This window comes from Microtus pennsylvanicus, chromosome 8 (assembly GCF_037038515.1).
Source record: "Microtus pennsylvanicus isolate mMicPen1 chromosome 8, mMicPen1.hap1, whole genome shotgun sequence".
Classification (NCBI taxonomy): domain Eukaryota; kingdom Metazoa; phylum Chordata; class Mammalia; order Rodentia; family Cricetidae; genus Microtus; species Microtus pennsylvanicus.
The window spans coordinates 33780964-34041340 of record NC_134586.1 but is presented as its reverse complement, the minus strand read 5'-3'; the positions used below and the strand labels follow the sequence as shown (position 1 = coordinate 34041340).

At 47.7% G+C, this 260377-nt stretch overlaps 11 protein-coding genes, 1 long non-coding RNA gene and 2 pseudogenes across 41 annotated transcripts; 8 read left to right on the top strand and 6 right to left on the bottom strand.

Annotated features, from left to right (window-relative positions):
- Nucleotides 1–37818: 37818 nt before the first annotated feature.
- Mtmr14 (myotubularin related protein 14) lies at nt 37819–85323 on the top strand. 4 transcript variants are annotated; one of them, XM_075983226.1, is made up of 19 exons: nt 37819–38094; nt 40557–40705; nt 51321–51429; nt 55484–55559; nt 55896–55956; nt 58115–58237; nt 59304–59377; nt 63934–64004; nt 64555–64629; nt 68926–68992; nt 69451–69536; nt 69787–69863; nt 70079–70115; nt 72712–72779; nt 73568–73626; nt 73791–73929; nt 74592–74768; nt 81400–81555; nt 84734–85323. In XM_075983226.1, the coding sequence occupies exons 1-19, from the start codon at nt 37939–37941 to the stop codon at nt 84915–84917; spliced, it is 1944 nt and encodes a 647-aa protein (XP_075839341.1). In that variant the 5' UTR covers nt 37819–37938; the 3' UTR covers nt 84918–85323. The 4 variants fall into 4 exon arrangements, with proteins under 4 accessions (XP_075839341.1, XP_075839344.1, XP_075839343.1 ...); XM_075983229.1 differs by having other exon boundaries at nt 81441–81555; nt 84734–84871; XM_075983228.1 differs by having other exon boundaries at nt 81405–81555; nt 84734–84871.
- A 1178-nt stretch (nt 85324–86501) lies between these two features.
- Nucleotides 86502–110693, top strand: Cpne9 (copine family member 9). Of its 4 annotated transcripts, XM_075983221.1 has the most exons (20): nt 86502–86770; nt 87289–87329; nt 87438–87484; nt 87574–87677; nt 88134–88170; nt 88579–88655; nt 94461–94524; nt 94637–94740; nt 94875–94979; nt 97653–97694; nt 97993–98068; nt 98153–98206; nt 98643–98704; nt 99068–99114; nt 100018–100199; nt 100434–100561; nt 106121–106223; nt 107221–107278; nt 107599–107672; nt 110299–110693. In XM_075983221.1, the coding sequence occupies exons 1-20, from the start codon at nt 86703–86705 to the stop codon at nt 110482–110484; spliced, it is 1659 nt and encodes a 552-aa protein (XP_075839336.1). In that variant the 5' UTR covers nt 86502–86702; the 3' UTR covers nt 110485–110693. The 4 variants fall into 4 exon arrangements, with proteins under 4 accessions (XP_075839336.1, XP_075839337.1, XP_075839338.1 ...); XM_075983222.1 differs by lacking the exon at nt 106121–106223 and having other exon boundaries at nt 86537–86770; XM_075983223.1 differs by lacking the exon at nt 87438–87484 and having other exon boundaries at nt 86548–86770.
- Nucleotides 110694–113217: 2524 nt separating this feature from the next.
- On the top strand, nt 113218–131108 carry Brpf1 (bromodomain and PHD finger containing 1). Of its 8 annotated transcripts, none has more exons than XM_075983217.1 (14): nt 113218–113357; nt 115213–115818; nt 119857–120816; nt 122215–122377; nt 122742–122873; nt 123225–123353; nt 124073–124382; nt 124711–125028; nt 125339–125623; nt 126097–126244; nt 127801–127937; nt 128040–128158; nt 128486–128640; nt 130349–131108. In XM_075983217.1, exons 2-14 carry the CDS (start codon nt 115223–115225, stop codon nt 130530–130532), a joined length of 3636 nt encoding a protein of 1211 aa, XP_075839332.1. In that variant the 5' UTR covers nt 113218–113357; nt 115213–115222; the 3' UTR covers nt 130533–131108. The 8 variants fall into 8 exon arrangements, with proteins under 8 accessions (XP_075839332.1, XP_075839331.1, XP_075839330.1 ...); XM_075983216.1 differs by having other exon boundaries at nt 124708–125028; XM_075983215.1 differs by having other exon boundaries at nt 123225–123371; nt 130349–130680.
- Nucleotides 131109–133077: 1969 nt separating this feature from the next.
- On the top strand, nt 133078–140823 carry Ogg1 (8-oxoguanine DNA glycosylase). The gene is made up of 8 exons (XM_075983212.1): nt 133078–133542; nt 134151–134398; nt 135044–135223; nt 137077–137258; nt 139309–139459; nt 139597–139646; nt 139834–139923; nt 140477–140823. The coding sequence occupies exons 1-7, from the start codon at nt 133406–133408 to the stop codon at nt 139921–139923; spliced, it is 1038 nt and encodes a 345-aa protein (XP_075839327.1). The 5' UTR covers nt 133078–133405; the 3' UTR covers nt 140477–140823.
- Nucleotides 140104–151252, bottom strand: Camk1 (calcium/calmodulin dependent protein kinase I). The gene is made up of 12 exons (XM_075983210.1): nt 151108–151252; nt 149049–149163; nt 147112–147243; nt 146000–146074; nt 145780–145918; nt 144167–144293; nt 143997–144072; nt 143017–143129; nt 142481–142559; nt 142294–142381; nt 140492–140609; nt 140104–140388 (listed from the first exon to the last, which is right to left on the bottom strand). The coding sequence occupies exons 2-12, from the start codon at nt 149129–149131 to the stop codon at nt 140294–140296; spliced, it is 1125 nt and encodes a 374-aa protein (XP_075839325.1). The 5' UTR covers nt 149132–149163; nt 151108–151252; the 3' UTR covers nt 140104–140293.
- An 8941-nt stretch (nt 151253–160193) lies between these two features.
- On the bottom strand, nt 160194–161890 carry LOC142855498 (T-complex protein 1 subunit gamma-like; annotated as a pseudogene).
- A 5927-nt stretch (nt 161891–167817) lies between these two features.
- Nucleotides 167818–168524, bottom strand: LOC142855677 (uncharacterized). Its single transcript, XR_012911538.1, has 3 exons — nt 168473–168524; nt 168069–168192; nt 167818–167918 (listed from the first exon to the last, which is right to left on the bottom strand). It is a non-coding gene; the product is annotated as an uncharacterized LOC142855677 (long non-coding RNA).
- A 2822-nt stretch (nt 168525–171346) lies between these two features.
- Nucleotides 171347–182821, bottom strand: Tada3 (transcriptional adaptor 3). Of its 3 annotated transcripts, none has more exons than XM_075983207.1 (10): nt 182705–182821; nt 182357–182414; nt 180999–181231; nt 180003–180253; nt 179786–179891; nt 177189–177330; nt 176996–177099; nt 175727–175836; nt 174890–175075; nt 171347–172554 (listed from the first exon to the last, which is right to left on the bottom strand). In XM_075983207.1, the coding sequence occupies exons 3-10, from the start codon at nt 181203–181205 to the stop codon at nt 172362–172364; spliced, it is 1299 nt and encodes a 432-aa protein (XP_075839322.1). In that variant the 5' UTR covers nt 181206–181231; nt 182357–182414; nt 182705–182821; the 3' UTR covers nt 171347–172361. The 3 variants fall into 3 exon arrangements, with proteins under 3 accessions (XP_075839322.1, XP_075839321.1, XP_075839323.1); XM_075983206.1 differs by lacking the exon at nt 182705–182821 and adding an exon at nt 182531–182680; XM_075983208.1 differs by lacking the exons at nt 182357–182414; nt 182705–182821 and adding an exon at nt 182531–182632.
- Nucleotides 182822–182907: 86 nt separating this feature from the next.
- Arpc4 (actin related protein 2/3 complex subunit 4) lies at nt 182908–196333 on the top strand. The gene is made up of 6 exons (XM_075983209.1): nt 182908–183243; nt 185817–185935; nt 187498–187609; nt 189509–189604; nt 190908–191078; nt 195435–196333. Exons 1-6 carry the CDS (start codon nt 183241–183243, stop codon nt 195438–195440), a joined length of 507 nt encoding a protein of 168 aa, XP_075839324.1. The 5' UTR covers nt 182908–183240; the 3' UTR covers nt 195441–196333.
- A 2858-nt stretch (nt 196334–199191) lies between these two features.
- Ttll3 (tubulin tyrosine ligase like 3) lies at nt 199192–219331 on the top strand. Of its 6 annotated transcripts, none has more exons than XM_075983204.1 (14): nt 199192–199643; nt 199853–199944; nt 201437–201605; nt 201743–201840; nt 204625–204753; nt 205915–206029; nt 206858–206956; nt 208551–208746; nt 210905–211053; nt 212704–212947; nt 214162–214597; nt 217576–217846; nt 218601–218827; nt 218950–219331. In XM_075983204.1, the coding sequence occupies exons 1-14, from the start codon at nt 199247–199249 to the stop codon at nt 219205–219207; spliced, it is 2880 nt and encodes a 959-aa protein (XP_075839319.1). In that variant the 5' UTR covers nt 199192–199246; the 3' UTR covers nt 219208–219331. The 6 variants fall into 6 exon arrangements, with proteins under 6 accessions (XP_075839319.1, XP_075839320.1, XP_075839314.1 ...); XM_075983205.1 differs by lacking the exon at nt 218950–219331 and adding an exon at nt 218360–218436 and having other exon boundaries at nt 218601–218865; XM_075983199.1 differs by having other exon boundaries at nt 218601–219242.
- Nucleotides 219332–219940: 609 nt separating this feature from the next.
- On the bottom strand, nt 219941–224520 carry Rpusd3 (RNA pseudouridine synthase D3). Of its 6 annotated transcripts, XR_012911598.1 has the most exons (10): nt 224398–224520; nt 223982–224121; nt 223260–223304; nt 223078–223177; nt 222184–222291; nt 222021–222105; nt 221738–221861; nt 221283–221422; nt 220053–220333; nt 219941–220012 (listed from the first exon to the last, which is right to left on the bottom strand). XR_012911598.1 is itself a non-coding variant. In XM_075983194.1 (9 exons), the coding sequence occupies exons 1-9, from the start codon at nt 224496–224498 to the stop codon at nt 220142–220144; spliced, it is 1035 nt and encodes a 344-aa protein (XP_075839309.1). In that variant the 5' UTR covers nt 224499–224520; the 3' UTR covers nt 219941–220141. The 6 variants fall into 6 exon arrangements, 5 of the variants coding, with proteins under 5 accessions (XP_075839309.1, XP_075839310.1, XP_075839311.1 ...); XM_075983194.1 differs by having other exon boundaries at nt 219941–220333; XM_075983196.1 differs by lacking the exon at nt 219941–220012 and having other exon boundaries at nt 220148–220333; nt 221283–221412.
- A 5373-nt stretch (nt 224521–229893) lies between these two features.
- Nucleotides 229894–230857, top strand: LOC142855316 (small ribosomal subunit protein uS19 pseudogene; annotated as a pseudogene).
- Nucleotides 230858–232098: 1241 nt separating this feature from the next.
- Cidec (cell death inducing DFFA like effector c) lies at nt 232099–247672 on the bottom strand. 4 transcript variants are annotated; one of them, XM_075983191.1, is made up of 6 exons: nt 247667–247672; nt 244051–244128; nt 242606–242759; nt 236637–236795; nt 236364–236554; nt 232099–233097 (listed from the first exon to the last, which is right to left on the bottom strand). In XM_075983191.1, the coding sequence occupies exons 1-6, from the start codon at nt 247669–247671 to the stop codon at nt 232935–232937; spliced, it is 750 nt and encodes a 249-aa protein (XP_075839306.1). In that variant the 5' UTR covers nt 247672; the 3' UTR covers nt 232099–232934. The 4 variants fall into 4 exon arrangements, with proteins under 4 accessions (XP_075839306.1, XP_075839308.1, XP_075839307.1 ...); XM_075983193.1 differs by lacking the exon at nt 247667–247672 and adding an exon at nt 245287–245362; XM_075983192.1 differs by lacking the exon at nt 247667–247672 and adding an exon at nt 245241–245306.
- Nucleotides 247673–254196: 6524 nt separating this feature from the next.
- Nucleotides 254197–258705, top strand: Jagn1 (jagunal vesicle mediated transporter 1). Of its 2 annotated transcripts, none has more exons than XM_075983187.1 (2): nt 254197–254417; nt 257747–258705. In XM_075983187.1, the coding sequence occupies exons 1-2, from the start codon at nt 254329–254331 to the stop codon at nt 258207–258209; spliced, it is 552 nt and encodes a 183-aa protein (XP_075839302.1). In that variant the 5' UTR covers nt 254197–254328; the 3' UTR covers nt 258210–258705. The 2 variants fall into 2 exon arrangements, with proteins under 2 accessions (XP_075839302.1, XP_075839304.1); XM_075983189.1 differs by having other exon boundaries at nt 254205–254424.
- The last annotated feature ends 1672 nt before the right edge of the window (nt 258706–260377 follow it).

Below are 260377 nucleotides of genomic sequence, written 5' to 3'. Positions count from 1 at the left end.
TTGAATTTGGTTTCTCTTTCCACTCTCTCTTTGAAGAAGGCTCCCTTTTCTACCTCCAGGTATCCTGCAGCCCTGGAATCATGAGCAGGAGGCACAGGACAAGGAATCTCCTTCCCACACTTCTTCCCACAGAAGCGAGGAAGAAAACTGACATCGCCATGCAGGGAGAGAGCTACCCCGTCAACCTGACTCACGAACTTACTCATCCGTCTAACATGCAGGGAAGAGGCCCCTGGAGTGTGGCACTCCAGCATGGGGCACTGGAGACACGAAACAGACAGGTGGAGGGAAAACAGACAGGGGAAAGGGAAGGTGTAGGAAGGAGAGGACAGGAGGGGTCAGTCTCATCTCCAGGGGTCCTGTGTGGATGCTTCCGGTTTGGATGCTCTCCAAACGATCTCCTTTCTCCATTTCCCACTTTGTCTAAGTTGTTCTTTTCCTAGCCTGCTGAGCCAAGCTAGGCAGTCTAGAACAAAAGGACATCAGAAGGTCGGCTGAGAGTTCTTGCTGGGCAGGGTCCACGGTTTTCCGACTGCAGAGTAGAGTGCTCTGGGAAGTTCCGCCCACAGCTCTCTGACGCTTAGGCCCCATAGAGCCCTCCTCGCTCAGCTCCTGGATTGATCCTGGGTGAGCCAAAAATTTTGGTTTCTGCTTATGTCAGTTTCTCTTAAGTTTTTGTTGTTGTTTCTGATCCAAATAGTCCTAAATAATTCATCTACATTCCTCCAAAAGAGCTATCAGGATAATGACCTGGGGATTTGGTGAATCTGTAACCAGGCTGCCTCAAACTCCCAGCATAGCCAAGGATGACTTCAAACTTCTGATTCTCCTGCCTCTGCCTTCTGAGTACTGGGATTGTGGGCATGTATTGACCAGCTTCAGTGGGCTTTTGCCTATTGTTTCTTTCTCTGGTTTTTCGAGACCGGGTTTCTTTGTAGGTTTGGAGCCTGTCCTGGAACTAGCTCTTGTAGACCAGGCTGGTCTCGAACTCACAGAGATCTGCCTGCCTCTGCCTCCCAAGTGCTGGGATTAAAGGCATGTACCACCCCGGCCCCGTTGCCTGTTGTTTGTTTTTAATAGAAGAATGCCTGAATACATGAACTACTCAGAATACATGACACATCAGAACTAGGAGATCAGAATTTGAGGCCAAATTCTGCCACATATGAGCTGTGTGGCTCAGATGACACCACATTTTCAGGGGAGGGGAGGTGTGAGAGGAGGATTGAGACAAGTAGCTAAGGTTGGTTTTGAACTCATTCTGATCCTCCTGCCTCAGCCTCACAAATGCTAGGATTACAGATGTGCACCCCTCCCCACGTATTCTATTGTTGGTGATGGTATTGTTGTGAGTCAGGCTTTTATTCTGCAGCCCTGGATGGCCTCCAACTGTAGCAATCCTCCTGCCTCAGCTCCTCAAGTTCTGACGCTACTCTTGAGAGTCTTATTTTCTTCATTTGTAAAGTAGAGAAAAACACACTTCCTCCTCACAGATGCTGGGAGGATTAAAAGAGATAATGGATAGAAAAGAGCTTTGTAAATGGAAAAGGGGCTATAAATATAAGTGATTATCATTAAATTTTAATAATAAATGACGTCTCCAAAGAAGAGATACAGCAGGAGCCTTGGAGATTTCACTTGCTGAGCTGTGAGGAGGGGAGACAGGTTGTGTCCCCATTTTAAAGGCGAACCTAGAGTGGAAAGGAAATGTGAGATCCTTTCACAGGAAGAGCACCTTGTTGGAACCAGGAAGGGGCCAGACAAGGAATGAAAGATCATAATAGGAACCAAAAAGCCGAACACAATGGGACACACTGTAATCCCATGCTCCAGAGGCTGAGGTAGGAGGACGAGAAGTTCATGAGCGGCATGACAAGAGCCTCACTATCTATAAAGCTGGGGTGTAGCTCAATGGTGTGTTTTCCTGACGTTGGTGAAACCCTGGGTTCCACCCCAGCAGAGAAGGGAGAGGTGTGTACAATGTGTGTGGGGTACGTGTATTTAACTTTAGCATTTGGGAGATGAAGGCAGAGGATCAGGAGGTCAAGTTTATCCTGAACTACAAAACAAGCCTCAAACTTGACTATGTAAGATATTCAAAAACTTAAAAAACAAACATAACAAAACAAGGCTAAGCAAAGAGACCTCAGGAAAAAACAAACAACCAGAAGAAGCTTAAAACATACAATCTTGCTGGACATGATGGCACATGCCTTTAATCCCAGTACTCAGGAGGCAGAGACAGGTGGATGTTCTGTGAGATTTTTATTTTTATTTTTTTGTTGTTGCTTTGGTTGGTTGGTTTTTTTGTTTTGTTTTGTTTTAATTTTTCAAGACAGGGTTTCTCTCTGTAGCCCTAGCTGTCCCCGGAACTCATTCTGTAGACCAGGCTGACCTTGAACTCAAAGAGATCCACCTGCCTCTGCCTTCTGAGTATTAGGATTAAAGGCACGCACCACTACTGCCCAGTGTTCTGTGCGTTGAAGGTCAGTTTGGTCTACACTGAGTTCCAGGCCAGCCAGGACCTGGTGTCTCAAAAATAAATACACACAGGCAAATAAAACGACCCAGAAAGTGATTGGCAAAGACTATCATATAAATTATTCTTGAATAAATTCTTGCCTTGGATGGTAGTATACACCAATGATTCTAGCACTTGGGAGACTGAGGTAAGAAAATAGCTATTTTTCTCTGTGGCTTTGGAGCCTGTACTGGAACTAGCACTTGTAGACAAGGCTGGCCTCGAACTCACAGAGATCTGCCTGTCTCTGCCTCCCAAGTGCTGGGATTAAAGGCATGTGCCGCCGCCACCCAGCTGAAAATAGCTATTTTTGAAGCTAATTTGAGCCACATAGTGATAATTTTTGTCTTAAAGCAAACACAAAGAAGAGAAGAAGGAAAAAAGGAGGTGGGGGAAATCACTGGATTGTCCACTGCGGTCGCTAGTCTTGGTTACTAAGAGTCAAGTCTCTGGAACCTGTAAGGACTTTGTTTGACCAGGTCACTTGAAGAGGGTTGTCCTACCCTAGTGTGGGCAGCACCTCTGTTGGCAATCTTATACCCGGAAGTTGAAGGAAGGAAAACGTTTGCTTTTTGCCTCCTTGCTTTTCCACTGCTATGGCGTTCATCGGCCTTGCGGCTGCCACTGCTCCCATCACTGCCATTCTTCAATGACGTCAGAACCCAGCTTCTTCAGCCTTCTGATGTAAACTGGAGACCAGGGGCTCTCCAGTAGTCCTCCAGCATCAACACCCAGTTGTAACTGCCAAAGCATCAACCTCAGGGACTGAGCAACTACTGTGATGTCAGCCTCTCTCGAGAAGGCAGCCGTTGATGACCTACCCAAACACTAAGTCAATCTAGTAAATCCCCCATTTAATATGGACTCATTCTAACAGTCTGTTCCTCTGCAGAACCCTGAATAATACATTGTCTTAATTACTGTTCTATTGCTGTGAAGAGCATTTAATTGGGGACTTGTTTACAGTTTAGTCCAATGATCATCATGGCAGGAAGCAGACAGGCATGTTGATGGAATAGTAACTTTACGTTCTGATCTTTAGGCAGCAGACAGAGAGAGGGGGACAGACAGACAGACAAACAGACAGACTGGGGCTGTCAGGGGCTTTTGAAACTTCAAAACCAAGCTGGGCAGTGGTGGTACACACCTTTAATCCCCAGCACTCGGGAGGCAGAGGCAGGTGGATCTCTGTGAGTTTGAGGCCAGCCTGGTCTACAAGAGCTAGTTCCAGGACAGGCTCTAAAACTACAGCAAAATGCTGTCTCAAAAAACAAAGAACAAACAAACAAACAACCCCCCCCCAGAAAAAAACAAGAAAGAAAGAAAAAAACAAATGAAACTTCAAAACCCACCCCCAGTGACACATTTCCTCCAACAAGACCACACCTCTTAACCCTTTCAATCCTTTGAAATGGTAGCACTGCCTGGAGACTATATATGAGATTATGGGGGCCATTTTTATTCAAACCACCACACTGATGACCAGGGATGTGGTGGTGTCAGCCAAATAAACCCCTTCCTCCCCAAGTTGTTTTTGGTCAGTGTTTCATTACAACAGTAGTGATCCTAAGACACAGAGGATCCAACTTCAGTTCCCAGCACCCATATAGGCAGCTGACCTGTAATTCCAGCTCCAGGAGATCTGATGCCCTCTACTGGCCTGTGAGATCACACACACACACACACACACACACACACACACACGAAAACCAAAACTAAATAAGCAAGATTTCATATCACTTAGGCTTTTTAGTTACTGAAGCTGAGAACACTGAGATGGTGTAAAGGAGGCTGAAATCAAAACCAGAATCAGGCCAGGTATGTAGCAGCACAGTTGCAGAACAAATGCTAAGCACATGTGAGGCCCTGGGATATGCTTCCAAAATCCCTAAAAATACCATTTCAATGTGATTAGGTAAAATAATACAGTCTAAGAAAATAAAGATGAAAAACGGTTTTTTTGGTTTTTAGACACAGGGTTTCTCTAGAACTCACCAGAACTCATTCTGTAGACTAGGCTGGCCTCAAACTCACAGAGGTCCACTTGCCTCTGCCTCCCAAGTGCTGGGATTAAAGGTGTGTGCTACCACCATCCAGCAAAAATAAATCTTTTTAAAAATCTCAAAAAATTCAAAAAAATTAAGCAGTAGCTAGGTGGTGGTGGCACATGCTTTTAATCCTAGAACTCAGGAGGCAGAGGCAGGAGGATTTCTGTGAGTTAAGATCAGCTTGGTATACATAGTGAGTTTCAGGCCAGCCAAGGCTAGGTGAGCTCCTGTCTCAAGAGCAAACAAACAGAGTGTATGAAGAGATGGGGTTGTAACTTGGAGGTAGAGTGATTCATTAGGACTTTGTTGTGCTGTGTCTCTTCTTTGGAGACGTCATTTATTATTAAAATTTAATGATAATCACTTGTATTTATAGCCCCTTTTCCATTTACAAAGCTCTTTTCTATCCATTATCTCTTTTAATCCTCCCAGCATCTGTGTTCTTCATTCATGTTTTAGAAAATTGGCTTTTTTATGTCAATGCATTTCAACTTTGTCAGTTTTCTTCAAAAGGTATGGGTTAAAGCTGGCCATGGTGGCTCAAGACAGCTTGAACCATAAAGCGAGAATCTGTCTCAAACAAACAAAGAGAGTTTGCCACCCATGGTCAAACACAGCTATAATCGCTGCACTTGGAAAGGTGATCAGATGTTCAAGGCCAGCCTCGGCTGCATATTGAATCTGAGGTCAGCCTGGGTTATATGAGACCCTGTCTCAAAAGCAGAGACAATGAAAATCTGGTTTCCTTCTGGTTTTGAGTTATGTAGCAGATTGGTGGTGGTAAGCCAGAGATGCCTGTATTTTATCTCTACCCTTGATTGTTTACCCTTAATTTTTAAACATGCACCGTTAACAGAATGGCTAAAATAAACGAGGCTGTCTGTACTCCACCTACACAGAAACAGAGTGGATAGTGTTTTAGCCTGGATTCATGCTATCCCATTCCATTGGTATGGTCACTTGTGTATTTTTAGTTGTGTTTCTATCTAAAGTCCTCCAAACATATTTTGAAATCAGATTTATCGAGAGTTAGGCACCTAAAACACACGTTTTCCAGTATTGACAAAAGCATTCAGCTGTGTAACTACCACCGCAGACACAAAACTTTTCCACTGCTCCCGGAACTCCCGGCTGTCCCCTCCACATTGGATCTTTATCCCACCTTGAGCCCTGTGCAGACATCTGTTTGTCCCTCCCCCCTTTGGTGTGTGTGTGTGTGTGTGTGTGTGTGTGTGTGTGTGTGTGTGTGTGTGTGATGTACACCACATGTATGCATGAGCCCACAGAGGTCAGAAGAGGGTGCCAGATTCCCTAAGACTGCAATTGCAGACAGTGTGAGCCATCATGGGGGTGCTGGGACCTGGCTCCTCTGGAAGAGCAGCCAGTGCTCACAAACTCTGAGCCATGCTCCCAGTCCCAATCTTCCCTTTTATACAGTGTCATGTGTTTAGCAAACTCCAGGTTGTGCCCTTTAGAGTCACTGGGAATAGTCATTTGCTATTCGACACTATCGATGGCTTCAGTGGTTGGTCCATTTTGACTGTAGATAAGTGAGCTACGATATGAATGAATCTGTTCTCTCCATGTGCCCTGGGGCATTTGGAGTGCCTCCAGTTTGACAATAAAGCTATTGTAAATATCACTGTAGGAGGATTGCCAGAATTAGAGGCCTGCTTGGAACTTACCTTGTAGACCAGGCTGGCCTCAAAAATTGCAAAGGTCCACCTGCCTCTGCCTTCAAAGTGCTAGAATAAAGCCACACCACCATGCCCGGCCTAATTCTGCCTCCCCTTTCTGTGCATATGTGGAGGTGAGAACCCAAACATTAGTGCTATTCCTTATGAGCTATCTGCCTTGTTAACGGAGACAGTCTTTCACCGGGACCCGAGGCTCATGAAGAAGTCCAGCCTGGCCAGCCAAGGAGCCTCAAGGATCCGTCTGTCTCTCCCTTCCTAGTGCTGGCTTTACAACTATGCACCACCATGCCTGATTTCTTACACATGAACGCTAAGACTGAAACTCAGGGCACTACTTTACCAACATTCCCTTCTTGTGAAATGTTGGGAGCTCTCCATAGTTCATGTGTATTTCCTAACTTGTGACTAACCTTTTCAACCTCCTTCTTGGTTGTTTTGCTTTAATTGACTATCCGCATCAGCATCAGGGGCCATGTGGGCTGTGGTACACTCCTGGAGGCCAGAGAATGACCTTAGGACTCTGTTCTCTACTTCCACCGTGGAATCTGGAGGTCAAACTCAGATCATCAGATTTATGTGGCAAGTGCCTTCACCCATGGAGCCATCTACTGGCCCTATTTGTCATTTGAGCCTGGGTCTCACAAAGTAGCCCAGAGTGGCTGGAAATTGTGATCCTCCTGCCTCAGTCTCAATCCTGAGTCTGAGGATTACAGGCATTATGAAACCTCGAACCTCTCTATTGCTTTTAACAGTGTCTTTTGAAGAGCAAATGTTCTTAATTTGGGTGAAGTCCCATTTGACATATTTGCCTTTTACTGATTACATTTTTAAATATATAATATCTGCCAGGGAGCTTTGCCACAAACAGCCCCAGGAGTTCTCTTCCTTCTTAGGGACCTTCATTCAGGTAAACCCAGCCCCTCGACAATACTGTTGAAAAGAGTTTTAAGAAGAATCAGAGTGAAGTAATCAGTGAGTTCATTATGATAAGGGAGAATGAAGGCTGCAGGCTTAGACAGAGAGGGAGAGAGAAATAGAAAGAGACAGACAGAGACAGAGAGACAGAGACAGAGAGACAGAGATGCTTAGGAAAATTGCAGCACCAATCCAGGATAGGAGAATAGACTTCTCAAGCCAGAGTCACACAAAGGTATCTTTACAAAGACATACGTATTTATATTTATGGTTTTGTGACTTTACATTGATCAGAGGCTGTACTTACTATTCAGCTAGGTTTAAATATTAAACAAATTAAACTTTAAATCAAGTTTTAAAGTAAGTAAAATCAGATGCTCTTTGAGGATTTCCCTCTGCAGTGAGGTTGTGAGTGGTTTTACGGGGTACACTCTTCAGAGTTAGGGATACAAGAGGGGCTGACACAGGATGTCAAGGGCACAGACATCCTGGGCCTAGCAAGCTCAACTCAACTGTTGCTTTGAATGTTCTTGCTGCAGATGTCTTTAGGGAAACAGACATTAACCTCTGTAATTTTCAGTTGTGTTTTAGTTTCTCGATTCTCAGCCAGCAGGAGGCAAACTCAATCCCAGTGCGAGGGGCTTCTTTCCCTCTTGTGGTCCCTTACTTTTCCCTGTCTTTCTATTCTGACCAAATATTTAAGAAAATTTCGCCTGATTTATTTTCTTCTATACTTTCTTCTAGAAATGTTATGTTTTAGTCTACATATTGCAGTGATATTTTGTTTATGTTTTAACAAATAAAGCTTGCCTGAAGAGCAGAGTGCAGAGCTAAGCCAATAGGATTCAGGGAGCTGTGGCACACACCTTTAATCCCAGGACTCAGGGAGCAGAGGTGAGTTCAAGATCACCCTGGGCTACACAAGATCAACTCTTTCTAAAAGGGATACAGAGCTCACACAAAGGTGATCCTGGCACTTGGGATCACATGCTTTTAATCCCAGCACTAGGGAGGTGGAAACAGTAGTGATATGACTGGGTGGAGAGAAGAACGTAAGACAGAAGGAGACAGGAGCTCAGGGCAGTCCGAGGTTTGGTGAAGACAGTTGAAGTCTGAGGATGAAGTCTGAGAACAGGATTGCTCCTTCGGTCTGAGCATTGGTAGAGGTAAAAGGTCTCTCAAGTAGCTAGATGCTTTGCTTCTCTGATCCTCAACATTAACCCTTATATCTGACACTGGGTTTTTATTACTAAGACCAACTAGAGTTCATGCTACAGCATATTAAGTCTCTATAATACACATTGGCTTTGTTTTTGCGTATGATGAAGTTCAGGAGGATCTTGCATTCTGATCCTACTGTTTCGGCCTCCCTGCATGCTGGAATTACAAGGGCGCAGCACAGTGCCCAGTTTGTGTGGTGCTGGGACTGAACCCCGGGGCTTTGGGGATGGTAGGCAAGCACTCAGCCAACTGAGTAAAAAAGTCTACCCCCAAAATGCATAATAACCCATACAGCGCTATTCATAATATCTCCAATGTGGAAAAAAGAAATAAATGTCCATCAACAGGTGATCAGATCCATAAAACAATGTGTATATAACCACTCAAGGGAATATTGTGCAAAATCAAAAGGAATAAAATGGAAATACATGCTATGATGTGGAGGAACTGAGAAAACAATGAGCTAAGTGATTGGAGAGATGGCTCAGAGGTTAAGAGCACTGTTGCTCTTCCTAGAGGACCTGAGTTCAATTCCCAGCAACCACACAGTGGTTCACAACCATCTCTAATGAGATCCTGTGCCCTTTTCTGAATGCAAGCAGAACAGAGTGTCAATAATCAATCAATCAATCAATCAATCAATCTTTAAAAAATCTTTTTGAGCCAGGCTTAAAAGGCTCACATCTGTAATCCCGGCACTTAAGAAGTTTAAAAAAAAAAAAAGAGGGTCAGAAATTCAGTAACTCTCAGCTACATTGAGAGTTTGAGTCCAACCTGGGTTATATGAGATCCTGTTTCCAAAAAAGCAATAACAAAAACACCTGGAAAAAAAGTCAGTCTGTAGTGGAGCATGCTGGCTCACACCTATAATCTCAAGACACTAGGACAGGAGAATTACCCCTAGTCACAGGCCAACCTGGGGCCTGTAATAAGTTCCAAGCCAGTGTGGACTATAGTGAGACCCTGTTTCAGTAAATAAACAAGCAACAAAACTAAGTAAATAAAAGCAAATTTGTCTTTGCATATTTGAGTCTTTCTCTGGAGTTCACCCTGCTCCATTGATCGATCTGTTTGTTTGCTTGTTTGTGCCAGTCTTGCTACGTAGTCCTGTCCAGTTGAACTCAGTGTGCAGACCAGGCTGGCCTCAAACGTTTAGGTTTGCTTCTGCCGTGCTGGGAGTACAGCCCCGTGCCTCCTCACCTATCTGGTGCCATCGACTTGTTTACGACTATCCCAGGGTCACTGTCCCTTGGCCAGTGTAGTTTTGCAGTTAGACTTGATATCAGGTAGCATGGCTCCTCCTTAGTTATTTCTTTAAAACTCATTTTGGGGGCCAGAGAGATGGGTAAATGTTCTTACAGCCAAGTTTGCCAATGTGAGATTAATCCCCAGGGCCCATATATAGAGAAAAGACCCCTAAAAGGTGTCCTCTGACTTCTCTATCCATGGATGCTATGAGTACATACATACATACACACACACACACACTTTTTTTTACATAATTAAAACTTTTAAAGACATTTTTATCATTCCAGTTCCTTATAGAATTCTAGAATTCTTTATAATTCTAGAAATCAACCCATTGATTTCTCCCAAAACTCCTAGTGAAATTCTGAATAATCCTACTTAATCTATAGATCAAATCCAGGGGGCGTACATACCTTAACAATCCCTTGTTGTTAGAAAACAATGGTCTTCTAACCCATAGGAGTGCCGCCACTCGCTGTCTGTCTCACTCTGCTTCGATTTCGTGGATCAGTGTTTTGTTCTTTCAGACACCAGCCATCCTGGCTGATCTTGCGTGTCAACTTGACACAAGCTAGTGTCATCAGAGGAAGAAGTCTCAGTTGAGGAAATGTTTCCATGAGATCCCGGTGTAAGGCATTTTCTAAATTAGTGATCAATGGAGGAGGGCCCAGCCATGGAGGGTGGTTCCATCCCTGGGCTGGTGGTCCTGGGCTCTATAAGAAAGCAGGCTGAGCAAGCCATGGGGAGTAAGTTAGTAAACAGCATTCCTCCATGGCCTCTGCATCAGCTCCCGCCTCCAGGATCCTGCCCTGTTTGAGTTCCTGTCCTGACTTCCTTCAGAGATGAAGAGCAATTTGGAAGTGTGAGCTGAATAAACCCTTTCCTCCCCAACTTGCTTTTTGGACATGGTGTTTTGTTATAGTAATAGAAACCCTAGCTGAGACGCCAACCTTTCTGGTGCTTGTTAGATACACATCTGTTTCACGGTTTGTTTTGTATTCTTGCAAGTGGTACTACATTTTGCAATGTGATTTCCAGTTGTGCATTGACTGTAATGAAATCAATTGTTTTAAATTGGCTGTGTATCCCATGACCTTGTAAAATTACTTATTAAACCTAGTAGGGTTTTTGGTATATTTTTTCAAATTTGAGGCCTTTGTTTTCATTTTGGAGAGTTGTTCAATTATTGTTTTTATGATTTGTTTTGTTTTGTTCATCTGTGGCAGGGATTTGCCAGGAAGCTCTCATACTCAGGATCCTCTTGTCTCAGCCTCTCAAGTGCTAGGATTACAAGTGAGTGTGTGTGTGTGTGTGTGTGTGTGTGTGTGTGTGTGTGTATGTGTGAGTCTGTGGTGTGTGTGTGTGTGTGTGTGTGTGTGTGTATGCGTATGCAGGTGTGTTGGAACCCATGGATGTGGATCTGTTCTAACTTGACCAAAGGTCAGATAGTTCAGATCTTTTCTTTCTCCTTAAAGGGTATGGTAGGAGATTTGGCCCAGGGTGTGGCTACCTACAGGATGCTTGGCCTAAGGTGTGGTCATTGCCTAAACAACAGAATACTTAATTCAGGATATAGTTACTTGATATTTCAGGTATTGAGGAGGCAATGGTTGTGTTTCTTTGTATTATGGTAAATCCGTCTTTTGCTTCCCCCCTCCTTTTAGATTTGGGTATATAAAGCATATGGATAATAAACGCAGGCAAATTCAGTATTCACTGGGTTGTCCTCCCAACTCGATTCTGTGTCTTTGTCTTTTTCTTTTGTATCTGTTTTTTTCTGCCTGACATTTCTAATCCACGTGCCCCTGCCCTGGAATGTGTGAACCCATCGAGGCTGGACCCCAACAGATGGTGCCCCAACATGGGACCCCAACAGATGGCACATGGACGTGTGGCCAGTGGTATAGGTGGAGAACGTGTTGGACCCTGCACATGAAGATCACACTGCAGGTGTAGAGGTGAGAAGTGAGCACTCAAATAAATAATAAATGTGAATGGTGTGGGAATATCGGTAGTAAAAATTGTATATCAGTGTTGATATGGAACAAGGAAAGAGTAGGCAGCTGTCTGTACATTTGCTCGGGTGTATTTTGATAATCAGAGGAGCAGGGTGGAGCAGAAACAAATGCAGAAAATTTGAGAATTTGTAGATAGTGTAAATATTCTGCTCCCTCTCCAACACTAATGGCACAGCTGCCACCATTTTCGGTCTGTTCCAGGACTCAGAGATGCCAAGGTGTAGCCCCACCCACACTCCCAGTCAGTGGAACCTGTGGACACTGTGGTCTCAGAAACGCAGCTGCTACTGAGTGAGCAAGGGAGCCAGTAAACAGATCACAGGACACGCAGACGCTGCTCAGCTCTTGCCAGGCAGAAAGTGACACAGTCCCTCACAGCAGATCAAGCCTGTTCTGCTTCGATGCTGCCAAGATGGTGTGTTTGTTGTTAATTTTCATACTAGAATTATGGTATCGACCTGGTAATGTTTGTCAATACTTTGGTTCACTATGAAGATGTTACTGATTAGAAAAAGATTAGAGCTTATCTGAGAAAAATTTGACATGATGCCATTGAGTCCTTAGATTTGATGTTTGATAAGGCAAATTTGGATTTTGATGCGGCTAAAAACTGCCAAAGACAATCCAGACTAATTCAATAATCTTGATCATCCTCTACTTCTTTATTAGAAGATATTGTGGCTATAGGAGCTTGTTTGTGTATTGCAAAGCATTATCTGCTTGCCTATGGTTATCCAGTTATTTGTGAACTCTCTGGATGAAAAGTTGACTCAGACGTGCACAGCGTTTAACTATGCACCCTCCCTTAGCCCTTCGTTAACAGAGGTTGTTAGTCAATGCTGGGTAAGACCTCCCCACACCTCAGGCAGTCTAAGACAGGACATGCATGAGGGAATGTGTGCACCGATGATGGGTGAGTCTGAAAGGTGAAGGAAAACAACCTATGCCAGAACAGCTGTCTGTCGGGCAGCAGAAGCACAGGCTTTAACAGATAAATTTCAAAAGGGAGAAAATGCCAGAGCCCATGGACGTGGATCTGTTCCACTGTGACCAAAGGTCAGAGAGTTCAGGCCTATTCTTGCTCCTTAAAGGACTTGACAGGAGATTTTACCCAGGGCGTGGCTGCCTACCGGATGCTTGGCCTAAGGTGTGGTCCTGCCTAGACAATAGAATACTTACCTCAGGACATAGTCACTTGATGTTTCAGGTATTGAAGTGGCAATTGCTCTATTTGTTCTCTGGTAAACAGAGAACCTTCTTCCCCCTTTTAGATTAGAGTATATAAAACATATGGAAAATAAACATGGACAAATTCAGTATTCACTGGGTTGCGCTCCTGACTCTACTCTGTGTCTCTGTCTTTTTCATTTGTATCTATTTTTTCTACCTAACATTTATTTTTTAATTGATTTTTATTGAGCTCTACATTTTTCTCTGCTTCCCTTCCTGCCTCTTCCCTCTCCTTCTACCCTCTCCCCAGATCCCCATACTTCCAATTTACTCAGGAGATTTTGTCTTTTTCTACTTCCCATGTAGATTAGATCCATATATGTCTCTCTTAGAGTCCTCATTGCTGTCTAAGTTCTTTGGGATTGTAATTTGTAGTCTGATTTTCTTTGCTTTATGTTTAAAAACCACTTATGAGTGAGTACATATGATATTTGTCTTTTTGGGTCTGGGTTACCTCACTCAAAATGAGATCCATACATTTGCCTGCAAATTTCAAGATGTCGTATTTTTTTCTGCTGTGTAGTACTCCATTGTGTAAATGTACCACACTTTCCTTATCCATTCTTCCTACCTAACATTTCTAATCCACATGCCCCTACCCTGAAATGTACAAACCCATCGAGGCTAGATCCAGACACAGGTGGGCTTACATATCATAGCACGCATGTGGAAGTCTCTTCTGTCCTTCCATCTTTATGTGGCTTCTGGAAATTGAACTCAGCTTATACAGCAAGCATCTTTACCCACTGAGCCATCTTGCTGGCCCTGTTGGGGATATTTAAATGTTCCATGATAACGTTGAATAAGGGTGGTAAAAATGGATGTCTACAGTTCTCAGGGTAGGTGTTTTTGAGACAGGATCAGGATATTGTAGCCCAGTCATGCCTCAAACTTATTTCCTCTGGCCATGGCCTCTCAAATGCTAGAACTGCAACACACCTGGCTCAGATTTTCCAGTATTTACCACAATGTATGACGGCACTGGTAGAACACGTGCCTGGCGTGTGCATGCCTAACACCACGAAAGAAAATCGGTTAGATTTTGGTTTGTTTGTTTGTTTGTTTTTGTTGTTGTTTTTCTGAGACAGGGTTTCTCTGGGAAACAGTCCTGGCTGTCCTGGAACTCACTAGGTAGACCAGGCTGGCCTCAAACTCATGGAGATCTGCCTGTCTCTGCCTTCCCAGTGCTGGGATTAAAGGCATGCACCACCATCACCCAGCTTATTTGTTTTTCTTATTGACTGTATATTGTTGTGAATGTTACTTTGTTCCTAATGCCCCAAGAATTTTATAAGTATATTGGACTTTTAACAGGAGTTTTGTTCTTGGGTGTCTTGAGAGGGTCATATAGTTTATTTTCAAACCTCAGTTTTCTTGTTTCTTCCATGCTGTGAACCCTTTCATCCAGATGGCTGGTTTTCTTGTCCATCATTTCTTCTGAGGTCCTGGAGATCAACTCAGAGCTATTGATGGAGACTTTTCTCCTCTCTGGGTCCCACTAGACCAGTCTCACTTCACCCACCAGTTCCCACAACCGCTTACAAAATAATCACTAAGATGCTAAGATATTAAATATAATTGTTTGGCCAATGGCTTAGACCTCTTACTGGCTAGCTCTACCTATAAATTAAGCCATTTCTACTGATGTGTGTATTGCCACATGGTCGTGGTGTTACCTCTGTTCTGGCACCTTCTCTCTCCTTGTATCTTTGTTTGTACTCCCCACCTAGCCATATTTTGCTTGTCCATTGGCTGAAACAGCTTTATTCATCAACCAATGAAAGCAACACATATACAGAAGGACCTCCCACATCACAGAGCTTCATTTGTTCCGGAGTCACCCTACCAGCCAAGCCACATGCCCAGCTCCCTCTTCTAAACTTAATGTTGATGATTTAAAATTTTTATTGCATTTTTTATTTATTTGTGTGTGTGCACATGTGTAAAAGTCAGGCCAACTCCCCTTTCACCTGTACATAGGCTCTTCAGATTGGACTCAGGTCACCAGGTTTGGTGATAAGCACCTATACCAGCTGAGCCATCTTGCTGGCCCTCAGCAGAGATCTTTAAATGGTTGATTCTCTTGAGTTTTCCTTCTCCTGCTGTTAGTTAGTTTCCCATTACTATAACAAAACACCTCAGATGATGAAGTTAATTTTAAAAAAATAGAGTTTATTTTTGTTCATTTCACAAGCCCATGGTCACTAGCCCTGCTGCCTTGGGCCTTTGGTGGCACAATATATTATGATGTGTGTGGGCAGGGGAAACTGGCCACTTCCTGCTGACCAGAAAGTGAGAGATAAGAAGGAATACACTGTTCCCACACTCCATCAAGGGCCATCCACCTATGGCCTAGCTTCCTTCCGTTAGGCCTTGTGGGAGTGTGGAGGAGAACTATCCCCCCATAGGCCCATGTATTTGGAGACGCCATCCACAGCTGGTGATGCTGTTTGAGGAGGTTATGAAACTTCTCCCTGTCCTCTGCCTGTCTCTGTCTGTCTGTCTATCTCTCCCGGTGTGTGGATGGAAATATGATCAGCCAGCTTCCTGTTCCAACCACGCATGGCTACCCTGTGCTGATGGACTTTCTCTATCTGGAACCTTAAGCTAGAATAAATCCTTTCTTCCAAAAGCCGTTTCTGGTCCTGCTTTCATCACAGCAACAGAGAAGCAGCTGATACACAAGCTGCATCTCCTGCATGTTCCCCCACCTTCCAATGGCTCCAGAGGCTAAGGAACAACTTTCAAGGTGTGGGCCCTGGGGGGCATCCAAGATGCAACTGCAGTAGCCAGGCCTTTGACTCCCGTTGGAGAACTCCTCCCACACGCTTGCTATACGCCTGCATTCAGTCCCTTACCTTTTCTTGGCCTCTCACTTTCTCCACATTGCTGTGGTGCATACTAGACAATCGGATCAGATCTTGGAGTTACTCAGTTTTTGTTGTATTTTTTTAAACTATTTTTATTTTATGTGCATTGCCGTTCTACCTGCGTGTGTGTCTGTGTGAGGCCATCAGATCCCCTGAAACTGGAGTTACAGACAGTTGTGAGCCATGTAAGTGCTGGGAATTGAGCTCTGGTCCTCTGGATGAGCAGCCAGTGCTGTTAACTGCTAAGCCATCTCTCCAGTCCCCAGTTCGTTGTATATGTGTGTGTGTTATAATGTATGTTATATATGTATATATACTTTCTAATGTATTTATTTGTGCATGTGTGTGTATATGGCTGAGGATACCAGAGTATGAGTGTCAAAGTCAGTTGGCATTTTGCTGCAGTATATTCTCTAATTTCATCATGTGGGGTCCTGTGAATTGAACCCACAGTCAGGCTGAATGGCAAGCACTGTAACCCACTGACCCATCTTACTGGCCCCTCTTCGGCTATATTTAATATGTAAAACTCATTCAGTGAAATTTCATTTCACTGATTTGCTGTTTTAAGAAGTTTCATTTGTGTCTCTCTTCCATTTGTTTTCTTCACATATACATATGACTTTTAAAAGATTTTTAAAATTTTTATGTGTGTACGTGTGTTTCTCTGTCTCTGGGTATATCAATACATCACAAGTGCGCTTGGTGTCTGTGAAAGCCAAAAGAGGGCACCAGATCCTCTGGACCTGGAGCTATGGATGATTGTGAGCTGCCATGTGGATGCTGGGAATCAAACCTGGGTACTCTGCAAGAAATGTGCTCTTAACGGCTAAGCCACCACTCCATCTCCCTCTGTCATCTTTGCACGCCATTCTGTGTATCAGCCTCATGGTTCTTTTCTCCTTTAACTCAGTAACATTCTAAACAATCTGTCCTAGAGATTTTCCAATTTTAAGGTCAGGAATGGTGGTGTACACCCAGAGTCTCGGCACCCAGGATCTGAGGCCAGAAGATTGGAAGATTGAGAGCAGCATAGCCTACGAAGCAAGAACTCGTCCCCAAAGCAAAAGAAAACTTTCCAGATTTGAATCTCCCCCACTTTCAATAAAAACTCAGTCACTTTTAATATCCTAGATCTGTCCAAAAATGGTTAATTCCCATTGAACCCGACATTTTTGCCCATGACCTTCAGTTGGAACTCCTTCCTGCAGGCATTCGTTCACCTTGAATCACAGAAATAGTCTACAGAAATGCCTGTGTTTTCTCTATCAGAGCCTACAGGTATCATAAGGTCTAGAACAAGTTTTGTTGTCTCTTAAGACAAGGTTTCATGTATCCCTGGCTGACCATGAACTTCTGATCCTTCTGACAATGGCTCCCCAATGCCGGGATTCTGGCATGCACCATCACATCTAGCCCTAGAACAAGGTTTACATTATTTCTTTGTTGGATGTTTATCCTTTTGAGGGCTGATGCATTCCGACCTTCTTTACCTCTGCCCAGGCAGCAAAAGTTTAGGATTCTCTACTTACAGGTCTGTGACTCAACAGTGACTTCAAAGGTGCATAAATTTGGTTTCTCACACAATAATCCTGGTTGTCTTAGAGCTCACATCCTGCCCCTCACTCCCTAGGTATGTAATGTCTATCATTGTGGTCAAGGGATGGCTGGGGGTTGGGGTGGCTTGATCCCACAGAGCTGTTACCAAAGGGGAACCCTTTTCTAAAAGTCTCTTTGCAGACTTGAGTGTTGGTTATAACCTATCTTCAAGATGTGAAGTCTCAAACCCTGGGACAAATGGCTCAGGTGTCTATTTAACATATCAAAGTGGACCTGGCTGCCAGGTTCTCCCAGCATCCCTCAGTCCTTACCTGTTATAGGGTTCAGCTGGCATACCCAAACCTCTACCCTGAACTCTTTAGCCCAGGGGTGGGGCTGCTCTTCCTTTAGAGGCTCTTCCTTAAATAATCTAGCCATTTTGGTTACCTGCCCCCTGTTTTTTACCCTTTGCCCTCTTGGCTGCCACATGTGGTTCCCCGCTTTTCCTTCTTCCTTTCCCTCCTGCCTCTCCCACATGACCCAGCTCAGTCTGGTCATGTCCTCTCTGGACTCCCAGATGCCCCTTCCTCTGCCCATGCCTCTTATCTACTTTCTCCTCCTCCATACCTAGGAGCAGTCATGTCCTTCCTTTTATAATGCACGAGAGTCACGGCGAAGGAGACTCTCCTTCTCTTTCCCAGTCTCTAGGAGAAGAGACAAACTCTCAGTGGTGCAGAAAGGGCAGGTGAGGCTCGGAACTGAGCTCTTATCACCAAGCGTGGTAGCTCACACCTGTAATCCCTTTCCTCAGCAGCTGAGGCAAGAGGACTGCCTTGAGGTGAGTGTCAGTCTGGGCTGCATGGTGAGTTCTAGAGAAGTCAGGACTACAGAGAAAGAACCTGTTTCAAAAAGAAAAACAGACAGACAGACAAAAAACAAAACCAAAAAAACAAACAAACAAACAAACAAAAAACAAGCTGCGTAAGGTAGCACGCACCTATAATACCAGCATTTGGAAGGCAGGAGGACCAGAAGTTCAAGGTCATCCTCAGCTACCTAGGGAGTTCAGGGGTAGCCTGGGCTATTCAAAACCTTGTGCCTGGAGGCAGGGAGAGAAACCAATATTTGGCAGACATTTCTGTGAAAAGGAACTGGGGAAAAAGCTATTTATTCATGATTCATGTATTGTACTGACTAACAGTCACAGACTCTGTAAACAGACTGGCCTCTAGCACACAGCAATCCTCCTGCCTCGGCCTCCCAAGTGTTGAGTTTACAGGAGTACCACCTACATCCAGCTTGGCTTTTATTCTGGGAATAGAACATGGCTAATTACATAGCCAGCTTCACTTCACTCCAACCATGTCTCTAGAGAGAAGGCAAACCTTTATAGAAAGTCTAACTTATTTTAGAGGAAATGCCTTTCCTCACCAGGCTTGAATGGGTCTTTGTGATACTTCATTGCCATTGGTCCTTTCAATGATCCAACTGACTGGGCTGTGAATACATCATTTTCCAAATGAGTGAGCCGAAACATAAGGCCACACAGTCTGGAAGCCCAGCACGGTCAGGTTTGCCTGCCTGATCCATGCTCTTTTCTCTCTGTCTCAACTTTTGCTTATTGTTGTTTGCTTGGTTGGTTTGTTGATTGGTGTTATTGGAACAATTTCTCATGCAGACTGTGCTAACCTCCAACTCACTGTGTAGTTGGGATGACCTTGAGCTCCTTGATGTTTGAGACTCCCTCTCCCAAGTACTGGGATCTTAGGTGTGGACTATCACGACCTGATTTTCCCTGTTACATATAAAGGTAACTAATCTCCTGGTCTTCATTTGGGCCTAAAACAGCCATCTCGGAGTCAGAAATAATCAGAGTGGGGCTTGGTGTTAAGTACGAAGCAGATTCCTTGATTAGCAGCGCACGGGAGACTGCACCACACTGCCTCTGGGGACTCCATTTAGCAACATTAAATGGAAGACATAAATCAGTCTGGCTAGACTCAATTCCCTCTCTGGTTGAGGCAACTGTCCTGAGAGAGCTATCCCCTGGGGAGCTCAGTCTTCGGTGTCACGAATTCCCACACGCGAATCCCTCTTCCCAGGTCCTTTGTCCTCAGCCTCTAAGCCTTGAGCAGCAAAGCCGGAGGATCCCACGACCCTTGACAGTTCAGGCTTCGGGGCCCCGCAGAATGCCTGATACATATTAGTCCTCCGTCTATGCCTTATTAATTAATTAGTCAGCTCATTAACAAACATTGGCAATGCCAGCATTCAGTTCTCCCCGCATTATGTTGAAGTGTGTGCTCAGAATGCTTAAAGCATCCAAAGGCAAGGGTAGAGCCAATAAGAAAACGTGTTAGTCTGCTTTCTGCTACTAGCACAAAACATCACATCTAGGTGTGTTATAAAGAAGTAACAGCCAGGCATGGTTGTCCATACTTGTAATCCTAGCACTTGAGAAGCTGAGACAGGAGGTTTGCTCTGAGTCTGAGGCCACATAGGCTACATAGTGTGTTTTAAGGCAATCTAGTTTAGAGTGAGACCATGTACCAAAAATGAATAGGAAGGGGTAGATGGCTCAGCGGTTAAGAGCACTGGCTGTTCATGCAGAGGACCCAGGTTCGATTCCCAGCACTCACATGACAGCCCACAGCTATGTGTAACTCCAGTTCCAAGGCATCCAACTCCCTCTTCTGGCCTCTGTGGACACCAGGCACACACATGGTGCACTCATAATCATGTAGGAAAATACTCATAAAATAAGTAACTCCTTTTAAAAAGAGCTTCTTGCTACGTAACCAACTATCTGACAAAAGAGGCTGTCGAGACGGCTCATCCAGGAAAGCCCTTGTCCCCCAACCCTGGCAACCTGGAGTCCACAGAAAGGCGGAAGGCGAGAACTGGCTCCAAAAGTTGTCCTCTGACCTCTGCATGTGGACTGTGGTGCACTGTCTGTATCTATGTATACTGTATTAGTGTATGCATATACACATGCACATATACATAAATGTAATTAGAAGTGTTTTTAAAAGAAAGAAGAAAGGCAGGAGGGAGAAAGGAAGGAAGAAGGGAGGAAGGGAGGAAGGACATGAAGACAGAGATGGCGATGGGGCCTGCTTCACTCTTTAGAACCACCTTTTTTGGTTTGTTATTTTTTGAGACAGGGTCTGATGTAGACCATACTGACTTCTAACTCTTTCAGCAGCTGAGGCTGACCTCGAACTTCTGTTCTCATGCTTCCACCTCCTAAGTGTGCTGGAATACAGGCCTCAGCCAAAACACAGAATCTTTTTTGTTTTTGTTTTTGTTTTCCGAGACAAGTTTTCTGTATACAACAGTCTTGGTGGCTGTCTTGGAATTTGCTCTGTAGACCAAGATAACCTCAAACTCACGGAGATCCACCTGCCTCTGCCTCCCAAGTGCTGAGATTAAGGCATGCACCATCACTACCTGGCCTTTTTTTTTTTTTAAAGATAGTGCCTCACCCTGTAGCCCAGGCAGGCCTTCAGCTCTGTTTGTAACCTAGACTGGCATTGAAATTTCAGAAATCCTCCTGCCCCCTGGGATTACAAGCATATACCACCCAGCACCGAGCTTTAAATGTCCAATCTTATGACTAACGCCATTTGATCTCCAGAGAAATGCTTATCTGTAGCTCTAAAGACAACCGTGAGCTAAAGATTTAACTCAGTCAGTAGAGTGCTTGCCTGGCGTATACAAAGTGATGGATTTGGTTGCTAGCACCACATCAAGCTAGGTGTGGTGGGCTAAGCCTATAACACAGGACCTGGAAGGTGGAGGAAGGGGGGGGTCAGAAGTTCAAGGTCATCTTTGGCTTCCTGAGACTCGTCTCAAAAAAAAGAAAGAAAGAAAAGAAAAGAAAGAAAGAAAAAAGAAAATGTTCAGTGTGGGCAAAGAGCTCATCAGGTAAGGGTGCTTGACACCAGTCCTGATGACAGGAGTTCCATCCCTGGGACCCGTATGTGGAAAGACGAATATCTTCTGATCTCTATCTACATACTATTTATGTAAACTATGTACTCACTCTGTATATGTGTATAAATGTATATATATATATATATATATATATATATATGAATGAAAGAGGGTTGGAGAGATGGCTCAGCAGTTAAGAGCGCTGGCTGCTCATTCAGAGGACCCAGGTTCAATCCCCAGCACCCACATGGCAGTTCACAACTGTCTGTAATTCCAGAGGATCAGACATCCTTATGCAGGCGAAACACCCATGCACATAAAATAAAGGTTTTGACAGTAACAAATATTTAAATAATAAGGACACCACAGTCTTCACATTGTTTTGTATGTGAATGAGTATTTACCTACATGTACAGTCTGCACGTGCCCAGTGCCAGGGCGGGTCAGAAGAGGGTGTTGGGTTTCCTGGCACTGGAGTGTCAGGTGTTTGTGAGCTACCAGGTGGTGCTGGGAACCCAACCTGGATCTCTGTAAGAGAAACCTGTGCTCTTATTCACCACGGAGCCATCTCTCCTGCCCCAAGACAGGCACGTTTGAGTGGCTTGTGTCTCTGTTTACATCCAAGACCAGCATTCCTAACATGAATTGGTCAAATCCTTCCCCTTAGATGGCAGGGATACGATGGGCCTTGTAATTTTAAAAATGGTGCGTCGAGAAAGATGCATCAGAGTTCACATGGAGGGGTGTATTTATTAGAGGAAAGAGAATGGGAAAATGGGGAAGGGGAGGGGAGAGACGGGCCTCTGGAGATAGGATCAGCAGAAGAGAAGAGAGAGGCTGAGGGGAGGACAGGGGGAGAGACAGATAGGCAGAGAAGCAGAGAGAGAGAGAGAGAAAAGAAAGAGAGGGGAGGTGGGCAAGGCCCACTTTTTCAAAGGGAACTTAGCGAATGTGCACAGCAGGTGCTCTTAGTGGCGGCAGCTGAGGGTATATCCCGCCAGGACTCCAAAGGCAGGCCAGTACTGATGCCTGAATACTAACTGGCCCTTGTACAATGAGTCCCCAGCTGTGCCACGTGAGAAACTCTGGTGGCTCTGGACAGGCTCACATTTTCGATTTGTACTCAGAAGGGCTGTACACGTTGCAGGGTGGTGGTGGCGCATGCCTTTGATCCCAGTACTCAGGAGACAGAAGCAGTGGGATCTCTGAGTTTGAGGCCAGCCTGGTCTACAGAGTGAGTTCCAGAATAGCCAGGGCTAAGGAGAAACTGTGTCTAAAACACAAAAAGCAAAGCTCGGCATGTAACTCTCTGCAGGAACATTTTGCAGTTGTATCAGCTTTCCTGGGGGGGGGGGGTTGGCATTACATTTGTTTCTGTATGAGCACATGATTGTGTGTGTGAATGAGCATGTGTGAAGGCCAGAGTGTGACTTCTAGCAATCAGATCTCTTCTCCCACCATGCGGGTCCCTGGGGTCAAATTCAAGTCATCAGACTTGGTAGAAAGTACCTTTATCTGCCATCTCAGCCCTTCGTGACATCACGATTCCTCTTAGCTTTGCATCTGTGTTTGTTCAGGGGTGAGCTAAGTTCTTGACACTGGCAGCCAGGGCTCCGTCATTGCTAACTAAAGCTGCAAAGGTCTTGATGTTCGTGACTGGCAGACTCGTGTCTCTGGAACAAAAAACGCTCAAGAAAACAATTTGAAGTGGAAGGCTGACTGTGACTTCCAGAGGTTTCAGTCCATGGCCTTGTTCCAGCCTATCGCTTCCTGGAGTTGGTACTTCACAGTGGGCGGGGCACAGTGGGCGGGGCACAGTGGGCGGGGCACAGTGGGCGGGGTCCTGAGTGTCTACCGCCCTGTGCTTCCTCACTCCTATTCACATTTTGGTCCATCTGGGTTCCAGAGTAGTCCACAGTGCGGCCAGCACTCAGGGCAGTCTTCCTCCCAAAGAAACACAGCCAGGATGAGCAGTCCGAGCGAGGTGAGAGTGAGATTAACTGCAACAGTGGATGCCAGGCATGCCAGCAATTCCTGCTGTCAGGAGCTGGGGCAGGAAGGTCACGGGTCCGAGGTTAGCATGAGCGGTATAGCAGGACTTTGTCAAATAACAACAGTTAGAAAACCCAGCATGGTGACACACTTCTGTAACTAAGCATTTCGAAGGTGGAGACAGGAGGACCAGAAATTCAAAGCCATCCTCGACTGTATAGTGTGTTGAAGCCGCCTGTGATACATGAGACACTCTAAGTCCATCTATTTGTTTATTTAAACAATAGAAAATTTGTTTTGAATGCCAGATGTTGTGGTACGTGCCTACGTGCTTCACACAAGTGACTGAGGCAGGGGGATTGTTTCAAGTTGAAGCTAGCCTGGGCTACAGTGTGAGCCCTTGGCTCAGAAAAAAAAAACAAACAAAAGTAGCTAAGCATGGTGCCACAGGCCATTGAATATTAGCATTGGGGAGGCAGAGGCAAGTGGATCTCTGTGAATTCAAGCCTAATCTATATGACCAGGCCAGTTCCAGGCCAGACATGGCTACACAGTCAGACCCTGTCTCAAGATCAAAAACAAACAAACAACACAAAAAACAACTAAAGAACTTGGGAAACAAGATGGGATATAGCAGGAGAGTGGTATTGGATTGAGTGAGGAGAAGCGGAGGGTCAAGAAGACAGCCAAACTCTGAACCTGCTCCGTGGGGAGCCGAATGTCCCTCTTGCTGTGGTTTGGGTACATTTCCCCCAAGGACTACCCCAAGCTTGGTCTTCGGCTTGCACTACTAGAAGCAATGAAAGTTTAGAGAGGAGGGGCTAGCTCCAGCTCTTACATCATTGTAAAGGGGCTGTTGGACCACTGGTCTCTTTGCTTGTCCAGAGTTGAGGATTCTTGCCATGTGCTCCTGCTGTGGCTTATTGCCTTACCACAGGATCAGAAGCAATGAGCCAACCAACCAAGGATGAGAGCTCTGAATTTTTGAACCCAACAAACTTTTCCTGCTTGTTTTGGTTTCTTTTATAAAGAACTATTTTATTTGACCGATTAGTGGTGGCACACACCTTTAATCCCAACACTCGGGAGGCAGAGGTAGGTGTATCTCTGTGAGTTCGAGGCCAGCCACGTCTACAAGAGCTAGTTCCAGGACAGGCTCCAAAGCTATAGAGAAACCATTTTTTTATGTAATCCTCATATATGTAGATAACTTAGATTAAATCTGTCCCCATTCCCACCCTTCCAATTTCTCTCCTACCCCACACTTTCCCTCCAAACTTCATGTGCTCCCCCCTTTATTTATTTAATACCTGTTGAGTTATGTACCAGTATGTGCATGGATATGGAACCATCCACTGGATCATAAATAGCCTCTCAGGCCCACATCCCTGAAGAAAAATAACTGTCCCTTTCCCAGTAGCCATCATAGAGAGACAGGACTTTATAATTCCCTCTCCTATCTTGCTGAGGTTTTGGCTGGCTTGATCTTGTGCATGGAGTCCCAGTCATTGTGAGTTCGTGTGTACAACTACACTGTCGTGACCATCAAACACTGTTCTGCTCCAGACATCCATTCCTTCTGGCTCTTACCATCTTTCCAGTCCTACATGATCCCTGAGCCTGGGGGAGAGCGGATAGGACACAGGTGTCACATTTAGATCTGAGTGCTGCTCATTCTTCGATTCTCTGACTGTTGACTGGTGTGGGTATCTTTAAAAAGGCTTCTATGATGAAGGCTGAGGGAGACACTTATCTGTGGGTATAAAGATAAGAACATAGGAGGCAGTTTATTACTATGTCAATTTACTAAAATAATAGTGCTAGCTTCTCCCCTAAGATCTATGACCTAGCCAGCCATGAGGTTTTGGCCTAGTCAACAGTACCATGCATGTGACCCATCTTACAGAGGAGCTTTAATTCCAATTAGAACATGCTTGGCGACTCCCATAACATTCCTGCCACTATTGTACCAGTAAGGACATCTTGCCAGGCCAGTCTTTATAGCTTACAGAACTCACAACTGGTAAGATTGATGATGGCTTTCTCTCCCTGAAGCAGACATAGAACTTTCCATCACTGTTGTCATAGTTAGGGTTTCTGTTGCTGTGAAGAGACACCATGACCATGGCAACTCATAAGAGGAGACATTTCATTGTGACTGGCTTACCGGTTCAGAGGTTTAGTTCATTATCATCATGCCAGAAAGCATGGCAGCACACAGGCAGACATGGTGCTAGAGAAGGAGCTGAGACTTCTACATCTGGATTGGCAGACAGCAGGAAGAGAGAGTGACACTGGGCCTGGCTTGCCCAGTGATACATTTCCTCCAACAAGGCACACCTATCCTAACAAGGCCACAGCTCCTTATAGTGCCAATCCCCACCATTCAAACCACCACAACTTTGAAAACTAGTTCATAGAAATGAAGCTTCCAGGTTGGTACTAGACTTATTTCTCCATGCCCTATGACTCAGATGTGTGGTGTCTTCAACAATAGGGTCTTACCATCAGATTCTGGAGAGCCACGAAGAACAATGGCAATAGCCTATAACATTCAGAGGAGGATCAATGGGACCCCACTGACCAATAACTCGAAACCCATACTTGGCACGGGACATTTTATTTACAGCCAATGGTGGCTTGAGAGGCATTATCCCCCCATTATAGGGCAGCTCCATTTAAACTATGTATTTTTCCTATAGTCGTAGGTTTCCATACAGCACTTTCAAAGGACTGCCCACAGTCAATCATCAATTAAGTCCATCGCTCACCAGACACAGCCACAAGCCAATCCGATCTGGGAATTTGCTCAGTTGAGACATCCTCAGGTGGCCCCTGGCCATGTCAAGTTTACAACTGAAACTAACAAGGACAAGATTCAAATACATACCACCCATTCCAAATCTGTCAAATAATAATGATGCTAAAAATAATAATAAAGTCTTAACCAGGTGTGGTGGCTCATGGCTGTAATTCCACTACTCAGATCACTGAAGCAGGAGGATTACGGAGGTGTAAGGCCAGGTTAGGCTATATAGTCCTATATATGCTGGACTACAGAGTGAGACCCTGTCTCAACAAAACAAAGCAAATCTTTGTTGGTTATTGCAATGCTTTGAATGAGAATGGCCCTCAAAGACTCATATATTTAATGCTTGGTTCCCTATTGGTGGAAAGTTGAGAAGGATTAGAAGGTATGACCTTGTTGGAGAAGGTGTGTCATTGGCGGTGGACTCTGAGGTTTCAAAAGTGGGGAACCATCTCTCTCTCTCCCTCTCCTTCCCTCCCTCTCTCTCTCTCCCTCTCTCCCTCCCTCCCTCCCTCCCTCTCTCTCTCTCCCTCTCTCCCTCCCTCTCTCTCTCTCTCTCTCTCTCTCCCTCCCTCCCTCCCTCCCTCTCCCTCTCTCCCTCCCTCCCTCTCCTTCCCTCCCTCCCTCCCTCCCTCCCTCCCTCTCCCTCCCTCCCTCCCTCCCTCTCTCTCTCTCCCTCTCTCTCTCTCTCTCTCTCTCTCTCCTTCCCTCCCTCCCTCCCTCTCTCTCCTTCCCTCCCTCCCTCCCTCCCTCTCTCTCTCTCCTTCCCTCCCTCCCTCTCTCTCTCTCTTTCTCTCTCTCTCTCCTCTTCCCCCATTCCCTCTCTGCCTTCTGCCTGTGTATCAGGATGAAGACTCTCAGCTACTGCTCCAGTGTTGGGACTAACGAGTCCTGGCCTTCAGCTGGGTGTTGGGATTAATGAGTCCTGGCCTTCAGCTGCTTTTCCCTGCTAGAACCTTCTGATTAAGGTTACTAGAAGCTGTGCCTAGTTAGAGGATCAGAGGATGGGATTATCACCTGTTGGCCATTGACTGCAGTGTATTTAAGTCTACATGGTGTTAATAAAGGGGACTTTGGTATCAGTGTTAAAAGGTCTGCCTCTGCGTGTGTATTCTCAACCTCCAGCCCCTTGCCCAAAGCTCACGAACTGGGTTCTAGCGCACAGAGCACAAACACGGGGGCTCGGTGCGCGGCACTCCAGTGCCATGCCTGTCTGCTTCCTGCCATGTTAATGGCCTCACCCTCTGAAACTGTAAACAAGCTCCCAATTAAATGCTTTCTTTTCGAAGAGTTGCACTGATAATGGTGTCTCTTCACAGCAAAAGAACAATAACTAAGAAAGTTATACTGCAAAAACAGGTAAAGGGAGAGAAGTCAAATTTTTAATCCTGTCTTAATGATCTTAATATATCAGAGTGGTCAAATAGTTGATAAAAAATGGTTTTTTGAGTAAGTGCATGTGCATATGCATGCACACACATGTGCAGCCTGATTTATGTGTGGAGAGAACAATTTTGAGGAGATGGTTCTTTCCTCTCTGTCCATCTTCGCATGGGTCCCAGGGACTAAATGCAGGTAGCCAGGCTTTCACTGCAAGCACTTTTACCACTGACACAACTCATTGCCCCCGCCCGCCCCTGCCCCAGAGTTGTTCTTTAAAGGTGAATTAATTCTGTTAGTAAATATACAAACGTGGCATAATTAGAATGCCACAACTTTGTGACTTCTCAAGAAGCCATTTATCCAGAGGGAGGCTGTATTGACGACAGTTATTGGGCAGGAGAGATGGCTCAGCAGTTAAGAGCACTTACTGTTCTTGCAGAGGACCTAAATTTGGTTCCTAGAGCCCATATCTGGGCCTCACAACCACCTATCAACTCAGCTCCAGGGGACGCAGCACCCTCTTCAGCCTTCAAGTGCACAGCACTCCTGTGTACATGAACACAGAGACATGCACAGACACGTAATTAAACATAAAGTAACTGTGGGGGGAAGCTGATAAACACGAGACAACATAATCAACAGGCAGATAAAAGCAAAGACAGTTTTATGCAGGTGCAGAATAGACCGGATCTTGAAAAATGCAGGTTCAGTCACACAGAGTCAGCAATCCCACCTTAAGTTTACTCCTGCCAGGAAAATCTCTAAGACTATGTTGACCAGCCTGCAACCATTTTGACTTTTTGTTTTGTTTTGTTTTTTGAGACAGGGTTTTTCTGTAGCTTTTGAACCTGTCCTGGAACTTGCTCTTATAGACCAGGCTGGCCTCGAATTCACAGAGATCTGCCTGCCTCTGCCTCCCAAGTGCTGGGATTAAAGGCATGTGTCACCACCTGTAATAAGAAGCGGCAGGGCTGCATCCCCAACACCCCAGCCGCCTGCCCGGCTAGCTTATGTCCCGAAATAATTACACACAAACTGTATTCATTTAAACACTGCTTTGGCCCATTTCTATCTAGCCTCTTCTAGGCTAATTCTCACATATTAATTTAGCCCATTTCTAATCATCTGTGTAGCGCCCCTAGGTGCGCTTACCGGGAAGATTCTAGCCTATGTCCATCCTGGGTTGGAGCTTCATTGCTTGTGTCTGCCTGGGAGCTGGGAGCATGGTGTCTCTCTGAGGCATCTGCTCCGGAGAGGAGAGCTGTCGAGTCTGAGCTCACTTCCTCTTCCTCCCAGCGTTTTGTTCTGTCTACTCCTCCCACCTATCTTCTAACCAATGAAATGGGCCAAGGCAGTTCCTTTATTAGCCAATGACCTTCCTCCATCAACCACCACCCGGCCTTTTTGACTTTTTTTAAAAAAAGGACATTTTTTTTTCAGGCATAGTAGTGCATGCCTTTAATCTCAGCCCTGGGAAGGCGGAGGTAAGTAGATCTCTGTGGCAGAACTTTGAGGCCAGCCTGGTCTACATAGTGAGTTCAAGGACAGCCAGAACTACAAAGTGAGACCCTGTCTCAAAAACCAAATAAAACAAATAAACATTTTCCCCACTAATCTAGTTATGTGTGTGTGCCCTGGTGCTTGTGGAGGTCAGAGGGCAACTTCCTGAAATTGGTTCTCTCCTAGTATGTGGGTCCTGGGGATCAAACTCAGGTTATCAGGCCTGGTGGCAAGTGTTGCAAGGAGAGGGACCACTTGTTCTTCCCTGCTGCCTGGCTAGCTTAACCCTGAAATAACCACACAGAAATTGTATTAATTAAAACACTGCTTGGCCATTAGCTCTAACTTCTTATTGGCTAACTCTTACATCTTAGTTTAACCCATCTCCATTAATCTGTGTTGCCACGTGGCAGTGACTTTCCAGAGATTCTAAACTGGCATCCGTCTCAGGCGAAGGACCCATGGCTTCTCTGACTCCACCCTTCTTCCTCCCAGCATTCAATTCTGTTTTCCCTGCCTACCCAAGTTCTGCCCAACCAAAAGGCCAAGGCAATTTCTTTATTCATTAACCAATGAAAGCAACACATAAACAGAAGAACCTCCTACACCAGGCAAGCAACTACATGCTGAGCTATCTTTCCAGGCCCATTTTTATTTTTTTATTATCAGTAATGAGCTAATAATGGAGAACTTTCAAAGGGCTGAATCAAACTAAGAGCACCTGAGTCTTGTGATCAACATCAGAAATAGAGTATAAGACAGTGGGTAGATGTATCATACTTGGGAAATCCTGGCCCAGGTCACCAACCCGTGCGCTGTCTCTCTAATGAAAACATTTGCTTTATGGAATCTGCAAAAGATAGAGAAACTCACAGAATGCAAACATCACATACATACAGAAATAAAGAAAGAAAGGAGGGAGGAAGGAAAGAAAGAAGGAAGAGAGGGAGGGAGGGGGTGGGAGGGAGGGAAGAAGAAGAGGTTATGGCTGTAGCTCATTTAGTAAGTGATTGCCTAGCATGCACAGAATCCTGGCCTTGATCCCAGAACCACATAAATAAATGATACTGCAAGCCTATAATTCCAGCTTTCAGGAGACAGAGACAGGCAGGTTGGAAGTTCAAGGTTGTTGTTGGCTAACTTTGGGAATTGAGTCTAGCCTAGAGAACATGAGACTATCTCAGAACAATGAAGCAAAACAAACAAAAACACCTAAAACTGAAGGAGAAGGAGAATGTTTGAAAATAGAGTTGGAAATTTGGGAGATACACCAAATGCAAGTTCAAACCTTGTTTGGGTTTTTTTTTTCCCAGATAGTAGCTTGCTATGTAGCCAAGGCTGGCCTGAAACTCTCCATCTTTCTGCCTCAGCCTCTTGGATGCTGGATTACAGGTGCACACCATCACACTCACTGGGTGTTTATTGCTGCATTTTGATTGATTAATTTAAGCTTTGTGTGCTAAGAACTTTTAACACTGGTGGCTCACACCTGTAATCCCAGGACAAAAGCAGTAGAATCCGCTGAAGACTGAGGCCAACCTGAGCTACAGAGTAAGACCTTGCCTCTAAATCATTAGCAGTAAACAATAACATTTTTTCTGGATACAAGTTTATGAAGCACAAAATAATCCTCTCTAGCATTAGGATCTGGTCATGTCCATGGCGGATGTACCGCTAAACAGCCTAGGCTTTCTTGTCAGGCTCAGGGACACAGCACCCCCAGTAGATATCTAGAGTTTCCCCTCTTGCGAGCCTTCAAGGTTCTTGTTCTCCAATCCTTTGGAGCAGGCCTGTCAATCTTCGAATGACTTCAGCGCAGGGTAGCAGGTGCAGTGTGGAGGCAGGCGGAGGTAGGCTCAGAGATGCTGGCCATCCTCACTGGGAAGGTACCAGCAGAAATACTTGCAGATGAGCCATTCTTTCACCAAGCCTGGGGACTTGAGAGATACAATGTGTTCGATGCTCAAAGGCCACAATATTCTTGTCTGTGCTCCAGGTCCAGCATCTTTCTCAGCTACTTTCACTCCTTCCTTAGAAGGAAGCTGTGAATGTCAGTCTAGTTCTTGCTGGGCATCAATATGGTTCCTGATACAAGGGGTAAGGCTCGAAAGGAAAGGCAAGTCTGAAATTAACTTTAAGAGAATCTCATTCTGTAGCCCAGGTTGTCCTGAAACTCATTCTGTAGCCCAGGCTGGTGTTTGTCCCAGCTGACCAGACCCAAAATAATCACACAGAAACTGTATTAATTAAATCACTGCTTGGCCTATTAGCTCTAGCTTCTTATTTGCTAACTCTTACATATTAATTTAACCCATTTCTATTACTCTGTGTATGACCACAAGGCTGTGGCTTACCGGCTAAAGTTCAGGAGTCTGTCTCTGGTGGGACTACATGTCTTTTCTCTGATTCTGCCTTCTCTTTCCCAGCATTCAGTTTAGTTTTTCTCGCCTAGCTAAGTTATACCTTGCTAGGTCCAAAGCAATTTCTTTATTAATCAATGATAATCACAGCATACAGAGGGAAATCCCACATCAGGCTGGAGTGAAAATCAGAGCAATCCTCCTGCCTCATTCTCCCAAGGGTTGGAACTGTAAGTGAGAGACCATGCACTGTTCCTTGTTTGACTCTTTTATTATTTATTTATTTTGGATTTTCAAGACTGGGTTTCTCTGTAGCTTTGGAGCCTGTCCTGGAACTAGCTCTTGTAGACCAGGCTGACCTCAAACTCACAGAGATCTTCCTGCCCCTGCTTCCTGAGTGCTGGGATTAAAGATGTGTGCCACCACCACCCGGCCCTATTTGACTCTTAATGAGAAGAAAGGGCCTATGCAAAGTGATCATTTTAAAAAGTTGTTACCGACTGACAACAAAGGTTTTATTTGTAAATAAGTCTCTTTGAGTCGATTAGGTGGTCTTGTAAAAAAAATTAAAATAAAACTTTTGATATTGAAGCACCTTTAAAATAAAAGGGCTTATTGAGCTGCTTGATGCTAGTTACAGAAAGAACCAGGTCCTGGGACAGAGTTTTACAACTCACAATAGTCAGAATAGATAGAAATTGCGAAAGGTCCCTGGGGACAGGAATGGTGGAACAACTTGTCCAAACAAACAAACAAACAAAACAAAAACAAAAACAAAGCAAAAACTTGGAAAAAAGAAATTCCCTTTACTTCTATTTTACACTAAGTACCAAATTTCAGGGCTGGATGTAGCTCTATTGGCAGAGTGCTTGCCTCGCTTGTAGGAAGTCCTGGGTTCCATCCCAGTATGGAAGAACAGGTGTAGCTGTGGAGGCCAGAGGACCAGGAGTTCAAGGTTATCCTCAGTGAGACAGCGAGTTTGATATCAGTGTGATATACATGGGACGCTCCCCTTTCAAAAATATTTTTAAATAATTTTAGAAAACAGTGGGAACTAGAACTTGAAGCACCTGAATGCTAGCTTAGAACTCACTGGGTATTCCAGGCAGGCCTGGATCCTGTTGCCTCAGCCTCCTGATTTGCTGGAGGGATAGGCATATGCTAGCCTGGACTACATAGTGAATTCCAGGCCAATCTGGGACACATACTGAGTTTATGCCCATAATCCCAAAAGAAAACAAACAAAACAAAAAGAAAAGAAACAAAACAAAATGAAGGGGGTAGGGAGATAGAGGAGGAGGAAGAAAGAAAAATGGGCAAAAGATGTTTACAAGCACCCAAGAGAGAATATTCAAATCAGCAATAAATATGGAAAAGGTGATCAGCTTCATTAATCAGGGATATGCAAATTAAAGCCAAAATTAACTCTGCCCAAGAAGCCAGATGCAGGAGAGGACACGTTGTCTGATTCCATTTTTAGGAACTTCTAGTGACAGAAAGCAAATCAGTGGGTGTCTGGGGGTGGAGATGAGCGAGACCGACTGGCACACTGGGAGTGACTTTTGGGGTGATATAAATGTTCGATGTCTTGGGGTAAGGATTTTATGATTTGTCAGCAGTCCTTCACAGGTACAATTAAAGTGGGTGTATTCATGGGTATGTATTTTATACATTAACAAATAAACTTAATCTCTGACCAGATTCAGTCCTTATTGAAGTCCTAAGGCAGGGAGATTCCTAGAGCTGCAGAGTCTACGGCCAGTCTGGGTAATACAGTGAGATTCTGTCTCCAAAATTAAAAGAAAAGGTCGGTAGGGGGTTGGCCTATCATGCTAGAGTCTTAGGCTAGATCCACAAAGGACTCTAGAACTGCAAGTCTCTAGAGTGCATGCTTGAATCTACTCAAGAGGTAGAGGCAGATAAGTTTCAGGGGATTCTCAGCTAATAGGGAGCTTGAGGCCATCCTGGGCTATATGAGACCCTGTAGAATGGAAGAAGGGAGGGATGGAGGGAGAAAGGATGGATTTTTTTTAAAGCCCAATAAGATATCACTACATTTTCATCAGAATTATTAAAAGTGGGACTGGTGAGATGAATATATATATATATATATATATATATATATATATATATATATATAATGTTTTTGGCAATATATATATATTGCCTAAAATATGTATGTTTTTACCAAAAATATCTACAAAATAGCTCATAGTAAGAGATTTTTTTGAGACACAGGCTTACACTGTGGCTCAGCTGGCCTTGAACTTTCATTTATCCTTTGCCTCAGCTTTCCAAAGGCCGCACTCACAGGTGTATGCCATTGTGACCAGCTAGATAAATCTTAAAGACGTTCATCTAATTAGTTTCCTGCGGCTACAATAAAAAACCATTCTGATCAAAAGCAACTTGAGAAGGAATTTATTAGGCTTACACTTCTGTGTCACAGTCCATCATTCAGGGACATTAGGACAGGAACGCAAGCAAGAACCTGAAGGCAGGAACCGAAGCAGAGACCATGGAGTAACAGTGCTTACCCGCTTGCTCCCCATGGCTTGCTCAGCCTGCTTTCCTTCCTAGCTCAGCACTACCTGCAAAAGGTCGGCACCTCCCACAGTAGGCAAATCCCTTCTCCATCAATTGGCAATCAAGAAAATGCCCCACAGAAGTACTCTACAACACATGGGCACAGGAGACCACTTCCTACGTGTAACCCAGCAGCACAGACATTAAGGGCCTCATTAAATAAATGGGACCTCCTGAGACTGAGAAGCTTCTGTAAAGCAAAGGACATTGTCACTAAGACAAAAAGGCAACCCACTTACTGGGAGAAGATCTTCACCAACCCTGCAACTGACAAAGGTCTGATCTCCAAAATATATAAAGAACTCAAGAAATTAGACCGTAAAAGGCTAATCAACCCAATTATAAAATGGGGCACTGAGCTGAACAGAGAATTCTCAACAGAAGAAGTTCAAATGGCCAAGAGACACTTAAGGTCATGCTCAACTTCCTTAGCAATCAGGGAAATGCAAATCAAGACAACTTTAAGATACCATCTTACACCTGTCAGAATGGCTAAAATAAAAAACACCAATGATAGCCTTGCTGGAGAGGTTGTGGAGAAAGGGGTACACTCATCCATTGCTGGTGGGAATGTGTAGTAATAAGGAGCGACGGGGCTGCGTCCCCAAACACCCCAGCCACCTGCCCTGCCCGGCTAGCTTTACCCGAAATAATTACATGGAAATTGTATTCTTTTAAACACTGCTTTGGCCCATTCCTATCTAGCCTCTTCTAGGCTAATTCTCACATATTAATTTAGCCCATTTCTAATCATCTGTGTAGCACCGGTCTTACCGGGAAGATTCTAGCCTAAGTCCATCCTGGGTCGGAGCTTCATAGCGTGCGTCTTCCCTGGAGCAGGTAGCATGGCGTCTCTGCTGCATCTGCTCTGGAGACGAGAGCTGTCGGGTCTGACCTCACTTCCTCTTCCTCCCGGCATTCTGTTCTGTTTACTCCTCCCACCTATCTCCTAACCAATGAGAGCCAAGCAGCTTCTTTTATTTTAACCAATGACCTTCCTCCATCAGGAATGCAAACTTTTGCAACCACTCTGGAAAGCAGTGTGGCGGTTTCTCAGGAAATTCGGGATCAACCTACCCCTGGACCCAGCAATACCACTCTGGGGAATATACCCAAGAGAGGCCCTATCATACAACAAAAGTATATGCTTAACTATGTTCATAGCAGCATTGTTTGTAATAGCCAGAACCTGGAATCAACCTAGATGCCCTTCAATGGAAGAATAGATGAAGAAAGTATGGACTATATACATATTAGAGTACTACTCAGCAGTAAAAAACAAGGACTTCTTGAATTTTGCATACAAATGGATGGAAATAGAAAACACTATCCTGAGTGAGGTAAGCCAGACCCAAAAAGAGGAACATGGGATGTACTCACTCATATTTGGTTTCTAGCCATAAATAAAGGACATTGAGCCTATAATTCGCGATCCTAAAGAAGCTAAATAAGAAGGTGAATCCAAAGACAAACATATACGCATCCTCCTGAATATTAACCTTCATCAGGTGATGAAAGGAGACAGAGACAGAGACCCACATTGGAGCACCGGACTGAAATCTCAAGGTCCAAATCAGGAGCAGAAGGAGAGAGAGCAAGAGCAAGGAACTCAGGACAGCGAGGGGTGCACCCACACACTGAGACAATGGGGATGTTCTATCAGGAACCCACTAAGGCCAGCTGGCCTGGGTCTGAAAAAGCAGGGGATAAAACCGGACTTGCTGAACATAGCGGACAATGAGGACTACTGAGAACTAAAGAACAATGGCAATGGGTTTTTGATCCTACTGCACGTACTGGCTTTGTGGGAGCCTAGGCAGTTTGGATGCTCACCTTACTAGACCTGGATGGAGGTGGGCGGTCCTTGGACTTCCCACACATCAGGGAGCCCTGATTGCTCTTCGAGCTGATGAGGGAGGGGGCCTTGATGGGGGAGGGGGAGGGAAATGGGAGGCGGTGGCAGGGAGGAGGCAGAAATCTTTAATAAATAAATTAATTAATTAAAAAAAAGAAATGCCCCACAGGCATGGCCACAGGCCAATCCAATGGAGGCAACTACCCAACTGATGGTCCGTTTCCCAAGTTGGTAGCCAAGAAAAACCATCACCATGTAGAAGACAAGTGATTAAAAACAAAACTGAACATATTTTGCTTCTATTTGACTGAGGTACCAAACAGTCTAAATTAATTTGCAGTATTAGAAATCAGGATAGAGATCACCTAGTTGGGGGTGAGGAGAAACTGACAATCAGCAGGGCTTGTGATTTGTGTTTCTCTTTGATCCTTACAAATCTAAGAAAATGAGTAAAATTAAGATACTCTGTTAACTAAGTCACTATGTTTTAATAGCATTAATTTTATTTTGAGCTTTCCCTTAGAGCATAAGCTATATCTTCACCAAGTGCCTGGCTGACAGTCACCTTTGACAACTGTGTAACTGATAGCCAAATGGGCAATTTTACCTCAGATATATAATACTTGATGAGGTCATAACCCTTTCTCTCCAAAAATTGATACCTGGGGATAGACATCGCCTGAGACTACCAATTCTAAGACTTTGGACTGACATTTGAGATACTCAGCACAGGGAACATGAAGGCAGGTGAGTCAGGAATTCAAGGCCAACCTTGGTTACACCACAATTTTTAAAGATTTATTTTATTTTTAATTATATGTATATGTGCACCCTGCAAATGGGTATATGTATAGGTGAATGTAGGTATCATCAGAGTCCAGAAAAGTGCACTGGATCCCTTTGGAGCTAGAATTACAGGCTGTTGTAAACCAAGTAGCATGAGTGCCGGGAATTGAACTCTGACACTATGCAAGAATAGCATGCCCTCTTAACTGCCGAGCCACGGCTCCAGCCTGGATACAAGTCTGAAGCCAGTCTGGGATACGTAAGACCATGTCTAAAAAAAACCAATAAAAATGTTTGGTTTATACAAGAATTACAACTGAGACTGAGGAGGTAACGCACAGACTGAGCATTAGGACCACGCTTGCTAGCAGAGTGATGGCGTATGCCTGTAAACCCTGTACTCAGGAGGCTGAGGCAGGAAGATTCAAAGTTGAAGGCAACCATCTGGGCAATATAATGAGCTTCAACTAACCTAGAGTAAGGAGAGGGAGAGACACATATACCCACAGAGAATGCTATGATATAAATAGCCTTGCAGTTACTTTGCTGGGGAAAACAAAACAAAACAAAAACCTGATCTGTTAGAAACAAATACTTATATGTTCACTAATGAAATTAGTGGCTGATATTTGCTTTAAAATAATTTCCAGAACAAACAACACAGACAACAGTAACAAAATACAAATAAAATAATTCTCTGGACAGGAGAGAATTGAGCGGGAGATTGGCATATGCTGATTAATGATGGGAGCAGCTAATAGAAAATTGAGGGAAGATTATTCTATTATCTATCTCTTTGCAAACATTTGAAATAGTTTGGTTTTATTTTATTTTTTAAAGGTGTAGTCCAGGCTGGTCTCAAACTGGTGATCCTCCGGCGTCAGCCCACTGTCAAGAGCCAGAAAATCCTTTTAAAGAAAAAAAGAATAAGGCAGTTCTCAAACACCTTCCTCAATAGGAAGATGATAGACAGCGCTGTCTTCGCAGGGACGGCTAGAGCAGCAGTGGATGACAGGTGCCGTTTGAAACGCTGTCAGAATACCTGCAGCTTTTGTCCTTCCGGCTGCCAACACTGTTCTTTGCCCTCTCTGCTTCCTTCCAATGGTTCCCGCCGCCACCCCTCCGCAGCCGCAATGGTTTAGCCCGGCTTCCCCCGGGGAAACCCCTTGGGCGGAGCGCGGCCCCCGCCGTGAGACCACTTGGATCCCTCCGCGTCAGGGGTGGGCCGGGAACCTGTGGGCCGGGCACGAACCCGGGCTCTGATTGGCCGTCGCAGGAGTAAACATCCGGAGAGGTGGGGCGGGGCCGGAAGTGGAAGAAGAAGGCGGCGGCTGAGGCGGTTCAGGAGGCTTTTTAGAGCTGGAGTCCGAGGCTCAGGTGCCATGGGCCTGGTGAAGGAACCCTGAGGGGACGCTAGGCTGGGCATGGCGGGCGCTCGGGCCGCCGCCGCCGCCTCGGCGGGGTCCACCGCCTCTTCGGGTAACCCGCCGCCTCAGGAGCCGGGGCTTGGGGAGCTGCTGGAGGAGTTCTCCCGGACTCAGTACCGGGCCAAGGACAGCGGCGGGACTGGAGGCTCTAAGGTGAGCCCCAGAGGTGCAGCGACCTGGAACTGGTCCCAGGCCTGAGTTACTAAGGGAACACTACAGTCAGGGATGGGAGGAGAGCGGGAAGGGACCTCCCTGGAGAGGCACAGAGGGGGAACTTATCCAGGATGTGGACTCGGAGAGTAAGGGTCCGGCTTAACACCAAAGAGAGGACCTAGGCTCTTTTGTTTTTTTTGGGGGGGGGGGGGTACTTTAGACAAGGGCTTTGGAGGTCAAGGGTCGGAGCTGCGGGCCAGGTGCAAAGGTTAGACAGTAGGAAATAGGGAAAATTGCTACCCTTCATGAGCCTAGAAGGGGTTGCCAACAGTTAATAAAAACCTCTAAAGTCAGAGGGAAAATGGGGAAGAGATTCTCCCAGCCCAGAGATCAGAGCAGGAGCCTGGAGTAGTGGGGCATTATGGTGCCCAGAGAGCAGCTGAGTTAGTCGCCTCCTTATAAGGTGCCAGCATGACTTAGGCCTTTCCCTTTCCTTTCCTGTAAAACAAGAAGACAACCCACATTCCCTTTCTGTTCCTTTTATCAGAAAGAAGTTTCTGTTGCCCCCCCCACCCCCGGAATTTCCCTTTGTTCTAATTACAAAGGCGTTGAAAGCTCCTGGTCTGATTGAGACATACTCGCCTCTGCACACTGGTAGACCCTACCCCTTCTCAATTTCAGTGTGGCAGCTTTAGCATTTCATTTACTTATTGGGGTTCGTCTGTCCTGGACCATAAACTGGTTTGGCTCCAGAGGTTACCTAGGGGCTGGGACATGCTGTAGATGACATCTTTTATTAGTCTCAGAGGTAACCTAGGAAAGACCAGTAATGATGGGGTAATATCTCTCCAGATTAGCTAAGTACCTTTCAGATTATAATTGGCATCATTTGGGGTACTACTTAAACACAAAAGTTTCTTGGTCTTAGATTCTCTTAAATCACAATTTCTGGTGGTCACACCCTAGATTTGTAATGTGTGTTTGTTCAGATAGGTCTTAAATTTGTGATATATCCAAAACCAAGTTGTGCACTCCTGATCCTCCTGTCTCCACTTCCCAACTGCTGGGGTTACAGGTGTGCACCTTCATGTTTGGTTTATATGGTGCTAGAGATTGAGCGCAGGTTTTTCTGCATCCCAGACAAGAACGCTACCAGATGAGATGCATCACCAATCTTGCCTCTTTTGAGACATGGTCTTCCTCTGGGGCCCTGGCTTGGCCTCACAATCATTATGTATCCCAGGATGGCTTGTAACAATGATCCTCTTGCTTGGCCTCCCAAGTACTGCTTACAGGTGTGACCCATCACACCTGTGGTCAAGGAGGCTCATTTGAGTGCTTGCAGGAGGTATGTGATTTTGATGGATTCCACCTCCCTCTTAATGTCTGAAGATTAGAGTTTTACAAGCTAAACCTTAACTTTCATGTATCTGGTCCTAATACTGCTCCAGGCATCATGGTGTCTTGCAAAGTTGTTGATAGGTTACAAGTTGTAAGCTTTTCTGCTAGTGGGCTCTTCTCTGAACTGTGAGCAAAAGGAGTAACTTTAGAGAGAGCCTTGCCTTCAGTATTATAAGCAGATAGTAGGGAAGGAGCCAGCTGTCTGCAGCTTTTATTTTGCTGACTAGAGCTGCTTTATTTTTGTAGGAGTTATTGAGACATATATATATATATATATATATATATATATATATATATATATATATATCTCCTAGACTGGCTTTGAACTTGCCATCCCCCTACCTCAGCATCCTATGTACTAGGATCACAGGTGTGCCCACTGTGTCTGACTGACAAGAGCTTCAAATATTATTATCTTGGGGCTGTAGAATAGGAAAGCATCTAGTATCAAAGAAATGGAATGTGTTAATGCTCTTATAGTAACCTTAAGCAAGAGTTACTGCTGCTTTGTTTTTTGAGACAAAGACTCACTACATAGCCCAGCCTGGCCTTGAACTCTTGACCTTCCTGCTTCAGCATTCCAAGTGCTGGGATAACAGGCATGTGTCACTACATCTAGAAAGAATTTTTACATCTTATGAATGATAGACTCTTTCCAGTGTTAACTACAAACTGTGTGTTGTTTTCAAGATAGGGTTTCTTTGTACAGCTTTGACTGTCCTGGAACTCACTGTGTAGACCAGACTGGCCTTGAACTCACAGAGATCTGCCTGCATCTGCCTCCCGAGTGCTGGGATTAAAGTGTGTGTCACCACTGCCGAACTGACTACACATAGTCTTACATACAGTGTGAATGATGGATTTAGATATCTTTCTGAAGCATACAATGTGAGTTAACATAGAAGGGCCTGTGGCCCAGCATTATGTTTCTTCCCAACACTGAATGATAATCACAAAAGTACTTGTCACTTCCAGTGCCCTCTTTATTCATGGGCCATTTAATTCTCATGACTTTAGATCCCAAGATTCTTCTTTATGCTCAAGTCTCCTTCTCTATGCAGGTTGAACGCATTGAGAAGAGATGTCTGGAGCTATTTGGCCGTGACTACTGTTTCAGCGTGATTCCAAATGTGAATGGTGATATCTGCGGCCACTACCCCCGCCACATCGTATTCCTGGAGTATGAGAGTTCTGAGAAAGAGAGAGACACGTGAGCATCCTGTCACCATAGTGTGCATGTCTGGTAGACCTGAGAAGCTCATCTCCAGGGTCAGGAAACTGGGCAGGGCATGCTCGCTTTCCAGGTGGTGTTTAGTTACTGGCATCTTTGTTTACTTGTGACTTTGAGTTTGACTGGCAGGGTAGTGTGGGGATAGCATGAGAAGTGGAGTCATAGCAATGGGTTTCTCTTTCATATTTGACTTTACTGACCTAAGATAACCAACACAATACTTTCCTTCCCTGAAACAACCTGAGGGAAGGTTGTTTCATCTTTGCTTGTCTTTAGCAGGCGTAGTTAGAAGGAATGGTGACATATTGAGATAGACTGTATTTTATTGAGGTAGGATATCATGTAGCCTGAGTTGGCCATGAGCTCTTTGTGTAGCCAAAGAAATGATCTTTAACTTCTGATCCTCCTGCCTCTACCACCTAAGTGCTGGCATTACAGGCTTATGCCACCATGCCCGGCTTTCAAAACAGGCTTGAGTGTTTGCCATGTATATATCTTAAGAACTTAAGGTCTAAAGTCACACTGCTTGAGTTAACATCCTGGTTGTCCATTTTCTGACTATGTAACTAACCCTAGGCAAGTTATTCATCTTCTTTGTCTTTAGGATTTCATTGGTAATTCCAAGCCTCATCATAATTAAGGCTTGCAAAGACTAATTAAATTTCTAGAAAAGTGACTAGTGCAGTCCCTGATTATAAATGGTGCTAATACAGGTCTGATGTGTTTGCATTAAGAATTAAAAATAAGAGCTACCCGGTGTACTAAGGTGTTACACAGACTTGAGTGCTTTACGTAGGTTAACAGTTCACAGCGGAGGAGACTTGAAGCACCTGATACAGGAGTCTCTCATTAGGTGGTCAGTAAAGGGTAATGGTTCTTTGGCACAACACTGAGACTCCATGTTTGCTCCCAGTTTCTTCACCTGAGTTCCCTGCTTGCTGTTTATCTTAAGGAAGTTCCAGGAGCTGCTATGTAAGCTTGGCCCTATGGATGAAGGGTGATGGGTAGGCTCCTGTCTTCAAAGCAAGGCCATTAGGCCGAGACCTGAGGAGAAGCAAGGACTTTGGGGTTCTAGAGCCAGGGGGGTCAAAAATCACAGCATACCAAGATGCCTAAGTAATTCATATGTGTGGTCGGTGTTGGGAAGTGCTGCTGTAGGCAAATGGAGAATGGCTAATCTTGCCTGGTTTGTATGAGACAACCTCATGATAGAGAGCCTGTGCAACAGGGCTTGGGAGGGTGATAGTGTATCCCCAGAGTTCTTAGGAACAACTTTTAAATAGGCTTTTCCTTTTTTCCCCTGCCTTTTCCTTCCTTTCTCCTTGTCCTCTCTTCCTTCACCCCTTTCTTCCTTCCTTTTCTCACCTTTCCCTTTCCTGCCCTCCTCTTGTTTTGTTTGCTTTGAGACAGGTTTCACACTGTAGACCTAGCTGATCTTTATCTTAACTCTCTGCCTCAGCCTCCCAAGTGCTGAGATTACAGGTGTGAGCCTCCATGGTTAACTTGGTGTAGCATCTTGATCATTACCAAGGAGTGTGGACTTTTGGGACATGTAAGGATGTTTGTGCTTTTCATCAGTAACACCTGCGTACAAATGATGAGTACAGATTCTAAGATCACCTCTTGGGCCTTCTAAACCAGAATTTCCACATTCTCCATTTTAGAATTCCGTAGCCAGATGTGGGGAGAGATGGTTTACAAGTAGAGGAGTTTAAGGATAAAGCCTTTGTTTTCCTCACGTTCAGTGGTATCTAGACAAGTGCCCACTTCTCAATACCCTTGAAAAGTTAAGCGTATTACTCTTCTGTGAAGGTCTTAGAACTGGTATCACATCTTCCCTGGGCATCGTGCTCATTATAGCACCTTACTGTACTGTTCGTAGTTTTTCTCTTCCTAACTGCCCTTCCAAGGGTAGGGAAACTTAGCCTTTTAAAATCATTCAAGGTGGTCAGTAAGTCTGTGTCTGTCTCTCACATGCCCTCTCTCAATCTCTTCACTATCAGTATTGTCATCCATATAACCAAGACTGGCCTTGAACTCATGAACCTTCTGCTTACATCACCCAAGTGGTGGAGTTAGAAGTCTCTCCCACCATGCCTTGCCCAAATTACTGTTTCTGAACAACTCTTCTATTTTTCTTCTGCTCTTTCCTACAGTGCTGTCTGGCACTTAACCTCTGTCCTCGATAGCATTCAGATGTTAAGCTTAGCTTAACACCTCAACTTTGTGAGTGAACCACCAAGGCATCTTTTTACTGCAGAATATGATTCACTACCTCAGAGGTGGGACCAGGATTCCGCATTCTCTAATGAGCTCTCGGATGGTTAGTTGTTCTGAAAGAAACATGTTCAGTGTTTATTCATTCTAGCCTTAAAGAGAATAATCTCTCCAATGGCTGCTGTAGCTCAGTTGTCAGAGTACATAGATAGGGCATAGATGAAGCCCCTGGGTTCAATCCCTAACACTATATAAACTGGCCATTGTGGTGCATGCTTGTAATCCCAGGCCTTTGGAGGTGGAGGCAAGGGTATCAGAAGTTCAAAGTCAGGGTCAGGGCTTTTGAGATGGTTCCTTGGGTAAAAGCTCTTGCCTCTAAGCCTGAGGACCTGAGTCTTATTCCCGGGAATAGAGTTTGAATATAATTGGATAGAAAGAAATATGACTACATGCTTCTTAAGTATTAATGTGACACTAGTCAAACTGAGTTAAGCATGGTATAACTAGATTCAGGAAGTGACTTGGTCTAGCTAATGAGCCTCCACAGTTCTGCCCACCCTCTGTCCAGGCAGGCCAGAGGGCTTTCTCTGAATGTTTGCTTAGCTGCCTCTGTTTGGCGGACCCCAAGAATTCAATAGGAGAAGCCCCACTTGTGAAATCCTCATTCTCAAGCTTGGTGGGTTTAACAAGCAATGGCAGTCTACAGAGGGCCTGAGCTCTTTGTGGTGGTTAAAACTGTGGACTCTAGCTGGGCTTATTGGTTCACTGTGGAGGCTGAGATAGGATTGCTGTGAGTTCCAGACCAGCGTGGGGCATCGTGCAGTGAGATGGCCGAGCGGGTGAGAAGCACTTCTGTTACAGTTCCTTTCAACCCCAATGTGGGGACTCAGTGTCTATAATCCCAGAGCTCCTATAACAAGATAGGAAGTAAAGACAGTTATACAGCACAGCAGCAGAAATAAGACCCTCCCTCAAAAAACAAGGTATCAGGAGAGAACCACCTCCTCAGCTTTGTCCTCTGACCTCTATATACCATGATGTATTCTTATCCTTTCCTCCTTCCCTCCCCCACAAATAAACAATCCTTTGAAAGGGCTTACACACACACATACAAACACACACACAGAGGAAATTTAAAAAAAACAGAAAATAGTGTTGCTACATCAGTTCTGACAAGAAGTGTTCTTAAACTGTACAGCATTCCTAAACTAGGTTGCTTGTTCCCGCACACAACTAGTCTTCCTGCCTTGGCCTCGAGGGTAATAACAGTTGTGTGTTACCACACCATGCTTTAAAAATAGTTTTGTGAGCAAATGATATTCATGAAGACTAAAAACCAGTTAATGCCAATGGAGGGGGCTAGAGATTTAATTCTGACAGGCCTTGGGTTCACTCTCCAACAGCAAATAAATAAATAGCAAAGGAAGTTTCACCACCTGGTTGTAGATACAAGTGTATAAGAATACAGTGCTCATTCGGGTGTGGTCATAGGCCAGATAGTTAATTCACTGGAAGTGATTAGAAAAAAAAAAATAACGGGAACTGGGGAGAAAGCAGAAACAGGAACTAGGGAGAAAGCAGAAACAGAACTGTTTCTTTGACTAGTGACCAGGCAGATAAGCCATGATCTAGCCTAATAGAAAAGGAATGTTGTTATACTTAGAAGAACTCAGAATCCAGCATAATCCCAGTCCTTGGGAGGCTAACGTATTTGAGCCTGAGGACAGCCTGGGGTACATAGTGAGACTCTGTCTCAATAGCAGCAACAAAGCAATAGCAAGAACCCTGACAGTTTAGAGTTAAATACTGGTACTATCTCTATGTTGATGATGATGTGTGTGTTTGTGGGGTGTTTTTTTTTTTAATATTTATTTATTATGTATACAATATTCTGTCTGTGTGTATGTCTGCAGGCCAGAAGAGGGCATCAGACGTCATTACAGATGGTTGTGAGCCACCATGTGGTTGCCAGGAATTGAACTCAGGACCTTTGGAAGAGCAGGCAATGCTCTTAACCACTGAGCCATCTCTCCAGCCCTTGTGGGGTGTTTTTATGAGATCTGGTTTCACTGTGTAACACAGGCTGGCCTGGAACTCTTGCTTCAGCCTTCTGTGTTGCAAGCACTTAACCTGGGAGATGGAAGGTTTTGTATGTTTGGATTTTGAGACAGGATATCATATAGCCCAGGCTGGTCTTGAATTGTACATAGTCAAGATGACCTTGTTGAATTCCTGACCTTCCTGTCTCTACCTCCTAGTACTTAGAACTGGACCTGGTATGGTAGTGCCTGATTTTCCAGCCCCCACCCCGCCCCAAAATGTGTGAATGTAGTATATGGGTGTGGTGTAGGTGCAAGTGGCGGGGGGAGGTACATGTACCTGTGCCCAAGCATGAAGTCCAAAGAACATTGTGTTCATCTATCGCACTCTGCATTATTCCTTTGAAGAAAGGTCTCTCCCTGAAAGAGTTCTCATCTTCCAGCTAGTCTGGCAGCCAGCAAGCCCCATCAGTGCCCACTGCCCTGCCCCCAACTATACTGCTGTTACAGTGGCACATGAGATCTTGCCCAGCTTGTTACAGTATTAGAATCTAGACTTGTGCAGGAAGTGCTTTTAGCCACTAAACAATCTCTCTGCTTTTCTGTTTGTTTTTGAGGTAAGGTCTCATAATTTAGCCCAGGCTAACTGTAAACTCAAAAGAATAGTTAAGGCTGACTTTTGAACTCCTGATTCACCAGCCTCTACTTCGACATTCTGAGATTAGGCCCAGAGGGGACTGCTGTGAACCAGCTGAGGTCAGCGCAGCAGAGAGTGCTGCCAAGGCTGAGAGAAGGGTATGGTGATAGAATAGGTGGGAAGCTAGGCACTGGGAGCCAAGCTGTGTGCTCTGCTCGATATTCCTAGAATTTAGTGCTGCACTGTCTTGGACTAAGTGCCTTTACTTATAGAGAAACCAAGGCAGGGAAAGCAGCAGCAGCCGACTTCTCAGCTGCAGGATTTGCTGGTGAGTCAGTGCCGTCCTGTCTGTGGGTACTTGATTGAAAAAGGCACCCTAGCCTCACAAACTTGCCATTCTTCCTCCTTCACGAAAGAAAAAAAATTTATTAACAAAAATTATTTCTTAAACCTGACCTTCCAGAAAGCTATACTAAGGGGTGTTAGTCTTCTTAAACCTCGTGGGTTCTTTTGGTTTTTGCAGAGCAATTTTTTTTAAAGATTTATTTATTTATTTATTATGTATACAGTGTTCTGTCTGTATGTATGCTTGCTGACCAGAAGGTGCACCAGATTTCATAATAGATGGCTGTGAGCCACCATGTGGTTGCTGGGAATTGAACTCAGGACCTCTGGAAGAGCAGGCAGTGCTCTTAACCTCTGAGCCATCTCTCCAGCCCCGCAGAGCAATTTTTTAAATTAATTTATTATATTATTACTTTAAAAATTAGCAATCCAAATTCCCCCTCCTTCCCCTCCTCCCACTCTTCTCCCTCTCCCTCCACAGACCCTCCCACCCCACCCCCTTCAATCCTAAGAGAGGGCCGTGCACCCTGCCCTGTGGAAAGTCCAAGGCCCTCCCTACTACATCTAGGTTGAGCAAGGTTTACATCCAAAGAGAATAGGATCCCAAGATGCCGGTACATGCAGTAGAGACAAATCCAGTGTCACTATCAGTGGCCCCTCAGTCTACCCCAATTGTCAACCCCTTTCAAAGGGGCTTGGTTGTTCCCATGCTCATTCACTCCCAGTCCAGTTGGAGTTGATGAGCTACCATTAGCTCAAGCAAACTGTCTCACTGGATGAACCCCTCAGGGTCTTGAATTCCTTGCTCATACTTTCAGTCTTTCCACTCTTCAACTGGATCTTGGGAGCTCAGTCCAGTGCTCCGATGTGGGTCATTGCCTCTGTTCTGTTGTTGGACGAAGGTTCTATGGTAATAGAGTCGAGATGGAGGAAGGACAGATATGAGAGCAAGGAGGTATCTTGATTGAGGAAGCAATTATGGAGTTAGTAAGAATCCAGGCTCTAGAAAAATGCCCAAGAACCCACAAGGATGAGCCCAGCTAAGACCCTAAGCAATAGAGGAGATGGTGTCTGAACAGAGCAAATGTTTTAAATGGAAGTGAGAAAACCGATAAGAGTAAAAGAGGCTTCATAGGAGGAGTGCTCCACTCAGTCCATCCCCAGTCTTTCTGTCTGTTCTTATGATCATTAAACTGGCTTTTGTTTGAAGACACATTCTCCTCGCTACCTTATTTTTAGGTTCTGGGAATTGAACCTTGGGCCTCACACATAAAGGGCAAATGCCATACCATAAAGCTATATTTTAAAATTTTGTTTACTACTGTGTGTATATGATGTGGGAGGTGGGACAAACATGTTATGGAGCCCATTCTCTCCTTCCCTGTGTACATGGGGTCTTTGGACTGGACTCAGGTAGTCAGCTTGCATGGCAAGAACATTTACTTTTACCTGCAAAACCATCTCACTAGCCTTTTTTCATTTAGAGACTGAGGTTTGCTAAATTTTGAAGGCCGACCTTAACTTCACTCTAGCTCAGACAGAACTTGGATTTGTGATCAATCCCCCAGCTTTGCCTACCCCTCCACCCCAACTCCCCATGAAATAACTGAAATCTCAAGTGTGTGCTGCTAGGCCTGGCATATGACGTTGTAAAATATATTTTAATGTATTAGAAATTTTCATACATGTATACAGTGTATTTTAATTGCCCTGCTTCTTCCCATCTCCAACTCTTCCAGACTTCTCAACCTTGTCCCTATACCACCTCCCAACCTGTCTTTTTAAAACTGTTTTGACTTCAATTTCAGATGCTTCCACTTGATAGTCATTACAATCTTAAGCCATGGTTTAGGGGCAGAAACCTTAATATATTTTATATATATATGTATAAACCTTTATTTTCCTACAGGAGGAGAGACAGGCATAGTGTTGCATACCAAAAATTCCAGTACTTGGGAAGTGGAGGTGGGAGGCTCAGGAGTTTGAGACCAGCCTGGGCTATATGAGACCCTGTCTCAAATGGAAGTCAGCTATGGGTTGTTTGGGATTTTTGTTGTTGCTGCTGCTGTTTGGCTTTTTATTGCTGTTAGATTGTTTTGAAATAGCATCCCTACATAGGTCATGTAGGTCCCTACTTGCTGTATAGTCCAGCCTGGCCTCAAATTTGCCTTCTGCTTCCTCCTGAGAGCTGGAACTATAGGTATGTGCCACCATGGCCCAGTTTATTTTCAAAACAGCTAAGCTTGTTTTTTGTTTGGAGGACTGGAGGAGTTGAGACAGGGTTTCTGTGTCGCCCTGGCTCTCCTGGAACTCTTCTGTAGACCAGGCTGACCTCAAACTCCATGCTGGGACTAAAGGCCTGCAGCACCACTGCCCAGCAGGCTCGTTTTGTTTTTTTTTTTTTAAACACAGGGTCTTTGGTGACCAGGAACTCAAACTATGTAGATCAGGCTAGACTGCCTGCCCTTGCCTCCTGAATGCTGAGGTAACAGGTGTACACCACCAGCCTAAGACTGCAGTTGTGTTATCTGCATTACCATTGGAGTTCACAGACCATGAGTGTCACTAATCTACCCTTTCTGAAACACTATTCAGGTCCATGCGCCCTGGGGAGCTGTGTGGTAACAGAATTACCTGAAGGACCAGCATGTGGAAGGGACTGAACTTTCTGTAAGACTGGCCCAAAAGCCCAAAAAAGGAAGACCCTTGCCTTCCTTCTAAGTGGTCACTGTATAGTTCTTTCCTGCCTCGTTTCCCTTAGTGTGTGGTGTTTGTGTGTGTGTGCATGAAGTGTCTGTGGAGGCAGTGATCTTTCCATCTCATGTACAGCCTTGTAAGGTAGAGTCTCATAAAGCCTGGCACTCACTAGGTAGCCTGGCTGGCTAGTGAGCTTCTCCTGTACACTCACACACAAGCCAGTGCTGCTGCTTCTGTAGGGAAGTGTTGTTTGGTGCTGGTGTAGCTTGCTGGAGCTAATTTCCTTTTTAAAAAAAAATTTATTTGGGTTTTTTAAATTAATTAGCCAGTTAATTTATTTTTATTTATGTGAATTGTTTTGCTGTCTGTATTGTTTTATGTCTGTATGAAGGTGTCAGGTTCCCTGGAACTGAAGTTACAAGTAGGTGTGAGCTGCCATTTGGGTGCTTGTTGGGGACTGCGGACCACCAGACCCTGAATTTCTTGTAAACAACTTGTTTTCCTCTGCTCTGAGCTGTCTGCAGCTGCTCTTAGCATGAGACCCGGATGGCAGGCTGGTGGGTCTGCAGCTGAAAGATCCCGAGAGCTGGGGCATGGCCAGAGCCCTATATAACCTGCCCCTGAGCACAATAAGTGGGCATTCTTGGCACTCTTGTCTCAAAGATGTCCCTGTGGCCCCATCTGTCTGTCTATGTCTATATGTGTAGGTTTTTAAATTTTCAGCCTAGTTCCCATAGTGCGTAGCAAGTAGAGCGTGGAACGGAACCAGTGTAGTTTTACAAAGGGAAGCCCTCAGCTCTCAGGAATGGTGGGGGTGGATCAAAGATGGGTATGTGTGTTATGTGTGTTTTGAGTAAGTCTTTATAGAGACAGAGTATAGACAGATTATAAGACACGAAAGGAAGGAATATGCACAGAGAACTGCTGAAAAAGGTATCTTGACTTTAAATATGGGTCTAAGGATATGTTGTTTTGGAAAAGAGGTTCTGCTTTTGTTTCCACAGAAGATGAGAGCCTGTGGAATCATTCAAGGCTAATGTGGTTTGATTCACCAAGACCCCCAGAAATGTCGCTGGGAAAACCCCCAAAGATACAGCACCCCCAATCAGCAGGAAGTAGTCTAGAGAACGATGCCCAAATTCCCTAAATAATTGTTTACTGGAGGAAGTAGGGCTCAGGAACCTGTCCGCCATTGTGGGCCCAAGGAGCAGGGGGAGCTCGGGCCCCTTCTGCGATTCCCAAGTGTGAGCCTGCTTCCCAGAGTCCCCGCAAGCAGAGAGGCAGCTGTTCAGACCCTGCTGGGCTGCCTGAGAAGGAGGTTGTGGTTCCTAGCTCTGCATGTCCAGGAGTTTGTGGCGGGATTGAGCATGCCTCCCAGCAGTGCAAGACATGTCGCTCCAGCCAAGTTGGTGCCTGACCTGGTGGAGCCATCCTGGCTGAGAGAGACTTTGGGACAGTGACTATGTTCGCTAGGGCATTTCCAATTAATTGTTATCATATTTGTTCCATGCCCATAATTATATAGAAAAGAGGGATGTGTTGGGGACTGTGGACCACCAGACCCTGAATTTCTTGTAATCAACTTGTTTTCCTCTGCTCTGAGCAGTCTGCAGCTGCTCTTAGCATGAGACCCGGATGGCAGGCTGGTGGGTCTGCAGCTGAAAGATCCCAAGAGTTGGGGCATGGCCAGAGCCCAATATAAGCTGCCCCTGAGCACAATAAAGTGGGCATTCTTGGCACTATTGTATCAAGGATGACCCGTGTCCCCTTGTCTCTGTCTTTGTACATGTTTTTTAAGTCTTCAGCTTAGTTCCTGGCTTGCGTACAGTCCCATAGTGCAGGAGCTACAGATGCTGGGAATTAAACCTGGGTCCTCTGGAAGAGCAACCAGTACTCTTAATAACCACTGAGCCATCTCCAGCCTCCATTTGTTTTTGATTTTGGTTTTGATTTTGCTGGGGAGGGGGCTTGTGTTTTGAGGCAATCTTATTTGACCCAGACTGGCCTGAACTCTCTATATAGCCCAGGCTAGCTTTGAACTTATAGCAGTCCTCCTTCTTCAGTCCTTTGCATGTCTTTGTTTTTTTCATTGGAAAGGCACTAAATCAGGGTGACTTGGATTATAACACTTGTAATTAAGTTTTTCTTTTCCTGAAAAACTCAATATATCAGTGATCTGAAGTCCAGAAATAATGGCATTTGCTAAATTTTAGTGACTAAAACTTGGTGTGGTGGACATGTTTGTGATCACAGCACTTGGGAGACTGAGCTAAGAGGCTTGCTACAAATTCAAGGCTATCTTAGGAGCCAGGTGATGGTGGCACACGCCTTTAATCCCAGCACTCTGGAGGCAGAGGCAGGCAGATCTCTGTGAGTTCGAGACCAGCCTGGTCTACCGAGCTAGTTCCAGGACAGGCTCCAAAGCCACAGAGAAACCCTGTCTCGAAAACCAAAAAAAAAAAAAAGCTAGCTTAGGCTATATAGTTTAAGGCTAGCATGGGCTACATAGTGAATTCAAGGTCTACCTTGGCTATGTAGTGAGAACTTCTCTCAAAAACAGAGTCCCAGAGAAGCTTGACATGTGTAGGCATCTTCGCATCTCCTGCGTGAGTACCCATCCGAAAGTCCGGCTGACCTGCCTCTTCTGCCTGTATGTTAGGTTCCAGAGCACCGTGCAGGTGAGCAAGCTGCAAGACCTCATCCACCGCAGCAAGATGGCCAGGTGCAGAGGACGGTTTGTCTGCCCAGTGATCCTGTTCAAAGGCAAGGTAAGGCCCACCCATAGCCTCATTTGCTGTCCCCTGTCTTTGGGTTACTGACTTCATGTAAAATTGTAAATCCTTTTTCTTTTCTAGCAGCCAAAGGCAGGATAGTTGGTTGTTGGACACCTGGCACTGTGGGAAACAGGCCAGAGAAATAGACCATTTCCAACTGAAAGAGATTTTCAGATAGGGAAGGGATGAAACACCAGAGCCTTCCTACCTCCCTAATCCATGCTATAGAGCTAGACTAAGTCAGGTCCTGGCATTTTGCCTGCATGTGGCCTCAATTTATTCCACAAGCCTACATCATTGGTTTACAGAGTACATTAAATCAGATAATATTATGCTGTTTGTTCCTTCTTTCAGTCCCGTGATTAGCCAGGTATTATTGAATGTGTACTTTGTGCCAGGCAGTATCTCAGAACTTGAAATATATCATCCTGTAAAGGAGACAAAAGTCCCAATCCTTGTAGTTCATGTGCTCAACAGGACTGTTAGGGTAGCTCCATAATGTGGTTTCATTTACCTGTCTTACTGTCTGTTGGTTCAGAGTGGCAAACAACTTGATCAAGTTTACACAGCGAGAGAACTAGATTTGAGTCAGGCATGGCAGTGCGCACTTGTAATCCCGATACCTGGAAGGTAGAGGCAAGAGAATCAAGGAGTTTAGGGACAGCCTGGGCTCCATTAAGTCCTTGTGTCTTACACAGAAGAATGAGAAATACATTTATTCTGACTTCTGACGTGGACTTGTGAATGCATCAGTACGGGGGCATTGACATAATTTCAGCTCTAAACTGAAGCAAAGACCTGGGTGGAGTTTTGTCATTTGGGAAACACCAAGCAATTCCTGATTTTCTCTTTTTTAAAGTCAGGGTTTTGTTTAGTAGCCCAGGCTCTCCTTTAAACTGATAGCATTCTTTCTGCCTTACCCTCCCTGAGTCTGAGATACTCTTTAAGCTTCCATCAGAGTTCATCTCCTGCCTCCTCCCCATGACCATTCTTAGCCTCATGCCTTATGAATGTGGGAAGTTGAAATTCTTCAATAGTTAAGACTTTTCAGACCTAGCCTATTAAGGGATTGTGAAATACTAGCAAGTAAATTCCCTCAACTTGTCAGGTCTGTGAAGCAAGGGGGAAGAAAATTATACAGTCCTGCCACTTCAGCCTCCTATGTAAGAATTACAGACCCTGTTAGGCATTATTTAATGTCTAAGAATGTGGGGCCTGTGTGCACACACGTGCTTGGAAGCTAAGGGTCAAGACTGGGTGTCATTCTCTCAATCCCTGTCACCTTACTTTGGAGCCAATCTCTCTCATAAACCCGGAGTAGCCCCATTCAGTGGTGCTTCCTGACCAGTCAGCTCTACCCTTGTGCTGCTATCTCTGCTTTCTAGCTCTAGGATTATATGTGTGTACTGCCGCGCCTGGCTTTTTATGTGGGTGTTGGTGAACCAAATGCAAGCTCTCATGGTTGCATAACAGGTGTTTTACCAACTAATTTTACTTTGAGACAGGATCTCACTTTGTAGCTTAGACTGACCTTAACCCCCCCGCCCCCCATCCTCCAGTATCCAGAGATTCCCAAAGATTTCAAGCCTGTGTTGCCATACCCAACAGATGGCAGTTTAATCTGAATTTTGGATGCTGTTAGACCCAGGAAGTATTAGGTAGCCCCCACCATAGTTCATTCTGCTTAGACCAGCAGGAAATTCAGCCCTAGCCATTCTCCATGGGCTTCTGGAACAGAGACCACAAGCAGAGATTGGCAAGTAAAAACGCTACCCTGGAAGCAATAGTGGTCTCTTGATGGGGTCCCAAGAGACACAGGGAAGCAGATAATGCAGACAGGCCACATCTCCAGGAATGCACCCAGCTTGCCCCAGATGATACCCAGCTACTTACGTTTTGCCTGCTCTCACCGCCAGCAAGAGCCAGACAGTTGACCTAGTCTTCACCCATTTCATACAGCAGCCAACTGTTTACTTCTTTTACCTTATGTGAGGACCCTACAGTAGACAATATTTTGTAATCTTTCAGAAATCTACTTTATATTTCCAGATTGTGTCACACATTCAGAAACGAACTTTAATTGCCCTGTCATCTTACATTTTCCCTTTTCTCCTAATGCGGTGGGGGCAGTTCTCCTAGCCTTCCGTCAGACTAGATTGGCTGGCTTCTGTGTCACTCAACATCTCCCATTTCCCACCACCCCCAAAACACTACTGGATTTCAACACACTATTTAAAGACGTAGTCTTAAATTAAATAATGAAGTTTAAAGGCCAGCAGGATGGCTCAGTGGGTAAAGGCTCCCACTATACAAGCCTGGCAACCTAAGTTTGATCTTCAGAACTCACATAAAGGTGGGCGGAGAGAACTAACTAAACAAAGTTGTATACTCTGATGCACACTGTGGCCTGAGTACCGACAAACACACATCATGCAGATGTACAAATACAGTCTTTTAAAAGAAAGATACTATTGCTTGGCTTTTAGAATTCCAACTCTAAAATGATCCCTTCTGTGATGAAGAAAGTAAAAAAAGCAAGGCAGTGGGGTAAATTTAGAGCACTATCCTAGCATGTACACGGTACTGGCTTCTACTTCTCATAGTCCTTTTAATAGCTACTATGTTGCCTTGGTAATTTGGAGGTTTGTTTTTTTGAGGCACTGTCTCTCTACGTAGCCCTGGCTGTCCCATAGAACTTGGCTATGTAGACCAGGCTTACTCTTTGTTTGTTTGTTTTTGTTTTGTTTTATCCTTTTTTTATTTATTAAAAATGTCTACCTCCTCCCATTTCCCTCCCCCTCCCCACTCTCCCTCCTTTTCCAGTCCTAAGAGAAGTCAGGGTACCCTGCCCTGTGGGAAGTCCAAGGCCCTCCCCCCTCCATCCAGGTCTAGGAAGGTGTGCATCCAAACAGACTAGGATCCCAAAAAGCCAGTACATGCAGTAGAATCAAATCCCAGTGCCATTATCATTGGCTTCTTAGTCAGCCCCCATTGTCAGCCACATTCAGAGAGTCTAGTTTGATCACATGCTCGCTCGTTCAGTCCCAGTCCAGCTGGCCTTGGTGAGCTCCCATTAGACATAGATCAGTCACCAGGCTTACTTTTAATTCATAAAGATCTGTCTGCCTCTGCCTTCTGAGTGTTGGGATTAAAGGCATGAACCACACTGAGCTTCCTTGGAAATTGTTTTTTGTTTTGTTTGTTTTTTTTTTATGATAATCTCATGAACCCCAGACTGGCCTCAGAACCACTATGTAACTGCGTCTGGCCTTAAACTTCTGATGTCACTGCCCTTACTCTTAAGTGCTAAGAACATAGCCACATATCATCAGGATTGTTTCAATAAGTTCATTTTAAAAGTTAAGATTCCAGGTATTTCTCTTTTAATTATTTCCCTCAGTATAAAAGTTACCCTCTATGTTAAAAGTTCCAAATTAATAAGTAACAGGCCCTTGGAGGTATGTGAGCTTGGGCCAGTTCTCAACCTGACCCTCACTGTGTATGACTGTTCACATCCCTTAACCACCCTGGGCCAGTTGTATTATTATTATTATTATTGTTGTTATTATTATTATTATTATTTATGTATATAGTATTCTGTCTGCATGTATGCCTGCATGCCAGAAGAGGGCACCAGATCTCCTTGCAGATGGTTGCGAGCCACCATGTGGTTGCTGGGAATTGGACTCCCCAGAGGATGCTTCAGCCCCGCCACTTTTCTTCATCCATGAAATAGTGATTATCCCTGCTGCTTTCCATGTTTGTCTTAATCAGAATTCAGTAAGAAGATGGTGTCACTTGGCAGTACTGTGCCCAGTACCTGGTATATATGGACATTCTTCAAGTCTTACTTATCATTGAAGTAACACTGGTACCTGGAATCTGGGAGAGAGACCCCTTTGGTGTAGAGTCTGTAGGCTAATAAAAAGTTCTAGGTATCCTTCAGACTGACTGTGATGGTCTCAGTGCTGGTAAGGGGTACTAGGCATTCTTTAAGCTCTGCATGCTTCAGAAACCATCTGACCCAAAAATGCTATTTGTCTCCCAGCACATTTGCAGGTCGGCCACCCTGGCTGGATGGGGAGAGCTGTATGGACGCTCTGGATACAACTATTTTTTCTCAGGTGAATATTGAACAGCCTTTTGTGCGGGTCTAAGACTGGGAACCTAGTGAGAGGGACTAGTCCTGCCACAGGCACGGTGGTGTAAGGAGCAGGTGTGATGAAGCAGGGTAGAGGCCAGGGCACTCCACTCAGCAGAAACTAGGGATTCACTTCAGATGCAAGCAAACTACTACACAGACGGGCATGGGATTCTGGTGGAGATAGGAGGGCTGAACCTGGGATAGGGGCATTGGTGCTATCTACACTTGGTCCTGCAAGGAAGGAGGCTGGTAAGAACACCTCTGGGTAGAGCCCATGATACCAGCCTCAGTGCTGACAAACTGGTTTCTCTGGCAGGGGGAACAGATGATACCTGGGCAGATGTGGACGATGTCACGGAGGAGGACTGTGCTCTTCGGTTAGTGCGGGGTCGGTCACTCTGGGTAGGAGGTTGGGTTGGGATGGGTGCCTGGTTGGTGGCAGCCATGCTCTTCTGGCAGTGGGTATTCATCTCTGGTCTATATAAGTGGATCGGCTCTTTGCCCCTGCTTTCCATCTCCATACCCTCAAAACAGCACTGTTTAAGTCCACCCAGTAGCTTCATCAAGACACTGCTGGATACCTGAGCAGTCTGTAGCTGGAATCCCAGTATACGATGACCTCAGGGTTTCTGTGCTGCAGGTCTAAGGTCAGCCCTAGATGTCAGTCTTTGCTTGAGCCCTACACAGTGGCAGTATGCAGCTGGCCTGCTAAGTGTAAACTTGCCGGGTATCATACAGCACACCTGGCACTGAATTACAGGGTTGTAGCCACTGTATCCCACAATTGCATTTTGAGTCACACACACACGTTTTCCTTCTTTGGTATGTGTGTGTTTGGGGGTGGGGGCAGCATTTGAGATGGTTTCATAAAACCACAGTGACTAGTTCTGGGTTTTTTTTGGTTTGGTTTGGTTTGGTTTTTGTTTTCGGTTTTTTTTTTTTTTTTTTTTTTTTTTAGATTTATTTATTTATTATGTACACAGTGTTCGGCCTCCATGTATGCCCGCATGCCAGAAGAGGGCACCAGAACTCATTACAGATGGTTGTGAGCCACCATGTGGTTGCTGGGAATTGAACTCAGGACCTCTGGAAGAACAGTCGGTGCTCTTAACCTCTGAGCCATCTCTCCAGCCCCCCCTTTTTTTTTTTTTTTTTTTTTTGCATTTTGAGACAAGGTCTTGTGTAGTCCAACCTGGCTTTGAACTTCCTGCTTAGCCAGGGATGACCTTGAACTCTCCGGTGGTCACCATTTCCCAAGCTCTAGAACTACGGACATGCAGCACTGAGTTCCTTTAAAGGGAGAAAATGGGTTCACTCTACTCCTTTAAAGGGAGAAAATGGGTTCACTCTACTCCTTTAAAGGGAGAAAATGGGTTCACTCTACTCCTTTAAAGGGAGAAAATGGGTTCACTCTACTCCTTTAAAGGGAGAAAATGGGTTCACTCTACTCCTTTAAAGGGAGAAAATGGGTTCACTCTACTCCTTTAAAGGGGGAAAATGGGTACACTCTACTCCTTTAAAGGGGGAAAATGGGTTCACTCTACTCCTTTAAAGGGGGAAAATGGGTTCACTCTACTCCTTTAAAGGGGGAAAATGGGTTCACTCTACTCCTTTAAAGGGGGAAAATGAGTTCACTCTACTCCTTTCAAATGGTCTTTTCGTGAACAAGCCTACAAATATCCTTTGTGTGGTTGCTATCACATGGAAAGTCTTTAGCTGGTATCCAGCATCTCTGGAATGCACATGAGCACCCTAGTAAGATCCGCTGCCCAAACTGTTGCTCAGGTACTTTGCTAAGCCCAAGTTCTGCAACTGACTTTGAAAGCAGTAGCTCTGGCTTGTACTCAAGAATGTTTGGCATCCCCTGAGGTCAGGTGACTTCTGCCTTGGCCAGGTCATCTACAGCATACAGTTCTCAGGGAGGCAGCTGGCTCCTGGTAGTGATCAAGAAGCAGGCATTAAAAACACATTGCAGTGACTGTTTACTCTTTCTGCTGCTGCCATATCTGCATGGCGGAACAGAAAGTAGCCTGAGAATTTGGGGGGTTGTTTGTTTCAAAGGCCTGGTTTAAGTAGAAGAAATTCACTTACCTAGTATTTCACAACCAGCTGATCAGATCACCCCAAAAAATCTTTATCTGTTGAAAAATTTCAATCTGTTACATTCATAAGGCATATGGCTAAAAATGGTCCTAAATAGAGGGAAAAGGGGGAGGTGGAGATGAACTCTAATGGAAGCTTAAAGAGTCTGAGCCACCAGCCTGATACCTTTTAGAACTGAGATTATCTCAAGTCTTCTGGCTTAATGTCAAGCAGTGCAGAGAGCCCTTTCCCACTCTGGCTGCAAATTGCTCTTCTTTGAACCATGTCCCGAGACAGGGATAATCTCTTGGAAAGTCACCTTCCTTGCCTGCTCCCTCTGACTTCTGGATAATTGAACAGAGGTCTCCATCCATACTTTCCAAAATAGCTCCCTACCCCACACTTCTCTGGATCAACATGGATCTCAACCCCTTTCTCTGGCTATTATTTCAGAAGTGGTGACACACACCTTTTTGATAAGGTGAGAGGCTATGATATCAGGCTGCTTCGATACCTATCCGTCAAGTACATCTGTGACCTGATGGTGGAGAACAAGAAGGTGAAGTTTGGCATGAAGTGAGTACAGGGCATCTGGCATGAAGCAGGCTCAGGCTGTGTTCATGATTGGCGGGGCTGGCCCATAGTGCATGGCCCTTCTGGCTTGGTGGGCTGGTGTGAGGGCCATCTGTGCAGACTCTCATTGCATTTTCATTCATTCCTGATGTGCCTGCATCCACATGTGTGTGTTGGTGCACGTGGAGGCCAAAGATTGGCATCAGATATGTTCCCCAAGTCATTTTCCATTGGAGTTTTCAAGACCAATCTTACAATAAGCCTGGAGCTCACCAGTTCAGCTCTCCTGGCTGGCTGGAAAACCAGCGGATCCTCCTGTCCGCTTTCACATCACCGCGATTATAGGTGTTTGCAGCCACTTCCAGCTTTTTACATAGGTGCTGGGGGTCTGAACTCAAGACCTCATGCAGGCATAGCAAGTACTTTACCAACTGAGCCATCTTCCTGGCCTCTTTCATTTATTTATTTGTTTGTTTGTTTATTGTATTTTTGTGGGGGTTATTTTGGTTTATTTTGATTTTTGTTTGTTATTTTACTTTTCTTTGTTTTGATCTTTGTATTTTTGAGATAGTGTTTTGAAATATGGCCAAGATTGGCCTTGAACTATGTAGCCTACACTGGCCCTGAATTTGTAAGGATCCTCCTGGCTCTGCTTCCCAGATCCTGGGATGAAAGTGTGCAACGACGCTCAGCTCCATGTTCCCATGTTTAGGAGTGGCCTTTGGAGGTAGAGAAGTCCTTCCTACTGTCCGGCTCTGTCCCACCCTCAGGACCAAGAGTGGATGTGCCTCATGCCTCCATGGAGCTGTTATGGAAGGTTATCCTCCAACTCTGGGTACTGGCTGAGGCCTGCTCCTTTGTTAGAGTGAAAAAGACCTCTTATTTGCATTGTTGAAGGGGGACAGGGAAGAGTTCTTTATTGTTTGCTGCTGACTGTCCTTCCTAAGTCTGAAGGACAGTTTTTTAGCAAAAAGTTCATTGTAAGAAATTGTTACACTTATTTGGGAGTCTGTATTTGTGTGTGTGTGTGTATAGGAATATCATAACACATTATGTCCCTGTCTTGTAGTGTAACCTCCTCTGAGAAAGTGGACAAAGCCCAGCGCTATGCAGACTTCACTCTCCTCTCTATCCCATATCCAGGTAGGAGAACAGGGTCAAACTTTCTGTGCTTCGGTGTCCTAGGAACTGTTTGGGAGGAGCTGTATCAGGCAGCATGGACGTTTGGGCCCAGGTCACAGCAGTCAATTCTTGAGGGTCAGGCAGGATCCTGCAGAGTTGTATATTTGTCCAAGGAGTGATGGCCAGAGGTGGGACCTGGTGTTGGTATTCATGAGCCACAACCTTGAGAAAGTTACTTCTCTGAGCTTCAGATTCCCTCAGGTATAAGTTAGAACTTGGAAAAGCTTAACTCCGGTTTGTCATAAAGGCTAGATCTTGTGTATCCATATGGCCTATGCACGTAAGAGGAAATGACATGTTCATACATAGCCATCATTCATGCTGCTCTGTCCCATATGGTGTGTGCCTTGTCATGAATGTCCAGAGCTATTTGTGGATCACCCCAGACAGTGCTGTTTGTGGAGCAGAAAAGCAAAGAGTGCTCTGTCATCAGTAATTATACAGTAACCTCCCAATATTATAGGACACTTTGGTATCCACAGAGCCACTCTGGATCTCTGCCACACAATCCCGTGTCTGTGGCCAGGCTATATTCTCACACTGAAAACTGGAGCTGTGTAGTAGTACTCTAGTTCCCTACCATCCCTGCTGGTCGTTGAACATCGGTCCCAGGCTTTGCCAATCACAGCAAGGTGTCCTCCCTCCTTGACGCCTCTCCCACTTCTCAGCACTGGCATCTTCCCTCAGTTTGGGCTTGGACTTTACTTTCTAGTCTTAGAGCCCTATAGTCATTATCAAGAACAGGCAGCAGTAGCCTCTCTTAGAATTGCAAATTCAGCAAGCTTCTTGTGAGAGATATCCTCATCAGACGACTAGTGGCCTTTAGACCCACTCCCGATGATCTGGCATCCTCAGTGTCCTCCATGCAGTTTCATGATGCTCTTTTCTGCCAGCTCTGTTTTTGGCGTCCTGTAGGACTAGGTGTAGCTCCCTGCCTTTGGCACTAGGTGCCCTGGAACCAGCCCCTCAACCTATCTGAGCACCATTTTCATCCTTCATAACATGGGAATAATGACACTTGTTTCAGAATAAAGTGAGAGACCTAGCCCCAATAGACTCTAAATTACGGTTCTGATGAGTTTGTGGGAAGAAAGGCTCTTGGAACCTTCTCTTGTCTAAGAGCAACTTTGGACTGATGTAGGTTATGAAGATGCCACTGGGCTTGACAGTGCTGGCAAAAGTTTCTTCTTCCAGAAGCATCCATTCCTCACTTGATGCCCTTGCATTCTGTACTAGAGCCATCAGTGGCTCTGCAGATGCTTCAGACCTAGTGTCGTCCTCCTAGGAGAGGCTACTAGGGAGTAGCCTCAGCTACTCCACATGATGTGGTGTGCTCCCTAAGGAATAGGCATCCGTTTGCTTGTTTATATAGCTGAGTTCCAAAAAGGGCATGGGTAGGAAACGTAGTAGTTAGTACCACGTGTTAGTGCCATTGCTTCATTCCAGTAGCAGTAGTACAGTGTTGAGGGAGCTGCGGGCCTCTTCCCACAGCCCGGCTCCCGGCCGCCTGGCTAGCTTATGCCCCGAAATAACAACACACAAATTGTATTCATTTAAACACTGCCTGGCCCATTAGCTCTAGCTTCTTACTGGCTAATTCTTACATCTTGATTACCCATTTCTGTTAATGTGTGTAGCACCCCAAGGTGCGCTTACCAGGAAGATTGTAGCCTACATCCATCCTGGGTCAGAGCTTCATCGCGTCTGCCCTGGCGATGAGCTGCATGGTGTCTGTCTGAGGCATCTTACCTCACCTCCTCTTCTCCCAGCATTCTGTTCTGTTTACTCCACCCACCTATGTTCTAACCTATCAGGGCCAAGCAGTTTCTTTATTAATTAACCAATGACCTTCCTCCATCAGTACAGGGTCTCTTTGTTTGTAGTTTGGAACTTACTACATATTCCTCAAATGTTAACACCCTTTGTTAACCTGTCATTGGTCTACAGTCCATCTGGCTTAGGGCTGAAGATATTTAGCATGATGTCTGCCTGTAATAGCAAATTCACAGGTCATAGTCTCATTAACCAGAATAAGAATGAAGTAAATGATGGTACTTCCATAATAGAATAGAGCTCAATACAGTGTACAGGAGCACCTGGTGCAAACACCTGTAATCCTGGCACTTGAGAAGCAGAGGCAGAGAGACACTACAAATTCGAGGTCAAGCCTTATCTATGTCGTCTGCTCCAGGCCAGGTGAGACCCTGTTTTAACAAAAGGTGAGGAGTAGGGTACAGAATTAATTTGGTTGATATTCCCAGTATGTTAAGGAAAATGTACTACCAAAACTGAGCAGAAAAGATGGCATAAAGATCCCCAAAATTTTTATGTACTTTATCTGATGATTTTATGAGTCAGGAGGAGGGTACAGGGACAATCAAAAGAAAAAGAAATATCCAGACACAGCCATGAGGGGTAAAGGAGCAGAAGCACTTTTTAGTTAACATGCTTGTGTTCTTGAGGTTTTTTTTCATGTCTGTATCACTTTACAAAATTGCTGTTATTGAAAGTCATACCTTTTATAGAAAGTGAAAGAAAAAATTGTGGTGTTGGATCAGCGTGATGGATCATGACTACATGTCTGGGCTTCTGAGGTCCATACCAAGGGCAGGGGGAACAGTCATACCTTTGACCTTTTAGGACTGTCACTTGAGTCCTGTGAGGTCTTCAAGGCTCATACAGGGACTAAAGATAGTATCAGTTTAACTTATAATGTAGATGGGCAGTGCTCCCAACTCTTCCTTCAGGGTGTGAGAATAGATGGGGCCAAACTGCCCACTGGTTTGTATCCTTTGGAGCGAATTGTTGCCATCCCCTGCTTTGTCCTTACTGGGTTCAGAAGCTTGTTGAAGTAATGACAGCAGGCACAGCCCTGGGTACCAAGTCTGTTTTAATTTTGTCAGTTTCTCACAAAAACAGTGTATGCATCCTGGGCTTTGTCAGAAGTTGATCTAGCAAGTAAGGATATGAGAAAGCAAATCACTTCATGGTGCCCTGGGAGATAATTGGTGTCTCCTTTTAGCCCAGGCTCATAAGCTCAAGGCCCCTGCCTGGTAGTTATAGCTGTTCTCTCTCCTGGTGAGGCACCCTAAAATAGGCTGAAGTATTATGACTGAAGATTATCTCCTGACTTCTCAATCATTATTGAACCTGGGGGATTAGTATAAAATAAAAGCCAAATTTGGCACATGGATTGGTCCCCACTTTTCTCTCCACAAAGACCCTCATTTTGCTTTGAAGCAAGCTTAAAGGTTGTTGTAGAGTTCCCTGAGTATTCAGCCTCTGGTCTCTCACAGAATTAAGGGCTCTCACTGGACTTGGTGTACCAAACCCATGTGCCTGCTGAAGTCTGCACACGCAGACCTGGGGAGCTCAGAGTAATTCTAAGAAACTGTTCCCTCTGCATTTGCTTTCCCCTGCCCGGTGACTTTATGTCACAGGAGCCCACTCAGCAAAATGGCTGTGTTCATCCCACAAAGGCAGGCTATAGCCCAGGGGCAAGCCTCCTCTCTGACCAAGACAGCTGGCTGCTGCAGAACAAGATATTGCCTGAGTCTGTCATGGTGGTGCACTTAGGAGGTAGAGGCAGGTTTGGATCTCTGTGAATTCAAGGCCAGGATGGTCTACATAGCCAGTCCCAGGACAGCCAGAGCTACATAGACCCTGCTCAGAAAAACAAAACAAAAAGCTGGTTGACTAAGTCAAGGTTGACACTAAGAATTCCTGTCACAAGAGCAGTATAGTGCCAGTTATGTATTGCCATTTGAATGTCACAGATACCCAAACAGCTGTGCAACTGACTATACTGTTTTATATGTATTACTGTATTTCACCTAAAGCCACCATCCCACAAGTAGGAAAACCAGAGCTTAGTGACATTAACCAACTTATTCCCAGTCATAGGTGTGGGTAAAACCGTACTTTTTTAAGTTGAGTCTGCTTCCAAAGGCTCTTCTCTGCACAGTTCCTCCCTCTGTTGCCGAGGCCTCCACCTGGTAGTTTCTGAGGAAGTTTGAATGATGAAGAATGTGCCCTCCCCCTGCTGGGTTGACAGTAGTGATGTCCACTGAGCACTTGTCAGCTTGCAGGCACTGCCCATGCCTCTGGAGTAAGGATATGCAGTCCTCTCTGAAACCCTGTAGTTTGGGATTGCTACCCCCATTTCGAAAATGCTGCCTTAGCTTCTGCAAGAAAGTGAACTTTTGCTGTGAGCACTGCCTTTATCTGCTGTGATTGGCACTAGAAACTTGTAGGATAAAGGGACCTGCAGTGAGGGAGGTGCCTGTAGTGACCAAGGAACACAGATAGTGCAAGGACAGTTGGGACCTTGTATAGCTGGAAATGGTGGTGCTCAGGAGCTTTCAGTCAGCCTCAGCCTGCCCAGGGCCACCATGCAGAAAGCCTGGTGAGCTCATGGCTCCTGAGTTCTCCAGCACCTAGAGTCAAAGGTGGCAAGGGAGCTGTTGAGCAGGCCAGGAAGTGCTAATAAGGTGCCATAACGCTGCCTTCTTTTCCAGGCTGTGAATTCTTCAAGGAGTATAAGGATCGGGATTACATGGCTGAAGGGCTCATATTTAACTGGAAGCAGGTATGAGTAACAATATTCAACCATGTTTCTTTTTAGCAGGAGACCCTTTTCTTTATTCTTCTTGCCTGAATTGTCTCGCTATTTCTTTCTCTTCCTCTGCTGCTTGTTTGTGTGTGTTAATATCTCACTGCACACCCTTTCTGCTCCCTTTTTCATGGCTGCCTCTCCATAAAAGAAAGTCTTCAAAGCCAAATTAGGGAACAATTAGCCTTCCTCTTCTTCCACTCTGTGAAGACTGGAAACAGCATTGTTTCTTCAAGCAGGAGATCATGCACAGGGAGTCTCCAGAGGCCATGCGTGGCTTGCTGTTGCTTCTTGCAGCTCAGATACTTCAGTATCTGACAGATAAACTCCATTCAGCTATGGTGACCTGGTCACTTTGCTTTTTAAGCAGTCAGTTCCAGAGGGCCCCAGGCATCTGGTCCAGAAGAGGCAAGCACTGTGGAGGGTTGTCCTACCTATGGTGGATACAGCTCCAGGGCTGGGGCCTGTTGTCGCCACAGCTACATATGCTGGCCAATTACATCTCACAGTGTCATTCTGTTCTCAGGACTATGTCGATGCCCCATTGAACATCCCTGACTTCCTGACTCGCTCTCTGAACATTGACTGGAGCCAGTATCAGGTGAGGGCCTGATCATGCAGGCAGGATGAGGGGATGGTGTAACCAAGGGACCCCGTTGTCCATCCTTTGAGACCTTGTGCAAATGTTGTAGTATTCTGACATCCCACAGCCCAGATAATGAGAAACTGCTTGCCTATTGAACTGTCTTTTTATTTGTGTGTGTGTTTTGGGGTTGGGTTTTTTTTTTTTAAGACAAGGTCTCACTGTATAGCCCAGGTTGACCTAGAACTGTGTAGACCATCAGACCAGCCTTGAACTCAGAGATCCTCCTGAGCACTGGGATTAAAGGTGTGCACTATCTTGTACATCGTGTATGGCTTTCCTTATTTGCTCCAGACCCAGAGAGTCAAAGTCTTCCAAACGTAACTCAGTGATTTGTGTCCACCAGGGGGATCTGTTTCCAGGGAACTTCACAAAGTCTGCTCTTCCACATCTGGGCTTAGCAGCTTTTCATTTTTCTTTTTAATGGGTTCTGTTAGAGGAAGTGCAGAGCTGCCTGACCTCATTTGACTGCAGAAACCTGAAAGATAGAGCTGGCTCTCCACACTGTTTAACCCTCACAAGCTGACAGCTGCTGGGAGTTTCCCTTGCAGCCTGCCCCTTCTCAGCTTCCTCCTGTCTGGCTGACACCTTGTCCTTCAGGATTGGCTCTGTGTCCACTTCAGGAAGACTTTCCTGATTTGCCTCCTCTCCCCATCCCTGATGGTTGGATGTCTGCATCTACCTTCCCATTAGCCCCCTGGGTGTATATATCATGGAATTTTCCACTGAGCTATAGTTACTGATTTAGAGATCTGCTTCTGTGAGCTCCATGAGGACAGAGAACCCACAGCTTGTGTATCTCCTCAGCACCCCCAGCACGTAAAGCCAGGTGTTGGGGTACGTGCCTGTCATCCTTTACTCAGGATCATTGCAAGTTTGAGGCCAGCCTGGGCTACTTAGCAGATCCTGTCTCCAAACCTGTCCACCCCATACCCTGAAGAGAGAAAGAGGGAGAGAGGGCGCGGGAGGACAGCTAAGCCGGTGATTATCAAAAGTATCCTGCCTCCCTACCATTTTCATTTGTGCCCTGCATTGTACAACTTCCACACAGCCTTAAGGTTTCCTTTTCTCAGACCTGGCCTGCCTCTTAGGCAACGGGAGGCCCCATTCTCTTATGTGATACCCAGGAAGTTTGTAAAGGCAAGGACTGGATTTGTCTTAACCCAATTCTCTTCCTGCTATGCAGATTCCAGGGAATTGAACTCAAGTCATGAGGTTTGGTGGCAAATGCCTCTACCTACCATTCCACCTCGCCGGCAGGGATTTATCTTATCTCTGAATAGCCTTAATAACAGCTTAGATGCCCAGGCAGCTATCTGGGTACATGCCTGGGGAGGGGGGATGGGGAATGTCAGGTATCTCCTAAATAAGTGTTTCTATAAGAGCGTCATCAGAGAGGGAAAGCAGGCTGGTGCTCTTCATTGTGATCTAAAGACTAGGTTTGTGGGGTCCTGTTTTCTGGGCTATGGTTTCACAGGTTAAATAGCCAAGTAGAGACTGCACATTCCTCAGTTTGTGTACTGAGCTCTCAGGTGACCTCTACCCTAAGCTGCCCTTCTGGTCTCTCTGGAGCTGCCTGTTTTCCTGAATGCAGGTGCCAAATGGATGTGATGAACTACTCACCAAATGGGGTGACAGGAGGGGCGGTGTATGTTGGTCCTGCTAAGGCTGTCTCTAGGGAGGAAGTAAGACCTCTTCTAAGTAGTTGGAGATGCTGCAATTGGGCTCCTTGGCTTTGAACAGACCTTGCCTTTCCTGGAAGATGGGGTTGGCAGCCCTATCCCAGGCCTCACTAGGATCTCTGAGTTGTAAGTGTTCTCTGAGAAGGCATGCTGGAGTGCCTTCACAGCAGTGAGAAGCAGACCACTAGTTAGCTGGCTGCAGAGCAGGAACGCCAATGTGATTCAGGCATGCTGGGGGGGGGGGGGCATGTCAAAGGAATGCTTCCTTGAATAAAGCAGTCAAGCCAGTTTGCCTCACTTTGTCTCTTCATGTCATCTTCTGCCAGGGGTGCACTCTGCCCTCTCAGCATGTTAACTTTGGGGTCCCAGATTCCTTTATACTTTACCTCACTGGGTGATGGACTCTCTTGTTCACTCCGCTTTACACTCACTTTGCTCTGCTCCTGGAGGGTTTTTCATGGAGTGCATGGGATGAGCATCAGGGGCGGACACTGCTCACATTCAGTAGTCTCACGTGTTTTGTTTCTTACTCTCCTGTAAATCTTAGAGTCTGGTGGTGCCAGACCCATCCCTCAGCCCAGCTGTGCGGTTTGGGTCTTCCCAGTGCAGCCCTCTCCATGGATAACCAGGCCCAGCCCTGGGAACATGCTGTCTCTTTCTGATCAAAGTCTCCTTTAGATCTGCACACTTGGCACTCTGCAGAGCCCCAGGCTTGGTCCCTCCCCTCCCCTTGCTGCTGCTATCTTTACTAGCAAGCCTAACCTGAGGCTTTATGCTCCATGGCTCCTGTCCTCACTCTGCAGAAGCTTAGCTCAGAGGAAACCTCTTGGCAATAGTGTGTCAGACATGTTGAGCCAGCTGTGTAAAGAGACCCTCATGCTCCTGCTGGTAATGGCTTTATTAGCACAATGCTGCAGCAGGTCTCTGGAGCTGCTAAAAGTGGGTCAGAACTCTCTGGGGGCATGGGAGGGTCAGGTAAATGAGTCTGCTTTAAATTCCTGGGAAAACCATTGCAATTACAGGTGCCGTGTTCCCCTCCCCCCGGGAAGTGCTCTCTCGTTGACATGCGCCACCCTCTCTGCACAGCCCAGAACGCTGATAGGCAGTTGTGTCCTAAGAGAGCACAGGCTGTCCCTAGCCAGGGGGAAAGGCTCTGCAGAACTGGGTCAGGCCCCTCTATGGAATTCAGATTGGGAGTGGGCTGCTCCAGAGTGCCTGGTCTAGCCCTCTCACTTGGCTAGAACAGATTCTTGGCAGCATTATATATTTCCTGACTCCCAACTAAATGAGCCTCTTATTAAAATAAAACAAAGTGTCTGCTAAATACACTGTATATATTATTTCTCCAGGAGGTGGTAGTACATATGTATAATCCCACCAGTCGGGAGGCAGAAGCAGAAAGATAGTGAGTTCCAGCCCAACCTAGGCTAATATAGGAAGACAATCTCTAAAAAGGGAAAGGGGCCAGCCAGGTGGCTCAGTATGTAAAGGTGGTTGCCGCCAAGCTTTACACCCTGAATTTGATCCCCTGAATCCATGCAAAGTAGAAAAAAAAACAGCCCTCAAAAATTCTCCTCTGAATTTTCAGACATAAGCCATGGCAGGAATGCATCTTGTTGTTTAGTATGTATGGGTGTTTTGCCTGCATGCCTGTCTATGCATCACTGTGTGCAGTACCTATGGAGGCCAAAAGATAACAGAATCCCTGGAACCCCCTCAGAACTGCAGTTACAGATGTGGGTACAGGAAATTGAACCCTGTTCCTCTATAAGTACAGCTCTTAGCCATTGAGCTGTCTTTTCTACCCCAGGAGTGTTACACACGCACACATACATGCATGCATGCACACACAGTGTTAAACAGTGACAAAAAAGATAGCATGCAGTGAGCAGCAATAAAGGTAAATTAACCGACAGTTGAGAAAGTTAGTGTTTGTGTTGGTTTCCATGGTGTGGTGGCAGATGAAAGAATGACTCTTACATGGCTGTTTGGAAACAGTGTCTACCCTGGACCTCTGCACTTAGAAGCTGTTGGCATGAGGTTGCTTAAGAACACCTGCTAGAGGCGTCTATCCGTCACTCTCCAGCACACTGAGTAAGGGAAGGTGGCTGATGGATACAAGCAGAGCTCTTGAAGCTGAGGAATGAATGTCTCAGGTTACTTGGGGTTTGGGGCCTTTAGCTTAAGACCAAGAGCCTTGTTTACTTGCTGCCCAAAAATCATGCTTGGCACTATATGTAACTTTGAGATAGGGCCTCATATACCAGGCTGGTATAGCTGAGGTTGGCCTTAAATTCCTCGTCCTCCTGCCTAGGCCTCCTAAGAGCTGAGGTTACAAAGGGCGTATCATTACACCTGGCAACATTTTTGTTAGATTTTGGTGCTAGGATGGACCTGGCATTTCTTAAATGCAAAAGCATGTGATCCACCACCAACCTACACCCCCTCTGGCATTTGTATTTGTTTGGGAATTTTTGAGACTCGGTATGTAGCTAAGCCTCAAACTCATGTTCCTCTTTCCTCTAAGTCCTAGTTAATATTTATTTCTCAATCTTTCTCTTGTTTTGCCCAGAGTTGGGACCTGGTGCAACAAACACAAAACTACCTGAAACTGCTGCTTTCCATTGTTAACAGTGATGGTGAGTCTTAGGATCCCAAGCCTGTGAAATGCTGGTCAGGAATGTAGGATTAGGTCTCTGAGAATCCCCTGAGCCAAGAGACTTTTCAGGCTGGATTCCTTCCCAGGGGTATGCTGATGAGATGTCTGTGTGGGAAAAAGCATTTGCTGCACAAGCTTGATAAATTGGGTATGATGCCCAGAACCAAGGTGGAAGAAGAGAACCAATTTCCAAAAGTTGTTCTCTGATCTTGGCCTGTGCACGCTTATGTGTACACAAACACAGTGATAAACAGTTAAAAACAGAACTTCAACTAGAAGAAATATGAGAGACCATACTAGGTACTTCACCCATATCTAGGATGAAATTGGGGAATAGCCTTGGACAGGTGCCTGGGGAAGAGGACACTAAGCTGGCCTGGGGGCCTTTTCATCAACCCCTGTCTGGGTCTCTCATTTGGTGTTCCTGTTCTGCCACAGATGACCGCGGGCTGCTGGTACACTGTATCTCAGGCTGGGATCGGACCCCTCTTTTCATCTCTCTTCTACGCCTTTCCTTATGGGCTGTGAGTATGAATAAATGTCTTGGAGTCAGGGAACATGCAGAGACCATTTTAGGCTTTACCCTTTGGTGTCTTAATTATTATCTCCAAGATGCAGAGACGCTGTGGGGTGAGGGCACACTCAGCAGGTGTCATGTTTAACCCTGTTCTTGGTCAGTGAGCACAGTCACCCAGTCTATGGTGTGGTTTGCTCCTGGGGTAAGGAGGTCTATACCAGGACCTTTCTGATCTTGCCACCTTTGGTCTCTCCCAGGATGGGCTAATCCACACATCTCTGAAGCCTGCTGAGATCCTCTACCTGACTGTGGCCTATGACTGGTTCCTCTTTGGGTGAGTTTTCAAGGAACACCAGCCTTTGAGGTGTATGTGCATGGTATTTTTAATGGGGAACAGAGATAAGAAAGCAGTTGGCTCCCTTTGGAAAAGATCAGAAATGTTGGCAGGCTTCATCTGATGCATTAGTGCCAAAGACTGGTCTGTCTCTGGTGCACAAGCCTCCTACAGCCCCGTGTTACACCCTTTGACTCCTCACTCTTCTTTTTCAGGCACATGTTGGTAGATAGGCTCAGCAAAGGAGAGGAGGTGAGTACCCTCATAGACCTATACCACACCTTAAGACAGAATGACGTTCATCTTGGTTGCCATGCTGTAGAGGCAGTTTCTCAACCCAGGATATTTGGATGAGGTCACCATCTTCTTCCCTCAGGCAGTGTTGAGGAGCAGAGGGGAAGCAAGAGCACAGAGCCCTGTGTGAACCTCAGGTTCCCTTTGTACTGCAGAAAAAGTTCTGGTCACAGCTGCTGTGATTTTTTTAAGTTAATGTTCTTCCTTTCTGCACTTGGCTCTGGAACCAATGTATAGCGTGCTTTCCATGACCCATGCTCAGGGCCAAAACATGAAGCACTGCTGTCTTCAGTCCTACTGCACACACAATCCCTTCCCTTTCCCAAGGTGTTGTCCTGCCCACTTCTCATCTGTAGGCTACCTCCAGGTTCATTTGTCCCTCCTCTTCAATGTGGTCAAATTCCTCTGCCATCTCCATATCTTTGTCTGCTTGTCATGGTTTCCGCAGCATCAGATCTTAAGTAGGGCTTGTGTGTGTCTATTTGTCCTGCTTATTGCCTAGGTGACCTTGAGCAGCATAACCTTGAGTCTCCTGGTGCCTCGCTCAGAGCTAGAGATGCCTATCAGGACAGTGTTGGCTTTGTCTCCCCTCATCTCCAATGTTCAGAAGCATCTTCTTCTCTCCCTCCCGCTCCTGAGCTTGCTTCCTTCTTGGGCATCTTATCTCCAGCTTTCTTTTGTTGCTCCTGTCTAGTTGCTCGTCCCCCTTCCAAATCTCTTCTGAGCATTTATGTGACTGCAGGGCTGCAGGGCTGCAGAGCTCATAAGCCCGTTCCTTGGAGGCCCCATGAACTCTGCCAGAGGCAGAGCCTTCGGCATTGAAATCTGGGCAGAAGGCCTCTTTTTAGACTCTTGTTTGGAGATTTTGCTAGTGCTTTAGGACTTTCTGTCCTCCACTCCATCTCCCTCCTCTCCCAAAGCAGGCCAGATGCTCCCTTCAGAGAATCAAGGCAAAGATGAAGCCGAGCTGCCTGGGCTGAGTCCCACCCTTCGGTCCCTCAATGTATGCAAAGGTCTCTGAGACTGGAGGGTTGGGTTTTACCTCCCCAGACTACAGAAACCTCTATAAAACAACAAGCTAAAAACAGCTACTGCCGGGCGGTGGTGGCGCACGCCTTTAATCCCAGCACTCGGGAGGCAGAGGCAGGCGGATCTCTGTGAGTTCGAGACCAGCCTGGTCTACAAGGGCTAGTTCCAGGACAGGCTCCAAAACCACAGAGAAACCCTGTCTCGAAAACCCAAAAAAAAAAAAAAAAAAAAAAAAAAAAAAAAAACAGCTACTATGTGCCTCTTTACCCTGTCTTCTGCTTTGAGGTTCCCTGGATATATTAGCACATTAAAGGCTGAAGAGTCTGATGGAACACCTGTGTCATTTTATATAATAGAGCATTTTCATACCGACAAGATCTGAGCAACCCTCTGCCTGGTTTTTTGTTTTGTTTTGGAGGGACTCTTACAGGGCCCTGTGGGAATGTGTGGGTGTTTCCCTGTATCTCATGGGTTGCATCTTTGGGGATCACTGGTGTGCTATGTAGGCTAAATAGACTGAAGCCTCTGGACTAGGGCACTGGCTGGGATTTACTCATGGGAATGGGGTTGCTGCCAGAATCAGCACCTCCTGCCTATACTAACTCACAGCAAAGACCTGGGCCTCACAGGACCTGAGCACAGCAGACTCTGAACTAGTCCTTAGCTGCCCTACACAAGTTCTAATCCTGTGTCAGATCCTGTGACCCCACCCCATGGAATGCCTTTCCACGTCTGCCTTATCCACTAATCCCCATGCCCAAGATACTTGCCCTCCCAGCTGTCCTTCCCTGTCAGTGGCTCTCCTTGGGCTTAGATGGAAGTGGGAAGCTACTGTTACCTCCTCTTTGTAAAGATTAAGAACATGTATGTTGAAGATTTGAAAGCTCTACATTGGACTTCTGTGTCCTCAAGAAAGGAGCACATTCCTTCCTTCCCTACCCCATCTCATGGGCACTTGCCCACCCCTGCTGAGCCCTCTCTTTCACCCACATCAGTTGTAAACCCAGAAGATGGAAGATGCAGCAGGGTCTCCAAAGCAGGTCATTTTCTGTAAGAGGGATTAACCAGACCAGCCAGCAGCCCAGTTCTGAATGCTCTGCTATGTAGTGATATTTCATTTTATTTTAATAAAAATGAATAAAGCTTGCCTGAAGATCAGCGAGTAAAACAGCCGCACCGATCAGACAGTGGTGGCACACACTTTTAATTCCAGTAACCACACTAGTTTGCCATAAAAACCAGGCGTTAGTGGTGCACGCCTTTAATCCCACCACTAGAGAGGAATATAAAATGGAAGACAGTTTTCAGACACAGTCTCATTCTGAGGATTTCTGAAGGCAGGATCGCCATTTTTGGACTGAGGGTAGAGGTAAGAGCCAGTGGCTGGCTGCTTTGCTTTTCTGGTCTTCAGGTTGAATCCAATTTCTGTCTCTGGGTTTTATTAATTGTGCTATACTGCTATCTCCATCTTTCCATTGGGGAAGGCTAGCTTCTCACTGTGTTCTGATTTTTCTCACTCCTTCAGATTTTCTTCTTTTGCTTCAATTTTTTGAAGCATATCACCTCCGAAGAGTTCTGCCTGAAGACCCAGAGGTAAGTGGAGACCAAAGCACTCAGGGGAACAACTCCTCAGTAGGGTATTTATCCCAGCCCTGTACAGATGTCCATGTTGAGGACCTAAGTGAACAGGGAAAGGATGGTTTGATGAAGAACTGTGATGCTGTAGGAAGAAACAAGCCTGTGGACAGGACTCCTCACTTCTCACAGCCTTGAACTGATGATGCGCATCATTCTTGGGTCCTATAGAAGGCCAAATGTGCTGGGATGTAGCTCAGTAGTAGAGTGCTCACCTACCATGCTCCAGCCCCTGCATTCAACCTTTGGTACCATAAAAAAGAAAAAACTCAGAATATGACCCCATAGAAACTGAATCATACTCAGCTGGGCATCATGGTGCACACTTTATCCCAGCATCTGGCAGGCAGATCTGAGTTCAGAGCCAGCCTGGTCATCTGCACACTGAGCAGAAATCTGCTTTCAGCCTGAAAAAGTCTTGTATGTCTGGCAGTGACTCTGGGACTTCAGTGAGAACTTGGGTCCTGTGAGTTGACTTGTCTTTCTATCAAACTTGCCAATTGTTGGGCCATGATTGAAAGGAAAAGCAGACTGTGTTGACTTTAGTCTAGTGCATATGACAGGCAGAGCCAAGCTAGTAGATCCCAGAAGTGGGCCTGGTACTTGGCAGCAGACTCTGTAGGTGGGACCTGTTTCATGTGGTGGCAGTAGTTGGAACTGTCCTGCAGGCTGGGTAGAGTCAAGAGAAGGTGACAGAGAAAACTCCAGCTGCAGCTCAAATTTCCTGCTTGGGGTTGTCATTCTAGGAGGAAGAGTTTGCCAACTCGGGATGCAGGCTTCACTCTGGAAGATATCTGCATGTTGAGTGAGTGCTGGCCCCTAACAGCCTTTACTTCTTCACCGTAGCTACCTGAGAATAGACCACATGGGGACCTGTTCTAGAAGCTTATCCATCCAGCCATGTGGTGCGGAAAAGGTGGGAGACTGGTAGTGGGGAAGGTAACATGCTGACTTTCTGGCTGCTTTCAGGACGCAGAGACCGAGGCAGCACCACCAGCCTAGGCAGCGACTTCTCCCTGGTCTTGGAGAATTCACCAGGAGCCGTGGGGAGCTTCACCTATGAGGCTGTGGAACTTGTCCCTGCAGGAGCACCAACTCAGGCAGCTTGGTGAGGGGCCAGACTGAGACAGTAAATTCACAGCTGTGGCCCAAGGCCACCAGCCCTAGGGAGCCAAGCTGTAGCCCCAGGAACAAAGGGGGCTCTGACAGAAGGCTTGAGAGCACAGCTTCATCCCCTGCTGTCTGTACTGGGCCTCAGAGCCCAGCCATCTGGTTGGTGAGGGGCACTGCATGGTGGCCCAGGAGCATAAAGTGCTGGTGCTCCCAGTGGGACCAAGAAGCAGCAGCGAGATGAGAGGGAAGAGTACCCTGTACAGTGTGCCAGGAGGTAGGGGCCAGCTTAGCGAAAGGAAACAAAAGGTGGTGGGTACATACGAGGTAAGGGACCTGCTTTGAGAGTTCTCACATGAGAATGTAGCAGGATCTGAGGCCTTAATGTCTTTCTCCTTAGACACATGGCAGAGTTTGTATAGCATTTACAAGTTAGGGAATAAAGCAGTTAATGCACACTAAGAATAATTTTCTAACATGTTCTGAGTCATGGGCCAGTACAATTAGAATGCCTTAGAGTCTCAGTTAAAGTCCCAGCCCTTGTTGCCTGTGGCTTGAGTCTGAGAGAGGACCAAGTGTTTGTGCCTTCTGGGTATGAAAGTTCCCACATAGACAAAGTGGCTCTGGATCCCAGCTGACAGCCTTGCTCTTCTGCCACAGGAGGAAGAGTCACTCATCCTCCCCCCAGAGTATGCTCTGGAGCCGGCCACAACCCTCTGAGGACCGCCTGACTTCCCACCATGGGCTGGCTGAAGCCAAGTCTTCCAGCTCTTCATCCTCAAACCATTCTGACTTTTTCAGGATGGGCAGCAGTCCTCTTGAGGTCCCCAAACCCAGGTGAGGAACCCCAAGGTTTAAGGAGCCTGCTGGAAAATGTTACTGGCTTTCCTCCATTAGCAAGGTTGGAAGCAGGGCTCTTAACATTGAAGCTGGGATTCCTTGGTATGTGCCTGATGTAGCTCCTTAGAGCTGGAAGAAGTGGATAGCTTAGCAGGCTCACTCTTTGAAGGATTGGTTGCTGTTGGGGCACAGAGCCTTCACTGGTTTGTAAAAACTTTTGGAATTGCTTCCTGGAGCTCTGTATAGTACGTGGGTACACAAGTGATGTAATGGTTGTTATGTGACAGAGTCACACCTTTGGAAGATCCTAGCCCTCTATGGACTGCCTGTTGTTAATCAAAATGGGTCTGGACACTCTGGGTTCATTATGTCTCTCACCTTCCTTGTCTACATTGATGGAGAAGCTAAAACAGATAAGGAGTCAGCCCAGATATGTGTCTGTGGAAAACTGTAGCAACTCTACTCCTGAGAAAGCATCGACCCAGCTAAGACTGCCCATGCTAAGGCCAGTACTCTGCCTCCTGGGTAAAGTTAAAACTGAGCGTGCTCCAGGGCTTATGAATGAGGGGTGCTCTGGCATGTGGGGAGAGCACTTCCCAGCTGATGGTCCTGCCTTTTTCCATCTCATATTTCAAGGAAAGTCCGTGTGCTTGATTGCTTTCCTGTCTGAATCCTAGAGAATTCCTAGCTCTTCTAAGACAGCAGAACAGTGTGGGGCCTAGAGATCCCTAAGAGATTCACAGAATGGGCATGAGCTCTGGAGTCCCACTTAGACTGGAGCCCAGCGTTGCCATGTAAGTCTAAATCACACTCAGACTTGTAACTTTCTGACTTGGTAGCAGGCCTGTTAAAAGGCAAACTTGCTAATACTTCTGGTACCCTCCTTTACTCTCTGGACAAGAGAAAACAGTGGAGTATGAGGAGCCAAAGCATCCTCAGGGAGGCCGAGCAAATGAACAGTGGGCAAGCATGGTGGCCAGCTGCTCTGGCCAGAGGGGCCCGATGTGCACTACCTACAGGAGAGCCCCTCTCGTCAGTGTCATTGGCAAGTGCTGGGGAGTCTAAGCCAAGACTAGAGCCCAGAGGAGACTTGGTGGCTGTCAGGGCCAGGCAGACAGCCCACATTGCCTGTGCCTATTCACATCCTACATGTGGGGGCTGGCATGTATGCCTGTTGCTGTGACCTCTCACCTGCACTCGGCTGTTCTCGGGGCTACTCTGGTGTTGTAGTAGCACTGTGAGACTCTTGCTGTCTGGGCTGAGGTTCTTGTTCATGGTCCCTGCCTCCTTTACTATCTTTTCTGTGTAACACTACTGGTTAACTGGGCAGGAAGCCAGAATGGTCTACTTTACCATCTAGGCCTTGCCCCAACTGTAGACAACTCCCATCAACACTTTTCTCACACCCACTTTTTATCATCCCTTTCTGCCTCCCAGGACAGTCACAGTTTCCTTCAATCTTACGGATTGTTTTTAACCTTCTTTGAATGACTCCGACTTTCTCATAGGGTCCAGGCTGGCTGTAAACGTCCTTTCTCTGGGAGATGAGGAGTATTGGGGGATCCACCTTTTCACCTCAAAGCCCTATACCCTGAGGCCAGCCCAAGGCTAGCATGGACCTAAATGGGAATGGGTAAACAGTGTGCGAGGCAACTGCTGCGACAGTGTTTCCTGAGAGCACCTGCCCAGAGCCAGGCCCAGCTAGCCAGGCAACACCGTTCTGAATCACATGTCTGCTGCCAGAGGTTTTGAAAGACTACACTATTCTGATTTAGAGCATTCTAATTATGTATTTCCATTAACATTAAAATTAATTTAGTCTCTTTTATCTTAAAGTGCCTGAGGGATCCTGTCATTAGCTGCTCTGCCTCTTAGGTAACAGTAGCCAATCAGGTCTTCAGTGCCACAGGCAGATCTATGTGGAAAGCAGCCCTTTAGGAAAGTTATCCATGACTGCGACAGTCACTGCTGCTGTTAGGTGCTGGGTCTCGTGTGTTCCCACTCTCTAACCCCTGCCTCTCCTAAAGTAGGACCCCCGAGAGAGGAATCGCAGAGGCTTTGCTACGAGTGGGGAGGAGAGCTCTGTGTAGTAGTGATTCTTACGGGGCTATGATTCCATTTTTCTCACAGGGAAGACAGTGACTTTGGGGGTTTTTTCTCTGCTACCATATAATCAGCCACAGAACTCTTAAGTGTACATGTCTACTTCAGCCTTAATTAGGAAATCACCTGTTCGGCCTTAGCATGGCCTTAATCTTTGTTCTTATGTTCCTTAGGAGTGAGGGGTGGGGTTCTGGCACAGTGCTGTCTACTGAGGAGGATGGTGCCACCACTGAGCCCAGCTTGATGCCAGGCTGCCTGAGAGACACCCAACAGCCTGGTTGAATAGCTAAGTAGCAACACAGGAACTAACCTCTGCTGCCCAGTTGGCTGCTCCCCCAGGCACTGCCCCTGCTCATTATAAAGCTGTGAGCTCTGTCCCAGGCTGTCTTATACAGCAGAGAAGCCTGGCTGCTCTCGGCAGGACACAGATTCCTGTCCTGCCCCAGACCTGAAGTGAGTGCTGATGTACCTAAGGCAGTCCCAGCTTGAGACCTGGAGGAGGAAACTTTGAGCCCCAAGACTTTTCCTTGGGCTGATGTAGGAATGCAGGAGGCCTTGCTGGGCTGACATGCACATGTGTGTCAAAGACCAGGTACTTGGGCAGAGGCTGTGGGGCCATCCTTGAGATGCATCACAGGTATGATGCAACAATCACTGAATCAATGACTGGTGTCAAGAGGATAAGTCTGGGTCAATGACATATAGGCTTCCTCAAAGTATAGGACTTGGCTCGGATATTCCCTTCATGTCACTGTTCACTGAATAGCTTTCCCTTTTCTAATCTGTAACCAGAAACTTCAGACAGGTAACTGAACTGTACTTTCAAGCATTCTGTGATGCCATGATTATTGAGATGCTTTCAAAATACAAGTAACAGGAAGCACATCAGGTAGCCTTCAGGTATAGTCTTACAGCATCCCAAACCTATATCCCAGTGGTTCCTTCTCTTAGCTGCCTTGCTTCTTGAGCCACCTTTCTCCATCTTGCCAAAGTGACTGTTGGGAGCCCCTGAGACTCCCCTGGCTTTCCTTTTTCACACAGAAGGCTCTCATGAAGCCTCTTCTTCCAGTCACACTTTTGCTCTCATGGTAGTCATGTGCCCATTCATGAGCTAGCCCTGCCTGTATTGAGAAGGAGAAACAGCCAGCAGTGGTGGCACACACCTTTAATCCCAGCACTTGGGAAGCAGGGCTACATGGTGAGCACCTGTCATCGTCTCCTTTCTCTCCCCGCCCCCGACCACCCACGCAACAGTCCTGGCTAGCCTAGAACTCACCAGGCTGGCTTCAAACTCGGAGATCTCTGCTTCCTGAGTACTGGGATTAAAGGTGTGTGCCTGTACCACCTGGCATCTTTTTGTTTTTTGTTTGGTTGGTTTTGTTTTTGTTTTTTAAAGGAAAATTGGCTAAAATGGACCTGGGCCAGACCTCATTTCAGTCACAGCTTTGGCCTTCCCAGCTGTGCAACTTGTGGGGGAATGGTTTTCCTCCCTCTGAGCTCAGTTTTGAGCCCAGTTTTAAATTAGAATAGTGATCCTGAACCCTGTAAATAAGGGTGAAATGGTGTAATGAAGTAAGGTGTCTGTCAGTCCTGACATGGTAGATATTTGTTCTTCCTACAGATGTTCAGGAACTGCATCTGTTTTATCGGGAACTGTTCTTATCAATCATTTATCTGCCAGCCATGTCAGAGCACTGGGCAGCTGATAAAAGCCTGGTGCCTCACCCAGACCTATTCTTGCCTGGATTCAGCCAGTATTCTTTGTATCTGTTTTCATGTCTCTCAGTACAGGAAGTAGTAGCTGGAAGCTCCCTGGCTATAACTGCCCTCAGCCAGGTGTTCTCCAGGAGTTAGGGAGGCTGGGAGCTGCTGAAGAAGGGCCTGGGCTGAGGTCAGCTAAGGGAGTAAAATGTTACCCAGAAGCCACCATCCTGTGCAGAGGCTTTGGTCTTCTAGGCCCCAGGCTGAGTACAAAGCTCCATAGCTCCAGTTTGAGGGCTACTTGGCTATGTTCTTTCTGGTGCTTGAGCAGGCGAGCACAGGAGGCAAATCAGACTTCTCTCTTCACAGCTTTGTTGACCTTGTGTAGGAGCCTTACTAAAGCTGGTGAGGGTCACCCAAACGCTGAACGTACTACAGCTCTCCTTCTCATATGCAGACATAGGTCCCTCCAGGAGCACACTGATCTTTTGTCTCTAGCTGTCCCTCTCATCTGCTGTAATCCAAGGATTTTCGAGTGTCTCTCAAATGTAAGAGCTGAATGGTCATTTTACATAACCTATTATTTGACTTAAACCTCAGGTAGGGAGATCTCATGTGTTCATTCTTGGAAAATGTCAGTGTCTCTCAAGAATGGCTGCCCAAATGTGAGCTGTTTTCTGTTCCATAGGAGGGGATGCCCTCCTGCTGGTCCTTTTGCCTCATCCACCTGACAGCTACTCTGGCCTGGCGTTGCCTGTGGGAAGCAAAGGGAATTGACTACCCCAAGGGACCAAAGGGCTGAGGGGAACTAGGCTGTGATTCCCTGGGCTAGCCTCCAGGGAATGGGTTTGGGGCTTGAGAAACTTGATGGCAGTCCCTGGCTCAGAAATGTCCCATCTCACCCAGTTTGCTCTGCTCAGGTGCTCTACCCCCACTCCCAAATCTCCTTAGAGTCTTAGAAGCTGTTTCCCCATACGCTGCTAAAAATGGAAGAGTCTACTCTTCAGATGGTCTGTGGAGATTGAGGAGCCAGGCTTGTGCCTCTGGAGGGTTTGCACTGGCTGCAGGCCCAGCACTGCCAGGAGAACACCCAGGGCAGGCTTGGCTTCTCTTGAGAGGCTGGCTGTGATTCACAGGTCTGACGTTTATCTATCTAGAAACCAAGAGGTCTGGCTTTGTGCACCCTTGGGCTTCTGTCAGGTAGTAGACCATGTCCTGTTCTCATCCCTGGTAACATCACACTTTGCCTAAGGTCACTACAGTGATGAATGTGGCAAGGACCAGTGTTGGCAGGTATTCCAGTTCACAGCAGCTTTTACTGTGAAAAGCCATCTGTTTTCCTTTCTCACAAGGTGCTATACTTCTCGTTTAGGACAAATCTGTAGTCAAACTCGAGTTTAAAAACTTCTTAAAGGGCTGCTGAGATGGCTTACCCAGTAAAGGCACTTGGTGCCAAGCCTAAAATCTAAGTTCAGTCCAAGGACCCACATGTAGATGGAGAGAACCAATGACTGCAAATTGTCTTCTGGCATCCACAGTGGCATGTATACATGCACAGATAGACATAAATTTAAGCTCTTGTGTCTGGATATGGTGATGGTTCATGACTGTCTTAGCACTTGGGAAGCTGAGGCAGGATTGATACAAATTCAAGGTCCATTTGGCCTACATAGTTTGTTTGTTGCAAGCCTGTTTCAAATCACCAGAGCACATAGTCACATAGGTCACGGGTGCTTGACAGTAAGACTGGCCAAACAGCTGGGAGGAGGGAGGGTAGGTGCTGTCACCTGAGGATCCACCGATGCCAGCAGCTAAGTGGGTAGGTATTTTTTCCTCTGCTTCCTGACCCCACCCTGTTCATACTCTGGCCTTGTTTCTGCATCCTTGTGGGAGCCTTTCTGCTATTCTTAAGTTAAATAATAAAAGTTGAGTTAAGTAATAAATAATAAATCAATCCTAGTACTTGGGAGGCTAAGGCAGGAGGACTGCTCAAGTTTGAGGGCAGCCTGGGCTATGTAGTGAGTTCCAGGCTTAATGCCAGAGACTGACTTGCAGCCTCTCAGACGCCCACAGGTCAGCTGCTGTCCAGGACAGAGGCGAGGGCTTAGCTGTTGAGTAGGGAGGAGGTGGCAGCACAACTTCCCTCCCCAGCTCCCAAATCTCTCTTGTCAGAAGAGGTCTGATGAAGCTGTCAATTTGCAGCCTGGTTTGATTCATCCCTCCCCTCTGGGCATAGTTGGCTCTGTGGTGCTCTTGAATACAAACTCTGGTTCCTGGAAGGAGCTGCAGAGGAAGGGGGACCTCGGGGCTCTATCTCTTCACTCTTCCATCTAGGTCACCACCCTCCACAGTTTCCAAAGGCTTGTTCTCCCTCCCTTCTGATAAGATTTCAGTGGCCCTGGGTTCCATGCTGCACAGATACTGTCACAAAGAGGGTGACTGCCCTTGGGGCCGGCTTCAGCCTGATCTCCTGTCAGCTGCTGTTGAGGTCGCACTTAACTGCATCAGCCACCAGGAAAGGCACATCGGCCACAGGCTTTGGGTCTGGTTTACCTCTTGTTGCCTTGCTTTGCTCTTGGTCTTTGGCTTCGTTATCTACACAAAGCACTGTCCTCACAGCCCAGCACACCTTGTAGTCTTCTTTCTCTCTCACCCTTACCCAGCTTTGTTTGCTCTTTTGGAGAAAGTAGTTGGCTTTCAGCTGCTCCATCAGAACCTCAGAGCCATGGCACAGGGCCATTGTGCTGCCCACCCTTCCCTAGGGTACCCCTGTCAGGCATGTGACTGACTGCATCATCTCCCCTCTCTCTCCTCTCTGCCCCAGATCAGTGGACCATCCCCTGCCCGGATCCTCTCTCTCCACAGACTTTGGCAGCTGGCAGATGGTAACGGGCTGTGGCAGTATTCAGGAACGGGCTGTCCTGCACACAGACTCCTCTCTCCCTTTCAGCTTCCCGGATGAGCTCCCTAACAGTTCTCTGTAAGTGTCTTGCTTGAGAAGGCAGGATACTCCCCTGCCCATGTCAAAAGCTGGAGAGCAATCAGGAGTGCTGGTCAGGAGTGAGGCAGAGGCTGACCAGAGGGAGCAGCTCGGGGTGTCTGCTTCTCTCCATTTGTCTGCAGCCTCTGGATCCCCAGGGTTGAAGGACGCCTGTGGCAGCTCAGCAAGTGCATTAGGCTTCATGTTCACTCTTCTCGGCTCCCAAAAACCCATCCACAGATGTGTCGGGTGTGCCCTGAGGGAAAGCTAACTGGACTATAACTATAGAGGATTCTATTTATGTGTGAGGCTTTGCCTGACATGAAAATCCTTTGAAAGCTGAACAGTGGGGTAGGAAGCTAGGTGTGTATGTTGAAGACCAGAGCAAAATGGCACTGGGTTAGCCTGGCTCTGCAATCCAAGCAAAACCAAGAGTTACTTTCCACCCCCACTCTTCCACTTTGCCTCAAGACAAAAAAATAAGGACTTATGGTACTGCTAGATTACATGCCTCTTCCTCAAGGGAAACCGCATGTACCCTTGCCATCTTTGGTGGCTGGTAGATGTCAGACAGGAGAGACCCTCCAGTTCGTGGGGAGTAAGGCCTGTTTCTCAGATGTACCTATACAACAGGCCCTTGAGTAAACCTTCCTTCTCACTACCAGCCGTGTTGGGATGGCTTGAAATTCTAGGGACTCGCCCATCACCACTGCTATGACAGTTAACACCCAACCCTGTGCTGTCTAAGTGGAGGCAAGTTACTCTGGGAATAGGGAAAGATGAGGGTCCACCTGAAATCAGACTGGGACTACACAGACACTAGGACACCTGGATAATACTGTCAGATCCTAGCCCTGAAACTGGGGCGTCACCTTAGGCCTCCAAATCCATTGCTAGTCCCACCTCCCTGGAGTCAGGCCCCAACCCACAAAGATAGATCTTAGATTATTTAATGTGTTTTTGAGACAGGATCTCTAGCCCAGTGTTGGATATAGTAGTACTCAACGGGCACCTTGAACTTATTTTCCATCCAGCCCTTACTATACCTCCTGAATGTTGAGGTTACAGACATGTGTGCCCAAGCCTGGCTTATGTGGTGGTCTGTTTCATCCATGCTAAGCAAGCACTCTACCAAACAGGCCACATCCCCAGCACAGTTTTGGAGGATAAAATAAAAATCCTTAGATGTTTCTATAAAGAAGTGTTGCCGGGCGATGGTGGCACAGGCCTTTAACCCATTCACTCGGGAGGCAGAGGCAAGCACATGTCTTGAGTTTGAGGCCAGCTTGGTCTACAGAGTGAGTTTCAGGACATCCACAACTGTTACACATAGAAACCCTGTCTCGAAAAAACAAACAAAAAAGTCTTCTCCTGCCAGACTGGTGAGAGAATCCTGTGGAGACAGCGTGGACCACCCCCTGCCCTGCTTGTCAGTACCCCTCACCTCAGAGGAGCAGGCAGTCACAGCCCCAGATCATCTAACCTAGAACCTACAAAGCAAGCCTCATGCTGTCTCTGAGCTGCTAGCCAGGCCCCCAGATCTGGGGAGTTCTCAAAGGACAGAAGATTCTGTCATCTCAGAGCCTCCAAGATTGAGTTGGAGTCTCTGTCCTTGAGGAAGCAATCTAAATCGTAAATGCTTTGTTTCCCCATCTATGGTCTTGAAATCTTGGCCTTGACTTTCCCAAGCCTGTTGGCCTGCTCTTGAGAGAGAGACGGTTGTTGTACCAGCTACATTGCCCATTTGTGTACTACGTACATCAGTCTGTCTCAGCTGGTTTTCTTGTCTCTAATCAGATCGGTCTTTGTCCCTTCTGCTGCCTGAAGGTGGAGGGCTATGTGAATACACATGTAGACCCCCTAGATAATCCTTATTCCTTGTATTATGTGGATACAGCCTTTTCTCCACTGAACCTGAAGAGAAGCTGAGAGACTTGCACAAGGCCTCCAGCCTGGGAAAAACCTGATTAGAAAGGTTCAAGGACACGTCTCTCCCCACAGTGCCAGCAGAGCCCTCGGGGCTGCTCCTGGATTGCAGGGGTTGGCATCACCTCATTTTCCTTGTGCTGCTGTTGGATTGGTTTGACTTTGCTTTGCCCCCTGCTGCTCTCTTCTGCCTTTCACAGACAACTACCACCAGCCTACTTCCTACTCCCCCTATTGGCCTCAAGACTGTCCTCTATTCCCAGACTTCTGGTTCCCTAGGACCTAGGCTAACTAGGAAAGGGCATGTTGCTGTTGCCTCTGACAGTATCGGGGAAGGATTCTCCAAGGATGGCTTCCAGAAAGCAGCAAGTTGGGATGAGTTAGTATGGTCCTTGTTGGTCTTCATGCCATGGCTGTGGAGACTCATCTAGGTCTGTGGCCCTTGAAGAGGCTCTCCAGCAAACCCTCTAGCAAAATGTCTGCATATACCTGACCTTGAGTCCAGAGGATGGTGCAGGTTATCATCTCAAGCCTCTTCTGTTAGAGACCCTAGGGTGTCAGACAGCCCCACGTGGAATTCACACATAGATAAGCTGGAGCTGTGTATGCTTCTTTCTCCTTTTGACCTGTAATTCCAGACAGCAGAGTGAGACTTTTGGTCTGTCATGATCAGTGTCCTAACAGAGCAGGAGAAAGAACGAGAGCAGCACCTTTCCAGCTCTTCACCTGAGAAGCCCCAGGACTGAGGTGCAGCTGGAGCCCAGGCTTTCCACTGGGAGGTCCTGGCCTCTTAGGGCAGCTGGTTTTCCTGTGACCAAAAGCTCCCTCCAGAAGGTGTCTGGTTCTAGCCACAAGAAGGCTATAGTCTGCTAGCAGCTGAGTCCCGCTGCCATATCTTGGGTGTCTCCTTATAGGCAGGCACACAGCTTGTGCCTCAGCTTGTTCTTAGAGGGAATGGGAACCAGCAGGTGTTGGAGCTAATAATTTCACTGCTTAGCTCCCCTTCCCCACCACCAGAATGACTGTTTGCCCAGCAGAAAGTAAAGTCGGTGCTCCAGTAAGTTGTTCTGCAGTGGAAGAACAGACAGAAGTGAAACTTGATTACTGTGTAAGGAAATATATGTGGAGTCCGGGCTACAAGCTAGATGCTGACTTGGTGCAGTTGAAGTTTGAGGTTAGGCCATGTTGAAATGAGGTTATTGGATCCTGTCCTGTGGTAATCTATTCCCCTCTCTCTCTCCTTCCCCTACAGACTTACAGCTCTGAGTGACCGGGAGACACGGCTGCAGGAGGTGCGCTCTGCCTTCTTGGCTGCGTACAGCAGCACAGTGGGGCTTCGGGCAGTAGCCCCCAGTCCCTCTGGTGCCATCGGGGGCCTGCTAGAACAGTTTGCCCGTGGTGTTGGGCTCCGGGGCACAAGCACCAGTGCCTTGTGAAGTTGACAGCACACAGCCGTTTCCTGCTCCTGTCGCAATTGAGCCAACAGTGGAATCAAGCCATGCCTGGCAAAGGGGCACTTGGAGAGCAGAAGGAAATCTCACACCCTCCTTCTCTGTGATGCACATGGCAGCCCCAAACCTGAGCAGGCCTGAGGATGGGATCTTCTAGCTCCCAACCTCATGACTGGTGACCACTCTCGTCACTGCCTCCCTCCAGCCCTGGTCTTTGGATTCCTATCAACTCTCAGAACTGTTTGGGGTTTTCCTAGGGCCTTGGAGAGGACATAATGTTGTAAAAACCCCATTCTGCAGTTTTTGTTTCCTGGGAAGGAGAGTCACCTGCACTGAAAATGAGGCAGTTTCACACCAATCACAAAATAAAAGCAAGGTCTTTTTGAATGGCTCTTGTCTGGCATCTCATGTGGTTGTGACTGTCAGAGCTGCTCAGAACCTTACTGTCCTCTCTTGTGCTGGATGAAGGTTTTGAGACTTTGGGGAGTTGTAATGCAGGAAAAAGCTATACCTGGGTTTGTCTTTGTTTTCTGTGCTGGGGACAGATATGTTTATGATAGGCCAGATACTCTACCACTGAGCCAAATTTCCAGTTCCCATCAGTCAACTCAAGCAATAAAGAGAAGCATATGAATTCATAAACCTGAGATGGGAGATGGGTCAACAAGCCTGAGTGAGCTTGGTGACAGCCACTATTCATCTGTGTAGGTGCTGGGGCTCCTCACCGACTCTGAATGTGGACTTTCCATCTTTAGCAGGTTCTGAAGCAACTGTCCTGGGATGAAAGATCTGGGCTAATTAATAGAGGGACAGGCTTTTGGGCTACGGAGGCAGCAGTGGACACACATGGAGGGGAGGGGAGTCTGGGTTTTTCGGAGGGGAAGATTGTTTTTCGAGAAAGGATTTCTCAGTATAGCTTTTGGAGTCTATCCTGGAACTCGCTCTGTAGACTAGGCTGGCCTTGAACTCAGATCTCCCTGCCTCTACCTCCCTAGTGCTGGAATAAAGGCATTGCACCAGCACCACCAGACTGGGGGGTCTGCTTTATGAGTGTCAAATTTCAATGGCATCAAGCTAAGGATTTCATAGAGTCCTTCACCATTCACTGATCCTCTCACACCTGTCCTGGGATGGAAACCAGGGCTTTGCATACAGTAGACAGTGCTGTCCAATGAGCTATGTCCCCAGAGCCCTCATCTGACAGGCCATCAGTGTGAATACCCACAAGTTACCAAGCCTATTAAAATACCCCAATAGTACCCCAGGAACTGCTATTAGGGCCTTAACCACTAATACTGAATAACTTGCTCAAGGTCACATGGATATTAAGGGGATAATGAATCTTCCAGAGAGGAAGGTGAGCCAGGAAGAGGGAAAGGATGTTGAGAGCCCCTAAGAAACGGAGGTGACCAACTCCTACGTGCCACCACAAATGTTTCAGGACCATGGATAGTACTGAGCTTTTCAGCACTCCCGAGGTGGCTCCAGAGGAAGTGTAGGTCAGAGCTGGGGTCTGGGTGAGGTTTCCAACCAGCTCCTGGCTGCTCCAATGGGGCGGGGGCCGCCTGCAGGGCCGGGCGGGGCTGTGCTGCCATCTGGAGCCGCTGCTGCCAGCGGCCACTGTCAGGGCGCGAGCAGCGGAGCGCACACAGGGCTGGAGAGAGCACCGCTGCCTTGGCACATGGGCCGTCCTCACCCCTAGCTCAGGTAGCTGGGGTCTCGCAGCCAACCCCCACCCCCACCCCCGCGACTTTGGCCACTGGACCAGCCATGTCTCTCAGCGGAGCCTCGGAGCGCAACGTCCCGGCCACCAAGATTGAAATTACTGTGTCGTGCCGGTGAGCGGGCCATGCTAGGGAGGGCTTAAGTACTGGCAATGCCCCAGCCCCACACAGCTGTAGGCTCGGTGTGGGCAGGGGGCTAGACCACAGAGGGGGCCACCACAAGCGGGAAACAGAACCAAGGCTGAAGGCGGGAGTCACTGACAGGATGGGGGGGGAGGTCTCCCTGGGCAGCCCCACCCTATAAAAGCGGGCTCAAGCCTACCAGCTCAAAAGGTGGGCTGCAGGGATTTCTTAAGAGCTAGACCACAAGGGGCCAAAGTTCTGGGGCGAACCGCCTTCCTGGACCCTTGGAGACAATATGAGCATATATGCAGCCAATTGGCAGAGATTTCTGGTGTTGTCCCGAATGCTGACAGTGTGGACCCCAACACTCACTGGGGATAGTGATAGGGAGGGAGTACGATTTAAACCCCATGTCTCTTCCAGATGCCTAGTTTAGGACTGTGTCAATCAAGGTGGTGGGCTGCAGAATGATGTAGCCCTCTGTCCATCTGTTTGTTGCTTTTCTCTAGAAATCTACTAGACCTGGACACCTTCTCCAAGTCGGACCCCAGTAAGCGGCTCCAGGGCCTGGAGGAGGAACCCGGGGTGTAGGAGCGGGTGGGGCGGTAAGGGGTGCGGGCCGACCTGACGAGCTTCCCTCCCCTGCCCCCACCCGCAGTGGTGGTGCTTCACACGCAGAGCCGGGCCAGCCAGGAGTGGCGGGAGGTGAGTCCCAGAGTCCCAGCCTAGCTCAGGGCCGCTCCCGGGAACCTCCAGCCCGGCTGCCCGTGCTCATCCTCCGTCCCCCCGCCCAGTTCGGACGAACGGAGGTGATTGACAACACTCTGAACCCAGACTTCGTGCGCAAATTCGTCCTCGACTATTTCTTTGAAGAAAAGCAGAATCTCCGCTTCGATGTGTGAGGCTGCTAGAATCCTGTCTTGGTCTACCGCCCCTCCTCCCAAACCTGGATCAGTTCAGAATTCTGCCTGGTCCCCACCCCCATCCCCACCTTCCTACCTGGCTCCTCCCCCAGGCCCAGGACCCTCGCCAAAGGGCATCACTCTGGTCTTAACTCCGCCCCCACACCCAGGTTGGCTCCGCCTTAGAAAGGATCCATCCAGTTCCTGCCCAAGCCTGACCTAATTTAGCTCCACCTTGACCTTGGGCCCCCTCCCCCACCAAGCCTCCACCTTGGCTTCACCCCAGGCGTGACCCTCTCGACCCTTTCACACAGGTCCCAAACCAGACCCAGGCTCAACTGGGGTCTACTGCCCCTCTTTTCACCTACAATTTTAACCAAGACTGAACCTAACCTCTTCCAGACTTTCTCTCACCCATCCCCACCCCACACCGGTTCCACTCTCTTTTCCAGGTACAACGTTGACTCCAAAGCCAACATCTCCAAACCGGTAAGCCTGCAGCAACTGGCATGTTGCCTGGGCACACAGAGAGGCTAACCTGTCAACGGACTTCCCTCTCCCCCTCCCATCATCCTCCACCAACACACCAGCCCTTCTTAGGTCCTGGCCTCTCTGACCTCCCTCCCGCCAACCCCAACCCTAGCTCCTCCCCTGGTCTCCTCCAGCCTTATTCACTGCTGTTCTTCCTTCCCTGCCTACCTCCTGGAACCTGCAGAAGGTAAGAATTTGATTGGGAGCTCATCAAGAAGCAGAAAACATGTGGGGCTTTGGCCCTGGCAATGGCCCTCTGTCACCTGCACTTCAGAGTTATCTTGGTCAAGAGCAGCAGCATCACCGGGTGGGCTTGGTTGGCACTCAGTGCCCCCCCCATCTGGCTGACTCCCTATCTTGGCACAGGACTTCTTGGGACAAGCGTTTCTGGCCCTTGGAGAAGTGATTGGAGGCCAGGGCAGTCGAGTGGAACGACCTCTTACGTGAGCTGAAGGGAAAAGGTTCCAGGGGAGGGAGGGTCTCTCTGAGTTCACCCTTCCAGCAAGACTGCTGGCAGAATGGCTGGTGGGACTGCAGAGAGTGTCCCAACAGGAGCTTTGCCTAGCTCCCTTACTCCTGTAGAAAGTTGGACCTGTTCAAATCAATCTCAGGCTGGACCTCTTTCCTCTTCATTCTTTTTCTAAGTTTGATTCGATCTTTAAAACTTTCTCCCAAGCCCTACTCCATCGGGAAGCTTCCTGGAATAGATCAAATCCTCAGGTCTTGCCACTGTACCCGGGTGCTCACTAGACTGTGCATTAGCCGTGTCCCAAAGCCTTGCCCTGCTTGAGGACCCCCAGATTCTGCCCCTGGACAAGCCGCTGTCTCCCACTGTTTAATGGGCTAAAGTTGCAAAAGTGAGCCAAACTAGTTGGAGGGAGGAGGTGGAAATGAGTGCAAAACAGACAGTAGACATAGTAAACAATATATGGAGAGAGGGATCAAAGAAGAGGGGTGCAGGAGAGCTGGTGCAGGAGACATCATCTTCAGTCATTTGGACAGCTGGAAGGCTAGTAACCCTGGAACAGTACCTGAAGGTGAAGAGTGAGTTCTGTAGACATAGAGGAAACAAGCCTAATCAACCTACATCAGAGCAAACTGGCCAGTGTGGGTGGAGCCAAGAGAGGGACAGGGCAGGAGGCAGATTAGGAAGTTCCCAGTCAGGCCCTTTTAGCTTTCACTCTGAGATCCGAGTCTATGTGAGGTTCTGAGCATGAGGAGTGCCGTCACCTAACTATGCTGACCACTGGGTTAAGAATTAACCCTATGCGGACAAAGACGGAAGCAGATGGCAATCAGAAAGCAGCCATTGTACTCCAGGGAGGAAATACAGTGGATGGGTAGCTGGTCAGATTCTGGATGTACTCTGAAGGGGGAGCCAACAGATCCAAAACCCATGAAATACAGGAAGGAAAGGAAAGAGGCCAGGGCCTGCATCCCACCTGGGCAGCAGGAAAGATGAAACTGTGCTACCAATTGAAATGATTTGTTTGGGGTTTTGGTTTTAAAATGAGTATACTGCCATGCATGCTGGCCCACCCCTGTAATCCCAGCACTCAGGATGCTGAGGCAGGCAGGTTGCCACAAATTGGAGACCTGCTTAGGTAACATAGTGAGCTGCAGGCCAGGCTGTGCTACACAGTGAAACTTTGTCTTGTCAGAGAGAGAGAGAGAAACAGAGGCAGAGAGAAAATCTGAGCCAGTTTGGAGGGACTGATTCAGCATGGACTCGTGTTCTATTAGATTCCAGAGGTTTTTTTTTTTTGTTGTTGTTTGGTTGGTTGGTTTGTTTGGTTTTTGGTTTTTGTTGTTTTGTTTTGTTTTTCTTGAGACAGGGTTTCTCTATGCAGCCGTAGATATCCTGGAACTCACTTTGTAGACCAGGCTGGCCTCGAACTCACAGAGATTTGCCTGCCTCTGCCTTCCAAGTGCTGGGATTAAAGGCGTGCACCACTACCACCTGGCATAGATTCGAAGTTTTAAGATCAGATTCCCAGGCTCACATTGCAAAAAAATAAAGTTTTTATTTTTTTTTTTTGAAGAAAGGTACTGGAGTGTAGCTCAGTGGTAGACCATATCCTTAATATGCATGTGGGCCTGAGTTTGATCCCAACACAATAAAAGAAGAAAGGGGAGAAAGTAGAGAGGGAACCAACCACACTTAATGTTGCTGCAGCTCAAATAAAATAAGAATTGGAAATTACCTTTATATCACTGCTGGCTGACAAGAGGAGGTAGAGGCTAGAGAGTTTTAGAAGGTGGAAAGGGGGCATAGGAGCCAGAGAAATTTCAAGGAGTTTTTGCTATAAAGGGAGAAAAAGAGATGTGTATATAGCAGACCTGGGGTTAGGAATAGATTTACAGGGCTGGTGACACGGTTCAGTGGCTAAAAACGTTTGCCACTATACTTGATGACCTACATGATAGAAGGAGAAAACCAAATCCCACAAGTCACACACAATGTAAAATGATGCTCTATGTAGCCCTACCTGTCCTGGAACTTGTCCTGGCTGGCCTCAAACTCACTGAGATCCACCTGCCTCTGCCTCCCAAGGGCTAGGATTAAAAGTGTGCACCAGCACCGCCTGGCTTAGATTCCAAGTTTTAAGATCCTAGTAATCCCAGCACTTAGGAGGCTGAGGCAAGTTTTGAGGTTCAAGATCAGCCTGGGCTACATCATGAGAACCTTTCAAGAGAAAAGAGATTTTTAATTTTTTAAATTGTTTTTAAATTAGCATGCAGAGTAATGGGCTTCATTGTATTATCCTTGTACCAATATTTAGGTTTGTAGTTTGTGACATGAGAAAAATCTCACCACATTTGTAATTTGAAGTGCCTGGGCCAGTAGAGACTGAGATGCTGGTGGAGTAAACGGAAGGGGAAGCCAGGCAGGTGTGGCAGCTCGTGCTTATAACCCTAGCTCTCAAGAACAGGAGGACTGCCATGAGTTTGAGGCCATCCTGGTCTACATAGTGAGTTCCAAGTAATCCTTAGCTATAAAGAATCTCAAAGAAAAAGAAGGAGAGCATCGCTGGTGTCCTCATGCAGACTAAGAGCGGATGGTAGGATAGTAGCTAGCAGAGGGTGAAGAGTCACGTGACAGCTCATTTATAGCAGCTGTAGGAAGGCTCAGCCATGTGGGTGATGATGCTGGTGGCAGGGTAGCATGGCGGTGGGTGGACCATCTCTTCTGGTTGCTTCAGTTTTGTCAGCAAGTGGGAAACCAGGTCACTGGCTGAGAGAGGATGGGAGGAGGCCCTGATGCTTGAGGGGAGAAGAGTGACTCTTCTGTGTGACAGAACTGGAGAGAGAGGCCATGCGTGCTTGGTAGGGTCACTGCGCAGTGATAAGGATGAACCTGAGGTTTGTGGCCATGTGTCTGAAATGGAGACTGGTTAGATCATGTGGCCATGCTCTACTGTGTGTGCAGTAAGAGTTAGATAGATTTGGAGTTAAACAGGGCTGCAGTTCTGCAAATTAGTATATTAAAGTCAGAGCAGTGCTGGGAAGGAGGCTGCAGTTCACCCTGGGTGAGAGGCCAAGGAGAGTGTGACGAGGACACAAGGTGATGCAGTCAACAGCTGGTGGTTCACCGTGCTGGGTACAGCTCCATCCACAGTACACACCATCTGTTAAAGTTAGCAGGGTCAGGATTTGAAGGAACTAAAAAAGGTAGCCGGGAGGTGGTGGCACACACCTTTAATCCCCGGATTCAAGAGGCAGAGACAGGTAGATCACTGAGGCCAGCCTCTACAGAGTGATTTCCAGGATGGCCAGGGCTACACAGAGAAACCCTGTATCAAACACACACACACACAAGGAACTAAAAAAGCAATTCTTTTTATTTGTTTATTATCCTTAATTTTGTCATCGTTGTTATTTGAGACAAGGTTTCTCTGTGTAGCCCTGGCTGTCCTCCTGCCACTCACTCTGTAGACTAGGTTAGCCTTAAACTCAGAGATCCACCTGTCTCTGTCTCCCAGTGCTGGGATTAAAGTCATACATCACCATGCCCAGCTGAAACAGTTCATTTTATTTTATTTTGATTTGTTTGTTTGTTTCTCCAAGTCCAGGCTGACCTTGAAGTCTCTTTGTAGAGGAGATTGGCCTTAATTTCTTATCCTGCTGCCTCAGTCTCCCAAATGCTAAGACTGCAGGCATGTATCACTACATCACATTTTATTATTATTATTTTTTATGAGACAAAGGTTTTGTAATTTTATTCAACGTACATTGGTGTTAGGGTGTCAGATCACCTGGAACTGGAGTCATAGGCAGTTGTGAGCTACCATGTGGGTGCTGGGAATTGAACCCGGATCCTCTAGGAGAGCAGCCAGTGCTCTTAACCGCTGAGCCATCTCTCCAGCCCTGAGATGAGGTTTTTGGTTTTTGGTGTTTTTTTTTTTGTTTGTTTGTTTTTGTTTTTCGAGACAGGGTTTCTTTGTGGCTTTGGAGCCTGTCCTGGAACTAGCTCTGTAGACCAGGCTGGTCTCGAACTCACAGAGATCCACCTGCCTCTGCCTCCTGAGTGCTGGAATTAAAGGCATGCGCCACCATCGCCCGGCCATCCAGCCCTGAGATGAGGTTTTTATGTAGTTTTGGCTGCCCTAAAACTTGCTTTGTAGACCAAGCTGGCTGCAAACCTAGAAGATCCTCCTGCTGGCTCCTGAGTTACTGATGTTGTAGGTGTGGCTGTCATGCCCAGCTGAGCTCTCTCACTTTAAAAATGGGGAAGTCACACAACAAGTTAGGGCCAGGACTTGAACCCACAACTCTCCTTTTTTATTTTTTATTTTTTTTGTTTTGTTTTTCTGGGTTTTTTGTTTTGTTTTTTGTTTGTTTTGGTTTGGTTTTTTGAGACAAGGTTTCTCTGTATAGCTTTGGAGCCTATCCTGGAACTTACTCTGTAGACCAGGCTGGCCTCAAACTCACAGAAATCTGCCTGCCTCTGACTCCTGAGTGCTGGGATTAAAGACGTGTGCCACCATCACTCGGCTCCTTATTTGTAAGGGGGCAGGCATACATGTGCCACAGAGGTCAGAGGAAAACTTGTGGGAGTTGGTCCCCTTCTTCCACCAGGCATGTCCTAGGAATCAAACTCAGGTTGGCAGACTGGGTAGCAAGTACCTCCATCCCTTTACCTACTAACTCACTTTGCCAGTCCTGGGGATTCTTGGACTAGCTTCCCTGAACACTCTGAATCCCTTAGGGAATCATGATTCACAGGCCTCTATCACAGGGTCCCTTAATGCTTAAGGACCCAGGCAAATCAGGAATGAGGATCCCTGGATCCACTCTTTGTGCACAGGGAAATGTCCCTTTGGGGGGCCAGGAAAGAATAAAGCTTCTTTTGTCTTTTTCATTTTAAGTCCTTTGTTGTTTGGGGAGTAGAGATAGGGTTGTTACTGCTTGCAGTTTGGTCTTTTGCTTTGAGGCATGGTCTTGCTATGTATCCTAAGCTGACCTAGAACACACTGTGTATCCCAGGCTAGCACCAGGCTCACAGCAATCCTCCTGCCTTAACTTCACATGTGCTAGAATTATAGGCATGTGCTTCATGTCCAGTTATGTTTTGTTTGTTGAGACAGAGTCTGACTTAAGCAGCCTAGGCTAGCCTCAACGTTTTGATCCCCCTTCTCTGGCTTCCTGAATCTTACCTCCCATCTTCAAAAGGCAAAGCAAGATTTTGCATCTTGGCGTAAACAGAAATTCCTCTTCTCATTCAGAACTGTCCATAACACTCCACTGTCTATAGCATCTAGCAGGCCACACCCTAGAAGCTCCCCGAGAGCAGAGTCTGGCATATCTGCTGAGTGCCCACTGGCCCCTCCCAATCTAGGACAGTGTTTGGCCTGGGATAGGCAGTCAGGGCTGTTTGAAGAATGCGCCCTTCACATGCACAAGGCTTACAAATCACTTGCCTTCCAGGCACTTGTTCAGATCCTTTTACAGCTGCCTGCCACCCCCATTTCATAGAGAGAAACAATACCCTCCAGGAGTCCAGCAGCTTAGAAACAATGGCACACACCCGCAGTCTACTACATGCCTTTGCCACACTGCTGTTAATGTGATGCCCCCTCGGCCAGTTTGCAGCAAATCAAAGCAGGCCTTTTCCCACCAGGAGCTACTCAGAATAGAAGTGGGGCATACTTAGGGGACTGTCAGCAAATAGAAAACTGGCCCACAGAAACCCAGACTGATCACCTCAACTCTCCCTTCTCTCTGTAAGGGGCCTTTTCTGCTTCCAGGGGTGTGCCGGGCAAGAAGTGTGGAACCATACTGCTGACTGCTGAAGAGCTCAGCAACTGTCGGGTCAGTGAGGACCACATGCTAGACCACAGACTCCTTCATTTCCCAGACTCCCTCAACCAGCTGAAGGCTCCAGACTAGCTGGGTCTCAACAACCCCCTCTATCAATCCTTAGGACATTGCAACCATGCAACTGTGTGCAAACAAGCTGGACAAAAAGGACTTCTTTGGGAAGTCAGACCCTTTCCTTGTGTTCTACAGAAGCAATGAGGATGGCACGTGAGTCACCCCCATAAAGCACTGAGGCTAGGAATGAGGTTCATGCTTAAAAGAGTGGGAAATCTTGGGATCCTCTGTAGGTAGTGGTCTCGGTGCCACTCCAAGGAAATTTCCAGTTCCCTGCCTCCCTCCAGGTTCACCATCTGCCACAAGACAGAGGTTGTGAAAAACACACTGAACCCAGTATGGCAGCCCTTCAGCATCCCTGTGCGGGCGCTCTGCAATGGAGACTATGACAGGTCTGACTCAGTATCAGCTGCTCTTTCAGGGGACCAGGACATGAGTGAGGCTCCCTCTGAAAAAAAGGATGAGGTTTCTGAGTCCCAGAGTGAGGACTAGTAGGTGAAGGATAGATGGTCAGAGGGGCGGCTAAACTGGGAATGGCTGGGTGTGTGGAGAAACTGTGAATGCGTGTATAAAGGGGTGGTGGGTGGGTAGAGGAGAAGATGATGAAAGCATAGAAAATGAACAGAAAATTCGACTGGTAGGTATATCAGCAGACAGAGAGAAGATGGGCAATTAACAAATGGAGATGTGATAGACGAGCATGTAAGAGTTGATGAATGGCTGCGAGCGGCAGACGCATGAATGGAAAACCAAGTAGAATAGAAAAGGACAGGTAGAATGACAAGTGCATTGATGGCCAGACAGATGAATCATGGATGGATGAATAGATGATTAGTGGATGAATCAGCTGATGGATGTGCGTAAAGGAGGTGGCTGACCCAAAGGAACTACTGAGTGGGTGGTACAAAGACTGGTGGGTGAATAGGGCACCTGAATGGCTGCTTATGCAAATGAATGGACAGAAGTTAATATGGTTGGGTATTTATTTGAGTAGATAGACAGGTGGGTGCTTGTATGTATTAGAGTTGGTGAATGGTGGGTTGTATGGTTTGGTGGGTGAATAAAGGGGTAGATTAACAGGTAATTGTATTGTATATGAGTGAACAGATGGCTACATAGTTTGAAGGATTGAACTTAATAGATGTGTGAGACAGGGGGCAGAGTCTTTGAATCCAGGAGTGGTGACACATGTTTGTAACCTCAGGACTCAGGAGGTTGAGGCAAAAGGATCTCGAATTTAAGGTTAGCCTGGGCTATATAGCAAGGTTGTTGAAGGAAAGAAGGAAGTTCCAGAAGAAAGGGAGAAAAAGATGAAGTGAGGGTAGGTTAAGTTCTTTGAAAACAGGATATCTGGATAGCTGATCAGGATATCAGCTCAGTAACTTCCTAGCTATGAAATCTTAGCCAAGGTACTTAAATTTCTGGGGTGAGGAGTAGGGGGAGAATATATAGCAACTTTCTTATAAAAACCACAAACAATAGTACATACAGAGAATATTTGTTACATTAAATGAGACTGCCCGGAGTAAAGGGAGATTCAAATGGCAAATACGTGTGGGGTGTGTGGGGTGTGTATGGTGTGTGTGTGTATGTGTGTGTGGTGTGTGGGTATGTTTGGTGTGTATGATGTGTGTGGTATGTGTGTGGTGTGTGTGATGTGTGTGATGTATGTGTGTGGTGTGTGTGAGTGGTCTGTGTGTGTGGTGTATATGGTGTGTGTGTGGTGTATGTGTGTGTGGTGTGGTATGTGTGTGGTGTATATGTGTGTGGTGTGTGTACGATATGTGGTGTGTGTGTGGTTGTGTGGTGTGATGTGTATGTGTGTGTGATGTTGTGTGGTGTGTGTACGGTGTGATGTGTGTGTGGTGTGTGTGGTGTGTATGTGCAGTGTGTATGTGTGGTGTGTATGTGTGTAATGTGTGTGTGTGGTGTGTGTGAGTGGTCTGTGTGTGTGGTGTGGTATGTATGTGTGTGGTGTATATGGTGTGATGTGTGTGTGGTGTGTATGGTGTGATGTGTGTATGATGTGGTATGTGTGTGGTGTGTATGGTGTGATGTGTGTATGATGTGGTATGTGTGTGGTGTGTTTGTGGTGTGGTGTGTGTGATGTGTGTGGTGTGTGTGGTGTATGTGGTATGTGTGTGTGATGTGTGTGTGTGGTGTGTGTGTGGTTTGTATGATGTGTGTGGTGTGTGTGTGGTATGTGTGTGGTGTGTGTGTGATGCGTGTGTGGTGTTTGATGTGTGGTGTGTGTGGTGTATGTGGTATGTGTGTGTGATGTGTGTGTGTGGTGTGTGTGGTGTGTGTGTGGTTTGTATGATGTGTGTGGTGTGTGTGTGTGATGTGTGTGGTGTGTGTGGTGTATGTGGTATGTGTGTGTGATGTGTGTGTGTGGTGTGTGTGGTGTGTGTGTGGTTTGTATGATGTGTGTGGTGTGTGTGTGGTATGTGTGTGGTGTGTGTGTGATGTGTGTATGGTGTGTGTGATGCATGTGTGGTGTTTGATGTGTGGTGTGTGTGTGTGGTGTTTGATGTATGTGGTGTGTGTGGTGTATGTGGTATGTGTGTGTGATGTGTGTGTGTGGTGTGTGTGTGGTATGTGTGTGGTGTGTGTGTGATGCATGTGTGGTGTTTGATGTGTGGTGTGTGTGTGTGGTGTTTGATGTATGTGGTGTGTGTGGTGTATGTGGTATGTGTGTGTGATGTGTGTGTGTGGTGTGTGTGGTGTGTGTGTGGTTTGTATGATGTGTGTGGTGTGTGTGTGGTATGTGTGTGGTGTGTGTGTGATGTGTGTATGGTGTGTGTGATGCATGTGTGGTGTTTGATGTGTGGTGTGTGTGTGTGGTGTTTGATGTATGTGGTGTGTGGTGTGTGTGTATGTGTATATGTGTGTTTTCCATAACAACAGTAGTAACAAGGTCAGGTATGTGCATGAGCTGAATGAAAGGTGGAAGGTTGAAAATGAGCAGCCGACAGAAGGACAGATGGATGGGGGAAGTGGCTGGGGTGTCCTGGGGTTTGGCATGTACACACAGCCCATGTCTGGATTTATCATGTGCATTTCAGAACAGTGAAGATTGACGTGTATGACTGGGACCGAGATGGAAGGTAGGTGCATGAGCTGGTGTGCTCTTTCTCCTGTGCTCACTGGAGCAGTTCCTGGACCATGTGGTATATTCACTAGGAACCTCAAAGCAGCTCTGGGAGCCGGAAGGAGGAAGGCAGACACACAGCTGATCTGCTAGATAGCTCTCTAGTACACTGTCTTCCAGCTTTTTCTTCCCCATCTAGCCTCACCCCCACTGTCCTGTAGCCCAAGTTAGGAACTCAGGCAATAAAAGCTCTAGGGTTCTGCTCTGGCTCAGTACCAGCAGCTGCTGCTTACCCACCCATGGCTTCATTGCAGCCATGATTTCATCGGCGAGTTCACAACCAGCTACCGGGAGTTGAGCAAAGCCCAGAATCAGTTCACAGTGTATGAGGTGAGGGCATGGCCCTGTTATTTTGCCAAGTGCTCTGTCCTGGGCAGCTGAGTATAATTGTCACTGTGACCATCCAATACTCAGGTACTTAACCCTCGGAAGAAATGCAAGAAGAAGAAATATACCAACTCGGGGACCGTAAGTATTCCCTGGACTCGGGCCTCCCCAGTCCTTCTGTTTTTAATCAGTGGTGACATGCTTGACAAATAACGGAGGCAGGACATCTAGGGGCACAGGTCATCTAGGACAGTAACACTGAGGATAAGGTGACACCACTGAACTTTTTTGTTGTTGTTGTTGTTTTCTCACCCAGAAAAATTTCCTACCCTACTTTGCAGGATTAAAAAAGTTCCCTTAGTTGCATTTCCAAATTTAAAATGCTTTAGGAATCCCAGGATGCACCTGACAGCTTCTCCCTTTACTCTTTCAGAGACTAAGCAGGGTGGGAGCAGCTGGGCAGGAGTGGACACACATGTCCCATCATGCACTTTTCTCCAAAGCTGTACTAGGTTCCCTCTCTTGCCACCTCAGCTGTGCTTGCAAAAGTGACAGGGCTGCCTCTTGTATTCCACAGGTGACACTCCTTTCCTTCTCTGTGGACTCAGAATTCACTTTTGTGGATTATATCAAAGGAGGGTGAGTCATGGCCAAGCCAGCAATGAGTTCTCTCGCTTGTGAATGGGCAGGGCCCACTGAACTTTGCTTCTCTGAATTTCACTTTTCTCCTATGTAAAGTAGGTATTTTAGTTCTTATTTCAGGACCATAATGTTATTTACATTAAACTACACACAATACCCTAGTCATGAAAATAATCCCTTAATTCTGCAAAGTGTGATGTATGGACCACCACCAGTAGCAGCAGCAGTATTTGGTACTTTGTTGATGCCATCAAGACTGCCTGGATTACCATCTGCAATTTAACATGGATTTATGCTTGGGAAATACTGATGTTGTGGGTATTGGTCCCTCAGTAACCAACCCATCTACTTCTCCACTAGGACACAGTTGAACTTCACAGTAGCTATTGACTTCACTGCTTCCAATGGTGAGACATGGGTGAGACTGTGGGAATGGGCAGAGTCTAAGGGATTCTTTAAAGACTGGCCTAGATTCCTACCTGGTTGAAGACTTTAACTACCCAAAAAGCTACACTATGTAAAGCCAATCCAGGATGGCACTTGGACAGGTGTGATGGAGGGAAAGTACTGGGTGCCAAGGTAGGCAGACGGTACAGGAATATGATGGGTATCTAATCAGGTACGGTTGAAAGGCTAGCTTGCTCTATTAGCCAGCGAGGAAATGTACAGCGTGGGAGAAAATGGAGTTATCAGGAGAGGATGAACAGATTGGTGGGTAGGTACTTACCAGGATAAATTAATAGGTAGTGAATGATTAATGAATGGACAGATAAATGGATAAATCATAGGGAGAAGGATTTGCGAATGAGTGCACTAGGGGCATGAAGGTGTGTGTGTGACTGCATAGCAGACAGCTGTGGTTTTAGGTTAAGGAAGTAACAGGTAAGTGCATTAGCTAGGAGAGTCTGGCAGGGGAATGGATCCATATGAACAGAGAATGGAATAGACAGAGATGGCTCAATAGTCAGAATATCATAAAGATGGAAAGGAAGAGAAATGACAGGTGAGCAGGAGGCTGGCTGCATGGATGGGTAGATAGACAGGATGATATAAAAGCCGATGGATAGAAATGAGTAAATAGGTTGAAAACTGAATTTGCTGCCTGGCAGATGGGTTGGAGGATGCATGGGTAGACAGATGCGCGTGTAATACAGCATATAAAACATAGAGAAACGAGTGAGGGTTTCAAGAGGGGTATATGAACAGATGATGGAGTCACACACAGAATGAGGAGTCCATATGTAGAGGTGGGTGGATACATACAAGGACGAGCAGGTGACTGTGAGGTCTGAGCTCCTGTGTCTCTACAGGGAACCCCCTGCAGCCCACCTCACTACACTACATGAGTCCCTACCAGCTCAGCGCCTATGCCATGGCCCTCAAGGCAGTGGGAGAGATCATTCAGGACTACGACAGTGACAAGCTCTTCCCAGCCTATGGCTTTGGAGCCAAGCTGCCCCCAGAGGGGCGGATCTCTCACCAGTTCCCCCTGGTACAGTATGGGCCAGAGCCTACACTCAGTGCCCCTCAGATGGATGACTGCTGTTAATATGTTGTGAAGGGCAAGAGCCAAGGAGGACCTATGACATGGTGACAGGACAAGGAGATGGGGCAGTGTGGAGAAGAGCATGCAAGGGTCTAGGGTGGGAGTGAGCTGGGATCAGAGTGCCCCTGAGTGTCCTCTGTGTGGGCTTAACTGGGCTTGAACCTCATGTTTTTTTGGCAGAATAACAATGATGAGGACCCCAACTGTGCAGGTATTGAGGGCGTGCTGGAGAGTTACTTCCAGAGTCTGCGCACAGTACAGCTCTACGGGCCCACCTACTTCGCTCCTGTCATCAACCAGGTGGCCAGGTAAGAGGATTGGGTGGCAGTGAGGGGGGAAATGATTGTACCCAGACACAGGCAAACACACTGAGTAAACTTAGACTTTGGAGGGAAGGGGAAGTATTCAGTGTACAGTGATCCAGGACCTGGTACCAAGATGGTACTCTGCCTGTGCTTAGAAAAAGTATCAAGAAGCATCCTTAGCTGCTGCTTGAGAGCCACATCCCAGGCCACAAGGTGGTCTTGATGGCCTTGACTTTGTCTAAAAGAGAAGAAGAGCTTGTGGGGCAGTGGTGAAGGCACCAGCTTTGCTACGAGACATAGCTGTCAACCTGGCACTAACCAGGTGACCTTAAGTAACTTGTTTTGTTTTTATTTTCTTTTCTGAAAAAGGGTCACATAAAGGCCAGGCTGTTCTGGAATTTGCTATGTTGGCAAGGCTGCCCTTGAATTCCTGATCCTCCTGCCTCCACCTCCTAAGTGCTGGGATTGTAGGTGTGACACTACTATGCCAGCTAGCTTAGCCTCTCTCTTAGCCACTGTTCTATTGCTGTGACCATAACCAAGGAAGCTCTTACCAAAACAAGCATTTATTGGGGTCTTGATAATAGTTCTAGAAGTCGTCCATTATCATCATGGCAGGGAGCATGGCGTGGCAGCACACAGGTGGACATGGTACTGGAGAAGTAGCTGAGACTTCTACATCTTAATCCATAGACACACAGAGAGACATGCTTGCCCTGGTATGGGCTTTTGCAGCATCTAAGCCCACCCCCGTGACACATTTTCTCCAACAAGGCCACACCTCCAAGGCCACACCTCCTCCAACAAAGCCACACCTCCAATCTTTCAAGTCCTTTCAAATAGAGCCACTCCCTGATGATAAACATTCAAATATATAAGCCTGTGGGGGTTCATTCAGCTCATCACTGGCTCTTTTTGTTTGTTTGTTTGCTTTTAGGTTTGTTTGTTTTTTTTAAAGACAGGGTCTCAGTATGTAATCCTGGTTTTCCTGAAACTCACTATGTAGACCAGGTTGACCTCAAACTCACAGAGATCCACCTGTCTTTGCCTTCTGAGTGCTGGGATTAAAGGCATGTGCCACCATTGCCTAGCTCTCTACCATCTTTTTGTCTGTCTGTGTTTGGTACAAGATCTCACTATATCTATCCCCATATAGAGTCCAAGCGATCAGCCTACTCCAGCCTTCTAAGTGCTGCCATGACAGGCATGCAACACTATACCCAGTAATATTAGCTTACTTGTGGAGTTATTATGAGGTTAGGTAGCAAAAAAGTTATTAGATAATGATGTAAGAGGTAACAGCATAGCATCTGACCCACAGAAGGTACAGATTAGATTTAAAACTATGCAAAATTTCAGAATAAACACAAGCAATGAATGAAAACCCAGATTAACCAGTCAGTTGTGTCGCACACCTTTAATCCCAGCACTTGGGAGGCAGACACAGGCAGATCTCTGTGAGTTTGAGGCCAGCCTGGTCTACAAAACAGGTTCCAAGACAGTCAGAACTGTTACACAGAGAAACTCTGTCTCAAAAAACAAACAGAAGAAAAAAAACAAAAAAAAAGTAAATGCAGGGGGCTGGAGAGATGGCTCAGAGGTTAAGAGCATTACCTGCTCTTCCAAAGGACCTGAGTTCAATTTGCAGCAACTACATGGTGGCTCATAACCATCTGTAATGGGGTCTGGTGCCCTCTTCTGGCCTGTAGGCATACACACAGACAGAATATTATATACATAATAAATAAATAAATATTTTTTAAAAAGAAGTAAATGCAGAAATGGTGGCACACACTTATAATTATGAGCCAAGGCAGGATGACCTCAAACTCAAGGTCAGCCTGGGCTACACATAGACATCCTGTCTCAAAAACAAGACAAATTAACCATTACACACTGAATAAAAGAGATCTAGCTAAGGGGTCTGGAGAAATGACTCAGCAGTTAAGAGCACTTACAGAGGTCCTGAGTTCAATTCCCAGCAACCACATGGTGGCTCACAACAATCTATAGTGGGATCTCATGCCCTCTTCTGGCATAAAGGCATACATGCAGATAGAGCACTCATCCACATTAAATAACCAAGCAAGCAAATAAATAAATCTTTTTAAAAATATTTATTTATTATGTATACAGTATTCTGTCTACATGTATGCCTGCAGGTCAGAAGAGGGCACCAGACCCCATTACAGATGGTTGTGAGCCACCATGTGGTTGCTGGGAATTGAACTCAGGACCTCTGGAAGAGCAGTCAGTGCTCTTAACCACTGAGCCATCTCTCCAGCCCCTAAATAAATCTTTAAAGCAATCGAGCTAAAACAATGAGTCTCAGAAAGCTTGGAAGTAAAAGAATGGGGGAAAGACAATAAATGCAAGTTGTGGGTGTACTCAGTTGTTAGAGAACTTGCCTCGCCTGCAGGAAGCCCTGGGTCCAATCCTCAGCATTCCATAAACTAGCTCGGGGAAGAAGAGTCAGAATGATTAGAAGTTCAGGTTCTTCTGAAGCTACAAAGTGAGTTCAAGGACAACATGGGCTACAAGTGACCTCATCTCAACAACAAAAAAAAAAGTAACAACAAAAACATATGGTTAAAGGCTTTTTAGTAAACTTCCCATTCCCTATAGAAGACTGGATTACTTTCTGGTGTATAATGAGGATATTAGTTACTTTAATTGTAAAAATAACATAATATTCTTGCAGAAAACATTAAGGTCAGGGAAAGTTTTACATAAAAGCAGGGCATAGTGGCACACACCTTAAGTCCCAGCACCTGGAAAGCAGAGACAGGCAGATCTCTGTGATTTTGAATCAGCCTGGTCCACATAGTGAGTTCCAGGCTAGCTAGGACCTCACAGAGAAATCTTCTCTCAAAACAAACAATAAAGGAAAACTAAAAGATGGAACATGTTACAATCAAATCACATATAATATTTCACAAACAATTTTTGACACAAATTTTGGAATCTGTTCATTTCTGTTATTGTTATTAAACAGAATTCTTAGATATTATCTTGGGCAACTACACTGACTCATTCACTCATTTATTTAATAAACATTCATTTAAGGACGATTCTATCAAAAGTGTAGATTCTGGAGTAGAGTTAATACATCAGTGCCCACTCTTACTCCTCTCCCTCTCCTTCTCTCCCTCTCTCTCCCTCCCTCTCCCTAAGACAGGGTCTCCTGTATCCCAGACTGCAGCCTTCTGATCCTCTGCTTTTCTGCCTTCCAGTGTTGGGATTACAGGTGTGCACCACTACACTCAATGTATGTGGTGTTGGGATCAAACCCCCGGCCTAGTGTGTGCTAGACAAGCTACCAACTGAGCTATTAGATCCAGCACATTGGTCATACAGTGTCATACACTGGCTTTGTGGCTTTGGTCAGTTCTCTTACCACTCTGTAAAATGAGAATGCTAAGAATACTTACAATGCATGGTTATGAGGACTCGTTAGCATACGTCAAGCACTCACAAAAGTGCTTGCCCTTGGTAAGTGCTATAACAGTAATTATTGCTGTTCCTATTATTATCATTGCCAATATTCAAAGGGCAGCTGCTGTGTGCTCAGTGCTCTGCTGGGGCACTGGGGACTCACAGATGAATCGGATTTAGTCCTTGCCCTCGGGAGCTCCCGCCTTGGTGCAGGAGACAGAAATATAAATAAATCATCACTTCTGTAAGGCAAAGCTCCCCAGAAATTTCTAGCAAGTTGCCTGGTGGCAAAAGTAAGACACTGCATTCCCTGGGGGCGTTGGGGGGAGATGGAGGGCACAGCTGAAAGCAGTCAGACTGTGAGGGACTTTGAAGTCCAGTGTTTCATCTTACAAATGCATGCAAACTTTCTATTCTTCTCCCATTGTGTCTGTGTTTGCTCTAATTACTTTTTTTTTTTTAAAAAAAAAGAGCTTTGAGTGTACTTGATTCACTGGCTTCATCTACACACAGGACAATTCATTTTTAAATCCCCCTCAATACCCTCAGGGTTTGAAGAACCTCTTGGAGAAGCAGAACACTTATCTCAAAGGATGGGGCTGCATCCTAGAAGATAGGAGTACAGGTTACAGCACAAGGGCTGCTCAGCCAGGTCTCCAGGGCAAGCTGGCCTTCATCAGCAGAGGGCTAGTCAGCCTGGCAGTGCTGACAGCCTGCGAAAGCACTAAGTGACAAGTTTAGGAGATGCTGGGTGCCCAGATGTAACGAAGACAGGTGATCACTTGGGAAAGTGTGCAGGACAGGCCAGGGCAGACACACATGCTCACCAGCTTCTTTTACCCTGGAGACTGCTGCTTAGTGTCTCTGAACTTCAGCTTCCTCGTTTTAAAAATAGGATAAGCTAGGTGAGGTGGTGTACACCTGTAATCCCTGCAACTAAGAGTCCATGGCAATGGGATTGTTGAGAGTTTAGAAGCCAGCCTGGGCTATACAGTAGTTCTAAGCCAGCCCATATAACTATTCTGTATAGTCCAGAGAATGATCTACAGTAGCCAGACTTTTGATTTGGAATAAGTTTATTATTAAGTAGATAGCAAAGTGGGTGGATGTTATGGTCTGAGCCTTTAGAGGCAGGTAGATCTCTGTGAGTTCAAGGACAGTTGGATCTACAAACTGAGTTTCAGGCCAGATGGCGTACCTGGTGAGACCCTGTCTCAAACAGCAATACAAAAAAAAAACACAAACAAACAAACAAAAGCATATACAGCAAGCAAAATTCTTCCTGGGTGCATGCTTAGCACAAAGCTCTGTTACCTCTGTTACCACACAGAGCAGGTTACAGTGACTATCTATGGAATGAGCAATGTGATAAAAGGTAGCACGAGGCCAGACCTCCCATGAGCATGGGCTAGGATGCAGGAGTGCACAGGGCCTTCCGCAGCCACACCCACTCTGGACCTCGCACACCTGCAAAAGCATCTGACTCTGCACTGTCACCATGCCTTTCTCAATCTTCTGAGACCAGGGCAAGCACCAGCACTGCCTAAGAAAATGTCCTATAGTGATGGAAGTGACCTACATCTATGCTCGCCAATATAGTATTCAGCAGTCACATATGGAAAGGGAGCCCTTAAAGGTAACTAGAGTGACTAATGATGGAGTTTTTCATTTAGTTTAACTTAGTTGATTTAAATATTCATATACACATGTAAATAGGGACAATGCATTTGGCAGCACAGATCAGTTGTTTCCAGTTCACTTAGGATGTGAGACAGAGGTTGGGGGGCCAGGTAAAGTAAGTGTGTAGACTGAGGACGTCTGAAGTCCTTTTCTGGATTCAGAGATAGATGAGAGAGGAAAGAGGGTGCTGATCCACTTGGTGAATCATTACTGTGATCCAGCAAACAAGAGGTGGAAGCAGGTAGGAGGATTAGTTAGTGTCTGCTTCGGTTACAAGAGTGACCCTATCTTAAAGTTAGATACAGAATGGAGAGATGACAGGCAAGGGCCACAGTCAGGTCCAAAGACTGTGGGATCCAGAAGCCCATATCGTGGCTACTACTCTTATGGTGGCTGTAGAAGCAGGGACTCTCTGGTGGCCCCTGCATACCTTGGTCTCTCATGCAGGGCTGCAGCCAAGATTTCAGATGGTTCCCAGTACTACGTTCTGCTCATTATCACTGATGGCGTCATCTCCGATATGACACAGACCAAAGAGGCCATTGTCAGTGTGAGTCTGAGGAGGAAGGCCTGGGAGGGAAGGGTCACTGTCCATATTGTGAAGAGGCTGAGATGTTTACTCCATGTGTATCCTAACAACTTCACCTGCCAGTTTCAGAGATGCCTGGGGCACAAAGAACCCTTGCTTGTGACTCTCTAGGTCCCAGCATGATGCCACCAGATAAACCCTCTAAGGAAACGAACTGAAGCAATGCTAGTCTTTTACAATCAGCTAAGAAGCATGCCTGCCCTTTGTCCCGGGAGGGCAGAGCCCCTTTTATGTTATTTTTTTATCTGCTTTTAAGTTTTGTTTTGTGACAGGGTCTTACTATATAGATCCCTATATAGCCTAGACTATCCTGAATAATGGCAATCTTTCTGCCTCTTTCCAAGTGCTGGGGCTATAGGTGTGAGCCACCATGCCTTACTAGTTTTGTTTGTTGGTTTGCTGGATTTAGAGGGTTGTTTGTTTGGTTTTGGGTCCAGGTCTGACTATGTAGCTCGAGCTGGCTTGGAACTAGCTATAAAGACCAAGCTGCTCTTGAAATTACATGATCCTCCTGCCTCTCCCTCCTGAGTCTTGGAGAACAGGCATGATATACTGTGCCTAATGTGGCTATTTTGCTGTCATTAGGGTTTGTTTTTTTTTTTTTTTCATGATAGGGTCTTACACTGTAGCTCAGACTAGCCTAGAATTCATTATTTATTCATTATTTAACCCATGCTGCCTCAGTCCCATGTGTATTAAGATTATACATGTTACCATGTCTGGCAGGAAAACCTTTTTTAAATGATACTGGAAATATTCAAGGTCAGCCTGAACTACAGAGTGAAACTTTGTCTCAAATATACAAACAAGATAATGGATATAAATCAGCTAGCTATATGTTCTACCCAAAAGCACCTGTTATGCATTCTGAGATAATCTGGAACAAAAGTATCAGTATCTTTGCCCACAGGAGCACGTGACTCACACAGTCACTGCTCTGCCACTGCTCTCCCCACAGGCCTCCTCACTGCCCATGTCTATCATCATTGTCGGCGTTGGACCTGCTATGTTTGAGGGTGAGTAGGAACTGGAGAGAACAGGAGGGATCTAGGCATTAGGCCCTCCTCACAGACAAGACAGATTGGCACCTTGGTGAACTCAAACATGTTTCCTCTCCATAAACATGGCTGCTGATGTTAACACTTTTCTCTGCCTTCCCACAATGGGACATGCAGGAAGGAAAGCATAGTAAGGACAATGGTAACAATCCCACACCACTGTGGAGTGCAAGCATCAGCTCTCCCCATGAGGACTCTGAAGGGCTCTAATGGGGAAGGGGCAGAATGAGTTGGAGTTGAGAGACCTATCCAATGATGCCTGCCTGTCTATTCTGCAGCAATGGAAGAACTGGACGGTGATGATGTACGTGTGTCCTCCAGGGGACGCTATGCAGAGCGGGACATCGTTCAGGTAGCCCTGAGAGTAGTGAAAGCCAAGAGAAATAAGGGGAAGGAAAGGCTTCCAAGGAGCCACTCCCCTTACTCTTTCCTAGTCACTTCCTGTCTCCCCTCACTCTTTAAAACCTTCCTCACTCAAAGAGCAAGTTCCTTTTTTCGTTTGTTTGTTGTTGTTTTACTTATGAGACAAGATATTGTTAGATAGCACAAGCTGTTCTGGAACTCCTGATCCTCCTTCCTCAGCCTCCAGAGTACTGGATTTACAGTACTGCAACATCACACCAGGTTCTGAACAGTTCTTTTAGGGTGAATTAAGCGGGATGCTGTTATTCTGAGGTTGTCGGTCCAGGAGGGCCAAGTCTCGGCCCTCTAGTGGAGATGACCAGTATTACACAGACAGACCAAGAAGCAAATGCTGCTGTTGTCAGCAACAGTTGTCAGGGAAGGCTTCTGTGAGGCTGTGATGTGGACATCCAGGTGAAACCTGAGGAAGGTGTCAGCTTCACAGGCAGAGAAGGAGCATGTAAGACCTGCCAGAGGCTCAGACCGGGCTAGCAGGAGGATCTGGCATGGTGAATATCTGAGGTTTGATGGTCAGAATTCATTCTTAATTATGTATCCATCCATGTATTTATTGTTTGTTTCATTTTGTTTTGTTTTAGATAGAACCTCACTATATAAGGAACTTCCTATGTAGCCCTGGCTAGCCTAGAGTTCATGGCAATCCTACTGCTTCAGCCTCCTAAGTGCTAAGATTATAGATGTTTGCCACCATGTCCAGCTCAAACTACATTGTAAAAGGACTTCTCTGGCTGTTGCCCTGTGGTGTGGTGTGGTGTGGTAGGGCCAGGGAAAAGCCAGGAATCCACTAGCAAGCAGCAAGGATGACTGGGGATGCGTGGAGACAGAACAGTGATCATGGTCAGAAGTAGCCAATTAAAGATGTGTAGAGGCTGGGAGGCAGTTCCATTGGTAGAGTACTTGTCTAGTGTGCATGAGGCCTGGGTTTGATCTCCAGTACTGCATAAACCAAGTATGTGCCGGCAATCCCAGCACTCAGGAGGTGGACACAGAAGGCTAAGAAGTCAAGGTCAGGTCAGTGAGGTGGGGGCATTAAATGTACTTGCTAAGCAAGCCTGATGAAGTGGGTTAGATTCTAGGGATCCCATGTTAGGGGAGAACCCACTCTAAAAGTTGTCCTCTGTCATCCACAAGTGCACCGTAGCACACTCATGTCTGCATTCACACATGCACACTGAATACATAAAATAATAATAACAATTATAAATAATTTTTCAAACTTCAAGGCCATTTTGCTATACAGTGAGTTCAAGGCCAGCGTGGGCCTGTATGAAACCCTGCTGGAAAAAAAGAAAAATGTTTAAGAGCTGTGCATGGAAGTGTGTGTGTGTGTATACCTGTAATTCCTGTATTCAAAGGCTAAGGGAGGAAGACTAAGAATCCCATGCCAGCCTAGGTTATCTCAAAAGAATAACAAAACAAAATAAGATACTTAAGAACCTGTTACAAGACTTGATGACTTGTTAAGACAGTGATAAGGAATTGAATGGCAACTTCAAGAATTAGTCTTAGTTTTCTAGTGAGAGATGTCCCACTGACTGGGTGGGGGAAGCCAGAGGAGGGGATAGAGGAAGACGATCTGGTATTCAGATCTGGTAACACTGAGCTTGGGGGATCTATGATAACCGAATAAAGAAGTAGTGTTAGCAACTAAACATGTGGTTCTGGGTCAGGGCCAGGCAAAGTGGTTACAGCCCTAACTAGTTAGGAGGCTGAGACAGGAGGATCACAACACAGTGAGATATCATCTTGAAACAAAACAAAATAAGAAGCCAAGGATAAAGGTAAATATGGGGCCCCAGGAGGTAATTCCTCCTTTTTACTTTTCCCTCCTTTTACCTACCTTCTTTTCCCAGGCAAACTGTTCCTCCCCTTCCAATTGCAACAACTTTCCCTCCCTCCCATGGTCCACTCACTCTTTCCGAGCACTCAGGAGGCAAAGGCAGGTGGATCTCTCTGAAGCCAGCCTGGTCTACATAATGAGCAGCTAGGGCTACATAGAGAGACCCTGGAGGGGAGAGAATGAGTTCCGAGCACAGGAAGACCCAAAGGAATGGGAGCTGAGATGGAGTACAGCTTCCAGAAAAGTAGAAGAAAAGAGTGTGCTGTCAGGCGTGGGATTTGGGCTGCGAATGTGGTCCAATGGTAGAGAGCTTGCCTTGTATACACAAGATCCTGGGTTAAAGCCCCAGCACCCCACACAAAGAAGCGGGATGTAGCCAGAAAGATGGCGTTCAAGTGTAGGGAAGCTAAAGAGACTCTCAGCAAGACAAAGACTGAAAATTATCACCCACTGCACTGATTTAGTCTTACAGGGCTATTAATGACATTAGCAAGAGTAATTTCAGCGCTGTGTGACGTCCAATGAAAATGAATTGAGGGTGAATAGAAAGTGGGGTAGGGATAGAGTGGGTGGAAAAAACAGATGTAGAAAACAGTTCAATAGTAAGGGAGAAGAACAGTGATACTTGGAAAGAGATGTTAGGGATCAAAGAGGAAACCTGAGTGCTTCCCACTCTCTTGGCCAGAACTCAAAACTCCTTTCTTGTCTGTCCCAGTTTGTTCCCTTCCGAGATTATGTGGACCGATCGGGGAACCAGGTGCTGAGCATGGCACGACTGGCCAAGGATGTGCTGGCTGAGATTCCTGAGCAGCTGCTGTCCTACATGCGCACCAGAGATATCCAGCCGCGGCCTCCACCCCCGGCCAACCCCAGCACAGCCTCAGCCCCAGAGCAGCCCTGAGGACTCCACACATCCAATGCTTAGCAGTCTGCTTACCTGCCCACCCACTGGAAGCTAAAGGCACCTGGGGAGAGATCTGGACCTCCCCAGAAGAGCCAGCTAGGTTGATCAGTGCTGGCTGACAAGCTTTCTGCCCCCTGACTACAGAAAGGCCTGGCATGATCACCACCTACCTGCCTCATGCCAATAATAAAGCTGATCTTACTCCATCTCTGCCTCATGGGTGTTGGAGAGGGAGACTAGGGGACCCAGGGCCTGGGGCCTCACCTAGAGGGAGGGAGCCAGGATAGCTTCAGCTAGGTTAACATCCATCCCAACACACTGATCCAGTCACTTCTATGTCAAACTTCAAACAGTTTTTAAAACTTTGTGCGTGTACTTTTACATTTTTTTTTCCCTCAGGAGAGACCCATAGCTTTCATCAGATTCTCATAGGGGTTCTTCGCCCCAAAAGAGCTGGCTTTAAGAAAATATGCAGACTAGTGGTACAAGCCTGTAATCACAAGTTCAAGGCCAGTGTAGGCAATTTATTTGGACCTTGTCTTTAATGGAAAAAAAAGTGGTGTCACACACCTTTAATCCCAGCACTCAAGAGGCAAAGGCAAGGAGATATCTGAATTTGAGGCCAGCCTGGTCTACAGAGCAAGTTTCAGGACAGCCAGAGCTACACTGAGAAACCTTGTCTCAAAAAAGAAGAGGATGAGGAAGGAGGAGGAGAAGGAGGAGGAGGAGGAGAAGGAGGAGGAGGAGGAGGAGGAGGAGGAGGAGGAGAAGAAGAAGAAGAAGAAGAAGAAGAAGAAGAAGAAGAAGAAGAAGAAGAAGAAGAAGAAGAAGAAGAAAGCTGTTAGTGATAGATCCCTGGCCTTGTATGTGCAAAGCCTTCAGCACAATGGGGGAAAAAAACTATATAACTCTTCTATTCCTTTATTCTGGTTGTTGTTTTTTTAGAGAGCTTCTTGCTGTGTAGACCAGCCTGACCTGGAACTCACAGGCAGTCCAGGCATTCCTATCACAGTCCTCTTGAATGCTGAGATTACTGCTTATTTTGAACTTTCTGGATGAGTATAATAGCTAGGTGTTTTTTTGTTTTGCAAATACTAATCTTATACATTAGATACCGTTAGGCGATTTACAGACCTCATCTGTTTTAATCCTTACCATAACCCCGGGGAAAAGGTACTATATATTATCCCCATTTAATAACTCAGTTACACTAAGCCACTTTTTAAAAAAGAAATTCCGGTTTTAATCCAGACCCCACGATTTAAACAAGAAACAAATTCCTGGAGTGCCAGTTTTATTGGCATTTGTTGGGGGGAGAGGCGTGATATATGAAAACGTGAGCTTTAGGGTGCTGAATACCAAGCCTGCATGAAGATAAAACTGAACTTTTCAGGGACCCTAGCACTTTGGGAGACTTTTTCATACTCTTCAATGACAAAACTGCAAACACTGCTTAACAATGATGACCCCTGACGTCCCAAGTTCTCTGAAAGCCCCACGAATTGACAGTAGGATTTTCGAGTTCCGGGTTTACAAATAAGGAACCCGAAGAACTCAGCAACTTAACCACGTTCACACTGAAAGTGTCAGTCATAGTCAATGGGCTGTGTGTTTTGACACTGCCTTCCAATCAGCAACCCGTAACCACGTTGTCTAGCGCTGCCAATCTAAATTCCTCCGCTTTACCGTAAAGGACCGGGAACCTCCCCAAACTCAGTTCCCTTACTGGTGCCACGCCTTCCCTCCGCCTCGTCCCCTTTCCGTCCCACACTACGTCCGTAGCCCCGCCCCTTGCTTCCCTAAGTCCCGCCCTTTCACCGTAGCTTTGTAGGGGGTTCCTTCCCAGTCCTATCTTCATCCCTGATTCAGCTCCACCTTTCAAGCTCACCCAAAGCTCCGCCCTTTTTTCTTGGGACCCTCAGGCCCACTCTTCCGGCTGCCGCCGCCGCATCAAGGCGCCGCTTTCCGATGGCTCCGCCTCCTGGACACAAGCCCCACCCATGCCGGCCTATTCTTCCCGCCCCGCCCCGCCCCTGTCCATAACTGCTGGCCTCTGCGGCTTCGGCGGCGTCCCTCGGGCTCCGAGCCCTGCCCCCAGCTCCGCCTCACCCTGCGCGCCCGCCCCGCCCCGTCGCCTTCCTCAGAGACCAAGGCCAGGTCCCTACCGCAGCCGTCGCGCCAGCGGGAGGGAGGGAGCAGGAGGCGGCGGCCGAGGGGGAGGGGAGAAGGGCGGGCTCCTCACAGCCAGCCTCGCGCTCCCCGTTCGCGTTCGCAGATTCGCCACAAACGGCCCGAGGACCCCCGCTCCCCACACTGTGACTTCAGTTTCCAGAAACTACCCCTCGAACATGAAGGCACTCCCGGGACCTATGCGCTGTTCAGACGACTTTTCCAGACCCATAAGATGGTCGCTTCCGCCTCAGCGGACAGGCGGGGAGTCGTGGCGAAAGTGCGTCTTTGCAGCGCCACGGGGCCGCGTTTACCCTGGCGGACGCCGTCGCCGTCGCTGCTGCTGCCGCCGCTGCCACAGCCTTTGCCGCCACAGTCCCGCTGCCGCTGTTCCTGTGCCGCCTCCGGGAACCCCCTTATTGTCCCGGTGGCACCGGGTTCCAAGGCCAGAAGACCCCAGAGCTTGGGAAACGCGAGGGTGCTTGCTGAATTGCGATACTGGGGCGCCGGCGGGACCGGGAGCGGCAGGGGTCAGCGCGGGAAGCCGGGCCAGAGCGTGCGGGGCAGGAGCCGGGGTGCCCAGCTCCGCGTCCCGGAGTTCGGGTTTCCCCTTCCCGGACCGTCTTCCCCGCCGGCCTCCCCGCGCGGGGTCGGAGCCCCGGCGGGCGCCCCCGGCGATGAGCCCGGACTGGAGGTGGCCGGTGAGTGCGGGCCGGGTCCGGGCGGCAGTAGCAGTGGAGAAGGGGCCACCCTGGCGAGGCGCGCTAAGCACCTCCTGGACCCCTCGGGCGGGGAGAATTGACAGGCCATTCGTTCGCGGCGAGCGTCCGCGGCGACAGTGTGTGTCCTTTGAGTCTGCCTGGGCCAGCGGCAAGAGGGAAACCTTGTTTGACTTGTTACACTTTGACGAAAAGGAAGCGGCGCAGCATCCGGGAGACCCGGCTCCGCACCACGGTCCTGGTCCCACCCCTTGTCCCCTGCTTCCTTCAGCTCCTGCAGTTCCCGGGAGTAGATGCTTCCTCCATACCTCTGGGCCCAGGGCTTTTAGAACTAAGTTCTGGTCACACCTTTGTGCCTCTGACACCAGGTCCCTGGGGACACTGTGCCAGTTTGGGAACCAGGCCAGCAAAGCCAGAGCGGCAGCGTTCACCAGGGACCCGGCTTGGAAAGAGTTGAGCTTGTTTGTGCCTGTAATTGCTTTAGTGTTTAAAGGTACAGCAGCAGGTAGGAAATAGAAGTGAGTTGGAGTTGAACGTGAAGCTTGACTGACTTGGAAGTCAGAGGCTTTCGACAGGGACTAACCTCAAGAGGAAAGGCTGAGAGTCAGTGTTTTTCAGGGAGGTCAGGCAGGCTTTACATTGGTGGTCCCAAGCACCCTAGTTCAACTAACTCATCCTAAGAGAAATTGGGGCAGTGACTGACTAAGCTGGGCTCCCTGGGGTTTGGTGCCATCTGCTGTCTCTACTCACCCAGAAACATCAGGGTGGGGGAGGGTTAGCCCTTGGAGAACCCTGGAACATAAAGCCTAGATTTTTGTGTTCCTGTTTGTGCCCTTAGGGCCTGGCACTTGGTAGGTAGGCCCTGAGTTAATGTTGCATGAGTATGTAAATGAGGAAATAAGTGTAGCCTGTGCTATTTTCCCTGGGTAAATGACTGTTATCTCATGGTTTCTTCCTATATCTCCCCACCCAGCTCCAGGACTAGGATGAGGAACCCTGTAAAGACCTCAGCAACACACTGATGATGCAGTCCCGTGGTTTCTGTGGGAATCCAGGACTCATCGTTGGCAATTTACATATAGGCAATTTTTATCCTTGCGATTTGGTGGTCTTCTCATTCAATTATTCATTCAACATGATTTTCATTTATTTGCCAAGGCATGAGAGTTCAGTCAGTGCTTGCTAGAAACTGGGGATTTAGAAATAGATAGGTCTGGTGTCTACTGAAGATCTCTCAGTAGACTGGGAGAAGATAGAACTGGAAAATGTCACACTGGAGGTGAGACTAGAAGGCTCTGGGAATAATTTTTCCACGCAAGCGTCAAAGAAGCCATAATAAAAGTATCATTTGAACTAGGTTTTGAAGAATCTGTGGGAGCCAAGCAATCAGCATTCCTAATAAAGAGAGATTATAACACCTTTGCACCTTGAGAGATTATACCATTCAGGAAATGGTAGGCCGCTGTGCGTGTAGACAATTACAGCTTCTGAGAAGAATCCAGAAAGGAATCCCTTGAATGTTATCCTAAGAAGCTGGCGCAACGAGAGCTTTTAGTTGTGTCACTGGTATGATCACTGCTACTTGGTAGAAGATCACTCTTGTCATTTTATGTGAGACTTGCCTAAAAGAATTGAGACATAGGCAGGATGACCAAGCAGTAGGTCTTGAGGACCTGTGCCAAGACCTTGGTAAAGGAGCTGGCACTTGGAGATGCTCTAAAGAGAGGCTGGCCAGGACATGTGACCTTGTGAGAAGGGAAACTGGAGAAAGTGGGTTGTATGGTATGGAGACTGAAAGCTCTTGTCAGGCCTGTGCTAACTGATCTGTATATTCCAGATGTGACAGCATGGGGGTAGACTTTGATGTGAAGACCTTCTGCCACAACTTGCGGGCAACTAAGCCACCATATGAATGCCCTGTGGAGACCTGCCGCAAGGTTTACAAGAGTTACAGTGGTATTGAGTACCACCTATACCACTATGACCACGACAGCCCACCACCACCACAGCAGACTCCACTGCGCAAGCACAAAAAGAAAGGGCGTCAGTCACGACCAGCCAATAAGCAGTCACCCAGCCCCTCTGAGGTCTCACAGTCACCAGGCCGAGAGGTGATGAGTTATGCTCAGGCCCAGCGCATGGTAGAGGTGGACTTGCATGGCCGTGTCCACCGCATCAGCATCTTTGACAACCTGGATGTGGTATCAGAGGATGAGGAAGCCCCTGAGGAGGCCCCAGAGAATAGCAGCAACAAAGAGAACACCGAGACACCCACGGCTACACCTAAATCAGGCAAGCATAAGAACAAGGAGAAACGCAAGGACTCCAACCACCACCACCACAGTGCTCCCGCCAGTGCTGCTCCCAAACTGCCTGAGGTGGTGTATCGAGAGCTGGAGCAAGACACCCCTGATGCACCACCCCGGCCCACTTCCTACTACCGGTAAGGACACTACACCCTCCTAGAGAGGTGACGGTCTGATAGGGAACAGCAGGGTGAAGGACAGCACTAGCCATGCAAAGGGGGTGTGAACTGAATGCAGCACTATAGGCAGGCACATGCTAGGTCCTGTGTTCATGCTTTATAGCCACCTCGCCCCTCTTTTTTTGTTTTGTTTTGTTTTTTTTAAATTAAGGTTTGGTTTGAGGGGGTTGTTAGTTTTGGTCTTTTGAGACAGGGTTTATCTCTGTAACAGTCATTCATGGCTGTTCTGAAACTTACTATGTAAACTAGGCTGGCCTCAAACCAACAGAGATCCACCTGTCTCTACCTCCCAAATGCTGAGGTTAAAGGCATGTGCCACCACTGCCTGGCTTGTTTTTTGTGATTTGTTTTTGAGATGGCCTCACTGTTTCTCTGCCTGGAACTCACTGTAGCTCAGGCTGACCTTGAGCTGACAAGTGAGCCACCCACCTTTTGCCTTCTGAATGTTGTATGACATTGCACCAGCTATAGCCACCTCTTTATTCCCAGAACTCTCTCAAGCAGTCATTGTTCTCATTTTAGAAAGTACCAGGCCTGTCAAAAGTCACTTGCTAGAAATCTCTGAGCTGAGGTTGAGACAAGTCCTCCGAGCCTCAAAGCCACACTGTTCTCCTACACCCAACATCCCAGCTCTGATTTCTGACCCTTTTTACTTTTTCACTGCGTGGCCATGGCCTGGTGTTCTAGAAACCTATCTGCAGAGCAGGTGCAGTGTTCCTTTCTAGGGCAGAAGACATTGGCTCAGAAGGTCCTAAATGCAGGTGATATATCTGTGATGAAATGTTCTGTTACTGCTACTTGTCCTTTATCAGCTTTGTGAGCAGTGTTTCCACTGTTGACACGGTACCTCGTCAGTGACTCTTGTTTATTTATTTATTTTTCTTTGGATTCCATTCCTTCTAAGGGCTAGTCTTAGTGGCTTCTATTGAAGTTGCAGACATTCTTAATATTTTTACAAAAACCTTTTTTTTATAAAAAAATAATTTTTTATTTGTGTGTCTACACATGCATTTTGCATCATAGCACCTGTGGAGGCTGGAGAACTACTTGTGGGGGTCAGTTCTCTCCTGCCATGCACTCTCTCCTACCTACCCACTTAACTGTCTTGCTAACCCTGAAATCACAGACAGACAAAATAAAGCTAATTCTTTTCTTTCTTTCTTTTTTCTTTTTTCCCCCTTTTTTGTTTATTTTATTTTTTTTTGAGCCAGGGTTTCTTCTGAAGCTTTGGAGCCTGTCCTGGAACTCCCTCTGTAGACCAGGCTGGCCTCATACTCAGAGAGATCTGCCTGCTCCTGCCTCCCAAGTACTAGGATTAAAGGTGTGTGCCACCACAGCCTGGCAAAGCTGATTCCTTTAACATGAGTAAAAAAAGATGTGCAGTGGGTGGGCAGTGTGGTGGTGAACTATATATAGAAATCTCAGCCACAGGATGTAATGAAAACCAAGTGGAGTTCTGGCTCCCAAAGCCAGGAGAGCACTTTGTTCATTTGTCTTTATTGTAAAGGCTTTTATGTAAAAGCGGCTTTTGCTTTTGTAGTCCACTTGATATTACAGTGATTGGGAACACAGTGACTATGTGTGTGTGTTACTTTTTTTTTCCTCGTCCAAATTTTAGTAAGTATTTTTCTCTCCTTTTGGCTGCGTTTTTCAACCCAGTTCCCCCCTCTATGATTTTCTACTCTTTCTCTTTTCTCTTAGAATTTACTACCATGCTTCTTCATCCCCAAACGTTTAGGCCCCTTTTGGGGCCTTCCTCTCCTCTAATGGCTTTTGGCATACATAATCTGTTCTCACAGGCAGTCCAGCCCAGCTTACTCAGCTTCTACTCTTCCCACCCCCCACAGTCACTTTTCTCTAGAGAAGCAGTTTTCAGCTGGTGTGCTGCAGTCAGTCGGGGTTATGTTGTGGTAATTATCATAGTTAGCAAAATTCCCTGTGTTTGGAAATGATTTACTTTTGCAAAAACTTAAGAAGGTCTGAGGTCGTCACTCTAATAACATTTTCTCTTGCTCAAATTCCAGTGCACTTCTTGAGGGGGAGGGAGAGGGTGGTTTGTCAGCTAGTGTGCCAAGAATTGTACTTGACACACAGCCCACCTATCTGTGCCACAGTTTGTAATCTGGGATCCTGTGGGAGTGTGTTATGTACCATCACATACTGTCATGTGTCATGGCAGAGGAACAGCCAAGACCTGATGTTTAAGAGAACTAGTCTAAGCCATAAAGCCATCTGGCTACCTCACACCAGCTCTGATCATACCCTTATTCCAGGAGCACAGGTTGAGCTCACCTTGGGTCAGAGGGAAAGGGCTAAGGGATAAGCTGCCTCCTACACACATTTTAGTTTCTTTCCTCCCTGCCACCCCCAAAATGCCTTTCAATTGAACAACAGTGAGGACCTATTTCTGTACAGTGAATCAGACATGATCCCTGCCTCTGTCTAGAGAAGGAGTTAGGCACAAGCAGCTACAATTCAAGGCAAGGTGGGTTAGGGCTATATAAAAGCTAATAATAAATTGACATCTATTGAATATGTACTCCATGCGAAGCACTGTTCTAAGTGTTTCTATTTATTAACTTATTTCATGCTTATAACAGCAATGTCAGCATTACAACTCTATAGATAAGGAAACCAAGGCCCAGAGAGGTTAGGTCATAAACTGTCATACAGAGACAGTAAATAACCCCAGAGCTTCTCTGCACCTGGCCTGCTTGGAGGTCCACTTTCCATGTTCTGCTAGAACATGCTGTGTGCCCCATGATTTAGCCACCTGACCCTCTTTAAATACAGGGTCTCATGTATCCTAGGCTGGCCTCCAGTTCACCATGTAGTATCTTTGAACTCTTGAGTGCTAGGATTTACAGCTATGCCATCATACCTGGTTTTATTGGGTGCCAGGGATTGAACCAGGACTTCGTACATGTTAGGTAAGTACTCTACCAGCTGAGTATATCTCCAGCTCCTTGGCTGTTCACTTTTTTAATATCATTAAAAGTTATCATTTACTGAATATAGCCCTCGATCTTTTATCAGTAAAGCTTTGATACAGGGCAGAGCAGTGCTTTCCTGAACGTGACCAAGTGGCAGAGACAAAGTTTAAAACCAGGTTTGTTAAAAGCCAAACTCCTGTTCTTCTCTTGTACTCTATAGTTGACAGTCCTAGAGTCTAGGTGGCCTAAGGCAGGGCAAGGTGGGTACCTGCTATATCACAGCCACTTAAGCCTGCTGGTCAGAGTGCCAAAGTGAATGTGAAAAAGCTGGGGATAGAGACTGGATGCTACCTCTGTCACTCCCTGGTGATAAGGCCTATCTGTAATAGGTTATTAACAATTTTTCTCAAAGCTTTACTTTCTTCATCTACAAATAAAGATGATAACACTGATCTGCTAGCTGTAATGAGAACAGCTGTAACTTGGCATGGTGCCTGGCCCATAGTAAATGCCCAGTCAGTCCTTATCTTTCAAGGCTATCCAGAGAACAAACACAGTATGTAGCATTTGAGAGACCCCTAGCACCTTCTGAAAGAACATCCATGGTGTCTTTGGTACTTGTCAGCTTTGCTAAAACAGGCCTGTATTCATTTGCCATTGTTGTCCAAGGAACTGCCTTTCTCTGGCTGTACAATCCCTCATATTCCCCTGATGGGTCCTTACTGTTCCAACACTGGCCCTTTTAGGAGTCTTACTGAACCTCTATACTTCATATGATGCCACAGTGTGAGTACTAGAGAGGTAGGCCTGTGTTTATGACCAAGCGTTAGGGCACTTTCTTACAAGTAAGCTGAGCAAGTTAACTTCCCCCACATTTAGGTTTCCTTTTCTGCAAGACAGAAATGATTATAGTATCTACAAATATGGGGATGAAATTGAGGACGAAGATGAAGGCTAGGATGAGACATGGGCAGAGGCTGAGTGCTTGGAGGCAAGCACAGTGCTTTATCTGAAGGGAAAAGATATCAGCCATGTGATGTCAAACTACCTGTGTGCACTTCAGGTACATTGAGAAGTCTGCAGAAGAGCTGGATGAGGAAGTAGAATATGACATGGACGAGGAGGACTACATCTGGCTGGATATCATGAATGAGCGACGGAAGACAGAGGGTGTGAGTCCTATCCCACAGGAGATCTTTGAGTACCTAATGGACCGGTTGGAGAAGGAGTCTTACTTTGAGAGTCACAATAAAGGTGACCCCAATGCACTAGTGGATGAAGATGCCGTGTGCTGTATCTGCAATGACGGCGAATGCCAGAACAGCAATGTCATCCTTTTCTGTGACATGTGCAACTTGGCTGTGCATCAGGAGTGCTACGGTGTCCCCTATATCCCTGAGGGCCAGTGGCTGTGCCGCCGTTGCCTGCAGTCACCTTCTCGTGCAGTGGACTGTGCTCTGTGCCCCAATAAGGGTGGTGCCTTTAAGCAGACAGATGATGGCCGCTGGGCCCACGTTGTGTGTGCCTTGTGGATCCCTGAGGTCTGCTTTGCCAACACAGTCTTCCTAGAACCTATTGACAGCATTGAGCATATCCCACCAGCCCGCTGGAAGCTCACCTGCTACATTTGCAAACAGCGGGGCTCTGGAGCCTGCATCCAGTGCCACAAGGCCAACTGCTACACAGCCTTCCATGTGACATGTGCCCAGCAGGCTGGTCTTTACATGAAGATGGAACCTGTGCGGGAGACAGGTGCCAATGGCACCTCCTTTAGCGTCCGCAAGACAGCCTACTGTGACATCCACACACCCCCAGGTTCTGCTCGCCGCCTACCTGCCCTCTCCCACAGTGAGGGGGAGGAGGAGGAGGATGAAGAAGAAGATGAGGGTAAGAGCTGGAGCTCAGAGAAGGTCAAGAAGGCCAAGGCCAAGTCCCGGATTAAGATGAAGAAAGCTCGGAAGATCTTGGCAGAGAAGCGAGCAGCAGCACCTGTGGTGTCTGTACCCTGCATTCCGCCACACAGGTACATGTGCAGTGGGCAGGAAGGGGAGGGGAAAAGCCCTCAGAGGGATTGTGGGGCCTAAGTAGAGTAGCCTGCTTGCCTTCCATCAGATCTGTGTGGAAGTGAGTCACCTACCTGACTTTTGCATTTGGAGCCAGAAACTCTGAACCTTTATCTGGTGGATAGAACATGTATTGAAGCTGTCCCCCTCCCCCCACTCGAGACTGGGTTTTTATGTACCTTTGAAGTCTGTCCGGGAACTTGCTCTGTAGACCAGGCTGACCTCAAACTCACAGAGATCCACCTGCCTCTGTCTCCCAAGTACTGGGATTAAGCGTGTGCCCCTCTTTTTGATGGTGTGGTTTGTTAAGATGAAACAGCTGGTGCTGGAGAGATGGCTCAGTGGTTAAGAGCACTCGCTGCTCTGCCAGAGGTCTTGAGTTCAATTCCCATCAACCAAATGGTGGCTCACAACCATCTGTAATGATAGGTCGTGTCCTCTTCTGGTGTGCAGGCAGAACACTGTATACATAAATCTTTAAAAACGTAAATAAATTAAAAAAAAAAGGATGGAAAAATGATGTTCCCATGAAAGAATCAATAAAAAGTGGAGAGGAGAAGGCTCAGAAAGTTGTGAAGGGACTGGGATGCAGCTCAGTTGTCAGATATGCTTGATATGCTTAGTATCCATAGAGATCTGGGTTCAGTCCCCAGTACAGGAAAAAAAGTGCATGGCATAAGCAACTTGATCATGTACCAGAGATGCTGCAGTGTCCTCCATGTTCTTAAGGGCCACCTTCCCCTACTGTAGACTATGCCCTGTGGAGTGCTGCTCAGTCAGGCAATGATTGTCAATTGATTTTAGCTGTCTTGTGTTGTCTGGTTGACTTCACCATAGGTTTCTATCCTTGTAATTTATCTTCACTTGATCTTAGCAAAAGGCCAACAAGTGATGAGATACGTTATCTTCTCCACAGGCTCAGCCCCCGAGATCAGAGTCTAACTGTGCCTTGGGCTGCCGTGGCTGAGCAGACTTAGAAAGGCAGACTGATGTTGTTCTACCTAGTGCTGAGAGCTTGGTTTCCTCTCTGCTGTGTTGTGCCACTCAAGGCACTGGTGATTATGCCGTAAGCCCCGAATTCCAAACTGCTCCTTCTCCTCCTCTTCTTCCTTCTTTTCTTTTTGAGATAGAATCTCTTTTAGTAGGCTGGGCTTGAACTCCATATAGAGCCAAAGATTACCTTGAGCTTTTGGATCCTTTTGCCTCCACCTCCCGAGGCTGAGATTACAAGTGTGAGTTCTGTACCTGGCTTTCCAGACCTTTTTGATGAGTGTCATGGACCCCCACTTGTCCTCATTCAGGAGCTCTTACTAGCAGTCAAGACGTAGCAGGTTTTTTCTTTGTTCCGTGGTTTCCAGACTCAGTAAGATCACCAACCGCCTGACCATCCAGAGGAAGAGCCAGTTCATGCAGAGGCTACACAGCTACTGGACTCTGAAACGACAGTCACGGAATGGGGTCCCACTACTTCGGCGTCTGCAGACACACCTTCAGTCTCAGAGGAACTGTGATCAAGTCGGGGTACCGTGTCCAAATCCCTGTGGGCTGTGAAAACTAGTACCAAAAGGACAAGGACCAAAATTTGTAGTGATAGCCTCTAGCATCAAAGAGCTTAAGATTTTTCCACCTTTATATTAACCCCTAAAGCAGGCTCAGCATGAGATCTATATATTACCAGGTTGGTGGAAAGGCATCATTCCTGTGTGTTCATTAACTCAACAAATATGCTGAGAATTATTTTGGTGCTAGACCTTGGTAACACATAGATGGAGGTGCTATTGATAAATTACTGGGCTTTCTCCTTGGACTTGCCCTGCTCTTGGCCTAGGTTTCTTGCTAGACTCTCCTCTGGCTCTCACCATCTTATGTCCCTTTACCTCCACAGAGAGATTCTGAAGATAAGAACTGGGCCCTCAAAGAACAGCTCAAGTCTTGGCAGCGGCTGCGGCATGACCTGGAGCGAGCTCGGCTGCTGGTGGAGTTGATCCGCAAGCGAGAGAAACTCAAAAGGGAGACGGTGAGTGCTCCTGGGCCAGTCCTGGTTCTCAAAGCAGAACACAGCTCTGGAGGAGGGAGAGTGTATGTCCCTGGCTGGGAAGCACCAAAGCCCATACTGGCATTGAGTATCCCAGCACTATGTGCTTTTAGGCCTGTGGGAAGCTGAGTATCAAAGGAGATTGCACAGAATCCTAACCTCTGATCCAGGGAGCTCAGGCCAGGAGTTCAAGGAAGGGGGACCAAAGTAGATAGAGACAGCTGTCTTTCTTAGGGCCTGGATGAGAAAAACATGTTTCTAAGCCAGCAGGGACCATCTCCTCTGCTGAGGAACTGGCCAGGGCCTGACTGATCCAGCCTTTTTGTGTGCCAGATTAAGATCCAGCAGATTGCCATGGAAATGCAGCTGACCCCTTTCCTCATCCTCCTCCGAAAAACCTTGGAGCAGCTCCAAGAGAAGGACACAGGCAACATCTTCAGCGAGCCGGTCCCTCTGTCTGAGGTAACCGAATTGGACGAAGTAAGAATCCCTTCCCCTCACTCCAACTTCTTTCTCTTCTTCTCCCAGTTGGACCCCTGCTGCAGGTCTGGCCCAGGGACTAGGTGGGAACCTAGACATAAAGGGTTCGGTGGCTCTGGGGCAGGATGAACTAGAGCTACACGTATCACCTGGGCTCCTGTCCTCATCACAACCCAAGAACTCAGAATGGGAGGCCATCTGCACTCCTCTCCCAGAGTCTGCCAGATGAATAATCACAAGGCAGGGAGATATTTTCAGGGTGCCCAGCCCTAGAATGGGAACTTTAAAAGGCTCAGAATCTAAGGAGCCAGCTCTGAAGCCCTAGGTTCACTTTTCTCTCTGAGGCAGCAGCCTACCACGAGCCTAATAATGAGCGGGAACAACAGCAGGAATACAACACTACAATTTTTAGCAAATTCTCATGGCCTTTTTTTTTTCCCTATTAAAGCTGCCATGGTTCCAGGAAATAGATTTGCGTGCATTTTCATCACCATTTTCCAGGAGAGGAAAATAAGGCCCAGAAAGGTTAACAGACTACTAAGGTCACACAGCTCAGGACTAGAACGTCCTTTGTACTACAAGCCTGCCTCTTAACTGTGGTGGGAGGAGGTTGCTAGATACATTTCAGGGGTGGCTGTTAAGAGTAGGGTTTGGGGAAATAAGATCAGATCTCCACTTAGACACTTACCCTGCTCTCCCAGGTACCTGACTACCTAGACCACATCAAAAAGCCCATGGACTTTTTCACCATGAAGCAGAACTTGGAGGCTTATCGCTACTTGAATTTTGATGATTTTGAGGAGGACTTCAACCTCATTGTCAGCAACTGCCTAAAGTATAATGCCAAGGACACCATCTTCTACAGGGCAGCGGTGCGACTCCGTGAGCAGGGTGGCGCTGTACTCCGTCAGGCCCGGCGACAGGCAGAAAAAATGGGCATTGACTTTGAAACGGGCATGCATATCCCTCACAACTTGGCCGGAGAGGAGGCTCCACATCACACTGAAGATGGTGGGTGATGGATCAGTCATCTGCATGCATAGAGGCCAATGCCAGGAATGGACAGGTCTCCAAAAGTCCCTTCCTGGGGACAGGCAGTACAGGCAGAAAGCAGCTGGGCTGAGTAGCAGTGGGCTCTCCCCAGGAATGCTCCCCCAAGAAGCAAGACTGGGTGAATGGATAGCTGGGCCACCATTCTGCATACTTGTGCTGCCATTTTGTAGCTCTTCCTGGGAGAAGTCAATGGGAAGAGTGGGTTCCTGCTGCCTGCCCAGGTTCAAGGGGCCCAATGGGCTGCCCTGAGCCTGACCTTTCTCCCCCCAACTCTCCCTGGCAGCAGAGGAAGAACGGCTGGTCCTGCTGGAGAACCAGAAACACCTGCCAGTAGAAGAGCAGCTAAAGTTGTTGCTAGAGCGGCTGGACGAAGTCAATGCCAGCAAACAAAGTGTGGGCCGTTCCCGCCGTGCAAAAATGATCAAGAAAGAGATGACGGCATTGCGACGGAAACTTGCTCACCAGCGGGAAACTGGCCGGGATGGGCCTGAGCGTCATGGCCCCTCCAACCGGGGCAGTCTGACACCCCACCCTGCAGCCTGTGATAAGGATGGACAGACAGACAGTGCCGCAGAAGAGAGCAGCAGCCAGGAGACAAGCAAAGGTCTGAACCCCATAGCAAGATGGACCCCAAAGCAAGTCAGACTTTGGCCTTGCAATATATACTCAGCCCTGCTGTACCCTAGGCAGAGGTTCTTCCTGCACAAGTAGCTGAACTTTCTCCTTCATTTCCCAGTCAGGGGCCTCTTAGCTGCTCTCTGGCTGTTGGTATGAGTTGTTCTGAATCCCCATATCATCTCCCCAATTCTAGACATAGTAATGATCCTATATTCCCAGGGTGTTACCCTGGACATCTACCCTTCCTTTCATGTCAGGCCCCTCACCAACTCTCTTTCTCTCTTTCTCTGCTCCAGGCCTGGGTCCCAACATGTCCTCAACCCCCGCACATGAGGTGGGCAGGAGAACCTCAGTTCTGTTCTCCAAAAAGAACCCGAAGACAGCTGGACCGCCCAAGAGGCCGGGCCGGCCCCCCAAAAACCGGGAGAGCCAGATGACCCCCAGCCACGGAGGCAGTCCTGTGGGGCCCCCCCAGCTTCCCATCATGGGCTCCCTGCGTCAGCGCAAGCGGGGTAGGAGCCCCCGACCCAGTTCAAGCTCAGACAGCGACAGTGATAAGTCCACAGAAGACCCCCCAATGGGTGAGCCTCATCATCACCCAGCCCCTGCCCCAAGACAGTGAGCAGAGCTGCCATTCTTCCCAGCATACTTTGAGCTCTCCCTTCATTTCCCTGTAAAAGTCAGCTAGATAAAAGTCAGCTAGAAGGGTCCTTAGGAATCCTTTAATCCCATCCCCTCATCCTTCATTTGTGAAACTGACCCTGCCAGGTTCCCATCCAAGCCCTTCTTCCCCTTATCACTTCACCTTTTCTCTTCTCTCCTTTTTTGGGGAACTTCCTGCCCTTTAAATCCATTGTGTCTTTAGGCTAAGGGAAGTTGAAGGTCAGTGCAGAGCTTTGGCCTGCTATGGTAGAACTGCTTAGAGCTATCTCTGCTGGCCAAGGTTGGAGGAATTTTTCAGCCCAGAAAGAAAACCCAGACTCATTCCACCTTAACCCCCATGCTGGCTCTGATCTACATCTTTCTGACCAGTTGGTTCCTTCCCTCTTCCAAGACTTACCAGCCAATGGCTTCAGCAGTGGGAACCAGCCAGTGAAGAAGAGTTTCTTGGTGTATCGTAATGACTGCAACCTTCCCCGGAGCAGCTCAGACTCTGAGTCCAGCAGCAGCAGCAGCAGTAGTGCCGCCTCAGACCGGACCAGGTACTAGCCCTGCAGATGGGAGGCAATCTGCAGGATGCCTTTCCAGGTTCTCCCATGGAAGCTAGGTGGCAGCCATTTCAGTCCAAAGGAAGGAGTTCAAATCCAAGTGTCCCTATAAAATAAATCGGATAGATCAGTCACCCTAACAGAACAGAACACACTGTCTTAGGTTAAGCTGATGTTTTAGAGCAAACTGTGCCTTATAGCTAGGATTTGGTCTTCAGACATACTTTATTTTGGTCACTAAGATGTTTCTAATAACCGAATACAGGGCTGGAGCAGTTAAGAGTACTGGCTGCTCTTCCAGAGGACCCTTGTCTAATTCCCAGCATCTATACAGTGTACTGGAACTCCAGTTCCAGGGGGATCGGATACCATCTTCTGGCTTCCATTAGCATTGCGTACACATGATACAGACATACATGTAGACGAAATGCCTGTGCAGATAAAATCAATAAAAACTGGGGTGGGGGATAGGATTAAATTTACTTAAGAGCAAAAAATGGAATCCACGTAAAATTCTGTCTCTGTGTTCTCTTTAAAAATCAGAGGATCGGCCGGGTAGTGGTGGCGCACGCCTTTAATCCCAGCACTTGGGAGGCAGAGGCAGGCGGATCTCTGTGAGTTCGAGACCAGCCTGATCTACAAGAGCTAGTTCCAGGACAGGCTCCAAAAACCACATAGAAACCCTGCCTCGAAAAACAAAAAAAAAAGGATCGGGTGCCGGAAAGATGGGTCAGTGGTTAAGAGTACTGCCTGCTCATCTAAAGGTCCTGAGTTCAATTCCCAGCAACCACATGGTGGCTCACAACCCTCTGTAATGAGATCTGGTGTCTTCCTCTAGCCTGCAAGCATGAATGTAGGCAGAATACTGTATACACAATAAATAAATAAATCTTTAAAAAGAAAAAAAATCAAAGGATCCTTTCGGGGGGTGGTGGCACACACCTTTAATCCCAGCACTCAGGAGGCAGAGACACGGGAATCTCTCTCTGTGAGTTTAAGGCTAGCCTGGTCTACAGAGTGAGCTCTAGGACAGCCAGGGCTATTCAAAGAAACCCTATCTCAAAAAAGCAGGAAAGAAAAATCAGAAAGAGCTGGGTGTGGTTGCTCATACCTATAACCCCACCACTTGGGAGGTTGAAGTAGGATTACTGCAAGCTCAAGGTCACTAGGTTATGGAATAAGTTCTGGGCCAGCCATGGCTACATATGTAGCAAGATCCTGTCTCAAGGACTGGGGATGTAGCTCCTTGCTGGAATACTTGTCTAGCTTGTGTGAAGCCCTAGGATCGATCTCAAGTACTTCAGAACAATAAATTAAAATAGAAGATCTGGCAGCTCTTGTCGGCATTGCTTTTATAGACAGGCATGTTTTCCACTTGGTGACATTAGTCTGATTACTAGCCTAACCCCGAAGAGTGTGTTGAATTACAAACTTTATAAAGTCTCTGCTTTTCAAAAGTCGAGATTTGAGTGCTTAACAAGGAGAGGACCCCTGAGCCATGTAATTTTTCATTTTCCCCTCTGAGTTGTATTCTAATTGTCTTTCCATAGCACAACACCCTCAAAACAAGGCCGGGGCAAGCCCTCCTTCTCTCGGGGCACATTCCCAGAGGACAGCAGTGAAGATACCTCAGGCACTGAGAATGAGGCCTACTCCGTGGGCACTGGCCGCGGCGTGGGCCACAGCAGTAAGTACCCTCACCCAAAGTCAGGGGTGCTGGGGACCCAGTTTCAAGGCCTTGCCAGCCCCCCAGCTGCTGATCCACCTCCTCTCTCCCATTCCTGTGAAGTGGTAAGAAAGAGTCTGGGTCGTGGAGCTGGCTGGCTGTCAGAGGACGAGGACTCCCCATTGGATGCTCTGGACCTTGTGTGGGCCAAGTGCCGAGGTTATCCATCATATCCAGCTCTGGTAGGCCTATGGTTTCTCTTGTCCTTACCCCTGCTTTCCACCCCTAGGACTTGGAATCATAAAGTGTAGCCTTGCCCTTTCCCTGCCAACTTACAGAGCACAGGGCTCCTTAGCAGGTTGACTGTTAGACAGATGTAGCCTGAGTACCCCAGAGAGATCCCAGTCAGTTTTCCATCTCTCCCCATCTTTTCTCTTGCCCCCAGGATCTGAAATAATACAGCAAGGTCAACACTGCGGCCCCAGTAACATATTCTTCAAATTCTTAGGTAGTGCTAGCTTTGGGGAGGAAGTGACCTAAACCAAACTGGGCTTGTATTATACTCTCAGATCATTGATCCAAAGATGCCCCGAGAAGGTATGTTCCATCATGGGGTTCCCATCCCTGTACCACCATTGGAGGTTCTAAAACTTGGGGAACAGATGACACAGGAAGCCCGAGAGCATCTCTACCTCGTTCTCTTCTTTGACAACAAACGAACCTGGTAAGGAAACGGGTGCATTTGGTGTGACTTAAAGCCACAGATATAAATACAACCATCTGTGATGTGGGGGCAGATTGTCAAGAGACTCAGCAACAGATTATTAAAAGTATTGGGCAGGGGGCACGCTTAGAATAGCTCTAAGCAAAAGGGTGTGTTTGTCCTGAGCCTGATGGGCTGAGTGGGCAGTAGCTGGCAAACAAGCTGTAACTAGAAACTAAAGGACCATCAGTGACTGGCCAAGTTAGGGTGGCTCCCTGCTCATGCTCAGATGACTTCTAGACTTATTGTTCCCACTTTATAGTAACAAGATGGGGGAAAAGCACACATAAACATTTTGGCTTTATACTCAGAAGGCAGAGGCAGGCAGATCTCTGAGTTCGAGGCCAGCCTAGTCTACAGAGTGAGTTCCAGGATAGCCAGGGCTACAGAGAGAAAACATGTCTCAAAAGACAAAAACAAAATTTTCCATTTTAAATCTCTCGTCAAATTCTTGTTAATTGCCTGCAGATAGTCTCCCTGAAACAGCTGGGACAGGATACCTCTTGAGACTTTTTGCACCCATAAAGTGCCCTGTAGAATTATACACTGTAGAATTAATATGTCTTCCCAGTGAGAAATCACTCCTCACACTTAAGAAATGAATAAAGGAAAATCTCTTTAACAATAGCATGCAACTGGTTCTGGCTCATGCACAAAAGGGAACCAGCTTCAAACAGAATATTTTACCAGCTTAAATAGGCTTTAGATTTATAACATTCCACATACACTGTTATCCTTAAATCTCTTCCAAGTCATGACCCCACCCAGGTTACACTTTCAACAATTTAAAAAGAGGTAGGAGACTACAAGTCTGGCCACTTGGGCAAATGGGAGATTTATACAACAAAAAATTACCATAATTATTTAAGTACACCAATGTTGTTCTTTTCTGGATAGTTCCAACCCAGAGTCATCTTGCCTACTTGGCAGAATTATGCTTTTCCTGATAACAGGTTCACTTAATGGCAGACCAGACATTAATGGTGGCTGTCACTTGAACTGCCACCTTACGATGCCCCTTAGAGGAATGTTCTTTGATATGGGAATGGGCCTAATGGCTGGTTTTGCATCATTGTTGCCTCATTTTGTTCTGGAAATGGAGATTAATCTTGAGGAACCAACATTACCAGAAACATTTTCTCAGCAACTCTAGACTGCCATAATGGTATAAGAGTTTCCCTCTGAGAGAGGGTTTCTCGGTAGCCAGGGATCCTGTCCTGGAACTTGCTTTCTAGACCAGCCTGGCCTTGAACTCACAGAGATCCGCCTGCCTCTTCCGAGTGCTGGGATTAAAGGTGTGCGCCACCACCACCCAGCTTTCCTACAGTTTCTAACAATGTCTGGTTAGTCCACTACTCACCTTCCAGTCAGTCATATTGGAGGCAGAACTAACTCCCTTAGCTAACTTCTACTTTGTGTAACTTAATATTTCCTAAGCAAGTCTTTTAGTATCCTTTGTAGCATCAGTTTTATTACTTCAGGTTTCTCCCGTGTCAGTTATTCCCCCTACTATAACTGTTGATTGGGCTATTCTTTTCAATACACTACACAGTCCTTTGAGAGCAGAGATGCTGAGAATCAGGCATTTCTAAATGCATAGAGTGTGGAAGAGCTAGTACTTGTTCCCCCTGAAATCCATGCCTTATCTCATCTTCTCCTTGTCTGACAGGCAATGGCTGCCCAGGACTAAACTCGTTCCTCTGGGTGTGAACCAGGATCTAGACAAAGAGAAGATGCTGGAGGGCCGCAAGTCCAACATCCGCAAGTCAGTGCAGATCGCCTACCACAGGGCTCTGCAGCACCGCAGCAAGGTGCAGGGTGAGCAGAGCAGCGAGACCAGCGATAGTGACTGATACCGTCAGAGCCCAGCTACAGTGCTCTGTGACCTCTCTCCTTCCCTTTGCTCACTGTCCTGGAGTGATGCCGCCCTCTGCACTGATTCATTCCTGGTCTTGGGGCCAGTCTCAGGGGAAGTTGGGTAGGGGAGGTCCCTCCTGCCCTGAGTGCAGCTGGACTGTACAAAACACTCCAAGGGCCCATGGCCACTCAGTGCAAGGAGAGGAGAGATCCCACAGGTCAAAAAGAGCTCAAGACCTCATGGTGTTGTGGGTCAGGGTGGTGGGAGACGGTTAGAATACTGCATAAAACAGGCCATACCACCACCCCTACCTGCTTTGCCAGGGGAATTCATAACTGCCTAGAGGCCTGAGGCCCTTGCAGGTGGTAAGGTAAGCCAGCATTATCCCAGCCTAGCAGTGGGACTGATGTCTGTCTAGCCTAGAAGAGGGGCACTAGGTGACCCCTCCCCTGCTGCTGTAAATACTGTAATTATCGGAGAATTTAAATTATTCTCATTTGTAACTGCGTTTCCGGGTCGCGCCAGAGTCATTTGGTACTAAAAAAAGAGAAAAAGAAAAAAAAAGAATGGAGCTTGTCTCTATGTCCTTTCTTTTTCCCCATAGAATCCTCCCTACCTTTCAAACTGGTTTATATTTATTTCAAAGGAAGAAAATATATTGATTCTTAGAAAATAAAGTCTACTTAGAATTCTTTTTTCTTGCCTTCTACCATGGCAGAAGGATTCAGAGGAAGAGATCTGTGCCTCATGGTTGGGATGTACTTGAGCTGACTACTGTGTGTGCTAATCATAAGACAGCACAGCACAGTCCTGTAATCACTGGATTTCAGGTGCTGAGGCAGGAGGATTATCATGAGTTCAAGCCTGGGCAAAATAACATAACAAGAACCTGTTTTTTAAAAGTTTCTACAACAAAACTGAAAGTATATTTCCTATGCCCTGAGTGTCAGGCACTGACTTAAATACCTACAAATACATAAATTGTTTCTAATCCCTGCAGTAACTATGGGGTGGGCTAATTAATAATAGGCCAGTTACCTCCACAGTGACAGGCCCATATTAAGTAACTGTAGGTACACTGTTGTGTAATCTTCACAGTAATTATGGGGTGGGTTAATAGCAGGTTGGTTATCTCAGATGCTGAGGTTTAGAAAAATGAACTAACTTGCTAAAGTTCTTACAACTAAGAAGTTGCAGAGCTAGGATTTAAACTCAAGATCATTTCTCTGGAAAGCTGGCTCTTCCCCAGAGTCCATTGCTGATTCCCTTTGTGGATTCCTTCAAGTCCTTTATTAGGACCATAGCTTAAGTGCTTCAAACACTACACTTGAGACCATAATTGGAAACAGTAGGGCTGTACAAGACTGTTCATACACATTCAAACACTTGTGGGAAGGAATGCCTTCTAAGTGCCAGGCACCTGGAAGGTGACATGCCTATAGTTGGGGTTACCAAAGTAAGATGTGGCTGCCCCAGGCCTTACAGCTACTTAGGAATGAACTGAGACAAAAATTCCCATTTATTTAATGTTGATGCTGAATGTGCTCTAGCGGGTGTGCTGTGCTTTGGTGTATATAGGACACAAAGATAAATCAGCAGCAGACCTTGCCCTCGAATCTGTAGTCCAATAATTTAGGTACAAACACCAAAAATTTCTGTTAAGTGGAAAATGTCCTCGTGTGTCAGGCTAATGTCTCAAGTTCATGCCTCCTAGCCTCCAGCATTTTTTAATATCTTCGAGAAAATTATAAGTGATATAGTCATTTTTGGGTCAAGGTGACGTGCTGGTAGTTGAATTGGTCCGTTAGGCTGCCTGAGAGCCACATATTGGTACTGGGACTCAGTGAACCCCGAAGAAAGCCCATACACAGGCCCTATTGCACGCGGCGTGAGGGCAGATTGGGTATACTTAAGGAATGTGCCCTGATTGAAGTGCGTGGCTAGAGCCAAGACTGGCCTCTGAAGCCTGGGAGGAAGGCAGGGATGGCACATTTGGAGCGCACGGCAGGAGATGGAGGGGGACGGCGCTAACAAGAGGATGCTCTGAGATTAACTCACACTGCCTCTGAAGAGAAGAGGCTCGTTGGCGAAAGGCTTGAGCAGGGGAGGATGAGGTAGGTTCTTGTGGTTTGTTTCTTGAGACAGAGTCTCGCCAGGTAGCCCAGCCTACTTCAGCTTCGAACGTGCGGCCATCCTCCAGCCTGCTTCTGCCTACCTAGTGCTGGGACGACGTGAGTGTACCACCACGCCCTGCAAAGATGTGACTCCAGAGCGGGCCAGCCCGAGAAGTCGCAGGCCCTGAGATCACACCGAAAGCCCTGAGATGGCAGAGTCCGGCCGCCGGAGACTAATCGCCCACAGCGAGGCTGGCAAACCAACCGCTAAGGCGCCTCAGACAGGCCCGCCCACTGAGCCACACCCGAGTTCTCATTGGCGCCTCTCACTTTCTCCTCGGATTGGCTACCTCTAGAATCAAATAAGCCAGGGGTAGGATCTACTTCCGGTGACAGTAAACTGGGACCCGGAAGAGCCTCACTGACGCGGCTTTCCAAAACTCTTACGGACGCGCCGGAGGAGGAGGAGGCAGGAGCCGGGAGGCTTTGGGGGCGGGGCCACGTCAGGAGGAAGAGGCGGGGCTTGCTCCAAAGGCCTGCAGAGTGGGCAGGGTAGGACTTTGGTTTCCTGCAGGAGGCCGGCCTACTAGGAGAGGGAGACTCAAACGGGGACCCGCCTTCCACCAGATCCAGAGTCTAGAACCCAAGGTGCTACCCCCTGAGGGGCCGTGGTCACTTGCGAGCGAGGCCTTAGGGCTCGGGAAGGTCGGGTTCTGAGTAGCCGGGCCGTGATGTGCGGGAGGCTGCTGTCCGAATGTTATTCGGCTCTTGTCTGCCTGGCAGCATGAGGCATCGCACCCTAATCTCCAGCCCGGGCCTCTGGGCCTCTGTCCCGTGTCCACGCTCCGAGCTGCGACTGGACCTGGTTTTAGCTTCTGGACAGTCCTTCCGGTGAGTGTCTGCGCTTGGGCGGACCCTTCCCTGGGACGCTGACCCCTCCATGCCGCCCACCGGGAATGCAAAGAATGATGAGAGTAAGAATGTTGGGAGTGATGGGTGAGGGAGAGCGCACTTTGGAGAATCAGCACTGGTGGAGAGCTTGTTATCTCCTGAGTGAAGCAGATGTAGTGAGCGTGCAGGGCTATGAGGAGCAGTAAAAGTCAGTAGGGAAGCTGAGGGATGCAGCTCAGTGATGAATGCTTGATTTTCATGCACAGGGCTCTAGGTTCAGTCCCCAGTAGTTTTATTATTATTATTATTAAAACAAACTCTTTTTTTTTTTATTTTTCGAGACAGGGTTTCTCTGTAGCTTTTGGAGCCTGCCCTGGAACTAGCTCTTGTAGACCAGGCTGGACCCGAACTCACAGAGATCCTCCTGCCTCTGCCTTCCGAGTGCTGGGATTAAAGGCATGCTCCATCACCGTCCGTCGAAAACATACTAACTATTTTTACTTTATAACTAACAAATCGGTTTTTGGGTGGAACATGTGTAAGACAGTAGGGACCTTAAAGAGCCCAAGATGGGTAACTGAGTGCTAGAATTGTCTGCTGGGTCTCAGGTGGAGGGAGCAAAGCCCTGGGCACTGGAGCGGCGTGCTGGCAGATCAAGTATGGACACTGACTCAGACCGAGGAGCAGCTTTATTGTACTGTGTACCGAGAAGACAAGAGCCAGGCCAGCAGGCCCACCCTAGAGGAGCTGGAAGCCTTACACAAGTACTTTCAGCTGGATGTCAGCCTGGCTCAGCTGTATAGCCATTGGGCTTCTGTGGACTCCCACTTCCAAACAGTGGCTCAGAAATTCCAAGGTCAGTACAAAAGGCAGGGATGGTGGCTTTTGTACATTGGTTAACTCACAGCTCTCTAACTTAGCTCGCCCTCTGTAAAATGGAGATACAGGGCCAGTGAGATGGTTCAGCAGATAAAGGCGCTTACCAGGCAAGCCTGATGACCTTGTGTTTAAGCCTAGAACTCACAGTGGAAGGAGAACCACGTGGAAGCCAAGGCTCTCAGTATGCCCACACTCATATACTCATGTTGATAACAAATAAATAAAATTTACTTATTAAAGTTATTAGACTGGTGCTTAGTACATTGCTGTTGTTATTATGGTCATGATGATGATGACCGCCACAGTGAAAGTCTAATCCTGGCTATGTGTCCTGGAGCAGGTGACATCATTCATTCTGTCATTGTATACAAGAGCGCATTTGCTCTTTGGGGCTATAGGCAGGAGGAAAATGGACACAGAGCCCTGCTCCTGTGGTGATGGCATGGTGTCCTCTCTTCCTCCGTGGAATGGGGTGGTCACTCAGACCTCACAAGATGCTACGAGGCACGAGTGGTCTAGCATTGATTTCTCTCCCCCATTCTCCTGCGTCTGATGTGGAGGGATTCCAGGAAGCCAGTCCTTAAACAGATGTGTCTCCTACCCCTACCTTTCTGATTTCTAGGTGTGAGATTGCTGAGACAAGACCCCACGGAATGCCTTTTCTCCTTCATCTGTTCCTCCAACAACAACATTGCTCGAATCACTGGCATGGTAGAACGGCTATGCCAGGCCTTTGGACCTCGACTCATTCAGCTTGATGATGTCACCTACCATGGTTTCCCCAGCCTTCAGGCCCTGGCTGGTGAGTAGGTGGGTCCTCCCGAGCACTTGGATAGGGAGACCTGTTCAGTTCTCCCCAAGCGAAGCTGCTCCTGTCTCAGAACTTCCCACCATCCCAACACTGTCTCCATCCTGCCAGTGTATCCAGTACCTCATTAGGGAAACATCTGTACACAGTGTTCAGTAGCTTAGGGTTACAGGCACGTGATCTGAGACATACTGTCTAGATCTGAATCCTAACTCTGACCCTTAAAAATGTTGTTTAGCGTGTGTGTGCTTCAGACCCAAATCTGTAAAATGGAAAATAATGGTACATATTCTGTCTGTCAGAATCATGAGGATTGAATAAAGGGAGATACATCCTGCATCTAGCAGAAAATAAGTGGAAAATTCAAGCTGTTGTCACTAAAGTGAACCCAGCTCACTTGTCCTATAAGGCAAGTGTATTGGTTAGCAGATATGATGACTAAATTAGATGAAGTACTTAGGGACTAAGAAGCAAGAAGCCTGCCTGCCTTGGTACATTCTCAAACGGGGTGTCTTTTGGTGCTAAGAAGGGTCTTGGTCTTTGCTGGGAGGTGGTGGTGCACACCTCTAATCCCAGCACTCAGAAGGCAGAGGCAGCTGGATCTCTGAGTTTGGCTTAATTTATTTGTGGATTGGGAATATCAGTTTCTATTTGGAAGGGTTTGGGGGTGGATGAATCAATGGTGAGGCGTTGAAAGGAATGAGTTTAAGAACACAGGCACTACTGCCTCCACCTGAGAGATCCTATCTCCCCATGCCCTTTCTTTGTGTTGGGGGAGTGGGGTCAGTAGGTGAGGAAGTAGGTAGTGTTTGCACGTATGTGCATGTATGTGTGCATGTGCATGAATGCATGTGTCTGTGGAAGTCAGAGATCAATGTCAGGTATTTTTCTCAATTGCTTAGGTTTTTTTTTCTATTTTAAAAATATTTATGTTCTATGTACGAGTGTTTTGCCTGTATATATACATGTGCACAGTGTGCACATGCCTGGTGCCCACAGATGTCAGTAAAAGGTGTCAGGTCCCCTAGAACTGGAGTCACTGAAGGTTGTGAGGTAGCATGTGGAAGCTAAGAACTGTAGCCTGGTTTTCTTCAAGGGCAACAAGTGCTCTTAACTGCTGAGCCAGCTCTCTAGCCTACTTAGCCCCTCTAAGCCCTTATTGTTTTCTCTATAAAATATGCAACATAATGGTGCTGTCCTTAGGATCCTTAAGTAAGCATAATGCGCTTTGCCAGTCAGTGTGTAACACGCAGCCCTTGCTATTACTATCATTTATTTTGTGAGTGTATGCATGTGCAAGTACACATAACTTTTCAGATGTCAGTTCTTTCTTTTGGGGCAAGTCTCTTGTTTCATTACCGTGCTGCATATCCCAGCTGGCTGGCCTGTGAGCTTCCAGTGGATTCTCCTATCTCTGCCTCCCCTCTCACCTGAGCAGTGCTGAGATTACAGATGTGAACCTCCATCTGGCTTTTTATGTGGGCTCTGAGGATTGGGCTCAAGTCACTAGGCTTATGCAACAATTGGATTTACCTGCTGAGCCATCTACCAAACTTCTGCATCAGGTTTCTAGGCCATGGATGTGAGTGCTTCTTGAATAAAACTGGGCTTCCTCTAGATCAGGAGTCCTCAGCCCCTGTTTCAGACCCCAACACAGAGGAGGTACCAAGGGAACATTTATGGGGACAGAACTCAGGTTTTAACTGTTTCTTTTCATATCCAACTGTCCACTGACTCATAGATGACAGTAAATAGGAAAGAAGTGCCTAGAAAAGCACTGGAGTGGGGCCCTATAACAGGAACAAAGCGAGGATACCCGACCCCTCCTTTCCTCTCTGCCCCCACAGGTTCAGAGGCAGAGGCTCACCTCAGAAAGTTGGGCCTAGGGTACCGGGCCCGCTACGTATGTGCCAGCGCCAAAGCTATCCTCAAGGAGAAAGGTGGGCTGGCTTGGCTGCAGCAACTTCAAGCGGCCCCTTATGAAGAGGCCCACAAGGCCCTTTGCACCCTGCCCGGAGTGGGCACCAAGGTGAGGCCCTAGAGAGGTAGGACATGCTCTTTTCACCCACACTGAGAGTCGGAGAGGTGGAAACAAGGCAGACCTGAGTATCCAGGGAAGCCTGGCTCCTGGAGGAAGTACAGGAAGGACAAAAGAGTAACAAATGTTTTAGCAGAGAAGAAAGAATGGAGTATAAAAGAGGCTGCCCTTTGGATACACTTTTAGAAAGGCCCTTTGTGTCCGTGCATTTATGTGTACTCCTGTGTGTGTGCAGAGATTTCCACAGGGAAGAACAGGGAAGTTGGTGCTGGTTACTTTGGGAAGACAAATGGAACAATGTCTCTATTTTTCGTTTTTTCTTTTCTTGAAATTCCATGTGTTTACAGAATGTTGTGTTGCTATCGGTAGATTTATCTAGCAGACAATTGGAATTTATAACTTACCTTTATTTTTTTTAAATGCTTTTATTTATTTATTTTTAAATATTTATTTATTTATTATGTATACAGTATTCTGTCTGCATGTATGCCTGCAGGCCAGAAGAGGGCACCAGACCTCATTACAGATGATTGTGAGCCACCATGTCGTTGCTGGGAATTGAACTCAGGACCTTTGGAAGAGCAGGCAATGCTCTTAACCACTGAGCCATCTCTCCAGCTCCCACCTTTATTTTTTTATACTCCTCTGTGACTTAAAATTAATTTTCAGAACTAGATATATGGCCCAAAGGTTAGGAATACTTGCTGCTCTTCCAAAGGACCCAGGTTTGATTTCTAGCACCCATGTCAAGTGGCTTATAAAATGAATTTTTGGTGCTGGCTCCCAAGCCTGACAACCTGAGTTCAGTCCCCGAGACCCACATGGTAAAAGGAGAAAACTGATTCCCGTAGTTGGTCTTAGACCTCCCTCGGACTCCTGCCCCACAAATAGAATGTACAATTTTTAAATTTTTAAATGGATTTTCACTTAATTTTGAAATAAAAAAGTATTTTTTTTTCTGTATTTGTGTATTTTGCCTGTATGTATGTTTGTCTACCACTTGCATGTATGGTTCCAGGAGGCCAGAAGAGGGCGTCAGATCTGGAGTTACAGACAGGTGTAAGCTACCGTGTGGGTGTTAAGAATAGAGCCCAGGTCTTCTGAAAGAGCAGCCAGTGTTCTTAACTGCCAAGCTATCTATCTCTCCAGCCCCACTGACTTAAAGAATCTTTTTTTTTTTTAAGATTTATTTATTCACTATATATACAGTACTCTGCCTGCATGTACGCCTGCAGGCCAGAAGAGGGTACCAGATCTTGTTACAGATGGTTGTGAGCCACCATGTGGTTGCTGGAAATTGAACTCAGGACCTCTGGAACAGCAGGCAGTGCTCTTAACCTCTGAGCCATCCCTCCAGCTCCGTGACTTAAAGAATTTTTAATGGAGCAGGGCAGTGGTGGTACATACCTTTAATCCCAGCACTTGGGAGACAGAGGCAGGTAAATCTCTTGAGTTCAGGGCCAGCCTGGTTTACAGAGTTTTCTTTCTTTGTTCTCTCCCTCTCCCTCTCCCTCTCCCTCTCCCTCTCCCTCTCCCTCTCCCTCTCCCTCTCCCTCTCTCTCTCATGTATACAGTGTTGTATGCCTGCACACCAGAAGAGGGCACCAGATCTCACTACAGATGGCTGTGAGCCTCCATGTGGTTGCTGGGAACTGAACTCAGGACATTCCTGTGTAACAGCCTCACTGTCCTGGCTTTGTAGATCCGACTGTCCTCAAACTCACAGAGAGCTGTCTGCCTCTGCCTCTCAAGTGTTGGGATTACAGGCGTGTGGCACCACCACCTGGCTGAGGCTCAGGTTTCTTATCTCTGTAAAGAGTATGCTCATACCTTCTCCCCTGGTTATGTGAGCGTATGGCCTACACAGGTGCTCACTTTGGAGCACATCTCCATGAAGCTATTTTTAGAAGTAATGGGTAATTGCTGCATATTGACTGAACGGGCAGAACAGTACTACCTTGGTGGAAAGAGGAAGCAGATGGCTTTGGATGCTGGCCAGATCCTGCCATTCCTCCACACAACAGTTCTCTCTTTGTCTAAGGTGGCTGACTGCATCTGCTTAATGGCCCTTGACAAACCCCAGGCTGTGCCTGTGGACGTCCATGTATGGCAGATCGCCCAGCGTGACTACGGCTGGCAACCTAACACATGCCAGGCTAAGGGCCCGAGCCCTCTGGCCAACAAAGAACTGGGTGAGGAGAATGTGTGATGCTGGGGCATTGGGCTGAGGTTGGAGAATCTCTGCATTCTTACTCATCGCTCCCATACTCCCATCTGAGGATGGAGGGCATGTGGATCAATTAATGTAGCCTCCTTAATTGATCCCTAGGAAACTTTTTCCGGAATCTCTGGGGACCTTATGCTGGCTGGGCCCAAGCAGTAAGTATACCTAGCTCAGACCCTAAAGGACTTCTCCCTCAGCCATGCTTGACCACTGGACTCTTCAGCCACCTATTCCCATGACTCCCCCTCCCACCTCCTCCCCAGTTTATTCTCCATTGACCCCAGCCTGACCTCAGCAGCCCCTCCTTTCTATAGACTCCTTATGCCCCTTCCCACACCACAGGTGCTGTTCAGTGCTGATCTACGCCAACCAAACCAGGCTCGGAAGCCACCAGCAAAGCGCAGGAAGGGCTCTAAGAGACCGGAAGGCTAGGTAGGACCCAGGGGACAAAAGATGTCATTAGTATCTTCCCTTTTGTTCTCCACTTCTCTTCTCCTTCCCCACCCAGTTTCACACCAAGAAGAGTGACCACTCCTACTTCAGAGGCCAGCACCCCCAAATCAAGCAGTTTTTACAGCAGGGGCGAGGGAACTGTTTGAGGAAACAGGGCTGTCTTGTTTTATCTTCCCTTTATTACAAGAAGGAACAATAAAATAGAAACATTTGTATGGAAAATGCAGTGAGGAGTGAGAAGGAAGAGGGGTGAGGAGGGATGGGGTAAGAAACTCCCCAGTTCTAGGCTGAGGAGGAAGCAGGCTGCCCCCAACCCCTCCCATGAAAGAAACCCTGACTTCCTTGGTGTTCAGTCCATGGCCCTAGAGCTTGGGGGTGGTGCAGGGGGCAGCTCCGAGCCTGGCTCCACACAGCAGTCTCGGCAGCAACAGCCAGCTGCTGGCCCTGTGTGAAGAAGAGAGCGGAGGTGGCTGTGGAGCGGCTCCAGCTCCAGCCTTACGTTTCTTCGTGGACCACCTGTCCCCACCCACAGGACCCTGGTGCTTACCCCCAGCCGTTGGTGTCAGCAGCTCCCCGTGGCTAGCTGTCTGTCCCTGCCCCTCCTGGCTGGTGCCCAGCTGCAGCTTCCTCATGTGCCGAACCACAGCCGTGGCATTGAAAGCTTGCTGTGGAAGAAGAGGAGGGAGGACTGCTGAAAGGTGCCTTGAGGGCGGTGGGTCGGCAGGAGCCTCACATGTTACTCAGTGACTCCCCAGTCCTCCAAAGAAACCCTATAAGGCCTTACTAAATTATATTCGGTCTTACATACAAGCACATGTATGGTGTGTACAAAGGAATTCATAGTCCTGTAACAAACAATGTAACAATGTGTCAAGCACAGCTCTGAGCACACTGCGTGGTTATTCATTTAATCCTCACAAAGTTCTGTGAGGTAGCACTTTTTATTTGGTTTTGGCTTTTTGTTTTTTGTTTGGTTTTGGTTTGGTTTGGTTTGGTTTATGGTTTTTCGAGATAGGGTTTCTCTGTGGCTTTGGAGCCTTTCTCAGAACTCCTTCTGTAGACCAGGCTAGCCTCAAACTCACAGAGATCCACCTGTCTCTGCCTTCATACTACTGGAACTAAAGGTGTGCACCACTATCCCCCAGTCCCAAGTACTGAGATTAAAGGTGTGTGCCACTGCACCTGGCTCTGGCAAGCACTATTAATAGCATTGATTTCTTTTCTTTTTAATGGGTTGTCAAGTAGCCCAGGCTGTCTTCCAGTACTGTCTCTATCGCATGAGTCCTGGGACTATAGGAATGTGCCACCACCGTGCCCACTTTTAATGTGATGCTAATGCTCCCACCCAGGGTTTTGTGCATGCTAGGCAATCACTCTACCAGCCGAGCTATATACTCACCCCCGCCCCCTTTTGAGGCAAGGTTTCACATACCCCAGACTGACCTCACCCTCCCCAAGTGCTGAAATGGCATTAATTCCAAAGGAGAAAACTGAAGTGCAGGAAGGTTGAGTAATTTACATACTTGTTTCTCTCGTTTTATATTCCCTTTATCCACCTAGATGTCCTACATGTCTCTCAAGTTGACCATGTCTAAAACTAAACCTTCTCAAGACATGTTTCTGCTCCTAGGGTCAGTATCGTGGTCCACATTGTCCCCAGCCAGAAGGTTGGGGCAGCCCTTAACATCTCACTCCCTCAGCATGCCTCCCATCTTTCCTTGTGAGTCTACCTTCTGCTATCAACCACCCTGTGTTCTTCTTGCTGCTTCTGAGTCAAGCCCCACTATCTGCTACATCTCTGATACTATTGGGCCTCCCAGACTTCCCTCCTTGCCTTCTCTGCATCCCGAAAGAAGATCCTTCTTCAGGACAGGTTCCCGCTGTCAGTCTTTCTGGGACCATCCTCTATAATATGTGGGGGCCCCACTGTAACATGCAAGGATCTCAGTGACCCCTACCAGCTTCTGCAGCCTGGGCTCTTGATATTTAGTTCTCCTAGTTCCTCCAGCCCCTCTAGTTCAGCAGGCTTGACATTCGGCCACACTCTTCCCCAGGCCTCTTTGCACCCCTGGACCCTCTGCCTCAGGCATATTCTCCACACCTGGTAAATTACTAGTCAACCAACAGATCTGTGACCACCTCTCTGACCCTTCCTGGGTCCCATGGGCTATGAATCCTGGGGAGTAGGACTGCCCTCTAGAGATGGACTTTAGAGGTCAAGTGGCCTCTAAGTCCAGAACAAAGGAGATTCTTTGGAAAGCCTCCCTGGGCATGTCCTGCTTGCATTTGGTACTGGATGCTGTGTAAGTGGAATCTAGGGAGGACCAAGGATTAGGAGTATATGCTAACCTTCCACTTGCTCTTGGCAAAGTTCTTCTTGATCTGCTCGCTCACTGACTGGTGGATATTCTTATCCAGAGCTGTATCTCCTGCAATCCTAGAATGGGAGAATATGTGGATTTGCCTGTGAGGCTGGAGGCAGGCCTGGGGCCCCCAGGTCCCACCCTAACATATCGTTTGGAGCGGGAACTCTCACCATGGGTGTTGCAAGGCTTGCTCACAAGTGAACCTCTTCTCTGGGTCTTTCTCCATCAAGTGCCGTATGAAATCTTTGGCTGAAGCCCCAACACAAAAGTAAAGATGCAGCTTGACCATGCCCGTGGACACCCCCAAGACAGTGCTCAGTCCCTCTGATCTCACCTGGCAACGAGGCCTACTCTGCTTATGCATCACCTCACACACCCCAGCCTTCTCGCTCCCTCCTTTCTTGAGAACACTACGCTAATGGAAAGCCACTGTGTGGCCATCACAAGCTGGTCCCTAACTGGGACATGAAATGGGAGATGGAAGTGTGCTGTTTAAGCCTCAGGGAAGGCAGCATTAGGGGAGTTATTTTTGCAAATACTATATTTGAAGACTGAATGAATGCCTACAGATCTGTCAAATTAGGGGACAAATAGAGGGAACCTAAGGTAAAACATGATACTAGCTTCTAGTCTAGGACTAGGAGATACGACAGAAGACAGACAGTGGGGAGACCCCTAGAGCAGATGAAGGCAAAAGACCCAATACCAGAGTCAGAGATGTCATCCCAGTAAGGAGAGTCAAACTCATACTCGGCCTTCAGTATCTGTTCAAAGAGTTTGGCATCGTTTTCATCGTAGAAGGGCGGGTAGCCACAGAGCCTGGGCAGAGAAAAACCCATGTCAGCTTTAATTCGTTGACTTGGGTTGGGGCTTTGGGACAGCACCAAGAACCAGTCAGAACCCACAGGAAATTCTCTTCCTTGCCTTGCCCACTTCCATCTGGCAGTCTGGCCTCTGTCCCTTGAGCCTACTGTCCTAAGCACCTTTGTGTTTGACATTTTACCCACACCTAAATTGTCTGGATCCTTTACATCATTCAAAAGCTGTTCATATGTCACCTCCACAAAGAGCCCTTAACTATCCAAAATGGCATCTATCTCCGTCTCCTACTGTGCTTGGTTTTTCTTCACTGATTTGTTTACTCATTGATTCTATGTGTCAACTCTCTCTTTTTTGTTTGTTTTTTGTTTTTCGAGACAGGATTTCGCTGTAGCTTTAGAGCCTGTCCTGGAACTAGCTCTTGTAGACCAGGCTGGCCTCAAAATCACAGAAATCTACGTGCCTCTGCCTCTGGAGTGCTCAGATTAAAGGCTGGTGCCACCGCTTGGTTCTATGTGTCAGCTCTTAAGGGCAGGCACTTGGTTTGGTGCTAAATCCTTGGTGTTTACACAGCGCTGGAAACACTTGTCGTTTTGTGTGTTTGTATATGATATTTTGCCTGCATGTAAGGCTATGCACCTTGTATATGAACCCACAGAGACAAAAGAAGGCACCAGATTCCCTGGAACTGGAGTGGGTACTGGGAATTGAACCTGGGTCCTCTGGAAAAACAGAAAGCACTCTTAACCACTGAGCCATCTCTCCATACCCCTGTTAGTATTTAGCTGGTAGCTATAACTACAGAAGGAGGGGACAAAGCAGGGAAGACAACTCTAGACACAGGCCACCTTAACTGTGCCCACTTACAGGATATAGGCAATGACCCCTATGGACCAGCAGTCCACGGCCTTGCTGTAGGGCTTCTGGGCCAGGACCTCAGGGGCTGTGAAGGGAAGGGGACATGGTGGTGACAAATGTCTGTCTTGTAGTTCCTAGCTTTTTCCTCACCCCCAGCCCTAACCTAGGGCCCTGCGCACCCACGTATCCTGGAGTCCCACAGGCTGTGGAGAGCACACTGCCTGGGTCCTCCATCTTGGAGAGGCCGAAGTCGGAGATCATGATTTTGGAGTCTTCATCCAGGCTGTAATACAGCAGGTTCTCTGGCTTGGAGGGTAGGAAAGAGGAGAAGGGGCAGTCAGAGGTAGCCAGAGACTGTCAGCGCTGTCTGCTTCTGCTAAGTCCATTAGAAGCTAGCTAGCGGGCAGTTGTGCAGGATCGAGAGTTCAGTGTGTTCTCGGCTAATGCTGAGTTCAAAGCCAGCCTGACAAACACAAAACAAGTGGCAAAAGCCTGGATCCTAACTATTCCAGTGGGTGAGTCAGGAAAATGCAAAGTCCAAGGCTCACCTTGACAACAGTCAGTTCAAGGCCATCCTGGACCGTTTAGAACTTACCTCAGAATAAAAAGTAAAAAGAGTCATGGAATAAGTGTAACAGGGAGGCAGAAGGCAGACTAACTGAAGAAGAAAGGGGAGGAGGGGACATGGGAGAGAAAGAAAGTATAGTGGCACCTATGTATGAAGATGCCGTGATGAAACTCATGACTTCGTGTGCTCACCTAAAAAACTGCTAACAAGGGAAACGCAGTGGGATAGAGAAAAGAGGCTGGGGCGGCGTTTGGGCGCGTAGGTAGAACGCTTGCCTAGCATCATACGTAGGGCCTAGGTAAGTAAGCACTGCCAAAGAACCCAAGGAAATTCTCTAAAGGTCACAAGCTTTAAAAAGGAAGATTGTGGGAAGGATTTTCTTAGACCTCAGAAACCTTACAGAAATCCCCAGTGCTACCAGAAAAAAAAATACTGTTTTACCTCCTGTACTGGACCTTGAGTAAGTACCTGACTGGTTTTAACCGTGCCACATAACCAGCCTGGCCATTCTGAACAAACCAAACCCACGTTACAGATGAGTGATGAGTAAACTACTGCCTTTAGAGTCAGTAAACAGTCGGGGCATGGCTACACTTTAGACCAAGCCTGTTGTGTCCCAGATCCCTTTCATTCTGGACTGGAAGGTATTTCTTTTCCCCCCTTTCTTTCCCTTCCTTCCTTCCTGCCTTCCTGCCTTTTCTCCTTTCTTTCCTTCTTCCTTTCTTTCATTTGTTTTTTTTTTTTTTTTGGTCTTGGTTTTATTTATATTCTTTTTTTTTTTTTTTTGAGACAGGGTTTCTCTGTGTAGCCATGGCTGTGCTGGAACTCACTCTGTAGACCAGGCTGGTCTCAAACTCAGATCTGCCTGCTTCTGACTCCCAAGTGCTGGGATTAAAGGCAGGCACTGCCACACTTGGCTTGGACTGAAGTGTATTTTGGTGTAAGCCCCTATCCATCTTTCTGAAGCTTTGCTGTCCTGCTTATTCCCTACAAAGAGCAAGTAGGGTCTTCATTATCAGAAACGGACATGTATGTTGTTAAGGTAAAATAACAGTCCAGCCCACATTTTTTGTCCCTGTCTGGTCTGGAATAAAGGAGTTGGCTTAGTAGGTCACAAGAAGTTCAGTTTGCAAATGGGAAACTGAGGCTCCAGTGAGGGGCTGAGAGATACCCAAGGGCAGACAAGGCGAGTTAACAGGGTTCACTAGGCCCCTCAGAGCTCACCTTGAGATCCCGATGCACGATGCCCAGGTCATGCAGGTACTTGACAGCATCCAGCACCTGGAAGATGAGGCGGCTGGCATCCCGTTCTGTGTAGAATCCTTTCTCCACAATGCGGTCAAATAGCTCCCCACCTGAAACCCTGCAGCAAGGGACAGGAAAGTCTGGCCAAGAGAATAGGGCAGCAGAGGGAAGAGGAAGGATGGGCAGACAGGCCACTCACAGCTGCATGATGAGGTAGAGGTGGCCCCCACTCTCATAGATGTCATCCAGGGCTACGATGTTGGGGTGCTTAATCCTAGAAGGAGAAATGAGGTGGTTCAGAGCTTAGGATGACTCGCCCGCTCCCCAGCACCTGCAAACAGGGCAGGACACCAAGAACCCACTGTGGAAAAGCTGGTGCTAGAAGGTCAGAACAGAAGAGCAAGCACTGGGCTCTGGTATCAAACAGACCTGGGCCCAAATGCTGCCTCTGCCTAGACACATCTGGGTCCAGATCCTGCCCTGCCACATGCTGCCTGGAAGCTAATATTTTCACTTTGCAAGTCTGATGGGAATGCGGCTTCTAAGTTTCCCGTGTTACCCCTTTGCTAGCTCCTCTACCCAGAGGTCACCTCCAAGAAGAGGGAATGTCTGTCTAATTCAGCTCCATTCTAGCACCAGGTACAGAGTAGTTGCTTGTAATGTTTGTAATGTTGAATAGAATGTCACCTCTCTAAGCCCGAGTATCTTCATTGATAAAAGACAAGTAATCGGCCTTCAAAAAGTCACATGAAGATTACATGACAAAGGCAAGCAAGGTGCTTGGTCAGTCAGTGCCCCACAGATAAGCCAGTAGCAATTGGTCTTGGTGGTAAGAGAGACTTGGCTCTCCCATAGGCTTGCTGTATAACTTAGGGCAAGTCTCTTGCCCTTGCTGGCCTCATTATCTCCCCCACCCAGATAAGGGAAATGAAGTAACCATCTCCTCTGTCAGATAGTTAGGAAATGGGAGGCACTGGAAGAAAATGGTTGCTATAAGCTTTGCAGCATGAGCAGGTTTCCTGTCAGCATGAACATACCAGTTGGTTGCTAATTGAGTCAGGGGTCAGCAAATGGTCTGTCTGCTTTGCTCTATGGGAGAAGCTTAGGTGGGTAGAGAACTATATGGGTGGTTGACCTTGAGACCCTACGAACAGGTCATCCTCTACAAACAAGCCTGGCATCTCAGTTTCATCTGGAAGGTTAATTCTGCCAATTACTCCCTGCCAAAAAGCAGTTCTCATCCTGTGAGGCCCAGAAGTCAACGGATTTCTAAAGCAGGGGGATGGGGTGGGTATTACAGGGCCCACACACTTGTGCAAGACGGCGATCTCATTCTCCATGCTGCCCTCTTTGCCCTCCAGGGCCTTCTTGGCAATGCACTTGATGGCCACCAGCTTCTGAGTCCTCTTGTCTTCTGCCAGGATTACCTCTGAGAAGGCACCCCTGTGAGATAGAGGTTTGCAAGGTGAGGAGCTAGAATCCCAGCTTCCCTTGCTCTCTCCTTCATCCGCTGTAGCCTGCATGACCGCCTGTGTCCTTCACTTTTCTACCCCCTGGTTCCATAGGTGGTCACATAAGCCAGACCTGGCCAGTCAGAGTTGTCTATCCCTTGACTCAATAACTGGTCACCTACGTGCCCGTTTCCCGGCACTGTACAGGAGGTTCTCTCCTAGTAAGTTGGTAGCATGTAACCCTGAAGTGGAATGCAGATAACTTTGTCAGTGCTTGAGGAGAATCTGCTTCAAACTGAAGCCAACCAAAGGAAGCCAAGCTGGGGAAATAGACAGTTTTCTGACAGCATGTGAGCCAACTGGGCCTGAACTCTACTCCTGTGATATTTGATTGTGTGTGTGTGTGTGATTGATTTTTTTTCTGTTAAAGTCAGTTTGAGTTGTGGCTAATTTAATGCCCTTTGGAAGCTCAGAAATAAACCATTACCTGAGAGTGCTTTGGAATGCAGCCTCAGGTCTCACAACCCCAGACTGCCTATCAAATGCTGCACTTTAAGTGGTCCATGCCTAGTTTGTGTGCTCAGTGAGTTTAAGAGGCAGGGGCTTATCCCAGACTCATGGCAACAAATAAATCCATCCTGGCACTCACTGGTCAAGGAAGATCTGCATCTGTTTGTTCTCCCTGGGAGGATAAGAGGCCCTAAGTCAGAATCACCCCTCGAGGCATCCCAGTCATCGAGGACAACAGTGACTGATCACAACACTGGTTGCCATTCTTGGCTCCCCAATTTCTTTTCTTTTTTTTCTCTTTTTTTCAGATTTATTTGCTTTGAGGGTTTTGTCTGCATGCATACCTGGTGCCCCACAAAGGTCAGAAGAGGCCATCAGAGCCTGGATCTAGAGTTACAGGTGCTTGTGAGCCACCATCGGTGCTGAGAACTGAACCTAGTCCTCTGCAAGAGCAACCAGTGCTCTAACTACTGAGCCATCTCTCCTGCACCTATGGCCAGCCCTCAATGCCTTCCTCTAGCCTGTGAAACGACCTCTTGCCTCAGCCTGTTCTCAAGGCTTTGCATTCTCTGCCCCTTTCCATCTCTTGCAGCTTCAACTCCTCCCAGCCCTAACTCTGAGCTCCAGCAGACTGCCTCTTTCTAAGGCAGCCTGGCTTCTGAGTCTCTGCATGCTTTGGTCCTCCTGCCTTGAGTTCCCTTCCTTCTTCCTGGCAAGCATAAGCCTGTCCTGTCCATCTTCCCTTTCAGCCTCTAGATCTCGTGTCTCCTTCAGGGAGTGTTTTCCAGCCAGGAGAGAGGCTTGGCCTCTACAGCCTCAATAAGAGCATCATATACATCTGCCTGTCATTTTGTGTCTGTCTGTCTGTCTCTCCAAGACCAACTTGTAAAGGAAGAACCTGGGTTGAGTTAAATTTGGTTTCCACCATCAAGAATAGCCATGCCCAGCTTCAGTTTCCGAACTGAGCCAGAACCCCTGCTCTTGGCAGCAAGCTAGATAGATGACTTTCATCCTCCTGTGCTTCCTTCTCTTCATAAGGGATCTTTGACTATGCGAGAGAGGCCCCATCTTATCCACTGTCGGCCCCGAACAAAAAGCTGGACTGGCCTACGTCATGCCACAGCCCTGGTCTGCTCATAGGAAAGGGGAAGTGCTGGTCAACTGGCCAGAGGAAGCACCACCCCAGACTCAGCCTCTCTAGCCATCAGACCCAAGAGTGAAGCCCTTCCCAATTCCATCCCTAGCACAGATCTTGCTCTCCCACCCCACCCCCACCCCGAGACTCACGTGCCCAACACATCTCGGAAGTCATAAATGTCCCTAATGTCTTCTGCCTGCTTCCACCTGGGGCCTTCCACTGCCCCTGGCATGGCCCACTGCCCTCCAGCCACAGCCAGGGCTCCTGGAAGGGAAACGGAGGGAGAGATTCAGAGGGTCTGCCCTCTCTGAGAATCTATTGCATGTCCCATTACTATCCAGCCAGCACGGGTTCATTCATCCCTTGAACTGCTCATTGACATAGTCATTCAGTCTTCACCAGTCATGTGTTCATTCAACAGCATCTGTTCGAAAAGTCTTATGCCTAGAAAAAATCATTCCTGATAGCAGCAAAATTCTCAGTATTCATGCATTCCTTCACTTCTTCATTCTCCATTTTGCCTCAGTCTTGAATCATAACACCCAAGGAAACCCTCCCCTCTAGAGAGAGCAGATAAAACCACAGAGCAGCTAGAAGCAGCACCCTAGAGGAACCCCCTGCCCAGAAGCAATGATGCCCAAGTCTCATCCTGGGAAGGATTGGGGTGTCCTCTCCCCCCTCCTTGCCGCCCTAGCCTCTCGGAAATCAGGTTTCCGGCAGCCTGGGCTTCCAGCAATATCTCAGCCACGTTTTTAAATAGCTCTTTCTCACTGTTACCAAGGCAACATCAGCCACAGCTGGAACTCCCCAGGCCTAGCCCTCCTGACTCCTGTCTGTGTCCCAGCAGCCTGAAAACTGATCCCACCCAGCCCCTCTTGGTCTGACCTTATATATTTGGACCTTTCTCTAGACTTGTGTCTCATCCTACAAGAGAGGGTGGGTTCTCTCCCCATATATCGTGTAGAAAATAGGAAAGTAAGGTTGGAGATGGATAGGGTGAATCCAGAGTTGTCCAAGAGACACCAGCCCATTGTGGTCCAGCCATTGTGGTTCAGCTAAGCTTGCTAGGGGCAGAAGCTGTCTTCTGTTGATCCAGGAGAAAGCTAAACTGGGGATCACTCAGAAAATAATCTCTCAACATCCCAAAATCACAGAGGATGAGGCCAAATAGAGCCCCTTATGCACCATAGCTCTAGGAAGATGCCCTCCTTCTGTTTCCTTGGAGAAAGATGAAGGGAAGGCACCCTGAGCAGAACTGCCCACTCCTTGATGGGGACCTTACTCCCCAGCATTGGCCAGCCAGCCAGCCAGCCATCCCTGGGCCAAAGGAGCCAATGGTGAATTTAAGAAGTCAAGTCCGGCTCACCTGGAGGCCAGCACTAATGACCCTCACGGTTCCACACACTGCAGCAGACATCAACATCAGGAATTCTATGACTCGAGCCCAAACACCTGCATCTAGACAGCATACTGCGCACCATGGCACCTGGTTATATGCATATGCCCAGGCATCAGCATACATGTCCGTATATACAGCCCCCAAGCACCCCCATGCTCTCACACATCCCTTTTTGTACAAACACCCTCACCCAGACCCCTTACACTCCAACTGATTCAATGCACACACGAACAAGGTGGTATCCATTCCCACATACCAGACTTGGCAACTTCAATCCCATCTACACCCTTCAGCTCCACTGCCCAGTGCCCTAACACAGCAAACCAAGCCTTAACTCTCATCCTAACTCTAAACACCCTCAGAACAGAACCAAACCTCCCCCAACTCTGACTTACTACACTGCAAACCAGACACCAGTGTGTGTGTGTGTCTATGTGTGTGTATTTGAATACCATACACAACAAAATATGAATTTCCAGACTCCCTTACACAACTGAAGCACATGCCTGCTTCAGGGAACCCCTTACGTACCCTCCTCCCCCATCTACACTTCCAAATGCCCACGCCCTTTCAGTCCGGCCTTGCGCTTGGACATGCGCGCGCATACACAGCCCCCCTCCCCACCCTGTTCTGACACCCAGGCAGTATCCCCGGAGGTCACCTAGCACCTGATGGGCCTGGGACGGAGGTGGGAGAGAAAGGCCCAGCTCTATTCAGTCCAGGGTTCAGGCGCCCCTCCCACCCTTGGGCTTCAGTACCCAGTGGCTGGGGCTCCCAGCGGCACAGAGCAGGATGGACCCAGGCTGTACCTGCGGCTGCCCCGCGTCGGGGCTGGCTGCGAGGGGCCGAGGTGGCTGGTGCGGAGCTCCCGCCGGGTGTGTGCCTGGTCAGCCTGCCTGCTCAGTCGCTGGCGCTTGGCTGGGGCTTGGCTCTCTCGGCCCGCCTGCGGCTCTGATGTCAATGGAGGAGGGGCCTGAGGCAGAGGACCTGGGGATTGGGAGTTGAGGGGACGGGCGCTCTGAAGAATGGCCCCATGATTCCACTACAGCCCCTGCAACATGCTTCTTGCCCTTTGGTCTTCAGCAGGACTCCTTGTCAGCGGAGACAAGTGCGGTCCAGAGATGTCTCGAAATCAGCAGTTGGTCAGAGGCAGACAGTATTCAAACGGACATTTACGAGATGCCAGAGGCTAGCTAATTTGAGCCTGGAGTTGCTTTCAGAAGAGTTCTGCTACCTCCCTTAGGGTTCTTAGGCTTTTAGTCCCTCTGTCCCCACCCTCTAGTGATTAAAGGGAGCTGGGCCCAGGGAAGGTTCAGAAGACTAGTAAAGGGCTGGTGAAATAAAGAGCTGCAGGATCCCATTAGATTGGCAGGTAAACTGAAGCCCCAAGTCAGTGGAAACAGAGCGGCTCTGCTCCCAGACACTTGCAGGTACTGCTCAAAGGGATCAGGGGAGAGAGGTGGGAAGGGGGAGGTGGAGTTAAATCTGGCTCCTTAGGGAAGCAGGCCAAAGAGGACCACAGTGCCATGTGACAGACCCGTGGCTAGGAGCCAGAATGGGGAGGGTGGAGAAAATCTGCTCCTGGTGCTGCAGGCTCCAGGCCAAGGGACCTGACCCGACTTGGTCTAAGCAAGACTCTTTGGGAATAAATTGAGCTCAGGCTAGAAGGGGAAGCAATGGCCGGAACTTAAGGTGGGTATGTCCTAGAGCCAGGCAAAGGAGACACTGGTTCCCAACATGACCTACCTACCACACCTCTCACTCCTGGAGATTTATTTCTCCCAGTGTGGCTGTCCATTGTCCTGGAGTAGTCAAGCCCGGGAAGATTGCTAGAAAGCCACCCTTACCACGCTCCATCTTCCGAAGCCTCACTTTCTTCTCTGAGATATGGAATTATTGACGACTGACTCCGAATTCTCTTAAAAGTTCTGTGTAATGGGTGTGCAGTACTTAGACCACTAGTTCAAAACGAGCTGGGATGGTGGCTCACACAATCTTAGCTGGCTGGGGATGGTGGCTCACACAATCCTTCAGAGGGAGAAGCTGATACATTATCAACTGTTCTAAGCAAGCTGATGAGACTCTCTTTCAATGGCAGGGAGGAACGGAGGACAAAACAAGAGGATGTGCAGATGTCTCAGGATGAGGGTATGCTGCTCAAGCACACAACCCGAGTTCAAATCCCCAGAACCCATGTAAAAAGCTGGAGGTGACTGTGTGCTCCTGTAATCCCAGAACTGTGGGGAAGCGTGTGGAGCATGCTGCCAGCCTAGCCCCAGGTTCAGGAAGCAACAGTGTCTCAAGCAGGGAGTGATAGAACACAACACTTGCCATCCTCCTTTGGCTTCCATGGACTTGCACACTCACATACACACACACACACATACACACAAAAGTAAAACTTGAGAACAAGATTCAGTATAAACCAAGGCTCAAAGTCAAGACCTGATCTGACCAAGGTCAGATACTAAGGGGCATTTTCTTACTTCACATCTCAGCATGTTGGGTTTCTAACCCACTTCTGACCCAGGCCCAAACCTCTATTTTAACAGCCATCCAGCATGCCATTGAGCTAGAGAGAAGTGTTGACACATTGTGTTTATTTCTAGAACAATAGTACTGGATGATAAGATATCCCACTGAGGGCTAGTACAACTTTATTTTATTTTATTTATTTTTTAATAAGTTTTTTTAAATATTTATTATGTATACAATATTCTGTCTCTATGCCTGAAGGCCAGAAGAGGGCGCCAGACCTCTTTACAGATGGTTGTGAGCTACCATGTGGTTGCTGGGAATTGAACTCAGGACCTTTGGAAGAGCAGGCAATGCTCTTAACCACTGAGCCATCTCTCCAGCCCCCCAACTTTATTTTAAAAAAGATTTACTTACTTTTTCTTTTACATCTATGTGTGCTTGCCAGTGTATGTGTGCACCACACTCATGCAGGGGCCCTTGGAAGCTGGAAGAAGACATCTGATCATCTGGAACAGGAATTACAAGTGGTAGTGAGCCACCATGTGGGTATTGGGAAGCAATCCTGGGTTCTCTGCAAGAGCAGCAAGTACTCTTAACTACTGAACCACTTTCCAGTCCCAACATGTACAACTTTTATGTTCTTACACTTTTCCTGCTTTTAAAGCTTTTCTGGGGGCATTTAGGTGTTCTTACTTTTTTTTAAAAAAAAAAATACTGTATGTGCATGTGTGCACGTTCAGAGGTCAGAGAACAACTTTAGGAGTTGATTCTCTCCTTCTGCCACATGGGCTCCAGAGATCAAAGATCAGACTGATAAGTTTAATAGTAGATGCCTTAACTATTGATTCATCTTGCCTCACTTTTTCTAATTTTTATTTTTCTTTGCTTTTTTTTTTTCCCAAGACAGCGCTTCTCTGTATAGCCCTGCTTGTTGTGGAACCAGGTTGTCAGGCTGGCCTTGAACTCACAGAGATCTGCCTGCTTCTACCTCCCGAGTGCTGGAATTAGAGGTGTGCACCACCACTGCCTGGCTTTCTTTGCTTATGTTTATAGATTGATTTTTATTTTATGTGTATGAGTGTTTTGCCTGTATGTAACCCATGTGTGTGCAGTGCCCTTGGAGGCCAGAAAAGGGCATCCTATACCTTAGAACTGTAGTTACAGATGACTGTTAGCCTCTGTGTGAGTGCTGGGAGCTGAACCAGAGTCCTCTGCAAAAGCAGCAAATGCTCTTAACCACAGCCAGGTTTCCAGCCCTGCTGTTTATCTTGTTGAGACAGAGTTTCATGTAGTCCAGGTTGACCTCAAATTTGCTATGCAGTCTGAGGTTGACCTTGACTTCCTGACCTTCTGCTTCTACCTCCTTAACTCTACGTTCACACCCCTAAACCTTGATGCACCAGAGCTAGCACAGATCAAATCACAATCACCAAGTACCAGGGAATCAGAGACTAGAACTAGAGATGCTGAGCTCATGGAGCCTCCTTCCCTCCTCTTCTGTCTTGATTTCTCTTCCCATACTGTCTCATTTCCAATACAGAATAATATTCTCTACATGGCATAGAAGGGCTCTTGAGTCCCTAAATCTTAGGGTAACTGAGTAACTGAGTGATGTAGCTACAATGTTGCCAGGGGGGAAAGGCACCATATTGGACAAATATTCTATGGTGGGTAACCAGCCATAGGCAGGAGAGGAGTTCCTGGCCCAAAGGAAACGGGAGAACTAGGCAGGCAGGAACAAGGAATCCACTTCAGTCTTGTTCCTGTTAGTCACAGAGAGTCAGGGTAACTTTTTTGGTAGCTATTCTTCCAGTGTTCCAGATACACCGGAATAAGTCTGACTCCTGTACTTCCAGCGAGCAGTCAAGGACAGTCAAACATAGGCAGGAAAAAAGGATATGATAGTACTGTCTTCCTCTTTCCGAACCTGGGAAAACGACCAGTCCTTCTTCATTCTTTCTCTTTCAGTTATTTTCTTACCTTGCTTCTTCCTCCTCCTTTCCTGGAGTTGGAGTTCAGGGTCTTGTACCTATTGAACAAATACTTTACCACTGAGATACAACTCCAGTTCTTCCATCAATTCTTTTTTTTTTTTTTGGCTCTGTAAACGAAAATTTATTTATTTATTTATTTAAGATTTCTGCCTCCTCCCCGCCACCACCTCCCATTTCCCTCCCCCTCCCCCAACCAACTCCCCCTCCCTCATCAGCCTGAAGAGCAATCAGGGTTCCCTGCCCTGTGGGAAGTCCAAGGACCACCCACCTCCTTCCAGGCCTAGTTCGGTGAGCATCCAAACTGCCTAGGCTCCCACAAAGCCAGTACGTGCAGTAGGATCAAAACCCATTGCCATTGTTCTTGAGCTCTCAGTAGTCCTCATTGGAGAACCGGACTGAAATCTCAAGGTCCAAATCAGAAGCAGAAGGAGAGAGAGCACGAGCAAGGAACTCAGGACCACGAGGGGTGCACCCACACACTGAGACAATGGGGATGTTCTATCGGGAACTCACCAAGGCCAGCTGGCCTGGGTCTGAAAAAGCATGGGATAAAACCGGAATCAATTCTTTAACCCAATGGAGAATAATTTATTGGGGGAATAAATGGTCCTCTAACATTAGAGAAAATAGGAGAAACCACAAAGAAAAGATGGACAAACTTGTTTATAAAAATAAAAAAACTTCTGCCCAGCAGTGCTGATATACACCTTTAATCCCAGCACTCTGGAGATAGAGGCAGGTGGATTTCTGTGAGTTTGGGACCAACCTGGTCTTCAGAGCATGTTCTAGGACACCGAGGGATACACAGGGAAATCCTGTCTCAAAAAAAAATGTATATGTATATATGTATATGCAAATAAATAAATAAACTTCCACTTTTTTTTTTTTTGGTTTTTCGAGACAGGGTTTCTCTGTGGCTTTGGAGCCTGTCCTGGAACTAGCTCTGTAGACCAGGCTGGTCTCGAACTCACAGAGATCCGCCTGCCTCTGCCTCCCGAGTGCTGGGATTAAAGGCGTGCGCCACCATCGCCCGGCTAAACTTCCACTTTTTTGGGTTTTTTTTTTGTTTGTTTGTTTGGTTGGTTTTTTGAGACAGGGTTTCTCTGTGGTTTTGGAGCCTGTCCTGGAACTAGCTCTTGTAGACCAGGCTGGTCTCAACCTCACAGAGATCCACCTGACTCTGCCTCCCAAGTGCTGGGATTAAAGGCGTGCGCCACCACCGCCCGGCCTTCTTCCACTTTTGTTGGTGGGGGAAAGTGTAATTTACCCTACTCCAAATCACGGTTAACAGTGGAAAACCAACTTCAGACTGGAGAAATAGCTCGCATGACATGGTGGCTCACACCTGTAATCCTAGCGTTTGGGAGGCTAAAGCAGAACCGCCACAAGTTGACAACCAGCCTGTGCTACAAAATGAGATGTAGTCTCAAAAGAGACAGTGGTTTAATATCTGTTATATAAACAGTGCATAAAATTCATATTAAGAACCTAATAAGTCATCAAAGACATAGATGAGCTAGAGTAAGCGTAGGGCGTTTTCTGTCTCAATAGTTAGAAAAGGATACAGCAAAAAGGAGAGGCATTAGCCGGGCAGTGGTGGCGCACGCCTTTAATCCCAGCACTCGGGAGGCAGAGGCAGGCGAATCTCTGTGAGTTCGAGGCCAGCCTGGTCTGCAAAGGGAGTTCCAGGACAGGCTCCAAAGCTACAGAGAAACCCTGTCTCTTAAAACCAAAAAAAAAAAAAAAAAAGAGAGGCATTTAATAGCCTTTCACAGCTGAACTTTAAATAGCATTTATTCGGGGGGTGTGTGTGTGTGTGTGTGTGTGTACCTGTGGAGGTCAGAGATCAACCATGGGTGTTTTTTCTATTGTTCTTCGCTTTAGTTTTTGAGACAGGCTAACTCACTGAGCCCAGAGCTCACCAATTGGCTAGACCCACTGGCCAGCCAGTTTCAGCAGTCACACACTACCGAGCCTAGTTTTTTACATAGGCTTTCGAATCTAAACTCAGGTCCTCATGCTTATGCAGCAAGCACTTCGCTAACTGAACCGTCCCTCAGCCCCAAGAAATATTTTTATGACAACAAAATTACTAGGTATAGTTGCAGGGTGGAATATTTCACAGCTTGTAATTGGTGGCACTATGACCTATTTATAGAAGGACTAAGTGCTTTTGAGGTTAAGCAGGTATGTTGTATGGCAACTTCAAAGTACCATGCAAGCCACAGATTTATTCACAGCGGAGCGGAAAGGCCACCACGAATGGTAAGGACAGTTTTCAGAAGTTCTCTTACTTTGTTTTATTTACATGTCTGTATTCCCCAGTCTTGTGTTGTTGGCGTCGTTATTGTTGTTGAGCAACACTAACTGTACATTAAAAAAAAAAACTCCCCTAAAAATTATTTAAACTGCTGGGCGGTGGTGGTGCACACCTTTAATCCCAGCACCCAGGAGGCAGAGGCAGGTGGATCTCTGTGAGTTCAAGGCCAGCCTGGTCTACAGATGGAGTTCCAGGACAGGCTCCAAAACCACAGAGAAACCCTGTCTCGTAAAAACCAAAAAAAAAAAAAAAAAAAAAAGGAAAGGAAAGGAAAAAAAATATGCCAGGCCATGTCTGGTGGCAAAAGTTTGTAATCACAGCTACTTAGAGAAGCTGAGACTGGAAGATCACAGCTTGGGCTAGCAAGAGAATTCAAAGCCAGCTGGAGTAACTTGGTGTCTCAAAAAGTCAGGAGAGGTCTGGGAGTGTAGTTCAATAATAGAGTACTTGCCTGGCACCTGTGGGGCCCTAGATTTAACCCTCAGTGCCAAACTGGGTGTGGTGCCATCGGCTTGCAATCTCATCACCCAGGAGGCCACGACAGGAGGGTCGGGAGGTTTGGTTTTGTTTTTAAGAAAGGTATTTTTTTATTCCTTTGGAATTATGTATATATGTGTGCATCTGCATCTATGTGCATGGGTGTAGGTGCCCACGGATGACAGAAGCATCAGTTCCCCTGGAGCTGGAGCTATAGTAATGGGTACCAGGAACTGATGGATCCTGTGACAGAGCAACACCTTCTCCTAACCCCTGACCACCTCTGCACCCTGGATAGGAGTCCGAGGACAGCCTGTTCTCAGAACAGTTGTTTCACAGATGCTGGCTTTGTTTGTTTATTTATTTATTTTAGTTTTTTCGAGACAGGGTTTCTCTGTAACTTTGGAGCCTGTCCTGGCACTAGCTCTGTAGACCAGGCTGGTCTCGAACTCACAGAGATCCGCCTGCCTCTGCCTCCCGAGTGCTGGGATTAAAGGCGTGTGCCACCACAGCCCAGCCACAGATGCTGGCTTTGTACTGTACCAGTCTGGTGTTCAATTATATTTTCACTTCTATTATTGTTTTATTTTATTTTTTGGTTTTCAAGACTGGGTTTCTTTGTGTAGCCCTGGGCTGTCCTGGAACTCACTCTGTAGACCAGGCTGGCCTCAAACTCACAAAGATCTGCCTACCTTTGCCTCCAGAGCGCTGGGATTAAAGACATGCGCCAACACCACCTGGCTTTATTATTATTTTGTTTTGGTTTTATTTTTATTTTTTCAAGACAGTCTTTCTCTATGTAGCCCTGGTTGTCCTGGAACTCTCCCTGTAGACCAGGCTGGCCTTGAACTCAGAGATTTGTCTACCTCTGCCTCCTGAGTGCAGGGATTAAAGGCATGCATAACCACCATTTGTCATTATTGTTGTTTTGTTGTTGTTGTTATACTGTGTTGTGTGTGGTTGAAGGTGTGCAGCCTAAGTGTGGAGACTTTCATGGGATCTGGAGATCAAGCTCATGTCACCAGGCTTGCATAGCAAGTGCTTTTATCCACTGAGTACCTTCCTCACACACACCAACACATATACACCGACACACACACACACCAACACATATACACCGACACACATACACCACACACACACACCAATACATATACACCGACACACACACCAACACATATACACCGACACACACACCAACACATATACACCGACACACATACCAACACACACACACCAACACACACACACCAACACACACACACCAACACATATACACCAACACACACATAACACACACACCAACACACACACCAACACACACACACCAACACACATACACCAACACACACACCAACACACACACACCGACACACACACACCAACACACACACCGACACACACACACACCAACACACACACACCGACACACACACACACCAACACACATACACCTACATACACACACCAACACACACACACCGACACACACACACACACACTTACATACACAGTGCGTTTCTGGTGGCCAGGAGTGAGATCCTGTCTCAAAATGCTCAGCCCCAGAAAAGAATGGAGACATTTTCTTTCCTAGACAGCAGCTTTTCTAAGAAAGCTTAGTTTCAAATTATTTCTCCTTTTCTGGAACCGAGTGTTTTAGTCATGCTCTGTATTAGGGGATCTCCCTCTACCTTTTTTGGTGCCTACGCTCAGTGTCTCAGGAACAGCCTGTCCGAGGGAACCAAAGGTCCCTTCAGACTCCCAGTCCCATCAGACCTCAGCAGTCCCCTGGTCGGCACAGTCCTCCTCTTGTGCCTTCCTTCTGACCCTCCAGCCTCATGCCTGACTTAGTTATGAACTCATGCAAGAGGACCCAGAGACAGATGTACACAATGGGCCTTTACAGTTTGGACCCAGCTTACCAAACTGACTCGGTGCCAGCTATCTGATCTTGCCCTTCCTCTTTCTGCACCCCAGGTTCCTCATCTCAGACAAAAGAGAGTCTTTACTTGCTGGAACATAGTTGTTGTCTCATGGTGGCCCCCCACTTTGTTCTCACTCTTCCTGAAGCTCCTCTCCAAGGCTTAAGTTTATTTATTTTTCATATTTATGTGTATGTGTGTGTGAGAGTGTATTCCCACCACATGTTAACAGGAACCCACAGATGTCAGACGAGGGTGTTGGGTCCCCTGCACCTGGAGTTACAGGTAGTTGTGAGTCTCCTGATGTAAGAGCTAGGAACCAAACCTGGGTCCTCTGCAAGAACAGCAAGCATTCCTAACTGCGCAGCCATCTCTCCAGCCCCTCTACTTTTTGGAAGGGAAGCTTCTTCTTCTTCTTCTTCTTCTTCTTCTTCTTCTTCTTCTTCTTCTTCTTCTTCTTCTTCTTCTTCTTCTTCTTCTTCTTTTTATTACTTGGATTTAATCATTGGAAGCAAACTAAATGGAACTCTTACAACAGAGAAAACTTGCATGTCAGGACTTTTTGAAAACTGAGATGGGACAGACTGGGGGGCTGCTCCTCCATCCGATCTTTTGTGAATGAAGTTGTCTGTCTACAGCGTTCCTGGAACTCTGGCTCAGGAAAGGGGAGAGTGCTGGTTCTGTGTATGACTCTTACTCATAACTCACTCCTGGCCGGCATCTGGAGCACCGCTTTGCCGGCTCTGGCCATCACACTTTTTCTGGTGGCCAGAGACAATGTCCTCAATCCACAGAAGCAGAACTGGAGTCTCTACTGCTGTTTTTTATGTTTGTAGCTTCACAGTCAACAGCTCCCACCTAGCCAACTTTCTCATGTCCACCAGTCACACCCAGGTCTCCTGTGCATTACCTGAGGGGGGTAAGCACACAAATGGTGCTGACCCCCCAGTTCTGGTTCAAGGTACAAGAAATGACCTCTAGCCGTGGTGGTGGCGCATGCCTTTAATCCCAGCACTCGGGAGGCAGAGGCAGGCGGATCTCTGTGAGTTCGAGGCCAGCCTGGTCTACAAGAGCTAGTTCCAGGACAGGCTCCAAAACCACAGAGAAACCCTGTCTCGAAAAACCACAAAAAAAAAAAATGACCTCTAAAGCCTGGGTCATGGCTCTATGTGGCCATCGTTCAGCACCAGTCATGGCCTTAGCTTTTTCTGTCAAGGCATGGGCCACAGGCATCTCCAGCACCAGACTCCAGCTAACGGTTCGGGAGAATGTGGCTAACGGTTGCGGCACACTTGCATAGCATCCTGTAGGTTGGGTTCTACTTCTGAGAGTATCTCCTGTTTGGCTCCTCTATGAAGAATGGTGCAGGCCTCGGGCCATTGCACTCGGTTATGAGTGTGAAGTATTCATCTCCTGTCTTCTTGACTTCCAATAGGCCCGCCCCTGCACCAACATCTCTCAGTTCCTCTGGTCGGCTGACTATCCATGCCCCAAAGGCTCTAGCAGTGACAACTGTCTGTCGTCTAGACTCTGAATGGCTGTGATATTGACCAGCATGTGGTAGTGCTGAGCTAAACCTGAGATCCCCTTTTCCAAGATGACCACAGCTAGTGGATGTACTCTTCTTCCATTTGCAGGATTTGGGTGAAATCCTCTGTATAACCTCAATGTCAGCCTAGCTTGCTCCTTTCTCATACTTCAGAGAGGAATCCAGTAGCACGATTCAAGGATTTTTAATGTAGTCGTATTTGTGGATAGTCACATCCTTGACTCCCATAAGGCACACGGTTCTTCGGTGATGCTCCCAGGTAGCTTTCCCACCCTTGCCTACTTCTTGATGCCGCTCTCCTTTTGGCCATTGTCTTCAAAGTGCACCGTCTGGACAGCATCCAGGGCAATGTTGCATGCCAAAGAGGACCACTGACCGAAGACTTTCATAGTGATAGAGCTGTCGATGTTCAGCATCGTGTCACGGTTATTGACACCAGCAGGGGCACTGACTTTCTTCAGAATGCTGATCCTGTCATCCAGTGCCATGCGTAAGCACTGAGCACCACTGTTGGGTGCATCTGAGCACTCTGGGAAGTGCTCAGCCACAGACAGCATTTCTCTCCACAGAGTCCCATCCCTGTCCTCTTCATCCTGGTCCTGCTAATTTCAATCATGGACGTGGCTGCTGAATGCTCAAATTGAGTATCTTGAAGAATGTCATTGCTATCGCTGGTCATCATGATGCCTCCCATTGGGTTCAAAAGCATCTTCATCATAGATTTAGGTTCCAAACGTGTCCAGATTACATCTGCTATTATCTTAGCAACATTGATATTTCTGGATAGAATTTTTCTTCGCTATTCATGCTTTGTATTCTGATGACCATGAGCATTGAATGGTGGCCCATCATGGCGGGGAAACCCCTTCTTCCTTTTAAGACTCTGATACGCAGCTTTGGATGTATTGTACCACTTTCTTTCTGATGTCTGTCCTCTCTTTCCTATCTTGGGGCCTGATCATCGCGGTGAGGCTTGTCTTAGTCACTGATTTTTTTGTTTGTTTGTTGGTTGGTTGGTTGGTTGGTTGGTTTATTTATTTTGGTTTTTGAGACAGGGTTTCTAGAACTTGCTTTGTAGACCAGACTGGCCTGGAACTCACAGAGATCTGCCTGTCTCTGCTTCCTGAGTTCTGGGATTAAAGGTGTGCATTACCAACACCCAGCTTAGTCACTGTTCTATTGCTGAAAAGAGACACCGTGACCAATTCAATTCCATTAAAGGAAAGCATTTAATTAGGGGCTTTCTTAGATTTTCAGAGGTCCATTATCATCATGGTGGGCCTTTGGGAGGGCCCTGAAGCAGTAACTGAGAGCTATGCCCTGATCCATAGGCAAAGAGAGACAGTGAACTTGGCATGGACTTTTGAAACCTCAAAGCCTAGCTCTAGTGATACACTTTCTCCAGCAAGGCTAAACCCACTCCAAAAAGGCAACACCTCCTAATTCTTCTAAGCATTCTCAAAGAGTGCCTCTCTCTGGTGACTAAGAATTCAAATATATGAGCTTATGGGGGCCATTCTCATTCAAACCACCTCAACACTTTCTTTCAATAAACTTTATTTATGAAGGAGATTCTGTGTCATGTGTCTTTCCAGAACCGGCTATAGCCACTTTATTATTTCTCCTTTATTATGATATTTTACAGGTTTTAGGTTGTTGGATCCTTTAGTTATGCTGGCCACTTGCAGCAGGGGAAGCTGGAATATGGTGAAGTTGAAGCAGCAAAATAAAAGTTTTAATTTAAATTTATTTGTGTGTATGCTTGTGCACAAATTCTACAACACACTCTTGAGGAGGTCAGCTGGGGGAATTGGTTCTCTTCTGCCACCTATGGGTCCCAAGGATCACACTCAGGCTATCAGATTTGGTGGCTCCTTTACCCACCGAGCCCTTCACTGCCCTTGTATAGGTCTGTGACAGGGACAAAGAACTTGTTTGTGCAAAGTATATTACTCACAAAGGATCCTTCACTGAAATGTCTTCCCAGAGTATATTTTAATGGTATGCCCTGAACTTTATCAGAGGTCACAATGAGGGGAGCTAGAGAGATGGATTATGAGCACTTACTGCTCCTGCTGAGAACCAGGGGTTTGGTTTCCAGCACTCACATAGGGGGGCTCCAAACTGCTGCAACTTTAGTTCTGGGGGTCAGATACTCTCTTCTGGACCTTCAGGCATCTGCATGCAGGTGGTGCATATAAACTCACAAAGGGTGCACACGCACATAAATAAATCAGTGTGTGTGTGTGTGTGTGTAAGACAGAGAGAGACAGAGAGAGAGAGACTCACTTTGAACCTTTGACTGGCCTGAAACTGTAGACTAGGCTGACCTCAGATGCACAAAGATGTTTTCCAGAGCTGGGTATCAAGAATCTTTAAGAAAGGTGGGGAGGGGGAAGCTGTGGATGTGGTTCAGTTGCACAGTGCTTGACTGTACAGCCTTGGGTCCAATACCCAGTACCATGAAACCGGATGTGGTGGAACAGCGGTACAGTATGTAACCCCAGAATTCAGCAGGTGGAGTCAACAGGATAAATTCAGGGCCATCCTCAGCTACATATTGAATTTGAGGGTATCTTGTCTTAGAGAGAGAGGGAGAGGAAGAAAATAATCTCCCCTGAAATCCTCACTCCATTTTCTGTCAGAGGTGCAGGGAACATTTCAAAGCTTCATTCTAATGAGATACGAAATTTCGTTCTAGTCATTTTAGAAGCCAGCATAAGAATGACTCTGAGGGACCTGGAAAGATGGCTCAGAGGTTAAGAGCACTTCCTGTTCTTCCAGAGGTCCTGAGTTCAAGTCCCAGCAAGCACATAGTGGCCCACAACCATCTATAATAGGATCTGATGCCTTTTTCTGGTGTGAAGGCAGAATACTGTATAAATAAATAAATAGACAAATAAATAAATACATCTTTAGCCAGGCTGTGGTGGTGCACACCTTTAATCCCAGCACGTCAGAGTCAGAGGCAGGAAGATCTCTGTGAGTTTGAGGCCAACCTGGTCTGCAAGAACTAGTTCCAGGAAGAAAAAAACAAAGCTACAAAGAAAGACTGCCTCGAAAAAAAAGGTGAAAATGAGATTGGCTCAGAATGTTTGACTGTAGAGGAAAAGATGGCATCCAGTTGGCTACAAAAACTTGGATCATTTCTTTTATAGAAACTGGAATGATGCCGGGCGGTAGTGGCATATGTCTTTAATCCCAGTACTCAGGAGGCAGTGGCAGGCAGATCTCTGTGAGTCTGAGACCAGCCTGGTCTACAAGAGCTAGTTCCAGCCCATCAAAATCCCAGCAAAATTCTTCAAAGACCTCGAAAGAACGGTACTAAACGTCATTTGGAAAAGCAAAAAACCCAGGATAGCCAAAACAATCCTGTACAATAAAAGAACTTCTGGAGGCATCACAATCCCTGACTTCAAACTCTACTACAGACCTACAGTACTGAAAACAGCCTGTATTGACATAAAAACAGACAGGCGGACCAATGGAAATGAATAGAAGACCCAGATATCAATCCACACACCTGATTTTTGACAAGAAAGCAAAAAATATTAAATGGAAAAAAGAAAGCATATTTAACAAGTGGTGCTGGCATAACTAGATATCAACATGGAGAAGAATGAAAATAGACCCATATCTATCACCATGCACAAAACTCAAGTCCAAATGGATCAAAGAACTCAACATAAAGCCAGCCACACTGAACCTTATAGAAGAGAAAGTGGGAAGTACACTTAAACACATTGGCACAGGGAACCATTTCCTAAATAGAACCCCAGCAGCACAGACACTGAGAGAAACAATTAATAAATGGGACCTCCTGAAACTGTAAAGCAAAGGACATGGTCAACAAGACAAAATGAATGGGAAAAGATCTTCACTAACCCCACATCAGACAGAGGTCTGATCTCCAAAATATACAAAGAACTCAAGAAATTGAACACCAAAAGATCACATAATTCAATAAAAAATGGATACAGACCTAAATAGAGAACTTTCAACAGAGGACTCTAAAATGGCTGAAAGACACTTAAGGAAATATCCAATATCCTTAGTCATAAGAGAAATGCAAATCAAAACAACTCTGAGATTCCATCTTACACCTGTAAGAATGGCCAAGATCAAAAACAGTGATGACAACTTTTGCTGGAGTTGTGGAGAAAAGGGAACACTTCTGCGTTGCTGGTGGGAATGCAAGCTGGTACAGCCCCTTTGGATGTCAGTGTGGTGATTTCTCAGAAAATTAGAAAACAATCTACCTCAAGACCCACTAGCCGGGCGGTGATGGCGCACGCCTTTAATCCCAGCACTCAGGAGGCAGAGGCAGGCAGATCTCTGTGAGTTCGAGACCAGCCTGGTCTACAAGAGCTAGTTTCAGGACAGGCTCCAAAACCACAGAGAAACCCTGTCTCGAAAAACCAAAAAAAACGACCCACTAATACCACTTTTGGGTATATACCCAAAGGATGCTCAATCGTGCCACAAGGACACGTGCTCAACTATGTTCATAGCAGCTTTGTTTGTCATAGCCAGAACCTGGAAACAACCTAAATGCCCCTTGACCGAAGAACGGATAAGGAAAATGTGGTATATTTACACAATGGAGTTCTACACAGCAGAAAAAAAATAACAACAGCTTGAATTTTTCAGGAAAATGCATGGAGCTAGAAAACATTATTTTGAGTGAGGTAACCCAGACACAGAAAGACAATTATCACATGTACTCACTCATAGGTGGTTTTTAAACATAAAGCAAAGAACGCCAGCCTACAAACCACAATCACAGAGAACAATGTGGACACTAAGAGAGACTTACATAGATCTAATCTACATGGGAAGTAGAAAGTAGAAAAAGACAAGATCTCCTGAGTAAATTGGGAGCATGGAGACCTTGGGGGAAGGTTGAAGGGGGGAGGGAAGATACAGGGAGGGGAACAGAGAAGAATGTAATGCTTAATAAACATCAATAAAATTTTAAAAAACAAATAAATTAAAAAAATCAACTAACCCATCCACCATCACCCCAACCCATAAAATATATGTTTCCCAGTTTTCTAGAGGACCTTGGCAGGCTTAGGGGTGCTCAAATTTTAAGAGGGATGTTGAAGTTAGGATCGTCTGGGTTGGAGGCAGAACTTTTCCTCCAAAGGGAAAAAAAAGCTAGTTCCAGCATAGGCTCCAAAGTTACAGAGAAACCTTGTCTCAAAAAAAAAACAACAAAGAAAGAAAGAAAGAAAACAAGAAAGAAAGAAAGAAAGAAAGAAAGAAAGAAAGAAAGAAAGAAAGAAAGAAGAAACTGGAATGATGGGGAGGTGGTGGTGGGTGTAGAGGCAGGTGGCTTTCTCTAAGTTTGAGGCGAGTTCCAGGACTGCCAGGAACTTGTTGTCTTGAAAAACCAAACAACAACAAAATTTTAAATAAAAATCTGAATCCCTCCACCATGTTATTTTATTTTGCGTGCGTGTCTGTACACATACCCTGAGTATATGCAGTGTCTGTACACATACCCTGAGTATATGCAGCTACCCACAGGAACCTGCAGAACTAACAGAATGCCTTGGAGCTGGAGTTACGGCCATTGTGAGGCACCTGACTTTAGTGCTGAAATCTGAATTTTGGTCCTCATCATTGAGCAGCAAGTGCTCTTAACTGCTGAGCCACGTGTCCAGCTCCGATCTCTATTTAGTTACTTGTCTAAATGGATCTCTCACAGGTCCTGAAGCTCATCAGTGTAGCTAGGCTGGCCAGCCAAACTTCAGGTGGCCTCCACACCCCTCCAACAAGATACTTTTTGTATGGGTTTTGGGGAATCTGAACTCAGATTCTCGTGCTTGTGTGGTAGGATTTCATTATAGCTCAGCCTGACTCAGAACTCACTCTATAGCCCAGACTGGTCTTGAATTTATGGCAACTACCTCATCCTCCCGAGAACTAGGTTTACAGATGTAAACTACCATGCCCAGTCTAACTGTCTGACTACGTATCTATCTGATTTTTATGGGGAAGGCTATCCTATTTTGCACAGGCTGCCCCAAACTCCTGAGTTCAAGTGATTCTCAAGTCTCGGCCTTCCTAGTGACTGAACTTACCTCTAACACCTCTGCCTCAGAGGACATTTTGAAACTGAGATAGAGTCACTGTCTCAAAACTAAACAAAATAAAACTGAGATACTTGGGCCCCAGCCTCAGAGTTTCCAGGTCTATAGGTCTGTGGGTCCGGGCCTGAGAGTTCTTTCTATTTTATCAGGTTCCCAGGTGATGCTGAGGCGCACACACACCCAAGGACCACACTTTGCCGTTTTTTGTTTTTATGTTATGTGTATGATTGTTTGGCTTGTATGTATGACTGTGCACCACATGCATGCAAGTGCCCACAGAGGCCTTAAGAGTGCCTCGAGTCCCCCTGGGACTGGAGTTCCAGCTGAGCTAGGAATTGAACCCTGGTCTTCTGGAAGAGCCTCCAGCGCTCTTGATCACTAAGCGATCTTCGCAGTCCCTGGGGACTACTTTGAAAACCATTCGCCTGGGGAATAAATCTGCGCTGGTTTTCAGCCTTTCCCAGCCTGCTGCTAGCCTACTTTGCAGTTTCATCTGCCCTTCCCCTTCTCTGCACACACCCAAGAGCTGAAATTCTCACCTCTCTAAGCCAGCTGCTCACACCTCTGCATTTTATTCCTCTGTCTGGAATGTCATCTTCTGTTGACCAGCCCTTCCTGTCTGAGGCTCTCTGAAGCCCCTCTCGGCTCTCTGAGCTGCCATTGAGTCATTCTCTGCCCCAGGTCCCTGGCAGCTTGCTCACACTCTTCTGAGCCTGCTCTTACCGCCTGCATCTTCCACTGCCTGTCACGGGAGCCTTAGTCACCTGTGCCTCTAGAAACAGCTGTGGAGTAAGGGAACAAACGTGTGATTGAGGAAGGAGAGCAGGTAAATGGAGTCAGTGGTACCCAGCCAGGGCACATCATACCAGGGGGCCATTTGTGCCTGTTTCTCTCTGTTGAGTCTGGAGCCCTAGGCCAGGAGGGGACTTTACCTGCTGACCAAAGTCCTCTGACATTCATCCACGACATCTTCAACTGGAGTTCTTTCAGGAGCTGGCAGTCTGGGACCTGCTGTTGCACAAGCTTATCTCTCTGGGCTCACAGAGGCATCTGGGACTTTGGAAAATATTTTTGGGTAGCAGATGCAGCCCTTCTAGGGCCAAGTAAGATGCGATAGACTTTTTTTTTTTTTTTTGCCCATTTAGTCACAAAGTGTTGGGGTGGCTTCAAGTAAAAATTGGACAGTGACTGGAATTTATTCCTTCTCTACCGAGGGATCCCAGTTTCCTCCCAAATCCACAAAGGAGGCCTGATTTGGCCCAGTGACACCAGACATAGCTGCCCAAACTGTATAGAGGTAAGGCTGGAGATGCAGCCCGGTTAGTAGCATGCTTACCTGTCAGGCACAAAACCCTGAGTTCCATCACCAGCACAGCATAAACGAAGCATGGTGGTGCATGCCCATCATTCCAGCATGTGGAAAGAAGGGACAGGCAGACCAGATGCTCAGGGTCATTCCAAGAGTGAGTTTGAGACCAGGCTGGGATCCGTGAGATTCTGCCTTAAAAAAACAAAAAAACAAAAAAAAAAACAAAAACTGAAATGGGCTGGAGAGATGGTTCCGCAGTTAAGAGCACTTGCTGCTCTTCAGTTCCCAGCACCCATGTCAGGCCACGCTTGACCCCTGCAACTTTAGCTCCATAGGATCTGAGCTCTCCTCTGGCCTCTGAGGCCACTCTTAACCTCTGCAACTTCAGCTCCATAGGATCTGACGCCCTCGCCTGGCCTCTGAGGTCACCAAATTCATGTGCGCAGACACATATTTGCATATAATTAACATTTTAAAATATTAAATAACAAGAGAACTGTCTGTGGGTGGTACTTCCTGGAAACAGTAACAGTCTGTACCAAGGCTGCAGACACCCTGTAGGGCATCACTTCTCTGTGAGCCTGCGTGTCCTCTGTGGCCTTACAGGAGAGGCCAGCTCCCTTCCTGGTCTCTTGGATGGAATAATAAACCCTCACAGCTGCTCCGTCCTGTCGGTCCCCAGCACACTGCCTTCTATGTACAGTCTCTACCTTCCTCCTCTCATGCTTCTACCCAATTTGGGGCCCTTGGATCTCACCTCCTCCACAAAACTCTCTGTTCCTGAAACTCTCCCCATGCCACCTACCATACTTATGGACAGCCCTAATGAATATGGAATGAGTGGTTAGAATTAGGGGTTTGTGAGCAAGGCTGCCATGTTGGCACAAAATGGCTCTGCCCAACGGAAGGAAATGTTATTCATACAGCCTGTTCTGGGCCAGGGGTTGCACCCAGTTCCATAGCCAAGAAGCGCTGCTCAACCACTTGGACCAAGCAAGGGTGTGTAACATCCTAGGCCTCCGTGTTTTCATCTGTGGAGAATGGGATGTTGTTGGTATCCTACCATATGCCCAAACAAGGTTAAAACAGCAGCTGGTACCTGGCTAATGTTTATAGAGTGCTTGGTTTCATTATTATTGTTGGAGTTACTGTCTTTCTTTCCTGTGTGGGTGTTTGTTTGTTTGTTTTTCTCTCTGGAAGATATGAACAGCCTGGGGACAATGAGTCATTACCTGTCCCTGCTGCCCCTAATAGCAGGCAGAGAGCCTGATGTCGTTCCCTCAGGCCCTTCCTCCATCTTTATGTTTGTCCAGTGTATACTCTTATTAGTCAGGCCTTTCTGTTTACAAATGACCCAACCTGGTTTAAGTTAACTGAAGCCTTTATAGGCTGACCTAACTAGCAGTCTGTTGGGAGGTCATGTGACTCCAGCTGCTCCACTTCCTGTACTGCTGCTGAGCTGGCCTAATTCCCAGGGGTTCACCCACATGCAGGAGAACAGGCCACTGTGTGCCTTTGTTTCCTGTTTGGGCTCCTTCCTTCCCTTCTTTCCACTCTTCCTTTTTCTTTCCTTTCTGTTGTCAGACAGGGCCTCATGTGGCTGATGCTATCCTCAAACTTGATATCCAGCCAGCGAAGACCCTGGTCTCCTGATTTAGCTACCTCTACCCCCAGAGTGCTGGGATTGCAAGACACCATCTTGCTCAACTTCAATTGTTTTTGTTTTTACAACAAGGTCTCAAGTAAGTCAGGCTGTCCTTGAACTCCTGACTTTCTTGCCTCTAATTCTCAAGGGCTGGGAATGCAGGCTTGTACAACCATGCCAGACCCCACAGAGCAATTTTCAGGACCGCCTGAGTGACTCTGGTTGAGTCACAGTCAGTTTTGAACCTGTCATTATGATTGGCCAAGGGTTTGACAGTGACATTCCATAGCAGAGAGATGCTAACCTCCTACTTTTGTTTTAAAAGATAGGGTCTATATTCTGAACCTGCAGCCCCCCTACCTCAGCCTTCTGAGAGCTGGGATTGCAGGCTTTTTTTTTTTCTTTTTTTTGGTTTTTCGAAACAGGGTCTCTCTGTGGTTTTGGAGCCTGTCCTGGAACTAGCTCTGTAGACCAGGTTGGCATCGAACTCACAGAGATCTGCCTGCCTCTGCCTCCCGAGTGCTGGGATTAAAGGCGTGCACCACCATCGCCCTGCGATTGCAGGCTCTTGCCACTACAAAGTTCATCTCTCTTTGTGGCTCAGTTCGTAGGTCGTTTCCTCAGTAAAATGTCTCCTCCTTTCCTATAGCAAATTGCCAATTCTTCAACTCTAACCCTAGCCTGGGGAGAAGGCACAGGGAGGAGAGCACAGTCTGTGCATCCCTCGGGCAGGCTCCCTGCTCAGGCTATGGCACCCTGCCTTTGCTTGGTTACCTGCCTGAATGCTGATGGGTTCGGCTTTGTGGGGCTGCATGACTGGAACTCTAAGGAGGTCAGGCAGCACCATGGTCCAGGCCTGTAATCCCAGCAGATGAGGCAGAAGCAAGATTGCCACACGTTTAGAGCTAGCCAGAGGTCTGTCTCCAAACAAAACAAAAACAAAACAAAACAAAAAGCTAAAACAAGATATCCCAGTAGGGAGGCCGGGCGGTGGTGGTGCACGCCTTTAATTCCACCACTCGGGAGGCAGATCTCTGAGTTTGAGGTCTATGATAGCTAGTTCCAGGACAGCAACCAAAAGCTATGGAGAAACCTTGTCTCGAAAATAAAAAAAAAAAAATTAAAAAATTAAGATCCCAGTAGGGCAGTGGCTCTCACCCTTCTTAATACTGTGACCCTTCATACAGTTCCTCATGTTGTCCTGACCCCCAAGCATAAAACTATTCTTTTTTTATTTTTTATTTTAATTTTTTATTGAAAAAATTTCCACCTTCTCCCTGCCTCCCATTTCCCTCCCCAAAACTATTTTTATTGCTGCTTCAGAACTGTAATTTTGCTACTGTTATCAATGATAATGTAAATATCTGAGTTTTCCAATGATCTTAGGCGACCTCTGTGAAGGGGATGTTGAGCCCCAAAGGGATCGCCACCCACAGGTTGAGAAACATTGCAGCAGTTACCTTAACCCTAACAGTTGTGTCGGAAATGGGGACAATAGCCCAGTTTGGGCTTAGATAAGACACGGGAACATCTGGGACGGACAAGGCTTGTTGCTTTTTGGGAAGGCCATGGCCAGCTGGCTTCAGTAACAGACACAAATGAACCATTTGGCTGATCCTTCCGGCTACCCACAGCTGAGACACCTCAGTGAGAGCTGGCACTGTGGAAGCCTGAGGGAATGGGTCCTTGGTGGCCCTGTGCAGTAGCTCTGAAGGCATCCCTGCCCGAGGAATCCCAGGACCCACCCTCCTGCCACCATGCCCTCATCCATGGCCTCACTGTATGCCTCAGCTCCTGCTGGCTCAGAAAAAAAGTGCTCGAAAATAAATGTGGGTGAGTGGTAACAACTGAGAGCCACCAAACACGCCTTTCTGAAACATTTTAACTATCCAAGCCCTTTCTACACAGTAACAGATACTCAAAAACTGTAGGTGTTTTTGAAATTTTTTTAAAAACAAAACAAAACACAGCAGTCACTTTATTCTGTACTTTACAAACCCACAAGGAAGAAGTCCTCGAGGGGAAGGTGTCGAGAGTCTGAAGAAGGAAAGGGGACAGCCAGGAACAAGCCCGCTCATCTGGGGCCCCAGGCAGATGCTAGGTCCAGGCCTGCACAGTAAGGCCTTGCATGCTGGCTGCACAAAAGCTCAGAGAGTGGCCTGAGAGTATTTCAGCCCTGAGACTGTTGTCATTTGATGGGCAGCCCCCAGCAATGGCTTCATCGGAAGTGGACTTTTGCCAGGCCAGGGAAGTGGCCAACAGCAGGCAAGGCTACCCGTCTAGGAGCTTCAGAATGCTCTCCCGCTCCTTCAGGGTCTTCCAGGCCTGGTCCTTTTCCTTCTTCGTGGGGGTGCGCTTCTTCTGCCGGGCAGCCATGATCTTGCGAAAGGCATCCATGACCTCATTGTCGGCCATGCGGACCCGCTGCCTCAGCTCCTGCCGGCTCACCTCTTCCTTCGCCAACCTGTGGGGGGGGGGCCAAGTGTCATGGTTACCTCATCCCAGAGTTTGTCCCCTCCTTCTTCCGGACTGAGCCTCCTCACAATCCCAGCTATGGCTGGCACTCCTTGGCCTGTTTCATTCACAGCCAATGTGTATAGATGCAAAGCCACACTGATCTGGGACTGTGTGTATGGCATTATTTAAATGTTCAAAAATGTTAACTTAATGCTGCTTATAGTTGGGGCAGCATGTGGGACCACACAGGAAATCTCTTACCTTTCTGTCAATTTTGCTGTGAACCTAAAAATACTTTTTTTTTTTTGAGATAGTTTCACACTGTAGCCCAGGCTGACCTGAAAATTACTATATAGTCTAGCGGGCCCTGAACTTAAGGCAATCTTTCTGCCTCCACCTCTCATTGCTAAGATGGAAGGTGTGAGCCACTATCCTTAGCTTAAAAAATAAAACCCAGGAGCTGGAGAGACAGCTCAGCATGCCTGGTGCACGGACATACTTGCAGGCAAAACACCTACACCCATAAAATAAAAAAAAAAATAAACATTAAAAAAAAAAAAACGATAAGCACCGGGCAGTGGTGGTGCACATTTTTAATCCCAGCCCTTGGAAAGCAGAGGCAGGCTGATCTCTGTGTTGGAGACCAGCCTGGTCTACAGAGCGAGTTCCAGGACAGCCAGGGTTGCACAGAGAAACCTTTTCTCAAAAAAAACAAAACAAAACAATGAAACCCTATAAACTTAACATAACACACATGTGTATACAGCAAGTTCTCACAACAGTCTTTCAAAGTAAGAACCATTATTCCCATGTTATACTAGCGAAGAAACGGGGCTCAGGTGGAGCAAGAGTGACTGAAACACTGAGAGCAGCTCCTGCTGGGCCTGAGCTCTCACTCTCCCCGCAGTAGCCCTTCCACGTGTAGGATGACAGGCCTGCATGCCGCTCCACACTCCTACCACGCATGGATCTGACTTAGTTCCACTGAAGGCGGAGCTGAAGGTCTCTAGGAAATCTAGTCTCCCTTGCTGCTTGGGCCCGAAGCACAGAGCTCCAGGGCTGAGCTCCTGCACACGTGTGTGTGCTGCACGTGGAGGCCAGAGGCTGAAACTGGCCATCTCTCTCTAGCATGCTTCGCCTTGTTTATTTTTACTAATTGTGTTTATTAGGAGATTGAACGCCATGGTGTGTATGTGGAGACCAGACGGCAACTTGCAGGAGTTGGTTTTCTTTCTCTATCATCTGGTTTTGGGTACTGAAATCAAGTGGACAGGCTTGGCAGCAAGTGCCTTTACCTGCTGAACCATCTTGCTGGCCCTTGGCCTTCTTTTGTGAGGCAGGACCTTTTTTTTTTTTTTTTTTTGGTTTTTCAAGACAGGGTTTCTCTGTGGTTTTTTGGAGCCTGTCCTGGAACTAGCTCTTGTAGACCAGGCTAGTCTCGAACTCACAGATATCTGCCTGCCTCTGCCTCCCAAGTGCCAGCCTGATCTATAAAGGGAGTTCTAGGACAGCCAGGACTGTTGCACAGAGAAACCCTATCTCAAAAAAGAGGAAAATGAAAACGTACATAAAAAGTCAAAAACCGGGGCTGGAGAGATGGCTCAGAGGTTAAGAGCACTACCTGCTCTTCCAAAGGTCCTGAGTTCAATTCCCAGCAACCACATGGTGGCTCACAACCATCTGTAATGAGATCTGGTGCCCTCTTCTGGCCTGCAGGCACACACACTGACAGAATATTGTATCCATAATTAATAAATAAATAAATATTTAAAAAAAAGTCAAAAACCAAAGAAATGCAATACAATATAACACTATATATATTACCAAACTATACTTACCAAGGGAGCCAGGGCTGGAGAGATGGCCCAGTGGTTAAAAAGTGAACTGCTTTTGCAGGGGTTCAGTTACCAGCACCTTTCACTGGGCAGCTAGCAAACACCAATAACTCCAGCTGATACCACAGATACCTGCACTCGTATGCATAAACCCACATACACACAATTAAAATGAATAAAAATCTGAAAAAAAGAATCAAATCCGGGGCTGGAGAGATGGCTCAGTGGTTAAGAGCACTGCCTGCTCTTCCAAAGGTCCTGAGTTCAATTCCCGGCAACCACATGGTGGCTCACAACCATCTGTAGTGAGGTCTGATGACCTCTTCTGGCCTGCAGACATACACACAGACAGAATATTGTATACATAATAAATAAATAAATAAATATTAAAAAAAAAAAGAATCAAATCCATCCATGTCAGTTGTGGGTGCTAGAGCCTGACACTTGACATCCATCTGAGACACAACCAGGGGAGCAGGGCTGGTCCCAGGCACAGTGCTCACTCACCTCAGCAGGTCATGCTTCTTGGTCCGGTTGTGTGCACTGAGTGCCTTCAGCTCCGCCTGTCGTTTGCGCAGCTCAGCAAGGACCTCATCCTCTGAGTCCTCAGCAGGCCGGTCCTCGGACTCCAGGAGGCCCTGGGCAATCAGCTCCTCCTTGATGCGGCTCTCCAGGGACTTGGTATGTGGCACACTGTAGGCAAGGCCAGCACCTGAGTTCTGAGAGCCAGCTGGAGGCTCCCTCAGAGGATCCTGGGCCTCTTCACCTTGTGAACCCACTATAGCCACACATATGTTTCAGGCCTTGTTATGTGTAAGTTACAATCTTGTATGATAGACATTTCCAAGATCTTTTTTCTATCCATAATATATATATTTGTTTTTTGAGACATGGTTTCTCTGTAGCTTTGGAGCCTGTCCTGGAACTAGCTCTTGTAGACCAGGCTGGTCTCGAACTCACAGAGATCCGCCTGCTGTTGCCTTCCGAGTGCTGGGATTAAAGGCGTGCGCCACCACCGCTTAGCTAAGTATATTTTAAAAGTACAAATAAGATCACTCCTTTCCCCCACTTTGGTACTCTAGTGTTTTAATTCTTTCATGTCAAGTATACTGAGTTATTTCATATATAGTTTTGGCATTTAGATAGGCACTTGGGTTATTTCCAGGAGAAGCAAAGGTACAGTGATCAAGTTTATGCTAAGTCTGTCCAGAAACGAGGCCAGAACTTTGATCTGAGACATTTGTGCTTGGTCAAGTGGCCTTAGCTTCCTTTTACAAAGATGCGTCCCCGTGAGAAGACAGAAGCTGACAGTCAAGCCTGGAGTGGGGATGGGATGGCACTCACCTAAAGGGCTTGTTCTGATTTCGGGGAGAGGTGCTTGCTCCATCAGCCCCTGATTCTTTCCCAGACATGTCAGGAATAGGAGAGTCCTCCATAGGGGAAATAATATTTTCCTAAAAATCAGAGATAGGTTAGAAGAAAGCCATTTTTCTGCTCCTCTCTGACATACAGATAGTCTCTACAGGCTAGATAGAAATAATCTGTCATCTTTTTCATCCCACTCATGTTAAAAAGCTTCCTCCAGCTGGGCAGTGGTGGCGCACGTCTTTAATCCCAGCACTTGGGGGGCAGAGGCAGGTGGATCTCAGTGAGTTTGAGGCCAGCCTGGTCTACAAAGCAAGTTGCAGGACAGCAAAGGCTGTTAAACAGAGAAACCCTGTCTCAAAAAAAAAAAAAACCCAAAAAACAAAAAAATAAAACAAACAAAAGTTTCCTTCAAAGCTTTGATCATTTCAGAAATCTGTTTTTTGAGGGGAGGGGAATATTGATAGCAAAAGAAGGGGACACAAACACAACCGTGACAGGGAACTGTGCCAGCCAGCACTGCTCTTTTCTCCACAGAAGCTGAGCTACACTACATTTCCCAGGCTCCCCTGTAGTCAGATGCACTGGGGGGGGGGGGGGGGGGACGGACAAACGTTCCAGTTATCTCAAGAGGTAGAGTGTCAGTCACACCCAGAACACTTCCTTCACAGACTCCTCCTCACCCAATTTCTGAGGGCCGGGTGTGGTAACCACGCCCAGAGTGACAGTGGTCAGATGAAAAGCCACTTAAGCTGGAGTCTCTGCTGGGCTAAGGCAGATTTCCTTCCCGCTGCCTCTGCCTACCTGGAATGCACACCCCAACTGTTCCCTGAGAGAAAAACTATTGTGTTAGAGCCAGAAGAGGAAACGGAGGCTCAAGGACATAAAAGGATGTCTCCAAAGTCAGGCAGGGCATAAGCATGGAAACCTCAAGTGCAGGTTTGAATTCTACCTTTACTTATTAGCTGGTGGTCTGAAGAAACCTCAATTTCCTCAGCTGCATCATGAACTAACACAGAACATGCCTCCAGTGAGAGGATGCATGGATTCCCCTTAACCAACGCTCAGCAAGGGCATCTATGGAAGCCAAGTGTGGTGGCTCACATCTGCTACCCCAGCACTGGGAAGCCGATACAGGAGAATGACTATAAGTTCCAGCCCATAGTCTGACTCTATAGTGTGTTGCTGGGATTACAAGCATATGCTACCACACCTAGCTTGTAGTTCCCAGCCCAATTGAGTGCTCACCTCCACCAGGGCCTGCAGCAAGCGCTGTGTCAGGGCACCAAAGGGACACCCATCTTCTGGCTGCTCATGCTGAGCCTCAGACTTCTTCAGCAGGGCATCCACATCTGCAGTGGCCAGAGAAAGGCAGAAGGAGGCCTGAAGCTCTGGGAACTCAGATCCTGGCCTGGTGTGGACAGGGAGTTGAGGGACTTACCTTTCGTGTCCAGTTCAGTCAGTGGTCCCATGAGGCCTTTCTTCTTATCAGCCACGGCTGCTGCCCGAGCCCCATCCTTCTGCTCCTCTAGCAGATCTTCCTGGGCCCAGCGCTGGGAGTAGTGTTTCCCTAGTGGAGGAATCTGCAGCAAAGACACCATCCAATCCTAAGTGGTAAACACTGGCTACCTGAGCCTAGAATGTGAGAGGGAGACTCTCCTGGCATGGGATGCTGTCAGTAAGCACTCCATTCTTTCTGTTTTTTTTTTTTTTTTTTATTTATTTGCTGCCCAAGTCCTTAGCCCAAGGCCAAGGGTGGTGCCACAAAAGGCAAAGAAGATACATTTTTCTTTTTTGTTATTTCAAGACAGGGTTTCCGGGTGGTGGTGGCACACGCCTTTAATCCCAGCACTGGGAGGCAGAGGCAGGTGGATCTCTGTGAGTTCAAGACCAGCCTGGTCTAGAAGAGCTGGTTCCAGGACAGGCTCCAAAATCACAGAGAAACCCTGTCTTGAAAAACCAAAAAAAAAAAAAAAAAGACAGGGTTTCTCTGTGTAACAGTTTTAGCTGTCCTGGAACTAGCAGGTAGACCAAGTTGGCCTTGAACTCACAGAGATCCGCCTGCCTCTACCTCCATGCTGGGATTAAAGGTGAGCGTGCACCGTCACCACCTGGCCAGAAGATAAAATCTTCACACTTACACTCTAGTAAGAGAAACAGGTATATAAAGAATGAAGGCAGCTGGGTGTGGTGGCACACACCTGTTGTCTTAGCACTCAGGAGGCTAAAGTAGGATGATGGTTGGGCCTGAGCCTGAGCTGAGACCCTATCTTGTCTCAAACAAACAAAACAAAAATTAAAATACATCTAGAAGCTGATATGCAGTAATAATTAAGATGTAAAGTATAAGCCCAGGATGGTGTTCCAGGGCAGCCAGAGCTATTAGAGAAACCCTATCTCGAAAGAAGCAAAAACACAAAACAACAACAAAAAGATATAAAGTATAAAATACTGTGTCTATGGATCCTCTTGATCACAGGTAGTTCTTATAAAGAGAAGTAGGGCCCAAGGCAGGTATGAGAAGGGATTGTGTGTGTGTATTGCTTAAACTTACACTGCTGAAATGGACTGCCTTTCCCTGCTTCTTTCTGTCTTGCTTTGAGACAGGGACTTGTGTAGGACGTGATCTCAAACTCAGTGAGTGAGATTACAGGTTGCTGCAGTTCTTTAGGTCATGACTGAATTTGGAGCCCTGTCCATGCTAAACACTTGTCCTACCTCTGAGCTTTATCATTAACTACATCTCTGGCCTCAAAGAAATGTTTTCTTTTCTTTTCTTTCTTTCTTTTTTTTTTTTTAATTCAGGTAAGTCTAATTAAAGCAGCCAAGGGACCCCGGAGTCACCAAGTGAGACCACTTCCTCTGTTATTCTTGAGGAAAGGTGTGAGCCACTGGGCCCAGCTTCCTCTTTCTACTGAGGAGTCTGGGAAGGCATCTAGGGTGGCAGTAGCATGGTTCGCTCAGAAGAGTTTGGGCACAGACCCTAGTGAGACTAGCAGAAAGACATGCCTGGTGCAGCTGATAAATGCAGCAGGAAAGAGGGCCGGGGCCAAGGAAAACTGAAGAAGGGAACCCAGGTGTCACCACGAACGGAGACGCTTGGACTCCATCTTGTGGCTAACGGGTTAGGCATGGCCTAGAAGCAGCACACCCGCGGTGGCAGTTGACTGGTAGAGTCCCCTCCTCACATGTCTGTCCTCTCTCTTTCTTTCTTTTTTCTGAGACACGGTTTCTCTGTAGCTTTGGAGCCTGTCCTGGAACTAGCTCTTGTAGACCAGGCTGGTCTCAAACTCATAGAGATCCGCCTGCCTATGCCTCCCAAGTGCTGGGATTAAAGGTGTGTGCCACCACCATCGGGCTTGTCCACTTTCTTTTATGGGGCATGTTTTATTTTCATGATAAGCAAAACTAACTTGCTGAGGATGTATCTCTGCTGGTAGAGAGCTTGCCTGGAATGCATAGGGTCCTGGGTTCCACCAGGACTGCAAAACTGGGCACGGTGGCACACACCTGCAATGCCAGCGCAGGGAGTCAGAGGAAGGAAGATCACAAGTTCAGGCTCACTATTAGCTACACAAAGTTCAAGGCTAGCCTGGGCTATGTGAAATCCAGTTTCAACAAAACCAAAAACTTTTAAGCCAGATGTAGTGATATATGTTTGTGGTTCTAGACATCCAAGGACCTCCTGAGAGAGGTGAATCCAAGTGTTTAAGGTCAGCCTGGGTACCATAGCAAGTTCTAGTCTCTTGGAAAAGAAACAGGAACTTAACTTTTATATATTAAGTAAAGAAAGAAAGCGTGGCTGAAGTCTAGCAGCAGGGAGTGTGTTCAGAGGCTCTTAGGATCAAGGCAAGCTGACAGGATGGACTTCACTGCCACATGCACCACTTGGGACAGCTGAGCCTCAGTGTCTGCAGGGGAAATGCAGCAGGCAGGAGGCTGGGAAGGAAGAAGTAGATGATGCGGGCTTTGCTGCCTAGGATTCAGAGGCACCTCTGAGCCCTCCTGTTCTCTGACTGTGGAGCCCAGGGTTTCTACCTTGTAATGTTCAGCTTCATCTTCAGGGGGCTTCAGGAGCTCCTCTAGTGTTCGGACCTCCTCACTGGTGATATCGGCACAGTAGGGCTCCACAGAGGCCCAGAACCTGCAGGGAAAAGCAGACCCTGAGTAGGCGCCTTTGGGCTCCTTTCTCTTTAGACTCCACCACCAAGTCCCTAGGCCCCCTCTAGCTCTTCTATGTCCTCAGGCTCAGAACCTGTTGGGAGCATCATTCTTGGGGATCCGAGGCACGTCGATTGGGTCATCAGTGAATTCATATTCCTGGATCTTGGGTTGAACGTTTTTGGATTTGGGTCGTCCTGGGCCAGGACCTGGCCCGTGTCCTGCCTTCCCTTCCAGTTTCTGCTTCTTGGGCTTCCCATGTTTTGGAGGAGCACCAAGCTCATGGTCTCGACCCAGCTTCAGGAATCGTCGGTCACCTTTCTTATCCTGCCAGTCAGTAAGGATCTGAAACACACAAAGGTAGTCACTGAGTAGAGAAGAGACAGCACCTCTTTCCCACTGCGGATAACTTGAGATCTAGCATTTGAGCCTTCAAAGCCTAGGTCTTCCTGTGTGACTTCTCGCATGAAGGTAACCATAGGTCTACACTGACTCCTCTGTCACCAAACTACCCAGACTGTTTGATAAAAGGTTAAAAATAAGAAATTTAAGCTGGGCGGTGGCGCCGCAGTTCTTTAATCCCAGCACTTGGGAGGCAGAGGCAGGCAGATCTCTGTGAGTTTGAGGCCAGCCTGGTCTACAACAGCTAGTTCCAGGATAGGCTCCAAAGCCACAGAGAAAGCCTGTCTCGAAAAACCAAAAAAAAAAAAAAAAAAAAAAAAAAAGAAATTTAAAAAAGGTTATGCCCAAGGGCATACCAGTCCTGTGGAAATACACTGGTAGTGGGTTTTTTGGTGATGATCAAGACTCCCAGTTAACCTTCATTTCAATCATCAACCAGCCTGGGAGTCTTGTCTCCATAAACAACTGACTGTCACAGGGTATCTAAGGAAACTTCCAGGGAATCCAGGGACTACAGTGGTCAGAGTCCATCTTCTAGGATTCAGTTGGCCCTTGGGTCTTAACTCTGCTGTCGTGATTTCCATTAGGATCTCTCCCCCATCCATCCCCCAGCCTCAACAGAGAGAATTAACCTAATGCCCCATCCCATAACTTGACACAGTCCGTCCCCAGTGATGGGAAAAATCACCTGGGTTTCAGCTTCCAGCACACGCAGCCGCCGGCTAGCAGAGGACAGCAGGGTCTCAAGCTCCAGCTGCAGGGTGTCCAGCTCCTCAATCCCAATCCCATCGTCCTCAGAGCGGGCCAGCACTGCTGTGTACCGGGGACAGACCTTCAGGTGGTCCACAGACTTGAAATCATGGAATTGCAATGGGCAGTCCTTCAGCTCACTCATGGCCCAGGAGATGGGACCCTGGAAAACTAGAGAGGAGCAGCCCGCTGGGTGGGAGACGAAGAGGAACGGGACAGAGGTCCAACAAACAAACCAGGCTTCAGGGCCTTTATAAATCAGGCTGACTGCAAAGCTCCTGGTCAGAGTCCTGAGGCTTGTGCCACTGAATTATGCAGTTTTGGGGGTGGACTTGATGCTTTCTTTCTTTTTGACAAAAAAGGAAACAGACTCTAAAAGAGTTGCCTAGATTCCTAACTGCAATTCATTTTTTTTGTTTTGGTAGCGCTAAGACTGAACCCAGAGTCTCACACATGGTCTATCTCCAGTGCTTTCTTTCTTTCTTTCTTTCTTTCTTTCTTTCTTTCTTTTTTTTTTTTTTGAGCAAAGTCTCACTAAGTAGCCTTGGCTGGCTGGCCTGGTACTCATTATACCTGCCTCTACCTCTCAGGGTGCTGGCTTAAAGGCGTGCACCACCACACCTGGCTTCCAGTCCTTTTTATTTACTTTTTTTTACAACCCAGGCTGGTCTCAAAGTAACTAAGTAAACCAAAGATTTATTCCCACCTCCCAAGTGATGGAATTCCAGGCATGTAACCACACCTGGCTTATGTAGCACTGGGGAGCCAGGTCAGGGCCCCAGACCATGTGCAGACTAGGTTACATTCAGCCTCCTTTCATGAATTCAGCTCTTACTAAGTTGCCAGGGCAGGCCTTGAACTTATGAACCACCTGCTTCAGCCTCCCAAGCAGCTAAGTTTACAACATGATTAGGCCCAGCCTCCTAACTGCAATTCAAACCCAAATAGTCTTAAACCTGCACTACAAGAGAGATACCAGTCTGCCCTATCTTCCTATCGCCTGTTTTCCTATGGTGGGCTGTTTCAAACATTCTTTCTTACGGGGTTCGACCAGCCTCTCCTTGTCTCACCTCATTCCAAACCTTTGCACCTTCTCTCTGTCCCTAGCTAGTTTGGAACACGAGCTGGTCAAGCAGACAGAACTAAATTCCAGCCCATTTTCTTCTTCTGTGCCCTTCCTAAGCATGCTATTTAACCTGAATCTCAGTTTTTTTCCCAGGACAAGAAATGATGCCTCGGTCCGTTTCCCCATTAAAAAGTATAAATCTGTAAAATGGGGACATTAAGGGTACCTACCTCCCTGGAATGTTCTGAGGATTAAGAAGTGATGCTCGTCAAATGCCCAGTTCAGTACCTGGCACAGAAGTGGGACTGCTTAATGGCTGGCTCCACCTGTGTGCCGCCCCAAGATCCCGCCTCCAGGGTCCTCGTCCTCTAGGGAGCCCCTCACACAGCCCCCACCTCTCCTACCTCCTCTCTGAGGCCTCCTACAGGACCCGGGCTGCAGGAGGGGGCGGGGAGTTCAGGGCTATCAGAGCAACCGCCCCGGAACTGGCTATGGGCGGGCCCCCTGCAGTTGACGCGAGGGCGGGGACACGGCCAGCCGACAGTGGCCTGGGGGGAGGTGTAAGGCCACCTACGAACCTCCGACAGGTGGAATGCTAGGCCTGAGGTGTCCCCCTAGGAAGCAGCCAGGGGCTAGGGCGGGGCTCAGAATCGAGTTCCCTAGGGACCGGCTTCCCGGCCGAGCCCCAGGGCTGCTAGTAGGAGGAGTCCGGAGAGGATAGGGGGAGCACCACCGGAAGAAACGCCGGGCTTCTCCTGCTCGGCCTGTCCTAATTTGGTGCCCAACCTGAGGTCGGGCTGCACTATTGTTACGTGGGGAGGGGTAAAGTTACAACCAAGGCCACAAGAACCAAGGGCGCTGGCAAAAGATGTACGGAGACCCAAGGGGCCTCGAGTACTTCGTGTCACTGCAGGCCTCCTACAAGTCCCAGCGGTCCGAATATGAAATCGTCCCGGAGATCCGAACGTCGCTCGGGAATCCTCCCCGGTCCTGACCGAAATGGTACCCCCCGGAAGTGCTGGCGGAGACTGCGGCTGCGCCTCTCGCGAAAGGGCAGGCGTCGCGGAGCCGGGCACTTCCGTACTTCCGCTTTCCGGCCCAGACAGCTCCCGCGATGGTGAGAGACCCTGGGCTGGGGGCCTCCTTGTGTCTTGCCTGGAGAGGCTTTGGGTCTGGGGGAGATGCTGTTTGCAGCCAGGGCTTGCGGCCGGAGGTTGCTCTGGGATGAGGGGGCACGATGAGAATGGGGAGGCAGAGGGTGGGACGAGGGCCGAGGCGAGGAGGAAGGGGCGAGCTGGGAGGAGAACTGGGCAGGAGCGGGCCCAGAGGCTTCCAAGTTTGGCATCCCGGAAGGAATGGCCTCTCCCCAAAGTTCGAGGAGGCAGGAAGCGGGGCTACTAGGCCTGTGGTAGCGGCTCGCAGCCGAGGTAGTACTGCTGAGGAATGAAGCGGGGCCTCCTTTCCATCCACGGTAGAGGTTCGTTCGCCTCAATGAAGGTTCTGTGGTGATTCAGACTCCTTCCTAGTAGTGCGGTACGGTGTTGACTTTAAGGTGTGTAAACGCTGTTGACCGCTGACCCTTTCCTGCCAGGGGATGCTCGGGTTTGTGTCTGTAGGTGTTCCGTACTGTTGGGTCTCTCTTCCTATTGCATTCCCCGGTCATGCTGGGTTTGATGACCACAGTTCTGAAGACTGGACTGCTTGCCACGCTCCTGTGACGCGACTGTCCGGAGGAGACACATTGAAATTAGACCCTCTTGTTCAAACGCCATCCACCTTTCTAAACTTGTTCATTCTCCTGTGTCCTAACTGGTTTCATTCCTCAGTCTAAAAGCTGTTTCCCTTTGGCTGAGGAGATGGCTTTTCATTTTTAAGCATTTAAGTTTATTGTACTTAATTTTTTTGTTTTGTTTTGGTTTAGTTTTTCGAGACAGGGTTTCTCTGTAGCTTTGGAACCTATTCTGGAACTCACTCTGTAGACCAGGCTGGCCTCGAACTCACAGAGATCTCCCTGCCTCTGTTTCCTGAGTGCTGGGATTAAAAGTGTAAGCCACTACCACCCAGTTTAGTGAAACCATCTTTTCGCTAAAAGGCAAACACCACAGGGCTAGCTACCTAGAATTCACTTTTAGTTTTCTTTCTTTGGCTATTGACAAAATAACCAGCCACTGCTACAATCTAGGAAGAGAACATTCTGTCGCTCTTCCAATGCTACCCACTACCCCAGACAACTTCTGATTTTTCGCCCTTCTAGTTTTGCCTTTTCTTGGTTGACATATAAGTACAATTCTCCAGTATGTAGACAGACCCTGATGCTGAGCTCCGTGACCACTGACCGGAAGTTAGTTAGGTTTTTAGCTTTTCCCCCACTCTGTCTGATGTCTGTCCCGTTTGTCTTCACTTATTCAACTTCCCCTGCCTGTCTCCACTGCTCCAGTCTGTACTCAGACCTCTTCTCTGCCGTGAGTCTCACTTCCCTCTCCATTCCATTCTCCAGAGAGCCTCTGTGCCGCTGAAGCCATGTAACTTCCTCCTTAGAAAGTCCCAGTGCTTCCTGTCACATTGAGAGAAAAGCTAACTGGACTGGCATCTAGATTGTCTAGGGTTTTATCCCAGCCTGTCTTTGCAGCCTGATCTGTGTGATTTAAAATGCTTCTCATAGATCACGTGTTCATTTACTCTATAGGAAATTTGTAAGACACAGTGTCCAGGAGGTACTGAATTAGTTGCAGCCTGCATGGCTGAATAAAGTTGTCTGTTGACCATGAGAATTACAATCTAGTGAAGGAAAATTCATGTAACAAACTACATGAAAATGTCTTGTGGATTATATGTAAAGTGTACATATCATAAGCTATGGTAAGTGCTGGGGAAGGAAGTAGAAAAGACCACTTTGAGGAAGGAAGAGGCCTCCTCAATAAGCTGAGCTCTGAGAGACTGACCTAAGCCGCGGGGAGGAGAGTACAGGTGGTGGGGCGGCCTATGATAAGCCCTGAGGGGAGAGCTTGCCGGAGACGTGACCTTGTCCACTCTACTGAGAATGTCCTCAGTCTACTGTTCTCATTGTAAAACCTCCCTGATCTAGTATCTAGTCAAACTAGCTTCCTTAGTATAGGTTATTGAAAAATCTAGTTATGTTACATTTTGCCCTCCATTACCCTTTGTGATCCCAGTTGAGCTATTTGAGAGCAGAAGTAATCTGACTGAACTCCCAGCATGCTCAGGGCATGGATCAATACATCTGTCAGTGTAGAAAATAGGTGGAAGACATGGACCCTTCTAGACCAGTATTACTCAGCCTTGGCACTGGTGACTTTTGGGGGTAGGTAATTGTATTGTGCGTTCCAGATGTTAGGGAGCATGCCCCCTGCTGCCTGTGTCCACTGAAGTCCATGGTCCCTCCCCCGCCCCTAGGTCATAACTGTCAGGGGGGTTTTGTTTTGTTTTTTTTCTCTGCATTTTGCTTAATTCCAAGCAGCGTTGTTTGCTGCTGGGAACCACCGCTCTAGGCTCCCGACTGGGCTGTATCTTGAGAGTGTGGTGTGTTCTGTTTTGTGTGATGACTGCCTGAAGCCTTCAGTACTATTTTCCTTCCGTGGGAGCTGGGGCGGGGGTGGGGTGGGGCAAGACTGGCTTTCGTGAGGCAGACTCTGATCCTGGTCCTTCCTAATCTTGGGTTTATTTCTGCAGACTGCCACTCTCCGCCCCTATCTTAGTGCCGTGCGGGCCACACTGCAGGCTGCCCTCTGCCTGGAGAACTTCTCCTCCCAGGTCGTGGAAAGACACAACAAGCCAGAGGTCGAAGTCAGGTAGGGAGAAGGCCAGAGTGGGGCTGAGAAGAGTAGATCCTGTCTAAGGGGGTCATGAATTTAATGTCTTAGAACTGCCAAGATTCCTTCAGTGACTTGTGTCCTGCTGCTGGATGAATGGTGGTTCCCAATTTGGAATTAAGAAAATAGGGTAGTGGGTTGACAGGCCAAACCCTATGGGAGACCTACCCCAGAGTGTGGCTTCTTAGAGCAGCTGTGCAGAAGTGTCTCTGGTAGTGTTACCGAGTCATTGGCAGCTCCAGAAGTGGCAAGAGGATTTAGTTCCCAGAGATGACATCTCTGAATTAATAATTTAAGGATCAGGACTTTTTTACTTTTTATCATTAATAACTGCCAGACAGCTTAGACCCTCTTACATCCAAATACTTGGTATTTTGAATGCATTTTTCTCTTATCTGGTTTTCATTCCATAAGTAAATATTCTTCCTCTTTGAAATTTCATCTGGCAAGAGATGACATAGACTGTTAATCCCAGCACATGGGAGGCTGAGGCAATAGCAATAGAGCCACAGGGTCAGGGCTAGCCTCAGCTACACAACAAGTCTTCTCAAGAAATCAAAAGAAGCAAAGGGGAAAAAATCTGGGATGTACATAGTTGAAGTAAAGCTGCGTTACCACATAGATGATAAAAATATTTTTTTTTTTTTTTTTTTTTTTTTTTAACAGAACTTGCCTCAAGTTTATTTGTAAAAACAGCATAAGGTCCTGAACATCTGCAAATACTGTGTAGGTGTTCACACCAGTCCATCTGTCTTCACACTGGCAGACTGCGACCTTTTTTATGGGGCCTTCACAGGGGCCTGGGCACCTTTGGGAGCCTGAGCTGCAGCTGAGGCCTCTGCCTTGGCTTGAACCTTGGGCTTTGTTTTTTGGAGCCTACGGCCACTGGCCATGTAGCTTCTAATCCGCTTCCCAAGCTTGGGGTGAGCAATTAAAGCCAGACGGGTGAGTTTGCGGGTGGGGCCCTTTGGCACCTTGGGCTTCACCACCTGGGGCTTCACCAGGGCCTTGATGGCCTCCGCACGTGCGCTCATGGCCTTTGCATTATTTGCCTGCATCTTCTTCAGGCCTTTCTTGTTGTGCTTCTTGGCAAAGCGCATGTTCCTCAGGAACTTGGGGTCAACCCCCTTGAGAGATTCGTATCTTTGTGACCGGGGTTTCTTGATGCCGTTTCTGTGCCATTTCCGGGACTGGTTGTGTGTGGTGTGGTTCTTGGACTTGGCCATGGCTGGACGGTAATCGGCGGCTCCCGAAGCGCCTGCGACCGGAAGAGAAAGAGATAAAAATATTTTATTGCTGGGGATTGAACCCAGGCCCTTGGGCATCCTGGGCACACACTCTACAGCTGAACTATATTCCCCATCCCCAAAGTGATTGCTATATATCAAACAATTCAAATGTTAGGATGGACTATGTTATTACTTGATATACAAGGTTTTCAATAGGCATTTTCAAATGGTGACAGTTTATAAACCATGGGTACCTTTACAAATGCCTAGAGTCAATGGCGTCAGCTTGGTCCTCCGATTTTGTATTTTTAGGAGTAGCAAAGAGCTCCTATTGCAACCTGTTACCATCAGCAGGAATGAGAAGGAAAAGGTTCTGATCGAGGGTTCCATCAACTCTGTCCGGGTCAGCATTGCTGTGAAACAGGTGAGTCGCCATGGAGGGGCATAGTTAGGAGTGCTCTTTACAGCAGGGTCCCATCTGGAAGGTCAGTGGGCTAGAGTCAGAGCCTGCTTGCAGGAGTTTACGTGGCATGACTGGCCAGAACAAGCTGGTGGAGGCAGGTACCTGTAATCCTAGCACTTGGACATCTGAGGCTAAAGATGGAAAGCCAAGGCCAGCCTGGGCTACTTGGTAAGTCCCTATCTTACCAAAAAACAAACAAAACAAAAAGTGGGTCAGTAGAATAAAATGTCAGCAACCCTATCTCAGAGGCCTCGCTCTGGATTACAGAAAAGGAAATGTAGCAGGCAAGGACATGGGGCCAGCTGGGTGTTGGCCAGAGAAGGTTTCTAACAGGTGGTGGTTGTGTGTACTCAGAACCGTACCAACCAACCAACCAGCACTGGTTTGATAGCCATAGGTTTTGAAATTGCCACTTCATTTAAAAATAGGTACAGCACACATGCACATACAAAACTCAAAAAGAGAGAGAGAGCAGACTGTCTGATTCTGGCTTGCCTTTCAGAATCAACTGTGCAGGCCAGCAGTGGGTGGGATGATACATCCAGAATCAGAAAGGAAAATGCCCCCCCAAAAAAAAGAAAGAAAGAAAATGCCAACAAGAGCTCTGGTGAAGCTATCGGAACTGAATGTCTGTCTAACAGTAATTTCCCAGACAAGTATCATGGCGTTTTCTTTGTGTATTTTCTCAAGTAGTCTTATAGTTGGAGGATCTACTTACAGGTGTTTTATCCATCTAGAGTTAATTTTTTTTTTTTTTTTTTTTGGTTTTTCGAGACAGGGTTTCTCTGTGGTTTTGGAGCCTGTCCTGGAACTAGCTCTTGTAGACCAGGCTGGTCTCGAACTCACAGAGATCCGCCTGCCTCTGCCTCCCGAGTGCTGGGATTAAAGGCGTGCGCCACCACCACCCGGCTAGAGTTAATTTTTGTATATGGTGCAAAATAAGGGTCTAGTTTCACTCTTCCACGTATGAATGTTCAGTTGTCAGCACAATTTGTTGAAGAAATTCTTGCTGTTGTGATCTTGGTGCTTTTGTTGGAAATCAATTGATTATAAATATTTCAGTTTCTTTCTGAGCTTTCTGCTCTGTTCCAATTCATATATGTATAAAGTAGAATTTTATTTTTACACATTTTCTTGGGCAATATTTAACAAATGTCTATCACAGAGGTCTGGATGTTGCTGTTTGTCTTAGTATCACTTGAATGGTTATTTAATGTTTGTTTTAAACTTGACCTAGATTCTGTTTCCTAGATTCTGTTTCCGGCTTGAAGAGAAACTTTGTATCCTAAGTAGGAAAACAGTTTCATTTGCTCCTTCCCCAGCAGACAGCCCTAAAAATACAATTAAAACAATGTTGCAAAATTCAGATTAGCAACTTCTTGCCTTTGAAAGCTTTCAGGGTTTTTTTTTTTAAAAAAAACAAAAGTAAGGACCACTGGGAGGCTGTGTGGCTCTACTGGTGTCTGATGGCCTAGATGCAGGGGTAATTGGAAGATTTGAGAAAGGAAAGATTTCAGGATTGTTGGATTTTAGTAATGTCAAGGCAGACACTCCTGGAGGAAGCCTCTCATACCCCGGTGGTCCACACTAGTGACGTGAGAAAGGTCAGGTAGCTTCAGATACAGGTGTGGGCTCCACTAGAGCTGATGGAGGACTAGCTTGCCAGAGTTCCCGCCATGGCATGAGAGGGGATCTCAGAAATGCCCTGGCTAGGTCCTCCCTTCAGTTAGCAGTTCAAAGGTCAGCAGTTTTTGTTTCCACCAAGCCTCACTGCAGCGGGGAGGTCCTGGGACTGGAAAGCCAGGCTCACGGTGGTTATGCATGTTGACTGGAGAGCCGTCTTTCTCTTGCTGTCACCAGGCTGATGAGATTGAGAAGATTTTATGCCATAAATTCATGCGCTTCATGATGATGCGAGCAGAGAACTTCTTTATCCTTCGAAGGAAACCTGTGGAGGTGAGACCTATGCTTCTGGTATTTGTAATTACCAGGGTTCTGCCTCTGGGTGGCCCGGGATTGTTTGATTTTTTTGCAGTATGGGGGATGGAACCCAAGGCTTTGCACTGCTGGGCAAGTAGCTGGACAACTATTCCCTGGGTCTGTGGGATTGTAGGCCAAGGGCTGCTGCTTTTCCAGAGCTAGGGTATCACTGCCTTGACTGAGTCAGTCATACATGGTAACAGGGAGACAGAACCCTAGGAGGGGGAGGTCTGTGCAGTGCCCTCCACAGAATCTTGAGCCTTGTCACAGACAAAATAATGATTTCAAAATCCTTCCTGCACTGGGTGTGATGGGCATTCTTGTACTCTTTTTTTTTTTTTTTTTTTTTTTTTTTGGTTTTTTTCGAGACAGGGTTTCTCTGTGGCTTTGGAGCCTGTCCTGGAACTAGCTCTGTAGACCAGGCTGGTCTCGAACTCACAGAGATCCGAGTGCTGGGATTAAAGGCGTGCGCCACCACCGCCCGGCTCTTGTACTCTTGACTAAGACAAGAGAATCATGTGTTTGAGGCCAGCCTAGGCTACATTTTGATACATATTTCCAAACGGGTGGGGGGAGGGGGGGCGGAGAAGGAAGGAAGAAAAACAAAACAAAAACCTTCCTAAGCTTTTCCAACTTAAGTCCCGCCTCTCAAAGCCCCAGTAAGCAGTGAGATGCTGGCTGCCTGCCTTTGTATTTAAAGGTGCTTGAGTCTACTCCATGGGCCCCCTGCCAAGTCTCCCTGGTGACCAGCCTAGCAGCCACCATGTTAGAACAGTAAAGACCATCATCCGGCATACTAAATGGTTCTTCACCTTGAGCCACGTTCTCTCTCTGTCCTCACTCTAGAGTAAATGAGCTCACTCTCACACATTCTCCTGTAGCAAACAGCTCCAGTTCTGTCCTCGGCCGGGTCAGGTCTCCTGTGTTTTTTACTATTGGACTGGATTCTTTGAAATAAGATAGGTGGTCCCTTTATTCCCTTTGCTTATTTTGAACACAGGCCTGTTTATGCCACAGACTTTCAGGGACATCCGACCTGGCACACAATTTTGAACCAGGTTCAGTTGCTTGGGTCCGACAGACACACAAAATGTGAACTCACCTTTGCCCCCTCCCCAAGCAAGTGGGTTGCTGACTGAAGGACGAGTATATAACCTGGGAGAAGATGGTAGCATTTGGAAGCTTTGTGTGAGAGTGGAGAAGATATGACAACCAAGTGTCCCTGGGGGCTAATTTTGTCTCCTCTCTTCCGCCCCTCCCTGCTGGCTTCTCTCCCCAGGGGTATGACATCAGCTTTCTCATCACCAACTTCCACACGGAGCAGATGTACAAACACAAATTGGTGGACTTTGTAATCCACTTCATGGAGGAGATTGACAAGGAGATCAGTGAGATGAAACTGTCAGTCAATGCCCGGGCCCGCATTGTGGCCGAGGAGTTCCTCAAGAATGTGAGTAGGGCCTTGCCACTCCGTAGCAGAGGTGGAAGAAACTATGGGTTCTGGGAATGTGGCATTGACAAGATAGTCCTGAGTGAGGCCAAAGAGTTCATCCTTGAGCCCCAGGTTGTTTTTGTTGTTGTTGTTTTTATTTCGGCAAGTCTGGGAGGCAAGTCTTGGTGGAATTGTAGGCATGAATTCTGTATTTCCCAGTTCTACCTAGTCTCTACCTGTCCTAGTTCAAACCCGAGAGAGGAAGATAAAGTACCTTGTGACTCCTTTGAGAGTTAATCATCAGTCCACTTCCCAAACAGACATAAATATTTTCTTCAGTGTCTGTTTCTCGGGCTTACTGCTATGGTTTCTTCAACATGTTTTCTATTACTCACAACTTGTGCCGATCAGCTGCAGGACTGCAGTGCTCTGGGAGGAGGAGTTGTTTACATGAGGAGCCGGCAGCACAGCTTTGTCTAGAGATTCAGGAATGCCGCTGCCTTCCAGTCTCTGGTTTGTTGATACATTCCTCTCAGAGCTGTTGATCCCTCCTTGGTAGAGTTCATGTTTTCTCCTTACTAGTGCAAACAGACCCAGCCCTGGGGAGTTCAGAATCCTAAAAATGGAGATGATACCCACATCCCCTGGGGTTTAATTATCCTGTGGGTGGCCAGGGAGCAAGGCTGTGTTGTTTATACTCCAAATCAGATCCAAGTGTGGGCCTGCCTCCTGCCTCCCGCAGCAGTGATGGGTGCTGCTGTTAGTGTGTGCCTCTCAGGGAGGCCGAGAGAGTGCTGGGGGTGTGCAGTCACCTGGGGCTCAGGTTCTCCAGAGAGGCTTCATATTTGTTGTCTTTTGTTTTTGATGCCTGGTCTCACTATGTAGCCTTGACAGGCCTGGAACTTGCCGTGTAGATCAGTCTGGACTCACAGAGATCCGCCTGCTTCTGCCTTCTGAGTGCTGGGATTAAAGGTGTGTGTCACCAATACCTAGCTGCACTTAAATTTTTATGGAGGCAGTAAAGTTCAAACAACATACTCTTGTACCACTCAAAATAGCAAAATAGGGCCTGCCCCTCCCATGCCTGGAGCCCCTAGTAAATGTGTGGGGTTCTGGTTTGTTTCATTGTTCCAATGTTTGCGTGCTTCCCTTTAAACTGGGAGTTTGGCAGAGGTCTGACCAGTCAGCAGTATTAGGACCTTATACATATGTTAAGTAAATGTGTAAGAACTTCCCAGTTGTGTTTCTGAGCTTCACAGGTGGGCAGACTAAAGGACAGGGTAGGGTCTGTACTGGGACAATCTCTTTCAGCTGAATCCAGAGTGGAATGGGAGCGGTAACCAGCTCTGTACTTCTGGCTGAGAGGGGCTCAGAACTTGGGACAACAAACCCAGGGGCTCATCCTGGGTTTAATGGTGTTGTTTCCAGGCTGTACCATCCCCTGCCAGACCAGCTGTGAGGGAGTGGACAAAAAACACCTGAAATGGATGCAGGGGCTAAGGGGGAGCCAGGTGTGGGACTCACAGGACCTGAAGCCCAGTGTCTGTGTGTGTGTGATAGAGGGGACAAATGGTGTCCTCCCAGAGTATCCTGTCCTTGAACTTGCTGTATACCAGCCCCATGGAGTAGAGCATAAATACGGAATAAATATAAGACCAGTGAGAGACAAAATGCTGAAAAGCAAACCCTGGCCTAACAGGGTCCCTGAGTGAAAACCCTGACCCCAGACTGTGTAATAAATTTATGTTCTTTTTTATTTGTTGTTTTTTGTTGTTGTTTTTTTGTTTTGTTTTGTTTTTGTTTGTCTGTTTTTGAGACAGGTTTCTCTGTAGTTTTTGGTGCCTGTCCTGGCATTAGCTCTTGTAGACCAGGCTGGGCTCGAACTCAGAGAGATCCGCCTACCTCTGCCTCCCAAGTGCTGGGATTAAAGTTAAAGGCATGTGCTACCACCGCCTGGCCTGTTGGGTTTTTTTTTAGGTTTTTTTTTTATTATTATTATTTGAAGTGTGTGTGTGTGTGTATACATATGCACGAGTGCAGGTACCTAAGGAGGCCAGATGACCCAGGAACTAGAGTTACAGGCAGTTGCAAGCCACCCAACATGAGTGCTGGGAATTGAACTCAGGTCCTCTGGAAGAGCTGCAAGTCTTCTTAACCATAGTGCTGTTTCTTCATCCCATTGGTTTTAGAAATGTATTTGTGCATGGACATGTAGTACATGCATGTGTGTACATGTCTGCAGGAGCCACCCAGACATCAGCATTGGTTGTCTTCTCTTTTGCCTTTCACCTTGTTTTTGGTCTCTAATTCAACTTGGAGTCTGCCATTTCAGCAGACTGGCTGTGAATTCACTGGCCAGTGAATCCCCAGGATCGGCTTGTCTGTACCCCCCCACCCCACGGCCCCCAGCACTGGGATTATAGGCACACACCCCTTTTTCCATGGGTGGTGCTGGAGAATAAACTTAGATTTTCATGCACAGCCAGAAAGCACTCTAGCCCAAGTCACCTCCCCTAGTTTCCCACATTTTCTGTTTGTTTGTTTGGGTTTTGTTTTGTTTACTTTTGTTCTATTTTTAAAAAAGAAAAACTTTAAAACAGTCTGAAAGGTGGGGGATTTGCTCAGCAGTTAAGAGCATTTGCTACTCTTTCCAGAGGACCAGGTAAGGTTTTCAGCACCAGTGTGATGACTTAGAACCATCTGTAACTTCACTTTCGGGGGATCTAAAATCCTCTTCTGATTTCTGGGCATCAGGTACACAAACAGTACAGACATTACCTGCAAGAGAAACACTCATGCAATTAAATAAAACCTACTGAAAAAAGCCTTTGAGACATATGTTAGCATTTTGCTGAGAGTAAGGTGAGGCTCTTGAAGTGCCCAGTGCCTAATAACTGAAAGCAGAGAAATGCCGAGTGGGCTTTTTTTTTTTTTGGTTTGGTTCTTTTCGAGACAGGGTTTCTCTGTAGCATTGGAGCCTGTCCTGGAACTCGCTCTGTAGACCAGGCTGGCCTCAAACACAGAGATCCGCCTGCCTCTGCCTCCCGAGTGCTGGGATTAAAAGCGTGCGCCACCACCGCCCGGCTGAGTGGGACCTGGTAGCACTTACCTCTGAAAACAGATAACACCAGGCAGCTGCAGCCCATTACTGCCTCCTTGTCCCGGTTTTTGCTTCTGGAGCTTAGAGTTGAGCCAAGCCAAGGGCTCGTGCTGCTTGAGCCCTGGCCCAGCCTGCTTTTTACTTTTAGTCCAAGAGTCCTCAGATTTGCAGTCACCCTACCTCAGCCGCTGTAGTAGCTGGGATTGCAAGCCTACACAGCCAGGCCAGAACAAATCGTTCAAACGAATCCCCAAATTTGAATTTGGTAGTGGCATCTGTTACCTTCACAGTTGGCAACTAATTCATAGCTTTGAGCATCATGCGGTACAGTCTTGGGCTGTGCTCAGTCATTGCAGTCTCTGGTTTATAAGTGTCCAGGGTTGTTCTGGGAACCATGGCGATACCTGAGGGCAGAAAGCATTTCATCCTGTCCCTTCCTTTCCCTTCCTTCTGTCTGCCCTCCCCTCCTTTTCTCTTCCTTCCCTTCCCTCCCTGTCTTTTTGTTTTTTGTCGTTTGTTTGTTTGTTTGTTGAGACAGAGTTTCTCTGTGTAGCTTTGGAACCTGTCCTGGAACTCACTCTGTAGACCAGACTGGCCTCGAACTCACAGAGATCCACCTGCCTCTGGGATTAAAAAGGCATGTGCCTCCACCACCCGGCTCTCCCCCTCTTTCTAGGAGGGAGGCAGGGAAACAGCTCAGGCTGCCCCTGAATTCGCTTGCCGTTGACTATGGCCTTGACCTGATCCTTGTGCCTCTGCTTTCCTAAAGGCTAGGATTGTGAATGTGCTACCACAGGGAGCAGAAAGCTCTGCTCAGCTCTGTTGTCATTTGACAATCACCCAAAGTTTAACATAAAGTACTAGACCTTGTCCCTCTCTCCTTGGCTTGGAATCCTCCAGCCCTTCACATGTGGGTCCCATGTCTAAAGCTGCTTCAGTTACCCAACAAGCTGTGGGGAAGCCCTTAGCACTTAAAACCTGTGTTCTAGGCTAGTGCCTTCAGATCACTGCCAGAGTTCAGCCAGATTAAGAGCATGCTCATGGAGCTGTAGAGATGACTTGGTGGTAAAGAGCACTTGTCACTCTTTCCGAGGACTGGGTTTGGTTCCTAGTGCCCACATGGAGGTTCACAGAGAGTATGCTCATGAAGTGCCAAAAGCTGATCCTGTACTCAGAGACCTGAACAAAACCAGCTCAGAGCTGGCTCACCTGGAACAGGCTCTTCAGGCAGGATATAATAACCCCCATTCATTGCCTGTCATTCTCTTCAACAGTTTTAAATCATCTGGCTGGATCTCGTGGCCTTCCCCCTTGGCCTTCCCTGTGTCTCTGCGCATCTGCGACGGTGTCCTGAAGTCAACCCCGGAGCAGCGGTGCAGCAGCAGCAGGAAGCTGGGTTGGGTGGGCATCGGATGCGGGAGGCGGGTGTGGTGTGCTTGCTGGCTGTGCAAAAAAGGCAGCAGTGGACCTGCCCCGAGCCCACACGTGTCTGGTCAGGCTAGCTTCTGATGTTCAGTCCCCTGGGCCGGGACAGACTTTTTTTTTAAATGTCTTGAAACCTAAACTCTGTGCTTGTAGAAGACTGTAACCTTTTTGTCTTTTTTTTTTTTTTTTTTAAACCAACAACCTCCACCTCCAGTGGCTGTGACTGGCCCCAGTGATTGTACCTTATTGGTCGCTGTGGTCTGGGCGGGCCTGGAGCCAGAAGGCGACTATTTTTCCTGTGCTACCCCAGGTGGGGAGAGAGGGAGGTTTCAGACTCCAGTCTCTCTTCCTTGCTGTCGTACTCACAAGCCTCCTTGGGCCCAGTAGAGGTGGTAAGGACTCCTTACTAGCCTGAGTTCTGTCTGAAGATGGCCACCGTACTGGTTGGGAGCAAGGGCTGAATCCATGATTGCCAGGCAGACCTAGCAGCTGCGGTCCAAAAGCCAGGCAACTTCTGGCTGCAGGGGCTACCTGGAGTTCCCCCCCAAACACCTCCCCAGCTGAGAGGCCCCAAGGCTTGCCTGTCTGGGTACAGTGCCTGTGCTGGAGGTGCAGAGGTGAGTCCTTGAGGGCCCAGCTGGGCCTCGCCTGCTCTGGCTCCTCTGCTCCCATGCTCGCTGTCTCTGATTCTGATGAATCCTCCCTTCCCCTAATTAAAGTTTCTTCCTGCCCCTTTGGGGTTGCATGAGGTCTGTGCTCTGTGTATGTGTGGAAGGACAGGGCTTTTTATTCCTTGGAGTCGTGTATGACCGCACTGGGTCTGGAGCAGTCCACCAGACAATTTTGTCATTGGGAGACCAGAGACCTTCACTGCAGTCAGTCGCCCTTCTTCTGAAGGTGGTCTCTGCCTGAACAGAGACAGCAGTGTTTTCCACATCATGCTTCTATTCTATCTTCAGGTATCCTCAGAAACCAGGATCCCACTTTGTGGATGAGGATTACAGGTGCCACATTCCAAAATCGCTTGCTCCAGATCTCACATCCTATGAGCTCGAGGGAGACTTCTGCCTGTGCTATCGGAATCACTCTCCACACCATCCCAAAGTCTGAGTCCCACTAGTGACTTAACAGGTGTTGGACAGTTAGTTGTAGGTTACTCAGGAAGTTCATCAGATACTGCCTATGACTTCTTGCTGGCTCCTGAAGTAAGCGGTCCTCTCTCGCTGTCTCCTAATATGTAGAGACAATGGGAGCTGTATAGCACTGCCCCTGCCACACGGGTGCTGGGTGAGCAGTGGTTGATCCCTCTGTTTATCCCTCTATTTGCTGTACCTCAATCCTGACAGTCATACTCTGATACAACTCAGGTCCAGAAAAGGTGAGGTCTGTAAATAGGCATTGGAGAGTGGTCATGATTGGAGTGGAGGAGGGGTAAGTGTGCTCGCAGAAGAGTATCGGGAAGCTTCAAGAACAGTTGGCCTTGCGCCAGGTCTGTTGACTCACACTAGTAATACAACACTTGAGGGAAATTGGAAGCAGGACTTCTGTGAGTTCTAGGCCATCCTTGAACGACAGGAAGATAATTTTCTCAAATGAACTAAAAATGTGTGTGAGAGAGAGCTGGGCTTTCTGGGTGGCCAAAGCAGTTTTTGTTGAGGTTTGGAGGGAATTATTTCTCAGTGCTGGGATTGAGCAGTATGCAAACCTATCACCAGCCCCCAAAAGGGGTCTTTTGAAAAGAACAAGTGTTAAAAAAAGGAGGGGTGGGAGCAACTTGACTGGCTGGCTGCTGTCCCTTTGTGACACTCCCTCTGTGACCTCCTGCCTTATTGAATTAGTTGGACCCTCTGTAGTACATGGCTTTATTGTAACTTTGCAGTGACTGTTAAAGGTACTCCTGGTGAAACCCGGTGATCAGGAGGAAATGGCAGCTGGTCACCCAACCCTCGAACATCCTTGCTCCGGTGAGCCAGCCAAAACTGCTTACGTTGTAGATTCTCTCCCAAGGTACAAAGTCCCGAAAACCAGATTTACAGGCTGAGAGCAGACTAGATTGCAGCCAACCAGCTAGCCCTCCCTCTCTTCTGGAAGGCCAGTTCCCAGCCATGTTAGGTGGGGGGAAGGTTGGCTGGACAGGTAGCTGGGGGACCTTCACTGCAAAGGCAGATTTGCTGGTGACTGACAGCTGGGTTCTTGGACTGCTTGAGTAGACTTGCTAGAGCCGGCTTCTCCAACTCCATTTGGTACTTCTAACCCTCACAGGAAGCCCAAGTGGCTGGGCAGATAGCTCAGCTGCTAGACTGCTTTGTCTGGCATACATGAAGCCTTGAGTTCCATCCCACCAGGTGTGCTGGTGGTCCAGTTGTTGAAAGTCTGCTGAGGTACTTGAGACCTCAAAAAGGTGTTGGAATCAGACCTTTGTACTAGGTTTATTTTTGTTGTTGCTGTTGTTTTTTCCCAAGACAGGGTTTCTCTAGCTTTGAAGCCTGTCCTGGAACTAGCTCTTGTAGACCAGGCTGGCCTCGAACTCACAGAGATCCACCTGCCTCTGCTTCCCAAGTGTTGGGATTAAAGGCATGCACCACCACCACCACCCAGCTAGTACTAGGTTTAGCTATGCTGTTTGATTGTGAGACAAATTATGTACTGTTTTGGAGTCTTACTTATTTTCTGAGTTGTGATTTGGCCAGAATGAAGTACTCTGTCTTTCCCTTTCTTTCTTTCTTTCTTTCTTTCTTTCTTTCTTTCTTTCTTTCTTTCTTTTCTTGGTTTTTTAAGACAGGCTTTTCTGGTCCTGGAACTCACTCTATAGACCAGGCTGAACTCAGGATTGCAGAGATCCGCCTGCCTCTCTGCCTTCCAAGTGCTGGGATTAAAGGTGTATGCCACCACCGCCCAATGTCTTTACATTTCTTCGGTTGATAAAAATGATTTGACTTTTTCAAGTTAGTGGAAAAGGCAGTGTGTGCTCTGAACCTTATATCGCCACCCCTTATGCGACCCAAAGATGACCTGCCATCTCCACCTAGGCCCGACAGGACTGATCTAACCTCACCTCGGCCTTGAATTCACCGGCCCTCTCAAAGATTCACAGGACAGTTGCTGGGACTTCCCACTGCTAGGCTGTGGTTTCATCTCTTCCCTTGGTGGCTCCTGGCTCCTTTGTATGTGCACTGTTTGTTTCACTGGTCACCTGAGTGGACTGCCTTGTCTTCAAGAGGCCGCTTCCCAGTTTCAGCTCACTGCTTTTTCCATGCCCTTAAACCAGCACCTTTTTGTTTCTTTTGCTAACTTTTGGGTTTCCATACACTGTAAGCTCCATGAGATCAGAGACCAGTTGACAGCCCTTATCCCAGAGCTTTAGTGTGTGTGTATGTAGGCCAGCGCACACACAAAATAATAATAATAATAACAATAATAATAATAATAAAGAACTCTAATAATCGCCCCAGTGCTTGGTTCTTCCATCCTCAGTGCCTAGCAAGTGAGGGCAGAGCCAAAACCACTAAAGGCTCTCCACTTCCCATTACTGCTCTCCAGCCCTCTACCAGAGTCTGATTGTGCCTAGGCAATGGTCTCCTAGGAGACGGGAAACAGAGGGCGGGGCCTGAGAGGGAGCCTGGGCGAAGGCACTCGGGCGCTGGGAGCTGGCGACAGGCGCATGCAGGGCCTCAGCGCCGGGCTTTTCCTGAGCGCCGGGCAACTGAGGCCTGCGGCTGCCTGTTACGGCCAAGAAGGCAGCTCGGAGTGCAGCTGGCACCAGAGGCCGCAGCCGCCCGAGCTCAACACCAATTCCCTTTCCCGGTGGCCCTTGGCAGGCAGCTCCCAGTTCCACCCGCCTGGGAGCCTGCAATGGCCCGGGCCCGCCTCCGCCAGGCCCGAGGGGACACGTTGCCATGGGGATTACAGCCCATTTCCTGTACGCCACCTAAGCAGCGCCCACGCCCACAAGTCGTTCGCGCCGGGTGCCCTCGACACTGCGAGCTCCCACCCGGTCTGCTCCCTGCTCCCCCCGACCCTGGATGAGCCTCTGCCTACTTCCCCGCCGCCACCTGATGGTGAGGCACAGCGCAGACAGCCAGCCCTGAGACCCTGGTGGCTGCAAGAGAAAGGTCGCCAGGGTGGAAGGAATGGGGAATCTGGAGAGCATTGGAGATTGGGCGTCTGGATGCAGGGCAGAGGCAAGGGAGCGCAGGCACCTGAGGTCAGAGAAGTCCCTGGGCCCAACCCCCAGCTTTCTGTGTTCCTGCTCCGCATCTCTCTGCAGATTCCCTTGTCCTCTGGCGAGGATTCTCCAAGGGACCTCACCACATGGGCCGACTCAGAAACGCCAAAATCCACGTAGAGCGAGCCGTCAAGGTTGGAGGGGATGGGGTGGTGGTGGTTACACTTACTAGTTTCTTATATCCTTAAATAAATCCATAAATGTCAAAGAAAGATTTAATACAAGCACACACACGCACGCACGCATCAGGCCCATAGTCGTGGCTGATTTATCTCTACCTAGGGATATATTCTTCAGCTCCCTCGGTCCTGATCCCCAGCCCTTCTAGCCCTTTAGTAATTTAGAAATTACTCTCATTTAGGGCCTTGGTGCCCAGCAAGGAGCCAAGTCCTTAACTGCCTTTCTCCTGCTGGGGGACTGTATTGCAAATGGTTCCTGCATTCCACCCTAGGCTAAATGGCTGGCTGGCTCCACACTCCTGGTTCCCGTTGCTTGTTCCCTGGCCTCTGCCTCTGAAGACTCCCCAGATGTTTGTGATTCCTTGGGTCCTGGGTCCGATCTGTCTCCGTGCACCTCTTTCCTTGAGTTTAGGAGTTCAGGATCACACCGTGCCCTACCCCACACGTTTCCTGCCACCAACCCCCACCCTGGAGATCCAGCCCTCTGATGGATGTCTCCAAAGAGCTCACCAGCATCTCACACTTGCATCCCAAACCTTACTCCTGTTCCACTGTCCAAACCTGTCGGCGCCCCCTCCAAACCCGGTATCCAGCTTTTTCCATCACTTGCTTCAGAAATCCATTCTTCCAGTTCCATCCATCCATCAGCATCATCCACACCTCAAGAATGGGAAGCAGCTCCTTCCCAGTCTCCACGTTACCACCCTCATTCTAACTATTGCAGTTGTTCAGACCGTGGCATCCTCCTAAGGATCTGCCTCTGTGCCTGTCCCCTCCCCCACTGATGCTCCATGCAGTTGCATGCAAACTTACAGAGACTTCCTTAGTTATGCTCTTGACTCATTCTTCTCCTTATAAAATGCAAGGCTAAATTTTAAGGTTCACGGGGCCCTACACAGTCCAGTCATACTCCAGTATTCTTGGGAACTCTATCAGACTTCACTCTCCCTGGCCTCTCAGTTCCTTCTGACTTCTCGCGAGCCTCTGGACCTGTGCACATGCTACCCCACTCTGCTCAGCTCTGCATTCGCGGCTCTTTCCCAGTTTGCTGTGACCATGACCATGCATTACTCTGGAGACTGGGAATACCAGGGATAGAACATGCGCTTAGCGTGCAGAAGGCACTAGGCCTAATCCCCAGCACCAAACAGAAAGGAAGAAATCCTTGCTCTGTCACTTAACTACCGTGTAATTTTGGAGAAACTGTTTAGCCTCTGTGTGCCTTCAATATGTAATTAAAATGCAAATTGTTCTTAGTGGTGCATGTAAGTGCTTACTACATAATAGGTACTTAGTAGCTATTAACTATTTGTATTTATTTTTCTTCTTGTTTATGAGCTGCCTCCTACTGGGGAATAAAAATTCCCTGAAGGCAGAGATCCTGTCTGGTCACCATTGCCTCCTATATGTCTGATGCTGAAGCAAGTCCCCGCCTCTCATCTTACAGCAGAAGAAGATCTTTATGATTCATGGCCGATACCCAGTGATCCGGTGTCTATTGCGCCAGAGGGGATGGGTAGAAAAAAAGATGGTCCATCCCCAAGGCACCATCCTGCCACCAACCCAGAAGGATCTAGACAGTTCATTGATGGGTGATAGTGATGCCATGGAGGATGGTGAGTAGGTCCCTCCCTGTGCACACGCTGTCCTTCTTGAGTCCTTTTCCGTTTGCTTCTCACTGGTCCAGGGTTGAGACCTTAAAGGACTGTGGGGCATAGACACAGTCCCAAGGCATCATCCTCCACACCCACAGAGGATGAAGAAGAGAACGAGGACTTTCGGGAGCCACAGCTGTTGGACTTGGATGGTTTTCTGGAATTCGATGACCTGGATGGGGTACACGCTTTAATGGTGAGGACTCTGGGGGCCAATAAAGTGGGGGGCTAGCAGTTGGATGTCCTTCTTTCTCTGGAAAACTAGATTGCTTCTCTAAAGACTGGCTAGATCTGCAGAATGGTGAGGAACTTAGTAGGACTGATAGGGTGACCATATCTTCTACTCATGGTGGCTTTGATGGTTCTCCCTGCCAAGTACTTTGTGCATCCCTTTCCTTTGCCCTTGGCAAATGAGGGCTGTAAGAAATGGCTTTAAAACTTAAGAGATAAGCAAAGGTAATGCATTCTTTAATAATAAAGTTAGGACCCGAGTTCAAGCCCCAGAACCCAGGTATGTCAGCTGGACAGTGGTGGCGAATGCCTTTAATCCCAACACTTGGGAGGCAGAGACAAGCAGAAGTCAGTGAGTTCAAGGTCAGACTGCTCTACAGAGTGGGTTCCAGGGCAGCCAGGGCTACACAGAGAAACCCTGTCTCAAAAAAAACAAAAACAAACATAAAAGACCAAGCAAACCAACAAACAAAAAATCCCAAATACCTCCTTAAAAAGTATAAAACCAGATGGATGGCTCCCGATGGGACCCCAAGATTGTACTCTGGCCTCCACATGGGCACACACAGAACACACATTCCCACATACAGAAACATGCACACCAAAATTTGAGAGGTGCTGCTGTGGAGGGCATGTGTGGTGAAGAGAGGGTATGAGGTCAGAGCCAAGTGAACTGTATGAAATCGCCATGTTTTTCTTTTGTGTGACATGCATGTATGTGGGTGTGGAGCTGCACACGCACATGAAGGGCAGAGGACAACTTTCTGAAGTTGATTCTCTCGGGACCCACTCAGGCACCATCACGTGCCAAGTCTTCTGGCTGCCTTCAATAATCTCATTTCTGTTTCTATAATGAAAGCAATTTGGCATAGAAAGTTTAACTCCTAGGCCGGGCGGTGGTGGCGCACGCCTTTAATCCCAGCACTCGGGAGGCAGAGACAGGCGGATCTCTGTGAGTTCGAGACCAGCCTGGTCTACAAGAGCTAGTTCCAGGACAGGCTCCAAAACCACAGAGAAACCCTGTCTCGAAAAACCAAAAAAAAAAAAAAAAAAAAAAAGAAAGTTTAACTCCTGGTTCTAGGTTAGAGTCAGTCATTACAGAGAAGTCAAGGTGAAGGCCTTGAACAGCTGGAGCGGAGAAATGAATGCAGGCTTTGCTCTCCACTCAGCCTCCCCTCCTCATATCCAGTCCAAGACCCAAGCCCGAGGAACAGCATCACCATGGTGATCTGGGTCCTCCCACCGACCAACCCGATCTAAACGATCCCTCATTAAGATTCTCTTCCTGCGGGGCTGGAGAGATGGCTCAGCAGTTAAGAACATTGGCTGTTCTTCCAGAGGATCTGGGTTCAATTCCTATCACCCACATGGCAGCTCACAACTGTCTGTAACAACAGTTTCAGGGGATCTGACACCTTCACACCAATGCACATAAAAAATAAATTAAATTTTTTTCCTTTTGTCCAGGTGGTGGTGGTGCACACCTTTAATCCTAGCACTCAGGAGGCAGAGGCAGGCTGGTCTCTGTGAGTTCAAGACCAGCCTGGTTTAGTACAGCATTCTAGGACAGCCAGAGCTACACAGAGAAACCCTGTCTAGAAAAAACAAAACAAGCCGGGCGGTGGACATGCCTTTAATCCCAGCACTCAGCACTCGGAGGCAGAGACAGGCAGATCTCTGTGAGTTCGAGGCCAGCCTTGGTCTACAAGAGCTAGTTCCAGGACAGGCTCCAAAGCCACAGAGAAACCCTGTCTCGAAAAACCAAAAAAAGAAAAAACAAAACAACAAAACGAGGCAAGCACCACCATGGCCATTTTGCACCTTGTCCTAAGCATCTTCTGTGTCCAGCTCATTCAGTCCTCAGTGAAGCCCTCTAAGAGTTAAAGGTAAAGGTAGTGCATTCTACAGAGAGAGGCACAGAGTGACAGACCCCCACAAACATGGCCACAGAGACTAGCTCATTAAAAAACAACACAAAATTGTCAACATGAAGCCTTTTCTCTTACTTGCTCTTTTCCCTGAAAGACAAGGTTTCTCTATGTAACCCTGGGTATCCATATGTAGACCAGGCTGGCTTTGAACTCAGAGATCCAGAATCTATCCAGCTGCCTCTGCCTTTGGAGTGCTGGGTGTGTGCCACTACATCTGACCTGAAAAACACAGAGGTAGCAATTTCCCAATACACAGAGGGGGCAGTTTGAAGCCAGGCAGGGTGGTGCACATCTGTAATCGAGCAAGCGGGAGGCTGAAGCAGGAAGACCATGAGTTAGAAGGTAGCCTGGGCTACCTGGCGAGTTTGAGGCTTTCGTGGACTGTATAGCAGGAGCCTGTCTCTAAAATTAAAGACCAGAGCCCGTTACAGTGCTGCTGACTGGTGAGCATCCTGTGTCCCAGAGTTGTAGGGAGAATGGAAAGGTCGGGTCCATGGAGGGCCTCTGTCCATGCTTTGTGCGCATTGATCGGAGTCACGGTCCTTCTACTGGGACAATCACTGATGGTCACAGAGCAAGGTATGGCATCGTGGTGTGCAGCTTAGTCATTGCCTTGGAACACAAGTGGAGGCTGGAAAGGGTCTGCTGTCTGCTCACCCCGTATATCCTCTGGAGAAGATGTCTTCTCACGCCTTATCTATTCAGAGCTGGGGGAGTCCAGAGGACACCTTGACACCTCTTCTCCTTTCTGTGTGGTAGGGCAGGGAGAAGCTGTCCCCACCGGCCTCCCTGTCTCCATCTCCTCCCCTTTCCTCCAGTCCCGCATGGTTCGGAATGAGACCCCTTACCTCATCTGGACCACTCGGCGAGATGTGCTGGACTGTCGCTTCCTATCCAAGGATCAGATGATAAACCATTATGCCCGTGCTGGCTCCTTCACTACAAAGGTAGGCATCCCAGGGACTCCAACCCTGGCCTGTGGGCTGGCAGCCCCACTTCTGCAAAGAACACAAGATGTTCTTGGGTTCCCACTTAGTCCCTGAACTATATCTGACATATGTTGGCATGACGATTATGGGCTCAATTCCCATGAAGTCTGAAAACCAAAACACCAAATCAATGATTGGAAACAAAGGGGCCCTGGCCTGAAGAGAGCATATCTGTTACTGGATTTCTTAGCAAGTGGCTCCACCTCTCCCAGCCTCCACCTACTCATCTTTTTGGTTTGTTTGTTTTGTTTTTGTTTTTCGAGACAGGGTTTCTCTGTGTAGCTTTGGAGCCTGTCCTGGGATTCACTTTGCAGACCAGGCTGGCCTCAAACTCATAGAGATGCACCTGCCTCTACCTCCCAAATGCGGGGATTAAAGGCGTGCGCCACCACCGCCTGGCCCACTTGCTCATCTTTAGAGGAAAATAGCAGCATGCCTGTTATCTAAGGCTGTGTAAAGGATAAGGGGTTTATCAGCGTCTGTTATGCCAGTGGTTCTCAACCTGTGGGACATGGCCTCTTTGGGGGTCCCATATCAGGTAACCTGCATATCAGATATTTACATTATGATTCATAACAGTAGCAAAATTACAGTTAGGAAGTAGCAACAAAATAATTTCATGGCTGGGGGCACTCACCATACATGAGGGACTGTATTAAAGGGTCACATCATGCCGGGCGATGGTGGCGCACGCCTTTAATCCCAGCACTCGGGAGGCAGAGGCAGGCGGATCTCTGTGAGTTCGAGGCCAGCCTGGTCTACAGAGCTAGTTCCAGGACAGGCTCCAAAGCCACAGAGAAACCCTGTCTCGAAAAACCAAAAAAAAAAAAAAAAAAAAAAAAAAAAAAGGGTCACATCATTAGTAAGGTTGAGAACCACTGGGCTATGACATCATTCACACTATGGTGTGAACTGTCAAGGCTTCCTGGGTGGAATATGATTTTATGGGTGGGAAAGGGTGGGTGGAGGCCTTCTCAGCTGGGCAAACTGGAGATGAATGGATATCAAGTCAGGTCTAGCAAGTGGGTCTTCCTGGGCCTCTGGACATATGCTGCGTGGGGGGGAGCCCCTCAACACTCTCTGTGTCCTCCACAGCCCTTTCAGCAGCTGTCTCCATAGGTGGGCCTGTGTCTCAACCTCCGGAATCTGCCATGGTTCGATGAGGCTGATGCTGACTCCTTTTTCCCACGATGCTATCGCCTGGGGGCGGAGGATGACAAGAAAGCCTTTATAGGTAAGAGGACTCCAGCCCAGGCCTGGCCCCCTCCTGTTGCCTGCCCCACAGTGGAAAACAACAGGTCCCCTCTTTCCTCTGTAGCTCCAGTCCCTCCCTCCCACTAATGGTTCTTCCATTCCTGAGCCTCTAGCTTGGCCAACCCTGGTATAGAGAAGCCCAGGGAGCCAGGCTTTTACTCTAGAGCAGGTTCTAGAGGTTGGTGGGTTGGTTCTATTTGGAATCCAGATAAGTTGCAGGCTGGACCAGGTTCCAGAAAAGGCTGTGAGTCTTTAAAGCAAAGTAGGCTCCAGCTCCAATATGGGTTCTGAGTTTGGCATTTGGACCCAGAGCATTAAATTACATTCTAAACCTTAGATAGGATTTAGGCTGCAGTGTGGTTCTCAGGTTAGAGTTAAGTATCAAAATGGACAAAGAGGGTCATGGGAGGTGGGTCACACCCATAATCCCCAGTGTAGGGAAGCAGAGGCAGGACTGCAACAAATTTGAGACCACCCTTGTCTATATAGTGAATTTCAAGCTGGACAGCTTAAAGCTACAAGACCCTGTCTCAAAAAAAAAAAAGAAAGAAAGAAAGAAAAAGAAAAAAGAAAAGAGAGAGAGAGAGAGAGACAGAAATGAAACAGGTACAGGCTATCTGGAAACAGTCTGTGTCAAGTCTATCACACTATGGGTATGATATTCTATAACTGGGCTAGGAGCCAGGTGCTAGAGAGAGACAGGTAAATGAGGTTCTGGATCCAAAATGGGGCAAGCCATGGTGAGGTTCCAGAACCAGGAGAGGCCTGGAGCCTGGGGGCTGAGCAGGGTATCCCTGCCTGGGAGCAGAGGACTTCTGGCTGACAGCTGCCCGCAACGTTCTCAAGCTGGTGGTGAAGTCGGAAGAGAAGCCATACTCCATGCAGACAAGAAAGGAAGAGGCCCTAGGTGAGTGCTGTGTGCCAACCATCCACTCATCTGTCCATCCGCACGTTTAAGTCGCAAGGCCAGACTGCAGCCTTTGCCACCAGCCTTCCTCTCCGTCTTTCCCGTCTGTGACTATTGCTCACTCCTGCTCACCCAGCCATCCACCTACCCGCCCAGCCACCGTCTGCTCTTTCTCTCCATCATCTTCGCACCCGGCCATCTCTTGCCGATCACGTCAGTCACCTACCGCTGCCATCATTTCTGCGCGGTACCCGTCCGTCCCCTCCCTGCCCTTGCACAGCCCATCTTCCTGTCTCCCCACCCACCTGTCTGTCCTTTGCTTACTACCTTGTCCTGCAGTCGACCCTTGCACCTACCCCTTATCTGTCTACCTGTCAATTGTCAATTGTTCAGCCCTTGGATAGGCCTGACTGACCACTTTATTTTATTTATTTATTTATTTATTTTTTTGGTTTTTCGAGACAGGGTTTCTCTGTGGCTTTGGAGCCTGTCCTGGAACTAGCTCTGTAGACCAGGCTGGTCTCGAACTCACAGAGATCCGCCTACCTCTGCCTACCGAGTGCTGGGATTAAAGGCGTGCGCCACCATCGCCTGGCCTGACTGACCACTTTAGAGGGCAGGCTGAGATCACATGGCCCATCCCTGCCTGAGATAGCCACTTCAAGTTCTCTGGGAAGACACAGAAGAACTCAGCTATGCACAGATGTCCCCCAAAAACCCTGTTCCTACACATAAGGAACACTTGGGAAGGGAGGGGACAGAGAAACACTCTGCATGCTGGTCCAATATATTGCTTCCCCTTCCCCCTCTACAATACTGGGGCCAAGGGACTCTGGGAAGGAAGGGGCAGCTTTACTGGAAGGAGAAAAGTCCCTGGCCCTTCAGGAGGAACCCTTACATACACGCCGTCAAGTGCTGTCATTTGACCTAGGTGGATCAGGTACCAAAAGACTGTTACGTGCCAGGATCTGGGCCACAGGGAACCGTATGTGCCCAGAGACCCTGCATTTAAACTTCGGTGTGCTGAACTTAAGTATGGGTCAATGCTGCAAGTGGGCAGTTGAGGGTACGGTTGCGTGTCCTGAGTTTTTAAGTAGGCAAAGGACTAAGCCTCTGGTGCAGGGGTTGGCATATCATTTCCAGCTGAGTACTTCCATTTGCATGTACATTAGCACTCTGTGGCTTCGGGGCTGTGGATGTCCATCAGGATTCTGAGAGATGGAATGTAGGAAGCTAAGTAAGTGTTGGCTTCATGTGTATGTAGGTTCACTTAGGCAAGGTTTCCAGGTACATTGTAGGGCTAAGTTGTGCCAGGGGTGGTGGGTGCTGGGGTAGGTATGCTCTAGAGACCTTTGGGACATTCGGGCTGGAGCCTTAGTTGAGTAAGATGCACCACCAGTAAGTGGTGGCCGGGGACAAAATGCTAGGGTTGCCGGTGAATTTAGAGCAGTTCCAGGTGAGTGAGTATCATGCCCCAAGGTGGCTGGGGATCGAGTTCACTCGGGCGAGGCCTCAGGTAAGTGCCAGGTTTCAGGTCAGCAAAGGACGATGGCATGTGTCACGCTGCCTGCTTCGGTCCCTTCCATCCCTACAGAAATCACACTGCCCAAGAAGCAGGAGAAAAAGGCACTGATAGTGTCGTCAGAGTTTGTGGAAGAGGCGCTGAGTGCGTGTGAGGAGCACCTCAGCAGCATGGCCCACAAGGACATCGACAAGGACCCAGGTGCCCCGCTCTACTTCAGCCCTGAGGGGTGGTCCTACTTCCTCCAGCGCTACTACCAAATAGTCCAGTAAGTGCCCTAGAGGGCAGGGCTATGGGCACATGGTCAGGTGTTACAGTCAGACCCACCCCAGGGAGCACAGCCCAAGCCCCCCACTTTCTTTTATCCTGGACACTCCTGACCCTCAGAGGCTCCCAATGGCTCCAGGAGAATCCGATCCACTTTTCTCTCCTTAGCATAGCATGGACTTGGCCGGGCGGTGGTGGCGCACGCCTTTAATCCCAGCACTCGGGAGGCAGAGGCAGGCAGATCTCTGTGAGTTTGAGGCCAGCCTGGTCTACAGAGCTAGTTCCAGGACAGGCTCCAAAGCCACAGAGAAACCCTGTCTCGAAAAAAACCAAAAAAAAGAAAAAAAAAAGAAAGAAAAGCATAGCATGGACTCAAGGTGGTAGCCTGGGTTGTCAGTAGACTTAAATTCTAGTTCTTTCTTCCCATCTCCTAAGCTCTGTGACCCCAGGAATATCACTGGGTTTTCTAAACAACATAAGACAATTTGTATTGTGGGGTCAGCACAGGCTTGAGTGTCCCCTCAAAATCAGGATCTAGAGCACTTAGATTTCACCCTAGAGGCCATCTGTCAGAGTGACCCAGGATGCTAATCACCATCAGAAGGAAACAGACGTCACAGCAATTAGAGAGACCTTTTACCTCTATTGAATCCTCAGACCAAAGTGCACAAGATCCTGTTTCCAGGAATCCTCAGACTGAAGGCAGTCAGCTCCTGTCTCCTCCCACCTTATATTCCTCTCTCCGCCCAGCCATATCCCTTTCTGTCTCCACATCCTTAGTGCTGGGATTAAAGGTGTGGCTCTGTTTCTCTTTTGGATGAGACCAATCTCCTGTAGCCCAGGGTGGTCTTGAACTCACAGAGACCCTTCTGCCTCTGTCTCCTGAGTGCTGGGATTAAAGTGTGTGCCACCGCTGCCTGGCCTCTAGGGCTAACTAGTGGCTGAGCTCCCTACTTTGACCTTCAGGCAATCTTTATTTGTTAGAGTACAAACAGAGCAACACCACAGCCGCCTTTGTTCTTGCTGCTGCTCCTAAAAACAAAGCTATCCATGGTGGGAGGTCAAACTGTTCAAGTGAGCCTAGCACCCAAGGGGGTCTTTGTTGTCCAGTAGTTTGTTTGTTTGTTTGTTTGTTTGTTTTTAGTTTTTCGAGACAGAGTTTCTCTGTAGCTTTGGAGCCTGTCCTCCTGGCACTAGCTCTTGTAGACCAGGCTGGCCTCGAACTCACAGAGATCTGCCTGCCTCTGCCTCCCGAGTGCTGGGATTAAAGGCGCGCGCCACCACCCCCCGGCTTGTTCAGTAGTTTAAATGAGGCATCCGTCTGGGACAGCTGTAACCCCTGACTGTCTAGGTCAACTCCCACCCAAGTATGCACACAGTCAGCCATTCAGTCCACAGACTTGCAGACTGCCTGCTAAGTGGCAGGGGTTCTGTTAGAGTGAGATACAGCAGGCAGCAAACCCCACAGAAGACAGCCCTGCAGGTTCCACTGTAGCTAAGAGGAGAGTGTGTGTGCTCAGCCTACTGGGCCCCTGGGTTCGAGCCCCTGCACCACATACCAGAAAGGCCAGCAGGAGAGGCAGATAGTAACTGAATAAATCGGTCTGTAGCATGGGAGAGAAACAAATCGTGGCGAGGTGGGATACAGCCAAGCCTGCGCAGACTTAGACTAGGAGAGCACAGCTGTCAACCAGAGTTGTGTCGAGATAAAGAGGGGTGGACTCCGAGAGCTCCCTTGGGTGAAGCAGTCAGGCTTCTGCACCCTGGCTCAGCCACTCCATCCGTGTAGCCTTGGGCAGGTCCCTTAACTCTCCCACCTTCAATTTGCATTCCTCTAAGATTGGCTGAGTAATAATTCCCTAGAGGGATGCTGGGGGAGTGCGGGGGGGGGGGGGGGCAGGGGGTGTCTGGCAGGGTCCCTGACTTAGTGAGTGCCCCATCTTAGGGAAATAAGGGTAGACTGGAATTGGGGAGGGCTGAAATCTAGATAGGTTAGAGGCTGTTGGTGATTTGGGAATGGGAAGTGGGGAGACCTATCTAGGTGTCTCGGGCAGGCATGACCAAAGCAGGTTAGCATAGCAGGGGCCTGGTCTCCGATTGTCCTATGCTCTCATTTGGCCCCAGGCCCCACCTCCCCAAGTCCCACTGTCTCTACACAGTGAAGGGGCAGAACTGAGACACCTAGAGACCCAGGTCCAGCGCTGTGAAGACATTCTACAGCAGCTTCGGGCTGTGGTACCCCAGATCGACATGGAGGGGGATCGAAACATCTGGATTGTGAAGCCAGGAGCCAAGTCCCGTGGCCGAGGTGGGAGAGCAACCTTTGCTACTGGCTTTAGTACCTTTATTTACCGCTAGATGCCAAGGGGGATAATAGCACTGGCTGCCCCACTGCCACGTTTGGCTCTCAGCTCTGTCACTAATAGGTTGTGTGACCTTGAACAGGTCAGTTCACCTCTCTGAACCTGTGTCCTCCATTGTGAAGTGGGCATGGTGCTAGGTCTGTTAGGGAAAGGTTAAATGCAGCGCACACCTTCCACTCGGCATGGTGCACATAACACTTCAGCATGGTGCTAGGTCAGTGGTCACGCCACAGATGTGGCTGCTTTGCCTCTCATTCCCTAAGACCGTTCCTGGGCTTTACCTTCACTGAAGCACTCAGTGGTTCCACTGAGTACATGCGAGGGCCCAGTATCAGCCTGGCCTTTAAAGACCGCAGAAGGCCTCCTGAGAAACAGACAGAAAACTTGTAGTGATGAGATTCTTTATTAGAAAAGATCTACATGGTAACGTAGAGGTGAGTGAAATGTCACAAGGTGAGTGTTCTGTGCATCTCCGGTTCCAGGGGATCAATCCCTCTTCTGGCCCCCAGGCACACATGCGGCATACAGATATATGTAAAACATTCATACACATAAGATAAACATAAATAACAAACTTAAAAAAAACAGAAAAAGGAAAATGTATCTGTTCCTGGGGTACTAGATTATCATCCAAAGTGGAAACAAAAGCAGTGGTCAAGGCCAGCCTTGGCTACACAGTAAGCATGAAGCCAGCCTGGACTACATAACCTGTCACAAAATAAATACAAGAAAAAAGAGGGAGAACAGGCTGGGCATAGTGGGGCACGCCTTTGATCCCCAGCACTCGGGAGGCAGAGACAGGCGGATCTCAGTGAGTTCAAGGCCAGCCAGCCTGGTCTTACAGAACAAGTTCCGGGTCAATCAGAACTACACAGTGAGACCCTGTAGCCAGGGTTAGTTGTGACAGAGTGAGATGGCACCTGCTGAATGTCACCACAGCCTCTCCACAGGCCCAGCTTCATCCCACAGCCTCCAAGCCCATAAGAGCCTATGAAAGCAAGGTAGTGAGTTCCAGGACTGGCTCCATAGCTACTGAGAAACCCTGTCTCGAGAAACAAAAACAAGCAAACAAAAAAGAATGGTCAGAGGACAACTGACAGGGGTCTGTTCTCTCTTCCCCTGCGTGGGTTCTAAGAACTGAGCTAGGTGACCAACTGTGCTGACAAGTGCCTTACCCACTCAGCCATCTTGCCCTCATCTAGTTTTTTTATCTAATGTTTATTTAATATTATGTGTATGTATTTTCCTGTTTGTATGGATGTACAGGGTGTGTGTGTGTGTGTGCCTGCTTCCCATGGAGGCCAGAGAGGGTGTCAGGTCCCCTGGAACTGGGGTTCTGCCATAGGAGTACTGGGGTCTTCTGCAAGAACAGCAAGTGCTCTTAATGTTGAGCCATCTCTCCAGCCCCCACCCCTCAGTTAAATTTTTACTTGTATATAGCAAATCAAAGTTTAGTAAACAATTAATTAGAAAAACTATTTAAATTCTCAGCTTTGCTAGAGGGAAGATGGTTCAGCTGGAATCGGGATGAGAGCTTAGGATGGGATCTGTGGTCCTTGAGCCTTCGGGTCCTGACTAGCTGGGTTCCCCCTCAGGTATTATGTGCATGGACCACCTGGAAGAGATGCTGAAGCTGGTGGACTGCAACCCCCTGCTGATGAAGGACGGCAAGTGGATCGTGCAGAAGTACATTGAGCGGCCCCTGCTCATCTTTGGCACCAAGTTTGACCTGAGACAGTGGTTCCTGGTGACTGACTGGAATCCACTTACTGTGTGGTTCTACCGAGACAGCTACATCCGCTTCTCCACACAGCCCTTCTCCCTCAAGAACCTGGACAAGTGAGCCCTTACTCCACCTCCCCTGACTGCCCGATTCAGTAGGGAGGTCAGCAGACAGAACAGTGGACTCTGCAGGTGGGGCGGCAGGGTTTTCACATCCACCCGTCCTCTGCCCTGCAGGAGCTTGCCAAGAGAGTACCCCGGGGATACCAACATGAGCAGAATGAGAACTCCAGCTAACCAAGGGCTTACACCCTAGCAATGAGCTTGAGTCATCGCGGCTAACAGGCTAGAAGCTGATATGTCATGAAGAAAATGTAGAATAGCAGACTAAGGGAAACTTAGAGCGGAAAGGCAACTTGTGGTTTGCTCTTGGGATGAGAGGTAGCCTTGATGAGGCCTGGGTTCAAATTCCATCTCGGCAGCATCCAGGTTGTGATCCTTCAGAGATGTGAGAAACGACTCAAGCCTCAGTTTCTATTGGGGCCCAGTAGTCCCATCTGTAATCCCAGCACTTGTGAGGCTAAGTCTGAAGGATTCTGAGTTTAAGGACATCCTGGGCTATATAATGAGACTCCCCACTGAAGCCAAAACAAGCAAGGTGTGGTAGCTCCTAACTGTAATCTTAGAACTTGGGAGGCTAAGGCAGGAGTCAAAATCAAGCCAGGTGGAGTAGTGGATGCCTATGATTCCAGCACTTGGAAGACAGAGGCAGGACAACCAGTTCCCTGTCATCCTCAGTTACATGGCAAGTTTTAAGCTAGCCTGGGTGACATGCAACCATTCCAGAGAGAAAGGCCAGCCTCAGTTTCCACATCTGAAGACCGATACAGCAATACACAGTAGCTGTCTATCAACACTTCACAGGTGATAAGTGCTTCTGCTTGGCTGTGCCAGTCATTTCTCAGACACGATGAAGTGAGTTATTACCATTCGAGTGATGAGAGGGGCAAGCAGGTTCATGACTTGCTTGAGTCTCACAGCCAGTCATTGGTGAAGCTGGGATTTGACCATCTAGGGTCATCCTCTCCGTCTCATCTCCTGCCACACACAGGAAGGGTGAACCAAAGCACCTGCCACTGTGGCCTGTCAGCAACACCCGAGTGTTCTGAGAAATGGCTAGCCCTGGCCTTCAGTGAATGGGGGCTGGGGTCAAGGGGCAGCTTCTGTCCTCCCATGTCAGTTAAGCTCCCCAGGATGGCTGACCACAGGATTCGGCCTGCAGCCCCGAGGTTGGGCTCCAGGGCTGAGCCTGTGTCTCTGCTCTGCTGCAGCTCTGTGCACCTGTGTAACAATTCCATCCAGAGACACCTGGAGGCCTCCTGCCACCGGCACCCGATGCTGCCCCCCGACAACATGTGGTCCAGTCAAAGGTTTCAGGCTCACTTGCAGGAGGTGGGCGCCCCAAAAGCCTGGTCTAGTGTCATTGTACCCGGCATGAAGGCTGCTGTGATCCACGCCCTGCAGACCTCCCAAGACACTGTGCAGTGCCGGAAGGCCAGCTTTGAGCTCTATGGGGCCGACTTTGTGTTTGGGGAAGACTTCCGGCCCTGGTTGATTGAGATCAACGCCAGCCCCACCATGGCACCTTCCACAGCTGTCACTGCCCGTCTCTGTGCTGGTGTGCAAGCAGACACTCTGCGTGTGGTCATTGACCGGCGGCTGGACCGCAGCTGTAACACAGGAGCTTTTGAGCTCATCTATAAGCAGGTGAGATGTTCCAGCACCTCCCACAGGCACCTCCCAGCAAGCCCTGAGGGCTGCTGGGAGACCTCGGCTTCTGGCCTGTCCCCAAGGGGTGTCTTAACACAGACACGTCCCTCTGGCTTGTCTCCTCATCTGTAGAGATTACTGTCCTCTGAGAAACATATTTTCAGAGGGTCTGGGACCTGATCAGCTTCCAGTGGTAATTCCAAGCCTCTAGGTAGCAGCTCATTCGCTCATCTGTACAGTGAAGGGGTTTGATCTTTGCACAGGGGTTTGGGGTGCCTAGCCAGAGGACAGAGGACAGCTTTAGCTACTGTTTTTGCCCAGTAAGGCTGATGGGAGCTCCATTAACTGCAAGGTCTATCAAGAATCAATTAGTAGTGCCTGTTATTGTTATAATAATGATTATCATTATACTATTCATCTCTTCCAAAAACAGATTTGTTCTTGCTTATTTATAATAAGAAGAGGATTGTTTTTTATTCAGCCAAAAACATTACTTTGTTTCATTGGTTTTTTTTGTTGTTGTTGTTGTTTTTTTGTTTTTTTTTTTTTTTTTTTTTTTTGGTTTTTCGAGACAGGGTTTCTCTGTGGTTTTGGAGCCTATCCTGGAACTAGCTCTTGTAGACCAGGCTGTGTTTCATTGTTTTTTTAGTTTCTTTAAACAGGGGCTTGTTCTGTATAGCCTCGGCTGGCCTAGAACTTAAGCTATCTCCCAGGCTAGCCTGAAACTCACAGCATTCCTCCTACTTCAAGCCCTCCCAAGTGCTGAGCTTACAGGTATGAGTCACCATGCCACTGTCCACGGAGCTGCAATCTCCCAGCAGTTTATCAGAATCTGAACCCACCAATGGGTGAAGCCATTTATAAGGTCAAAGTCCTCTTGGTCTAATTCTCTCTAGAAACACCCTTGAGGGTCCACCAGGGGCCTAGGTTGTCTCAGTCCAGTCAAGCTGACAGCTTAGGTGAGCCATCACAGCAGGATATGGGGCTTCAACCTTCCACCCCCTAGTATTCGGAAGGCCGAGACAGGGATCACTTTCAGTTCAAGGGAAGCTTGGGTTACACAGTGAGTTCCAGGCTAGCCTGGTATTCAGAGTGAGACCCAACTTAAAAACAACCATACAAAGCTTTGAAAGGATGTTTTTAAGAGTTTCTGAATTCTGAGAACTATTTATAAGCAGGAGTCTTCCAGCTAGGATCCACCAAAGTCTAGGTTAGCCACAGGAAGGGAAAACACTGACCACGTGACCTGGGTGGCCCCGTGTTTCTTACAGTTCCTGATCAACAAGCTTCAGTTTTTGTTAGGGATGCCATCACTAGGGACGGAATCCATGCCTGCATGCTTGGCATGTGCAGTACCACTGAGCTACACTTCCAGGTAAAGGAGGCCATATAAGCAGGTATCCACATATACCTGCAATCCCAGCACTTGGGCAACAGAGGCAGGACTGTCACAAGTTCACAGCCTGCCTGATTTACTTAGCAAATGTCAGGTCAGCTAGGCTTTATAATGAGAATCTGTCACAACAACGTAGTCTTAGAAGAGAGGGGAAAAAATGGGAAAGAGGAAGTAATCTGCAGTTTAAACTGGAGCGAAATTTGTACAGGCATGGTAACACACACCTGTAACCCCGCGTTCAGGAGGCAGCGGCAGGAGGAGCAGGAGTTCACAGTTCTCCTGGCTGTACAGTGAGCTTGAGGCCAACCTGGGCTGCACGAAACCTCGTCTCACAACAAAACTGAATGCCTGGGCATTCGCACTTTTCAAATGTCCTTTGTCCCCCAGGTATCTTTTATTGCTGTTCTGTTTTTGAGTTTGAGGGCCATTGCGCAACTAAGGTAGCTACACTAGTGGCTTTGTCTCTCTGATTGCTGTATCTAGGACAGCTCCGCATCCTGGCCCTTTGAAGGCCAGGCAGGCCGGCTGTAGCACTGTCCCACATTCTCCTTTATCTGCTTGTCCCCTAGTGTTGTTCAGCTCAGTCTGTTCTCTGTCCTGTAAACTAGAAGATAGGTTAACAAGCTGATGAGGTTTAGGGTAGAGAGAGACATTTGGCAAAAAACACTTAGGTGGTGCTGGGTACATCACGGAACTGTCACAAGGCACAACCAGCAGATCCTCTAGTTCCTTATGCCAAATTTGACCTTGGACTGAGGTGGCTGCCAGCAGAGACCTCTATTAGAAGCCACGCCCACCCATTTGCAGCTTTTTAAATTTTTCTCTATATTTATTGTGGTGTTTTTTTTTTTTTTTTTTTTTGATTTTCGAGACAGGGTTTCTCCGGAGCTTTGGTTCCTGTCCTGGAACTAGCTCTTGTAGACCAGGCTGGCCTCGAACTCACAGAGATCCGCCTGCCTCTGCCTCCCGAGTGCTGGGATTAAAGGCGTGTGCCACCACCGCCCGGCTTACCTCCCTCTTTTTTAAAAAACAATTTTCTCTGTGCATTGGTGTTTTGCATGCATGTGTGTCTGTGTGGGTGTGGCTGGAGTCACAGACAATTGTGAGCTGCCATGTGAATTCTGGGAATTGAATCTGGGTCCTCTGGAAGAGCAGTCAGTGCTAATAACTTCTGAGCCATCTCTCTAGCCCCATCCCTCTTCTCAGTATTCATGATGGGAATTACATCCACACAGAAAACCATGGCTCAATCCCGTCTGCCTCTGGTTGCCCACGGCAGGAACCTGCTTTCATTCTGACACAGGCCAGAGGTCACCTTAGTGTGCAATGGGATTGACTGCTTTGTCTGCATGGCTAAGATCTCTGCTTCTCTGGTTTCCTGCCCCCTGGGGCTCTGTGAGTCTAGGTTCTCTGGCCCCCTTGAGAACAGAGGGAGCTTCCTGTTTCTCAGAAGTGCCTCTTGACCAGATACCCCAGAAACTGACTCTGTCCATCTCTGCCTGTGTCACTGGTCACTAGATGGTGTCCTGCCATCTCTCACTAGTGTCTGCGATGGCCTTGTTTTCTCTCCTGCCCATAGCCTGCTGTGGAGGTGCCCCAGTATGTGGGTATCCGGCTCCTGGTGGAGGGGTCTACCATCAAGAAGCCCATGGCAGTGGGCCATCGGCGCTCAGGAGTCCGCTCATCACTCCCTCATCTGCTGAGCCAGCAAGGCTCTGGGGAAGGCAAGGATTCAGGGTCCCCTACCCACAGGTCAGCTTCTAGGAAAGACGCTGGAGCCAGAAGCCTGGGACACCCTGAGAAGCCAGACTCGACTGCCGCCACTTCCGTCTCTGGAAAGGGGAAGAAAGGCAAGGCAAAAAGTGCCACAGCCCTGGTCTGCCTCACCCTCCAGAACTGGGAGCCCTCAAACACCAGGGTGGGCCACATTTTCAACAGGTCACTGTGTCTGAAACAACCTGAGGCCTGGCGTAATAAGATGTTCCCCAAATGCCCTAGAGCTCCCAAGGCCATTCCCACCAGCTCTCCAAGCGCTTCCCAAGCGTCTGGGCTTGCCCTCATGCCCAAAGGCCACCAGTGATAGCAAGTACCAACACTGCTCACCAAATGTCGTTAAATATAAAACCAAATGAGTGTTCCAAAGTAGTCACCCTGCCAGGCAGTTAGACCAGAGTACGCCCCGGCTTGGTCCTCGAGTGCGTGCGCGTCCCTGGAGTCCAGACCCCTGCTGTGCTCTGGCCAGACTTAGCCCTCACTCCTCTCTGGGGAAAGGTGCTGCTACCGTGCCCTTCCCGATCCCTAACCAGCCCCCTCAGCCCTCACAACACCCTAGTGAGGTAGGCGCTATTGTCCCCATTTTCCAGCCGAGGTAGCAGGAAGTTTAAGGACGTTGCCTGAGGTTGCACAGCTCAGAAGGGGCAGAGCTGGGATGCAGACCCAGGTCTGTTGGTTCCCCAACCCTGTGTTCTTCCCACTGCCTCTGGAGGAGCTGGGAGGGGCTCCTCTGCCCTCACCTCCCACCCCCACCTCTCCACATACCCTGTGGAAAAACTGGTCAGGCTCTGGGGCCTTACCCAGACCCTCACAGCTTCCCTTCTCCCACAGCCCCTTCCTACTTCCCTAGTCTCCATTGCAAGGCCTGGCTGCCTTCTCCCCGCGTACTCCGACCCCAGGGCCGGGTCCTCAGACTGCAACGTGGCCGGCTGGTGGGCTCTAAGGCTCTGTCAACCACAGGCAAGGCCTTGATGACTCTACCCACTGCCAAGGTTCTGATGTCCTTCCCACCTCACCCTGACCTCAAGCTGGCACCCAGCATGCTGAAACCGGGAAAGGTGGGCTTTGAGCTGCACCTCATACCCTGGCGGGTAGTGCTGAGCAGTGGGGTCGGGGCTGAAGGGCACAGACAGTGGGCAGAGGCCTGATCATCTCTCTCCCTCCCCTCCTTTACACCGAGGCTGCTATTCCCCTGCACCTTCGAGGCCCCCACTTTGGAAGTGCCTCTTGGCCTCTGCCCTTTGAAGCTGGACCTCTTCCTAGCACCCACAGGAAAGTCAAAGTCAAAGGCAAGTTCAAGGCCAGACTCTGCGACAAACCCAGGGCTGAGGCATACCCTGAGAAGAGACTGAGCTTCCCCAAACCCTTGACCCTTATTTTGACATCCCAGACACTGTGGACCAGGGAGGCTATAAGGATAGAGAAACCCCTGTTCTGATCTCCACTGCCCCATCCTGGATCCAGAATCATATTAAAAAAAAAAAACAAGTAAAGTTCTTCAGGCTTGGCTTGAATAATGTGAGACAAGGCTCATAACAGGAGCTGACCAGCAGGGCCTGCACCAGCAAGGGCCACAGTCCCTATCCAATAACAGACATCAGCTTTGGGGTGGTGGGGGAAGAGCCTTCGCTAAACAGATGAGGAAACTGAGTCTGAACAAGGAGACCATAGCAGGCAGAAAGCCAGCCATCAGGAAGTGCCCCTTTCCAAAGGCAAACTGGGCTGGCAGAATAGTTTCTTATGGGCACAGAACATTCTGACAAGAGATGGGCTTCCCCTAAACCTCAGCCCTTCTCCAGAGAGTAGGTCTAGTCTTTCCCTCAGTGAGAGGTCGGTCAAGCCATAAGAAACAAAGTGTGGCATTTCCTATCTGCAGAGCGTTAGCTGCCAGCACTATCTGTAGCCTGTGACTGTGTCCTGGGCAGGTTGGGGAGGGGAGCGGGGTGTTGAAATCAAAGTTGGGAGAGCTCATGCAGATACAGTGGTGCATGCCTGTCCTCCAGCACTCGGGAGGCAGAGGCAGGTGGATCTCTGAGCTCCAGTCCAGCCAGGGATTCACAGAGAGGCTGGGAGTAGGGCAGATGTTGCCTCCAGACCTGGCCGCTGTTCACTTGAGCAGAGCACAGTCCCTGGTTAACATTTGCTTTCTCAGTAAATCTTCAAAAGCAGGCTTATGAGGTAGGACTTTTATTATTTTAAGTCCAGAGGAAAGTCAACTGCCCAACCCCACACACAGCAAGCAAGTAGCCTAACTGGAATTTGATCTTAGATTGACAGACTAAGGACCTTGGCTGTGCTCAGCACCAACCCCATTGTCCATGACGTGGGTCACAGCCCTTCCTCTTTCCATTTTCTGATTGGGGGTCAAACGTCTATTTTTGGGAGAGCCGCAGGCACTGCAGGGTCCGAGAGAAGTAAGAGGGCACAGGCGCCAGAAGTTCACTGGGAGGGTCCCTGGATCTGGTGCCTGGGAGGAGGAGGCGCTGCAGGTGCAGGTGCAAGGGCATCTGGGCCACCTGGGAAGGACTCAGGCGGAGGCGTTTGAGGAGAGCTTCATCCAGGACCTGGGGTGGGAAAGACAGCAGCCCATTGAGCTCCAGCCAGAGGAGCACCCAGCCCTGATGGGTCTCCCTGGTCTGCAGTGAGGAGCACCCAGCCCTGATGGGCCTTCCTGATCTACAGCTCTGATGGGTCTCCCTGTCCTACAGCAAGGAGAACCCAGCTCTGATGGGCCTCCCTGACCTACAGTGAGGAGCACCCAGCCCTGATGGGCCTCTCTGGTCTGCAGTGAGGAGCACCCAGCTCTAATGGGCCTCCCTGACCTACAGTGAGGAGCACCCAGCTCCGATGGGTCTCCCTGGTCTGCAGTGAGGAGCACTCAGCCCTGATGGGCCTCCCTGACCTACAGTGAGGAGCACCCAGCTCCAATGGGTCTCCCTGGTCTGCAGTGAGGAGCACCCAGCCCTGATGGGCCTCCCTGACCTACAGTGAGGAGCACCCAGCTCCAATGGGCCTCCCTGGTCTGCAGTGAGGAGCACCCAGCCCTGATGGGCCTCCCTGGTCTACTGCAAGTGCAGTCATTTTCTCTACAGTCAGGCACAGAGCTAAATTACCTTTCAGCCTCTTTTGTGTTTACTGAAGCCATATGTTTGAGCCTCTGGTCAACGGGATGTGAGGAAAAGTACACAGACCTGGTCCACAAAAACTTCATCTCCCCCTCTGGCCAGAAAGCAACAGTCCTTGTCTCCAAGTGGCTGCCTAGAGCCAAGCCCACTCCTACTGCACGCCCATTCACTGGACTTAACCCAAAGAAGAAATGATACAGAAGCACCCAGGATGGTGGACTTCAGGGCCTGTTAGAGATCAGCTACCCCCTCGCTGGGCTCATGGACAGAAGGAAGCCTGAGGGAGTATGGCACTGTCTGAGCCACACAGCTCCACAGGGACACAGAAGACAAGCCAGTCCCCCCCCACGCCCCCCAATGGAGCAGGCATAGGGGCCTGAGGACCAACCTGTGTCTGGGGTTTGGTGGTCGTGGCTGGCCACAGAAAGCGCTGGCCCAGAACAGTGCCCACTCGAGCAGCATAGGTGTGGTCCCCAAACACCGGGCAGAGCTGCAGAGCCATGTGCACCTGCAGTTGACTGGGAAACACTAAAAGATGGGTGAGGAGCCAGCTGTTCTTCCTGACCAGGAAGGACTGTCTTCGTTCCCAGAGCCTATGGATCTGAGGTGACCTCTGCCTTCAGAGAGGCCCATGAGCAGATCAGGACAGTGACAGCTGGCATCCCACCACACCTGGGGAGTCAACCCTACAGAGCGGAAGCCCCTGGATGCTAGACTGTGGGTGTGCACCGAGAAGTGCTGCCTTCCACTGAGCCCGCCCACACACCCTTGGGGTCCTCCAGATGCTCTCTGCCTGTTGCCAAGCTGTCTTCCTCACAGGCTTCATCTCCCCCGCAGACCCACCTGTCAGTGGCTGCAGCTGGACCAGGGCACAGCCACAGCCTGTGGCCATCACATGAAAATGGCTGAGGGTCTTCTTGACACCTTCCAGGATGTCCTTTCGAGATGGGGATGCCACTGGGACTGCCTAGGGAACCGGCCAAGAATGACTTAGCACACACCTGGGAGCCCCATCGAGCCCCCCTGCTGCCAGCTGACTTAGGACAGGAGACCTAGCCACCCCATGTGTACAGTACAGACCCCTCTGTAAGGCAAAACCTGAAAGGGCTCCTCTCCTCTGACTCACAAGATCAATGCCATCCACGCGTTCCAGCTTCAGAGCCACGCTGACAGTCCCCTCAGAAGGCTCAGGGATGCCATCAGTGATGGCACTGAGAAAGAGAAAAGAGGTCTCAGAGCAGTCACCCGGGACTGGCCCTTGGCCCTGGGAGTCACCCCGCACGGCTCACCAGTAGGTGGCTGTGGGCCTCTGGCTTCTCCTCGAGTGAGCGAAGAACTTCTGCAGGCGGCTTGCTGTCTGGGGACAGCTGGAGAGGAGCACAAGCCCAGAGGCCTCCCTGGAAGAAGGGGACATGTCACATAAAGCCCCTGGGTCAAAAAACTGAGGGCCAGATGGCTGCTCTTGCAGAGACCTGCATTCGGCACCCCCATGGTGGTTCACAACTGCTGTAATGCCAGTTCCAGGAGATCTGATGCCCTCTTCTGGCCTCTTGGGGCACCAGGCATGCACTGTGGTGCACAGACATACCGGCAGGCTAAACACGCACACTACATAAAAACAAATCTTTGGTCTTTTTAAAGGAGACCTCCAAGGGGCTGGGGAGATGGCTCAGCAATTCAGAATGCTAGCTGCTCTTCCAGAGGACCCGGGTTCAATTCTCAGCACCCACATGGCAGCTCATGACTGTCTGAACTCCAGTTCCAGGGAATCTGAGACCCTCAGACATACATGCAGGTGAAACACCAATGCACATAAAATACAAAATTACAGCCGGGCGGTGGTGGCACACGCCTTTAATCCCAGTACTCGAGAGGCAGAGGCAGGCGGATCTCTCTGAGCTTGAGGTCAGTTTGGTCTACAAGAATTATTTCTAGGACAGCTAGGGCTTTACACCTAGAGAAACCCTGTCTAAAAAAACAAACAAACAAAAGGAACATCAGTTTAACGCCAGGGCTACAGTCCACACCTCCTAAAAAAACAACCCGTAAGACCTTTTCTGTGCCCCGCCCCCCCACGGAGAACTCAGAGCCAATGCTGGAGGGTCTACCATGTGCCAAGTACCGGCATAGGACTTTTATATGCAGTGGGTGTAAAATAAATGCCCCAGGCAGTCAGCACTCACTTTCCAGGTGCTCGCACAACCTGGAGCTCCCGGTGTCCAAGCCCCAGGGCCTGGCTCAGCTGCGGCAGCACAGAAAGCAACGTCAGCTCCCCGGGTCTCCCTGAGAAGAGGGAGAGGACTCATTGCCAGGGCACCATCCATCTCCTCCCCACCAACCTCTCCCTCCTTACCCGTGCCCATACCTGTCACAGGCAGACCCTGTGGCTTGCTCAGTGTCACCAGAGGTCCTGAAACATTCCATAGATGTCACCAAAAGCGGGGTAGCCTGTGTGCATGCAGTCTCAGGGGTTATAAGCTCCCAACCCCACTCCAAACTGAACTTCCTGTTCCCTGCACCCCAGGGTCTTTGCACCTGCTGTTCTGGGCTTTCATTCACACCGGCTGCCATGTCCCTTATATAATGCGTGTCCCTCCCACAGTCCTTGATGGTTGAGGCTGGCCTCAAACTCACATAACTAAGTCTGGTCTTGAACTCCTGATCCTCCTTGCCTCTAATGCCCAAATCTAGAATTACAGGTGTGATCACCACTCCCAGAAACAGCAGAGATCCATCATTTCTCACATCAGAACGCTTGATCTGTCAAGCCAGGAGCCATATTTTCCCTAGTACCGTGTAGCCTCCTCACTGCTACAAGAATTGAGAGGTTCAGAGAAATTGTTATTCCTCATGGCGCACAGCACGCAGCTTACAGGCCCCAGCTATAACCCCAAAGTTTGTTCTGACAGGAAACTAACGGCTGTTACTGCGGGTCTCTGAACGCAGGGGGCGGTGTGAAGGTTTCCTATGCCTGTCCCCACGATGCCGACTTAGGCTAGAAGGGGATGTGACTGCTAGCTGGGCTCCTGCAACTACAAGGGTCTGACTCCAGGGGGTCGGAGGGTCAGGAGCAGTAGGCTCCCTCACCTTTCTGATCTACCACAGCTGCCTTCAGCACGTCAACCAGCTCTTCCACGCCCAGGTTCTCTGTCCGCAGAAGCCCCGGGAAGGGCTGGTCCTCCACTGGGCCCTTGCTCTTGCTGGAAGCTTGAGGTTGAGGCCGACTCCTGAGAAACACGACAGAAACCGGTACCTCCTCCGCCCATCCTGCCCAGTGCAGCCTTTTCTTACAAAAGCCTCAGAACTGCCGGACTCGGCTGACAGTTGAGGTCCACATGCGCTCAAGACGACAGAAAAGGCATCAGATGCTCAGCGCGCCATGGATCTCGTGTCGGGTCACACAGCACAGTTGGGATTAGAACCCATGCTCTGATCTGAATGCCGGACCTGCTCTCCCCTTGTCCTAGCCTCCCTCCTACACGGAAGTGGAGTGTTATAATCACCGGGCCTCGGTGCCAAAGCCTGCATCTCTCCGCCGTACGCCAGCCCCGAACCAGGGCCGCCAGGTCTCCGAAATCCAACGCCAAACACGCAAGGGGCCCATCCCCAGAGCAAGCACAGGCGCATGCGTGTCCACGGGACTGCCCACCACGTGCATCCTCCTTGCGCAGATTGGTCAGGCAGGCTGTCAATCAGAGCACCGAACAGGCGGATCTCAGCAAAGGGACGCTCTGAGCATTCTCTGGCTGAGGAAGGGAAAATGCCTTTTCAGCTCTGCTTTGTGGGGGAAATCGAGGCATGAGGCGGGGTGATTTACTCGGGATAGAACAGAAGGAGACCAGCTTGCAGATTGTCGTTTTAATCTCGAGACCCTTAATCTGAAAACCTCCCTTGTAAAGCACAGGAAGGTGAAGCCCCACAGCCTTCCTGCCAGGACAGCTGCATAGAAATAGCCTGCCTCAAATGGTAGAGAGATTATCTAGAATGCACAAGTTCCTGGGTTCGATCCCAGCACCTCACGAAGACCAAGATCACAGATACAGACTGAGTTGGAGACCAGTCTGGAATAGATTAGGCCCCCTTTTTTTTCTTTCTTTTTTTTTTTTTCTTTTGGTTTTTCAAGGCAGGGTTGCTCTGTGGCTTTGGGGCCTGTCCTGGAACTAGCTCTGTAGACCAGGCTGGTCTCGAACTCACAGAGATCCGCCTGCCTCTGCCTTCCGAGTGCTGGGATTAAAGGCGTGCGTCACCATCGCCCGGCCTAGGCCCTTCTATCAAAAGAAAAATAAGCTAGGCCGGCTGTGGGGGCAGAGGCAGGCTCTTACTGAGTTACATTCCCAGACCTGAAAGGGCTTTTTGAAGACTCCAGCACTAGACTTACTTTTGGCAGAGAAATCAGAGGGGTGCAATAATCCCTCTCTCTTCCTCCATTTAGAGCACTGGTTCTCAACCTGCCGATCACGACGCCTTTGGAGGGTCAAACGGCCCTTTCACAAGGGTCACCCAAGACCATCGGAAAATACAGGTATTTGCATTATGATGATTCATAATAGTAGCAAAATTGTGGTTATGAAGTAGCATCAAAATAATTTTATGGCTGGGGGTCCCCACAACATGAGGAACTGTATTAAAGGGTCACGCATTAGGAAGGCTGAGAACCACTGGTTTAGAGGCAGGTGCTGCCTCCACCACAGAACTCGGCCTAAGTTGTGTTGTGTCCTTTGCTGAGGCTTTATCTGGTTCTGGGATAGTAAATCTTCAAATTCATAATAATGGTTTTTGGAAGCTGAAGTAATTAGTACTAGATAAGATTATAAACTGGGGTTGATGGCATTTGCCTTTAATCCCAGGACTCAAGAGGCAGAGGCAGGTGGATCTCTGTGAGTTCAAGGCCAGCCTGGTCTACAGAGCAAGTTCCAGGACAGATTACAAAGCTACAGAGAAACCCTCTCAACCCTCCCACTCATAAAAAAAAAAGAAGAAAAAAAAGACTATGAAGGCATTGCTCCCGAAATAGCACTAACAACTTTCTAAGGAGAGAAGAGAAAAGAGAACCAACCTCTTCCTCAGTGTGGAAAGGCTTCCTCCGTTTTGGGGTGCACCCTGGATATGCTAAGTAGATACTGGCTCCATGCTTGTGGGCTCTGCAGCCTCTAGAACCATGACCCAGATAAACCGTGTGTGTATGATTTGTTTTATTTTTATTTATGTGTAAATGCCTGTGCATCTGTGTAAGTGTATACCACATGTGTTGCAGGTGCCCTGAGAGGCCACAAGAGGGCATCAGATCCTCCAGAGCTGGAGTTTTGGGCAGTTGTGAGCTTTCATGTGGGTGCTGGGAACTGAACTCAGGTCCTCTGCAAGAGCAGCAAGTGCTTTCCGCCACCAAGCGGTCTCTCCAACACCATATGTATGTTAAACATAGTATCAGTTTTCACAGTTTTGGGCTTGTTTGTTTTTTCAGTACTGCGGATGGATCCAGGGCCCTACACTTGCTAGGCAAGCACTCTAACACGGAGCTGCACCCTCAGTCTGGTTTCAGGTGTTGTGTTATAGCAACAGAAACAGACAAATGTGGAAGGAGTGATGACGTAGCTTGATTGAGAGGAGGAATACCCAAGCTACTTGCACAGCACATGAGGCTTCCAGGCTCGGTTGGAACCTAAGAACTCTGACCTATTGAATGAGTGAACCAGTCAGAATGGACGGGCTCTTGGGAGGTGATGGAACTGTGGGAGGTAGAACCTACTTGGAAGAAGTGGGTAGTTTGTTGTGGGTGGCTCTTCTTGGAGGCTACATCTTGTTTTTTGTTTTTTTTTTTTTTTTTTTGCTTTTCGAGACAGGGTTTCTCTGTGGTTTTGGAGCCTGTCCTGGAACTAGCTCTTGTAGACCAGGCTGGTCTCGAACTCACAGAGATCCGCCTGCCTCTGCCTCCCGAGTGCTGGGATTAAAGGCGTGCGCCACCACCGCCCGGCTTGGAGGCTACATCTTATGTTGGCTTCTTTCTATTTTGGTTCTATCAATTTCCTATCTATAATGCTATGAGCTACTCTGCTACAACCTGATGTGGGATTCCCCTCTGTATGCTGTGAATATGTTTTATTGTCATTGGTTAATAAAGAAGCTGTTTCGGCCAGTGGCTTAGCAGAATAGAGCAAAGCAGAAATTCCAAGCAGATGGAGGAGAAAAGAAGGCGGAGGCAGTGAGAGGCCATGTAGCTGCAGCAGGAGACAGATGTGCTGGAACCTTGCTGGTAGACCACAAGCCTCGTGGTAAAATACAAACTAATAGAAATGTGTTGATTTAAGATGTAAGAGCTAGCTAGAAATATGCTTAAGCTATTGGCCAAACAGTATTGCAAATGATATAGTTTGTGTGATTATTTCGGGTCTGTGGAGCCAGAAATGAACGAGCAGTCTCCGCCAACAATGACCTCCTCACTCAATAGATTGCAACCTCTATTAGTCAAGATAGGGTCTTACTGTGTAGCGTTGGCTGGCCTGGAACTCACAGAGATCTGCCTTTTCTGGCTTTTGAGTGCTGGGAAAAAGGTGTGTGCCACCACCGCCTTTCCCAGAGGACAACTTTTAAGAGTGAGTTCTTTCCTGTAATATGGATTCTGGGGAACTACACTTGGCAGCAAGCACCTTTTCCTGATAAACTCTGTGGACAGACCCTGTATGATTAATCTCTTCTTTTTTTAATCTCAATTTCCTGTTCATGAGTGTTTTGTCTGCATGTATGCAGACGTATGACCTGTGAGCTTGAGGCCTGAGGCCAGAACAGGGCATCAGATCCCCTGGAACTGGAGTTATAGGTGGTTGTAAGCCACTGTGTGGGTACTGGGAAAGGAACCCAGTTCCCTGAAAGAAGCAGTGCTCTCAATTGCTGGGCCATCTCTTCAGACCCCTGCATGATTAATCTGAGACGTTTTGGTTCTATCTTGCCTTTGTTTTTTGAGACAGAGTCACACTACATAACCCCAACTGAACTGGAACCTGCTATGTAGACCAGGCTGGCTCAAATGTGTGTCAATCTTCCTGGCTCTGCTTCCTGAGTACTGTGGTTACAGGCATACACCTAAATCTGTTATTTTTTATGGGGGGGGGCTTGGTGGTGCTGTTGTACATATATAGAGATCAGTGGACAGCTTCTGGGAGTCCATTCTCTCCTTTCGCCAATGGATTCTAGTGACTGAATTCAGGTTGTCTTGACAGCAAGCACCTTTTTCTGCTATATCTTGATTTTTTTTTAAAAAATGATTTCTTATTGTTGGGCTTGGGAATACAACTCGGTGGTAGTAGAGTGCTTGCCCAGGTGTTAGATTCTTGACTCAAACTCCTGGGACTAGGTCTCGTAGACCATGTCGGCCTCGAACTCACAGAGATCTGCCTGCCTCTGCGTCCCGAGTGCTGGGATTAAAGGCACCCGCCACCATCACCCGGCTTCAAAATTAATGTTTTTAAAACCAACTTTAAAAGAATATATCTGGGCATGGTGGCACACAGCACTAATCCTAGCGATCAAGAGATAGAGGCAGGCAGATCTCTTGAATTTGAGGTCACCCTACTCTACAAGTTCCAAGACAGCCCAGGTCTACAGGACTTTGCTATATGCACAACACAGGAAGGGCTGGTGGGTGACAAACTTGGCAAAAAGAAAATTTAAAAAAGCAAGTGGTTTCACCTTGTCTGACATCACTTAGAGTGTGTGACTACTCTGTCTCAGACTATGGGTATTCCCGAAGCCTCCTGGGAGGTCTCCTGTGTAGCTCAGAAGCAGCTTGAGCAAGGATTTAGGACAGACTAGGCAAAGTGCACAGCTGTGATCCCAGCCCTGGAGAGGTGGAGGCTGAAGGATCGGGAGTCCACAGTCACCCTTGGCTACATAAAACTGGAGGTCAGCCTGGGCTATGTGAGACTGTCTGAAATACTTATGTATAAGGGTCAGTGAGATGGCTCAGCCAGGAAGGAGGACTGAAGCCAAGTCTGACACCTGAGTCCGATCCCCAATATCCGCATGGTGGGGGGAGAGAAACAGCCCCACAAGTTGTCCTTTGACCTCTTGACGTGTGCTATGGCATGTGCATGCCAGTATACGTCCCAAAACAGAAAAACAAAAAACAAAAATAAAACAAAAACAAAGTATGTGTGTTTTTTATGTGTTTTTATTTTCATTTATTCATTAAAATAGGAGACAGACAGACAGACAGACTAGCCAAAGGCTGTTTCATGGCCCACTCAGCTAAGCAGAGGTCGCCTCTGCCAACACTGTCTAGCCCCAGGAAAGGCCGTCTCCCCACTTGGACCGCTGCCGGACTCTCCAGAGGTTATAGATCCTTTACTCTTTGAGGTCTCCCTCCCTGCCCCATGCCCCACGACAGACTGCCCTCTCTTGTTCCCTTCCCACAGACAGCTACCTTCATTCCAGTGGGCTCTGAGCTCGTGGAAGAAAAGGAGGAGCCAAATGTTGCCTGCGCCGAGGGCTCAGTGCCAGGTGGCTGCCCCAGTCAGCAGCTGAACTTGTGAAACTCAAGCCCAGGAGAAGAGGCCAGGGACAAACACTAGCTTGCATCAGCCCCTCTGGCTCAGTTACAACCTTGCAGCAGGTGTGGACAGGCTAGCACTTCAGCAAGGGAAACAGGATTGAGGTAAACCAGCCCTCCAGAAGGCCGAGCCCTGGAACCAGCCTGCCTCCAGCCACGTCCACAACCATGAGAGGGCCTAAAATAGAAAGTGCTCTTGACATGTCCTTGGCTGCTCTGCTCTTCTCAGATTTGGCTCCAGGCGTGAGGTAGCTGCCAGCAGCGGCTTTCCAGACAAGCTTGAGTAACTTGGCCCCTTGGCCTTAGTGTTTTCTAAATCCAAATAGGCTTTATAGGGAGGATTGTGAAATTATATTAGCTTTGGATCTGAGAGCCAGGCTGAAGCCTGGCTTCCTACAGGTCTAGTCAGTTACCCGGCACTGAAAAATGGGGTCTTCTTTTCCGAGCAGTCGCCAAGATGGCTGAAGAGGAGCAGAAGTGTACCAACTCCCTGGATCGTTGGTGAACAAGCTGATGTGAAATACGCAATGCATTTGTAAGCCTCCTCAACCCTAAGACATTACACTCACTCTCTCTTGGAAACAGGACAGTAACCCACACACACACATGTTGGACTGCTCGTCCCCCTGTGTCCTTGTGAATAATCTTCAAACATAACTCCATTCTGGGAATTGAGGCAAATACAACCCACAGATGTTGACTCAGTTTCTGATGTATTGATTTAGTCACTGAACCAAGGTCAAGGAGGCCACAGATGCTTCCCTTATCTCACCCGATCACGCAGCTATTCTCCTGCCCTGGAATAGACCAATCACTGCTAGTAACCCTTTGAATAAGCCAGTCCAATAAGTTGGAAAACAACCTACAGGTTCCCCCCTTGTGTCTGTGGCTTTTTGCTTTAAAAGATGAACTGTAACAGCTATGGGTTGTCCTTCATATCCTGAACCTGAAGGGCCCTGTCATGAGAGAATAAAAATCCTCTTGCTTCTGCATCAATTGTGGCTGTGTGAGTGGTGTCTGGAGCAACTCCTCCCTGATGTTTGGACTTCTAGTCCAACAGATGCAGGCCCCAGAGATGGAGCCTGAACCATGGCCTGTGGTGGAAGCAGTACTCGCTACTCAAGCGCCCGAGAAAGGCCAAGAAGGAGGCGCCACCCATGGGGAAGCCAGTAAAGACCCACTTGGGGGACATGATCCTCCTGCCTGAGATGGTAGGGAGCATAGTGGGCGTGTACAACGTCAAGATCTTCAACCAGGTGGAAATCAAACCACACACAATCGGCCGCTACCCTGGTGCGTTCTCCAGCACCTACAAGCCCCTGAAGCACAGCCAGTGTGGTATGGGTGCCACCTACTCCTCCAGCTTCATCCCCCTCGAGCAGCTGTGGCGCATAAATGGGGCTCACTCTGAGAAGACCTGACTCCTCCTCCTCAGAGCTCTCTGGTTTTTTTTTTTTTGGTTTTTCGAGACAGGGTTTCTCTGTGGTTTTGGAGCCTGTCCTGGAACTAGCTCTTGTAGACCAGGTTGGTCTTGAACTCACAGAGATCCGCCTGCCTCTGCCTCCCGAGTGCTGGGATTAAAGGCGTGCGCCACCACCGCCTGGCTTCTCTGGTTTGTTTTTGCAGTGCCTGGGGTCAGTCACTGTGCCAGGCTGGAGACTCATCTTGCAATCCTGAGGGTGGAAGTGTTGACCATGAACAGGGAACTGTGTGCAAGCTGGCGCAGGCACTGGTAAATCACCCCGTAGACGTACCAGGACCCTTCAACCTGGACATGTAAAATACACCCGGCGGTGGTGGCACAAGCCTTTAATTCCAGCACTCTGGAGGCAGAGACAGGTGGATCTCTGTGAGTTCGAGATCAGCCTGGTCTACAGAGCGAGTTCCAGGAAAGTTCCAAAGCTACAGAGAAACCCAGTCTTAAAAAAAAAATAACCAACCAAACAAACAAAAATAATAAGAAACAACAACTGGGAATCAAAAGAGTGGTTTGATTCACCTTACAGAAACTGGCACGTACCTGGATTCCATGGTCTGCCTAAACACCAAATGTCAGGCCTCAAACACCAACTGCAGATTTTTATTTTAACATTTATCTATTTATTTATTGCGTCTCACAGTGTCAGGACCTTATGTATTAAGAAGGAACTGGGCTGGGGATGTGGTGCAGTTGGCAGAGCATTTGCCTAGCCTGCTGGAAGCCCTGGCTTCTGGGTTCAGTCCTCCAGTGCCGCATAAGTTAAACATAGTGCTTCACACACTTGTAATGCGATCACTTGGGAGGTGGAAGCAAGTGAATCAGAAGCTCAGGGTCCTCCTCCACACATAACACATTGGGAGCCAGCCTGGGTTACATGAGACTCTGTATCTAGAAGAGCAAACAGGGCCACTGATACAGTCATCCTATAAAAGCAATTGCTGTACAAGCCAGACAACCTGAGTTCAGTCCCTGGGACCCAGAGTGGAATGAAAGTTGACCTCTGACCTCCACACCTGCACCATGGTAGTAGCATACCAGCACACACGCATGCACACATGCGTGTGCCCACTCACACACATACACACACACACACACACACACACACACACACACACACGCACCAATAATGATAAATGCTGTAATTCTTGGCAAATGGTTTCACACAAAGAACACAGGCAAAGATGAAGTTTCAGCTTAAATAATTTACTTTAGACTCTAATAGCATACATAGTAGTGGGGAATGAGAACAAGAGGAGGAATTGTGGGACTTTCCCTGGGGAACACAATCTCTATCACATGACAGACGAAGCCTCGATTCTATCTAAGTCTGGTTTGGTGAACCGGTGAGTTTACTAGGTTCTTACAGGAGGGGCCTGGGTAACTCAAAACCATCTGCATGACCCCAAAGTCCCTCCCTCACACAGATAAGATCCTCCTAAAATCTGTATCAATGTCATCCTGGCTTTAGTTAACCTTCTACTTCTTACAAACTCTAGCAACCCCCCAAGGCCATGTGCACCTGCAGGGCAGGAGGGAGTGATGGCTGGGACTCCTGGTGAGAGGACCCCCTGGTAATCCCCCTCCTTTTCTCCTTCCCGTACCATAACCACAGGCCTCGTTGTCACTGTGGTGTTCTGTTCATTTTGTTGTCTTGATTGAGGTCAAAGTATTCTGGAGGCCACCATAGCAATGTCTGCTGCATGGTGAGCATGGTCAAGGCAGGAGGGGACACCAGAGAGGGAGTGGTTAAGTAGGGGCGGCATGTGAAGACAACGTGGCACACTTTGTGCCAGGGACGCATGCTGGTCCCCTAAGCTACCTGAGACAGGAAGGTAGGAATTGGGTCAGGCCAGGAAGTTCTCCTGTGACCAGACACCCAGGGTCCAGCCCTTCCTGTTGTGCTGTGAGCGAGGTGCTGGTGGGTGAGAAGCTCTCCAGATACCAGGCTTGCAGGTGCTTCTAGCAGAGTGCGGGGGCCCCCAGTCATTGGCTGGAGAGGCCTCTGAGGACTTGGGTCTTCACTGCAGCATCTTCAGACAGGCGGGGAGGAGGGAGGGAGTCTTGGTCTTGGAAGGCTGTTCCTCCTCAGTGGCATCCAGGAACTGCTGCATGTAGCTGGAGGTGCCAAGCAGCATGTGGCCTGTGGCCTGCATGCTGAAGAGGGCCCAGCGGAGCATTTCCCTGGGAGACAGCAAGGTATTCCGGTCAGACATGGAGAACGCTCTCCATCCTATCTCCCCAAATATTCTCTCCGTTTTTCTATGCTGGCCTGAAGCAGCTGGCTTCAAGTTAGATTTCTCTCTCTCTCTCTCTCTCTCTCTCTCTCTCTCTCTCTCTCTCTCCTCTCTCTCTCTCTCTCTCTCTCTCTCTCTCTCTCTCTCTCTCTCTCTCTCTCTTTCTTCCTCTTTTATTTTTGAGATAGAGTCTCACGCTCTAGTTCAGGTTAGCTAGAAACTCATTGTGTAGCTCAGGCTGGCTTTGAACTCGCAGTACTCTCCTGCCTCAGTCTCCTGAAGGCTGTTGCAGCTATGTGCCACCACACCTAACTTTCATGATTTTGTTTTGTTTTGATTTGGCTCTGTTTGAGATAGAATCTGGAGTAGCCTTAAAGTAGTAATCCTCCTGCCTCGTCTTCCCATGTGCTGGGTTTGTAGACATCCCCCACCATACTGGGCTCAAATTAGCCTTCTCCCTTAGGGGGATCTAAGTATTACTGAAGCAAAACAACTAAAACCCTTCCAAGTACAGACAGGGACCCCGACCCGGCTCATAGCCAGCCATCCCCTCTCACATAGTTCCGGCTCTACTCCTGCTTTTTCCCATGCTAACTTGAGTTCTCAAAACAAAGTTTTTATTTTCTTGTAATAATATTTTGTTTTTCTTTTCTGTGGTGCTGGGAATGGAAGCCAGGGCTTTATTTGTGCACAAGCAGCTGATCTGCCACAGAGCTATGTCCCCATCCCATATTTTTTAAGTCACTCTGGGCCAGCCAGATTAACTTACATAATACACTTCTGCCCTTTGTGATACTGTTTCCTAGACTTGATAGTCTTTCCAGGTCAGTGTTCAGGATGCTAGCCACAGGCTCCCATGCCTGATGTTATCATACACTAAGAATAGAACTTGGACCAGACAGGGCTGAACACTGATTCAGAGGGGTTTGTGTGTTTGCTTTTAACTATTCTATTCTAAGGACTAGCAATGTAAACTAATTTGGTAGAGTGCTTGTCTTTGATGAACAAAGCCCCGGGTTTATCCCCAGCACCGCAATCACCTGGTGTGGTTATACAGGTCTGTAACTTAAGACTCCCTAGCACTATGGAGATAGAAGCAGGTGGATCAGAAGTTCGAAGTCATCCACGGCTACATAGCAAGTGGGAGGCCAGCCTGGGACACATGAGACCCGTATTTGAGGGGAAAAAAAAAGCTTTAAACTACTTTAGTTCTGAGGTTCTGGGGTTCTGAGCCCCAGCTTCGAGCATGTAAAATGGGGTATGAGTTTGAAACTAACGTGAAGCATTCAGCCTGTGGTCTGATGGACAGGAAGCAGGAAAAGCCCTCAAGAGCAGTGGCTGAACCCAAGTTCTCCCATGGCTGTTTACAAGGGCTCAGTGAGGGTCACTAGCAGTTGCTGATCTTACGAACAATAAGGAAGAGGAAATACTGCTGGGTGGTGGTGGAGGTGCACGCCTTTAATCCCAGCACTCGGGAGGTAGAGGCAGGAGGATCTCTGTGAGTTCGAGGCCAGCCTGTTTGAAACAAAGAGAGTTTCAGGACAGACAGAGCTATTACACACAGAAACCCTATCTCAAAAAAACAAACTATAAAAGAAAACAAAAGGAAGAAAGAAAGAAAGAGAGAGAGAGAAACGCTCCTGCCTAGTGTTAACCTTGTCTTCTCAGAGCCGTCAAGATGAACTCAGATACACACATACACACACACACAAACACACTAAAATGGATGTAATCTTTTAAAGATAAATAACCTGTCTTCTCATGTCATGGCAGGCATAAACTCATACACGTTCATATACACACATCAAATACATAAAGTTTGTTTTTTTTTTCATTTTTTGGATTTTCGAGACAGGGTTTCTCCGTAGCTTTTTTGGTTCCTGTCCTGGAACTAGCTCTTGTAGACCAGGCTGGCCTCGAACTCACAGAGATCCGCCTGCCTCTGCCTCCCGAGTGCTGGGATTAAAGGCGTGCGCCACCACAGCCTGGCAATACATAAAGTTTTTAAAATTAACTCCTATTAACCTTCATTCAGTATGTGGATTTATGTTTTGGGTTGGTTCGAAGGGAGTAGAAATATACTTAGAACTATAAGCAGCTCACATAAAACATATTTTAGTGGCTTTGTGGTTAAAAGTATGTAGAGGACTCAATAGGCTCCTAGCATCCATGACAGGAGGCTCACAGACACCTGCATCACTGGCTGCAGGGGACCAGATGCTCCTGGTCGTAGCGGGTTATCTGCATTCACATGCACAACCCCCCCCCACACACACACATTAAAAATAAAATATTTCGGGGGTTGGAGAAATGGCTCAGTGGTTAAGAGCACCGACTGCTCTTCCAGAGGATCCAGATTCAATTCCCAGCACCCACATGACAGCTCACAACTGTCTGTAATTCCAAGATCTGACACCCTCACACATACATGCAGGCAAAACACCAATACACATAAAATAAATAATTTTTTTGTGATTTTTTTCGAGACAGGGTTTCTCTGTAGCTTTGAAGCCTGTCCTGGAACTAGCTCTTGTGGACCAGGCTGGCCTCGAACTCACATAGATCTGACTGCCTCTGCCTCCCAAGTGCTGGGATTAAAGGCGTGCGCCACCACCGCCTGGCTCTCCCTGTCTTTCTATTTCTACGAGGTATTTAGGATAGATCAACAGAGGGACAGAAAGTAGACTAAAGGTCAGCAGGCTCTCCGGAGAGAACCGGGAGCGATTATTTACTGAGTACACCCTCTGCTGCCCGGTGCAAAGGTTCTGGAAACCAAGACGATGCTTACACAACAAGGACGGTTACTTTGTACTGCCGAGCAAGACACTTAAAGTGGCCTCAGCAGAAAAATTTTGGACGTGAAGATTTTAGCACATTTTTTTGAGACAAGGTCTCATTGTGTAGCCTCAGCTGGAACTTGATATATAGACCAGGCTAGCCTAAAATTCGCAGAAATCCGCCTGCCTCTGCCTCCCTAGTGCTGAGATTAAAAGTGTGTGCCACCACCGCCTGGCCCTAAGAAGTAATCTTAAAATACCTTCCGCCACCCTAATGTAAACCAAGTCTCTTAGATAAGCCCCTTCACAGATGTGACTGTCTTTCTTTGCTAGCCCAGTGCCGCTCCAGCCCCCGAGAGAGTTCAGCTCTGGGCAGACAGGTAGGTTCTGGTTAGCTTCTCTCCCGCCCTGTCCCCGGCTCTTCCGGTCCACTCACTTCACAATGCGCTTGGCCCTGTAGCAGTGCAGGTCATAGGAAAGCGAGTATGTGTCATAGAGGGTCGCCTTCACGTTCAGGCAGCCGATGAAGTCCTGAGGGTTCAGCTTGTACAGGTCGAACGTTACGCGGGCCACATCGATCTTCTTAGTAGGCTTCTGGGCATCGGATAGCTGGGGTCTCTTCTTGCGCTGTAAGACAAGCCCGTGTTAGCTCACATCTGGGACTCCTCCCACGCTCCCAACAATCACCCCTGCCTGGGGAGCCGGTCACCTGCTCTGATGGGGGCTTCCACTTCTGCCCCTTCTGCAGGACCATGAACACGGTATCTCTTGCGAGGGCTTGGAAATATTCTTCTGTCTCCACAATCGTACCATCTTCCTCCAGCACGAGGGAGAAGGGCTTGTGTTTAAGTTTCAAGATATCCTGGACCTGGAAAAGAAGGCTGGTGACATTTCTACCATCCCTATGGAGTCGCAGAGTTGGGGGGCGAAGGCCCTCATTAAAGGACCTCAGCTGCCAGAGAGAGAGAGCAAGTGAGCTGCCATCCATCCATGCAGGGGACTAACCGAACTGTGGGGGGCCCACTCACAGTCTATGTTTTAGTACTTCCGAGTCCCAAGAAACAGAGCAGTCTAATAGAACGGAAGTCATAGGTGTGGTTTTATTTAGTGAGATATGTTACATATGATGAGCTTCACATTTTGAGGGTGTCGGAGGCCTCGGACACGCGTGGGCAAATGCTGCAACACTGAACCGTATCCCCAGCCTTCTTTGTACTCTTTGTTTGGAGACAGGGTCTTGTTAAATTGCTTGGGTTGGCCTGGAGCTCACTGTGCAGCCCAGGCAGACCTCAGCCTTCGGTTTACATCTTCCTGCCTCAGTTTCCCAAGTAACTTGGATTACAAGCCTATACCACCGAACCCAGTTAAACTTTACTTTGTTTTTGGTTTTTTGTTTGTTTGAAGACAGGGTCATACTCTGTAGCCATGGCTGGCCTGGAACTTGCTATGTAGACTGGGCTGGGCTCAAACTCACAGAGATCCATCTGCCTCTGTTTCCCAAGTGCTGGGATTAAAGGCATGTACGTACCTGGCCACTATTTTAAAATTTTATTTTTATTATGTGTAAATGTCTGTGTGTGGGTGGGAGTATGCATCTGCCCAGAGTGTCCACGCCATGCCCTGGAGCTAGAGTTACAGGTGACTGTGAGCAGCCCTGTATGGGCGCTCAGAAGTGAACATGGGTCGTTTGCATGAGCAATGCATGCTCTTAACATCTGAGGGGACCTGTCTAGCCCCACACTGCACTATTTAAAAGAATACAATTCAGTCAATTATGATGGATGGTGTACACTGGTAATCCTTATATTCAGAAGCCAGATATGGGTTTTCAGCAAACTCAAGGCCAGCCTAGTCTGTCCCTAAAGATGGAGGCCAGCCAGGGCTGCATACCAAGACCCCGTCTCCAGAAAGAACAGGGAGTGGGAGCAAAGACAGAAAAAGTATCCAGTTCAACCTCGAGTTGAAGGTTGTCCCCTGACTGAGTCTGGGGTAATTTGAACACCAGTAAACCATCTGTTACTATCATTATATCACATTAAAATATGAATGGCTGGTGTTCCAGCGTGGTGGCGCATGCCTTTAGTCCCCATACTTGGGAAACAGAAGCAGGGAGATCTCTGAGTTTGAGGTCAGCCTGGTCTACAGAGTGAGTTCCAGGAAGACAGCCAGAGCTACACAGACACCCCCTCCCCGCAGTATGAATGTTTGGATATCTTTTGGTATCAATAAATTAGTAAATTTAAAGTATGAGGCAGCATTGTATGTTTGTTTGGTATAGATTACATCTTAGAAAACAATTAGCAATGTGGAATTGCCCTCTGTATGCTGTGAATATATTTTATCACCATTGGTTAATAAAGAAGCTTTTTGGCCTGTGGCAGTGCGGAATAGAGCTGGGTGGGGAAAACTGAACTGAATTCAGGGAAATAGAAGGTGGAGTCAGGGAGATGCCATGTAGCTTCCAAAGGAGAAAGATGCCAGAACCTTACCAGTAGGCCACAGTTTCATGGTGGTACACAGATTAAAAGAAATGGGCTAATTTAAGATGTAAGAGCTAGCTAGGAATATACCTAAACTATTGATCAAACAGTGTTGTAATTAATACAGTTTCTGTGTGATTATTCGGGTCAGGGCAGCCGAGAAACAAACGAGCAGTCTCCATTTACAAATTAGTACAAGAAAAGTAAAAAGTTCAAGTTAAGTTGGGCGGTGGCAGCACATGCCTATAGTCCCAGCACTGGGGAGGCAGACGCAGGTGGACCTCTGCGTTTAAGGTCAGCCTGCTCTACAGAGGGAGTTCCAGGACAGCCAGGGCCACACAAAAGAAAACCCTGATTCAAAAAACAAAAAAACAAGAAATTAAAGTTAAATAACACACTGAGAAAAATAAAGACATTACACAGAGAAGGCCAACTCTGTAACCCTATTCAAATGATCGAGTTAAATGAAACGAGAGAAATAAAAAATGGTGTGTATGTTTGTAAGCACAATTCTGTCTTCTGTCTTTATCCGTGGTGTGAGGGACTGAGCTAAGGTCCTTGCTAGGAAAAATATTCTTCTTAATATTATCAACTTAAGAAATATTTTTTATTTTTATTTTATTTTGGTTTTTCTTTTTTATTTATTTATTTGTTTGTTTGTTTGTTTGTTTTGGTTTTTCGAGACAGGGTTTCTCTGTGGTTTTGGAGCCTGTCCTGGAACTAGCTCTTGTAGACCAGGCTGGTCTCGAACTCACAGAGATCCGCCTGCCTCTGCCTCCCGAGTGCTGGGATTAAAGGCGTGCGCCACCACCGCCTGGCTTTATTTTGGTTTTTCAAGACAGGGTTTCTCTGTGGCTTTGGAGCCTATCCCAGAACTAGCTCTTGTAGACCAGGCTGGCCTCAAACTCATAGAGATCCACCTGCCTCTGCCTCCCGAGTGCTGAGATTAAAGGCATGCACCACCATCGCCAGCCCTTAAAAAATATTTTTTAAAGATTTATTTATTATGTAAACAGTACTCACACACCCACATCATACACATACAGTAATAATTTTAAAATAGAAAACAAAACTGTCCAGATTTGGGGGACAATCAGCAGCGCTCCAGTGGAGGCTCGAGATGAGCTCCGCTGACGTTACACTGTTTTCTCATTTTGATGGCTGAGGAACATTCAAGAGAATATCCTCTTGTACAGAAAATACACACGAAGGACTGGAGGGCTGGAGAGATGGCTTAGCAGTAAGAGCACCGACTGCTCTTCTGAAGGACACGGGTTCAATTCCCCAGCACCCACATGACAGCTCACAGCTGTCTGTAACTTCAGTTCCAGGGGATCTGACACCCTCACATGGACATACATGCATACAAAATGCACTTGAAGTACAAATAAATAAATAAAAAGAAAGAAAAGAAAATGTCCAAGAGAAGTGTCCAAGTTCATGGCAGCAGACTGGCCATTTATGCTCCAGTGATTCAGCAAATGTTTTGTTTTCAGTGAATGCTCCTTACAGGTTTTGTTAGCTTCATTTGCTTCAAATTGTTTTTAAAAATCCACCACAGTTGTGTGTGTGTGCGTGTGTGTGTGTGTGTGTGCGTGTGTATGTGTGTGTGTATGGTGTGTGTGTCTCAGCTAGCAGAGCTCCTGTTCAGCATGAGCAATGCCCTGGGCACCATGTCAGCATGCCATAACTGAGCAGAGAGACAGGCTGTAATCCCAGCGCTCTGGAGATAGACGCAGTAAGAGCTAAAGTTCCAGTCAGTTATACAGTGTGTTTGAGGCCAGCTTGCAGGGAGCCGGACAGGATCGCCATTACAAGATGGCGCCGACATCCTGTCTTGTTGGAAATAAACAACTCCAACTCCATATTTGGCTATGCCTTTGAGAGCGGCGTGTCAGTGGATAAGGGTCCTTGAGCCTATCCCGATGCGGTCTGGTGTCAGCTGTTGGTGGCAGCCAATCACAGGGCGACCCGTGTGCCAATTCCCTATTTAAGCAGCTGCCTCAGTGCCCTCGGCCCCTTGCTTCCTGCCCTTCCCTTCCTGCCCCTCATTTCCTGCCCCTCTCGCTTCCTGCTCCCCATCAATCAAGGGCACTCCAGTAAAGCGTGATCTGAGTAGAATCCTGGTGTGGTGGTTATTCTTTCTCGCCGGTCGAGAGGTTCACCGCACAGCTACATTGGACCCTGTCTCAAACACACAAACAATAAAATCCCTTCTTTAAAAATTCCTCTAGGTGGGAGTAGTGGAGCACCCCTGTAACCCCAGCACTCGGGAGGCAGAGGCAGGCGGATCTCTTAAATTCGAGGCCAGCCTGGCCTACAGAGAGAATTTCGGGGCTGTTTGTTAAGCAGCAAAACCCTGACTGGAAAAACAAAACAAAACCATAAACAGACAAACAAAAGAAACCCTGTCTAACTGCCTAAAACAAACTAACTAAAATAAATAAATGAAATTTAAGGTTGAATGGGATGGCTCAGCAGGTAAAGGTGCTTACTGCCAAGTCTGCTGACCCACATGATGGAAAGAGAAGATCAACTCCTAAGAGTCATGTTGCATGCTCTATGTGCATCCCATGGCATGCATGTGTGCGCACACACGCGTAGGTAAACAATCATTGCAAAAAAATAAAATTTAAACTTCCCCAGTTGCAACCACATTTATACTCTCCCCTAACACAATCCACACCTCTGTGCTGCCAGACATGGACTCAAAGTCCAGAAACCTCACCTCGCAGGTTAGTCAGCAGATGTCCTCCGGGCCCTGGCAGTAAGTGTCCCGTCTGTCTGTATGGCAGAGATGGGGTCTCACTGTCGCTCCCTGTATCCCGTAACAACAGAACCCTGACTAAGGCTCTCCTAAAGTACCAAGGGGTGTGAAGGGTTAGAATCGGGCATGCTAAGAACACCACAATGATGCAAGTGGTCCCCAGAGCTCAGAGCAAAGGGGGAACCAGTCCTTTTGAGCTCTTTTGATTCAAGGCCAACTCAGCCGCAGACCTCACAGGAGACGACAAACCTGCTCCTAGCAAGAACAGAGCTAATTCATAGGAGTGCGACGGAAACCTCACCTCGAAGGCTGTCAGCTATGCTCTCTGCATGCTAAGTTGGCTCTGACAGCTGAAAACCTACTGCAAACATTGGGCTTGTGTGGGGCACGTAGACGCACAGGTACAGGGGTTAGGTTAGCATCAGTTCTGTGCAGCTGACTAATGGGCCAGAGAGACCTGCGGTTACATGGCAGAAGCAAAATCAGAAAAGACTGTAGGAGGGGCAGGGGAGGAAAGATGAGAACTGGGGCCTGCTCTTAGCACTGGTGCTTCTGTTAGTACAGGAGCTGGTTGCCCTGGGTTTCCACTAATGAGAACTGACTAATTGTCCAAACAAAGGCATTTCCTGGAAGTTCCAGCCTGGGAGACAGGTGCAGGGAGACTTGCATGGGAGTGGTTAGGAAATGCAGACCAGGAGCACTGAAATCCTCTTTCCTCAGCTTCTGACACCTCTGCAAAGTTGTTTTTATGTTGTTTAGTTTTAGTGCGGGTGTGTGTGTGTGTGTGTGTGTGTGTGTGTGTGTGTGTGCGCGTGCACGCGTGTTTAAGGTTTAGGCCTGGGTCTTCTATATAGACCTAGTTGGGCAGGAACTCCCTATGTAGAGACCAGGCTGACCTCAAACTTGTGGTCCTCCTGCTTCTCCTCCATGCACCACTATATTCAGCCTTGGTTTTAACTTCTTTTGAGATGTATTCTTTATGTAGCTCAGAGTATCCTGAACTCATTTATGTAGCCCAGGCTGACCTCAAACCTAACATCTTCCTGCTCCAGTCTCCCAAGTCCTGGGCTCCCAGCACGAGGCACCATGTCTGGCTTTTCCCTGCAAGTGTAAGAGATACTGGGGAAAGGGAACTAAGAGCCCTTTCAGCAAGAAAGTAACCACCCACCTACTGTTAGTGTGTAAGATGGCAATTTACTGTCCTCCTTCTGTCTCTTGACCATGCCATTTATCCATTACACACACAGGTCTCCAGGCAAGCAGCGCCAACCCTCCAGCACCGACACCATCAAGAACCTTTCACTGCTTAAGAACGTACTGCGCATGTGCACAGACTTCCAGCTCAGGGACCTGAAAGACGATGCAACCAGCAGGGTCAACCCTCGGCCAAGGCTCGGAGAGAGCCTATGTAGGGTACAGCAGATTCCTTACCTTGCCCAGGAGGTCCTCCAGGCTGTGAGCCATGATGCCTTTGCGAACCTTCCGATCTGCCGTGCTAACTCGGCAGGGCCTCGCCCTGGGGGCTTCCCGCCTGGGCTTAGACACCAGCTGTTGGGTCACCACTGCAGTGCTCACTGCCACATGCCTGGGAACACCAGTTTGAACATCAGAAGACCTGCCTGCTGCCTCCAGGGCTGCCCACGGCTGACCCAACCAATCAGGGCAGCCCTTCCGAAGATACATCTCCAATTTGGGTGGGCAGGAAAATCAGCAGGCTCATTCCAGTGCCTTTGAATGGAGCCTAGGGAGTTGCATATCTAACAAGTCCCCAAAGCCCTGTCAGTGTGGCTCGGACCAGCCACATTCCCCTGTGGATGGCTCTGCTTCTCTGGCCTTGGTCACCTTGCCTGTGAAGGGGAGTGAAATGGCGGGCCCCCTGTAGAGTATCTGGGCACTCTGAAGTACGTAGAAAGAAAGGAGTGGAAGGATCTGCGTCTGGGATTTCCTGGGCTCAAATTCAAAGTTTGTCTGTGCTACAGATTTGCTGATGACAGAAAACACAACCTGTGACTCAGTTTCCTATCTATTGACTTGGCATATAGCCCCCACGTCCCAGAGTAGGACTGAGGTTCCTGGGAGATCAGGAATGAAGGCACCCAGGGCCAAGCCCTTTCTACTCCAGATGTGACAGAACTGTGGCGGTGGCAGAGAGAGCGTAAGATGGGAACTTGTCCAGACTGCAAGGTCGTGGGTTCTCCTCTAGGCCTCCTGAATCATATCTGCGGGCTTACTTTAGGATTTTGTTTGTTTTGTTTTAATGGGCTCTTTGCTTGTTTGTTTTTGAGATAGCATCTTGATCTGTAGCCCTGGAACTTACTTTTTTTCTTTTTCTTTTTTGGACTTGAAACTTTCTATGCAGACCAGACTGTCCCCAAACTCAGCAAGATCCGCATGCCTCTGCTTCCCGAGTCCCAGGATTCAAAGTGTATGCCACCATGCCTGGCCACATCTGTATTTCAACTAGACACCCACGTGATTTTCCTTTCTTTTCTTTCTCCTCCTTCTTTCTCTCTTTTCTTCTTCTTCTTCTTCTTCTTCTTCTTCTTCTTCTTCTTCTTCTTCTTCTTCTTCTTCTTCCTCTTCCTCCTCCTCCTCCTCCTCCTCCTCCTCCTCCTCCTCCTCCTCCTCCTCCTTCTCCTTCTTCTTCTGATAGGATGACCTATGTAGCCCTGACTGATCCGAAACTTGCTGTGTCCACTACAGGCTGGCCTCAAACTCACAAAGATCTGCCTGCTTCTGCCTCCTGAGTGCTGGGATTAAAAGCATGTACCACCACACCCATCTCCTACGTGGTTTTTCTACAAATTAAAGTTTTTGAAGTTCTAACAGATGGCTCCCCAGGTTCCCCCTCCCTTTCTATCCCTGGCTCTCCTTACCTGGACAGTGACTTGGGGTACAGAAGGCTGAGAGACTTCATGGCGTAGTCCATCCTTGTGAGCTGAATTGTGTTGGACCTGGATCGGAGGCAGAAAACCATCTGGTTAGAGTGGGAAGGATGGGAGAGGGTCCCTCTCTTTCTTTCTTTGACCCACTGTATCCCCAACCCCCACCCAGCAACCCTCTGCCCCAGTCTTTCACCCTACCCTCCATTTCCCTGAATCCATACCAACTACAGCTGAGCCAGAGTCTACTACCCCCACTGATTCCTCGGCTGCTCCCAGCCCCAGCCCAACTCACTCCATGTTTCCCTGTCCCAAGCTCTGGCTATACTGAGCAGAGGAGCCCAAGCCAGGGCTGAAGAGGCCCTCACTGCTTTGTCCCTGTCCCTGGGGGCAGAGTCCAGGCTCTGCTGGCAGCGGGTGAGTCACCCCACCTCATGCTGGGAGAGACCTGAAAGTCACCCATCCTCCAGAAACTCCACAGGCAGTCAGGCCTTGGAGAGCCTGCTCTAACCATGGGCCCTTGAGCAATAAAGCCCTCCTGAGGCTTAGCCCTGGCCAACAGAACTCTCTGTCATGTTAAAGACTGTCTAGGTTTGTGCTCTTCGATACCATAGCTGTTACCCACACTGAATCCTTGGCACCGTAACCAATGTGGTAAAGGAGTTGAGGCTGTACTTCTACTGAGCCTTAACTAATGTAGTTAGATAACTGCCGTGGTTTCTAGCGGGGTAGTCCTGGGCTCATGTGCCTCTGCTTTTCCTTCTATATTGCTGCTCTCTGGTTCTTGCCTGCTGCTTATCTCAAACCCAGAGCTCAACGTAAGTTACCGAGAAGCCCCAGCTCCCTGTTGCCAACTCAGGAAAGCCTCTCCTGGTTGCTCACAGAATGACCCCTCTACCCTGCCCTTCTCTGTCTATTTCTGCTGTAGCTCCTGGGTCCCCGCTGCCCCTATCTTCAAGGCCTTAGCCCAGGGAGCGAGTCTGAATGCCAGGAGTGGGCAGACATGGGTCCCTGCCTCCTCAGTCAAGTAAAACCATTCTTCCCTTCTGATAACTCGGATTCTCCCCAGGTCAACCCTACAGAGTCAGAGTCCCCTCACCCCCATCTGATGCTACCCAAGCGCTCTTGTTCAGTCCAGTTTCTTATACCCTACCCCTCACACAGCTCCACCAAACCCGCCTCACCTGCTGTCTGGTAGCCAAATACCCCAGCTCCTCTCCTCCCCCTCACCTCCTAGCCTCCTGGTAATACTGCGTGGCCAGGCACAGCCCAGGCCTCCCTCCATTTTATTTCTGTGTCCCGTGAAACCACTCCCCTGGCCCCCAGCCCCAGCTAGGGAAAAGAGCATGGAGAATGAATTTGAAACCCTTCCCTAGGGATTTCAAGTCAGACTGAAAGCCCCGAAAGGGGGAAGAAGGCATGTTTCGAAACCGCTGGAAGAAAGAGGTACTGCCCGGGACATGGTACCAGGCAAGAGGGCACAGACAGCAACAGATGCGGACTGTGGTCTGTGCTCTACCCCACACCAGCTATTCATGCTCACATGAATTGCCTTCTGTCAGCCCTGATTTCCTCCTCTGCATAAGGAATAGCACTCCTGTTGAAGCCAGGTACAGAGGCTCAGAGCTGTAATAGCAGCTCTTGGGCTGAGGCATAAAAAGAGAGAACCACGAGTTTGAAGCTAGCCTGGGCTATTGAGTAAAGGCCTGTCTCAAAAACAAAAATATATACATAATGAAAACTTTTGCAACTTAGGCACTCAATAGATAGAAGTGATTGCTATTGATAACATAGTATTGTAATATATAGAAACAGAGATTAGAACAAGGTGAAATAAATATGTAATGTTAAAATAAAATATCTAAATATCTTGCCAGGAGAGGTAGCTCATGCCTGTAATGACTATAATCCCACCAAGCACTTGGGAAGCCAAGGCAGGAAGACTGCTGTGAGTGAAATTGGCCTGGGCTACAGGGAGTTTACAGGCCAGCCTGGGCTACAGAGTAATAATCTAGCAAGAGAAGGGAGTGGAAAATCACACATCTTGGGTATAGTGAAGTACATGACTCGAGAGACAGAGGCAGGAGGATCATCTCCAATTCAAGACAAGTTTGAGCAATAGAGTCTCAAAAAAAGCTTAAAAAGAGCATAAGCTCTATAATCTATTGCTATGAACACTACAACTAAAAAAAGTAAGCTAAGGCCAGCAAGATGACCCAGCGAGTAAGGGCACTTGCTGTCAAACCTGACAGCCTGAATTTCATCCCCAGGACCCACATGGTAGAAAGAGAGAACTGACTCCCACAGGTCGTCCTTACGGGAATCAACACACACACACACACACACACACACACACACACACACACACACACACATACACACACACACACACACACACACGTGCGTGCACACACTTAATAAATAAAAATCTCTACATCAAAACCTCTACAAGAAACATTCACATCATTTCTGGAGAGATGTCTCAGTGGTCAAGAGCACTGGCTTCTCTTCCAGAGGATCCAGGTTCTGTTACCAGCACCCACATGATCATTTATAACTCTAGTTCCAGGGGATCTGATGTCCTCTTCAGGCCTCTGTGGGCACTGCATGCATCTGGTGCAAAGACATAGCAGGGGAAACACTATACACATAAAAATAAATCTTCAAAAAGTCTAGCAATCAATGAGACAGAAAAGGAAATTTATTCAGTGTGACCAAACCAGGAAAAGTGAGAGGATCAGCCTCTTAAGTACTGTTTTTTGGGGTGCAGATGGCAGCTCTAGGATTCCACAGGAGAAGAACAAAAAAACGGGATGCTGGACAACTCCCAGCGTTTGGGAGGCAGAGGCAGGGGAATCTCTGTGAGTTTGAAGCCAGCCTGAATAACATGGTGGATTCCAGGCTAGCAAAAGCTACAGAATAAGGCACTGTCTCAAAAATTAAAACAAAATGGGGGATGGGGGGTGGGAGAATAAATATGTACAACCAAGCTGTCTTGTTCAAACTCTTCTAATGGGCTGCTACCTCCAGTCTGGAATATGGGTCCTGTGGTTGCTAGGGAGTGGATTGCCTCCCAAACCGACTGTTCCTGGTTTTTGGGACAAGCTGAAAAGGAAACAGACTGAGAAGGAAATCAGAGCAGAGGGGCTGAATCAGAATGAGGATTGTGTCTTCCTTCAGGTTTAGGGCAACCACCAGAGACTTCTAGGCACTACTGCAGTTTGGAACCGGATGTGGCAATGGCTTAGTGCTGGCAACCTGTAATGTTTCTACAGACCCTTTTTATATCTATTTTATTTTTTTTCAGTGTTGAGATTTTTATTAAAAATAGAAAGTTGCATTCTCACAAGCAAATTGACATTTATTATATCTAACTGGAGGTTTCTTATCCCACCTGGTTCAACAGTGCTTTTTAAAATAACCACTTAAAGGCTTAATAATAATTACACATTGTATGTCCTATTAGCTCAGACTTACTATTAACTAGTTCTTTCAACTTAAATTAACCCATTTCTATTAGTTTATGCTTTACCACGAGTTTGGTGGCTTGTTACCGCACATTTTGCTTCTCTGGTTGCTGTTGACATTCCCCTCTCCTACAATTTCTTTCTCCATGTTTCTGGTGCAGATCTATAATCTATTCCTAATTCTTCCTAATGTATCGTATAACTGCACTAATGAAAGGAGAGTAATGATTCTTTAACAATCTTGTTATATAACTTTGTAGCCACCAAATGGTACACGTGTCTAACCTTTAAACTTGACTCTATAGAATTTCTTACCTTGGCTGGTGTATGCTCCATTTTTGTCCTGATTGTCATTTTTCTTAACCCACATGCATAGTACCTTCATTTAAAATATCTTTGAATAAATGATGTGGCATATCCCTCTGTATGCCATGAATACATTTTATTAATATTGGTTAGTAAAGAAGCTATTTTGGCCTATGGCAGGGCAGAATATAACTATGTGGAAAATCTATTTTATTTTTAAAAGAGTTCTTTTATTTGTGTATGAATATTTGCATCTATGTATGTGGACCACATGCATGCAGTGCCTGTGGAGGCCAGAAGAGGGCGACAGATCCCCTGAAACAAGGGGTTGCGGGTTATATGGTGCTGAGAACTGAGCTTCCTTCCTCTAGGAGAGCAACATGTACTGTTAACCACTGAGACGTCTCTCCGGCCCTTGCCCACCCCTTTCTATGTGTGTACTTATGTGAGTGGGGTCATGTGCGCATATGTGGCGGTCAGAGGACTGTTTGCTGAAGTTGGTTCTCTCCTTCCACCCTGTAGGTTCTAGGGATAAAACCCAGGCTGAGAGCATTTCCCCGTACCTGCAGAGTCATCTCCTGGGCTTTGTCCCAGTAAATCTTGAAAATGTCTTTTCTACCCCTGGTATCTTCATCTTTAAAGGGGAAGAACAAAGCTCCAGGTACAATGAGTGGAAACAGGCCTTTAATACCAGTCTTTAAGATGAGAAATTAAAATTTTTTCTCAGAACCTTTTCTTTCTTTCTTTCTTTCTTTCTTTCTTTCTTTCTTTCTTTCTTTCTTTCTTTCTTTCTTTCTTTCTTTCTTTCTTTCTGGCAAGGTTTTCTTTGTGTAGCCTTGGTTTTTCTGGAACTTGATTTGTAGACCAGGCAGGCCTTGAACTCAGAGACCCACCTGCCTCTGCCTCCCCAAGTGCTGGGACTAAAACCAGGCACCTAGCTAGGACAAGTATTTTTTTTTAATTTATTTATTATGTATACAATGTTCTGTCTGTGTGTATGCCTGAAGGTCAGAAGAGGGCTCCAGACCTCATTACAGATGGTTGAGCCACCATGTGGTTGCTGGGAATTGAACTCAGGACCTTTGGAAAAGCAGGCTTCTCTTAACCGCTGAGCCATCTCTCCAGCCCGACAAGTATTTTTTTTTTTTTAGTGCCTACCACATGTACAGGCATGGCTGAGTTGGGGAAGCTGATTCAAGCCTTAAGCTAGAGGTGTCGATGCAGCATGAACTCAGAGATGCCCAGCTTTTCTCTGGCAGGCCTCTGCAGGTGCAGGGGAGGACTCACTGGCTCCCTTGGTACACCATTATTTAGAGCTAAGGCAGTCCCTGGAAGAGGCAACATTCATTCATTGAGCGCTCGCAGCCTGTCACCCTGATAAAGCGGCAGAAAGCGAGACAGCTTTAGGCCACTCGGGAGGAGCTGGAACAGAGACGCACGCACTAGAGACTGGAGCGTACAGCTCTCATCCTGATTCCTAGGCAGCGTCAGCCTTGGCCACACACAGAGAGGTCCTGCCTGCTGGTGGTGGCGGCGGCACAGGCGCTTTAGTCCCAGCACTCAGGAGGCAGGGCTAGCCTGGTCTACAGAGGGAGTACCAGGACAGCCAGTGCTACACAGAGAGATATACCTTGTCTAGAAAAACCAGAAAAGGGGCTTCACAAAAACAACAGCGGAAACGTCTTCTGTTTGTTGTTTCGTTTTGTTTGCTTTCAAATAATGCGCTGGGAAGAAGGGGGAAAAACGTAAAAAGGTGCAGCTGGGCGCAGTGGCTCCAACCTGGGTCCCAGCCCTTTAGTGGCAGAGGCAAGCCCATCGCTTTGGGTTCAGGTCTCTCCGCTCTGCATAGAGAGTTGTGGACTATAGAGTAAGACCCTGACTTTCAAAAAACACAAGGGCCGTCAAAGTGGCTCAGCGGATACTGATGGCCTGAGTTCAGTCCTTGAGAGCTAGGTAATGGAAAGAACTGACTTGCCTGAGTCACCTGACCACACGTGTGTGTGTGTGTGTTTTGTGTGTGTGTGTGTGTGTGTGTGTGTGTGTGTGTGTGTGTGTGTGTGTAAGAGAGAGAGAGAGAGAGAATAAATGAGTATAATTAAAAAAAACAAACCTACAAACAAGAACAAAACCAATGTCTGTGTGGTAACCAATGTCTGGAGAACTGGAGAGATAAAGCAGATAATCTGATGTCTTGAGGGGAAGTAGAGAGAAACCATCAGAGCACAAAGGCCTTTTATTCCCTCATTTCGGAGGTGGGAGAGGCCAGAGGATCGGGAGTTTAAGGCCATCTCATCTAAATAGAAAGTAAGTTCAGGGCTCGCCTGGGTTACGTGAGACCCTGTCTAGAAAGAAAGAGAGAGAGAGAGAGAGAGAGAGAGAGAGAGAGAGAGAGAGAGAGAGAGAGAGAGAAAGGAAGAAAGAACGAAAACATGTGATTCAACAAATCTGAGAGTAAAACACAAAAATATCTCAACTTTCCAGCAGACGGCAGAGCCGGGGAACGTCCAAGGGAAGCAGTTCCGCAAGGAAGTTCTAGGGAAAGGGTCAGGTCCCTCCCTTCTACATCCACGCCCCAAACATTCTATGTGTACTTGATGTTTCTGGATAGATAGGCCCGAGGGTGACTCAAGTCGGCTGACACACTAAGTTTATCACTGGAATAACAGAAAGAAAAAGCAGCAGAAAGAAACCAGCCCAATGCAGTGAGGTGCCTGCCTGAGGGGGTTCTTCACGGACTTTGGAAAAGGCCCTTGGATCTCACTAGAATTAAGGGGCACAGAGGACTCAGTTCTGGTCCCTGCCTTTGGAATTCACATTTGAAGGGCTCTCAAGTCATGCACTGTGTGAGACCCTTCCAAGACACTTTAGAACAGAGAAACACTGTGGTGATGACTCAGAACTGAGCGGGCAAAAAGGGCCCTTAATCCCAACACTTGGAAGACAGAGGCAGACGGATCTCTGTGAGTTTGAGGCCAGCTTGGTCTACATAGTAAGTTCCAGGTCACCAGCCATGGTTTTTACAAACCATGTCTCTTTACAAAAAAGAAAAAAAGAAAAAGAAGGAAGAAAGGAAGGAAAGAAGGAAGAAAAAAAGAAAGAAGTTTGACAGGCTGAAAAGACAGCTCAGCAGTTAGAGCACTGTTGCTTTGCAGAGCATCTGGGTTCGGTTCCCATGACCACGTGGTCGTTCACAGCCATCTATAATTCTGGTTCCAGGGGTCTGATGTCCTCTTGGGGCACCATGCACCCACATGGTGCACATTCATTCGTGCAGGTGAAACACTCATAGAATAAACTTTTTTTTTCTTTTTTTGTTTTTGTTTTTTTGAGACAGGGTTTCTCTGTGTAACCCTGGCTATCCTGTAACTCACTCTGTAACTCTGTAGACCAGATTGGCCTCAAACTCAGAGATCCACCTGCCTCTGCCTCCTGAGTACTGGGACTAAAGGTGTGTACCACCATGGCCTGGCCCTAATAAATCCTTTAAAAAAATGAAAAAGCTAGATAAGCATTCAACTATTCTTCCTGGGAGCAGGAGAGATGGCTAAGCGACTGCTTCCCTTCCACAGAGCTGGAGTTGGGGTCTCAGCTCCCACTGAGGAGGCTCCAGCTCAGCCTCTTCTGGTTTCCACAGGTACCCACACACACATACACATGCACGTGCACACACACACATGAACATACACGCACACTCGCACACACACATTCTTCAGGCTAACCTTGTGATGCTCTGAGCAAAATCAAAGACACAAGAAGCCAGGCACAGTGACACATGCCTGAGTCCCAACATTTGAGAGGCTAGAGAGAATCAAACAGGAATTGGGGCCTCTTGGACAGCATCAAGAGAAATTGGGTTTTTTTGTTTGTTTGCTTTGCTTTTTTTTTCTTTTTCGCTTTTTCGAGACAGGGTTTCTCTGTGGTTTTGGAGCCTGTCCTGGAACTAGCTCTTGTAGACCAGGCTGGTCTCGAACTCACAGAGATCCGCCTGCCTCTGCCTCCCAAGTGCTGGGATTAAAGGCATGCGCCACCACCGCCTGCCCGAAAATTGTTTTTGAACATATGAAAGGATAGTATCACAGAAATAGAACTGCAATTTAACCAGGACTGTGACCCCCCCCCAAAAAATAATAGAGGGCTGGAGAAATGGCTCAGTGGTTAAGAGCACCTACTGTTCTTACAAAGGATCGAGGTTGTCTTGTTTTGTTGAGATTGGGTCTCACTATGCAGCTCTGTCTGTCCTGGAATTCACTATGTAGACCAAGCTAGTCCAGCATGTATATCTGTGCACCAGATGCATGTCTGGTGCTAGAAGCTTCCAGATCCCCTGGAACTAGAGTCATAGGTGGTTGTGAGCTGCCACGCGAGCAATGGGAATTGCACGCGGGTCCTCTGCGAGAACTGCCAGCGTTCTTAACAGTTGGGCCATCTCCCTAGCCCCTGACACCTGTTTTTAAGGAGTTTGCATTATTTGGCTTTTTTGGGAGGGTGGGGGGGGAGACTGGGTTCCTCTGTGTAACAGCCGTGGCTCTCCTGGAACTCGTTCTGTAGACCAGGCTGGCCTTGAACTCACAGAGATCCACCTGCCTCTGCCTCCCAAGTGCTGGGATTAAAGGTGTGAGTCACCACCACCCGGCACATTTTTGTTTTGAGTTAATACATGTTGGAAAAATTTTTCCAGATCAGTAAGAAACACCATCTTTACTATTTCTTCCTGCAACTTCTCAGAAATATTTTAACTCAAAGATCTTCCTTATCCAGCTCTCAAGCCTCTGGGTTGTTTCTAGCTTCTGCTACTGATTTGGACTTTATCTATATCAGTCTGATCCCGTCCAGTCCATTCTCCATACAGCAACTAGATATGTGTACATAAATGACAGGCGGACAGACAGACAGAGATAGATGATAGATGGATAGATGACAGATAGATGATAGATGGTAGATGATAGTCAATATCTCTCTGTGTTGCCTATGCTGACCTCAAACTCATGCTTCAGCATTCTAAATGGTGGGATTACAGACATGCACTATCATGCCCAGCCTAACCATTTGTTTGCATAGGTGTTTGGCCTGCATGCAGGACTGCACACTATGTGTATGCAGTACTCACCTGGGCCAGAAGAGGGTGCCAGAGAGCCTGGAATTGGAATTTCAGTCTAGTGTGAGCTGCCGTGTTAATCGCCAAACTCCAGAGGGCTGGAGAGGGATCAGTGGTTAAGAGAGCTTGTTCTTACAGAGGACCCTGTTTCTTTTCCTGGATCTTACGTGGTAGCTCAGAAAGGAACTCCAGTTCCAGAGGATTTGACACCCTCTCCTGGCCTTCTCTGGTTCCAGGCATGCATCAGGTACTCGGACATACACACGCCCTGCATGGTGACGAGCCCTCTGTGAGTTCAAGGCTGACCTACATAGTGAATTCTAGAACAGCAGGTGCTTTTAACCACTGACTCATCTCTCCAGCCCCACCCCCCTAAAAGACAGTTTCCCACATAGCCCAGGCTGACCTCTTAACTCCCTATGTAACGGAGGAGGAACTCCTCATCCTCCTGCCGCAGGGTGCCACTCAGTTTAGATCCTGCCACTATGGATAGCGCTGCAGTGGAGAACTGCTTCTGTGCTTCCTCAGCCTAAGCTTCGGGAGTATGACATCTTTGCTCTGGACCCTAACCTCATGGTTGTACGGAGCTGCAAGAAGCGTAAGCACACAACTAGTCACTGGACAATTGGTCAAAGATGCTAAATCTAGACAGGCATGGAGTTTAAGACTATAATCACGCCTTGGGAGACGGAAGCAAAAAGACTGTCAAGAGTTCGAGGCCATCCTCAACACAGGAACTAAGTCTCAAGAATAGGAACTTAGGGTCTAGGCTCGGCGGATAAGAGCCCAAAAGATCTGGGTTCAAATCCCAGCACTCACACAGTAGCTAACAATAGTCTACCTTACATCCTTTTCCAGTCTCTCCTGGCACAAGAGACACACGTGGTGCATATACATATATGTGTGTGTGTGTATAGACAAAACACACATATGCAAAGAGATAAGTAATTTTTATTTATTTATTTATTTTTTGAGACAGGGTTTCTCTGTGGTTTTGGAGCCTGTCCTGGAACTAGCTCTTGTAGACCAGGCTGGTCTCGAACTCACAGAGATCCGCCTGCCTCTGCCTCCCGAGTGCTGGGATTAAAGGCGTGCGCCACCACCGCCCGGCTGATAAGTAATTTTTAAAATGTTTTATAATCAAGTAAAAGTGCAAATTCTAGGGACTAAATTAATTCCTCAACCGTCCTACTCCGGAAGGAGCAAGACTGGTTAGAAAGACCAAGGACGCATGCGCGGAGGAGAAACCACAGAGTCGGTCCTCCTGGGATAGAGAGGCCGGAAGTTCTCACCACGCCGGGTAGTGGAAGCGTCCAGCGGCGGCGAGAACGGGGTCCGCTGGGGGTTTGACTGTGTCGGTGAGGCAGACGGTCGGCGTCAGCGGCCTGGGCTTCGGTTCTGCCGATGGCGTCTCGGGCAGGCCCGCGAGCGGCCGGCACCGACGGCAGCGACTTTCAGCACCGGGAGCGCGTCGCCGTGCACTACCAGATGAGGTATGAGGTGAGCCAGGAGCACCGAGGCCTTCCCCGGGAGGAGCCCGCGGGTCCCGGGAAGCGACGCCAGCGACCCTCACGGCGTCGCTCCCCCAGCCAGCTGTCGTGTGCCACCGGGTCCGCTGCTCCGGCTACCTCCTCTGGTCCGTTTACAGGCCGGTAAAGCCCAGTGGCCCGCCTTGGCCTGCCTTATGCTTTGAGGGGATCCTGGCTGCACAGGCTCGTGGATCGATGCTGCTGGCCCCTCTGTGTGTCCTGGGGAAAGTCATTTTTCTTTGTCAAATCGAGTTCCCACAGTGTAGAGCTCAGGCTGGCCTCGAACTCACGGCCTTCGCTCCTCAGCCTCCCGATTGCTGGGATTTCAGGAATACACCTGGTCTGAAAACGAATTAGCGTTTTTTTAATAAGGAAAACGGTGTGTGTGTGTGTGTGTGTGTGTGTGTGTGTGTGTGTGTGTGTGAGAGAGAGAGAGAGAGAGAGAGAGAGAGAGAGAGAGAGAGAGAGAGAGAGAGAGAAAGAAGAATTTGGATCCCTCGGGGCTGGAGTTACAGACGTGTATGAATCCAGCTGAGGTGGTACCGAGAACCAAACCCAGAAGGATGACAAGCCATCTTTCTCAGCACAGCTGCGAAGCGATTTGGTGAGGTAAAGTCTTGGTATGTAGTCCAGGCTAGCTTCCAGGAGCAGCAGCCAGTGCTCTGAACCACTGAGCCATCTCTCCTGCCCCCAGGCAAGTTATTACTAACGGCGCCTCATTGCCCTCATCTTCAGAGGGAGAACAATCTTACACTTTTTAGGTTTTCATTAGGAAGTAGCAAATCGTTAGTGTAAAGGGGGAGCACAAAAAATACCACATGGCAGCTGCCAAATTGTAGGTCTCTTGGGTGGGTGTGGGTGGTAAAAGGTGTCCCTGTCTAGCCCGAGTTTCAGCATGTCCGTGTAAGGAGGTCTTTCTACGTTCCCTATTGGTTTGATGAGTCCTTGTTGGCCATCTGTCTTTCCTGCATTGTCTTAGGCACTGAAACATTAACAGTGAGCAAAAACAGACCTGGTTTTTGCTTTCAAGTTACCCCCCCTTTTTTTTTTCTTTTTACTTTTTTACTAGGTTATACTTTCAATAAAGGTTTTGGTTTTTTTTATTTTTGCTTTTGCTTTATTTTTAAGGATTAGGGGAGCCAGGGATGTGAAACACTGGGCTGTCTCTTCAGAGGGAGGAGATGTAGAACCTGTTTCCTACCCAGAAGGCTGGCAGCATGCATGGTTCACAGCCTGGTAGCCTTTGGGCTATGTGGCAAAGATCATACCAGATCCTGCCCTAGGCTTTCATCATGAGTTTGTCAATCTATAGAGGACATCTTTATCTGTTTATTTTTGGTTTTTCAAGACAGGGTTTCTCTGTGTAGCCCATGGCTGTCCTGGAACTTGCTCTGTAGACCAGGCTGGCCTCAAACTTAGAGCTCTGCCTTACTCTGCCTCCCGAGTGTTGGATTTAAAAGTGGGCATCATCACTGCCCTATAGACCTGTCTTTATGAAAGATGTCACGTGTACTTTACAAAGAGTTTCGATGTAGTCATATCTTAAGCTTTATTTTGCACATGAGATTATCACCAGGAAATTTTTCATCAAATTGTACTGTGCTTAAATATTCATAAATTCAACTACTCGGGGTCAGACTCCTGAAGTTTGCACCCACACCAGGTACTGAGTTGTGCTGAACTGAGCTACCTTCCTGCCTCCTGCAGATTCTTAGCTCTGCTGGCGGTGGTTGAAGACAGCCCCTTGTTGGCTCAGCTGTTAAGAGCACTTGCTGTTTTTGCAGAGAGTCTAAATTCAGTTCCCAGTACCCATGTTAGGAAGCTCACATCCAGCCACCTGTAACTCCAGTGCCAGGGGCTCTGATGCCCACTTCTGGCCTCCCAGCAGCACAGGGGTGCATGTGGTGCAGACACAGAAGATACATTTTTTTTTTTTTTTTTAAAGATTTTATTTATTTATTTGTATACAGTGTTTTGTCTGTGTGCTTGCTAGCCAGAAGAGGGCACCAGATCTTATTACAGATGGCTGTGAGCCACCATGTGGTTGCTGGGAATTGAACTCAGGACCTCTGGAAGAGCAGTCAGTGCTCTTAACCTCTGAGCCATCTCTCCAGCCCCCAGAAGATACATTTTAAAAGAGAAACAGGAGCTTGAATGCCAGAAGGGATTTTTTTTCCTTTTCTTCTTATTGCCCACATTTCCTATCATGAATTTTTTTCTTTAAATCCATTGAATTCTTCTTCTGGGTCTTTGCCCTTTCTGTATGGAAGGATGACAAGCTCTTTGGACCTTTGTTTCTCAACTTTAGGCTCCTGCCTAATGGGTGCCTCATAACCAAGCTCTTGTTTTGTGAGCAGGAACCTTGCTCTTGAAGCTGTGAGAAGGGTAACAGCTGAGACCTGAGAGGATTAGACTGAGAGAGACGTGCTTCCTTCACATGCAGACTGGCTGGAGAAATGGGGAGCCCAGTCCCCTCCTGGCCTTTGTGATGGAAGCTTCCTTCCTTCCTTCCTTCCCTTCCCTTCCCTTCCCTTCCCTTCCCTTCCTTCCCTTCCTTCCCTTCCTTTCCCTTCCTCCCTCCCTCCCTTCCTCCCTCCCTCCCTTCCTTGTTTGTTTTTCGAATCAGGGTTTCTCTGTGTAACCGCACTGGTTGTCCTGGAACTCACTTTGTAGACCAAGCTGGGCTCAAACTCACAGAGATCCACCTGCTTCTGCCTCCTGAGTGCTGGGATTAAAAGCCTGCGCCACCATTGCCTGGCACGAAACCATCTTTCTTACCACAGCTCAGAATTCTTGTCATGGTTTGAGATAGTGTCTTGGTATGTGATCCAGGCCAACTTGTCATTTGAGATCCTCCTGCCTCAGCCTCCCAGGTGCCTTTACTGTTCTTTAGTTCACAGTCTTCATAGCTGTCTGTTACTACCTCTCCCGTGTGTCTTGCCACTTGATTTCCTGAAACACAAATACTTAAATGCTTATGCCTTCGTGCCTGCGTGTTTCTGCCTCTGCAAAACATAGAGTGCCCACCTCCACTCATCTTGGAACCTCAGCTGAATAGCTCTTTCCTCTAGATAGCCTGCTCTAGGAGTCCATCTCATACTAAATTGGTTCCTCCCTGGGACATCTTGGCCTTATATGTATTTACTTGAACTTTATACTTCATTTTGCCCAGCCTCTGTTAGAGGCTGTGTCATTCAGATTGTAGCCATGTGTCCAGTACAGGTGCCTGGAATATAGTTGGTGGTCAGAGCAATTTGAATGAAAATTGTTTCTCCCTCTCTTCTGCCTTACAGTGTGACGCTCAAGTCTGAAATCAAGAAGCTGATCTACGTGCATCTGGTCATATGGCTGCTATTGGTTGCCAAGATGAGTGTGGGACACCTGAGGCTCTTGTCACATGATCAAGTGGCTATGCCCTATCAGTGGGAATACCCTTATTTGTTGAGCATTGTGCCCTCTCTCTTGGGCCTTCTCTCCTTCCCTCGAAACAACATCAGCTACCTGGTGCTGTCCATGATCAGCATGGGGCTCTTCTCCATCGCTCCCCTCATTTACGGCAGCATGGAGATGTTTCCTGCGGCACAGCAACTCTACCGCCATGGCAAGGCCTACCGCTTCCTGTTTGGCTTCTCTGCTGTCTCCGTCATGTACCTGGTATTGGTACTGGCAGTCCAAGTTCATGCCTGGCAACTGTACTACAGCAAGAAACTCTTGGACTCTTGGTTCACCAGCACACAGGAGAAGAAACGTAAATGAAGCCTGCCTGAGGACTTCTGATGGGTAAACCCTCGGTCTCCTATTGAGCAGCATGAAGGGGGCTGTTCAGAATCTCCATTACTGGGGCATCTGTAATGCTGGCCCCGCGTGCACACAAGGCTCAAACTTTGGCCTTGAGTTCTGTGACCGTCTGTTGAGGTGACGAAGCTGTAGCATTTAATTTATTCTTGACTAGCTACAGCTGGGTGACCGATGTGGCACACTTCAACTGGTTGAAGTTCAGGCCCTTCAGGGTCTGGTTTTTCCAGACTGAGCCTTATTCTTGACTTCTCTTGATTGTATTCCCTACTCCATCCATCACCTCTTCACCACCAATACTAGAAGAGATCTGGAATAAATCAGTACATTAGATTCTACTTAATCTGTGGGTCATGGACCAGGCAACATATGGGAAGTTGCTCCCCTACAGACTGCTCTGTTCACTGCAAACCATTTTCATTAAAAAGAATCTCAATAAAGTTAAGACTGTCCTGTGCCTTGTGTTTGAGATTTGATTGAATTTCAAAATTGTATTGCTTTAGAGGCATTAGATATTATGAAAGGAGCAGATGTTTCCTAAGGAACATAGGACTGTCACTGGAGGAGAGGAAGTATACAGCCCAAGTCAGCTGCGCCCTGTGGCTCTTTGTGAGAACACCCTTGGGATGGGGGTCACTGGAGGAATGGCTCAGAGGTTAAGAGCACTGGCTGCTCTTACAGAGGTCACAGGTCCAGTTCTCAGCACCCACATGGTGGCTTAAAACCTTTTGTAACAACTATTCAAGGGATTTGATGCCCTCTTCTTGTCTCTGGACGAACTAGGCAAGCATGAAGTACAAAGACAAGCATGCAGACAAAACACTCATACACAGAAAGTAAGGGTTTGTTTTTAAGACATGGTTTCCCATTGTAGCCGTGGATATACTGAACTCACTATGTCCATGTCCATGTCTACCAAGTGTAGGGATTATAAAGGTGTGTGTCACCCTACCTAGCAATGTGTGTGTGTGTGCGCGCGCGCGCGCCAGGGCCAAACACTTAATCTCCACCTGTCAAGTAGCTTGTTTTGGCTGGAGTTAATTCTTTCTTTTGTTTTGGATTTTTTTGTTGTTGTTCCTTTGTTTTTTTCTTGGTTTTTTGAGACAGGGTTTCTTTGTGTAACTCTGTAGACCAGGCTGGCCTCGAACTCACAGAGATCTGTCTGCGTCTGCCTTCCAAGTGCTGGGATTAAAGACTTGTGCCACCACTCACTGGCTCTTTTGTTTTAGACAGGGTTCCTCTGTCGCTCTGCCTGACCTATAACTCACTGTAGAACAGGCTGACATCAAACTCAGATCCTCTGCCTCCCAAGTGCTGGGATTAAAGGCATGTGCCACCACCACCCAGCTGGGTTATGAGCTTTCTATTTGGTTATTTATGTTTATTAGTCCTTTATGTGTCTAAAATTGCCTAATAGCATCCAAAAGATTTTTTTTTTCTCCGAGACAGGGTTTCTCTGTGTAACAGCCCTAGCTGTCCTGGAACTAGCTCTGTAGACCAGGCTGACATCAGAGATTCACCTACATCTGCCTCCTCAGTGCTTGTTGGGGCTATAGTTTTCTACTAAATGACAAATAACCTGGGCTAAAGTAAGAAGAAAGGGGCTTGGGTTCTTTTGACCTTTTAGCTTTCTGCACATGGTTCCTTGGCCTGCTTGTTTGGGAGAATGTGCAAAAGAAGCTGCTAACCCTATGGAAGCCAGAAGAAAAAGTGAGATTCCAATATCACCGCCGCTAAGGGCATACCTTCAGTGATCTGACTTCCTTCCTCTCTGCCCCTCCTAAAGCTTCCTTCACCTCCAAAAATGCTAAGGACTAGCAACAGTACGTGGGTCACACCTAGAAGTTAACAGTAAGTAGGGCAGGAAGGGTGTGGGTCCCTTTGCACTGGGCTGTATCATAGACGATGCTCTATCTATAACTTGAGATCTGGCCTCTACAGTTGCCATTTTTTGGTTCTGGAAATGCGTTGCTTGTATGGTCTGCAGAGCTAATTCCTCCAGATGTCCTACTGATTCTTTCTTTTGGGGGATAAGTAGTCCTGGCTGTCGGGAAGAGATAAGCTTGCTGAGTGCTGGAACTAAAGGCATGTGCCACCATGCCCAGCTCCTACTGATCTTTTTAAAGATA

Bases quoted from the DNA above. Each gene is read 5' to 3' on its own strand.
- Mtmr14 (XM_075983226.1), top strand. From the start codon at position 37,939: ATGGCGGGCGCTCGGGCCGCCGCCGCCGCCTCGGCGGGGTCCACCGCC. The intron at 58,238-59,303 runs GTGAGTACAGGG...CCTGTCTTGTAG, and splicing joins AAGGTGAAGTTTGGCATGAA to TGTAACCTCCTCTGAGAAAG. The intron at 74,769-81,399 runs GTGAGGAACCCC...TCTCTGCCCCAG, and splicing joins CTTGAGGTCCCCAAACCCAG to ATCAGTGGACCATCCCCTGC.
- Cpne9 (XM_075983221.1), top strand. From the start codon at position 86,703: ATGTCTCTCAGCGGAGCCTCGGAGCGCAACGTCCCGGCCACCAAGATT. The intron at 88,656-94,460 runs GTGAGCTGAAGG...TTCTGCTTCCAG, and splicing joins CGAGTGGAACGACCTCTTAC to GGGTGTGCCGGGCAAGAAGT. The intron at 98,705-99,067 runs GTGAGTCATGGC...CTTCTCCACTAG, and splicing joins GTGGATTATATCAAAGGAGG to GACACAGTTGAACTTCACAG.
- Brpf1 (XM_075983213.1), top strand. From the start codon at position 115,223: ATGGGGGTAGACTTTGATGTGAAGACCTTCTGCCACAACTTGCGGGCA. The intron at 124,383-124,707 runs GTGGGTGATGGA...TCTCCCTGGCAG, and splicing joins TCCACATCACACTGAAGATG to CAGAGGAAGAACGGCTGGTC. The intron at 125,624-126,096 runs GTGAGCCTCATC...CCCTCTTCCAAG, and splicing joins CACAGAAGACCCCCCAATGG to ACTTACCAGCCAATGGCTTC.
- Ogg1 (XM_075983212.1), top strand. From the start codon at position 133,406: ATGTTATTCGGCTCTTGTCTGCCTGGCAGCATGAGGCATCGCACCCTA. The intron at 137,259-139,308 runs GTGAGGCCCTAG...TCTTTGTCTAAG, and splicing joins TGCCCGGAGTGGGCACCAAG to GTGGCTGACTGCATCTGCTT. The intron at 139,460-139,596 runs GTGAGGAGAATG...ATTGATCCCTAG, and splicing joins TCTGGCCAACAAAGAACTGG to GAAACTTTTTCCGGAATCTC.
- Camk1 (XM_075983210.1), bottom strand. From the start codon at position 149,131: ATGCCAGGGGCAGTGGAAGGCCCCAGGTGGAAGCAGGCAGAAGACATT. The intron at 146,075-147,111 runs GTGTGTGGGCCC...TTCTCCTTCTAG, and splicing joins GAGATCGCCGTCTTGCACAA to GATTAAGCACCCCAACATCG. The intron at 140,389-140,491 runs GTAAGCACCAGG...TTCTTCACACAG, and splicing joins GCTGACACCAACGGCTGGGG to GGCCAGCAGCTGGCTGTTGC.
- Tada3 (XM_075983207.1), bottom strand. From the start codon at position 181,205: ATGAGTGAGCTGAAGGACTGCCCATTGCAATTCCATGATTTCAAGTCT. The intron at 177,331-179,785 runs GTAGAAACCCTG...TCTTTGCTGCAG, and splicing joins ATGAAGCTGAACATTACAAG to ATTCCTCCACTAGGGAAACA. The intron at 175,837-176,995 runs GTGAGCACTCAA...TCTGATTTTTAG, and splicing joins TGCTGCAGGCCCTGGTGGAG to GAAAATATTATTTCCCCTAT.
- Arpc4 (XM_075983209.1), top strand. The intron at 187,610-189,508 runs GTGAGTCGCCAT...TGCTGTCACCAG, and splicing joins TCAGCATTGCTGTGAAACAG to GCTGATGAGATTGAGAAGAT. The intron at 189,605-190,907 runs GTGAGACCTATG...TTCTCTCCCCAG, and splicing joins TTCGAAGGAAACCTGTGGAG to GGGTATGACATCAGCTTTCT.
- Ttll3 (XM_075983204.1), top strand. From the start codon at position 199,247: ATGCAGGGCCTCAGCGCCGGGCTTTTCCTGAGCGCCGGGCAACTGAGG. The intron at 204,754-205,914 runs GTAGGCATCCCA...CTGTCTCCATAG, and splicing joins CTGGCTCCTTCACTACAAAG to GTGGGCCTGTGTCTCAACCT. The intron at 217,847-218,600 runs GCAAGGCAAAAA...CTTCTCCCACAG, and splicing joins CTCTGGAAAGGGGAAGAAAG to CCCCTTCCTACTTCCCTAGT.
- Rpusd3 (XM_075983194.1), bottom strand. From the start codon at position 224,498: ATGGGCCCCTTGCGTGTTTGGCGTTGGATTTCGGAGACCTGGCGGCCC. The intron at 222,292-223,077 runs GTGAGTGCTGAC...CCCTTCTTCCAG, and splicing joins GTTGTGCGAGCACCTGGAAA to GGAGGCCTCTGGGCTTGTGC. The intron at 220,334-221,282 runs GTTGGTCCTCAG...TTCCCACCCCAG, and splicing joins CCACCAAACCCCAGACACAG to GTCCTGGATGAAGCTCTCCT.
- Cidec (XM_075983191.1), bottom strand. The intron at 242,760-244,050 runs GTAAGGAGAGCC...TGGTGTTCCCAG, and splicing joins TACCCCAAGTCACTGTCCAG to GCATGTGGCAGTGAGCACTG. The intron at 236,555-236,636 runs GTGACCGGCTCC...CTTGTCTTACAG, and splicing joins GGAAGCCCCCATCAGAGCAG to CGCAAGAAGAGACCCCAGCT.
- Jagn1 (XM_075983187.1), top strand. From the start codon at position 254,329: ATGGCGTCTCGGGCAGGCCCGCGAGCGGCCGGCACCGACGGCAGCGAC. The intron at 254,418-257,746 runs GTATGAGGTGAG...TCTGCCTTACAG, and splicing joins GCCGTGCACTACCAGATGAG to TGTGACGCTCAAGTCTGAAA.